The sequence below is a fragment of the Hypanus sabinus genome, chromosome 28 (assembly GCF_030144855.1).
Source record: "Hypanus sabinus isolate sHypSab1 chromosome 28, sHypSab1.hap1, whole genome shotgun sequence".
Lineage (NCBI taxonomy): Eukaryota > Metazoa > Chordata > Chondrichthyes > Myliobatiformes > Dasyatidae > Hypanus > Hypanus sabinus.
The window spans coordinates 46,178,873-46,436,846 of NC_082733.1; the positions used below are offsets into that span (position 1 = coordinate 46,178,873).

Below are 257,974 nucleotides of genomic sequence, written 5' to 3' on the forward strand. Positions count from 1 at the left end.
CATATGCCGATGGTATGAAACTTGATTTTGATCTGATCTAATGTTTGTTGACCAGCTAATATTTATCCCACGACCTGTGTCACTATAAGTAGATTATCTGTTCATTACCGCTGCCAGCTTGCTATGAGCAGATTGGTTACTACATTTGTTCCGTTTCAACATCGACTAAAACAAAAGCTTTTCGGGGAAGGGACTGCCACAGCGTCCTAGAGCGTGCGCGCACCCACTTCGCGTGACGCGTACGTCAGTCGTGCCGATTGTTCCAGTAAAACAGCAGCGGCGAGGACGCGGATTCCGGTGGGGCTGTGCTGCGAGATGCCGGGCCAGGGCCAGGGCCAGGGCCAGAGCCAGGGCCAGAGCCTGAGCCTGAGCCTGACTCCGCACGTCTACTGGGCGCAGAGGCATGGCGAGCTGTTCCTCAGGGTGGACCTAAGTGATGTGCAGGTGAAGCGGACGGGCTGGGGGAGGGGTTATCGGCGCGCGTACACGGTGAGATGGGGGTCGGCGGGGAAAGGGCCCGGTAATGATTAACTTGGGGGCACCGCGAGCAGGCCTGGCAGCGGGTGAGGTGGTGGGAAGGTGTGTGTAGGTGGTCGTTCTGATCGGGGTAAATGGGAAGGCAGAGGTGTGTCGGTGTGTAGGGTGGATAGTGTGGATGAGATGGACGGGAAGGTGAAGGTGAGACATGGGCATTCTGACTGAGGTAGGTGGAGTGGTTGAGATGGACGGGAAGGTGAAGGGGGAATAGGATGGACATTCTGATTGAGGTAGGTGGAGTGGTTGAGATGGACGGGAAGGTGAAGGGGGAATAGGATGGACATTCTGATTGAGGTAGATGGAGTGGTTGGGGTGAATGGGAAAGTAGAGGTGGAACAGGACGGACACTCTGATTGAGGTAGGTGGAGTGGTAGAGGTGGGACAGGACGGACATTCTGATTGAGGTAGATGGAGTGGTTGGGGTCGATGGGATGGTAGAGGTGGGACAGGACAGACATTCTGATTAAACTAGATGGAGTGGTTGGGATAGGTGAAAAGGTGGAGATGGGTCAGGATGGACATTTTTATTGAGGTAGATGAAGTGGTTGTGGTGGACAGGAAGGTGGAGGTGGGTCAGAGCTCTGTGGGCAGGTGATGTAACAGTTGTTGCTCCAGGAACTGCTTGCAGTTTGTGGGTGAATGAGCCAGAACAAGCTAGTACAATGCTGTAACCCTATGCTTGCAACATGAGATAAAACTGCAATGCCAGCTGCACACTCACTTATAATGATCTATAAATAATATATTCTGTTTGATGACACTAGTGACAGAGAACATTCTGGAAAGTTACTTTGTGCACAATTATATTTTAGACAAAGTGGTATTGGTGAGGTCATTTTTTTTGGCAGGTGTTGAATATAAATTGAAAGAAGGATGAATGATGAGAGAAGGGTTGAGAGCTTCAAATTCCTAGAAACAAACATCACTAGTAACCTGTCATGGTCCATTCTTGGGTAAGAAAGCGCACCAGCACCTCTGCTTCCCTAGGAGGCTAAAGAAATTCACCATGTTCCCATTGCCCCTCACCAGATTTTTATAGATGCACCATAGAAAGATCCTATTTGTACATCACAGCTTGGTGTGGCAACTACTCTTTCTGAAGCCACAAAAAAACTGTAGAGTTGTGGACACAGTTCAGAACATCACAGAAATTAACCTCCCCTCTATATAGACCCTCTCTACACTTGTGCTATCTCTGTAAAGAAGCCAGCATAATCAATAACCCCATCCACCCTGGACATTCTCTATCCATATGCCCCACCCATTGGGCAGAAGATATAAATCCTGAATGCACAGAACAGCTTCTGTTCCACAGTTAACTGGTTATATACAATAAGATGGACTCTTAACATCATAATTGACCACTTCATAGCCTGACACCTTGCTATATGCCTACACTGAACTTTCTCTGCAACTGTAACATTTTATTCTACATTCTATTATTGCTTTTCTCTTCAAGCTCAACGTACTGATGTTATGAAATGATGTTTATGTTTTGCCATGCAAAACAAAGTTTTTCGCTGTATTTCAGTGCATATACTATAATAAAACCAATTTACCGATATATTGAATGACTGCTAGAAGTATCTAGTCAGTTTGAAACCATTATTGAGAGGCTCTGTCATAAGCCATTTTACTACATATCTGAAATGAGTGCTGATCTTGTTTATCTCTGATGTGATGATATTTCACTTCTGGTTGTCTGTGTCACTGTGTTCTTCTAGTTACAGTTGTGTGACATCAAAATAATGTTGAGCAGCACATAAAAAGCTGCAGCATCTCAGCAGTTCAGGCACCAAAGAAGTCAACTGTCTATTTTCCTCCATAGGTGCTGCCTGACCTGCTAGGTTCCTGTAGATTTTTAGGTGATGCTCCACAACTCAGACCTGCAGTCTCTTAGTCTCAAAATGATGTTGATGTATTGTGAAGGATTGTGTTGAAAGGTGTGTAAAGCATTGCTGAAAATTGCTAATTTGGAAGTAAAAAACTTTTCCTCTAAGTGCTAGAGATTACAACCACTGCTTGTGTAGACATGATCACTAATATGGATTTTTTGGGCTCAGTTGCCTGCTTCCAAGCTGCACATTTTAATAATAAAATGCTGGTTGGTCTCACTTTGTGAAAATTGTATACAGTATTAGCTGTATATGTATGATTTTTGGTTAAATGAACAAACAGGCATTTTGTATTTGTTTTTTGTTTTTACAGAACCAGAATTATGAAACACATCAAATGAGTGTTTAGGCTAGTTTTGCAGGGGGTGGGAACCTAAGTGATAGAGGATGGGGCAGTTGGTGTACAGGTAGATACAGCATATATAGAGTCTGTGAGGAACAATAGGTAGTTGATAGAGAAAAATTGCATTAGTGGAATGGGTTGAAGTGTGCTTATTTTATGCAAGAAGTTTCAGGAACAAGATGTTTGGATTGTCTTTTTGAGTCAGTGTGTGTGGAAGTCAGAAACAGGAAGGGAGTAATCACTCTATTAAGAGTATTGAGACACCCAGTGACAAAAGAAATGCTGGGGAACAGAACAAGAGTTGGATTTTGGAAAGATGCAAAAATAACAGGGTTGTCATAGGGGTCTTCCACTTCCCTAATGTTATTGGCAACTCTTTGGTGCAATGGATAGGAAGAAAGAAGCTTACTTAAGGTTTAGAAAGCAAGGATCAGACAGAGGTCAGGAGAGTTGCAAGGTAGCCAGGAAAAAGCTAATGAATGGATTCCAGAGAGCTAGAATTGTGCATGAAAATGCCTTGATGAATAGCATTAAGGAAAACCCCAAGGCTTTGTACACATAAGTGAAGAACCAGGAGGATGATGAATGAGTGTAAGACTGATCAGGGATAGAAGAGGAAACATGTCTAGAATTGAAGAGGTAGGGGAGGCCCTTAATACTTTGCTTCAATATTTATTCGTGAGAGAGAATATTGTAGCACATTTGCTTTTTCTGTAAAATTGTGAGAAATAGTAAATCTTAAACAATCCTATCCCTTTTAATTGTTTTCTGTATCAACAGAAACTTGACATCAAGATAATTGAAAATTCTCTTTTCTTCAGAGGTAAGATTTTAACTTCTAAATGGGCTTTTTCTGTGCTGTGAACAATTCCATGTTAAGGCATCTGCAAACTCATTTCCTTTTATGTTAGTAGAAGTCAAAATCAAATCAATTCAATTCAATTCACTTTATTTTCTGTGAGAAACTTCATTTGTGTAGTGGTAAGACCATCACAGAGCTGAAGATGCACAGCACCACACTACATAGAGTTAAACACAATATAAAATACTCACAGTAGATAATAAATCTAAAACTTAATGCATGTGATTTAAAATACAAATACACATAATTCAAATACAATACAAAATACACAGAATAAAACTTTTTACTGTCAAAGGTCATCATAACTAAAATTCTTGTTACTATAAAAGCATCCTTCACCTTGTTCTAAAATAGGTTTAGCCTAACTCTTAAGGTGAGAGTTTGGCAATGCAGTTGAGTGGGCCACTGTTATGTACATCGTCATTTCTATGCAATTCATTTAATGTTATTCTTAAAAAGCAAACATAGTACGAAGTTTGTATAAATTGGTAAGCAGAGGTAGTTGGAGCTATTCAGTACAACTTGAGAAACATGAGACATGGCAGTGACAGCTTTATAAAGTCCTTGTTTTAACATTAATTTCTGATAAACGTTGACAAGAATTTATAATTGGAAGAATTTGCAGGAAATTGCATGTAATAAGAGTTTATTTAGGACAATCCATGCAATTGTAACATTTTTAGTGTAAATTATGAAAAAGTAGGGTTTCATTATCTTAGCTGGAACATTTCAACAGTTTTTGGTAAAAGTCCAGTAATTACCTTTTGTGAAGCAACAGTCTGTTCAAGTTTGCACTTATTTAAGTTCGGCCATTTTCAAATTGTCCAATTGCTTCTCAGATCGGAGTTCTGAGAGGCGGGACTGCGCAGGCGTGTGAAGGAGGCCTGGGAAGGAGGGAAGATATAAAAAGGAGAGACTGAGTGAAGTAGTTCTCTTTTGGAAGAGGACAGCGAGGTTTTGAGAGGAAGTGCAGTGGCGGCCATTTTCAAATTGTCCAATTGCTTCTCAGATCGGAGTTCTGAGAGGCGGGACTGCGCAGGCGCATGAAGGAGGCCTGGGAAGGAGGGAAGATATAAAAAGAACGCAGCCTTAAGAAGCGGGCAGCTTCATTTGCGGGCAGCGGAGTGAGCTGGGAGCAGAGTGTAGAGCTTGGGCTCAGGGGGCTTAGGCGGAAGAGGGCACAGTAAGCTTATCTTTTGGTTCTTGTTATTTTCAGTTATTCGGGAAGTATGAGTGTGAGGGCAGCTTGTTGTTCTCGGTGTCGGATGTGGGAGGTCCTGGAGTCTCCGAGCCTCCTGGACGTCCACATCAGCGCCAGGTTCGCCGAACTGCAGCTCCCGAGGGACCGAGTTAGGGAACTGGAGCTGCAGCTCGATGACCTTCGCCTGGTCAGGGAGAGTGAGGAGGTGATAGAGAGGAGTTACAGGCAGGTGGTCACTCCAGGGCCACGGGAGGCAGATAGGTGGGTCACGGTCAGGAAGGGGAAGAGGCAGGTACTAGAGAGTACCCCAGTGGCTGTACCCCTTGACAATAAGTACTCATGTTTGAGTACTGTTGGGGGCAACAGCCTACCTGGTAGAAGTGACAGTGGCCGGGACTCCGGCACAGAGGACGGCCCTGTAGCTCAGAAGGGTAGGGATAGAAGAAAGAGGACCATAGTAATAGGGGACTCGATAGTCAGGGGTTCAGACAGGCGGTTCTGTGGAGGTGATCGGGAGTCCTGGATGGTAATTTGCCTCCCTGGTGCCAGGGTTCGGGACGTTTCTGATCGCGTCCAAGATATCCTGAGGTGGGAGAGTGAGGAGCTAGAGGTCGTGGTACATGTAGGTACCAATGACTTAGGTAGGAAAGGGGAAGAGGTCCTGAAACGAGAGTATAGGGAGTTAGGAAGGCAGTTAAGAAGAAGGACCGCAAAGGTAGTAATCTCGGGATTACTGCCTGTGCCACGCGACAGTGAGAGTAGAAATGGAATTAGGTGGAGGATGAATGCGTGGCTGTGGGATTGGAGCAGGGGGCAGGGATTCAAGTTTCTGGATCATTGGGACCTCTTCTGGGGCAGGTGTGACCTGTTCAAGAAGGACGGGTTACACTTGAATCCTGGGGGGAACAATATCCTAGCGGGGAGGTTTGCTAGGGCTACAAGGCAGACTTTAAACTAGTAAGATGGGGGGGGGGCAGGAATCAATTTGAGGAAACTATGGGAGAGGAGGTTAGTTCACCAGTAGAGCAAGTAAGTAGACAGTGTGTGAGGGAGGAAAGGCAGGTGATGGAGAAGGGATGCGCTCAGCCCGAGAGAAGAAAGTAGGGGAGAAGAAAGAAAAGGATAATAAATTTGAATGCATTGTTAGGGATAAAAAGAGAGGAGGAGGTGGAGGGTATCTTAAATGTATCTATTTTAATGCTAGGAGCATTGTAAGAAAGGTGGATGAGCTTAAAACGTGGATTGATACCTGGAATTATGATGTTGTAGCTATTAGTGAAACATAGTTGCAGGAAGGGTGTGATTGGCAACTAAATATTCCTGGATTTAGTTGCTTCAGGTGTGATAGAGTAGGAGGGGCCAGAGGAGGAGGTGTTGCATTGCTTGTCCGAGAAAATCTTATGGCGGTGCTTTGGAAGGATAGATTAGAGAGCTCCTTTCGGGAGACTATTTGGGTGGAATTGAGGAACGGGAAAGGTGTAGTAACACTGATAGGAGTGTATTATAGGCCACCTAATGGGGAGCGTGAGTTGGAAGAGCAAATGTGTAAGGAGATAGCAGATATTTGTAGTAAACACAAGGTGGTGATTGTGGGAGATTTTAATTTTCCACACGTAGACTGGGAAGCTCATTCTGTAAAAGGGCTGGATGGTTTAGAGTTTGTGAAATGTGTGCAGGATAGTTTTTTGCAACAATACATAGAAGTACCAAATAGAGATGGGGCAGTGTTGGATCTCCTGTTAGGGAATGCGATAGGTCAGCTGACAGATGTATGTGTTGGGGAGCACTTTGGGTCCAGTGATCACAATAGCATTAGCTTCAATATAATTATGGAGAAGGACAGGACTGGACCTAGAGTTGAGATTTTTGATTGGAGAAAGGCTAACTTTGAGGAGGTGCAAAGGGATTTAGAGAGAGTGGATTGGGTCAAGTTGTTTTATGGGAAGGATGTAATAGAGAAATGGAGGTCATTTAAGGGTGAAATTATGAGGGTACAGAATCTTTATGTTCCTGTTAGGTTGAAAGAAAAGGTTACAGGTTTGAAAGCACCATGGTTTTCAAAGGATATTAGAAATTTGGTTAGGAAAAAGAGGGATGTCTACAATAGATATAGGCAGCATGGAGTAAAGGAATTGCTCGTGGAATATAAAAAATGTAAAAGGAATCTTAAGAAAGAGATTAGAAAAGCTAAAAGAAGATACGAGGTTGGTTTGGCAAATAAGGTGAAAGTAAATCCGAAAGGTTTCTACAGTTATATTAAAAGCAAGAGGATAGAGAGGGATAAAATTGGTCCCTTAGAGAATCAGAGTGGTCAGCTATGTGTGGAGCCGAGGGAGATGGGAGAGATTTTGAATGATTTCTTCTCTTCGGTATTCACTAAGGAGAAGGATATTGAATTGTGTAAGGTTTGGGAAACAAGTAAGGAGGTTATGGAACCTATGACAATTAAAGAGGTGGAAGTACTGGTGCTTTTAAGAAATTTAAAAGTGGATAAATCTCCGGATCCTGACAGGATATTCCCCAGGACCTTGAGGGAAGTTTGTGTAGAAATAGCAGGAGCTCTGACGGAGATCTTTAAGATGTCATTAGAAACAGGGATTGTGCCGGAGGATTGGCATATTGCTCATGTGGTTCCATTGTTTAAAAAGTGTTCTAGAAGTAAGCCTAGCAATTATAGACCTGTCAGTTTGACATCAGTGGTGAGTAAATTAATGGAAAGTATTCTTAGAGATAGTATTAATAATTATCTGGATAGACAGGATCTGATTAGGAGTAGCCAGCATGGATTTGTGCGTGGAAAGTCATGTTTGAGAAACCTTATTGAATTTTTTGAAGAAGTTACGAGGAATGTTGATGAGGGTAAGGCAGTGGATGTAGTCTATATGGACTTCAGCAAAACCTTTGACAAAGTTCCACATGGAAGGTTAGTTAAGAAGGTTCAGTCGTTAGGTATTAATGCTGGAGTAATAAAATGGATTCAACAGTGGCTAGATGGGAGATGCCAGAGAGTAGTGGTGGATAATTGTTTATCGGGATGGAGGCCGGTGACTAGCGGGGTGCCTCAGGGATCTGTTTTGGGCCCAATGTTGTTTGTAATATACATAAATGATCTGGATGATGGGGTGGTAAATTGGATTAGTAAGTATGCCGATGATACTAAGGTAGGAGGTGTTGTGGATAATGAGGTGGGTTTTCAAAGCTTGCAGGGAGATTTATGCCGGTTAGAAGAATGGGCTGAACGTTGGCAGATGGAGTTTAATGCTGAGAAGTGTGAGGTTCTACATTTTGGCAGGAATAATCCAAATAGAACATACAGGGTAAATGGTAGGGCTTTGAGGAATGCAGAGGAACAGAGAGATCTAGGAATAATAGTGCATAGTTCCCTGAAGGTGGAGTCTCATGTAGATAGGGTGGTGAAGAAGGCTTTTGGAACGCTGGCCTTTATAAATCAAAGCATTGAGTACAGAAGTTGGGATGTTATGTTAAAATTGTACAAGGCATTGGTAAGGCCAAATTTGGAATATTGTGTACAGTTCTGGTCACCGAATTATAGGAAAGATATCAATAAATTAGAGTGCAGAGACGATTTACTAGGATGTTACCTGGGTTTCAGCATTTAAGTTACAGAGAAAGGTTGAACAAGTTAGGTCTCTATTCATTGGAGCATAGAAGGTTGAGGGGGGATTTGATCGAGCTATTTAAAATTTTGAGAGGGATAGATAGAATTGACGTGAACAGGCTGTTTCCATTGAGAGTAGGGGAGATTCAAACGAGAGGACATGATTTGAGAGTTAGGGGGCAGAAGTTTAAGGGAAACACGAGGGGGTATTTCTTTACTCAGAGAGTGATAGCTGTGTGGAATGAGCTTCCTGTAGAAGTAGTAGAGGCCAGTTCAGTTGTGTCATTTAAGGTAAAATTGGATAGGTATATGGACAGGAAAGGAGTGGAGGGTTATGGGCTGAGTGCGGGTAGGTGGGACTAGGTGAGATTAAGAGTTCGGCACGGACTAGGAGGGCCGAGTTGGCCTGTTTCCGTGCTGTGATTGTTATATGGTTATAAAGTACATTTATTATCAAAGTATGTACAGTGGCATGCAAAAGTTTGGGCACCCCTGGTCAAAATTTCTGTTACTCTGAATAGCTAAGGGAGTAAAAGATGACCTGATATCCAAAATGCATAAAGTTAAAGATGACATATATCTTTAATAATTTAAGCAAGATTACCTTTTTATTTCCATCTTTCACAGTTTCAAAATAACAAAAAAGGAAAAGGGCCCGAAGCAAAAGTTTGGGCACCCTGCATGGTCAGTACTTAGTAACATCCCCTTTGGCAAGTATCGCAGTTTGTAAATGCATTTTGTAGCCAGCTAGGAGTCTTTCAATTCTTGTTTGGGGGATATTCACCCATTCTTCCTTGCAAAAGGCTTCTAGTTCTGTGAGATTTTTGGGCTGTCTTGCATGCACTGCTCTTTTGAGGTCTATCCACAGAGTTTTGAAGATGTTTATGTTGGGGGATGGTGAGGGCCATGGCAAAACCTTCAGCTTGCGCCTCTTGAGATAGTCCATTGTGGATTTTGAGGTGTGTTTAAGATCATTATCCTGTTGTGGAAGCCATCCTCTTTTCATCGTCAGCTTTCAGCTTTTTACAGATGGTGTGATGTTTGCTTCCAGAATTTGCTGCTATTTAATTAAATTAATTCTTCCCTCTACCAGTGAAATGTTACCCGTGTACTGGCTGTAACACAAGCCCAAAACATGATCGATCCACCCCCCCGTGCTTAACAGTTGGAGAGGTGTTCTTCTCATGAAATTCTGCACCCTTTTTAATCCAAACAGACCTTTGCTCATTGTGGCCAAAATTCAGCGTCAGAAATTTGCAAAGGAACATCTAAACCAGCCGGATGCCTTTTGGAAACAACTCCTGCGGACTGATGAAGTTAAAATAGAACCTTTTGGCCACAATGAGCACAGGTATGTTTTGGAGAAAAAAGGGTGCAGAATTTCATGAAAAGAACACCTCTCCAACTGTTAAACATGGGGTGGATCGATCATGCTTTGGGCTTGTGTTGCAGCCAGTGGTATGGGGAACATTTCACTGGTAGAGGGAAGAATGAATTCAATTAAATAGCAGCAAATTCTAGAAGCAAACATCACACTGTCTGTAACATAGCTGATGATGAAAAGAGGATGGCTTCTACAAGAGGATAATGATCTTAAACGCACCTCAAAATCCACAATGGAGTATCTCAAGAGGCGCAAGCTGAAGGTTTTGCCATTGCCCTTGTAGTCTTCTGACCTAAACATTATCAAAAATCTGTGGATAGACCTCAAAAGAGCAGTGCATGCAAGATGGCTCAAGAATCTCACAGAACTAGAAGCCTTTTGCAAGGAAGAATGTGTGAAAATCCCCCAAACAAGAATTGAATGACTTAGCTGGCTACAAAAAGCGTTTACAATCTGTGATACTTGCCAAAGGGGGTGTTACTAAGTACTGACTATGCAGGGTGCCCAAACGTTTGCTTCAGGCCCTTTTCCTTTTTTGTTATTTTGAAACTAAAAGAAAGAAATAAAAAGGCAATCTTGCTTAAAATATTAAAGATATATGTCATCTTGAACTTTATGCATTTTGGAAATCAGGTCATCTTTTACTCGCTTAGCTTTTCAGAGTAATGGAAATTTTGACCAGGGGTGCCCAAACTTTTGCATGCCATGGTATACAATATACAACTCTTGAGATTTGTCTTCTGTAGACAGCCACAAATCAAAAGAAAACCATTCAAAGAAATGGTTCAAAGAAAAACATCAACATCCCCCTCCCACATGCAAAAACCAAGAAATTGTGCAAATGGCAACAAGTAGCAACAAGCAAAAACACAGAATAGAAAACATTAAACTGAAAGAGTCCAAGGGAACTACAAACTAATTGACGAATTGTAGACCCAGATCTTTGGTATCATCTTCTGACAGCATTGAGGTAAGGAGGGAGAGGGAGAGACTGCCACACCAGCCTTAACCTCTGGAAGCAGGGAATGAGATACTGGCAGATGGCACTGAATACACGCTCACCTTCTGCATTTGCCTTGACGTTTCAATCTTCCTCAACGCTTTAATTGGCGAGAAATGGCGTCAATCATGGGCTTGTTCGCTGATTCTAAGCTTCCAGGCCTCGTGGCTGCTTGCCTCCTGGAATCTTCTTTGAGACAGTGAAGCACCAGATTACTCGTTCAATCTTCAAACTATGGACCACAGCAACAACCTCTCACTTGATGTCATCAAGATGAAGGAGCTGATTATTGATTTCAGGAGGACAAAACTAGAGGTCCATGAGCCAGTCCTTATTGGTGAGCAGAGGTGGGGAGAGTCAGCAACTTTAAATTCCTGGGTGTTATAATTTCAGAGGCTCTATCCCAGGCCCAGGCAAGAGTCAGAATGCCATCTAAAACTTTGACAAACTTCTATAGTTGTGGTGGAGAGCACATTGACTGGTTGTATTATGGCCTGGTATAGAAACACCAATGCTCTTGAATGGAAAATCCTCCAAACAGTGGTGGATACAGCATTGTCCATTACAACTAAAGCCCTCCCCATCATTGAACACATCTACACAGAGCGCTGTTGCAGGAAAGTAGCATCCATCATTAAGGACCCCCATCACACAGGCCATGCTCTTTTCTAGTTGCTTCCATCAGGAAGAAGGTACAGGGGCCTCAGGACCCACACCACCAGGTTCAGGAGTAGTTATTACCCTTCAGACATTTAGCTCTTGGATCATTGGGGATAACTTCTTTCAATTTCACTCACCCCATCACTGAACTGTTCCCACAAGCCACTTTCAAGAACTCTTCATCTCATATTCTGAATATTTATTGCTTGCTTATTTTTTTATTTCTTGTATTTACACAACTTATTGTGATTTGCATATTGATTGTCCATCTTGGTGGCTATGGTCTTCATCAATTCTATTATATTTCTTCGATTTACTGAATACCTGGAAGAAAATGAATTTCAGAGTTGTATATGGAGACATATAAAAGTACATATAATATAATTACCTTGAACCTTATGGTCTTATGATATTAACTTGTGAATCCCAGGAATTAGACTGAAGTGAATGTGCAGAGCCTTTCAGTTCCTATTGGGTTGTCCACCTAGATCAGAGGTTCCCAAAGTGGGTGATATCAACCCCTGGGTTCAGTGGGAGTTTCTAAGGGGGGGGATAAAGGGGATGGGGGGTGCTCAGTGGAAAGGAGAGGCGCTGACAGGTTACAGGCTTACTTTAAGAAATGAATGAGTGGGGGTTTTGGTGACGTCATCGTCGAGAATGGCAGCTTAAATCACAAGCTCCTCCAGAAAAACGCGTATTAAGCCCCATTAACCCATCAAATATAATATTTATCGAAAAATATTTGAACTAAAAAGAGGGACAAGAATGGGGAAAAGGAATGGAAATAAAAAAAGCGACACTGCGGAGCCTGCGGCCGAGAGGAGTGCAGCGAGCAGCTCTCCTACCTGACTGCGTAGCGAGGCGGGCACTGGGCCTCGTTCAGGTGAAGCGGGGAATATGTTCGAAATCCTGAAAAAAATAATGGAGTTCCAGAAAGATATAAAACAGCAGCTCTGTGATAGTAAGTCAGAGCTTGCCAGCGTCATTCAAAAAATGGCGGTGGCAGAGACTCGAATTGAGAAGGTGGAAGATCACGTTCAAAACGTGGAATGGATACTGAGTAAGACAATAAAAATATTACATCACCAAGATGCTTGACCTGGAGGGAAGATCACAATGGAAAAATATCAGAATCTACAACGTTCCTGAAGGAGCGGAGGGCTCGTCTATGATGGAGTTTGTCGGAAAGTTACTGCGGGATGCGCTGGATCTTCCCTCAGCTATGGAGCTAGAAGTCAAAAGAGCCCACTGCATGTTAGTCCCGAAACCTACCCGGGATAGAAAGCCACACTCAATAATAATTAAATTGCTTTGGTACAGCACCAGGGCAGAGATTCTACGAAGGGCCTGGGGTAAGAAGAGAGTGTTTATCAACAATAAATTAGTATATTTCAACCAAGATTATCTCTGCCACAGTCCTGCAGAAACGCAAAGAATACTCTGAAGTAAAGCAAGTACTAAAGCAAAAAAAGATTAGATTTCAAACTCCGTATCCTGCTAAACTTTGAGTGTTTTATGACAATGGGACGCAGTTGTACCAAACAGTGGAAGACGCAACTACAGACATGAAGGCCAGAGGATTGCCCATCAGCGTGACCAAAACGAGGGAAAACCTGGCTGAGGAATTATCCTGCTCCGCTTGGGAAATAGTGCAAGAATCGCGAAAGCAGGAGATGGGAGGAGGCCGAGAGAAGTATGTCAGGAAGAGACCGGGAGTTTCCCAAATACAGTCCTCACCCCCTTCAGAGGAGCCATAAGGTTTGGCTAACTTTAAAAATGTTGAGAAGCTAAACGGAAGCAAAAGTACACGGTAATATACCTATCTCGAGAAATACTCGATTTTATATTCCTTAGTTGTTATTCTTTATTCGCTCACTTACTCCTTTTTCCCCGCCAAAATGAGAATATATAAATGTGTAGTGTGTGTGTGTGTATAGGAGGAATACACAGGGAAATCTTTTCTGTGTAATGGATTTGTTCACTGACTTTTATGGATACTGCAATGGGGGCCCTCAACTCACAAGTAGGAGGGGTTATCCCCCACAGCTAGACATTTCCTCTAGCTCAACGCACGGTCATCTACTAGAGACCTCAGCCTTGGAATCACACATTCGTTGCCATTTTTGTTATTATTTGCGTTTCTTGGTTCTTATCGAGTAGATCGATTAAATTTTATTCTAATTTCAGTGATACATTGACAGATAAATACAGATGGCTAAGGACAAGGTAAAATTAATTTCTTTTAATGTCAACAGGCTATTAAATCCAATCAAACGTAAGAGAATTTTATCCAATTTGGAACAATTTGATTCATACTGGGAAAAGTGGTTTAACTACATAATGCCTCATAGGCCTGATTTTATTCTCACAAATCAATGAATCTGTTGTAAAAAAAAGATCACTCCCTACGTGTACATAGTTCTTTCCTTTTGCTTGTTTTTTCTTTCCACTCTTTGCTATAAGTGTGTACCTCACACAAACACATCTTATGGAAATGTTTGTTTGATGATGAACTTCAATAAAAAATAAATGACAAAAAAAAGAAATGAATGACATAAGTATTTGATCCTCAGTGCCTCTTAATTGATTACAATGATCACGTAATTATTTCATCTCTTGCTAACCCTCTGTTCTCTTAGACTTCGCTCGAAGCATGTTATAGTTTTTGAAAAGCATTGTGACACCCCTCTATTTGGCATATCATGAGAAATTTGGATTGAAGAAGTATATTATTTCCAGGCCTGGCCCACGCATTATTGCCACTCACTACTATAGAACAGTGTTAGCTAGTATAATTCCCATACTTTGATCATGCAGTGATGTAGTTCCCCTGTGAATTGGGGTATGAATTGGTTCAAAAAACTAGGTAATGATAGAGATCTAGAAGGTTATAACACTAGCAGGAAGGAATTTAAGAATGAAATTAGGAGAGCCAGAAGGGGCCATGAGAAGGCATTCTACAAGTATGTGAAGAGCAAGAGGATAAGACGTGAGAGAATAGAACCAATCAAGTGTGACAGTGGAAAAGTGTGTATGGAACCGGAGGAGATAGCAGAGATACTTAATGAATACTTTGCTTCAGTATTCACTATGGAAAAGGATCTTGGGTGATGTAGGGATGACTTACAGCAGATTGAAAAGATTGAGTATACAGATATTAAGAAAGAGGATGTGCTGGAGCTTTTGGAAAGCATCAAGTTGGATAAGTCTCTCAAGGCCAGATGAGATGTACCCCAGGCTACTGTGGGAGGCAAGGGAGGAGATTGCTGAGCCTCTGGCAATGATCTTTGCATCGTCAGTGGGGATGGGAGAGGTTCCGGAGAATTGGAGGGTCGCAGATTTTGTTCCCTTATTCAAGAAAGGGAGTAGAGATAGCCCAGGAAATTATAGAACAGTGAGTCTTATTTCAGTAATTGGTAAGTTGATAGAAAAGATCCTGAGAATCAGGATTTAAGAACATTTGGAGAGGCATAATATGATTAGGAATAGTCAGCATGGCATTGTCAAAGGCAGGTTGTGCCTTATGAGCCTGATTGAATTTTTTGAGGATGTGACTAAACACATTGTTGAAGGTAGAGTAGTAGATGTAGTGTATATGGATTTCAGCAAGGCATTTGATAAGGTACCCCATGTAAGGCTTATTGAGAATGTAAGGAGGCATGGGATCCAAGGGGACATTGCTTTGTGGATCCAGAATTTGGCTTGCTCACAGAAGGCAAAGAGTGGTTGTCGACGGGTCATATTCTGCATGGAGATCAGTGACCAGTGCTGTGCCTCAGGGATCTGTTCTGGGACCCCTTTGTAATTTTTATAAATGACCTGGATGAGGAAGTGGAGGGATGGGTTAGTAAATTTGCTGATGACACCAAGGTTAGGGGTGTTGTGGATAGTGTGAGGGCTGTCAGAGGTTACAGCAGGACATTGATAGGATGCAAAACTGGGCTGAGAAGTGACAGATGGAGTTCAACCCAGATAAGTGTGAAGTGGTTCATTTTGGTAGGTCAAGTATGATGGCAGAAGATAGTATTAAAGGTAAGACTTTTGGCAGTGTGGAGGATCAGAGGGATCTTGGAGTCCGAGTCCAAAGGACACACAAAGCTGCTGCGCAGGTTGACTGGTTAAGAAGGCATATGGTGCATTGGCCTTCATCAACCATGGGATTGAGTTTAAGAGCCAAGAGGTAATATATATAGGACCCTGCTCAGGCCCCACTTGGAGTACTGTGCTCCGTTCTGGTCACCTCATTACAGGAAGGATGTGGAAACTATAGATAGGATGCAGAGGAGATTTACAAGGATGTTGCCTGGTTTGGGGAACATGCCTTATGAGAATAGGTTGAGTGAACTTGGCCTTTTCTCCTTGGAATGGCAGAGGATGAGTGGTGACCTGATAGAGGTGTATAAGGGGCATTGATTGAGTGAATAGTCAGAGGCTTTTTCTCAGAGCTGAAATGGCTAACACGAAGGGGACAGTTTTAAGGTGCTTGGAAGTAGGTACAGAGGAGATATCGGGATATGTTTTTTTACACAGAGAGTGGTGAATGCGTGGAATGGGCTGCTGGCGACGGTGTTGAAGGCAGATATGATAGGGTCTTTTTAGAGATTCCTGGACAGGCACATGGAGCTTAGAAAAATACCTATGGGTAACCCTAGGTAATTTCTAAGTAAGTACATGTTCGGCACAACATTGTGGGCTGAAGGGCCTATATTGTACTGTAGGTTTTCTATGTTTCTATGATATTCAATGGGTTAAAATTCATAATTTGACCTTTTGAATGATCTTGTCTTTTCTAGCCCATAGCCCAACTAAGATATTGGCCCACTTTATGTACTTTCAGGCAGAGTCAGGTATTCTCTGAGCTATGATGACAACATGACTTTTCCCTTTGATTGCTGCGCTTGAGATTAGACTTAAACAAAAGACATTTGACCATGGTTATTAATCTAGAAGCAGACCAAATATGACCATAAGACGTAAGAGCAGAATTAGGCCATTCAACCCATTGAGTCTTCTCTGCCATTCCATCATGGCTGATCCCGGATCCTATTCAACCCCATATATCTGCTTTCTCGCCATATTCTTTGATGCCCTGACTGATCAGGAAATGATCAACTTCTGCTTTAAGTATACCCACAGACTTGGCCTCCATCACTGTCTGTGGCAGTCATTCCACAGGTTTACTACCCGCCGGTTAAATAAAATTCCTTCTTGCCTCTGTTCTAAAAGGTCAACCCTCAATTTTGAGTCTGTGCCCTCTAGTTCTGCATACCCCCACCATAGGAAAATCCTCTCTGTATCTACCCCACTTAGTCATTTCAACATTCAGACAGATAGACATACTTTATTGATCCTGAGGGAAATTGGGTTTCATTACAGCCGCACCAAGAATAGTGAAGAAATATAGCAATATAAAACCATAAATAATTAAATAATAATAAGTTAATCATGCCAAGTGGAAATAAGTCCAGGACCGGCCTATTGACTCAGGGTGTCTGACACTCCGAGGTAGGAGTTGTGAAGTTTGATGGCCACATGTAGGAATGACTTCCTTTGCCGCTCAGTGTTGCATCTTGGTGGAGTGAGTCTCTGGCTGAATGTACTCCTATGCCTAACCAGTACATTATGGAGTGGATAGGAGTCACTGTCCAAGATGGCATGCAACTTGGACAGCATCCTCTTTTCAGTAGTTCGGTAGTTCGCAATGAGATCCCCATGCATTCTTCTAAATTCCAATGAGTACAGGCCCCAAAGTTGGCCCCAAGCTCCTCATATGTTATCCCCTTCATTTCTGGAATCATCTGTGAACTTCTTCTGTACTCTCCAATGACAACACATCCTTTTTTAGATATGGGGCCCAAAACCATTGACGGTACTCCAAGTGCAGCCTGACTAGTATCTTATAAAGGCTCAGTATTATTTCCTTGCTTTTATATTCTATTCCCCTTGAAATAAATGCCAACATTGCATTTGCCGCCTTTAACTACTCTCAACTTGTAAATTAACCTTCTGGGAGCCTTGCACGAGGACTCCCAGGTCCCTATGCACCTCTGATGTTTGAACCTTCTCCCCATTTAGATAATTGTCTGCACTATCGTTCCTTTTACCAAAATGCATTATCATACATTTCCCAACACTGTATTCCATCTCCCACTTTTTTGCCCATTCTTCCATTTTGTCTAAGTCCTGCTGCAATCACATTGCTTCCTCAGCACTACCTACCCCTCTACCTATCTTCATCTCGTCTGCAAACTTTGTCACAAAGCCATCAATTCCATTATCCAAATTATTGATAAACAATGTGAAAAGTAGCAGTCCCAATACGTACTCCTGAGGAACACCACTAGTCACTGGCAACCAACCAGAAAAGGACCCTTTTATTCCCATTTGCTGCCTCCTGCCTGTCAGCCATTCCTCTATCCATGCCAGTATCTTTCCTATAATACCATAGGATTTTATCTTGTTCAGCAGCTTCATGGGTGGCACCTTATCAAATGCTGTCTGAAAATCCAAGTAAGTGACATCCAATCCTTTGTCCACCCTGCTTGTTACTTCCTTGATGAACTCTTTAACAGATTTGTCAGGCAAGATTTCCTTTTACAGAAACCACGCTGACTTTGACTTATTTTATCATTATTTTATCATGAGTGTCTGAGTACCCCAAAATCTCAACCTTAATAATTGACTCCAACAATTTCCTAACCACTGAGATAGGCTAACTGGCCTATAATTTCCTTTTTTTGCCTTCCTCCCTTCATCAAGAGTGTAGTGACATTTGCAATCTTCCAGTCCTCTGGGACCATCCCAGAATCAAGTGCCTTGCGAACTATTTCCAGAAACTTCAGCCATCTCTGGTCTGCCACCGTCCTTGCCAGTATTCTCCTCCAATATACATGGTCAAGCACCTCTCCCATGCTTCTGTAATTCCCTCTATTCTTTTGCGATACTGATACATGTGACTTGTGCTTCTCCCTCTCCAATCACAATATGAATTCACTCATATGATCATCGCCTCCTAAAGGTTCCTTTATATTAAGTTCCCTAATAAGGTCTGAGTTATTACACAACACCCAATTTAAGATGGCCTCTCCCTGAGTAGGCTCAAGCACAAGATGCTCTAAAAAGCAATCGCATAGGCATTCAACAAATCCCTGTCTTGCGAACTGACAAGTGATTTTCCCCATTCCCTTGCATATTGATTCCCCCATTACAATTGTGTCTTTACCCTTATTACGTGCTTTTTCCAGCTCCCTTTGCAATCTCAACCCCACATCTTGGCTACTGTTTGGAGGAAAAGAGAGGAGGAGGTGGAGAGTATCTTAAATGTATCTATTTTAATGCTAGGAGCATTGTAAGAAAGGTGGATGAGCTTAAAGCGTGGATTGATACCTGGAATTATGATGTTGTAGCTATTAGTGAAACATGGTTGCAGGAAGGGTGTGATTGGCAACTAAATATTCCTGGATTTAGTTGCTTCAGGTGTGATAGAGTAGGAGGGGCCAGAGGAGGAGGTGTTGCATTGCTTGTCCGAGAAAATCTTATGGCGGTGCTTTGGAAGGATAGATTAGAGAGCTCCTCTAGGGAGACTATTTGGGTGGAATTGAGGAATGGGAAAGGTGTAGTAACACTGATAGGAGTGTATTATAGGCCACCTAATGGGGAGCGTGAGTTGGAAGAGCAAATGTGTAAGGAGATAGCAGATATTTGTAGTAAACACAAGGTGGTGATTGTGGGAGATTTTAATTTTCCACACGTAGACTGGGAAGCTCATTCTGTAAAAGGGCTGGATGGTTTAGAGTTTGTGAAATGTGTGCAGGATAGTTTTTTGCAATAATACATAGAAGTACCGACTAGAGATGGGGCAGTGTTGGATCTCCTGTTAGGGAATGCGATAGGTCAGCTGACAGATGTGTGTGTTGGGGAGCACTTTGGGTCCAGTGATCACAATAGCATTAGCTTCAATATAATTATGGAGAAGGACAGGACTGGACCTGGAGTTGAGATTTTTGATTGGAAAAAGGCTAACTTTGAGGAGGTGCAAAGGGATTTAGAGAGAGTGGATTGGGTCAAGTTGTTTCATGGGAAGGATGTAATAGAGAAATGGAGGTCATTTAAGGGTGAAATTATGGGGGTACAGAATCTTTATGTTCCTGTTAGGTTGAAAGGAAAGGTTAAAGGTTTGAAAGCACCATGGTTTTCAAGGGATATTAGAAATTTGGTTAGGAAAAAGAGGGATGTCTACAATAGATATAGGCAGCATGGAGTAAAGGAATTGCTCGAGGAATATAAAGAATGTAAAAGGAATCTTAAGAAAGAGATTAGAAAAGCTAAAAGAAGATACGAGGTTGGTTTGGCAAATAAGGTGAAAGTAAATCGGAAAGGTTTCTACAGTTATATTAAAAGCAAGAGGATAGTGAGGGATAAAATTGGCCCCTTAGAGAATCAGAGTGGTCAGCTATGTGTGGAGCCGAGGGAGATGGGAGAGATTTTGAATGATTTCTTCTCTTCGGTATTCACTAAGGAGAAGGATATTGAACTGTGTAAGGTGTGGGAAACAAGTAAGGAAGTTATGGAACCTATGACAATTAAAGAGGTGGAAGTACTGGTGCTTTTAAGAAATTTAAAAGTGGATAAATCTCCGGATCCTGACAGGATATTCCCCAGGACCTTGAGGGAAGTTTGTGTAGAAATAGCAGGAGCTCTGACGGAGATCTTTAAGATGTCATTAGAAACAGGGATTGTGCCGGAGGATTGGCATATTGCTCATGTGGTTCCATTGTTTAAAAAGTGTTCTAGAAGTAAGCCTAGCAATTATAGACCTGTCAGTTTGACATCAGTGGTGGGTAAATTAATGGAAAGTATTCTTAGAGTTAGTATTAATAATTATCTGGATAGACAGGATCTGATTAGGAGTAGCCAGCATGGATTTGTGCGTGGAAGGTCATGTTTGACAAACCTTATTGAATTTTTTGAAGAAGTTACGAGGAATGTTGACGAGGGTAAGGCAGTGGATGTAGTCTATATGGACTTCAGCAAAACCTTTGACAAAGTTCCACATGGAAGGTTAGTTAAGAAGGTTCAGTCGTTAGGTATTAATGCTGGAGTAATAAAATGGATTCAACAGTGGCTAGATGGGAGATGCCAGAGAGTAGTGGTGGATAATTGTTTATCGGGATGGAGGCCGGTGACTAGCGGGGTGCCTCAGGGATCTGTTTTGGGCCCAATGTTGTTTGTAATATACATAAATGATCTGGATGATGGGGTGGTAAATTGGATTAGTAAGTATGCCGATGATACTAAGGTAGGAGGTGTTGTGGATAATGAGGTGGGTTTTCAAAGCTTGCAGGGAGATTTATGCCGGTTAGAAGAATGGGCTGAATGTTGGCAGACGGAGTTTAATGCTGAGAAATGTGAGGTTCTCCATTTTGGCAGGAATAATCCAAATAGAACATACAGGGTAAATGGTAGGGCATTGAGGAATGCAGAGGAACAGAGAGATCTAGGAATAACAGTGCATAGTTCCCTGAAGGTGGAGTCTCATGTAGATAGGGTGGTGAAGAAGGCTTTTGGAACGCTGGCCTTTATAAATCAAAGCATTGAGTACAGAAGTTGGGATGTAATGTTAAAATTGTACAAGGGATTGGTAAGGCCAAATTTGGAATATTGTGTGCATTTCTGGTCACCGAATTATAGGAAAGATATCAATAAATTAGAGAGAGTGCAGAGACGATTTACTAGGATGTTACCTGGGTTTCAGCACTTAAGTTACAGGGTACAGTTGAACAAGTTAGGTCTCTATTCATTGGAGCGTAGAAGGTTGAGGGGGGATTTGATCGAGGTATTTAAAATTTTGAGAGGGATAGATAGAGTTGACGTGAATAGGCTGTTTCCATTGAGAGTAGGGGAGATTCAAACGAGAGGACATGATTTGAGAGTTAGGGGGCAGAAGTTTAAGGGAAACACGAGGGGGTATTTCTTTACTCAGAGAGTGATAGCTGTGTGGAATGAGCTTCCTGTAGAAGTAGTAGAGGCCAGTTCAGTTGTGTCATTTAAGGTAAAATTGGATAGGTATATGGACAGGAAAGGAGTGGAGGGTTATGGGCTGAGTGCGGGTAGGTGGGACTAGGTGAGATTAAGAGTTCGACACGGACTAGGAGGGCCGAGATGGCCTGTTTCCGTGCTGTGATTGTTATATGGCTATATGGTTATATGGTCTATATATGAGTCCCATAATGGTATTTTTACCCTTGCAATTTCTTGACTCCACCCACAAAGATTTAACATTCTCTGATTCCATGTCATCTTTTTCTAAAGATGTAATTCCATTTCTTACCAACAGAGCCACACCACTGCCTATGCCTTCCTGCCTGTCCTATGGATACAAAGTATATCCTTTGTTGTAAAACTTTCAAGAATGTCCTTCTTTCAGCCACGACTCAGATACCCACAACGGATGAAAAAAGTTTAGACAGTATAGTGTCGAGTATCTGGAATTGGATTTATACCAGCACTAAGCAACCAACAGCAGCCAATGTGTCTGTTGTGTGAAATTGTTTTATTCCATTGAGGCAATAAAATGATCCAGGCTCCTTGAACATTTGAAGAGAATATACTCTGATAAAGCAAACAAGAATTTGCTTATTTTCAGTTCATAAGACCATAAGATACAACAGCAGAATTGGGCCATTTGGCCCATCGAGCTGCTCCACCATTTCATCATGGTTGATCCATCTTTCCTCTCAGCCTTAATCTCCTGCTTTTTCCCTGTATCCCTTCCTGCCCTGGCCAATCAAGAATCTGTCAACCTTTGTCTTGTATATACATAATGACTTGGCCTCCACAGCGGCCTCTGGCAACAAATTCCACAGATTCACCATCCTCTGGCTAAAGAAATTCCTCCTCATCTCTGTTCTAAAAGGATGCTCCTCTATTCTGAGCTGGTGTCCTTTTGTCTTAGACTCTCCCACCACAGGAAACATTCTCTCCATATCCACTTTAACAAGGTCTTTTTAAAAATGCAAACATTTTTGCAAACATTAAAAATCTGCAGAAGCTGGAAATTTAAGCAACACACACAAAATGCTGGTGGAATGTAGCAGACTAGGCAGCATCTATAGGAAATACAGTTGACGTTTTGGGTTGAGACCCTTCGTCAGAACTGACTGAAAGAAGAGATTTACTGAGATTTGAAAGTGGATGGGAGAGATCCAAAATGAGAGGAGAAGGCAGGAGGGGGAGGGTTGAAGCTAAGAACTGGAAAGTTTATTGGCAAAAGGGACACCGAGCTGGAGAAGAGGGAGGATCATGGGACGGAGGCCTAGGGAGAAAGAAAGGGGGAGGGGAGCGACAGGCAGACATACTTTATTGATCCCGAGGGAAATTGGGTTTTGATACAGTTACACCAACCAAGAATAGTGTAGAAATATAGCAATATAAAACCATAAATAATTAAATTATAAGTAAATTATGCTAAGTGGAAATAAGTCCAAGACCATCCTATTGGCTCAGGGTGTCTGACACTCCGAGGGATGAGTTGTAAAGTTTGATGGCCACAGGCAGGAATGACTTCCTATGACGCTCATAGAGGAAGATGGAGATCAGGCAAGGAGTGATCCCTCCCTCCCCCTAACCCTAATCATTCTTTTAGCGAAAAGAGGCAAAGATCCAACAGAGTGTTCTTCTTATAGGCCGATCTCTTTGCCAAATGTTGATGTTAAAATTTTGGCTAAAGTTTTGGCCCGTAGATTGGATAATATTCTACTTGTAATTGTTTCTGAAGACCAAACTGGTTTTATTAAAAATTTTCTCCTTTTTTTTTAATCTAAGGCATCTATTTAATATCTTATACTCACCTTCAGCTGGGATTCCTGAACATGTCATTTCTTTAGATGCGGAGTAAACATTCGATCGTGTGAAGTGGAACTGTCTCTTTGTGGTTTTAGAAAAATTTGATCTTGGACAAAGTTTTATTACGTGGATTAAATTATTATACTCCCATCCCACTGCCCCTGTTTTGACTAACTCTCAGCAATCCCAACCTTTCAATCTTAAACGTGGCACCCAGCAAGGGTGCCCTTTAAGTCCCTTACTCTTTGATCTGGCCATAGAGCCATTGGCGATTGCGTTTCATGGTTGCGCTGATCTTATGGGGATTTGAAGGGGGGGGGGGTGTTGAGCACAAAATCTCTCTTTATGCTGATGACCTTTTACTTTTAATATCAAATCTGACTACCTCCCTACCTTCAATGTTTTCACTGCTTAACAAATTTAGCCAGTTTTCTAGATATAAACTTAATTTACATAAGAGTGAACTCTTTCCAATAAACAGAGAAGCACAAGTGTTAGAGTTTCACAGCCTCCCTTTTAAAGTAGTGAATAATCAATTTACTTATCTTGGCATTACAGTAACAAGGAACTATATGTGTCTTTTTGGAGAAAATCTTACTAATCTCTTAAATCATATAAAACAGAGTCTAGTACAGTGGTCACCCCTGTCCATGTCCCTGATGGGTCGTATTAATGTCGTTAAAATATATATTCTTCCTAAATTTTTATGCTTATTTCAATCTTTACCAATTTTTATTTCTAAAGCTTTCTTCGACTTGTTAGACTCAATTATTTCGTCCGAAATATGGAAGGGTAAATGTCCCCGATTAAATAAAGCTCACCTTCAAAAACCTAAAAGTGTTGCCCAATTTCCGCTTATATTACTGGGTAGCCAACATACGCTGTCTTATTTTTTTGGTCTTACTTTCATAATCAGTCTGACTGCGCAATATGGGTGGCAATGGAGTTGAACTCTAATAAGAATTTCTCTATCTCTGCACTTCTTGGATCTGCATTTCCTTGCCATTCGCCCAAACTAATTGTTAACCCTGTTATCAAGCACACTTTGAGAATATGGGCTCAATTTAGAAAGCATAATGGTCTTCACGGCTTCTCTCTCTCTAGTCCTATCTTGCATAATCATTTCTTTCAGCCTTCTATGCACAATTCATCATTTTCAAGTCTGGCACAGAAAGGGCATTAGGTGCTTTGAAGATTATTCTATAGACTATCGTTTTGCATCTTTTGTACAATTTTAAAGTTCAACCTACCCAATACTCACTTCTTTAGATATTTCTAAATTGGACATTTCATCAATCCTTTAATATCAAACTTCCCTGAGGTACCCGATAAAAATGTTGTCGAGTTATTTCTTCATGTGAATCCATTGTGTAAAGGTTTAATATCTACTATCCAAGATAAGTTAGCGACTTTGAGGCGAACTCCTCTTGACAAAATTAAAACTGCCTAGGAGCAGTTTTACATAGGGTTCATATGTCTAAAACTAAATTATTGCGTATCTATCCAGACATTAGTCCCTGTTGTGACAAGTGTAAAGGGGCGAGGCTTCCCTTATTCATATGTATTGGACTTGCTCTGGCTTGGAGAAATACTGGAAAGATGTCTTTATTCCACATATACAGTCGGCTGTCCTTAAGGGATTGGTTCCAGGACCCCTCGCGGATACCAAAAAACGCGGATGCTCAAGTCCCTTATTCAGCCAGTCTCAGTACGGTGGACCTTAGGACCCAGCAGAACCCCAGACCTTATTTAACTGTCTCAGTGGACATTAGGACCCGGGGTCGAGCTCTGAATCAACAGTGTCTCTGTTCATGAAAATAATCATGATCACAATCAAAAATGAAGTGGAAATAATAAAGCGATCGGAAAGAGGTGAAACGCCATCAGACATTGGAAAAGCGTTAGGCTACAGTTGGTCAATGATTGGAACAATTTTAAAGGATATATTGAGAAAGGCCCTGCCCCGATGAAAGCTACAGTTATTACAAAGCAATACAGTGGTTTAATTTTTGGGGTTTTGGGTTCTTGATCCTCCACATCAACCAGGCACAGAAGGAGAGTGCACTCGGAAGTCGTCTGTCACTGGATCGAACTCAGGACCTTCCCGAGCCCGGCGCTGAAACATATGTTCTTAGGTGTTTTATATGCATAGAAAGGTAAAATATATACTAATATTCTAAGACAAACGTTTGACTAACTGTGACACTAAATAATACCGGATGTACCTGTTCTGACTTATATAGTAAGAGAACTTCCGATTTTTTTTCGATCCCAATCCATGGTAACCTACGCACATCTTCCCATATAAGTTAAATAATTTCTAGATTACTTATAATACCTAGTACAATGTAAATGCTATGTAAACTAGTTGTAATACTCCATTGTTTAGGGAATAATGACAAGAAAAAAGGTTTGTACATGCTCGAACAACAAGTGCTGGAAGAGCACTTCTGGGTTTCCTCGATTCACGGTTGGCTGAATTCACGCATGCGGAACTCGCGGATAAGAAGGGCCGACTGTACTTAATTACTGTTTGGAACCTAATCCTCTGATGGCTCTTTTCAGCACCTCGGGAGAGGCTGATACGCATCTGAGTCCGACTAAATGTCATACACTGTCTTTTGCCTCTCTTTTGGCCAGATGCATGGTCCTTCTGAGGTGGAGAGATGCTGCCCTATCCATTCATGCTCAGTGGCTCGGAGATATTATGTCCTGTTTGGACCTTGAAAAGGTTTATTATTCACTCCTTAATTCAGGCATAAAGTTCTAAAGGGTGTGGGGACCTTTTCTTGAATACTTTCATAATTCCTGCTTAGATTAAAGGTCCATCCCTTTTTTTTCTGCATATAAATCCCTTACTTCCAGGTTCTTTCAGTTAAGATTTACGGTTTTGATGTGTAAACATATTATAGTCCAGTTAGAAGGCAATATACCTTTTTATAAATATAGCTCCATGGAGATAAAAGTTCTGTTTAACTTTTCTATATATTGTATGGTTAGTTTGGAGTCAGGCAATGGGAGGGTGGGGTGGTAACTAACTGTATATGATTCTACCATAGGTGCTTTTTTTAAAAAACTGTTATGAACTGTACATTCAGTACCTTAGTTTTGCACTGTACAAATTTCTTCTTTATTGTTTTTTCCCCATTGTAAAAACTAATAAAAAAAAAGATACTGTAACGTTCTCCTTCGCGTGTAACTGATAACGTCGAATTCAACGTCGAGATAAACCAGTCAATGAGACCAGATCCCTGTAAGAATAACCATTTACTGTTCACTCTTCACATTAACATATGGTGAAAACTGTTGATAAAACGATACAAGATTGATACAGTATTTGTTCCTTCCTTAATATCACATTTCAATTGTAAATACTTGCAAAGGTGACTATAACTACATTACACTAAGGTGCAGTATACAGGCAGAGTTTACCTGCTCCATTGACTACTTTAAATACACTTCCATGCAAACTATCCGCAACTCTTTAACTAACGAAAGCATAAACATTATCGACCGTCGTTACTTCTAACAGGATCGGCATTAACATCTTAGTTCAATATATCGATTATCTATTAACTTACAGCGTTGCTCTCACTGTGATTTCTCATGCCTGCAAAACAACTTCTGCTCAGGTGTGCCTCGTGGTGAGCCCCCACCCTCGCGCTAATTTCAAACCGGTACTTTCCCACAAGACGCGGCGAAACCGGATGTGACGTCATCGCATGCCGATATATTTTACATGCAATGAATATACTTTAAACACTTCTAATTCTAACTAGAAAATACTATCGAATGAATTACTAAGCGAAAATATTATAAACTAAATAACTGTCGTAAAGACAGCACACTCCCCGCTTGACCTTCGTAAGGTCACAATGAGCAGAGTACAAAACTTAGTCTCTTAATCAGTCATTGGGTGGAAGTAGAATGACTTCTGTAACTGGCCTTTGGTAAATTTTCACATCGCCTTGGTCGGTAGTCTTCAATTTGATCTTCCTGACATGTCCATCCCCGCTAGGGAATGTAGCAGTGATTCTGGCCGTTGGCCAGCTGTTTCGGGCGATTTGCTTGTCCCTGAGCAGGACTAAGTCTCCAACTTGAAGATTCCTGTGGGGTTCTGTCCACTTTCGTCTCTGTTGCAACAAAGGTAGATATTTTTGTCTCCAGCGAGGCCAGAACTGATTTGCCAGAGCCTGGACTTGTCTCCATTGCTTTGTGTACAAATCCTTGTCTGAGAAGTCTCCTGGTTCCTACCTTCTGTGTAAGGAGCATTGATGGCGAAGGTATGAAGGGGTTTTCTGGGTCAGAAGACACAGGTAGGAGTGATTGTGCGTTTATAATGGCTGTGACCTCTGCCATTAGGGTGCACAGTACCTCGTGGGCCAATCGGGTGCGTTGCTGCATCTCAGGTTTCCTTTTCCGGGTTTTCCGTAAGGACGTGAACCGTTTGACTGCCTGCTCTTTGTTATCTGGTGAGCGCTGGCGTGGTTCTCTGAAAGGCAATGGGGCAACCCCATTATTTGCTTCATCTCTGAAGACCTTGGTGTCTTTGGTTTTTAAAGAAATAGTATCTTGAGCTGATTGTGCAAGTTTGTTTCCGTGCTCGGTTTGAACGAAAACTGACTGACCTAGCGTCTCGTCGGTTACTTTACGCTTGGTAATGTCTTGTTGTGCTTCTTTAGGGTACACCTTAGTGAGGCAGATCTTGGAACAAGAACGGCTTGACTGAGTTTGACCGCAAACTTCTGTACAGTTCGAGCTGACAATTGTTGTCCTGGAGTGAACCTCTCCCTCCCCGCCGTCCTGTTGTGGGGGTGAAGGAGCGTTGTCGGTTCTTTCATTCTTGACTTCATCACGTAGCCGTGAGGGTAAATTTCCTTCCTCGTATGGATGTGATGCAATCGTGACTCTCTGAGGTTCCTCGTAGCTGGGGAAGTTATCGAATACGTATGGAGAGGGGAGACGAGCCTGCCTGTCTATTTGATATTGTACATAGTCGCTTGTGCGTTCCAGTCTGGTCCTTTCTAAAGTAGATCTTACTTCAGTCAGATCACGCGACCCTTCAGGTTCTTCTATGTACTCTGCTTCCGCCATGGCAGCTTCTTCTTCTCTTTCTAGCTGCAGCACTTGCAACTCTGTCGATATTTTTGCCATTTCCAACTGGGTTTCGGCTTCTCTGGCGGCCCTTTCTTTCTGGATTTCGGCTTCTCGGGTGGCCCTTTCGGCTTCTCTGGCGGCCCTTTCTTTCTCTCTGGCAGCCCTTTCCTTCTGGATTTCGGCTTCTCTGGTGGCCTGTTCCATTTCTCTGGCAGCCCTTTCTTTCTGGTTTTCGGCTTCTCTGGTGGCCTGTTTCATTTTCAAAACTGCTTCTTGTCTGGCGTAACGCAGTCGCACCTTGGCGGCTTCTGCCTTGGCTCTTGCCTGGGTGGACTTACTTGATGTCGGTTTACCGCCCTTGTCGCTGGGCGGCGTCGACTTGATGCTGGATCGAGCTGACATTGCAGCACTTGAAACACCTGATAATGTCGCTTTTTCACTGTAACGTTCTCCTTCGCGTGTAACTGATAACGTCAAATTCAACGTCGAGATAAACCAGTCAATGAGACCAGATCCCAGTAAGAATAACCATTTACTGTTCACTCTTCACATTAACATATGGTGAAAACTGTTGATAAAACGATACAAGATTGATACAGTATTTGTTCCTTCCTTAATATCACATTTCAATTGTAAATACTTGCAAAGGTGACTATAACTACATTACACTAAGGTGCAGTATACAGGCAGAGTTTACCTGCTCCATTGACTACTTTAAATACACTTCCATGCAAACTATCCGCAACTCTTTAACTAACGAAAGCATAAACATTATCGACCGTCGTTACTTCTAACAGGATCGGCATTAACATCTTAGTTCAATATATCGATTATCTATTAACTTACAGCGTTGCTCTCACTGTGATTTCTCATGCCTGCAAAACAACTTCTGCTCAGGTGTGCCTCGTGGTGAGCCCCCACCCTCGCGCTAATTTCAAACCGGTACTTTCCCACAAGACGCGGCGAAACCGGATGTGACGTCATCGCATGCCGATATATTTTACATGCAATGAATATACTTTAGACACTTCTAATTCTAACTAGAAAATACTATCGAATGAATTACTAAGCGAAAATATTATAAACTAAATAACTGTCGTAAAGATAGCACAGATACCCCTCAAAAGGAAACTACCTTACATGCTTTTATGTGCCTTTTGAGACTGAGAAGATGCGAGTGCTTCATTTAGTAATCAGCTCAAGAATATTAGGCATGACATTGCTTATTTTTATGAATTATTCAAAGTTTAATGAAATAAAACTTCACTTGCAAGGAAATGTGAATCTTATCAACATCAAATCAGGTGTCTCCACATGTCAGTCCAAGTTAACCTTATTTAAGTGCAACATTGGCGGCTGTTCTTTTCCAATTTTCGAGCCTCTATCAACTACTTTGCTCACCTGGATGAGCTGCATAAAGACAAGTCAAAGCGTTTTCAGGATCTTCTCTTGATCCAAGTTGCAGATTGGATAATAAATCCATTCCTGAACACTTGTAATAAGGAATTAACAGGAAGAATGGAGGAAGAACTGATCTCAAAACAAAATGACTGAACTGAAACTGAAGTTATATCAAGACTTTTGGCTGCAGAAAGAAATCTCTGAACACTATCCTGCACTGTGGAAAAAGGTCAAGGTGTTCTTTATTGCCTTTCCAACATCATGTTTAGTGGGGAGCATTTTCAGTGTGGTCACCTAGCTTCTTTCAAAGCAACAAAACTGACTGCAAGTTATTGAATGTGGGGACTTGAGACTCCATCTGGGTGACTTTCAGCCTGATGTTGAGAAGCTGATATCACTACACCAAGCCGTTCATTAGCCTCAGTGCATCTTACTGAAAGGTGAAAAAGCAATGAAGTAATGAATAGGTGGACTACCAATGTACGCTCTAAAATTGTTGATAAAAATAGTTTTTACTGTAATTAAAGCAACAGCAATAGCTTTATTGTAGAATTAAATAGATTTGATTAACTTCTGCAATTATTTGTCCCTGCTTTGAATGTGCAGTTCCTACTTTCTTTCACTATTATAAATCAAAATTCTTCATAGATTTTATGTAATGGCTAGAAAGGGAAGGGGCACTAGGGATGTGGTCTGGGAGCCAAGTGGGCAGGAACCCAAAAAAGTTTGGGAACCACTAATCTAGACAAACTGGTAGTTGGCTCCCTCACCCCAAAATTGCTTTGGAGTGTGTTATAAACTCTTTCATTCTGTCTTAAATGTTTAAGAGTCATAGAGCTCTAGTAGTAATACAATGAATTAAGCTGACTAAGGTCACTCAGGTTGAGTAAGATGAGTAAAAGTTATTGCATTAATCACACTTTTTCTCAGAAACTATCTCTGCAATCAATAGCCTGTAACTTCCCAGTCACAGCTGAGCTTTTGAACCGTCTATATGACCTTGCAGTTTTGTGATGTGAACAGAAGTCCTAAGGTTTGACTGATTTAAGTGTCTGGCTAGATTGAAAAGATCAGAATGTTAGGGTCAATAGAGAGGGATGGGCCAGTGTTCAGCTCACAGCTCCATGAGGTTTATTTGTCTCTGCACTGAACTGAGGCTGTGGCGTGCAACTAACAAGCTCCTGGGTTGGCTGCATTGATGACTGGCTTCATGGCTGTTGACCCAATTTCATGAACTTCAGTTCTGAATATTACTTACTTTTACTGCTTGCACAATATGTTTTTTTTTCTGAACATTGGTTTTTTTAACCATCTTTTTTAATGGGTTCTATTGGGTATCTTTGTTTTATGAGATGAATATCAAGGTTGTATATAGTATACATACCAATAAATAAATGTACTTTGAAAAGTTCTCCTAAGGGTGTTGTATGCTCTTGGGTACATGGGAGGCTATCGTGGCTGATTTGGGATCCACAGAACACTATAAGACTATAGCACTGCAACAGACCCTTTGGACCATCTAGCTCATGCTGAATCATTAGTCTGCCTAGTCCCATTGAATAGTATATATGAAGGATAGCTTTGTGAAATTGGTTTATCTTCTAAAAGAACATTTTATGTAAATGTTCTGATTTGTGAAGGCAGTTGAGCAACATTTGGGTATAATTATCCATGCCAAGACCTTGCTGTTTGGTTTACCTCAGGTCTGGAACTATGACATGGCATTAATATCTCTCATTTCATTTAAGATCGCTGAATTTGGTGGATGAAAAAACGTAACCTGATTTAATGCCACTGCTCAAAGAAAGTTGTTTAATTCTGCATGCTAAATAGTGTGTTAGTTGAAATTTTAAGATCATAAAGTGGAATTGTAGCAGGGTTTACATTCTCAGCATCGAACTAATCATCATTGTATTTGTGTTTCACCTGTAAGCTTAGAAATATGGATAGACCTTTCAATGAACATTCTTGTGTGTCCTGGTACCTGGCTCAAAATAGAACATGTCTACAAGTCCACATATGCACGGTGAAAAACTTACTTACAGCAGCATCATAGCCACATAACATTATACTAGCATAATTTATTAAAAAAAGCATAAATTAAATGTGTATGAATTTACAATAGAAATGCAATTAGAATATAAAACAATGGGTTATAAATGCAGACAGAAGAAAATATGACTTATAAGCTACAATAAATAAAAATGTTTATGGCTCTATCTCCATAAAAGCAGAAGGCTGCATTACCAACAATTGTTTTTTCAAAAATATATTTTTTATTCTTTTTTTCTACAAACAGACAACAAAAAAGTACAGCACATCCACAAAAACCACGACCATAACAAAATCAAATTAAATATTGAGCAGCAAAAGGGAGAATAATATAAAGGCAAAAGTAAACATACACAGCAGAGGTGCTCTGCACCAAAAAACACTTTAGTCCTCACCCTGTAAGAAATTCCAATACAGGGCCCCATATCCTTTCAAAGGTGACAATTACATAGTCTCAGTCTCTCCAAATGTAAAATATTTGCCAGTTCTCTCAGCCGCAGATCGTACATAGGCTCAGAGTCCATTTTCCACATTTGCAGGATTAACTTCTTAGCAATCACCATTCCAAACAATATAACCATTTTTTCATACTTATTGGCTGAAGATAGGCAACTTGTTGCTCCAAGGATGGCTATGAGCAGGTCTGGTTCCCACCGCTTCCCATAAGCCTCAGTGAAACAGTGAAAAATATTTTTCCAGTATGCATAAAACTTACAACATGACCAGAATGAATGTGACAAGTTACTGTTCTCAGATTTACATCTATTACAAACTGGTGAAACATCAGGATAGAAGCTGTGCACTTTTCTTTGGAATAATGGAGTCTATGTATTGTTTTAAACTGTTTAAGTCTGTGTCTGATGTTGACCGAACAATCAGGTGTACACTTTAAGCACTCATCCCAGACCTCCTCTATCAGTTCTATACCCAATTCATCCATCCATGCCTGTTTAAGACCTGCAGTATTCACCCAAGCTCCTTTATGTAGGATCTGATAAAAATAGGATATGGCACTACGAATAACCGGATCAAATTTATTTATTGCCTCCAGGGACTCATGTTTGTCTAAAACTTTGAAATTAGGTATATATTTCCTAACATAATCTTGAATTTGTAAATATCTAAAAAAACTAGATGCAGGAATATTGTAAACTGCTTGTAACTGTGCAAATGAGGCAAAGTTTCCATTAACATATAGGTCACCTACGCTACAGATGCCATTCTGTTTCCAGGATGTAAAAACGGTATTATTCAGGCCAGGCAAAAAGGAATGATTGTCAGAAATCTGAGTGTCAATATAAGTTTTTGGGGCCTTAATGTGTAGTTGAATCTGCTTCCAAATTCTTATAGTGCTGCCAACCACAAAGCTGTTACTAAAATGTGACTTATTAACTGCAATGGGGCTATTAAGGAGAGCTGGTAAGGAACAAACACGAGGAAGTCTGCAGATGCTGGAAATTCAAATGTTATGAACGCCGTAACTGGGTCACTTACCAGCAAAGATAGAGAGGTCCGTTGAAGTCTGATGGTACTATTTTAACAGTATTTATTGACAAAAATACACAAATATCAGTGCAAACATACAGATAATATACGTCGTCAATACTAATCTAAAAGCGCGGGTATAATAATAATCAATAAGAAATAGCTCTATCGTTGTCTAGGGGATAATGTATTGTCCGATGGAAATATAAAAGTCACTGTTAGTTCGTCCAAGCTGCAGCGTTTTGGTTTGAGAGAAGGACGGGTTAAAACTTGCCCAGTCCTTTTATGGTGTCAACCCTTCGAGAGTTGTTGGGAGTTGGTTTCCCCGTTGTTAGCTAAAAGTCGTTCTTCCATGGTAAAAGCCACCAGTTAAGGGGCAAGTGGAACTGAACGCACGTGGCCTCCTCCCATCAGCTTCTGCTATTACGGGATCGCTAGCGTTTCTTCTGGTGCGTCTGAGGGGCTGTTCCCACAGACTCTCTTTTATCCTGACTCACAGGGTCTCAGATGTCAATCAGGTTGGGGTGATGCAATCCCTCCATCAACCAGCCCACTTTGCCTGAGGGCTTCCACGTAACATAGTATTGTAATACACAAGTCCGTCTCCAAGAGACAATGGCAGTTTCCCGTAGCTTTATATCGCCGGGGGGGGGGGGGGGGTCAAGACATTCCGCACGTCTCGCTCTCATTTCCTGGGTCTCCTGACCCAAATCAATAGCGATGCTGCGATTCTCAAAAAGGAGGGGGCTGCAGGCGTAACACCCCCTTTCTTCAACGCGTTTTCACCAGCGGTGAAAACGAAGTAGTACAGGGTCTTACAGGATTTTAGAATCTAGCCCAATACAAAAGCTTTTCCTTTTCACTACAGAGTAATGCAGTTATACATTCAATTCAGCATCTAAACAGTTAACGATTACAGTGTCACTTCCTTTAATATCTTAACATCTTGTACCTTACTAAAGTCTTGTAGCATCAGACTTCAATTTAATAACCACCTATCTTTATTTCTTTCCTTCAGCAAACAAAAACTAAGGAGTTGTAATCTTAGCTTATGTGTATACTATAAAAGTTCATACAAATCCTAATCTTTCCTTTGCTTTCAAACTTAACAAGCAGGCTTCCATGGGGTTGTCTTTATTAGTCACATGCTTTGTCAAAATCCCGTAAAACTGGCTTTTGCTATTTAGAAATGGTGTCCCCATTAACCCTCGCCTCTTTTCCGGTTAATCCCCATGTGGGGAGCTTGGGTACCCTGGCGAAATAGGCTCTCGCCCACGTTTTTCATAGGAGTTATTTTATCAACACCGTGTCCCAAACTTAGACCATCTTCTGAATTTCCACCCAATTCTTTAATTTTACACAGGTTGCTAGCCCTCTCTTCAGGACCCTTCAGGCTATTAGTTTTCAGTTCGAACTCTTTGTTCAAGCAGCATTTCAAATTCTGCCTTTTCACACCACACTCTGGAATAACAATAGCATGGGGGGTCCCGTCATCTTCCAACTCAATCTGTAAGTGATCCGCGGGCTTTAAATTTTCTTCATTCGATTTGGGAACTACATATTTCCCGTTTCCTTCAATAATAATATTTATCTCTCCACTTTTGATCTCTGCAATAACACACCTTCGAGCACAAAACCTGGGAACTCTCGCTTCCCACTATTACCAGGGTTAACCCTTTCTTCGCTAAACCACGTCTATCTGACCCACAAGGACGGCCTTCCTTTTCAACTGAATCAAATACCTCAGACTTTTTCTGAGCTCCATTACTAGGTTCAGTACCAAGTGCATCCACATCTTGGACACACTCAAATGGGACATTTGCCTCTTCCAGGCTTTCAATACCTGTACCCGGTCCAAATTCTAAATTCCCCTGATCCTTCCAGCTACTCTCTGGGCAACTCCCTTCCGGAGTAAACTCAACCCCACGGGCTGAAACAACCTCATCTGCCAACCCAGCAGACTTCTTCAAGGTAAGGGCACCCTTTTCATCTAGGACTGCCCTCATTTCATTATCGGGAACACCTCTAGCATTTTCAACTTCTTCAAACAGTTCTGCCAAAATAGACAGATCATCCATGTCCAACCCTGGACCTTTTAACAGCTCTATCTGTTTCTCATCTTTATCTTATTCCTCTAGAACTTTTCTCCTCGCTAAGGGCAGGTGTACCTCTTCTCCCTTACCCTCTTTCCCTTTACTACTCTTTGTTTTACCACCCTCGAAACCCTCGTGGTACAGGGTCGGTAAAAACGTCTTGGCCAAATCGAAACTGGCCGGATTTAATCTGCTCCCTTTCTCAGCTGCCTTTCTCGACATGCTGTGAGTGATCGCGCATGCGGGTTAGATCTTGGAATCTAGGGGCGGGGCCACAACACTTACTGGCCAGCTTGTCAGCATCATGGCTGACCAAACCTTCCCACCAGCTAAATCATTACCAAGAAGGACGTCCGCGTCAATTCTCGGGAATTCGGATTGTACCCCTATTTCATCTGGACCAGAGACTAGCTCACAATTCATAATGACCCTATGTAAGGGCACTATTTCCGTCCCTTTGCTTATTCCTTTCACAGCTACCATTCCCGTCTTGCGACCAAAATCTAGTACCTTACTGCTGATCAACGATAGCTCAGCCCCTGTATCTCTCCAGATCCGTACTGGAACTGGTGTGTCTCCCTCCCTCACAGACACGGTTCCGTTTGACAGACAAGTCTCAGACCCTTCTCGTACTCTGTCTACCCGGGGCTCTCTTGTCGATTTACTGATTACCACGGCACATCCGATAGGGACTGCTGCTTTCCCTTTTCCTGTCTCTTTCCTCGGAGCAAAGCACCTAGATGCAACATGCCCCCCCTTTCCACAATTAAAACAGGTCAAGCCCGGAAATCTCTAGCCGTCTGGCCTTTTCCCCCTCAACCTTACCACTAGCTCCCGGCGGGACCTCTGCCTCAGCTGGTGGGCTTTCTCGATCGTTCCCACGGTCTCTCTGGGAACTTTTATTCGAGGAAAACTTTGTCTTGTGGGTTAGGGCATATTCATCTGCGAACCTAGCAAAAATTCTGAGATGGACTTATTTGGTTTCTCATTCAAATACATCCGGATATCCTCCGAAACACAACCTTTAAATTCCTCAATCAGAATTAACTCCCTGAGACGCCAATAATCCTCCTCCACTATCTCTGCTGTGCACCAACGGTCCAAGAGCACACCCTTCTCATAGGCAAACTCAGTATACGTCTGATTCCACCCTTTCTTTAAAGTTCTGAACTTTTGTCTATACGCTTCAGGTACTAGCTCATAACTCCGGAGAATGGCCGCCTTTGTCATAACTCTCCTCCTCTTCCTCCTCCATGGATAACGCCATATATGCCCACTGTGCCTTCCCTTTTAACACACTTTGTAACAGCACCACCCACTGATCTCTGGGCCACTTCTGATTCACTGCCACCTTTTCAAAAAGCAAGAAATAACTATCAACATACGTCTCCTCGAACGGAGGTACTAACCTCAACTCTCGACTAACAGTAAAGAGCTCCTCTTGGTCTGACCCTTGATCTCTTCGCCCTTGCCTTAACTTCTCCGTCTCCAAGTCATGTTTCCTTTGTTTCTCTGCCTCCCCATACTCTCTCTCCTTGGCTCTCTCTCTCTCTCTCTCCTTCTCAGCTCTCTCTTTCTCAGCTGCTTCCAGCTGTTTTCATTGAATTTCATGCTCTCTTTGTTTCTCAGCTCTTTCCTGCTCCCGTTTCACCTCTAACTCCTTTAGCTGGAGTGCATACTCCCTCTCTCTCTCGGCTCTTTCATTCTCAGCTGCTTCCAGCTGCTTTACCTTAATTGCATGTTCCAACCTTAATTTCTCCAACTCTAACTGAGTTGTCCCACTAGCTGGTACCTTTTCAGGGATATTTTCTAACACCTCAGCAGCAAACACATTTTTCCCAATATAATACTGAGTTATTGCCCTTCACACTTCCCTCTTTTTCATTGACAACCTCACCTCTGCGAGGTTTAACCCCTTCGCCAAATTTATCAAGTCTGATTTGGTGGCCGCCTCTAGCGTCTCCAGAGTCGGGTTTTCTATAAATTCACCCACGTCCATCTTTGCTGGTTTCCCGTCTGGCTACCCGCGTAACCAGATCCAAGTTTGGACTTACAAGCCCGATTCACTGGCCCTCCAATTTGGTATCAAATCCCGAGACGAGAATCCCAAGTTGTTACGAACCCCATAACTGGGTCACTTACCAGCAAAGATAGAGAGGTCCGTTGAAGTCTGATGATACTATTTTAACAGTATTTATTGACAAAAATACACAAAAGAATATCAATGCAAACATACAGATAATATACGTCGTCAAAACTAAATCTAAAAGCACGGGTATAATAATAATCAATAAGAAATAGCTCTATTGTTGTCTAGGGGATAATGTATTGTCCGATGGAAATATAAAAGTCACTGTTAGTTCGTTCAAGCTGCAGCGTTTTGGTTTGAGAGAAAGACGGGTTAAAACTTGCCCAGTCCTTTTATGGTGTCAACCCTTCGAGCGTCGTTGGGAGTTGGTTTCCCCGTTATTAGCGAAAAGCCGTTCTTCCATGGTAAAAGCCACCAGTTCCGGGGCAAATGGAACTGAATGCACGTGGCCTCCTCCCATCGGCTTCCGCTATTATGGGATCACTAGCGTTTCTTCTCGTGCATCTGAGGGGCTGTTCCCACAGACCCTCTTTTATCCTGACTCACGGTCTCAGATGTCAATCAGGCTGGGGTTGTGCAATCCCTCCCTCAACCAGCCCACTTTGCCTGAGGGCTTCCACGTAACACAGTATTGTAATACACAAGTCCGTCTCCAGGAGACAATGGCCATTTCCCATAGCTTTATATCGCGGGGGGGGGGGGGGGGTCAAGACATTCCGCACGTCTCTCTCTCATTTCCTGGGTCTCCTGACCCAAATCAATAGCGATTCTGCGATTCTCAAAAAGGAGGGGGCTGCAGGCGTAACACAAACAACACACACAAAATTCTGGTGTAACACCAGACTGACAGTTAGGACTGACGAAGGGTCTCAGCCCGAAACATCGATAGTGCTTCTCCTTATAGATGCTGCCTGGCCTGCTGTGTTGCACCAGCAATTTGTGTGTGTTGGTTGAGCTGGTAAGGAAGTCTTCTTACAAAGCACTTGCTCTATGAGTAACCATGCTGGGCACGAGTCTGAGGTAGAGGGTGGGCCTTTTTTCCACCATGCAAGAATGGCAGCCCAGCAATACATTTTAATGTCCGGCTTCCTTGGGCTTTGACAAGTGTTTTTTTAGTAACTCCAATGGCTTTATAATTCCAAATAAAGGGTATAATAATTTAATCCAGTTGCTTAAAATACGACAGAGGAATTAAAACATGGAATTGACTGGAAAAGATAAAGAAATCGTGGCAGTACAATCATCTTGATTGTGTTAACCCTCCCCACCAAAGAAATTGGAAGGGTTTTCCAAAAGTCAATATTGCGTTTAACCTGTTCAACTTTGTTTCGCCAATTCACTTGTAAAAGGTCATCTGGGTTTTTTGTAATAGACACGCCAAGATAAGAAAAATTATCATAAGTTATTTTAAAGGGAATAGACTGTAAATACTCTGTATTAACCACTGCAGTGACTGGCATTAGTTCACTCTTATCCCAATTAATAGAGAAACCTGAGAAACGACCAAAATTATTAATTAGAGTCAAAAGGGCAGGTATTGATGTTTGTGGGCTGGAGATCGTCAGCGTATAATGAAAGGTGATGTTTACGTCCATGTATGTCAATGGGAGCTATCAAAGGGTCCTGTCTGATGCTAACAGCCAGTGGCTCAATGATAACTGCAAACAAAAACGGAGAAAGGGGGCAGCCTTGATGAATTGCAAAAGGGGAGGAAATATTCTGATTAGTGATAATAGAGGCAGATGTGTGTGAATAAATTATCTCAATCCATTTGATGAAAGATGGTCCAAATCCAAATTTCTTAAGTGGAAACATCATATATGGCCATTCCACTTGGTCAAACGCACATTGTGCATCTAATGAAATGACTACAGCCTCTTCTGCATGTTTTGTATATAAAATATTGAAAAGACGACACAAATTAAAATGCATATGTCTACCTGGCATAAAGCCAGTTTGATCTGGATGAATAATAGAGAAACTGCATTCTTCTAACCTATTGGCCAGGACTTTCCCGAGAATTTTGGTTTCATTGGGCAGCAGTGAAATGGGGCGATATGATGAAACCACCTCGGGATTACGGCCTAATTTTGGAATCAGAGAAACATTGGCTTTACATAAAGTAGGTGGCAATCTGGAAGCTGTCCTGGAGTGATTCAACATTTGTAAGAGCAGAGGTGACAATTTCTACCAAATACTTTGAAGAATTCCATGCTAAAACCATCCGGACCCGCTGCCTTATTATTGGGGAGGGAAGAGCTGACCTTCTTGATCTCATCTAGGCTTGTATCAGCATCAAGTGTATGCTGATACCCGGAGCGATAGAGCAGTGAAAGAAGTGCATGGAGTAAAGCCAGATCTAACATATAGAGAGGCTTTGAGGAAAGAGAAGCAGAATAAAGGGTGTAAAGGTAGTAAGGTAGAAGGGCTAAAGTGTGTGTACTTCAATGCAAGAAACATCAGGAACAAAGGTGATGAACTGAGAGCTTGGATACATACATGGAATTATGATGTAGTGGCCATTACGGAGACTTGGCTGGCACCAAGGCAGGAATGGATTCTCAATATTCCTGGATTCAAAAGGGATGCGGGGGGGAAGGGGAGGAGGGGTGGTATTACTGGTCAGGGATACTACTACAGCTACAGAAAGGGTGGGAAATGTAGCAGGATCCTCTTTTGAGTCAGTATGGGTGGGAGTCAGGAACAGGAAGGGAGCAGTTACTCTATTGGGGGTATTCTATAGGCCCCCTGGTAGCAGCAGAGATACCGAGGAGCAGATTGGGAGGCAGATTTTGGAAAGGTGCAAAAATAACAGGGTTGTTATCATGGGTGACTTTATCTTCCCTAATATTGATTGGCACCTTATTACTTCCAAGGTTTTGGATGGGACAGAGTTTGTTAAGTGTGTCCAGGACGGATTCCTGTCACAGTATGTTGACGGGCCGATGAGGGAATGCCATACTAGATCTAGTATTAGGAAACGAACTGGGTCAGGTCACAGATCTCTCAGTGGGTGAGCATCTGGGGGACAGTGATCACCGCTCCCTGGCCTTTAGCATTATCATGGAAAAGGATAGAATCAGAGAGGACAGGAACATTTTTAATTGAGGAAGGGCAAATTATGAGGCTATAAGGGTAGAACTTGTGGGTGTGAATAAGGATGATGTTTTTGCAGGCAAATGTACTATGGACATGTGGTTGATGTTTAAGGATCTCTTGCAGGATGTTAGGGATAAATTTGTCCCGGGGAGGAAGATAAAGAATGGTAGGGTGAAGGAACCATGTGTGACAAGTGAGGTGGAAAATCTAGTCAGGTGGAAGAAGGCAGCATACATGAGGTTTAGGAAGCAAGGATCAGATGGGTCTACTGAGGAATATAGGGTAGCAAGAAAGGAGCTTAAGAAGGGGCTGAGAAGAGCAAGAAGGGGGCATGAGAAGGCCTTGGCGAGTAGGGTAAAGGAAAACTCCAAGGCATTCTTCAATTATGTGAAGAACAAAAGGATGACAGGAGTGAAGGTAGGACCGATTAGAGATAAAAGTGGGAAGATGTGCCTGGAGGCTGTAGAAGTGAGCGAGGTCCTCAATGAATATTTCTCTTCAGTATTCACCACTGAGAGGGAACTTCATGACGGTGAGGACAATATGAGTGAGGTTGATGTTCTGGAGCATGTTGATATTAAGGGAGAGGTGGTGTTGGAGTTGTTGAAATACATTAGGACAGATAAGTCCCCGGGGCCTGATGGAATATTCCCCAGGCTGCTCCACGAGGTGAGGTGAGGGAAGAGATTGCTGAGCCTCTGGCTAGGATCTTTATGTCCTCATTGTCCATGGGAATGGTACCGGAAGATTGGAGGGAGGTGAATGTTGTACCCTTGTTCAAAAAAGGTAGTAGGGATAGTCCAGGTAATTATAGACCAGTGAGCCTTATGTCTGTGGTGGGAAAGCTGTTGGAAAAGATTCTTAGAGATAGTATCTATGGGCATTTAGAGAATCATGGTCTGATCAGGGACAGTCAGTATGGCTTTGTGAAGAACAGATTGTGTCTAACAAGCCTAATAGAGTTCTTTGAGGAGGTGACCAGCTTTATAGATGAGGGTTGTGCAGTGGATGTGGTCTACATGGATTTTAGTAAGGCTTTTGACAAGGTTACACACGGTAGGCTTATTCAGAAAGTCAGAAGGTATGGGATCCAGGGAAGTTTGGCCAGGTGGATTTAGAATTGGCTTGCCTGCAGAAGGCAGAGGGTCATGGTGGAGGGAGTACATTCAGATTGGAGGGTTGTTGACTAGTGGTGTCCCACAAGGATCTGTGCTGGGACCTCTACTTTTCGTGATTTTTATTAACGACCTGGATGTGGGGGTAGAAGGGTAGGTTGGCAAGTTTGCAGATGACACAAAGGTTGGTGGTGTTGTAGATAGTGTAGAGGATTAGCGAAGATTGCAGAGAGACATTGATAGGATGCAGAAGTGGGCTGAGAAGTGGCAGATGGAGTTCAACCCGGAGAAGTGTGAGGTGGTACACTTTGGAAGGACAAACTCCAAGGCAGAGTACAAAGTAAATGGCATGATACTTGGTAGTGTGGAGGAGCAGAGGGATCTGGGGGTACATGTCCACAGATCCCTGAAAGTTGCCTCACAGGTAGATAGGGTAGTTAAGAAAGCTTATGGGGTGTTAGCTTTCATAAGTTGAGGGATAGAGTTTAAGAGACACGATGTAATGATGCAGCTCTATAAAACTCTAGTTAGGCCACACTTGGAGTACTGTGTCCAGTTCTGGTCGCCCTACTGTAGGAAGGATGTGGAAGCATTGGAAAGGGTACAGAGGAGATTTACCAGGATGCTGCCTGGTTTAGAGAGTATGGATTATGATCAGAGATTAAGGGCTTTACTCTTTGGAGAGAAGGAGGATGATAGAGGTGTACAAGATATTAAGAGGAATAGACAGAGTGGACAGCCAGCGCTTCTTTTCCAGGGCACCAGTGCTCAGTACAAGAGGACATGGCTTTAAGGTAAGGGGAGGGAAGTTCACGGGAGATATTAAAGGAAGGTTTTTCACTCAGAGAGTGGTTGGTGTGTGGAATGCACTGCCTGACTCAGTGGTAGAGGCAGATACACTAGTGAAGTTTAAGAGACTACTGGACAGGTATATGGAGGAATTTAAGGTGGGGGTTATATGGGAGGCAGGGTTTGAGGGTCGGCACAACATTGTGGGCTGAAGGGCCTGTAATGTGCTGTACTATTCTATGTTCTATTATAGAATTATACTCATACCGTAAGGCAGTAATCTTATTAAGTAATTCTGGTTACTGGTTTATTTTAAAAGAGGCTTCCAGATTTGCCAGCTGATCATCTATTTCAGTTAACCTTTTCTTGAATCTTCTTTTTTCTGCTGTCTCATATGCTATTATGCAATAGTAACCGGCCTTCCAAAGAGTGGAATCATCAACATTGCCCACATCATTGGTGCTTAAGTATAGATTTATCTTATCCTTTAGCAAAGCATTATTAGCAAAGCATTATTTAACCGCCAACTATATTCACTTCTTTTGTGGTTCAGTTGGAGTATAAGGGAGTCAGAAGTATGATCCGAGATAAGTATATTATGGTAAGTGCAACCGACTACTGACAAGACCAATTTCGAATCTAACAGAAAATAATCAATCCTAGAGTAGGATTTATGTACTGCACAGAAATATGAAAAATCCTTCTTCATGGGATTAAGAAGCCTCCAAATATCCACTATGTTATCCGATTGCATGAGATTATTAAGTGTTACACTATTTTTAAATGAACAAATTTGGGGACGTCTATCTAGGAGGGAGTTTAAGATGCAATTAAAGTCTCCACCTACAATTATGTTAGAGTCAGACAGATTAGGCATGGCCTTAAAGAGGTTCTGAAAAAAAATTGGATCATCAAAGTTGGGCCCGTACACATTTACTAGTGTCAATGGTTTAGAATTTAATATTCCACTTACTATTACATATCTGCCCCTCTGGTCAAAGATAGTTTGTGTGTGAGCGAATGGTATGTTTTTTTTTTAAATAGGATTGCAAGACCTCTAGTTTTAGTACTAAAATTTGACTGGTAGACCTGAGATGTCCAGGAGGGACAAAGCACTTTTGCTGCTGTTTCCTTAATGTGCGTTTCTTGGAGAAAACAAATATCAGCTTTGAGTGTATGAAGATGTGCATACACCTTCCCTCTGTTCAGTGGACTATTCATCCCCCGTACATTCCAGCTGACAAATTTAGCTTCACCAATGCTGTGCATATTGCGAATTAGATGTCATATCTGCTGCTTAACAAAAGAAAAAATTGCTGTATGGTCATGGCATAACATAAACTGTAACTTGAACAAATAGATGTGCTGTAACAACCCCTTGAGAAACACAAAAAACCCTCCCAAAAATAAAAAAAAACACACCAGGAGTAGTACTTCTATACCCCTAACCTAGAGTCAAAGCTATATCCACCAGCCAACACATGGTCCGGAATAGCAAGATAACTGCCCATTACTCACTAAACACGGGAGAAACACCTCTTCACAAATACACCATGAAATATAAAAATAAATAACAACAATCAGTCCTCACCCACATCTTAGTGTGAGCTTATTTTTCAGTTCCTCATGCGCTGAACAGAAGAAACAGTCTCCAGATGAAGCCACTATCGATCAATGATGAATCCAGTTGCCCAGCGTTAATCTGTTTTTAGGTTTATATGGTGTCCGAATGCCAATCTTTAACTTCTCGGCTCAGGAACTCCTCTGCTACGACTGCAGTGCTGAATGTACTGGTGCTATTGTTAACTGTAACCACGAACATCGCCGGATACCAGAATCCACACATAATTTTCCTGGCTTTGCATTTCTCCTTAATGTGCTGAAAATCTTGACGTTTCCTCATGGTAGCTGAGGTTAAATCTGAGTAAGTGAACACCAGACACCCGTCATATACCAGCGGAGCTCTCTCCCTGCACAACCGTAGCACCAGCTCTTTAACCTGGTAATGGTGTAGCCTCGCAATAATAGCTCTTGGCCTACCATTTTTAGCAGGTGCTAGGCTCCGGTGGGCATGGTCCACTTTAATCGGCTGATGGAAATGTTCTTCTCCCAGCAACTTTGGAAGCAACATGGCTACAAAATCTGTTGGCTTATTGTTTTCAGCTTTCTTCTGGATCCCGATAATGTAGATGTTTTAATGCAAGACCAGGCTTTAAGGTCATCCACTTTAGCCTGTAGCCGCGTGTTTTGGGATATTAGACTTTCAAGCCGCCTCTCCAACTCTTCGATTCATCTCTCAATCGATTCGGCGGCATCCTCCATTAAAGAAACACATTTAGTGACCTGGGTTAGAGCCACCGTTAAGTTCATGATGGACTTATTGCGCTCTGCATGTCTCCCATCTACCAAACTGTACAGTTTGTTTACCGCCTCAAGGACTTCTTTGATAGTAGCTGGGGCCGGGGCCCTAGCAGCGTTGGCTTTAGCTTCTTATGAGCCCGCTACCTTCGTGGAGCCCTCACCCGAATCTTCTTGTCCTGTGCCCTTTTTCTTGTTTCTTCCCTTTACCTGGCTTCATCATTTCATTCAGCCCATTATAGCTCACTTCAGTCACTTAAAAAATAGAATTAACTACTGTTTGGCTGAGGTAAAAGGTGAAGATAGGCGCAGCTCCTGGGACACACGTCTACTCCATACCAAGACCCCTACCAACAATTGTTAAATTTAAGGGATAAGGGCACATACTTGTGGATAACAAACCACGGCCCTCTCCTGTCACCAAAATAGCCTCCCAATAAATATTAATATGCCTGATAATGTTTTCAATGTGTTTGTAGGATATTGCATTACCAGTTCCATTGAATGTGCTGAGGCCAGTTAGTTTAACAACTGTTGGGAGGAAAAAAAACTAATATTTAGGGAAATTGAGTATCATTAAACCTAGCCAGCATATTTTTATCAAAGGTAAATTTGCTCGGATTCTTTGAGGATGTAACGAGAGAGAGTTCATTAAGGGAACCTGTAGATAGAGTTTAATTAGATTTCCAAATCCTTTCCACAAGATGTTATTTCCAAAATATTCCTCTTTGCTTGTTCTGTCCTGTGGATATCTCATAGTGGGATCTTTAGTTCAGCTGTACTCACTAGGTGTCAATCACTGTGCTTCTTTGTTCTGTGGTTTCTGATACCTTATCCCAGCCAGCAGCTTGTTCTAGAGCCTAGCTGCTAAAGTCCTATTCAGACTGGAAGGAGTAAATGCCAAAAATGGAGTACAAACTGCCACAAAACTATCTAAATCAATAACATACTATGTGAAAATTAATGTACCTAAATCTGATCCCTGTGAAATACCAATAATCACCAGCTGTACCTCCCCCCCCCCCCCCCCACCTTTCCCACTCTGTGCCTTCAGCCAGTCAGCCAATCCTCTATCCATGCTCATGTATTCCCTGTTATACTATGGGAATATGCTATATATACTATCTGCTTAGAAGTCTCATTTGTGACTCCTTGGATTTTCAGAAGATCTTTTACAAAAAAATAACATTCACTGATTCTCCTTGGTCTATCCTGCTTGATATTTCCTCAAAAAATTCAACAGATTTGTCAGGGAAGATTTTCCCTTAAAAAACCATGCTGAATTTACCTATTTTATCATGTGCCTTCAAGTACCCTGAAACCTCATCCTTGATAATTGACTCCAATATCTTCCCAACCACTGAAGTCAGGTTTTTGGCCTATAATTTTCTTGTCTTTTGATAATTTTCGAGTCCTCTGGGATTACCAATATCTCCACACTCTCTTAAACTACCTCTTTCAAGTGCATGAATTGTAAAAGGCAGTTTCAATAAGTATTTAAGAAGATAAGTAACATTTTAGCCTTTCGTGCAAAGAGCTGGAGTTTATAAAAATAGAGAAATTCTATTGCGTACAGTGAATGATATGAAATTGTTGTGGATGACTTCAACTTCTCTGATGTAGACTGGGATTTCCTTAGTACAAATGGGTTAGACAGTAAAATTTACTTATTGCATCCAGAGGGGTTAGTTAAATCATTTTGTAGATAGGCCAACTAGAGAATGGCCATAATGGACCTGGTTTTGAGAAATGAGCATGACCAGGTGACTGACCTTTTAGTGGGGGAGTATTTTGGGAACAGTCATCACAATTCAAGTTTTAAGATGGCAATGAAAAAGGATATACCATGGATGAGAGTATTAAATTAGGTCAGGGAAAATTACCAGATCATTATACAGAAACCAGGGAGAATTAATTAGAACAGCAGTTTTTGAACAAGTCCACAACCGTCATGGAGAGTCTTTAAAGACAAATTGAATACAGGATGAATATGCCCAAGTTAGAAGGAAGGACAAGGATGGCAAGTTAAGGGAATCTTGGATTACGAGGGAAATGGCAAATTTAGTCAAGAAGGAAAAGAAAACTTGTGTAAGGTTTAGAATTTACAAATAAACTAGAAAAGAATTTGAAAGGAATTTGAAAAGCCAGGAAAAGTCCTTGGCAAAGAAAATCCTAAGACATTGTATTCATATACCAAGAGTAAGAGAATAACAAGGCAGAAGGTAAGACTATTCAAGGATAAAGAAGGGAACGTGTACTTGGAGACAGAGTACGTGGGCAAGATACTATTGATTCCCAGTTATCTTGACTCTACTTCTTCCCACCCTATCTCCTGTAAAAATGTTTCCCTGTCTCCGCCACAGCTGTTCCTAGGATGTGGCTTTCCTTTCCACGACATCAGAGGTGTTCTCCTTCAAGGAATGGGGTTTCCTTTCCTCCACCGGAGATGCCACCCTCGCCTGCATCTCTTCCATTTCCTGAACATCTGCACTCATCCCATTTCCCTGCCATCTTAAGATTCATAGTTCCCTTTGTCCTTACCTACCACTCCATGAGCCTCCACATCCAGTGCATCATCCTCAGGAACATCTGCCATATCCAAAGGGATTCTGCTACCAAACCTCCTCCTCTCCACTTTCTGCTGGGATTGTTCCCTCCACGATTCCTTTATCCATTCATCCATCCCCACTAATCTCCCTCCAGGCTCTTGTCCCTGCAAGCAGCCAAAGTGCCACGCTTTCCCATTCGTCTCCCCTCGCCTCATTCAGGATTCCAAACAGTCCCTTCAGGTGAGGCAACACTTCGTTTACAAATCTGTCTGGTACACCCAGTGTGGCCTCCCCTACATTTGTGAGACCTGTTGTAAGTTTGGGGACTGCTTTGTTGAGCACCTCTGTTTCATCCTCCAAAAGTGGAACTTTCCAATGGCCAAACATTTTAATTTCGATTCCTGTTTCGATATGTTAATTCATGGCCTCCTCTTGTGCCAAGAAGAGGCCACCTTCAGGGTGGAAGAGCAACCCTTATAGATTCTTATAGACCCTTATAGAGCACCTTATAGATTCTTGTTTGGTCAGGGCCTGAAGGGATACAGGGGAGAAGGTAGGAGATGGGGTCTGAGGAAAATTTGATCAGCCATGGTGAAATGGCGGAGCAGAATTGATGAGACAAATGGCCTAGTTCTGCTCCTATATATTATGGTCTTTTATTCCCTCTGGTTACCCTCCAACTTGATGCATGAATATTGATTTCTCATTCTGGTTTAAAAAAAATTCTTTTCCCTCCCACTCCTTTTCTATTCCCTACTCTGGTCTCTTGCCTTTTCTTACCTACCTATCACTTCTGGATCTCTTCCTCTTTCCTTTTCTTCTATGGTTCTCTCTCCTTTCTTATCAGATTGCTTTCTCTTCAGCCCTTTGAATTTCCCACTCATCTGGCTTCACCTATCACCTTCCAGCTAGCCTCTTTCCCCTCCTACCTTTTTATTCTGGTGTCTTCCCCCTTACTTTCCAGTTGTAAAGAAGGGTCTTGGCCCAAAATGTTGACTGTTCATTCATTTCTATAGATGCTGCATGACTTGCTGAGTTCCTCCAGCATTTTATGTGTGTCCTAAATAAGTACTTGGTATGGTATTTACCAAGGAGGAAGATGGGGAGATCACCACTCTTAATTCCTGGGATAGAGGCAGAATAGTTTGGGCCTATATCATTTGGAGTTTAGAAGAATGCAAGGTGACCTTGCTTTCAAATATACAAGATCCTCAGGTGCTTGACAAAGTAGAAGTTGGGATGTTTTCACGAGCTGGAAGAGTTTTGAATAAGAGGACATGACTACAAGTAAAGAGGCTGGTTGTTTGAAACTGAGGTACGTAAATTTCTTTTTGCAGAGGGTGATGAATTTCTGGAATTCTCTACCCTGGCAGTGGTGGAAGTTGTGTCATTAGGAACATATAAATTGGAGGTAGATAATTATTTAATAGCCAAGGAATGAATGAATGAAAGATATGAAGAGTACTTGAGGCCAGCATAGAGTAACCATGATTGTGTTAAATTTATCTTGAATGGTGTGGCAGGATTTGGGATTTGATGGCCTACTCCTGCTCCTGTTTTCTTCCATTCCAAACAGTAGCCTTGCTTGTGAAAGGAGTTTGAGTGTAACCATTTGTTGCATAATGTCAAGTATATAATAACATTTTTCTTGTACACCTCCAGCACATGGCCATGGGGCAAAAGGAGACAATGCCTATGAATTCTGCTTGGCATTCCTAGAAGCTGTGAGTTCTGAGGTATGTCATTGATGGTTTAAAGCTTGACTGTGATTGCAATTCAGCAACAAACATAATGAAAAGCTCTTTTTAATGCTTGAGTAATTTTGCAGGGAACTATTCCAATTTTTGTCCCTGAGTTTCCAAAATGTTTCTGCATACTCCAATGAATTTCAGGGATGAAGATTGATTTGTTGCTAATTTCTGAGGTGGTACACCAGCAGGATGACCAGTTATTCTAATGAATCTGTAAGATAACCTTGCTGATACCATAACATACTTCACAATGCTCTTAGAGGCTAAGAGCACCAAAAATGGTGTTTAGGTGGTTAAAGTAGCATTTTTTAAATATGATAATTTTAAGATTGGATTATTTTCCTCATAAGCTGTGCATGATTCTGGAATGACCATCATTGAGTGACTTGGTGACAATGCAAGTGAATCATGGTGTCAAATTGCATGTAGTTGCCAGAACTGTCTCTTAAAGAAATTAGTCAAACATCTTATTTATTTATTTGTTCTGGTTGTCCTTGATAAAGGATCAGAGGTGTGAAAGATCTTCATGTTAAATTAGACATGATATAACATTCATATCACAAAAGTGCCAGGTAATAGCTATTTCCAACAGCAGCCTACCTACCTATCCTTGATGTTCAAAGTTGTTACTCTTACAGTCCCTATCATCAATATCCTGCGGTCACAGTTAACCAGCAATTGGATCAGATACTGTGGCCTACAAGAGGAAGTTAGAGTTTCATACCCCACAATGAGAGACAACAAAGCTTTTTCCAAGACATACAAGGGACAAGTTAATGCAGAATATGATCTACTTACCTGATTATGTTGATGAGAATCAACAACCCTCAAGAAACCCTACAGTAACAAAGCAGCCTGCTTGACTAGAACCCCATCGACCACCCTAAATATATATTCTTTTCACCACTGGAGCATCTTGTCAGTAGTTGGCATATGTAAAGTGCACTACAGCCATCATGACAGCAGCACCCAAATCTACAACCTCTACTACCACAAAGAGCAAAGGTGGAAGCCACATGAGAATATAGCTGATTCCTCTCCCAGTCTTGTAACATCCTGACTTGGAATACATTGCCTGTATGAAAACTGATTATGGACTTCAGAAAGGGTAAGATGAGGGACGCACACCAGTCCTCAAAGAAGTAGAAAGAGCGAGTAATTTCCAGTTCCTGGGTGTAAACATCTCTGAGGATCTATCCTGGACCTAACATATTGATGCAGCTACAAAGATGCACAACAGTGGCTATATTTCATTAGGAATCTGGGGAGATTTGGTATGTCACCAAAGACACTTGCAAATTTCTAGGATATACCATGGAAAACATTTTAACTGGATGCACCACTGTTTGGTATGGAAGGGCCACTGCACGGGATTGAATAAGCTGCAGAGTTGTAAACTCAGTAATTTCCATCGTGGACACTAGCTCCATAGTATCCAGGTCATCTTCAAGGAACGACGCCTCAAACGAACCCTAATGCCTGTCATTAAAGACCCCCATCCCCCACGTGATGCCTTGTTCTCATTGCTACCATCAGGAAGGAGGGACAGAAGCTTGAAGTCACACACAGTAATTCAGAAGGTGCTTCTTCCTCTCTGCCATCTGATTTCTGAATGGACATTGAACACACAAACACTACCTCATTCTCACTACTTTTTATTTCTATTTTTGCGCTGCTTATTTTATTTAACTATTTAATACACTTACTCACTGTAATTCACTTTTTTCCCTATTATTATGTATTGCATTGACTGCTGCGGCAAAGACAACAAATTTTATGACATATGCTGGTGGTATTAAACCTGATTCTGATTCAATTGTTGCTGAATCCAAATCCTGGAATTCCCCATCTACACTGGGGTGCACCTTCACTGCAGTAAGACAATAACACATAGGAACAGAATTAGGCCATTCAGCTCATTGAGGCTGCTCCATCATTACATCATGGCTGATTTATTATCCCTCTCAGCCATGTTCTCCTCCTTCTTCCCATAACCTTTGACACTCTTACTAATCAAGAACTTACCAACTTTGCTTTAAATATACCCAATGACTTAGCCTCCACAGCCACCTGTAGCAACGAATTCCATAGATACACCACTGTGGCTAAAGAATTCCTTCTCATTTTTGTTCTAAAGGGACATCCCTGTATTCTGAGGCTTTTCCCTCTGGTCCTAGACTGTCCCACTATAGGAAACATCCACTCTATGTCCACTCTATCTTGGCCTTTCAATATTCGGTAGGTTTCAATAAGATTCCCCCCCCCCCCCCACCCCATTCTTCTAAACTCCAGCAAGTATAGACCTAGAGACATCAAACACACCTCATATGTTAACCCTTTCATTCCCAGTAAGATTCTCATGAACTTCCTCTGGATCCTCTCCAGTGCCAGCACATCTTTTCTGAGATAATGGGCTCATGACTACTAAGGATACTCCAAATGTGCCTTCTCATCCTCTTGAAATGAATGCTAACATTGCATTTCAGAGTAACACACACAAAATGTTGGCAGAACTCAGTAGGTCAGGCAGCATCTATGGAGAGAAATAAACAGCCAATATTTTGGGCTGAGAGCCCAGGACTCAGGACTGGAAAGGAAGGGAGAAGGTACCAGAAAAAGGTAGTGTAGGGGTAGAAGGAGTACAAGCTAGAAGGTGATACGTGAAGCTGGGTGGATGAAGTAAGAAGTCAGGAGATGATAGGTGGAAAAGGTAAAAGGATGGAGAAGAGGAGCCTAATAGGAGAGGGAGTGGTTATGGGAGAAAGAGAAGGAGGATGGGCATCAGGGGAGATAGACAAGTGAGAAGAAGAGGTGGGGGTGGCAGAATGAGGAATAGAAAAAAAGAAAGAAAGGGGAGGGAAAAATATTTCCGAAAGTTGGAGAATCAGAATCAGGTTTAGTATCACTAGCATATGTTGTGAAATGTGTGTGGCCACGGTACAATGCAGTACATGATGATAAAAAACATTAATTACAATAAGTGTATTAAAATAGTTAAATTAAGTAAGTAGTGTAAAAATAGGAATGAAAAATAGTGAAGTAGTGTTCATGGGTTCAATGTCCATTCAGAAATTGGGTAGCAGAGGGGGTTTCTGAATAGTTAAGTGTGTGTATTCAAGCTTCTGCACCTCCTTCTTGAAAGTAACAATGAGAATAAGACATACTTGGGTGGTGGGTCCTTAATGATGGATGCCAACTTTGCGAGGCATTGCTCCTTGAAGATTGCCTGGATACTATGGAGGCTAGTGCCCATGATGGAGCTGACTGAGAATACAACTTTCTGGAGCTTATTTCAATCTTGAGCTGTATACTACCCCCCCCCCACCACCAGCACAACAGTGGCCAGTTAGAATGCTCTCCGTGATACATTTGTAGAAACTTGTGAGAAAATGATGTTCATACCGTTGAATTGGAGGCCAGCTAGATGGAATATGAGGTGTTGTTCCCCCATCTTGATAGTGGCTGCATCATAGCAAAAGAGCAGGCGATGAATTGATATATTGGAATGGGAATAGGGATTAGAATTAAAATGGTTGGCTATTGCTTTCTAACAGTGCATTTGCCATCCTTACTGCTGACTTATTCTGCAGGTTAACTTTTAGGGAGTCCTCCGCCTTTCAACTTCTGAATTCTCAGTTTGGTTCCTGTTTAGAAAACAGTCTATGCTTTTATTTCTTCATCAAAAGTGTTTAACCATATATTTCCCCACATTGCATTTCATCTGCAATTTCTTCACCCATTCTCCTAAACTGTCTTAAGTCCTTCTGTAGACTCCCTACTTCCTCAACAATACCTATCTTTATACGGTTTGTAAACGTGGTCACAAAGCATGAATTCCATCATCAAAATCATTGACATCTAGCTTGAAAAGAATCAGTCCCAACACTGACCCCTGTGAAGCACCACAAGGCACTGGCAGCCAACTAGAAAAGGCCCTATTTACTGCCACTCTTTGCCTCCTGTCAGTCAGCCAATCTCCTATCCATGCTAGTATTTTTCCTGTAACAGTATTGACTGTTATCTTGTTTTACAGCCTCACGTGTGACACCTTGTCAAGGTCTTCTGAAAATCCATGTAAGCAATATCTACTGACTTCCCCTTGTCTATCCTGCCTGTTGTTTCCTTAAAGAATTCCAACAGACTTGTCAGGCAAAATTCCCCCTAAGGAAACCCCGCTGACTCCCGGCAGCAAACCAGTCCAGGCCCAGCCGCAGAGCCCGCCAACCCCCGGCCCAATAACACTGGTGCTTCTACCACCAGCGGTGGGGCGCAGAAGCCCGCCGTTGTCGCCCGCCCTGCAAGTTCCCGGGAAACGCCAGGGCCAGCCGCTGCTGATGGCTACGGCGGCTGGCCATCGGGATAGCCTCCTGTATGTGTGGGATAGAAGGTCGGGACGCCGGTTTTTGGTCGATACTGGGGCTGAGATCAGCGTTTTACCTCCCGACGAGTTACGACACCCGCAGCAGGGCACCGGGTCCCCCCCTGAGGGCCGTGAATGGCAGCACCTATGGCACCCGTCAGGTGCAGCCACAGTTCGGCTCCAGCCAGTTCACCTGGGACTTCACACTGGCCGCCGTAGCCCAACCGCTTCTGGGTGCGGATTTTTTGCGAGCTCACAGCCTACTGGTCGACCTGCCCAGGAAGAGACTGGTACACGCCAAGACCATTCAGACGTTCTCCCTGGGTGCAGCCCAGTTGCCAGCCCCTCACCTCGGCTCCATCATGCTGTCCGACAACGACTTCACCAGGGTCCTGGCAGATTTCCCATCGGTTCTGGCACCGCAGTTCACAGCGGCCATGCCCAGGCACGGCGTACAGCACCACATCCCGACCCAGGGACCACCCCTCCACGCCCACGCTCGGCGGCTTCCCCCGGACAAGCTCCGACTGGCGAAGGAGGAGTTCCAGAGGATGGAGGAATTGGGAATCATCCGGCGGTCCGACAGCCCATGGGCCTCCCCCCTGCACATGGTGCCCAAAGCGACGGGAGGCTGGAGACCGTGCGGTGACTACCGCAGGCTGAACGAGGCTACCACACCGGACCGCTACCCTGTGCCGCACATTCAGGACTTTGCAGCAAACCTGCACGGCGCACGGATCTTCTCCAAGGTAGACCTTGTCCGAGGGTACCATCAAATCCCGATGCATCCTGACGACGTCCCCAAAACGGCTCTCATCACCCTGTTTGGCCTTTTCGAGTTCCTCCGCATGCCGTTCAGCCTGAAGAGTGCCGCACAGACGTTCCAGCGGTTAATGGATGCGGTGGGACGGGACCTGGACTTCGCGTTCATCTATTTGGACGACATCCTCATAGCCAGCAGCAGTCGTCAGGAGCATCTGTCCCACCTCCGTCAAATCTGCACCTGACTGAGTGAGTACGGTCTTACAATCAACCCCGCCAAGTGCCAGTTCGGACTCGATACCATTGACTTCCTGGGCCACAGGATTACTAAAGACGGGGCAACCCCTCTGCCGCTAAGGTAGATGCGGTCCGCCACTTTCCCCGACCCACCACAATCAAAGGCCTTCAGGAATTTGTAGGTATGGTCAATTTCTACCGCCGCTTCCTCCCTTCAGCTGCCCAGATCATGCACCCCCTGTTCGCCCTGATGTCGGGTCCGAGCAAGGACATTACCTGGGACGAGGAGTCTGCCGCCGCTTTCGTTCAAACGAAGGAAGCTTTGGTGAACACCGCAATGCTAGTACATCCCAGAATGGACGCCCCTACCGCCCTCACAGTGGACGCATCTAACACGGCAGTCAGTGGGGTGCTGGAGCAACTCATCGCAGGTCGCTGGCAACCCCTGGCGTTTTTCAGCAAACACCTGCGGCCACCCGAGCTCAAGTACAGTGCTTTCGACCGGGAACTGTTGGCACTCTACCTGGCAATCCGGCATTTCAGGTACTTCCTAGAAGGTCGGCCCTTCATCGCGTTCATGGACCACAAACCGCTTACCTTTGCGTTTACGAAAGCGTCCGACCCCTGGTCATCCCGCCAGCAACGCTACCTGTCCTACATCTCTGAATACACGACGGATGTCCGGCACGTCTCGGGTAAGGACAATGTCGTGGCGGATGCGCTCTCTCGCCCTACCGTTCATGCCCTTTCCCAAGGGGTAGACTTTGAGGCATTGGCAGAGGCGCAGCAGGCGGATGAGGAGATTCTGAGTTACAGAACCGCAGTCTCCGGTTTGCAGCTCCAGGACCTCCCCGTGGGCCCGGGTGAGAGGACCCTACTCTGTGACGTCGCCACTGGCCAGCCCCGTCCCGTTGTCCCGACAGCTTGGCGGCGCAGTGTTTTCGACTCCATTCATAACTTGGCGCATCCCTCCATCCAGACAACTGTCCGGATGGTTTCCAGCAGGTTCGTTTGGCACGGACTCCGCAAACAGGTCAGTGAATGGGCCAAAACGTGCATGCACTGCCAGACGGCCAAGGTGCAGCGGCACACCAAAGCCCCACCGCAACAGTTCCATCCCGCCCACCGGCGTTTTGACCACATTCATGTGGATATCGTGGGCCCCCTGCCAGTGTCGCGCGGAGCACGGCACCTCCTGACTATCGTGGACCGGTTCACAAGATGGCCAGAGGCGGTCCCGCTCACCGACACCACCTCCGAATCTTGCGCCCGAGCCCTGATCGCCACCTGGATATCTCGCTTTGGTGTACCGGCCCACATTACCTCCGACAGAGGCGCCCAGTTCACCTCCAGCCTGTGGTCAGCTATGGCCAGCCTTTTGGGGACTCAGCTGCACCACACCACTGCCTACCACCCACAGTCGAACGGGCTAGTGGAGCGTTTCCACCGTCACCTGAAGTCGGCCCTCATGGCCCGCCTGCGAGGAGCCAACTGGGCGGACGAGCTTCCCTGGGTCCTACTCGGCATCTGCACAGCGCCCAAGGATGACCTGCACGCCTCGTCGGCCGAGTTGGTATACAGCGCGCCCCTGGTCGTCCCCAGGGAGTTCCTACCAGCCCCACGGGGGCAAGAGGAAGATCCCGCAGCAGTCCTGGGCAGACTACGCGAGAAGCTCGGTAACCTGGCCCCCATACCCACTTCACAGCACGGGCGGCACCCGACCTGCGTACCCAAAGACCTACAGAACTGTAAGTTTGTGTTTGTACGAAGGGACGGGCATCGGCCACCGCTGCAGCGGCCATACGAGGGGCCGCTTATGGTGCTCCGGAACAACGGGTCTACGTTCGTGCTGGACGTTGGGGGGAAAGAGGAGGTTTTCACGGTGGACCGCCTCAAACCGGCCCATGTGGACCTGGCGCAACCGGCCGAGTTTCCGGCACCTCGGCGCAGAGGCCGACCTCCCAAGCAGGTTCTGGCCCAGACTGTGGACATTGGGGGGTGTATCGCCGGTTCTGGGGGGGGGGGGGGGTTATGTGGCGACCCATTTCCTGGCACATCTGAACCGGCTCACAATTAGATAGCCTACGGGGGTTTGCGAGCACAGAGCTTTGGAGCCTCTGCGCCACAGGGGGCAGGTTGAGGGAGGCTTAAAAGTGAGGCTGAGGATTTCGAATAAAGTTTTTCCTTCGACTGCAGTTACCGACTCCGTGTTGTAACTTTAGCGCTGCGTGTAGCACACCGCTACAATATGTTAATTCACGTGAACCTTTATTTAACTGACAAAAGTACAAAGAAAAGATTTTCAATAGTTTTACTGACCAACTTAATTGTATTTTGTAAAGATACACAAATTTAGAATTTGATGCCTGCAACACACTCAACAAAAGTTGGGACAGAGGCATGTTTACCATTGTGTTACATCATCTTTCTTTTTAATAACACTTTTTAATTGTTTTGGAACTGAGGATACTAATTGTAGTAGATTTGCAATTGGAAATTTTGTCCATTCTTGCTTGATATAAGACTTTAGCTGCTCAACAGTCCGTGGTCTGTTGTCTGATTGTCCTCTTCATGATGCACCATACATTTTCAATAGGAGATAGATCTGGACTGGCAGCAGGCCAGCCAAGCACACGCATTCTGTGTCTACAAAGCCACGCTGTTGTAGCCCGTGCAGAATGTGGTCTGGCATTGTCCTGCTGAAACGTCCCAGGAAGAGACGTCACCTTGATGGCAACATATGTCTCTCTAAGATCCTAATATCCGCCTCAGAGTCAATGGTACCTTCATATACATGCAACTCACCCATGCTGTGGGCACTGATGCACCCCCATACCATCACAGATGCTGGCTTTTGCACCTTTTGCTGATAACAATCAGGATGGTCATTTTCATCTTTGGCACGGAGAACTCGACACCCGTTTTTTCCGAAAACTAGCTGAAATGTGGACTCATCTGACCACAGCACACGGTTCCACAGTCTTTCGGTCCATCTGAGATGAGCTCGAGCCCAGAGAACTCACTGGCATTACTGTATAGAGTTGATGTATGGCTTCCTCCTTGCATAATACAGTTTCAAGTTGCATTTCTGGATGCAGCGACGGACTGTGTTAAGTAACAATGGTTTTCCGAAGTACTCCCGAGCCCAGGTGGCTATAATTGTCACAGTAGCATGACGGTTTCTTAGGCAGTGCCGCCTGAGGGCTCGAAGATCACGCTCATTCAACAGTGGTTTTGGACCTTGCCCTTTACGCATTGAGATGTCTCTGAATTCTCTGAATCTTTTCAATATTATGTACTGTAGATGTTGAAAGACCTAAATTCTCTGCAATCTTGCGTTGGGAAATGTTCCTTTTGAACTGACTAACAATTCTCTCATGAATCTTGGCACAAAGGGGTGAGCCACAACGCATCCTTGCTTGCAAAGATTGAGCCTTTGATGGACGCTACTTTTATACCCAGTCATGATACCTCACCTGCTACCAATTAGCCTGCTTAATGTGGAGTCTTCCAAACCGGTGTTACTTGAATATTTTGTGCACTTTTCAATCTTATTTTAACTCTGTCCCAACTTTTGTTGAGTGTGTTGCAGCCATCAAATTCTAAATTTGTGTATATTTACAAAATACAATTAAGTTAGTCAGTAAAACTATTGAAAATCTTTTCTTTGTACTTTTGTCAGTTAAGGGTTCACGTGAATTAACATGTCGCAGATTTTTGTTTTTATTGCATTTTGGAAAATAACCCAACTTTTCTGGAAATGGGGGTTGTAGTTTTAGCTTTCCCTCTCAAATATTATAATGTGGTCATAATTCTATCACATTATGATCACTGTCTCCTAAGGTTCCCTTGACTTCAAGCTCCCTAATCAGATCTAGTACATTACACAACCCATTCCAGAATTGCTTTTTTCCCTAGTGGGCTCTTAAAAGGCCATCTTGTAGGCATTCAACAGATTCCTTCTCTTGGGATCCAGCACCAAGATGATTGTCCCAATTTACCTGCATATTGAAAGTCCCCATGACTGTTGTAACTTAGCTCTTTGTACATTCCTTCTCTATCTCATGCTGTAATCTGTACCCCAAATTCTAGCTACTGTCAGCCTACCTCCCTATTCTCTTGGTATGATGTGTATCCTTGGATGCTAAGCTCCCAGTTGTGATCTTCATTCAGTTGTGTCTCTGATGCCTACAACATCATACCACTGATTTTTAACTGCACTACAAAATTATTTACCTTATTTCATATACATCATGCATTCAAATATAACATCTACAGTCCTGTATTTACCACCTTTCTTTTCAATTTTGTTTCCATGTTCCCTAAAGCTCTTTTCTCTTTCTAAATCTTTATCTTATTCTTTTCCTGGAGATTTCAATAATCTCTCCTGCACTCTCCTTCCCTTTACTTTATTCTTTCCTTTCTAAGCTGTTGAACTTCTCACCCCTCCTTTTAGTTTAAAGCCTATACATAGCCCTAGTTATGCAGTTTGCCAGGACCCTGATCTCAGTATAGCTCAGGTGGAGTCTATCCCATCAGAATAGCTCTCTCCTTCCTCAGTTCTGGTTCACACTCATCTTTGAGCTACATACGTAGTTTTCTGATCTTGATTAAGTGCAGAACCTGAGCCTCTGTACTTCCCTCTGCAATTAGATCCTCGACTTCCAAACCAGAAGACCACAATCTGTGTGGATTGGTAATAATATTTCCTCCTCACCAACGATCAACATTGATGCACCTCAAGGTTGTGTGCTTAGCCCACTACTCTACTCTCTGTTTACCCATGTGGCTTGGGATGGCTGAAGTGCCATCTATAAATTGATGATACAACCATTGTTGACAGAATCTTAGATGGAGATGAGAGGGCATACAGGAGTGAGATATACCAGCTAGTTGAGTGGTGTTGCAGCAACAACCTTGTTCTTAACGTTAGTAAGACCAAAGAGCTGATTGTGGAGTTTAGGAGGGGTAGGACGAGGAAACACGAACCAATCCTCATAGTGGAGTCAGTCTTGGAGAGAGTGAGCAATTTCAAGTTCCTGAGGATCTAACCTGGTCCCAAAATAGTGATGCAGCTATAACGAATGCAAGACAGTGACTATATTTCATTAGGAGTTTGAGGAGATTTGGTTTGTCACCTAAAACACTTGAAGACTTCCACAGATATACCATGGAGAACATTCTGACAGACTGCATCAGTGACCGGTATGGGAATGGGGGGAAACTACAGTGGATCAAAAGAAGCTACAGAAAATTATAAAGTTAGTCAGCTCCATCATGGGTACCAGCCTGTGTAATATCAAAGACATCTTCAAGGAGCAGTGTTTCAGAAAGGCAACATCCATTATTAAGGACACCCATCACCCAGGACACGTCCTCATTGTTATTGTCAGGAAGGAGGTATAGAAGCCTGATGAAACGCACTCAGCAATTCAGGAACAGTTTCTTCCCCTCTGCCACCTGATTCCTAAATGGACTTTGAACCTATGAACACTACCTCACTTTTTAAAAAGTTATTTCTGTTTTAGCACTATAAATTCACTGAGGTAAAACCATTGTTTTTAGAATCTCAGATGGTGATGAGAGGGCCTACAGGAGTGAGATATACCAGCTAGTGGAGTGGTGTCGCAGCAACGACCTGGCACTCAACATCAGTAAGCCAAAAGAGCTGATTGTGGAGTTCAGGAAGGGTAAGATGAAGGAACAGATACCAATCCTCATAGAGGGATCATAAGTGGAGAGAGTGAGCAGTTTCAAGTTCCTGGGTATCAAGATCTCTGAAGACCTATCCTGGTCCCAACTTATCAATGCAGTTATACAGAAGACAAGACAGCGACTATACTTCATTAGGAGTTTGAAGAAATTTGGTATTTCAGTGAATACCAAAAGAAGCTGCAGAGGGTTATAAACTTATAAACTTAGTTGGTTCCATCTTGGGTACTAGCTTACAAAGTACCCAGGACATCTTCAAGGAGTGGTGTCTCAGAAAGGCAGTGTCCATTATTAAGGACCTCCAGAACCCAAGGCATACCCTTTTCTCACCATCAGGAAGGAGGTACAGAAGCCTGAAGGCACACACTCAGAGATTCAGGAACAGCTTCTTCCCCTCTGCCATCCGATTCCTAAATGGACATTGAACCCTTGAACACCACCTCATTTTTTTAACATATTATTTGTTTTTTGCATGATTTAAAATCTATTCAATATACATATACTATAATTGATTTACTTATTTTTTTTCTATATTATGTATTGTATTGAACTGCTGTTGCTGTTAACAAATTTCACGACATATGTCGGTGATAATAAACCTGATTCTGATTCTGAAATTCATTTTATTGGTTCTTGCCAATTGTTAACAACCCAATTGATCTCAGACTCCACAGAAAGTTCTAACAGGGCCTGTTTGCTTAATCTGGCACTACTCATGACAGTAATTCAAGAACTTATTTCAAGGGGAATAGAATATAAAAGCAAAGAGATAATGCTGAGCTTTTATAAGATACTAGTCAGGCCTCACTTGGAGTACAGTCAACAGTTTTGGGCCCATATGTCAGAAAGAATCTGCTGTCATTGGAGAAGGTCCAGAGGAGGTTTACAAGGATGATTCCAGGAATGAAGGGGTTAACATATGAGGAGCGTTTGGCAGCTTTGGGCCTGTCCTCACTGGAATTTAGAAGAACGTTGGGGGATCTCATTGAAACCTATCAAATGTTGAAAGGACTAGATAGGGTGGATATGGAGAATATGGTTCCTATTGTGAGAGTATCCAGAACTAGAGGGCACAACCTCTAAATGAGGAGCAGCCATTTAGAACAGAGGTATGGAGGATTTTCTTGGCCAGGGAGTAGTGAATCTGTGGAAAGCTCTGCCCCAGACTGTGGTGGAGGCCAAGTCCGTGCATAAATTTAAGGTAGAAGTTGATCGTTTTCTGATAGGTCAGGGCGTCAAAGGATATGGCGAGAAGGCAGGTATATGGGGTTGAGTGGGTCAGCCATGAGGGAATGGTGGATCAGACTTGATGGGTTGAATTGTCTTATTCTGCTCCTGTGTCTTATGGTCCAAGGTACCTCAGCATTGCCTTCTTAAAGTAATTTATAGATGGGACATAGTGCTTTGAAAAAGTATTCAGCCCCACAACTATTTTCACATTTTACTGTATCATTTTCTAAATTTAAAATATATCGAGGCTGAAGCAGTGTTCATCCTGTTTGTAATTACTATAACTTTGCTCAAGTGCAATATGTTACCATACCAACTCATCCAGTTTGTTGGTGTAGAAAATTGGAGGGTCACCTGTTTTCAATGAATGCATAAGAATAAATACTGTCCCTCTTTGTAAGGTCAAACAGTATGGTAGAATTTCAACAGACCAAATGAAAATGAAGATAAAAGAACATTCAGGACAAGTCAAGGAAATAGAAAAGCATAAATCTAGTGAAGGGTACAAGACCATCCGAAAGATGTTGAACGTACCTCAGAGCTAGTGCATCTATTATGAAAAAGTGGAAAAAATATGAAACAACAGCCACACTGCCTAGGTTACACCACCCCTCTAAACTTAGTCACTGGAGAAGAATGGCACAGAAGTCAGTGCTTGCAGTTGGAGATGGCGTTCATGGCTCCACAATCTGTTCAGAATTCTTACATAAAAGGTATTTATGGAAGAATGGCAAGGAAGAAACCTTGGCTAAAGAGAGAAAAAAAGCATATCCTTGATCATAAAAACTGCAAAGCATCATTTAGAAGATACTGTAAAGCTGTAGGAGAAGGTCCTGCGGTCAGAATAGACTAAACTGAAACTTTTTGACCTCAATATTAAGCACTATGTGTGTTGTAAATCTAATACTGCGGATCAGCCAGGTAGCACCATCACTACTGTAAAGTATGGTGGAGGTAACATCATGCTAATAGGATACTTTTCAGCAATAGGCTCTGGATTGATGGGAAGGTGAGTGCTGCTAAATACAGAGATATCCTGGATAAAAACCTGCTAGCCTCTGCCAGAAAGCATAAACTTGGGAGGAAGTTCACTGCCAGAGCAACCATGGAGTGGCTTCAAATGAAGAAAGTTGATGTCCTTGAGTGGCCTAGTCCAAGTCTTCACCTTAACCTGATTGAATATTTCTGGCAAGATCTCAAAATTGCTGTCCCCGCCACTCCCCAGGTAACCTAGCACAGCTTGAACAATTTTGCGAGGAGGAATGGGCAAATCTTCCCTCTTCATGTTGTGCAAAGCTAATAGAGATTTGCCTTAAAAAGATCACTGGCTGAAATAGCTGTGAGAGGTGGCTCATCTAAGTACTCAGCAAAGGGAGATAAGTATTTTTGAAGTGCTGATGTTTCAGTTTTTGAATTTTTAGTTTTTCATGTTTTACAATTTTCCATTTTGGGGCTCTACTGTGAAAAAGGTGCATGTGATTCTCTGGTTGTAATACTCATGTATGTGAATAAAGGGATGGGGGCTGAATACCTTTTTTAAGGCACTGTGAATGATAGCTTTGCCAGAAATATCCAAATTCTGCCAATGAATTAGTGTGTGTTGCTATATATAAAAAAAGTTGTTATGATTCTGAAGATTTTAAATCTGATTTGATTTATGAGAATGCTTTGTATCAGGGATATTTAATTTCTCCAATGCTATTTATCTATGCAGTTATGTTGTTTCTGTACAAATACATGACTATTGTTTTTTTTTAAAAAAAAGGTTTGCAGTCTTTGTTCACTAAGTCACTTGATAGGAAATTTACTTTAAAAATTGTCATGATAGCCGCTGTTCAAAACCACAGAAAGACAAGTAAATATAACAGTGAAGAAAATGAAGAGCAAATGGTGGGACAGACTGACTAAACAAGAAAAGAGACCAATATTCTTGGCTCCTGACTTTGACCGCTGGCTGGATGAATCTGATGCTGAAATGGAACTTAAAGCAAAGGTAAATTCATTGAGAAAGATCTGTGCATTGTAAGAAAGCTTTCCTTTCTGTTCTTTTACTTAACAAGCAGACAGTGAAGACTTTGCTCTTTGCAGATCTGTTTTCAGATTTTCCCCTCTTTAACGCTTAATGAGTTATATTATCATCTGGATGATATTTACATACAATTTTATCACCTGTTCTATTTTACCTTTATAGGAGGAAGCAGAAGAGATTAATAGAATGAGTGTGGAGTCAAGGGTTCGGAAGAATTGTAAGTATAAGAAATTGGAGCAAGAGTGGCCACAAATCATCTTGAACCTATTCCACTATTCAGTATGCATGAGTTGACAGGTATCTTAATTCCAATTTCCTGCCCATTCCATCACTGGTCCAAGAATCTATTTCAAGCTTAGTAGTATTTAAGAGTGAGCTGAGGAAGAATTTCTTTGATCGGTGTCATGAGTCTTTGGTGTCCTTTTCACTAGAGAGATGAACTCTGGAATTTATTTAAAGCTGAGCTGGATAGATTTTAATCAATAGGGGAATTAAGGGCTATGGGGAGAGGTGGGAAAATGCACTTAATGTCTGAGCATCTGCATTCGTTGAGATACAGAATGCTAAAGATTCAAAATATCAGAAGATATGGCTTCATCTTCATGGAGGTACTCAGGAACACCTGAGAAGCTGAGGGCTTCATAGGTGAAACTTTTACTAAAGTTAAAGTGTCTACCTATGAAGCCAAAGTACAGGCTTCATTTAGGTGTGAGGTGAAATATGCTTAGTGCAGGGTTCCTTTCTGAAACAAAGATCCTCTTTGAATATTTGTAACTGACATAGCAGCAGCAGCATCCAGGTCAGTAGCTCTGGGGCTCAGCAGGGAAGAGTAAAGTCAGGCAGAACAACAGTGATAGGAAACTCCGTACTTATGGTGTAGGGTAATATATTGGACGACAAATGGCACATATTGTTCATAATAGAAACTGTTCTACATAATTTGCGAACACATTGAGTTTGTTGTGTTCACTTTGAAAGACGGTCTGACGTAATGACATCAGTGTAAGGCGACTGCTTTTAAGGTTTTTTCACAATGAAAGTAAAGGGCTGCGGCTTTTGTTAAGCACTTTAAAAGATTCACATGTTTTATTCACAAAATCCTGCATTGGTGACCCTTGACACTCTTGGATGATTTCAGAGTTACCGAACGACATGTTGACCAATGCAGTCACTTGAAAGTTGCCGGTGTAATGGAGGCAGCTCACTACCGTCTGGTTTGTACAGACGTAAGACTAGTTCACACCAAGAAATCACCATGAACAATACCAAATTTTACTATGTCATAGAATCGCTTAGTAGTTTGCAGCCAAAGTGGCGAGTCTACTAAAAGACCTGTCTGCATGTGTTAAATACAGTGGTGCTAGAAAGTTTGTGAACCTTGTAGAATTTTCTCTATTTCTGTATAAATATGATCAAAAATATGATCAGATCTTCACATGTCCTAAAACTATATAAAAAGAATCCAATTAAATAAATAACACAAAAACATACTTGTTCATTAGTTTATTGAGAAAAATGATCCAATGTTACGTGTATTTGTAGGAAAAAGTACGTGATCCTTTGCTTTCAGTCACTGTTGTGCGCAGTAATTTCAACTAAGTGTTTCCGGTAAATGTTGATCAGTCCTACTCTTTGGCTTGGAGGAATTTTAGGCCATTCCTCCTTACAAAACTGCTTCAACTCCAGATGCTGGTCTTTTTTGAATGAACTGCTTGCTTCATCTTGTTCCACATTTTTATAGGATTAAGGTCAGGACTTTGACTTGGCCATTCCAAAACTCAATTTTTTTCTTTTTAAACCATTCAGTTGTTGGTTTACTCGTCTTTCAGATCATTGTCTTTTTGCTTTATCCAACTTCTATTAATTTCTATTAAGCTTTAGGTGATGGACTGCTACCCTGACATTCTTCCGTAAGTGTCTTGATACAGTTTTGAATTCATTGTTCCCTCAATGATTGCAAGCTGTTCAGGTCCTGAGGCAGCAAAGCAGCTCCAAACCATGATGCTCCTTCCACCATGCTTCACTGTTGGGATGAGGTTTTAGCATTGCTGTTCAGTGCCCTTTTTTTCTCCAAACATAGCAATGTGCATTTCTGCCAAAAAGTTCAACTTTTGTCTCATCTGTCCCCAGAATATTGTCCCAGAAGTGTTGTGGAAGATTGAGGTGGTCTTTTGCAAACTTGACACTATTTGGAAAGCATTGGTTTCCTCTGTGGTGTCCTTCCATGAATACCATTTTTGTCCAGTGTTTTTCTTATAATGGACACATGAACAGAGACTTTAGCAAGTTCTAGAGATTTCTGAAAATCTTTTGGTGTTACCCTTGAATTCTTTTTCACCTCCTTCAGCATTGCACCTTGTGCTGTTGGAGTGATCTTTGCAGGATGCCCACTTGTGCAAAGTTCTGAGTAGCAACAGTATTGGGTTACCTCCATTTGTAGACAATTTCTCTTACTGTGGACTGATGAACACTCAGGCCTTTAGAAATGTTTTTGTAGCCTTTTCCAGCTTCATGCAACTCTACAATTCATCTTCTAAGGTCTTCTGAAAGTTGTTTTGATCGAAGCATGCTTCACATAAATAGATCTTTCTTGAGAAGAGCAGGCTCTGTCAGTGACCAGACTTTGTGTGTCTTTATATAGGGCAGGGCACCTCTACAAACCACACCTCCAATCTCATCTTCTTGGTTGGAGCACCTGACTTCAAATAACTTTTGTAAAAGGCATTACCTCAGAGCTTCACATACTTTGTCCTACGAATACATGTAATATTGGATCATTTTTCTCAATAAATGAACAAGTATAAATGAGCATTGATTTCTCTAACTTCCGTCATTGCCCCTCCTCCCCCTTACCCCATCCCTGATTTATTTATTTCCCCCCTTTTTTCTCTCTCTCTCTCTGCCTATCACTCTTTGCCTGTTCTCCATCTCCCTCTGGTGCTCCCCTCCTGCTTTCTTTCCCCCTAGGCCTCCCGTCCCATGATTCATTCCCTTCTCCAGCTCTGTATCCCTTTTGCCAATCACTTTTCCAGCTCTTAGCTTCACCCCACCCCCTCCTGTCTTCCCCTATCATTTCAGATTTCCTCCTCCCCCTCCTACTTTCAAATCTCTTAATATCTTTCCTTTCAGTTAGTCCTGACGAAGGATCTGGGCCCAAAACGTCGATACTGCTTCTTCCTATAGATACTGCCTGGCCTGCTGAGTTTCACCAGCATTTTGTGTGTGTTGTTTGTTAAATGAACAAGTATAATGTTTTTTGTATTATTTAATTAATTGGGTTCTCTTTATTTAGTTTTAGGAAGATCTGATCACATTTTAGGTCATACTTATGCAGAAATAGAGAAAATTCTACAGAGTTTACAAACTTGCTAGCACCACTGTATGTCACACTGCAAACTCACCTATTACAGACTTTGTGTTGACAGACTTGGGCTGTCTGAGTCTGAGCATGCCAAAAAGTTGCTTTCCCTGCCCTGCCTCAGTGATGCCAGGCTTTCAGAACTAATAGACAACATGCTATCTCTCCTGGGCAATCACCATTGTTGTTTTAATTTTAGATAGATACTTCATTGATCCCAAAGGAAATTACAATGTTACTGTAGCATTACAAGCGCACAGATACACAAATATACAGATACTAGAAGAAAAAAATAAGAAGAAAGAACAAAAAATAAGTTACCTCAAACAGTCTAACAGGAGGGGACCATCACTTCCCCAGCTATAGATAAACTCATTATAGAGGCTAATGGCTGAGTGTAAGAATGACCTCGAATAGTGCTCTTTGGTGTCTTAGTCTATTATTAAAAGTGCTCCCCTGTTCAGCAAAGGTGGCATGCAGAGGGTGAGAAACATTGTCCAGAATTACCAGGATTTTCCATAGGGTCTTTTGTTCTACCACAGCCTGTGGTGTGTCCAGTTTGGCTCTATAGCAAAACCAGCCTTTCTAATCAGTTTATTGAGCCTGTTGGCATCACCTGTGTCTGTGCCATTGTCCTAGCACACTACCACATAGAAGATTGTACTGGTAACAACAGACTGGTGGAACATATGAAGGAGACGCTTGTATACTCCAAAAGACCTCAGTCTTCTCAGGAAGTAGAGGCAACTCTGGCCCTTCTTGTACATAGACTCTATGCAACAAATGCCTGATCAAGTTCACACAGCCCTTGCTAATACACCCATGAAAGACTATAGGGACCTTGCTAAAATGGCTGATTAATCTATGATCAGCCAGGCAGAGGTGCGTTGTTCCTCCTCCTTTCCTTGTCTCAGTAAGCCTTCAGCAGACTCACACCCACAACATTAGGTCTGTGTTTTTATCATGAACTCCAAGAAGTGTCAACCACTATGGAGCTTCGACAGTGCCAGGACATTATGACATTGGAGGTCTGAACACCATGGGTTCCAGCTGTCAGGGTTGTCTGTTGTTCATTACAGACACCCTGTCAGGGCGATGTTTCCTGTATGACACAGGAGCTGAAATGAATGTGCTGCCTGCATCATCCATTGATTATAAGGCAGAGAGCAATAGACCCTCACTGGAGGTTGCTAACTTCAATAGGATCCAGACTAGTGGGACATGGCACATGATGCTCTGCCTCACATATGGACATTGTCTTGGTTCAAGTTGCTAGACCTCTGCTCGGTGCAGATTTCCTGTGCGCCAAAGGACTTGTTAGTAGATCTTAAAAACTGCCAGCCTGTGTATACAAAGGACTTTGGGTTCTTAACCTTGTACTCTCAGTAAGTTTCCCATGAAGACTCTGTCTAGTACATGCACCACCACATATGAATACATTCACCTGCCGGGTAAATTCCCAAACCTCACCAAGCACGCATTTTCCACTAAAGTCACAAAGCGTGAGGTTGAACACCATATTTCCAGAACTGGCTCACCAGTTCACACCCATGTGTGTAGACTAGACTCAGAAAAGCTCGTCAAGGAGAAGGCTGAGTTAACATAAGCAAGTCTGCAGATGGTGGAAATCCGAAACAACACACAAAATGCTGGAGGAATTCAGGTCTGGCAGCATCATTGGAAATGAGTAAACAGGTGACATTTCAGGCCAAGAACCATCTTCAGAACTGAGAAGGAAGGGGAAAGATGTACATTAACACCCTCTTAAGCCCCCTTACTGTGACCCGTTCTGCCTTTTGGAATGGGGTGAAAAGATGTTTTTTAAAATTTATTCATTTATGGGATATGGGCATTGCCAGCTATGCCAGCATTTATTGTCTATCCCTAATTGCCCTTGAGGAGGTGGTGATGAGCTGCCTTCTTGAACTGCTGTAGTTCCTGAAGTGTAGGTACACCCATAGTTTTGTTAGGGAGGGAATTCCATGATTTTGACCCAGTGACAATGAAGGAACAGTGATATGTTTCCAAGTCAGGATGGTGAGTGACTTGGAGGGGAAATTTCCAAGTGTTGGTGTTCCCAGGTATCTGCTGTTCTCATCCTTCTAGATGGTAGTGGTCTTGGGTCTGGAAGATCTTGCCTTAGTTTACCTCCAACACTTATTGTAGATAGGGAGGGTAAAGCAGAATGTGTTTCTGTAGATTGCTTTAAACTGGCCCACAGAGACTTTGATAGTTCCACTACCGTGTCCCCTGCAGCACGACATGATCATGTGTGTGTCAGCACACCTCAGACAAGTCAGAGGCACCTACCATTACTCCAAGATGGGTGATTTGTACAAGCTTCAGATGGTTTTCCCCTTCTCTCTCAGTCCTGAACAAGGGGCTCTGCCCGAAATACCAACTGTTTATTCATTTCCATAAAATGCCTGACCTGCTGAGTTTCCCCCAGCATTTTGTGTGTGTTGCTTTAGAAATGCTTGGTATTGTATACAGGTTGAATAGCTCTTGAGCTTCACCCCTCCACATGACCCCTAAGCCTGATGGTGGTTTACTGCTGCCTTAACGAGGACACCACCCCCTGATCATTAACCAGTCCCACATATTCAAGACTTTTCAGCATGTTTAGCTGGAAAGATATTTTTTTATATATTAGACTTAGTCAGGGGCTCCTATCAGGTGCGTGTGTGTGCTGAGGACATTCCCAAAACTGAAATTATAACCCTATTTGGCCTATTTGAATTTCTGTTCATACCATTTTGGCTGAAAAATACAGCATGGACTTTTCAGCAATTAATGGGTTCTCTGTTAGGTGACTTGGAATTTCTTTTTGTGTACTTGTTTTGGTGAATTCTGGGCAGCGGGGTATCTGTGTAGGGTAATATAATGGATGACAGATGACACATATTGTTCATGATAGAAACTGTTCTACATAATGCACAAGCAGTTATAAACACGAGAAATTTTGCAGATGCTGAAAATCCAAAGCAACACACACACCGCTGGAGGAACTCAGTAGGTCTGGCAGTATCTATGGAAATGAATAAATAGTTGACATTTTCGGCCAAGACCCTTCTTAAGGATGATGTTGTATGTTAGCACACCCCTGGTCAATGAGTTGTTGCGTTCACTTTAAGAGACGGCTTCTGACGTAAAGCGCAATGTTACAATAGGCATGGGGGATTTCACTATGCAGGTAGAGAGGAAATTTCTAGAATGCGTATGAGATGGCTTTTTAGAGCAGCTCATGGTTGAGCCCATTATGGGTTCAGCTAATCTGGATTGGGCATAATGCAATGAACTAGAATTGATTAGAGAGCTTAACGAAAAAGTACCCTTGGGGGCAAGTGATCATAATATAGTCAAAATCACCCTGAAACTTGAGAAGCAGAAGCAAAAGTCAGATGTATCAGTATTACAGTGTAGTAAAGCAAATTACAGAAGCACGAGAGTGGAATTGGCCAGAATTAATTGGAAAATAACAGAGCAACAATGGCTGGAATTTTTGGAAGCAATTCAGAAGGCACAAGATATATACAACCCAAAGATGAAGTAGTATTCTAAAGGAAAGATGACACAACCATGGCTAACAAGGGAAGTCAAAGCCAACATAAAAACCAAAGAGAGGGCATGTAACAGCAAATGTTAATGGGAACTTAGAGGATTGGGAAGCTTTAAAAAAAAACATCAAAAGAAGGTAACTTAAAAAGGTAATTAAAAGGAAGAAATAGAATATGAAAGTAAGCTAGCCAGTAATAATGAAGATACCAAAAAAGTTTCTTCAGATAAATTGAGTGTAAAAGAGAAGTAGGAGTGGATATCAGACCTTTGGAAAATTATGCTGAAGAGGTAGAAAAGGGATACAAGGAAATGCAGGTGAATTGAGTAAGTATTTTGCAACAGTTTTCACTGTGGAAGACACTAGCAACAGTGTGTCAATGTGTGATGTTGCCATTAATAGGAAGAAAATTCTTGGGGAAACTGAAGGGTCTAAAGGTAGATAAGTAACCTGGACCTAGACTTCTGAAAGAGGTGGCTGAAGAAATAATGGAGGCATTGCTAATGGCCTTTCAAGAATCACTAGTTTATGGGATGGTTCTGGAAAATTGCAAATGTCACTCCACTCTGAGAAGGGAGAGAGGCAGAAGAAAGGAAATTGTAGGCCAGTTAGTCTGACCTCTGGTTGGGAAGATGTTGGAGTTGATTGTAAAGGATGTGGTTTTGGGATACTTGGAGACACATGATAAAGTAGGCTGTAAAGATTCCTCAAGGGAAAATCTTGCCTGACAAATCTGTTGGTATTCTTTGAAGAAAGATAGAGGATAATTGGTTGATGATGTGTATTTAGATTTACAGGAGGCCTTAGACAAGGTGCCACACATGAGGCTGCTTAACAAGTTAAGAGCCTGTGGTATTACAGAAAAGGTACTACCAAAGATAAAGTAGTGGCTGATTAGCAAGAGCCAAAGAGTAGGTATAAAGGGAGCCTCTTCTGGTTGGCTGCAGGACCAGAGGATACAGCCTCAATAGATGGGTAACCTTTTAGAATGGAGTTGAGGTATTTCTGTAGCCAGAGAGTGGTGACTCTGTCAAATTTGTTGCTACAGGCAGCTGTGGAGGGTAAGTCTTTATGTATATTTAAGGGAGAGGTTGATGGATTATTGATTGGTCAGGGCATGAAGAAATACTGGGAGGAGGCAGAAGATTGGGGCTGAAAGGGAAAGTGAATCAGCCATGATGAAGTGTAGGAGATAACCCGATGGACCAAATGGCCTAATTCTGCTCCTATGTCTTATGGTAATGACATCAATGTAAGGTTATAGCTTTTGGGGTTTGTTCGTTATAGCTTTTGTTAAGCGTATTAAACAATTCATCCATGTTTCATTCACAAAATCATACAATGGGTCCCGCCATATCTCCTGCACTCAGTGGGTTCATTCACTGTTTATATGAATAGAACTCAAAAATAAGAAAGGTACAATCACTCTGATGTGATTATACTACAAATCGATACTATAGCTACTAGGAAATTGAGGAACAGGCATGTAGGCAGATTAGGTAATAGTGTAAAACAGGGATGACTTCAATTTCGCTAATACAGACTGGGATCTCCTAGTGCAAGTGATTTAGGCTAGGCAGAGTTTGTTAGGTATATCCAGGAGGATATCTTAAATCAATATGTAGGTAATCCCAACAAGATGTTGAACCTGGTGTTGGGGAATGAGCCTGGCCAAATGACCAACCTTTCAGTGATAGGGCAATTGGGGAACAGTGATCACAACTCGACATATTTTAAGATAACTATAGGTAAGGATAAGTATTGATCATGAGAGTGAGTATCAAGTCTGAGCAGGCCAAATTATAGAAGTATTTGTCAGGATCTAAGGACAGTTATTTGAGCACAGCTGATTTCAGGCAAGTCCACATTTGACGCTGAGGATGTAGGAAGTGCAACTCTACAGAATACAAAGCAGGAATGTTCTGGTGAGAAGAATGAACAACGATAGCAAGTTAAAGGAACATTGCAGGTTGACAAAGGTGATGAATTTAGTCAAGAAGGACAGGAACTATAGGAGTTATGATGTTTAGAATGCTGAGGTTTTTTAATTTGCTTCCCAACAGCCTATGTCACTTTGAGGACTGGTTACCTCTTTACGTATAACCTGGTGCAGTTTCTGGGCTTCTCTTGGATTTTTATCATTATGACAGTGAGACTGTTTGTCTATGGCCAAGGTAAGTGATTTCATTATTTATAAATCCAGAGTTCCTACCTTGCCTCATGGTGAAATCCTGTATTTTTTGATTTTTGATTTTAAGTTTTGATACTAAGCATGAAACTTTCAGTAGTGTCAGAGCTTGTAGATCAATACAACATGGATGCAAACCTTTCAGCCCAACTTGTCCATGCTGATCAAGGCGCCCACGTTTGGCAGTTATCCCCTAAATCCTCTCTTATCCATCAAAACCCCTTTTATCCATTTACTTATCCAGATATATTTTAACTGTTGTTATTCTATCTGCCACAACTGCTTTCTCTGGCAGCCCTTTCCATTCATGCACCACCCTTTGTGTGAAGAAGTTGTCTGTCAGGTCCCTTGTAAATCTTTCACCTCTCACCTTAAACCTGTGTCCTATAGGTTTTTGTTCTCTTTCCCTAGTGGAAAAGACTGTGTGCATTGACACTGTTGATATGCCTCATGATTTTATGCATCTCTATAAGATCACATCTCAGCCTCTTGTGTTTCAAAGAATATCCTGTAGATTAGCTGCCTCAAATTTGGTCTGTGGTCAGGGACAAGAGGATGTGACTGTGAGTGAGGTGGGTAGTGGGATCCAAGAGACAGTACTGGAGGAGCCTTTGCCCTTGAGCTTGTCCAACAGTTCTGGGATTCTTGCCCCCTGTGTGGATGAGAGTGGGGGCTGTAGGTAGGTTGAGCAACTGAACTGTGGCACCGTGGTTCAGGGAGCCATTCAAGAGAGGGGAGAGAAGAAAAATGTAGTGGTAATTGGAGATAGTATAGTCAAGGAAATGGACAAAGTTCTCTGTTGCAGGGGTAGAGAGTCCCGATGATTGTGTTGCCTGCCTGATCTGACCTGCAGTGGGAGGGGAAAGATCCAGTTGTCATGGTCCATGTGGGTATCAATTATATAGGTAGAATGAGGAAAGAGGTTCTGCGGAGGGAATTTGAGCAGCTTGGAACTAAATTAAAAATCAGAACCAAAAGGTGATAATCTCTGGATTCCTAACAGAGCCGCATGAAAATTGCCACAGGGTTAAGACCGTAAGACATAGGAGCAGAATTGGGCCATCTGGCCCATTGAATCTGCTCCGCCATTCAATCATGGCTGATCCTTTTTTTTTCTCTTTCTCAACCCGTTCTCGGCCGTCTCTCCAAAACCTTTGCTTGCATGTCCAATCAAGAACCTGTCAATCTCTGCCTCAGATACATCCAACGTCTTGGCCTCCACAGCTGCATGTGGCAACAAATTCCATAAATTCACCACCTTTTGGCTAAAGAAATCTCTCCGCATCTCTGTTCTGAAAGGGCACCCCTCTATTCTGAGGCTGTACCCTGTTGTCCTAGACTCACCCACAATGGGAAGCACCCTTTCCACATCTACTCTGTCTAGGCCTTTCAACATTTGAAAGGTTTCAACGAGATGCCCCCCCCCATCCTTCTGAATTCTAGTGAGTACAGACCCAGAGCCATCAAACGTTCCTCATATAACACTTTCATTCCTGGAATCATCCTTGTGAACCTCATCTGGACCCTCTCCAATGCCAGCACATCTCTTCTAAGATGAGGGACCTAAAACTATTCACAGTACTCAAGGTGAGGCCATACCAATGCCTGAAAAGCTTCAGTATCACATCCCTGCCCTTGTATTGTAGACCTCTTGAAACCTCGTTAGCCTTCCTCACCACTGACTCAACCTGCAAGTTAACCTTCAGGGTGTTCTACACAGGGACTCCCAGGTCTCTCTGCATCTCAGATTCCTGGATTTTCTCCCCATTTAGAAAATAGTCTGCACATTTATTTATGCTACCAAAGCACATGACCATGCATTTTCCAACATTATATTTCATTTGCCACTTTCTTGCCCATTCTCCTAATGTGTCCAAGTCCCTCTGCATCCTACCTGTTTCCTCAACACTGGCTGCCCCTTCTTCAATCTTTGTATCATCTGTAAACTTGGCAACAAAGCCATCTATTCCATCATCTAAATCATTTATATACAGCATAAAAAGAAGTGGTCCCAACACTGACCCCTGCGGAACACTTCTAGTCAGGTCAAGTCAAGTCAACTTTTATTGTCATTTTGACCATAACTGCTGGTACAGTGCATAGTAAAAATGAGATAACATTTTTCAGGACCATGGTGTTACATGACAGTACAAAAAACTAGACTGAACTATGCAATAAAAAAAAACAACACAGAGAAAGCTACATTAGACTACAGACCTACACTAGACTGCATAAAGTGCACAAAAACAGTGCAGGCATTAAAATAAATAATAAACAGGATAGTAGGGCAAGGTGTCAGTCCAGGCTTCAGGTATTGGGGAGTCTGATAGCTTGGGGGAAGAATCTGTTACATAGTCTGGTCATGAGAGCCCGAATGCTTCGGAGCCTTTTCCCACATGGCAGGACGGAGAAGAGATTGTATGAGGGGTGCATGGGGTCCTTCATAATGCTGTTCCCTTTGCGGATGCAGCGTGTAATGTAAATGTCCCTGATGGCAGGAAGAGAGACCCCGATGATGTTCTCAGCTGACCTCACTATCCGCTGCAGGGTCTTGCAATCCGAGATAGTGCAGTTTCTGAACCAGGCAGTGATGCAGCTGCTCAGGATGCTCTCAATACAACCCTTGTAGAATGTGATGAGGATGGGGGTTGGGAGATGGACTTTCCTCAGCCTTTGCAAAAAGTAGAGACGCTGCTGGGCTTTCTTTGCTATGGAGCTGATGTTGAGGGAACAGGTGAGATTCTCTGTCAGGTGAAAACCAAGGAATTTGGTGCTCTTTACGATTCTACCGAGGAGCTGTCGATGTTCAGCGGGGAGTGGTCGCTCCGTGCCCTCCTGAAGTCAACAACCATCTCTTTTGTTTTGTTCACATTAAGAGACAGGTTGTTGGCTCTGCACCTGTCCGTTAGCCGCTGCACTTCCTCTCTGTAAGCTGTCCCGTCATTCTTGCTGATGAGACCCACCACGGTTGTGTCATCGGCGAACTTGATGACATGGTTCGAGCTGTGTGTTGCAGCACAGTCATGGGTCAGCAGAGTGAACAGCAGTGGACTGAGCACGCAATCCTGGGGAGCTCCCGTGCTTAGTGTGATGGTGTTGGAGATGCTGCTCATGATCCGGACTGACTGAGGTCTCCCAGTCAGGAAGTCTAGGATCCAGTTGCAGAGAGAAGTGTTCAGGCCCAGTATGCTCATCTTTCCAATCAGTTTCTGAGAGATGATTGTGTTGAATGCTGAACTGAAGTCTATGAACAGCATCCAAACATATGTGTCTTTTTTGTCCAGGTGGGTTAGGGCCAGGTTGAGGGTGGTGGCAATGGCGTCATCTGTTGAGCGGTTAGGATGGTACGCAAACTGCAGGGGGTCCAATGAGGGGGGCAGCAGGGTCTTGATATGCCTCATGACGAGCCTCTCGAAACACTTCATGATGATGGATGTAAGCCAACTAAAAAAGGATCCTTTTATTCCCATACACTGCCTCCTACCAATCAGCCAATGCTCTAACCATGCCAGTAATTTTCCTGTAATACCATGAATTTTTAATTTGGTAAGCAGCCGCATGTTTGGCACCTTGTATAAGGCCTTCTGAAAGTCCAAATATACAACATCCACTACATCCCCGGCGTCAGGCCCCTAGGCCTGAGTTGACGTAGTAGTAGTAGTAGTAGTACTGCATCCCCTTTATCTATCTTGCGTGCAATCTCCTCACAGAATTTCAATAGGTACGTCGACCAGGATTTTCCCTGAAGGAAACCATGCTGACTGTCCTGTGTCACCAAGTACTTCATCACCTCATCCTTAACCATTAACTCAATAACGTCTTCCCAACCACTGAGGCTAGGCTAACTGGTCAATAATTTCCTTTCTGCTGCCTTCCTCCTTCCTTAAAGAATGGAGTGACATTTGCAATTTTCCAGTCCTCTGGCACCATGCCAGGGTTCAATGATTTTTGAAAGATCATTTCTAATGCTGCCACAATCTCTAAATGCAGCCTCTTTTAGACCCTACGATGCAGTTCATCTGGTCTAAATGGCTTATGTACCTTTAGGTCTTTTAGCTTTTTGAGCACCTTCTCTCATGTAATAGTAACTGCACCCACTTTTCTTCCTTCACACACGACAACATCAGGCATACTGCTAGTGTCTTCCACAGTGAAGACTGATGCAAAAACTTAATTAGTTCATCAGCCGACTTCCTTGTCACCTGTTATTATTTCTCTGGCCTCATTTTCTAGTGGTCTTATATCTACTCTCATTTCTCTTTTATTTTTAACATACTTGAAAAAACTTTTACTATCCACTTTGATATTGTTTGCTAGCTTATTTCATATTTTATATTTTTCCCTTCTAATGATTTTTTTAGCTGCTCTCTCTAGTTTTATAAAAACTTACCAACCCTCTTATCTTCCCACTAATTTTTGCTTTGTCGTATGCCCTTTCTTTTGCTTTTACAATGGCTTTGACTTCCCTTGTCAGCATGGTTGTACTATTTTACCATTTGAGTATTTCTTCATTTTTAGAATACATCTGCACCTTCCTCATTTTTCCCAGAAACGCACACCATTGCTGCTCTGCTGACACCCCTGCCAGCAGCTCCTTCCAATTTACTTTGGACAACTCCTCTCTCATACCACTGTACTTTCCCTTACTCCACTGAAATACTGCTACATCAGACTTTACTTTCTCCCTATCAAATTTCAAGTTGAACTCAATCATATTGTGATCACTGGTTCCTAAGGATCCTTTTACCTTAAACTCCCTAATCGCCACCGGTTCATTACATAACACCCAATCCAGCATAGCTGATCCCCTAGTAGGGTCAACAACAAACTGCTCTAAAAAGCTATCTCTTAGGCATTCAACAAACTTACTCTCTTGAGATCCATTTGATAAGCGATCTTGAAGTAAAGGAGCCAATAGGTAGAGATCATAATATGATAAGTTTTTATCTGCAATTTGAGAAGGATAAGGGCAGCTCGGAGGTGTCAGTGTTGCAGTTGAACAGGGGAAACTATGGAGCCATGAGGGAGGAGCTGGCCAAAGTTAACTGGACGGATATCCTAGCAGAAAAGACAGTGGAACAGCAATGGCAGGTATTCTTGGGAATAATGCACAAGGTGCAAAATCAGTTCATCCCCCGTAGAAGGAAGGATTCAAAGGGGGGAAAGGGGCCACAGTGGTTGACAAAGGAAGTCAGAGATTGCATAGCATTAAAAAAAAGGAAGTATGACAGAGCTAAGGTGAGTGGGAGGACAGATGATTGGAAAAGTTTTAAGGAACACCAGAACTTAACTAAAAAGGCAATATGGGGAGAAAAAATGAGGTACGAACGCAAGCTAGCCAGGAATATAAAGGAGGATAGCAAAAGCCTTTTTAGGTATGTGAAGAGAAAGAAGATAATTAAGAACAATGTTGGGCCCTTGAAGAATGAATTGGGTGAAATTGTTATAGGAAACAGAAAAATGGCAGAAGAATTTAATAAGTACTTTAGATCTGTCTTCACTAAGGAAGACACAAGCAATCTCCCAGATGTATGGATGGGCCAAGGACATAGGGTAACAGAGGAAATGAAACAGATTGACATTAGGAAGGAAACGGTGATAAGTAGACCGATGGGACTGAAGGTTAACAAATCCCCAGGTCCAGATAGTCTGCATCCTAGGGTACAAAAGGAGGTGGCCCTGGAAATTGCGGATGCATTGGTAATCATTTTCCAATGTTCCTTAGATTCAGGATCAGTTCCTGAGGATTGGAGAATAGCTAATGTTATTCCACTTTTTAAGAAAGGAGGGAGGGAGAAAACAGAGAACTATCCTCCTGTCAGCCTAAAATCAGTAGTGGGGAAGATGCTAGAGTCCATTATTAAAGATGAAATAGTGGCATATCTAGATAGCAGTGATAGGATTGAGCCAAGCCAGCATGGATTTACCAAAGGTAAATCATGCTTGACTAATCTATTGGAGGTTTTCGAGAATGTAACCAGGAAGTTAGACAAGGGAGATCCAGTGGATGTAGTGTACCTTAATTTTCAGGCGGCATTTGATAAGGTCCCACATAGGAGATTGGTGGGTAAAATCAAAGCTCATGGCATTGGGGGAAGACATTGACATGGATAGAAAACTGGTTGGCAGGTAGAAAGCAAAGGGTAGCGGTGAATGGGTGTTTCTTGGAATGGCAGGTGGTGACTAGTGGGGTGCCTGAAAATTGAGGTACACTACATCCACTGGATCTCCCTTGTCTAACTTCCTGGTTAAATATACATAAAGACATATGTCAACTGCTCCGGGGGGGCACCTAATCCATACCCCTTCTGCCCCACTGGGCTCCCTCGTCACCTGCGAACCCACTGTCTCGAACACCCCAGGTCTACCTGACAGACCCGCACCCCCTTCCTCACAGGGGTCCTCCCTCACCTGAGGTCTCTCCGGCTCATGCTCGGGTTCCACCCTCTCTCCCACCAATGTAGGCTGCCTCTCCATCTGACCCTCAAGACCTTCCCTCTCACCCAATTCAGTGTGGGAAGGGCCAGGAGCCTCCTCTCCTGGTACTGGAGCACCAGCGAATGGGAACAGGACCCACTCATCTGAGTCGTCCTCCTCTGAATCGGTAGCCATTCCCGGGTGAGGGACCCGTCCCCGCTCTTCAGCAGTGGGCTCTTCCCGTTCTCCGCGCCCTCGCAGAGTCCTTGTACTGGGCGTAACCTCCCACTCGGGCTCCTTATCCACCTGCACCGCTTGACCCAGTGGCAGCAGGTGATTCCTATAGAGTACCTTGATAGGCCCTTTTCCATCCTCAGGTTTCACCCGGTAAACGGGCAGGTTCGGCATCTGGCTCTCTATTACATAGGGGCTGGCCGCCCATCGATCTGCCAACTTGTGCTTACCAGGGAGTCCCAAATTCCGTAAAAGGACCCGGTCGCCCGGTAATAATTGAACAAACTTCACCTTTCGATCATACCGCATCTTATTCTTCTGATTTTGTTTGGTAGCCGCCGCCTCGGCCAACTCGTACGCCCGCTGTAACTCCCTCTTCATGTCGGACACGTACTTTAGATGGGACTTCCCGGGAAATTCACCCACTCCACCTCCAAAACACACGTCAATGGGCAACCTCGCTTCCCGCCCGAACATCAGATAATAGGGTGAATATCCTGTAGCCTCATTGCGAGTACAATTGTAACAGTGAACCAATTGTCCAATACGACGACTCCACCTGCTTTTCTGCCCAATCTCCAGCGTCCCGAGCATATCCAACAGGGTCCTGTTGAATCTCTCTGGCTGAGGGTCTCCCTGTGGGTGGTAAGGGGTAGTCCTGGATTTCTCAACCCCAAGCATAGTCTGTAATTCCTGGATAAGGCGGCTCTCAAAGTCCCGCCCCTGATCACTATGGATTCGCCTGGGAAGGCCGTAATGCACAAAATACTTCTCCCATAACACCTTCGCCACTGTCGTCGCCTTCTGATCTTTGGTGGGAAATGCCTGAGCATCGCGAGTGTAATGATCGGTGATGACTAATACATTCGCGGTGTTGCTGGTGTCAGGCTCAATCGACAGGAAATCCATACATACCAGGTCCAGAGGTCCCGCACTCTGCAAGTGCGACAGTGGAGCCGCCAACGCTGGCAGGGTCTTCCTCTGGATGCAACGACGGCATCCCCTACAGTATTCTTCGACCTCCCCCCTCATCCGGGGCCAGTAGAACCGGTCTTTGAGTAATCCATATGTCTTTTCCATCCCCAAATGTCCAGAATCATCATGTAAGGCCTGGAGTACAGCCTGGCGATACTCCTCCGGCAGGACCAGTTGCCAACAGCGGGGTTGGTCCGGAGGCGTCGTTACCTGGTTCAAGATTTTGTTCTTTAACTTCAACCGAGACCACTCCTTCAACAACAGAGGCACGCATGGGTGTTTCGCCTTCTCAGCCAATGCCCCATCCCCCTTCTCGACCGCTCTCCACACTGTGCCAATGCCCAGGTCATTTTGCTGAGCAGTTGCCACTTCCCCCGGACTCAGTTCCGGCAACTGTTTAGTCCCCAGAGCGGTCAGGTCACAGTAAACTAGGGGTATGGCATCGTCAAAAACCCCCAAATGGTCCACGGCTCGTTCCAGCCTCCCTCTTCCCTCGGTCTTCACAGTGATAACAAACTGACACATCGCCTTCACTCCAGGGGCAGGGACACTCTCCCAATCCTTGTCCCTCTCCTCCTCCCCCGGCTCCCGACGAGACAATGCATCCGCATTGACATTCTTGCTTCCGGGGCGGTACCTCAGGCTGAAATCATATACCGACAAGGCCGCCAGCCACCGATGTCCTGTGGCATCCAGCTTCGCCGAAGTCAAAATATAAGTGAGAGGATTGTTATCCGTTCTCACCTCAAACTTGGCTCCGTACAGGTAATCGCCCAGCTTGTCCACCACCGCCCACTTCAGCGCCAGGAACTCCAACTTGTGAGTGGGATAGTTTCTCTCCGATGGCGACAAGCTTCGACTGACAAAGGCTACCGGCCTCAATGCTTTGCCATGCTCCTGGTACAGAACAGCCCCGAGACCCTCTCGGCTGGCATCCGTGTGCAGCACATATGGCTTCTGGGGATCGGCAAAAGCCAACACCGGGGCCTGGGTCAGGGACCTTTTTAAAGATCGGAACGCCTCTTCACATTGATCATCCCATCTCGAGCCAAAAGGTTCCGCCGGGTTCCAGTATCCTCTAGCGTCCTGCCTCTGGTTCCCCGTCCTCTTCTTCCCCACCGGGGGATAGCCACACAACAGCTGAGTCAACGGGTGACACACTTTGGCGTATCCTTTCACAAATCGCCGGTAATACCCACAGAACCCCAAAAATGAGCGCAGAGCACCCACTTTCTGGGGTCTCGGCCAGGTGGTCACGGCCTCTATCTTGGTTGGATCAGTAGCCACTCCCTCTCACGAAATGATATGGCCAATGTAGTTAACCGACGACTTGCAGAACTGGCATTTGTCCAGGGAAAGCTTCCACCCTTCTTCATTAAGCCGGCCCAACACCTTCAACAGCCTCTCCTCATGTTCCTCCAAAGTCGATCCAAACACTATCAAATCGTCCAGGTACACCAGCACCTCCAACAGATTCATATCCCCCACAGTTCTCTCCATGAGCCTCTGGAAGGTGGCTGGGGCTCCCGATATGCCTTGGGGCATTCGTTTGAACTGAAAGAACCCCAGCGGGCAGATAAAAGTGGTCTTCTCTTTATCGGCCGCACTCATCGGGATCTGGTAATACCCACTTCTTAAATCCAGCACACTGAACCACTTCGCACCGCTCAGGCAGGCCAACACATCCTCGACTCTTGGGACAGTATATTGATCAGGGACAGTTTGCCGATTCAACGTCCTGTAGTCAACACACATGCGCACTCGCCCATTCTTCTTCCGTGCCACCACTATTGGGGACGCATAAGGACTTCGAGACTCAGCTATGATTCCTGCCTCCTTCAACTTGCACAAGTGCTGTCGCACGTCCTCAACATCTGCCAGAGCCAGCCGCCGGGATCTCTCTCGGAACGGGGTGTCCTCCGTCACCCGGATGGTGTGGCGAATGCTTTTGGCGCAGCCAACATCAAACTCGCCCCGAGAAAAAACAGTTTCCATCTTCAGCATCTTCTCCACTAGCCGGTGTTTCCACTCCGGCGACACACGGGAATCCACGAAGTTAAAGGCTTCAGCGGTCAGCTCCCTTCGATGCTCCGATCCCTCCCCGTTAGGGGTCCTCGCTGGTGCGCTAGACATTACCGTCACCGGGAACAAATGTGCCAGCAGCATTCCCCTCTTAAAGGTGATTTCTCTTGCCGTGGTGTTCCTGACACTTATAGCTATCCGCCTTGCATGTACCACCCCTGGTCTCTGCACTTTGGGCCTCACCAGCACCCCCGCCGGAAATCGGGTCTCCCCTTCAAGATCGTCTGGGGTGTCTACTAACAGGGCTTCTCCCGACGGCACTCCTGGGAATCTGGGGGTCCCCATCACTAGTGCTACCTCCCCTGGTCGGATCACCTTGGGCCTTGCCTGCGTACACCACACTGTCCCTCGTTTACACTCCGGGTCCAGCCCTTGGGAGGCAACCCCTTCTGCGAACACTGCTCGAAACACTGGATGCACCGAGAGGGTCTCCAGAAAGTCTTCCCCCCCCCCTTTCTCCTTACAAGCTCCCAGGAGCCGTCACACAACTGGGGAGTTAGTCCCCACCAGGAGGGCAGCACCACCGGTTTCCACCGGGTCAGGACACACCAACACCAACGTCTCAATAGCTTCCGACACTCCCACATCGCCCTCCGAGAACTCCAATCTCACCGATAGGTACCCATCGTACGGGTAGTCACCCTCGCTCACACCCCAAATCTGCAGGGCGGCAAATGGTGTTACGGGCAAATGCTTTAGATATTGATTGTAGAAAGACCGGTACAATAAGGTCACCTGCGATCCCGTATCAAAAACGGCTTTTGCGTAAATATCCGTAGACCCACACTGGCACGGGGTCCTACCAGCCCATCCGGAACAGAGGCGTGGGCACCCGGTGGTCTTCCGGCTGATCTCTGGGAACGTGTTCCTCCAGAGGCTCCAGTCCGTTCCCTCACTGAGCCTCTCCTAAGTTTCCCGACACCTCTCCCTTTTTAGTCATAGGGGGGCTTGTCCTCCACGGGACTCCTTGTCTCTCACAATCCCACCTAAAGTGACCCTCCTCTCCACAGCTATAGCACACCCTCGGCCGCCCACAGTCCCGCCTGAAATGCCCCTCTTTCCCACAGTTAAAGCACACACTGCCGGCCGCCCCTCCTCTCCCAGGACGGCTCCTGCTCCCAATCCACTGCACTGATCGCCCCTCCTCTCCCAGGACGGCTCCTGCTCCCAATCCACTGCACTGATCGCCCCTGAGAGTAGGTACCTCCCCTGTCCCTCCCCTCCAAAGGGGGTTCCCTACTCCCCGGGGGATTGTCATTCCTCCACTCAGCCACCACTTCCTGTATCGCTGAGGATCGCTCCTGTAGGCCCGTGCCTCTTTTCCGCCCCAACGCTCTCTCTTCCTCTCGCACCTCTCTAATCAGTTGCCCGAAGGATGGAGGGGGACCTTTCCTATAAGCCTGCCGGATAGTCCACGCCACCTTGTCCTCCTCCAGAGAGCCACTGAATAGCTGACTCATCCTCACGCTAGCCATGTCAGTCGCCTTCACTACCCCCCGGCGCCGCAGCCCCGAGAGCATCCCTCCATCCTAAATATGTACTCGGAGGGCTTTTCCCCTCTCCATTGTTCCAGGCGTTGAAACTCTGCTAAAAGCAGCCAGGGTTCCCCTGACAACCCAAACGCTCCCTCCAAAACTTCTAGGCATTCCTCCACTGAGGCCCCAGGCTTCTCAGCTTTCAACTCCCGGACGGTTTTGGCTGCTAAACCCCTCAAACTTCCCACCAATCGCTGCCTCTTCTCCTCCTCTGAGCCTGGCCACTCCTCTAACATCAAAGACGTATGCTCGATCCAGGTCTCATAGTCCACCTCCCCATCCGGAGTAGGCTTGGCTCCGGAGAACACCCCCAGCTTCAGCCGTGGCCTCTCGGCCACCCCCACCAGGGAATTAAGTGCGGCTGCCAGCTCCGAGGCTTCCACCCTACCTGGGGAGCGGGGCTTAGTCACGACTCCCTCCTCCCACCTCCCTTTACTAGTGCCGGGCACCTCTCTGGGGTCCACCTCTAGCTCTAGCTCTTCCCCCGATGTCTCCTCAGCCTCATCCTTGTAGAAGTGGAGCCCCCACAGCCCCTCCTCCCCCGGTACACTGACCGTCGCTGGCAGTTCCACCGTCCTGACTTCAGCACTCGTACGAACCAACACCCAGCTAGACTCTACCTCTTTACCACACCGTCTAGCTACCAATTCTACCTGCCCAATACCCTTCACCGAACTTAAACCCTGCACTATCGCGTCTCCCGAAACTCGAACATCCACTCCGCTCACTACGCATGCGTACTGTACTGGTACACCTTCAAACTGGCACCAACAAACAAACTTATCTCTGTCCATCTCCGCTCTGCTGCCTGCGCGACTCCACAGCCCCTGACAATCCAATCTGGGACGAGCATCCCACAAATGTAACCCTTACCCAACAGGCTGGTATATGTCTAGGGGAAAAAGGAGATCCAGCCACTCTCCAACCCACCTCCCGTACACGCAGGTGCTGTGAGAATCGAGTTAATGCCTCGCGCCCGCCAACAGTATCAAACCCACAACAAATACCGTTATGAAATACACTTTAAAGAGTTTACTAAAATTAAAAAAACAGTAAGCAATACAATATATATATACACAAGGAAAAAAACAAAAGGCGCCAACTTATCAAAGTTCAGTCTGTTTAGTGCACTCGTTGGAGCTCAATCAACGAACCAATCGACCCATCCGGCCGTCGCACCTGGGACCACCCCGGTGGTCTTACGAGCAATCCAGCACACGTCCACCTTCCTCAGCGTCTTCCTCGGCCTTTCCAAAAAAACCCGCGAAAACCCCTCCCCCAAGTTCCCAGCATCACAAGACACAATGACATTCCCCATTGATTAACAAATGAATACAATTACCATATCAGCCATTCTAAAGTGAAACAACGGCGAGAGAAACACTTATCCGACAAAGAAACATTCCTACTTGTAACAAACCAAAGAGGCCATTTTGAGTAACATACCCAGGACATTGTACAGATGTGTACAAAGTTACGAGGGGTATAGACAAGGCAAATGCAAGCAGGATTTTTCCATTAAGGTCATGGGCTAAAGGTGAAAAGTTTAAGGGGAACATGAGGTGATACATCACTTAGGGTTTTGAGAGTGTGGAACAAGCTGCCAGCCAAGTGGTGCATGCAAGCTCGATTTCAATGTTTAAAATCATAGAAAATCTACAGCACAATACAGGCCCTTCGGCCCACAAAGCTATGCCAAACATGTTCCTACATTACAACTACCTAGGCTTTACCCATAGCCCTCTATTTTTCTAAGCTCCATGTAGCCATCCAGGAGTCTCTTAAAAGACACTATCATTTCCACCTCCACTCCACTCCACGGCAGCCCATTCCATGCACTTACCACTCTCTTTGTAAAAAAAACTTACTCCTGACATCTCCTCTGTACTTATTTTCAAGCACCTTAAAACTATGCCCTCTTGTGCTAGCCATTTCAGCCCTGGGGAAAAGCTTCTGACCATCCACACGATCAGTGCCTTTCATTATCTTGTACACCTCTATCAGGTCTCCTCTCATCCTCTGTTGCTCCAAGGAGAAAAGGCAGAGTTCTCTCAATCTGTACTCATAAGGCATGCTCCTCAATCTAGGGAACATCCTTGTAAATCTCCTCTGCATCCTTTCTATAGTTTCCACATCCTTCCTGTACTGAGGCAACCAGAACTGAGCACATTACTCCAAGTGGGGTCTGACCAGGTTCTTATATAGCTGCAACATTACCTCTTGGCTCTTAAACTCAATCCCACAGTGGATGAAGGCCAATGCACCGTATGCCTTCTTAACCATAGAGTCATTCAGGATAGCAGCTTTGAAAGTCTTACAGACTCGGACCCCAAGATCCCTCTGGTCCTCCATGCTGCCAAGAGTCTTACCATTAATGCTATATTCTGCCATCACATTTGTCCTAACAAAATGAACCACCTCACACTTATCTGGGTTGAACTCAATCTGCCACTTCTCAGCCCAGTTTTGCATCCTATCAGTGTCCCACTGTAACCTCTGACAGCTCTCCACACTATCCACAATACCCCCAACCTTTGTGTCATCAGCAGATTTACGAACGCATCCCTCCACTTCCTCTTCCAGGTTATTTATAAAAATCACAAAGCGTAGGGGTCCCAGAACGGATCCCTGAGGCACACCGCAGGTCACTGGCTTCCATGAAGAATATGACCCGTTTACAACCATTCTTTGCCTTCTGTGGGCAAGCCAGTTTGGGATCCACAAAGCATTGTCCCCTTGGAACCCATGCCTCCTTACTTTCTCAATAAGGCTTGCATGGGGTACCTTAACAAATGCCTTGCTAAAATCCACATAAACTCCATCTACTGCTCTACCTTCATCAATGTGTTTAGTCACATCCTCAAAAAATTTAATCAGGCTTGTAAGGCACGACCTGCCTCTGGCAAAGCCATGCTGACTATTCCTAAACATATTATGCCTCTCCAACTGTTCATAAATCTTGCCTCTCGGGATCTTCTGCGTCAACTTACCAACCACTGAAGTAAGACTCACTGGCCTATAATTTCCTGGGCTATCCCTACTCCCTTTCTTGAATAAGGGAACAACATCCGTAACCCTCCAATCCTCTGGAACCTCCTCCATCCTCATTGATGATGCAAAGATCATTCCAGAAGCTCAGCAATCTCCTCCTTCACTTCCCACAGTCGCCTGGGGTACATCCCGTCCGGTCCAACTTGATGCTTTCCAAAAGCTCCAGCACATCCTCTTCTTTAATATCTACATGCTCAAGGTTTTCAGCCACTGCAAGTCATCCCTATAATTGCCAAGGTCCTTTTCCGTAATGAATACTAAAGCAAATATTAAGTACCTCCGCTATTTCCTCCAGTTCCATACACACTTTTCCACTGTCACACTTGATTAGTCCTATTGTCTCATGTCTTATCCTCTTGCTCTTCACATACTTGTAGAATGCCTTGGGGTTTTCCTTAATCCTGTCCACCAAGACCTTCTCATGGCCTCTTCTGGCTCTCCTAATTTAATTCCTGCTAGCCTTATAATCTTCTAGATTCTTATCATTACCTAGTTTTTTGAACCTTTTGTAAGCTCTTCTTCTTGGACTAGATTTAAAACAGCCTTTGTACACCACGGATCTTGTAATCTACCATCCTTCCTATTTTTCATTGGAACATACCTACTCAGAACCTCACACAAATATCCCCTGAACATTTGCCACATTTCTTCCGTACATTTCCCTGAGAACATGTTTCTACTTTATGCTTCCAAGTTCCTGCCTGATAGCCTCATATTTCCCCTTACTCCAATTAAACGTTTCCCTAACTTGTCTGTTCCGATCGCTCTCCAATGCTATGGTAAAGGAGGTAGAATTGTGATCACCATCTCCAAAATGCTCTCCCACTGAGAGACCTGACACCTGACCAGGTCCATTTCCCAATACCAGATCAAATACAGCCTCTCCTCTTGTAGGCTTATATAAATATTGTGTCAAGAAAGCTTCCTGAACACACCTAACAAACTCTACCCCATCTAAACCCCTCACTCTAGGGAGATGCCAATCAATATTTGGGAAAATAAAATCCCCCACCACAACGACCCTGTTGCTATTACTCCTTTCCAAAATCTGTCTCCCTATCTGCTCTTTGATGTCTCTGTTACTATTGGATAGTCTGTAGAAAACACCCAGTAGAGTTATTGACCCCTTCCTATTCCTAACTTCCACCCACAGAGACTCCGTAGACAACCCCTCCATGACTTACTCCTTTTCTGCAGCCGTAACACTATCTCTGATCAACAGTGCTACGCCCCCACCTCTTTTGCCTCCCTCCCTGTCCTTTCTGAAGCATCTAAAGCCTGGCACTTGAAGTAGCCATTCCTGCCCCTGCACCATCCAAGTCTCTGTAATGGCCACAACATCATAGCTCCAAGTGCTGATCCACGCTGTAAGCTCATCCGCTTTATTCATAATACTTCTTGTCTGAGCGCGTCCCTTCTCTATTACCTTCCTATCCTCCCTTTTGTACTATCTCGAAGCTTTCTCTATTTGTGAGCCAACCTCCCTTTCCTCCTTCAGTTCAGTTCAGTTCTCACCTCCCAACAATTCTAGTTTAAACTCTCTCCAATAGCAAACCTTCTAGCCAGGATATTGATCCCACTCGGATTCAAGTGCAACCTGTCCTTTTTGTACAGGTCACACCTGCTCCAGAAGAGGTTCCAGTGATCCATAAATCTGAATCCCTGCCCCCTGCTCCAATCCCTCAGCCACGCATTTTTCCTCCACCTCATTCTATTCCTATTCTCACTGTCACATGGCAAAGGCAGTAATCCTGAGATTACTACCTTTGAGGTCCTGCTTCTCAACTTCTTTCCTAACTCCCTGTAGTCTGCTTTCAGGACCTCCTCCCTTTTCCTGCCTATGTCATTGGTATCAATATGTACCACGACCTCTGGCTGTTCTCCTTCCCACTTCAAGATTTTGTGGATATGATCAGAAACATAAGAAAGGTTTGGATAGGTACATGGATGGTAGGGGACTGGAGGGTATGGTGCTGGTGCAGGTCGATAGAAATAGGCTGTTTAAATTGTTTGGTGCGGACTAATTGGGCTGAAGGGTCTGTTTCTGTGCTATGACTCTTAAGGGTTTTGTTAGAAATGGTAAAGGGGTTCAGAAAGGGACACCAGTGATATTCATGTGGGGAGAATCATCATTGAAACAATGACAAAGGAATGAGAATAATAGAATAGAGTCCTTGGAGGAGGCAGGGTGGGATGAAGAGTAGTTGAGTTTGCTGTAGGAGTGGGTAGGCTGGAAATGGATGTTAGTAGCTGTCCCATCTCCTAAAATGGAGAAAGAGATTCAAGAAAATAAGTAAGAAATTGGCCAGATGAAGGTGTGTTCATCAAGGCATTGAGTTCAAGATTTGGGAAATCAATATGCAGCCTTACAATTCTTTATCCATGCGGAAAGGTTTGCTATTGCAGCACAGGGGTGGGGCCAGAGGTTTAAGAGAGAGTTGTAGGGGCTGGGAACCAGAGTACCACAGCAGATAGTGAAGTGGTAGAGATGGAGGATATTGTTAAGCCCACATACATGGTCAGGAATCAAATGGCCCAGCACGGTGAGCCCAGCGTTCTGAGTTGTATATATTTCACTGCAGTGGGCATTGTAGGAAAGGCGGATGAGCTTAGATCATGGATCAACATATGGAATTATGATATTGTTGCCTTTAGTGAGACTTGATTACAGGAGAGGCAGGACTGGCAGCTCCATATTCAGGGGTTCCTATGTTTGAGATGTGATAGAGCAGGAGCAATGGCATTACACGGAAAATATCTCAACAGTACTCAGCCAGGACAGACTGGAGAGCTCATCTGGTGAGGCTTTATGGGTAGAACTGAGGAATAAGAAAGGTATGAGCATGTTAATAAGGTTATATTATAGACCACCCAGTAGTCCATGGGATTTGGAGGAGCAAATTTTGTTCAGAGATTGCAGACTGTTGCAAGAAACAAGGTTGTGATAATAAGTGACTTCAATTTTCCACATATTGACGGGGTCTCCCATACTGTAATAGAATTAATGGGTTAGAGTTTGTCAAATGTGTTCAGGAAAGTTTCTTTAATCAGCACATAGAAGTCCCAACTAGAGAGTGTAATACTAGATCTATTAGGGAATGAGAGAGGACAGGTAACAAAAGTTTGTGTAGGAGAATATTTTGCATCTAGTGATCATAATTGTGTACTTGTATTTTTAGAAGGCCTTGACAAGGTGCCACACATAAGGCTGCATAACAAGTTAAGAGCCCATTGTATTACAGGAAAGATACTAGCATGGATAGAGTATTGGCTGATTGGCAAGAGGCAAAGAGTGGGAATAAATGGAGGCTTTTCTGGTTGGCTGTCAGTGACTAGTGATGTTTCACAGTGGGTTTGTGTTGGGACCACTTTTTATGTTATATGTCAATGATTTGGATGATGGAATTGATGGTTTTGTGGCCAATTTTATGAAGATAGGTGGAGGGGTAGATAATTCTGAGGACACAGAGGCTACAGAAGGACAAATCAGGAGTATGTGGCAGATGCGATACAGTGTTGGGAAGAGTATGGTCATACACTTTGGTAGAAGAAATAAAAGAGTAGAATATTTTCTAATTGGAGAGAAAATTCAAAATTCTGAGTTGTAAATTTGCAGATCAGAAGGCAAATGTGATGTTAGCATTCATTTCGAGAGGACTAGAATATAAAAGCAAGGATACAATGTTGAGACTATAACACATTAGTGAGGCCTCACTTAGGGTATTACGAGCAATTTTGGGCCCCTTATCTAAGAAGGGATGCTGGCATTGGAGAGGATTCAAAGGATGTTCATAGAAATTATTCTGAGATTGAAAGATTTATCATAAGAGGAGAGTTTGGCTCTGGGCATGTACTCACTGGCGTTCAGAATGAGGGGGAATCTCATTGAAACCTATTGAATGTTGAAAGGCCTGGATAAAGTCGATATGGAGGGATATTTCCTATGGTGGAGGAGTCTAAGACCAGAGGACACAGTCTCAGAATAGAAGGATGACCACTTAGAATAGAGGTGAGGAATTTCTTGTGCCAGAGAGTGGTGAGTATGGAATTTTTTTTGCCACAGGCAGCTGAGAAGTTCAAGTCATTGAGTATATTTAAGGCAGAGGTTGATAGATTCTTGATTAGTCAGGGCATGAAGAAATGCGGGAAATGTATCAGCCATGATGAAATGGAGGAGCAGACTCGGTGGGCCAAATGGCCTAATTCTGCTCCTATATCATATGATCTTATAATGCCATTAGTTTCAAGGTAATTATGGAAAAGGTTACGTCTGGTCCTTGGGTTGAGATTCATAAAAAGATCTAAAAAATGTGGATTGGGACAAATTGTTTTTTAGCAAAGGTATTCTTGGTAAGTGGGAGGCCTTCAAAAGTAAAATTTTGAGAGTAGAGAGTTTGTTTGTTCCTGCAGAATAAGAGGCAAGGTTTTTGTGAGATTTTGTTGTCCTGGTTTAAAAAAAAGGGAGGTGCCTAGCAGGTATAGACGGAAACAAATGAGGTACATGAGTTTAATAAATGCAATAGAACACTTGAGGACATCAGGAAGGCTAAAAGAAAGCATGAGGTTGCTCCTGAGGGCGTCTACAGATATTAATATCAAAAGGATAGCAACAGTCAAAACTGATCCTCCTGAAGATCAGTGTGGTCATCTATGCATGGAGCCAGAAGAGATAGGATGTCCAAAAATTGACATTTTGCAGCTGTATTTACTCGGGAGTTATGAGGCAATGCAGCAGTAAGGTCATGGACCCTATACAGATTACGGAGGAGGAGGTGTTTGCTGTCTTGAGGCAAATAGGGTGGATAAATCACCAGAGTCTGACAAGGTGTTCCCTTGGACATTGTGGGAGGCTAGTACAGAAACTTCTGGGGCCCTAGCAGAGATATTTAAAACATCCTTAGCCACAGGTGAGGTGTTGGAGGATTGGCAGAAGGGTGATGTTCTATTGTTTAAGAAAAGTTTTAAGAATAGCCCGGGAAATTGTAGACCTGTGAGCCTGATATCAGTAGTGGGAAAGTTATTGGAAGGTATTTTTAAGGTCTGGACATTTAAGTATTTGGATAGACACTTATTTCTAGCAGTAATGAGAAAGCCTACAGAGGAGAGATTGACACCCTGATACAGTGGTGCCAGGATAACAACTAATTAGGGGTAGTCAACGTGGCTTTGTGCACGGTAAGACATGTTTAAGAACATCTTAAGAGTTTTTCAAGGAAGTTACCAGGGAAGTTGATGAAGGCAATGGATTAGATGATGTCTACTTGGACTTTAGCAAAGCCTTTGAGAAGGGCCCATATGGAAGTTGGTCAAGAACGTTCAGTCCCTTAGTATTCAAGATGAGGTATTAGAATTTATTTAAATCTTGCATCCATCCTACAACGTAAGGGAGTAAAAATCTTTGCATTATGACTCTTGTCGCAATGTACAGACTTGTGAATTGTGATATAGGTAAAAAAACGGGATGAGGTCCTACAAGGTGAATTTAGGGAGTTAGGAGATAATCTAAAAAGTAGGACCACAAAGGTAATAATCTCTGGATTACTACCAGTGCCACGTGCTAGTCAGAGTAGAAATAGGAGGATATTTCAGATGAATACGTGGCTTGAAAAATGGTGCAAGGGGAAGGGATTCAAATTTCTGGGGCATTGGAACCAGTTCTGGGGTATAAACAGGATGGTCTGCACCTGGGCTGGACTGGAACCAATGTCCTAGGGGGAGCATTTGCCACTGCTGTTCAGGAGGATTTAAACTAATAGTGGCAGGGGGATGAGAACAAGTGCAGAGAGACAGAGGGGTGTAAAATGAGGGTAGAAGCAAAAAGTAGTAAGGTAAAAAGTAAAAGTGGCAGGCAAGCAAATCCAGAGCAAAAAGCAAAAAGGGCCATTTTTCAACATAATTGTATAAGGGCTAAGAGTGTTGTAAAAACAAGCCTGAAGGCTTTGTGTGTCCATGCGAGGAGCATTCATAATAAGGTGGATGAATTGAATGTGCAGATAGTTACTAATGAATATGATATAGTTGGAATCACAGAGACATGGCTCCAGGGTGACCAAGGATGGGAGCTCAACATCCAGGGATATTCAATATTTAGGAGGGATAGACAGGAAAGAAAAGGAGGTGGGGTAGCATTGCTGGTTAGAGAGGAGATTAACACAACAGAAAGGAAGGACATTAGCCTGGAGGATGTGGCATCAATATGGTTAGAGCTGCATAACACTAAGGGGCAGAAAACACTGGTGGGAGTTGTGTACAGGCCACCTAACAGCAGGAGTGAGGTTGGGGATGGCATTAAACAGGAAATTAAAAATGCATGCAATAAAGGAACAGTAGTTATAATGGGTGACTTCAATCTACATATAGATTGGGTGAACCAAATTGGTAAGGGTGCTGAGGAAGAGGATTTCTTGGAATGTATGCAGGATGGTTTTCTGAACCAACATGTTGAGGAACCAACTAGAGAGCAGGCCATTCTAGATTGGGTACTGAGCAATGAGGAAGGGTTAGTTAGCAATCTTGTCGTGCGAGGCCCCTTGGGTAAGAGTGACCATAATATGGTGGAATTCTTCATTAAGATGGAGAGTGACATAGTTAATTCAGAAACAAAGGTTCTGAACTTAAAGAAGGGTAACTTTGAAGGTATGAGATGTGAATTAGCTAAGATAGACTGGCAAATGATACTTAAAGGGTTGACGGTGGATATGCAATGGCAAGCATTTAAAGATCGCATGGATGAACTACAACAATTGTTCATCCCAGTTTGGCAAAAGAATAAACCAGGGAAGGTAGTGCACCCGTGGCTGACAAGGGAAATTAGGGGTAGTATCAAGTCCAAAGAAGAAACATATAAATTAGCTAGAAAAAGCAGCACACCTGAGGACTGGGAGAAATTCACAGTCCAGCAGAGGAGGACAAAGGGCTTAATTAGGAAAGGGAAAAAAGATTATGAGAGAAAGCTGGCAGGGAACATAAAAACTGATTGTAAAAGCTTTTATAGATATGTGAAAAGAAAAAGATTGGTCAAGACAAATGTAGGTCCCTTACAGTCAGAAACAGGTGAATTGATCATAGGGAACAAGGACATGGCAGACCAATTGAATAACTACTTTGGTTCTGTCTTCACTAAGGAGGACATAAATAATCTTCCGGAAATAGTAGGGGACTGAGGGTCTAGTGAGATGGAGGAACTGAGGGAAATACATGTTAGTAGGGAAGTTGGTATTAGGTAAATTGAAGGGATTAAAGGCAGATAAATCCCCAGGGCCAGATGGTCTGCATCCCAGAGTACTTAAGGAAGTAGCCCAAGAAATAGTGGATGCATTAGTGATAATTTTTCAAAACTCCTTGGATTCTGAATTAGTTCCTGCGAATTGGAGGGTGGCTAATGTAACCCCACTTTTTAAAAAAGGAGGGAGAGAAAAACCAGGAAATTGTAGACCGGTTAGTCTGACACCGGGAAAATGCTAGAGTCGGTTATCAAAGATGTGATAACAGCACATTTGGAAAGAGGTGAAATCATCAGACAAAGTCAGCATGGATTTGTGAAAGGAAAATCATGTCTGACGAATCTTACAGAATTTTTTGAAGATGTAACTAGTAGAGTGGATAGGGGAGAGCCAGTGGATGTGGTATATTTAGATTTTCAAGAGGCTTTTGACAAGGTCCCACATAGGAGATTAGTGTGCAAACTTAAAGCACACGGTATTGGGGGTATAGTATTGATGTGGATAGAGAATTGGTTGGCAGACAGGAAGCAAAGAGTGGGAGTAAATGGGACCTTTACAGAATGGCAGGCAGTGACTAGTGGGGTACCACAAGGCTCAGTGCTGGGACCCCAGTTGTTTACAATATATATTAATGATTTAGATGAGGGAATTAAATGCAGCATCTCCAAGATTGCAGATGACACGAAGCTGGGCGGCGGTGTTAGCTGTGAGGAGGATGCTAAGAGAATGCAGGATGACTTGGATAGGTTAGGTGAGTGGGCAAATTCATGGCAGATGCAATTTAATGTGGATAAATTCGAGGTTATCCACTTTGGTTGCAAGAACAGGAAAACAGATTATTATCTGAATGGTGGCCGATTAGGAAAAGGGGAGGTGCAAGGAGACCTGGGTGCCACTGTACACCAGTCATTGAAGGTGGGCATGCAGGTACAGCAGGCGGTGAAAAAGGCAAGTGGTATGTTGGCATTCGTAGCAAAAGGATTTGAGTACAGGAGCAGGGGGGGTTCTATTGCAGTTGTACAAGGCCTCGGTGAGACCGCACCTGGAGTATTGTGTGCAGTTTTGGTCCCCTAATCTGAGGAAAGACATTCTTGCCATAGAGGGAGTACAAAGAAGGTTCACCAGATTGATTCCTGGGTTGGCGGGACTTTCATATGAAGAAAGACTGGATCGACTAGGCTTATACTCACTGGAATTTAGAAGATTGAGGGGGGATCTTATTGAAACGTTTAAAATTCTAAAGGGATTGGACAGGCTAGATGCAGGAAGATTGTTTCTAATGTTGGGGAAGTCCAGAACGAGGGGTCACAGTTTAAGGATAAAGGGGAAGCCTTTTAGGACCGAGATGAGGAAAAACTTCTTCACACAGAGAGTGGTGAATCTGTGGAATTCTCTGCCACAGGAAACAGTTGAGGCCGGTTCATTTGCTATATTTAAGAGGAAGTTAGATATGGCCCTTGTGGCAAAAGGGATCGGGGGTATGGAGAGAAAGCAGGTACAGGGTTCTGAGTTGGATGATCAGCCATGATCATACTGAATGGCCATGCAGGCTCGAGGGCCGAATGGCCTACTCCTGCACCTATTTTCTGTGTTTCTATGAATTTAAAGGTCTAATGGCTTGTAGAAAGAAGCTGTCCTTTAGCGTGTTGTTCCTGGCTTTAATGCTGTGGTAGCATTTGCCAGATAGAAGCAGCTGAAACAGTTTATGGTTTAGGTGACTGTGTCTACGATGATTTTCTAGAGCTTCTTTCTGCATCTGCTGCTATATATGTCCTCAGTGGAGAAATGTTCACATCTACAGACCACTCTGCAGTGCCTAGCAATCAAGGTTACATAGAATAGTACAGCACATTACAGGCCCTTCGGCCCACAATGTTGTGCTGACCCTCAAACCCTGCCTCACATATAACCCCCGCCCCACCTTACATTCCTCCAAATACTTGTCTAGTTGTCTCTTAAGCTTCATTAGTGTGTCCACCTCCACCACTGACTCAGGCAGTGCGCTCCACGTTGAACTTCCCTGCCCTTAACTTAAAGCCATGTCCTCTTGTACTGAGCAGTGGTGCCCTGGGGAAGAGGCGTTGGCTGTCCACTCTGTCTATTCCTCTTAATATTTTGTATACCTCTATCATGTCTCCTCTCATCCTCCTCCTCTCCAAAGAGTAAAGACCTAGCTCCCTTAATCTCTGATCATAATCCACACTCTCTAAACCAGGCAGCATCCTGGTAAATCTCCTCTGTACCCTTTCCAATGCTTCTACATCCTTCCTATAGTGAGGTGACCAGAACTGGACACAGTACTCCAAGTGTGGCCTAACTAGTTTTATAGAGCTGCATCATTACATTATGTCTCTTAAACTCTATCCCATGACTTATGAAAGCTAACACCTCATAAGCTTTCTTAACTACCCTATCTACCTGTGAGGCAACTTTCAGGGATCTGTGGACATGTACCCCCAGATCCCTCTGCTGCTCCACACTACCAAGTATCATGCCATTTACTTTGTACTCTGCCTTGGAGTTTGTCCTTCCAAAGTGTACCACCTCACACTTCTCCAGGTTGAACTCCATCTGCCACTGCTCAGCCCACTTCTGCATCCTATCAATGTCTCTCTGCAATCTTCGACAATCCTCTACACTATCTACAACACCACCAACCTTTGTGTCGCCTGCAAACTTGCTAACCCACCCTTCTACCCTCACATCCAGGTCGTTAATAAAAATCACGAAAAGTAGAGGTCCCAGAACAGATCCTTGTGGGACACCACTAGTCACAACCCTCCAATCTGAATGTACTCCCTCCACCACAACCCTCTGCCTTCTGCAAGCAAGCCAATTGTGAATCCACCTGGCCAAACTTCCCTGGATCCCATGCCTTCTGACCTTCTGAATAAGCCTACCGTGTGGAATGCCTTACTAAAATCCATGTAGATCACATCCACTGCACTACCCTAAGGTTGGTGCATTTCTCGTACCAGCCAGTCAGTATGCTCTCAATGATACCCCTGTAGAAGATCTTGAGGATTTGGGGGCCTATACCAGACTTCTTCATTTGCCTGAAGTGGAAGAGATACTGTTCTGCTTTTTTTTGCCACAAAGCCAGTGTGTACAGTCCAGGTGAGATCATCGATGATGTGTATACCGAGGAACTTGAAAACTACTCACCCTCTCAGCTGCAGACCCATTGATGTTGATTGGGTCAAGCCTGTCTCTGTTCGACCTGTAATCCACAATCAGCTCTTTTGTTTTTTGGACAATGAGAGATTGTTATCCTGGCACCACTGTGTTGAGGTCTCAACCTCTCCTCTGTAGGCTTTCTCATTACTGCTAGAAATAAGCCCAATCAAAGTCGTGTCATCTGTGAATTTGATCAGCAGATTGGAGCTGTGCGTGGCAGTACAATTGTGGATAAGACACAATAAATTGGATTAGACACTGGCTTTGCAGAAGAAGCCAGAGAGTGGTTGTAGATGGTTGCTTCTCTGACTGGAGGCCCTGTGGATAATGGTGTGCGGCTGGGATCAGTTTTGGGTCCATTATTTTTTGTCATCTATATCAATGATCCAGGTGAGAATGTGGTAAACTGGATCAGTAAATCTGCAGATGATCCAAGATCCGGGGTGTGAATAGACAGTGAAGAAGACTATCAAAGCATGCAGCAGGATCTGGGCTAGTTAGAAAATGTGTTAGCAAATGGCAGATGAACTTTAATGCCCCCAGGTGTGTGGTGTTGCACTTTGGGAGGGCTAACCAGCATAACACTTACACAGTGCATGGCTTATCCAACCTAATGTACTTTAAGACCACCAATACTTCCACTTTGGCAATTTGTGGTCCAAGACATCACAGCTCATTTGCCTTAATTCCTTTGCCTTTGTGATCTTCTCAGTTATCAGTAAAAATTGATGAGAAATACTCACTCATTTTCTGTGGCTCACTCATTCCCTGGTCACCCTTTTACTATTAATGTAAGAGTAAACGAGATGGAGAAATTTGCTAAGGAAAGAGGATGTGGCTGTGGAAATGGGTTTCGGCCAACAGCTTAACAAAGATGAGGATGGAAATCCAGAGGCTAGAGAAACAGAAATCCTGTTGGGAGAGCAGTGGGGGTAGCCTGTATTATGTTTAGTTGATATAGCCGTGTAAATTGCTAATTATTTTGCTTGTCTTTGTCTGCAGATTCTTTATTTGATACATTCCATGCAGTAGGTGACATGATGAACATTTATCAGATACTTGCAATACTGGAGGTTATACACCCGCTATTGGGATTAGTGAGAACAGCATTGGTACCTGCAATAATCCAGGTATGAATAGGTATTGGATGGGACAGTTGGTAGAAAGAAACCAAGGTAAAGGCAAATTACTACTCCTTGTGGGAAAAAGTTTTGGTAAAAATCATAGAAATATACACTTTGCTTCTTGTTGAGATAGTGTGTGTACAGCTGCCAGTGAATACTGCTCCAGGATGTGCTTGTATAGGACATTGAATAGTAGAGCACAGGAAAAGACTCTTCATACCACCATGTGTGCTGAGCTAATTAAGCTTATGACACCTAGTCCCTTCTGCATGTTCATAGTCTATATCCCTTCATCCTCTATATATTCATGTCCTTACATATATAAGAGCCTCTTAAATTTCTCTTCCGTATCTGCCGTCACCACCATCCTTGCAATACATTCCAGAGACCTATCACGCTCTATTTTAATAAAAAAACAACTTGCCTTGCCATGCACATCATCTTTGAATTTTCTTCCTTTCACCTGTGCTATTAGACATTTTGACTTCGGGGAAAATGATACCAACAGTCTATCTATGCCTTTCAGAATTTTATGAACTTCTATCAGATCTCCCCTCAACCTCCAAACTCCAGAGAAACGAACCCTTGTCTGTCCATCATCTTAAAGCACATGCCCTCTAATAGATACAGCTTCCTGGTAAACTACTCTCTCTGCACCCTCCCCAAAGTGTCTACAACTTCTTGTAATATGGTAACCAGAACTGAATGCAATACTCCAGATGGGGCCTAACATAAAGTTTTATAAAGTTACAACATAACTTACTGACTCTTAAAATCAATGCCTCGATTAATAAGGGGAAGCATACACATGCCTTCTTTACTATCCTATCAGCCTGTGCAGCCACTTTCACAGAGCTATAGACCTGGACCCCAAGATCCCATTGCACAGTGCTGTTAAGGGTCCTGACATTAACTGTATACTTTCCCTTTACATCCAATCTTCCAAAGTGCAACACTTGCCTGATTGAAGACCATCTGCCCATATCTGCAACTGATCTATATATCGCTTTATCCTTTAGCAATCTTCTGCTCTATCCACTGTGCCACTTGCTGTCCTATACATCCATGTTTTCATCCAGATGATTATATATATCACACACAGCAGAGGACCCTGCGAAACACCACCACTAGTCACAAACCTCCAGCCAGAATAAGATGTGTCAACTACCACTCTCTATCCCAATTCTGAACCCAAATGGCCAAATTACCATAAGAACATAAGAAATAGGAGCAGGAGTAGGCCGTCTGGCCTGTCAAGCCTGCTCTGCCCTTCAATAGGACATGGCTGATCTTGCCATGGACTCATCTCCACCTACCTGCATTTTCCCCATAACCCTTAATTCCCCTGAATCTCATGGATCTTAATCTTTTGGTTGCGTCTACCATGATGAACCTTGATGAATGTATCACTAAAATTCATCCATTCAATATCCATTGCTTTACTTTCATTCATCACTTTTGTCACCTCAATGAAAAATCAATTAAGTTTGTAAGACTTGTAACCTGCAGTGAGGAACTGAGTGAAATCCAGTGTTGTCCTCATTTAGTAAGCTGAATGTTGTGCTTCACATGTAGACTGTTTTCTGTAATTCAACTTGACTCACCAAAGTAAACATAAACTTAGCAATTTGGTTAGGGAGTGAGTCTGTTTTTAAGTGCCATTATGTACAAAACAAAGAGGAGCAGAAATATAAATAAAGCATTAGATATTTAAAACCTTCAAAGCATTTTCATTCTTTGAGGTGCAAGTCCTGTTTTTATAGTTGAGATATTTACCAATGTAATCTTTGCTCCAATTGTTTTAACAGGTAATTGGAAGGATCATGATTCTGTTTGTGGTAATAGGAAATCAGGCGGAAATGCAGAATAAAGCAGCAGTTTTTGCCGTCTTTTACCTCTGGAGCATCATTGAAATGTTCCGGTTTGTATTTCACTCACTTCCTTTATCTCAGATTCAACTGATTGTCAAAAGACTGTGGAGCAACAACAATCTACTGGTGGATGTCAGCAGTTGAAGGATTAGCCTCTCAACTTTCAGTAGTAAGGGGAGATGACCTTTATAAAGAGGGGAAGGGAAGTGATGAGAAAGGAGCTCAACATGATTGCTGGGTTTGAGTTTGGGTGTAAGATGAAAGGCAGGTTCTGCCAGATAAGGGAGGGGAGTGGGAGTTGGGGACAGTGGCAGATGAATGATAGATGGAGGCAGGGAGAGACAGAGAGAAAAAGTGAGAGACCGGGCAAGGTGGGGAGAAGAGTGTGGGTTGAAGACAGCTGATGGAGAAAGATCAGCAGGAACACAAAGGGTTCCCAGTGCTGGACTCCAATCAGTAAAGGAGATGAGAATGGGAACCATTCAGGACGAGGTGAATGGCAGATGGAATCCACGTCAGTCAAAGTTGGGGGGGGGGGGGGGGTGCAGTGGGATTGCCAGTGTGTGTAGCAGGTATTGTTGGTGTGTGTGGTGCATTGTTGGCAGGGCAGTCGGTGTGTCTGGTGGGTATTGTAGGCACGATGGTCATTGTGTGCAGTGAGTATTATCAGTGTGTGGTTGGTGGGTGTGTTGGTTGGTTTGTAGTGATGGGTATAGAACCAGAAGGCGAAGATGGGTGGTTGGGTCTGCTGTTGATTTAACGATCAGCAGAGGCTGTTGAGAGAGAGGGGAGTGAGTTGTAGATTATACAGCCAGCACGAGCTATCTGTCACCACAGGCATCTGCCTCTAAATCTGCTTTCACGTATCATTCAGTTGCTATCATACCCTAACTCCAAATTCGCGTACTTGCCCTCCCATACCTGATACAACCTGTTTGTCACCTTATACTCCTCCTGAATCTATCAGTCACCTCAATGCGTATCTCACTATTTCCCTTCCATTTTTAGACAGGCCCCTTTCAGTTCTGATGTAGAGTTTTGAGTGGAAACATCAGTAATTCCTTTCCTCCCACTGACTTACTACAGCAGATTGATTGGTTGCTGGTGGTTCTGACAATGCTCTAGGCTCTCTTTTAAGAGGCAGATAAATCGGAGCAGGTTTAGTGTTGTAAAATGTGTGGATTTGTGGTAGCAGTCCAGTGCAGGATTAACAAATTACTGTTACAATAAAAATAAAGTGCAAGAGTATGAAGTTAGTCTTCATGAATCATGGCAGAAGAGAAGAAACTGTTCCTAAAGAACTGAGTGTGGATCAGTGTTTGGGCTCCTGTACCTGCTCTCTGATGGTTGAAATAAAAACACTTATTCTGGTGAGGGTGCTTAATGATGGATGCTGCCCTTGAGGTATTACCTCTTGAAGAAGTCCTTGATGGTGGGGAGGGGTTGTGCCTTTACATTCATATCTGAACTTCACCATTCTGAGGCAGAATGTTCTGTCCTCAGTAAGACCCTCACCTTTGTCCCCCTGCGCTCACACCTCAGCAAGTTCCGTAGCCACCACAACGCTGAGCTATCTCTTCCACCGCCTCCATTTCTGAGCCTACTTCTTCGGCCAGGACTCTCCACCCTGCACCAATGACCTTGTCTTCTACCTTCCTCTCTTCCTGGACACCCTGCCCTGGTCTTCTGCTTGCTCTGGACCTTTTCATTGCCAGCTGCCAACAGGACATCAACTGTCTCAACTTCAACACTCTTCTCTCCAATTCTAACTTCTCCATTCCCTCCACACTAATCCTTATCTCACCATCAAACCCACAGATAAAGGAGATGCCGTAGTACTCTGCTGAACTAACTTCTACCTTGCTGAGGCTCAGCACCAACCCTCAGACACCTCTTACTTACCCCTTGAACAGGGTCCCACTAAGGAGCACCAGGCCATTGTCTCCAAAACCATCACTGACCTTATTAGCTCTGGTCATCTCCCATCCACTGCTGCAAACCTCATAGTTCCCGCATCCTGCACCTCCAGTTTCTGCCTCCTACCCAAGATCCACAAACTCGCTTGTCCAGGTAGACTCATTGTTTCAGCTTGTTCCTGCCCCAGTGAACTTGTATCTGTATACCTCGAATCTGTCTTATCCCCCAAGTTTAGTCCCTTCCTATCTACATTCGTGATACACATGCTCTGGATCTTTTCAATGATTTCAAGTTCCTTGGCCCCTGTAATTTTATTTTCACTATGGTTGTCCAGTCCCTATACACATACACCTCCCCCCACCCCACCAGGGAACGCCTCAAAGCTCTCTGTTTATTTCTGGACACCAGATCCAACCAGTTCCTCTCCACCACTCTGCTCTGTCTAGCGGAACTTGTCTTTACTCTTAATAATTTCTCCTTTGACTCCTTCCATTTCCTTCAAAAGGTGTAGCCATTGGCATTTGCATGTATTCAAACTATGCCTGCCTGTTGGCCATGTGGAACAGTCTGTGTTCCAAGCTTACACTGGTTTCCGTCCCCCACTTTTCCTATGCTACGTCAGTGACTGCAGTGGGCCTGCTTCCTGCACCCATGCCGAGCTCGTCGACTTCATCAACTTTGCCTCCAACTTCCACCTTGCCCTCGAATTTACCTGGTCCATTTCCGGCACCTCCCCCTTTCTCAATCTCACTGTCTCTATCTCTGGAGACAGCTTATCTACTGATGTTTGTTATAAACCTACGGACTCTAACCCTTACCATCCTGTTACTTGTAAAAATGCCATCTCTTTCTCTCAATTCCTCCATCTGCTCTTAGGATGAGGCTTTTCATTCTAGAACAAAGGAGATATCTGCTTTTTTTCAAAGAAAGGGGCTTCCCTTCTTCCACCATCAACACTGCCATCAACTGCATCTCTTCTATTTCACGCACCTCTGCTCTTACCTCATCCTACCAGAGATAGGGTGCCTCTTGACCTCTCCTACCACTCCATCAGCCTCTGCATCCAGCACATAACTCTGGAAATTCTGTCATCTCCAACTGGATCCCACCACCAAGTACATCTCTCCTCCCCCCCCCCCCCCCCCCACCCCCAACTTTCTGCTTTTCACAGCGATCTACATAACTCCCTTGTCCATTCATCCCTCACCACTGATCTCCCTCTTGGCACTTATCCTTGCAAGCGGAACAAATGCTACACCTACTCACTACTCACTACTATTCAGGGCACCAAACAGTCCTTCCAGGTGAGGCGACATTTCACCTGTGAGTCTGTTGGGGTCATATACTGTGTCCAGTGCTCCTGGTGTGGCCTCCTGTAGATCAGTGAGAACCGACATAGATTGGAAGACTGTTTCACTGAGCACCTATGCTCTGTCCACCATAAGAATCAGGATCTCATAGTGACCACCCATTTTAATTCCACTTCCCATTCCCATTCTGATATGTCAGTACGTGGCCTCCTCTACTCTCGTGATGAGGCCACACTCAGGTTGGAAGAACAACTCTTTATATTACATCTGCGTAGCCTCCAACCTGATGGCATGGACATTGATTTCTCGAGCTTCCGGTAATAGACCCTACCACCCCCCCCCCCCCCCCCAACCCTGTCACCATTCCCCCTCCTGTTTTCCCTCTCTCACCTTATCTCCTTGCCTGCCCATCACCTCCCTCAGGTGCTTTCACCCCCTCCAACGTTGACTACTTTTTTCCACAGATGCTGCCTGGCCAGCATTTCATGTGTGTTGCTTGGATTTCCAGCATCTACAGATTTCTCTTGTTTGTGCCTTTGAGAGAGCTGGCTGAGTTTAGAATACTTTGCAGCCTCTTGTGATTCTGCTCATTGGAGACGCCACACCATGCAGAATGTTCTCCACCATACATTGGCAGAAATTTGTGAGAGTCTTTGTTGATGTTTCAAATCCCCTCAAACTCCAAATGAAGTAGAGCCACTGGTTTGTCTTTGTCATGATTGCATCAGTGTGTTGTACCCAAGATAGATCCCCTGAGATATCAACATCAAGGAATTTGAAGTAATTTGGCCTTCTGTTGTGTGATTCAACCCCCCCCCCCCCCCCAACACACAGAGCTCCCATTGTCCATTTGTTTTGTTCTTTTTCTCTTTCCAACCAGCACATTGTGGAAGCTGGGAAACAAGGTGCTGGAACTGTGGCAGAAATATTGACATGGGTGAGGCAGCAGAGGCCAAAAGATGGTTAAAATGCTGTGATTTCATAGGTCAAGTCAGGGAACTACTGGCTGATCAGCCTAAAATCAATGGTGGGACAATTAGTGGAGTGGATGGGAAAGATTGAAAAGGGACCTGAAGGGAAAATTTTTATAAACCTACATGTGGGGAGGGGTGTAAATGGGTACGTGGAACAAACTGGATGGGATTCTGAAGGATAAGATTAAGGTTAGTCAGCATAGTTCTATTTGTGGGAAATCATGGTTTCATGAATTTGATTTGAGTTCTTTTTGAAGGTCACCTAATGGAAAGTTGGGTTGCAGAGAATGGCTGGTTGGATCCACAACGGGCTTGATGGCAGTAAACAGAGTGTAAGGGAAGGCTGTTTTCATGCTGGTGGGCTTTGAAGATCAGGCCTCTTGTTTGTCATCTGTATCAATGAGTTGAATGAGAATGCGCAAGACATGGTTAGTAAGTTTGCAAATGCCAATAAAATAGCTGCTTTTAAGTACAGTGAAAAATGTTATCAAGAATTATTGAGTGATATTGATCAGCTAGGTAAGTGGCCGAGGAAAGGCAAATGGAGTTTAATTGAAGTAAGTGTGATGTGTTGCATTTTGGGAAGACAAATGAGGGTAGAACTGTGGATGGTAGAGCCCTGGGGACTGTTATAAAACAGAGTACAAGTACATGCTCCTCTGATAGTGATTTTACAGGTAAACAGAGTAGTGAAGATGGCTTTTGGCATGTTGGTTTTCATCACTTAGCACTCTGAGTTTAGAAATTGGGAAGTTAAGTTGAAGTTGTACAAGAGGTTGGTTTATTGTATTCTCACTTTGAGTATCGAGTTCAGTTTTGGTCACCCTGCTGTTGTAAAAATGGCATCAAGCTGGAAAGAATACAGAAAATATTCATAAGGATGTGCTTGAATATATAGAGAGTGGTAGAGCAGGCCAGTTTTTTATTCATTGGAGCATAGGAGACTGGAAGGTGATCATGTACAGGTGCATTAAATCATGAGGGCTATTGATGGGACCAGTGTACACAATCTTTCTCCCATCAAGAATTCGATGGAAGTGGAGAGATTTACTAGGAACCTGAAGGGCAAATTTTCTGCTCACAGGGTGATCCATGTATGGAATGAGCTGCCAGAGGAAGTGGTTGAGTCAGGTACGTTAACAACGTTTAAAAGGTGCTTGGACAGGTACATGGATAGGAAAAGTTTGGAAAGTTATGGGCCAAATGCAGGCAGATGGGTCCAGCTGAGATAGGCATCTTGGCCAGCATGAACAGGTGAGGCTGAAGGACTTCGTGCTGCATGACTCTCATTCTGTGGGGAGAGTAGTGAGGTAGGAGCCAGAGGTGATTGGTGTACTGAGGACATGGTAGGATGATGAGCTGAAGGGAGGCTGTGTTTAGAAACAGAAGGAGCAGAAGTCTCCCAGATAAGATGATGGTGCTAGAAAGGGAGAGGGTGAAGGTGAACAGTGGGAAATACAGCTGTGCACTAAGTTCCCAAGTAGCATAAGATGCTTGTAGTAATATAGCAGTAGCATATCCATTCTGGTCTCCCAAATGCTTTTTCATATGTACTGCTTGTACACAAGTTGGGCATTTGTAAGTTCGGGAGCATTCCTTCAATGTTCCTTCCCATGCTGAGAACATGTACAAGGAAGTGAGGATGATGTCCTGTGTTGCACATCCTAGAATGCTTCAGGTACAGACTGTTTTTGTTGAATCAATTTTCTGTGAAGTTGGACTGTGTAATTTGGTTAGGGAGTGAGTCTTACTTCAAAGGGAATAATGACAGGGTCATTAGCAATGTCAAGAAAATGGCAACCCATTTATCACCCTTGTTGCACCACACTTGTTTAATTAACAATCACAGAAGCACAGCCTAGGACGATTCAGTGCATAATAGCTATTGTGCAGCCTTTTATCTGTGAGATGTATGAGGCACAGGAGAAAGCATCTCTCATGTCCTCTTTGTGCACAGTTGGTAAAATTTAATTTGACCTGCAGGCTTATTTACAAATTATTTGGATTTGTGACAGTTACACTAATGAATGGGCACTTTAATGTACTGAGAAGGGACACTTATCGTGGTAAAGCCACATCTGTCTTCTGTGCAGGTTTTGTATGCTACTGAGACAACGCTATGTACATGAATCATTATTTTAATGAAACAGGTATCCCTACTACATGCTATCATGTATAGGAACAGAATGGAAAATCCTGACCTGGATCCGATACAGCATCTGGATCCCTCTTTATCCACTGGGAGTAACTTCAGAAGGTTGGTTGTTAATTTTTTAATGTTCTCATTATTGGGTTGTGAAATAACTTGCTCTGAGTGGAGTATGAGCTCCTGGTGACTGTCTCTTCCTTTTGAAATTGCACATAATTGCTGGTTTGTGCTTGTTAACATTCACTTTTATTTCCCTTACTTCTTCCACAGCAATTTGTGTGGTTCAATCTATTCCATACTTTGAGGAAACTGGAAGATTTACTGTCCAGCTGCCCAACCCACTCAACATCTCATTCAGTTTTTCATATTTTCTACGAGGTTACCTTATTATGATGTTCTTGGGTAAGTACCAATTTCTAGTGAAATTTTTGTATGTTTGATTACAATCAGTGGCCACACTATTAGATACAGGAGTGGAACATGATGTGGTCTTCTGGTGCTGTAACCCATCCACTTTAAGATTCAATGTGTTGCATGTTCAGAGATACTCCTCTGCATACCACTGTTGTGTGGATACTTGAGTTACTGTCACCTTCCTGTCAGCTTGAACCATTCTGGCCATTCTGCTCTGACATCTCTCATTAACAAGGTGTTTTTGCCTACAGGACTGTTGCTCATTTGATGTTTTTTTGCACCATTCTTTGTAAACTCTAGAGACGCGTTTGAAAGTCCCAGGAGATCAACAGTTCCTGAGATACTCAAACCACTCTATCTGGCACCAACAATTATTCCACGATCAGAGTCACTTAGAACACATTTCTTCCCCATTCTGATGTTTGGGCTGAACAACAACTGAACCTCTTGACCATGTCTACATGCATTGGGTTACTGCTGAGTGATTGGCCAATTAGGTATTTGCATTAATGGGCAACTGTACCTAATAAAGTGACCACTGATTGTATTTCAGTTGTCAAGCAGTTGATGCATAGAATACTAAATCAGTTCAGGATGTAAGTGTAAATGGGGTCTCTACATATGGGAGATGAGGTCCAGTGTCTTTTTATACCTTTCTTCTCTCAACCTTAATATTAATAAGTACTTTATTGATCCCGAGTGGGAAATACTTCTGTTACAGTAGCAACATTTAAAAATACACATAAGTGTGCAGACATAACTAATAATAAAATACAGAATAATAATATACACAATACCTACAGTCAATAAATGGTTTGAGTATGACATCTTAAGCATAATTACTGATAAGAAAATAGAACATTACAGCACATTACAGCCTTTTGGCCCATTGTCTGTAGAACATAGAATAGTACAGCACAGTACAGGCCCTTCGGCCCACAATGTTGTACCGACCTATAAACCCTGCCTCCCATATAACCCTCCACCTTAAATTCTTCCATATACCTGTCTAGTAGTCTCTTAAATTTCACTAGTGTATCTGCCTCCACCACTGACTCAGGCAGTGCATTCCACGCACCAACCACTTTGAGTAAAAAAATCTTCCTCTAATATCCCCCTTGAACTTTCCACCCCTTACCTTAAAGCCATGTCCTTTTGTATTGAGCAGCGGTGCCCTGGGAAAGAGGCACTGGCTGTCCACTCTATTCCTCTTAATATCTTGTATGCTTCTATCATGTGTCCTCTCATCCTCTTCTCCAGAGAGTAAAGCCCTAGCTCCCTTAATCTCTGATCATAATGCAATCTCTGATCTGTGCTGACCAAATTTTATGCCAGTTTAAGTGGAGTATCAACCTGCGTGTGGGCTGTTTCCCTCTGGTTTCTGTCCATGTGCTATTAAATGCCACTATTATAATCTGCTTCCACTTTCCCAGCAGTGCTTTCTCAGCAGAAATGCCATTTGTTTTTTTGCCATTTCCTATGATATAAAGTAGATACAGAAACTCAGTAAGTGTGTAACCTGTACATGATCACCTTCCAGTCTCCTATGCTCCAATGATTAGAAACCTGGCCTGCTCTACCACTCTCTGTACATTCAAGCACATCCTTATGAATATTTTCTGTATTCTTTCCAGCTTGATGCCATTTTTACACCAGCAGGGTGACCAAAACTGAACTCAATACTCAAAGTGAGAATACAATAAACCAACCTCTTGTACAACTTCAACTTAACTTCCCAATTTCTAAACTCAGAGTGCTAAGTGATGAAAACCCAACATGTCAAAAGCAGTCTTCACTACTCTGTTTACCTGTAACATCACTATCAGGGGAGCACGTACTTGTACTCTGTTTTATAACAGTCCCCAGGGCTCTACCATCCACAGTTCAACCCTCATTTGTCTTCCCATAATGCAACACATCACACTTACTGTATTGTAGGGAATGGCTAAAAACCGAACATTGACTACAATTCATTTCGGTATCCCATAGAAACACAGACCCCAGTAGATACTGGGACTCGGTATCTGTTTTGTAGGGAATGGCTAAAAATTGAAAATTGACTGCAATTCATATCCATATCCGTATCCCAGTACGTAGTGGGACTCGGTATCCATATTGTAGGGAATGGCTGAGAACCAGGCATTGACTGCAATGCATTGAGAATCAAATCAGTTCATACTTCAAAATCATTCCCATGGACTCTTTTTGTATAGAGTTGGGCTATATTATTAGAAACATGAGTGAGAATCAACAGTTTTGTGGCTATGCATGTAAGTTATATTAATAACTTATGAAAAAGTGATTTTTAGACATACTGCAGTACTTCCTATCTTTGTTCTAGCTACATTTGTCCAGTTTGGCACACTATTCTTATGTTTGTCCCTTGAAAGGAAGGTAATAGGGATATTCCTGAGAATTACAGACCAGTGAGTCTTGCATCAATGGTGGACAAACTATTGGAGAGGGTTCTTAAAGACAGGATTTACGAGTGTTTGGAGAAGCATAGTCCGATGAGGGATGGCTAGTAAGACTCTGTGAGGGCCAGGTCATGCCTCACGAGCCTGATTAAATTTTTTAGGGAAATGACATTGTTGAAGGTAGAGCAGTGGATGTGGTGTATAAGAATTTTAGTAAAGTGTTTGACAAGGCTCCCCAATGGTAGGCTCATTCCAAAAATCAGGAGTTATGGGGTCCAGGGACTTGGCTATGTAGATATAGAATTGGCTTGGTCATAGAAGACCATTTAGTAGATGAAGTTTCAGGGTACTTGGAGACTAATGATAAAATAAGTTAAAGTCAGCATGGTTTTTGTACAGAGAAATCTTGCCTGACAAATCTGTTAAGAGTTCTTTGAGGAAATAACAAGCAGGGTGGACAAAGGAGAGGCAGTGGATGTCATTTACTTGGATTTTCAGAAGGCATTTGATAAGGTGCCACACATGAGGCTGCTTAACAAGATAAGGTTATATGGGAAAGATAATGGCATGGATAGATGGAATGGCTGACGGGCAGGAGGCAGTGAGTGGGCATAAAAGGGGCCTTTTCAGGTTTGCTGTCAGTGACTAGTGGTGTTCCTCAGGGTGTAAGTATTGGAAACACTACTTTTCATATTGTTTGTCAATGTTTTGGATAATGGAATTGATGGCTTTGTGGCAGTTTGCAGATGATACAACGATAGGTGGAGCTGTAGGTAGTGCTGAGGAAGCATTGCAATTGCAACAGGGCTTAGACAAAATGGGTGAGTGGGCAAAAAAAGTGGCAAATGTTATACAGAGTTGGAAAACATATGATAATGCATTTTGATAAAGAGAACTATAGGGTGTACTATTATCTAAATGGGGAGTAGGTTCAAGCATCAGAGGTGCAGAGGGACTTGGGAGTCCCACAGAAGGTTAATTTACAGTTTGAGTATGGTTAAAAAGGCAAATGCTATGTTAGTATTCATTTCAAGAGGTCTAGAATGCAAGAGCAATGATGTGATGCTGAGGCTTTAGAAGGCACTGGTGAGGCCTCACCCTGAGTATTGTGAACAGTTTTGGGCTCTTTATCTTAGAAAATATGTGTTAGCGTTGGAGAGGATCCAGAGTAGGTTCACAAGGATGATTCCAGGAATGAAAGAGTTATCATATGAGGAACGTTTGATGGCTCTGGGTCTGTACTCGCTGGAATTCAGAATGATGACGGTGGATCTCATTGAAATCTTTCGAATGTTGAAAGGCCTAGACAGAGTAGATGTGAAAAGGGTGTTTCCATGGTGGAGAGTTTAGGACCAGAGGGCACAGCCTCAGGATAGAGGGGCACCCTTTCAAAACAGAGATGCGGAGAAATTTCTTTAGCCAAAGGGTGGTGAATTTGTGGAATTTATTGCCACATTCAGCTGTGGAGGCCAGGTCATTGGGTGTATTTAAGGCAAAGATTGATAAGTTCTTGATTGGACATGGCATTAAGGGTTATGAGGAGAAGGCTGGAAATGGTAGTTGAGGAGGAGATACAAAAAAAAAGGATCAGCCATGATTGAATGGCGGAGAGTTATCTGGCCCTGAAACCCCAGGCAAGGTCATTTGATTCCAAACAATTGGTTTATTCATCCTTACAGAATATCTCTCTTGTACTTCCCTCTCCTTCCCCTTTTTCCAACCACGATTCCCCTTTCCTTGCCCCTTTTCCACTCAGAAACATCAGTATCGGTTTTATCATCACTCACGTATGTCATGAATTTTTTTGTGGCAGCAGTACAGGGGAATACATAAAATTACTACAGTACTGCGCAACCTTAGCTATATATATATGTGCCTATGACTTTTGAACAGTACTGTAGGTTGATACGGTTGAAGGAACAGTCATTGGCCTGCCTTAGTCAGAGGAGATTGTGCTCAAGATCCACAAAGTAATGTTGCAACTCTGTATTGTGTCCAGTTCTGTTCACCTCATTATAGGCACCAATGTCAGGATGATGTTGATTGACTATAGCTCAGCGTTTACCATCTTTCCTACAGTCCTGATCGATAAGCTACAGAACCTGGGCCTCTGTATCTCCCTCTGCAATTGGATCCTGTACTTCCTAACTTGAAGACCACAATCTGTGTGGATTATTATTAGTATCAACTCCTTACTGTCAATCAACACTGGTGCACCCCAGGGGTGTGTGCTTTGCCCACTGCTCTACTCTTTCTACACCCATGACTGCGTTGCTACACATAGCTCAAATGCCATCTATAAATTTGCTGATGATACAGCTATTGTTGGCAGAGTCTCAGATGGAGATGAGGGTGTACAGGAGTGAGATATATCAGCTAGTTCAGTAGTGTCGCTGCAACAACCTTGCACTTGACTCAGTAAGTGCAAAGAGTTGATTGTGAACCAGAAAGAGTAGGACAAGGGAACATGAACCAATCCTCATAGAAGGAGCAGAAGCAGAGTGAGCAATTTCAAGTTCCTGGGTGTCAAGTTCTCTGAGAAGTTCTCTGGGTGTGGGGATTCTCTGAGGAGTGGGATGTTATGTTGAAATTATACATTTGTGAGACCTAATCTGGAGTATTGTGTGTAGTTCTGATCACCTACCTACAGGAAAGCTAGCAATAATATTGAAAGAGTGCAGAGAAAATTTACAAGGATGTTGCCAGGTATCATGGACCTGAGTTATAGAGAAAGGTGCATTTATTCCCTGGAATGTAGGAGAATGGGAGAAGATATAATAGAGGTAATACAAAAGTGGTGAATGCAGGTTTGATTTCAATATTTAAGAAAATATTGGATAGGTATATGGATGGGAAGGGTATGGGGGGCATGGTCCAGGTGCAGGTTATTTGGATGGCAGAATAAGTTTGACATTGACTAGATGGGCCAAAGGGCATGTTTCTGTGACTCTATCTAAAGTGGACAGCGAGTGACTTTTTCCCCACAGAGTAGTTAGTACAAGAGGGCATAATTTGGAGGCGATTGGAGAAAAGTAGACGGGGTATGTCATAGGTTTTTTTTAAAACTGAGTGGCGGGTTCATAGAACATGCTGCCAGGGGTGGTGATAGAGGCAGATACATTAGGAATGTTTATGAAACTCCTAGGTAGATACATGGCTGATAGAGAAATGGAGGGCTATGTGGAAAAGGTGAGTTATTGATGTTGGAGCAGGTTAAAGGATATGCATACTGTTCTGTGCTCTTTGTTTAAGAGTTTTATAGTTAATTTGTTTACTTCAAATGGAACATTTTTAAAAACTTGGCACTTGTATAATATCCTTGACCACCACAGAATGTTTCAAAAGGACTTTTTGAAGTGTGGTCAACAGGCAGTAGGTAGTTTAGGTACTGAGAGGAATTTCATGAAATTGCATGACATTTCATGGTAGTGTTAGAAAAGCTTGAATATGGCAACTGTCTTCATTATGAACCAATTCTTCTGTTTTCCAGGTTTGTTTGTTAATTGCCGGCACCTGTACAAACAACGTTACAACCGTCTCCGACCAAAGAAGTACAAGATGTATTAGAAGGCATGTCTCGAAGAAACACTTCAATCAATTCAGTGTACCTTGCCTTTCTAATAAAAATATCATTTTGTAGAAAAATGAAGAAAGTCACAGTAACCATTTTCTCTTTGGCTGCCACCCTCGGGTGCAGGCACTCACCTCATTGTTGTCTTGCTGCCAATGTGACCAAACTCACTCCAGCTTTATTATTTTCCTTGTATACATGTTTGAAGAAATCCATATCTTGTGTGAGGAAAATTGATTTGTGACTATCATTTTACACTTAGAAAAAACTGCAATTTTTCAATTTGCTTTTGTATTTTACTTAGTTAACTGGCTGATAGACTTAAATGAAGGTGTGAATACTGGTATCCCAATAATTAGGTGGGAATTATTAGATAAATTAATCTTCACTCTTTCTGGAATAATTAATTTTGACTATGTGGTTTTAATCTTCATTATATCGTTCAAACAAGAAATCCATTGCAGGTTGTACACTGAGATGAGTAACGGTACAAAATTATGCTACTGCTATGCTACCTGACACTTGTGCTTTAGAATATTTCTCAAAGTTCAAAGTAAATTTTATTATCAAAGTACATGCATGTCATTATATACAACCTTAAGATTCACTTCCCTGTGGACATACTCAGCAAATCTATAGAATAATTATAACAGGAACAATGAAAGATCAACCAGAGTGCAGAATACAACAAACTGCAAATGCAAATGTGAATAAATAGCAATAAATAATGAGAACATGAGATAGAGTCCTTAAAGTGATATCATTGGTTGTGGGAACATCTCAGTGGATGGGCAAGTGAGTGCAGTTATTTGCTTTTGTTCAACAGCCTGATGGTTGAGGGTAGTAACTGTTCTTGAACCTGGTGGTGGGAGTCCTGAGGCTCTTGTATCTGCTACCTGATGGCAGCAGTAAGATCCCCCTTGGTCGTGGATGATGATGCTGCTTTCCTACAGCACTGTTCATGTAAATGTGCTCAATGGTTGGGATTTTTACCCATGATGCGCTGGGCCAAATCCACTACCTTGCGTAGGATTTCCATTCAAAGCCACAGGTGTTTCCATACCAGTCAGTGATGCAGCCAGTCAATACACTGTCCACTACACATCTATGTTTTAGATCTCATGCTGCATTTCCACAGACTTGCAAGGAAGGTGTTGCTGTGCTTTCTTCACAATTGCACTTGTGTGCTGGGTCCAGGACAGATCCTCTGAAATAGTAACACCCAGGAATTTAAAGTTACTAACCCTCTTTTATCTCCAGTGAGGACTAGCTCATGGACCTGGTTTCCTTCTCCTGAAGTCAGTTCCTTAGTCTTGCTGACATTTAGTGAGAAGTTGTTGTAATGACACCATTCAGTACTGTCAGTACTACTGATGGGCTGTGACTTCCTACTGTATTTTGGACGTGCAATGCAGAAATAGTTGCTTTGGCTCATCAACTCCATATTGAGCATTAAGTGCCTTGTTACATATAGTTTATTCTCTGTACTTTTGATTACCATGGCCATGTATCACTGCAGAATTTGGCAGCATTAAAAAAATTCTCACTCTCTCATACAGACACACACATACCTTCCTTTTGATCCAGGTCTTAAACAGAAGCAAGTGTTACAGCAGACTAGATAACCTATCTGCTTCAGATTTAATGCAAGTTATGTAAATGCTTTGTTTCTGTCATTCAGTCACATCAATTGAACAGTGTATAACATTATTTGAACTGCACTGAAATCTATTTTATACTTTAAAATATTGTTATTGGTTACTGAGGTGGCAAAAAAGTTAACATTTCTGCAGTCTCATTGAACCGTGAAGTTAATGACTCTGCATTCCCTCCTGCTAGTGATTTTTACTAAGTGGGCAGCACCTGTACATTTATGATTGGATTGGAGGAAAGTGATCAAGGTAAATGACATTTAAAAAGAAACATATCTAAAGTGAAATCTCTTATTATCTTAGTGGCAGAATAATAATGATATAAACTTTAAGGCTGAGACCTATTAAAAAAAGGAATGTATAAGATAACATTTACTGCACAGAACTTTTTAGCTCTAAATTTAAAAAAAGTCAGCACATTTAGGCTTTGCTAGTGTGCTTCACAGAAGCCTCTACCCAACCAGTGTAACCAGCATTTTTGTGTGACTCATCTTCCCAAGGCAGAAGAGCAAAATCAGCTGAAAGATTACAATGATGACTAAAGGATTGGCTAATACAGATTTTGAAAAAAAATCTTCAGGCAAAGTTAGGAAGTTTGAGAAGGCAACACATAAAATGCTGGTGGAACGCAGCAGGCCAGGTAGCATCTATAGGAAGAAGGACAGTTGACATTTCGGGCCAGGACCCTTCATTGGGACTCAGGACTTCATCTTGGCCCGAAACGTCAACTGTCCTTCTTCCTATAGATGCTGCTTGGCCTGCTACTTTCCACCAGCACTTAGTATATGTTGCTTGAATTTCCAGTATCTGCAGATTTCCTCGTGTTTGCAGTTCGAGAAGGCATTTTTAATTTTGGGACTCTAAATAGTGGAGAGACAGAGGATGAAAGATGTGCCAGATGTTGGACTGAAGAAACATGGTTTTTGGAGTGCTATGTGAATGATGCCAAAGAAGGATGTTATGGACAAAATGGGAAGTGAGGACCTCAATAAAATCACTATCACTAAAGAGAGAGTGATGAGCAAACGAGAGGGCCTGAAGGTAGGTAAGTCCCCTGGTCCTGATGGGATGCATCCCAGGGTGCTGAAGAAATTGGCAGAGGTTATAGTAGATGTGTTGGTAATCATTTATCAAAACTCTAGACTCTGGGCAGGTCCCGGCAGATTGGAAGACAGCAAATGTCACGCCACTTTTTTAAAAAAAGATAGGCAACTATAGGCCAGTTAGCTTAACATCTGTAGTTGGGAAAATGCTTGAAGCTGTCATTAAGGAAGAAATAGCGAAACATTTAGAAAGGAGTGGTTCCATTAGACAGATGCAACATGGATTCAGAAAGGGCAGGTCCTGTTGGACAAACTTACTGGAGTTCTTTGAGGACATAATGAGTGCAGTGGATAGAGGGGAACAGGTGGATGTTGTATACTTGGATTTCCAGAAGGCATTTGATAAGGTACTGCACAAGAGACGGATACAGATGGATGCGTGGAGTCGGATACTGGCATGGATAGCGGATTGGTTAACTGATAGAAGGCAGAGTGTTGGTATAAATGGGTGTTTCTCCGGTTGGCAGTCAATGGTGAGTGGGGTCCCGCAGGGGTCAGTGCTGGGCCTGCAGCTGTTTACCACTTACATTAATGATTTAGAAGAGGGGACTGAGTGTAGCATAGCAAAATTTGCTGATGACACTAAACTGAGTGGAAAAGCAAATTGTAGAGGATGTGGAGAATCTGCAGAGGGTTATAGATAAGTTACGTGAGTGGGCCAAGGTCTGGCAGATGGAATACAATGTTGGTAAATGCCAGATCATCCACTTTGGAAGGAATAATAGAAGAGCACATTATTATTTAAATGGTGAAAGATTATAGCATGCTGTTCTGATGTGCAGAGGGACTTGGGAGTGCTTGTGCATGAATCGCAAAAAATTGGCTTGCAGGTACAACAGGTTATTAAGAAGGCAAATGGAATATTGGCCGTCATTGCTGGAGGGATTGAATTCAAGAGCAGGGAGGTCATGTTACAACTATACAGGATACTGATGAGGCCGTACCTGAAGTACTATGTGCAGTTCTGTTCTCCATGCTTGAGGAAGGATATACTGGCTTTGGAGGTAGTGCAGAGGAGGTTCACCAGGTTGATTCCAGGGATGAAGGGGTTAACCCATGAGAAGAGATTGAGTCACCTGGGACTATACTCTAGAGTTCAGAAGAATGAGAGGGGACCTTACAGTAACATACAAAATTTTGAAAGGGATAGATAAGATAGAAGTGGGAAAGTTGTTTCCATTGGTAGGTGAGACTAGAACGAGGGGACGTTGCTTCAAGATTCAGGGGAGAAGATTTAGGACTGGGATGAGTAGAAACTTTTTCCTAGAGAGTTGTGAATCTGTGGAATTCTCTGCCCAGGGAAGTAATTGAGGCTTCTTCACTAAATATATTTAAGATACAGTTAGACAGGTTTTTACATAGTAAGGAAATTAAGGGTTATGGGGAAAAGGCAGGTAATTGGAGCTGAGTTTACGGACAGATCAGCCATGAGCTTATTGAATGGCAGAGCAGTCTTGATGGACTGGATGGCCTACTCCTGCCCCTATTTCTTATGTAGGTTAGAGGGGAATATGGACAAGGCATTGTAGGCCTTTGAAAATGTGATTAGTGGTGTTCTCGGATAAATCTTACTCTCTGTTAATTGTGAATCAGCATGCAAGGGGACAATGGGTGAATTGGTGAGGATAAGGCAGATGTTTAGGTAAGCTGAAATATTTGTATGCACTTTGCATGAAGATATGAAAAATGTAAATGTTATGAAAATAATCTTGCAAGGATGAGATGCATTTCCTATTTTGCTGAAACATTCTTTGTAAGATACAGAATTTGCTTACATTTCAAGTACATGGCTGGGAGCGGTATAGAGTGCTAAGGTCCAAGTGAGGGTTGATGGGACTGAGCAGAATGACAGTATCAGCTGGACTAGGTGGGCTGAAGGGCATGTTTCTGCACTGTAGTATTCTATGACTGACTCTGGATTTGATACTGAATATTCTCACTAACAAAGCCACTGTTAAACCATAGTGGTTAATTGAAGGCAACTAGGTTTCACATAAACCAAATGGCCACCCTGGTATTGTTACCAGTCTTATACAAAGATTTTTGTGTCATTCCTTGTTGGCAGATGCCTTATAGAATGTTATATTAAGACTAAATGATTTAGGTTAATTCGAATCTAGGGTGTTAAAATACAAATAAAGGCATGATATGAGTTGGCTTCAGTAGGCTGGGAGACTATTTAAAACATATGAGTAAAATAAACAAAGGCTGATTGTTAAATAATGAATACATAGTTTAAGTAATGTACATCTCCATAGGGTAAAACACAGAACAGTGATCCAGCCAAGATCATCAGTGAGTGGGTAAACAGCTGGTTGTCTTGTCTTTTATTAACAGTATAACTTTTAATAAAAGGTCCTACGGTTGAACATTTGGAGTTAGGAAGTGTTGGTAAAGCAGGAAATCAGTATAATGGGGAGTAGGAATATTAGGAAAATCATGGTGTGAAATTTGGATGTAGATAAGCAAGAGCAAGGATCAGAAAAGATTAGCAATGGCTGTCTTATCACCCCCAAATATTAGTAATAATGGGTAGAATTAAAAAGGAAATTTACTGAGTGATCCTAACATTTATAAAACAGATCAGTAAATTAATTAGGGCAATAAGAGACAAAGCAAACTGTAATGCAAGTTATAGTACACTGTAGCAGAGAGAAAATCTGAGTTCATTGTACAAATAGGGTTTGGGTAGCTTGAACACATCCATGATGATACAGTATTAAACATGCCGATGATATTAAACCTGATTCTATTTCTGATCCTGATCCAGAATAGTTCCAAATTGAAGGATGGAATTCACATAGGATGATTGGAGTCAGAGGATCTTATTAAAGAAAAGGAGAGTGTAAGTTAGGGATATCTCTTAATTCCCCAGGAACCACCTGAAATAGTTCTTGAAGATTCTTGGACTGGAACAATATTGCTGTGTTTAAAACTATGTTCAATCCATGTAGTCTAATTTTCTTATGTTTAACACAATTTCACACAAATATTTAGGTTTGGATTCACAAAAGCTAAACTGCAGAAGGTAGCAGTTTGCCTTTTTTATCTGAATTTTATTTTGACAAATGATTGCTGAGCTAGGAGACTACCAATGCAGTACACATGTTGTTAAACAATGTCCCTATCAGTGTTAAATCTAAAACAACACACAAAAATTGTGGAGGAACTCAGCAGGTCATGCAACATCTATGGAAATGAATAAACCTTCCTTTAGGGCAGAAAGGAAGGAGATCTAGCTAGAAGGTGATGGGTGGGAAAGGTAAGGTGTTGGATCTCAGTGCGCAATGAAGTTTTATGTTAGTGACTACCAATGTAGTATACACATCGCTAGAACAAATCATCAGTGTTAGATCTCAGGGCAATTCAGTTTTGTTCCAGAGGCCGTGTACCCTCAGAATGCAGAGGAAATGAATAGAGTGTCATTACATTTTGGAGATCTTAATCATCTTTAACAATATCAAAAACTGAAATTTATTTAAAAATTAAGACTTCCTGGTGGTATACTAAGATCCCAGAGAAATACAGCAACCTTTTTTCTTGTAGTCCCATATCTGTCGCAGTATCCTTGTGCACAGCACTAGAACATCAAAAAAGGTCCTCAAAAGTGAACCAAAAATACCATATTGACCACTCAAATTCTATCAGTGCTGCTGCTAGAAAAATCTGTCTGCAGTGGAGTGATATTGTGTTCATAAGCTGCATATTCAGAATTCCCAGTGCCAGCTAACTTGAGCTGCTGGGCAGCGTGAGAGAGCTGAAATGCGGCATCAGGATGAGCAGTATCAGGGAGGAGTGTGCACTCACGGTCCAACATATCTGCCACGCCTTTCAGAAGGTCCAAAAATCCAAATGCAAGGGCTGCCTTTCTCAGTCGATTCAGTTCCTATAGAAGGAAGCACAGAAGGATGTTTTTAAAATACAGTGTTCACTCAGTAAAGGATTTGATACTAAGCAGCAGATTACCCAGCCAAGGTGTCCAGCTTTGACATCCATACTCTTTCCTAACATGCATCTGCACCCCACTATGAGTGTCACCTCAGCTCTCAAACTGTTCAGCCATTATCATTATGTATGTTAATTGCAGCAAGTCTAGACTAGATTTAGTACCCAAGTTACCATCAAGGGATGGGAATAGATGAATAAGGGGCTATGAACTTGGGATTCAATTGGTAAACAAGATCAAGTGGGACCCAAAATGGATTCCCTGCCACAAGAAATCAGTGATTTTAGAATGAAAAAATATCCATTCATGATCTATGTTAGAATTTCTAACATGAAAGAGGTCAAGAGATAATCCAAGGAATACTTTGCTATGAAAGGCAGGATAAAGAGGTGAATGTTTGAAAGCTCATGCACTCTCATGATTCCACAATCTAATTCCAAGCAAAAATATTTAATCAGTACTGTTCTTAGAAAAAAAAGCCAAAATGCAAAACACCTTGCTGAGATAGAAATTTTCCATTGGGGAAAATTTTTTCCAGATACTATATTCAGAGCAGCCTCCTCCACATTGGTGAGACTCAATGGAGATTGGGGGGACCACTTCATTGAGCAGTTCGCTTAGTCCACCACAAAAGGTGCAATTTCCCAGTGGTCATTCATTTCAATTTGACATCCCGTTCACATTCTGACATGTTGGACCATGGCCTTCCCCACTCTCATAATGAAGCCGCTCTCAAGTTGGAGCAGCAATGTCTCATGTTCTGTTTGGGTAGCTTCCAAACTGATGGCATGAATGCAGATTTCTCCGACCTGGTAATTTTTCCCCTTCCCCATTCTGGCTCCTTGGCTCTTCTCACTGGCCTATTACCTCCCTCTGGTGCCCCTTCTTCTTCCCCATCTCCTGTGGTTCACTGTCCTCGCTTATCAGATTCCCCCTTAAGCATTTTATCTCTTCCACCTATCCCCTCCCAGTTTCTTATCATCATGTCCTTCAGATTTGAATGCCTGAACATAGCTAATGCAAATTTTTCAAAGATCAGCCATTTACCTTGTAGAATGTCTGTGTCTTTTCTGGAAGTTTTCGGGCATTTCTTAAAATCTTTTGAACATCAGTCTGAAAACAGGAGAAGAACATGATCAACAGACCAACAATGTTCCCTTCACAACATGTTAATACATGCTTGAGTTTCTAGAGATATCTATTGATGCTGTGAATCCCTGCAAAGAATATACAGGTGGCTCAATACTCCATATACCGTGCATAAAGCTATGAGAATGATAAACTGAGCGCACAATCTCAAATTCAGAATCCCACAGAAAGGCAGTACATAGAACATTAGACTACAGGAACAATTTCCTTGTCCACAATATCTGTACTGAACACAATCATTAATTAAATTATCTTCTTCTAGTACATGATCCACATTTCTTTCTTTGTTCCCTGTGTATTCATGTGTCTAACAACCTCTTAAACACAACTAACGAATCGTGTGTGTGTGTATAAATAAATAAAAATAAAGGCTGATTTATAGTTGTGCGTACGGGCTATGCCGTAGCCCTGATTTTCACTTCTGCATTGCTCTACGCTGCAATGAGCATGCATTGGTGTGCACGAAAATGCTAGCTGGCGGCGGGGTTTCTATGCCACTGTGTTGAGTTTCTTCGTGGGTGACAAGGACGAGACAATGCATTTCAAACATTTTCCTATGTTGGCAGGTAGGTTTGACTATTTGGTTCATCTATTTCGCATCGGACAGGCATGGCGGAGAAGCAGCAACCGGAAATGCGTAGTAAGAAATGCGATGCTACCAAGCGGACCAATCAGTTGTTGCGGTCTGCGTTGCCGTGATGCGGGAGTTACTTTTTTGGGGAGTTGCACGTCACCCTATGGCATATAGTATGCAGTACCTACGACGTCAATGCAAAAGTATAAATCAGCCTTCAGTAATAAAAACTTGCTGCACACAAATTATGTAAACTTTCTTCTCTCACTTTAAATGCACATCCTCTAGTACTTAACATTTCTACCCTAGAAGAAAGATTCTATTTATGCCTTCCATATCTATAACTATGTATACCAAAATTAAATCCATATCCAAATTTCTTCCGCAGCTTCACCAAACCCTGCATGTCCTACCTGTAACAGGGTGACAATACTCTAAGGTGGCTTAACCCAAGTTTCATAACCAACTGCATTTGGATTTATACAAGTTCTGAATTAACCAGCGTACATCAGAAACTGAGAACAGTTACTAAAACAGCCTGCACCATTTACAGTGATTTACTCTACTGCACAGAATAGGCCACAACAACTGTAGAAGTTAATCTCTTCTGGGCCATTTAGAACACAGACAAGGAGGAACTTTTTTAGCCAGAGAGCAGTGGATCTGTGGAATACTCTGCCACAGAGTGGGGTGGAGGCTAAGTCTGTGGGTATATTTAAAGCAGAAGTTGATAGTTTCCAGACTGGTCAGGGCATCAAAGGATATGGCGATAAGGCAGGTGTATGGGGTTGAGTGGGATCTGGGATTCACCATGATAGAATGGCAGAGCAGACTCAATGAGCTGAATGGCCTAATTCTGCTCCTATGTCTTATAGTCTTAAAACTTCAGCCCTCCAGTTGAGGCAACCTCCTAGTAAATCTTCCACGCTCTCTCCCCAATGACCATGGTGGCCAGAACACCAAATGTAATCTAACATCCCAATCATGCCTTGGCCTATGAATGCAAGTATACTAAATGCCTTCTTCATTATCCCATTCACATGAGTCAACATTTTCTGAGAGCAATGGGTTTGCATCCCAAGTTCCCTCGGTACATTATCACTTTTAAAGTCCCTACCGTTTATTTGTCCTACCAGAATTAGGGTTCCCCAGATTAAATTCCATCAGCCAACTCTGTCCCTCTTCAGCTGACATCTTTTGTTGTCTACTTATACACCAGCTTTTTATCAGTAACTTTATATTCTCTCCAAGTCATTTATACATATTTTAACAACAAAGGTCCCAGTACACCAGTTAATACAGATATCTAGGCAGAACTACCACTACAGCTCCCTACTATCACCAAAACAATTTTGAATCCAGTTTAATATCACATTAGATCCTTGTGCCATAACCTGGACCAGTCTACCAGGTGGGAAATACAGCACAGGAACAGGCCCTTTAGCCCACGATGTCTGTACTGACCATGATGCCAGTTTAAACTAATCCTTCTACCTGCACATGATCCAGATCCCTCCATTATTTGCTTGTACATTTGCCTGTCTAAATGACTCTTAAACATTGCATTATTTGCTTCCACCCTGCCCCAACTCACTCCTACAAAGGCAGTGCCTTCCCTGTGTAAAATAACTTGCCCTGCACATTTTTTGAAAATTTTCCCCTCTCAAACTATACCATCTAATATCTGACATTACCACCCTTGGGGAAATTGAATTGACTTTATTTCTTACATCCTTCACATACATGAGAACTGAAAATCTTTAAGTTATGTCTCTGTCTAAATGTGCAATATGCAATCATGGTAATTTTTTATAATTAGAACAGTCAATGTAATATAGTACATGCAAGAGTTAATCAGTCTGATCGCCTGATGGAAGAAGCTGTCCTGGAGCACGTTGGTCCTGGCTTTTATGCTGCGGTACCGTTTCCAGGATGGTAGCAACTAGAATACATTATCGTTGGGGTGACTTGGGCCCTTTTTACACTTCTGTCCTTGTAAATGTCCTGAATTGTGGGAAGTTCACAACTACAGATGCACTGGGCTGTCCGCACTACTCTCTGCAGAGTCCTGTGATTAAGGGAGGTACAGTTCCCATACCAGGCAGTGATGCAGCCAGTCAGGATGCTCTCAATTGTGCTCTTGTAGAAAGTTCTTATGATTTGGGGGCCCATACCAAACTTCCTCAACCGTCTGAGATGAAAGAGGCACTGTTACGCCTTTTTCACCACACAGCTGGTGTTTTCAGACCACGTGAGGTCTCAGTGATGTGGAAGCCGAGGAACTTAAAGCTGTTTACCCTCTCAAGCCTCAGATCCATTAATGTCAATAGGGATTAACCCGTCTCCATTCCTCCTGTAATCCACAGCCAGCTCCTTTGATTTTGCGACATTGAGGGAGAGGTTATTTTCTTGACACCGCTGTCTGAGAGATGACTTCTTCCCTGTAGGCCACCTCATTATTGTTTGAGATAAGGCCATTCTATCTACGACTATCCTATCTAAGTCTATCATAATTTTACAAAATCCTATCTAATCTCCCCTCAGCCTCTGACTCTCCAGAAGAAACGATCCATGATTGTCCAAACTCTCTTTACTGGTAATACTCTCTAATTCAGTTAATAACCTAGTGAATCTCTTCTGCACTCTCTCCAAAGCCTGTGGAATGGCAACCAGAACTGCACACAATACTCCAAAAGTGGTTCAAAGTAATGTTTTAAACAGATGCAACATGACTTCCTAACTTTCATAATTAATTTCTTGACTGATGAAGGCAAGCATTGCTTTTTACCAACCTACTTACTTGTGCTGTCTCCATCAAGGAGCTTATCCTTCAGAATATCAATGCTCTCAACAGTTCTGACATTTATTGTATATTTTCACTTTATATTTTAATTCCTAAAGAGCAATACCCCACACTTGTCCACATTAAACTCCATCTATTTCTCTGTCCACTGTGACTAATCTATATCCTGCTGTATTCTTTGTGTGATAGAAACACAGAAAACCTGCAGCACAATACAGGCTCTTTGGCATAGTAGAGAGGGAACCAGAGTGGACAGGCAGCAAGAGGAGTGGTTGTCATAGAATCATACAGCACTACAGTACAGAAACAGGCCCTTCTAGCTTGGTTTTCTGCCTAGTCCCATCTATCTGCACTTAATTTGGATAGGTACATTACTCAGTGTGGCTTGGAGGGATAGAGTCCAGGTGCAGGTGGATGAGACTAGGCAGAAAATCAGATAACCATCATGGCCAATACAGGCCAAAAGGCCTACTTTTGTGCTCCAAGAGTCTGTGACTAATAAGTTACTGACTTTCCCAGTGATCATTTATCTGGTCCCTCAGAATCTTCAAATTCTCTCCCAGGTTCCAAAGACCAAGGGTTAACAGGTTAATTGGTCACACGGGTCTAATTGGGCTAGATCTCTAAAAATAAAAAATAAATATATATTACACCTTTGGTCCTTGAGGGGACTTACTTTTCCATGAGTTATCCTATTCTTTTATTATTAATATTAAGATCTATGTACCCATTAGCTAGTGCAATGACTATTGGGAACTCATGAACCTGCAGTCCAGTATCACAACAACCCATAATGCCAACCTGCAGTCCACTAGGTTTAATCCACACTGTTACATTCTGTGCATAGCTACGCTTTGTCCGTGGCTGAAGGGGAAATGGGCTCTTGCTGTCATCTTCACCATAAGGGTTTTCTTCAGCATCTAAAACAAATCAAAATAATGTTTTTAATGAAATGATGAATCAAATATAGAGAAGGCCATTTAGGCATTCCTAATTCACACTCACCTAAAATGGGCCCTAACTGTGTCATCTTCCCAAGCCACGGAAGAGGCTCTGGACCAGGCTCAAACAAGGACATCATCAGATTGGATTTCTTTTTACTGTCAGCCTGAGAGTATAACATCCCATACCAATCAGGCCTGGGAAAACAAGAAAAAAATGCGTTGCTATTAGACAAAGTTAAAAGTAAAGTTATTATGAGTACATATATGTCACTATATACAACCATGAGATTCATTTTCCTGTGGGGATTCACAAGAACTACAAAGAATACAATAGAGTCAATGAAAACCACATACAAAAAGATGGACAAACAACCAATGTGCAGAAGACAACTGCAAATACAAGAAAAAAAACCAAACTAATAATAATAAATAAATGAGCTATAAATATTAAGAATGCGAGATGAGGTCCTTGAAAGGGAGTCTGTAGGTAGAGGAAACAATTCATTGTTGGGGTGGGTGAAGTTATCCCAAAATTTCAAGAGCCTGATTAACCAAGTACATTCATTAAGTCCAAAGTTCAAATTTACTGTCAACTGATTGTACATACATGCAGCCCAATGAAACAATATTCCTCCAAACCATGGTTTACCCACAAAACAGTGTATAACACATAGCATATTTATGAAGTACAATTCATCATTTTGCAGTGAGAAGCAGCAGGACTGATGGGCAAGAGGGAATGAATGAATCATAAGAGGTGGAAATTAAGGCAAAAGTGGAATGGGGTGGGGAAGAAAGAGTACGAAGTCTTCCAAGTATCATTTTATAATAGTCTCAATAAGGTTACCTAGAAATGAGTCATTACAGGCAGTCAGTCACCTTTTCAATAGTGAGTGACATAGAAAGCCAAAACTGAGATGAATAATTATAATGCTTGTTCTGGAAAACATACGAACAAGCTTTGTAGAAATGACATGGATCAGTAAACAGCATGGAGCAGAACTGAAGAGGATAGAAGAAATCCTTCTCCCACACAGAACTAATGCATAAAGCTAAAATTCAGGTTTATCCACAGGAAATTAACTTTTCTCTGCTTCCCTCACATTCTTGAAAAGGTGAGTATTGGTCTAATATAGTTTATTAAGCAATGCTCATTCACATCCCTACCATTCTATCTGTTGTTGCAAGCAAAAAATTATAACATCTTCCCATGAAATTGAATAAGATCTGCTCATTAGTCACATTTAAGTTATGAGTAACTTCACAGTCATACAGTTCCTCACCCAAGCAGCACAATAGCCACCATCCCCTCTACTTTCAGACTGCCATGGAGCAAGACACAAAACGAAGGCATCTTCCCAGCTATTTGAGAAGCAGAATTTTCATCTTCAGTTTCTTCAGGTAAACCACTCCCCAACTCGTCACCTTCTACCAAACAAGGGAAAACAAATACTCAGTTACCTATTTGCCAGCAGAAACACCAACCCACTAACAAAGCAACACAATTCTATAAGCAGAAACATTATTCATTTCATTTCCACAGTTGCTTGCTGACCTAATGAATCTCCCAGTATTTTCTGTTCCTTTCCCAACCTTGTTAGGCATGTTTTCCACAGAACTCTCTGGTTTCATTCCCAAAACAGTTCAGAGTAAATTTATTATCAAAGTAAATATATGTCAACATATGCAACTCTGACATTCATTTTCTTACAGGCATACCCAATAAATCCATAATAGAATAACTATAATAGAACCAAAGACAGACCACACCAACTGAGCTTTCAATCAGAGTGCAAAAAACAACAAACTGAAATATAAAATGAAGAAATAATAATAAATAAATAAGCAATAAATATCAAGAACATGAGATGAAGAGTCCTTGAAAGTGAGTCCATAGGTTGTGGGAACATTTCGGTGACAGGAAGTGAAGTTGTGTGAAGTTATCCCCTTTGGTTCAAAAGCCTTACCATTGAGGGGTAATAACTTTTCCTGAACCTGGTAGTATGAGTCTTGAGGCTCCTATACCTTCTTCCCGATGTCAGCAGCAAGAAGAGAACATGTCCTGGGTGGTAGGGATCCCTGATGATGGATGCTGCTTTCCTGCAGCAATACTCCATGTAAATGTGCTCAATGGTGGGGTGAGCTTTACCCATGATGGACTGGGCCATATCCTCTATTTTTTGTAGAATTTTCCAATAAAGGCTATTGGTGTTTCCATATCAGACCATGATGCAGCCAGTCAATATCTCCACCACACATCTATAGAAGGTTGTCAAAGTTTCAGATGTCATGCCAAGTGTTCATAAGCTTCTAAGGAAGTACAAGCACTGCTCCTTCTTTGTAATTGCACTTGGCTGCTGGGCTCAGGACAGGTCCTCTGAAATGATAACGCTGAGCAATTTAAAATTACTGACCGTCTCCACCTGATCCCCCAAAGAGGACAGGCTCATGGACTTCTGGTTCTTTCCTCCTGAAGTCAAAAATCAGCTCCTTGGTCTTGCTGATATTGAGTGAGGGATTGTTGCTGTGCTGTTATAAGAATAAAGTGAATAGAGCACACAGCCTTGTGGTACACCTGTTTTGACAGAAATTGTGGAGATGTTGCTGATTTGAATTGACAGGGGTCTACAAGTGAGGAAACTGAGGATCCAATTGCACAAGGTAGCATTGAGACCAAGGTTATTGATTCATTTTGAGTGGATGATGGCACTGAATGCCAAGCTGTGGTCGATACAGAGCATCCTGAATTATGCATCTTTGCTGTCTAGATGTCCCAGGGTTTAGTGAAGAACCAACAAAATGGCATCTATTGTGGACCTGTTACACTGACAGGCAAATCAGAATGGATTCAGTTGCTTCTCAGGTAGGAATTGATACATTTCATCATCAACCCCTCCCAAAACTCTGGACTCTGGCATGGTGCCAGAGGACTGGAAAAATGCAAATGTTACTCCACTCTTTAAGAAAGGAGGAAGGCAGCAGAAAGGAAATGATAGACCTTTAGCCTGACCTCAGTGGTTGGGAAGATGTTAGAGTCAATTGTTAAGGATGAGGTGATGGAGTACTTGGTGAAACAGGACAAGATAGGACAAAGTCAGCATGGTTTCCTTCAAGAAAATCCTGTCTGACAAACCTGTTGAGAGTTCTTTGAGATCACAAATAGGATAGATAAAGGGGATGCAGTGGATGTTGTATATTTCCAGAAGGCCTTTTACAAGGTACCACCAAGTTAAGAGCCCACAGCTTTTCAGGAAAGTTATTAACATGGTTAGAACATTGGCTAATTGGTAGGAAGATCCTTTTCTGGTTGGCTGCCAGTGACTAGTGATGTTCTGCAGGGGTCAGTGTTGCAACCACTTCTTTTTATGCTGTATATCAATGTTTTGGATGAGGGAATAGACGGCTTTGCAGATGATACGAAGATTGGTGGAGGGGCAGGTAGTGATGCGGAAACAGGTAGGCTGCAGAAGGACAGACAGATTAGGACAATGGGCAAGAAAATTGCAAATGAAATACAATGTTCGAAAATGCACGATCATGCACTTCGGCAGAAGAAATATATGTGTGGACTATTTTCTAAACAGGGAGAAAATCCAGGAATCTGAGGAGCAGAGGCACTTGGGAGTCCTAGTGCAGAACACCCTAAAGGTTAACCTGCAGGTGGAGTCAGTGGTGAGGAAGGCAAATGCCATGTTAGCATTCATTTCAAGAGGTCTAGAATACAAGAGCAAGGATGTATTGCTGAGGCTTTTCAGGCACTGGTGAGGCCTCACATTGAGTATTGTGAACAGTTTTGGGCCCCTCGTCTTAGAAAACATGTGCTGGCGTTGGTGAGGGTCCAGAGGAGGTTCACAAGGATGATTCCAGGAATGAAAGGGTTATCATACAAAGAACATTTGACGGCTCTGGTCTGTACTCGCTGGAATTCAGAAGGATGAGGGGGAAATCTCATTGAAACCTTTTGAAACTACATAGAGTAGATGTGGAAAGGATGTTTCCCATGGTGAGCGACTAGGACAAGAGGGCACAGCCTCAGGATAAAGGGGCACCCTTTCAGAACAGAGATGCAGAGAAATTTCTTTAGCTAAAGGGTGGTGAATTTGTGGAATTTGTTGCCACATGCAGCTGTGGAGGCCAAGTCGTTGGGTGTATTTAAGACAGAGATTGATAGCTTTTTGATTGTACATGGCATCAAAGGTTATGCAGAGAAGGCCAGGAATGGAGGTTGAGAACGAGATGAAAAAATGGTTCAGCCATGACTGAATGGTGCTACAGACTCGATGGGTCAGATGGCCTAATTCTGCTCCTATGTCTTACGGTCTAAAACACTTGATAATTGTGGATGCAAGTGCTACTGGATGATAGTCATCAAGGCAGGTTACATATTCTTCTTAGGCACCAGTATAAGCGAAGCCTGCTTGAAGCAGGTGGGTACCTCAGACAGTTTATGCAAGAAATTAAAAATCTCAGTGAACACTCCAGCCAGCTGATCAGCATAGGTCTTTTGCAGTTGGTCAGGAACCCCATCTGGGCCAGATGCTTTGCGTGGGTTCATCCTCCTGAAAGTTGCTTGCACATCAGCCTCAAAGACCAAAATCATAGTATCATCAGGGGCTGTGGAAGTTCATGATGGTTCCTTTATGTTTTGATGGTCAAAGCAAGCATAGAAGACATTGAGGTCATCTGGAAGCGAAGCACTGTTATCACACGTCACTGGATTTTACTTTATAAGAGATGATAGTATTTGAGCCCTGCCACAACTGTCCAGCATCCTCCAGCAATTCAAGTTTAGTCCAGAATTGCCACTTTGCTTGTGAGATGGCTTTCTGGAGTTCATACCTGGACCTCTTAACTTTCTTGGTCACCAGATTTGTATGCCTCTAATTTTCACAAAAGCGCAGTTCTCATGGTTCATTCTGGGCTTCTGGTTGGGGAAGACCGAACGACTTTATGGGGACACACTCATCTACAAGTCCATGACAATCACTTTGTATTAATTCAGATCCACAGATGATCCCTTGAACATGAACTAGTCAACTGACTCAAGGGAGTCCCATAGTCGTTCCCCCACTTCCCATGACCACCTCTTTGTCGTCTTTCCTCTGAAGCCTTGCTCTTTAGCCTCTGCCTGTATGCAGGTTGAAGGACAGCTGAGTGATCAGATTTCCTGAAATGTGGTCTGGGCATGGAACTGTATACATCCCTTATCTTAGTGTTGGGACGTCTGGTACTACAGGTTACACGCTGATGGTAATTGAACATGAATTTATTCAAAGGAACCTGGCTGGAGTCATAGAAAGGTTTAAAAAGGCAAGAAGTCTTCTGCAGTTTTTGATTTGGAGCAAGAAGGCTGCAGGTAAATGGCTAAGGATTTCCAGAGCAAAAGCAGTTTTACTGCTTGGAGTAAAAGAGAGGCAGGACTGCGCAGGCACATCACGTCAGCCAGTAGAGCGGGAAAGGTTTAAAAAGATCATTATATCCAGCGGGCAGCGGAGTGAGAGGCAGCAGAGTGGTAAGGCTTTGGCTCAATGGGCTTAGGCGGTAACAGGACGAGGTGAGGAAGGATTAACTGTGTTAACTGCGGAAAGGAAGCAGTATGTGTGTGAAGCCAGTTTTCTGTGCTCAGTGTCAAGATGTGGGAGGTCCTGGAGTCTCCCAGCCTCCCAGATGGCCATATCTGCACCCGGTGTGTCGAGCTGCAGCTCCTAATAAGGGACTGTGTTAGGGAACTGTAGATGCAGCTCGATGACCTTCGCCTGGTCAGGGACAGCGAGGAGGTGATTGAAAGGATCCCCAAGATCCATCTGATCCTCCACACTCCCAAGAGTTTTACCATTCATACTATATTCTGCCATCATATTTGACCTACCAAAATGAACCACCTCATATTTATCTGGGTTGAACTCCATCTGCCATTTCTCAGCCCAGTTTTGCATCCTATCGAAGTCCCGCTGTAACCTGACAGCCCTCCACACTATCCACAGCACCCCCAACCTTTGTGTCATCAGCAAGTTTACTAACCCATCCCTTCACTTCCTCATCCAGGTCATTTATAAAAATCACGAAGAGTAGGGCTCCCAGATCTCTGAGGTACACCACTGGTCACCAACCTCCATGCAGAATATGACCTGTCTACAACCACTCTTTGCCTTCTATGGGCAAGTCAATTCTGGATCCACAAAGCAAGATCCCCTTGGATCCCATGTCATCTTAATTTCTCAATAAGCCTTGCATGGGATACTTTATCAAATGCCTTGCTGAAATCCATTTACACTACATCTACTGCTCTACCTTCACCAATGTGTTTCGTCACATCTTCAAAAAATTCAATCAGGCTCGTAACGCATGACCTGCCTTTGACAAAGCCATGCTGACTATTCCTAATCATGTTATGCCTCTCCCAATGTTCATAAATCCTGCCTCTCAGGATCTTTTCCATCAACTTACCATCCACTGAAATAAGACTCACTGGTCTATAATTTCCTGGGCTATCTCTACTCCCTTTCTTGAATAAGGGAACAACATCCGCAACCCTTTAATCCTCCAGAACCTCTTCCGTCCCCATTGATGATGCAAGGATCATTGCCAGAGGCTCAGCAATTTCCTCTCTTGCCTCCCACAGTAGCCTGGGGTACCGCTCATCCGGTCCCAGAGACTTACCCAACTTGATGCTTTTCAAAATCTTCAGCACATCCTCTTTCTTAATATCTATATGCTCAAGCTTTTCAATCTACTGTAAATCATCCCTACAAATGCCAAGATCCTTTCCTGTTGTGAAAAATCCCCGAGGGCATGATGCCCTCTCCAAACAAGAAATTCTGGTTCACACTGCTGTACTCAGAAACTGGCCAAAAACTATTCCCGAAAGAAATGGCGCATGAGGGTAGTGAATCATAGTTTCTTGTATGAATTGACCAACAAGGTTGGACAAGAAAGTCTGCCCTGTGTAATGTAGTAATGCTCTACAGCATTCCTGATAGGCAACTGCTTCACATTTTGGCTACTTGTAGAGAAGGTTAAAACTTTCCTCATGCCACAGGTACTGCTAGATCTGCTGGCATTTCTTAAATTCTCGTTTTGGTTCAGTGTCAGTGTCAACTCTGATATGCATTTAACAGCTTTTACACATCCCTTCATTTATTTTCTCTCCAAATGTACTCATTAATCCATTGGCTAGATGGCTTATTAAGCACTGGAATCACCTGGCAAATCTGGTGTCATGTCACAATTATCCCCTTTTGCCCCCATCCTTCCCCAACCTTTGGGCAAATTGTGTGAATTGTTTTCTCATGTTTCCGGTTCTAATGAAGGAACTTCAATGTGAAACATGCACTTGAATACTGAATGTTTCTGACATCTTCTGTTTTTCTACTCAGTCAATGACAGGATTCTCCATCAATACCCAGTGCAAGAACTCACCTTTATTCGGAGCTACAGGTAAGACCAAATGCCGAGAGAGAACAGGGGGACTGGCGATATCAGCAATTTTTATAAATCCCACTATATCCAACTCTAGAAAAGAAAAATAAGTGTTTAAAATAAAAAAAAGAAACATTTTCCCCTCTCCATGCAATCCTAGGATTTAGACTGACCAGAAGTGACTTAGGATTAACTCCTGCAGAATGTTTTGAACTGTTCAGAGTACAGATTTAGGAGTTACAATGGATGTACTCAAGACAGTGCCTGTCTCCAGCCATTACGGGAGGGCTGTGGATGCTCAATAACTGAGTCAATTTGAAATGGAGGTCGATTGAATTTTGTGCTGGAAAATGGAACTAAGGTAAAAGGGCAGTGTTGATCCGGATGAATGGCAAAGCAGGTCTGAGGTGCCCGATACCCAACAAAAACAGAAACATAGAAAACATACAGCACAATTCAGGCCCTTCGGCCCACAAAGATGTGCTGAACATGTCCCTACCTTAGAACTACCTAGGCTTTACCCATAGCCCCCTATGTTTCTAAGCTCCATGTAGCCATCCAGGAGTCTTTTAAAAGACCCTAATGTTTCCACCACTGGCAGCCCATTCAATACACTCACTACTCTCTGCATAAAAAAAGAACTTACCCCTGACATCTCCTCTGTACCTACTTCCAAGTACCTTAAAACTATGCCCTCTTGTGCTAGCCATTTCATCCCTGGGGAAAAAGCCTCTGACTATTCACACGGTCAATGCCTCTCATTATCTTATGCATCTCTATCAGGTCACCTCTCATTCTCCATTGCTCCAAGGAAAAAAGGCCAAGTTCACTCAACCTATTCTCATAAGGCATGCTCCCCAATCCAGGTAACATCCTTCTAAATCTCCTCTGCACCCTTTCCATGGTTTCCACATCCTTCCTATAGAGAGGCGACCAGAACTGAGCACAGTACTCCAAGTGGGGTCTGACCAGGGTCCTATATAGCTGCAACATTACCTCTCGGCTCTTAAACTCAATCCCACAGTTGATGAAGGCCAATGCACCGTTTGCCTTCTTAACCAGAGTCAACCTGCGCAGCTGTTTTGAATGCCCCTATGGACTTGGACCCCAAGATCCCTCTGGTCCTCCACACTGCCAAGAGTCTAACCATTAATGCTATATTCTGCCATGATATTTGACCTACCAAAATGAATCACCTCACACTTATCTGGGTTGAAATCCACCTGCCAATTCTCAGCCCAGTTTTGCATCCTATCAATGTTCCATTGTAACCTCTGACAGCTCTCCAAACTATCCACAACATACCCAACCTTTCTGTCATCAGCAAATTTACTAATCCATCCCTCCACTTCCTCATCCAGGTCATTTATAAAAATCACAAAGAGTAGGGGTCCCAGAACAAATCCCTGAGACACACCACTAGTCACCGGCCTCCATGCAAAATATGACCAGTCTACAACCACTCTTTGCCTTGTGTGGGCAAGCCAGTTCTGGACCTACAAAGCAATGTCCCCTTGGATCCCATGCCTCCTTACTTTCTCAATAAGCCTTGCATGGGGTACCTTATCAAATGCCTTGCTAAAATCCACATACACTACATCTACGGCTCTACCTTCATCAACGTGCTGAGTCACATTCTCAAAAAATTCAGTTAGGCTCGTAAGGCATGACTGACTGTACTTTTTGTGTCACTCCTATTGAGGGAGTGCAAACGATACCAATATACTCATGGGTACTTGACTTATGCCCCCATTTCAAATTCTGTATCATCAGGGATGCAGGAAGTCACTGCACATGTTCCTTCTTAATGCATACACAAGAGATTCTGCAGATGTTGGAAATCCAGAGTAACACATACAAAATCCTGGAGGAAGTCAGCAGGTCTGGACTTAGGTCTCAGGATGAAACATCAATTGTTTATTCCTTGCCATAGATGCTGCCTGACCTGCTGAGTTCCTCCAGTATTTGTGTGTTACTCCTTCTTATTGCTGTGCTTATTCCCACAATCCTGCAAATTTATCTTCTTACTATATTCATTCATTGCTGTATGGAATTAGACAGAGTAAGGAGCAGTTGTGGGCAACAGCTCTTCCACAATTACTGCAATTACATTTCTAGATTTTGATAAATCAGGGTCTCTGAGGAATATAAAAGGCTAAAAGGAAACATAGAATATCCTTTACAAGTAGTTCTGATAAAACATAATCATAACTCTAACATGTTTCCAAACACAATTTATATAGAACACAGTCGCGCGAGAGGACCAGAGTTAAAGTGGTCCAGCTTTGGCTCAACAGGCTTAGACAAGCACAGTTGCAGGCTCTGAGTAACAGTACTTTATTTTCTATTAGTACAAAGCTAATGTGCTGACATTGGGACCAGAATTAGTGCTATATTCTTTGTGTGAGATGTGGGAACTTTGAGAGACCTCCAGTCTCCCTGTCAATTACTCTTGTGCGAAGAGCGGAGACCTGCAGCTCCTTACAGACTGTGTTAAGGAACTGGAGCTGCAGCTCAATGACCTCCAGTTCACACAGGGGAATAAGGAAGATGTAGATAAGAACTACAGGGAGTTCCTCATCTCTAAGTTGTAGGAGTCAGGTACCTGGGTGACTGCCAGGAAAACAAGAGGGAATAGGCAGCTAGTGGCTGTTCCCTCAATAATAAGTATACCACTCTAGATACTGTTTGGGGAGGGAGGAGTGTGGACGATGTACAAGGAAGAAGCCGCAGTGACCAGGTCTCTGGCACTGAGCCTGGATCTGTGGGTCAGAAAGGAATGGGGGAGAAGAGGTGATCTGTAGTGATAAGAGAGGATATTAAATTACAGGAAGGATACTAATAAGGTTGAAAGAGTGCAGAGAAGGCTTACAAGGATGTTGCTGGGACTTGAGAAACTGAGTTACAGAGAAAAGTTGAATAGGTTAGGACTTTATTTCCTGGAATGTAGGAGAATGAGGGGAGATTTGATAGAGGTATATAACATTATGATGGGTATAGATAGAGTGAATGCAAGCAGGCTTTTTCCACTGAGGTTAGGGGAGAAAAAAAACTAGAGGACATGGGTCAAGGGTGAAAGGGAAAAAGTTTAAAGGGAACATGGAGGGGGGCTTCTTCACACAGAGAAGTGGTGGGAGTGTGGAATGAGCTGCCAGATGAAGTGGTAAATGTGGGTTCACTTTTAACATTTAAGAAAAACTTGGACAGGTACATGGATGAGAGGAGCATGGAGGAATATGGTCCAGGTTTAGGTCAGTGGGACTGGGCAGAAAAATGGTTTTGCACAGCCAAGAAGGGCCAAAAGGCCTGTTTCTGTGCTGTAATGTTCTATGCTATATGGGATTCTTCGGTGAGGGGAATTGAAAGGAAGTTCTGTGGATGAACACGAGATTCCCATATGGTTTGTTGCCTCCCAGGTACCAAGGTCAGGGACATCTTGGATCAAGTCTGCGGCATTCTTAAGTGGGAAGGTGAACAGCTCAAGGTCATGTGTCACTACTAATGTCATGGGTAGGATGGGGGACTAGGTCCTGAAAGTGAGTTCAGGGAGTTAGATGCTAAGTAAAAGGACAGGACCTCCAGAGTTGTGATCTCAGTACTGCTACTTGCACCATGAACTAGTGAGGCCAGAAATAGGAAGACTAGATCAGCAAATTTGCAAACACCAAAATTAGGGGTATAGAGGATAGTGTGAAGACTATCAAAGCTTGCAGCAGGATCTGGAAAAAAATGGGATAAAAAATAGCAGATGGAATTTAATGCAGACGAGTGTGATATGTTGCCCTTTGAGAAAACCAACTAGGGTTTGTCTTACATAGTGAACGGTAGGGCACTGAGGAATGCAGCAGAATAAAGGGATCTGGCAATACAGGCTCATCATTTGTGGAAAGGGGCGTCACAGCTAGATGGGGCCATAAAGGTAGATTTTGGAACATTGGCATTCAAAAATCAAAGCATTGAGTACAAGAGATGGGATGCTATGTTGAAGTTGTATAAGGCATTGGTGAGGCGCAATTTGGAGTATCATATGCAATTTTGGTCACCTTCCTCAGGAAAGATGTAAATAAGGTTGGAAGAATAGAGAGAAAATTTACAAGGATATTTCTGGGTCCGGAATACCCGAGTTAAAAGGAAAGATTGAAATACCATAGCAAAGGCAGATGTGCGTGCTGAAGATAAGATAGCTGGTTTACAAACAGAGGCAATGCATAGTGAGGAGAGGCTGTTGATAGGCAAAATTGAAGACAACTGGATAAGTTAAAATGTAAAAAGCAGACAAAATCAAAAAGGGTGAACACAAGACTGAAGTTGTTATATTTGAATGTGCGCAGTACACAGAATAAGGTCAATGAGCTTGAGGCACAGTTGCAGATTGGCAGGTATGGTGCTGTAAGTATCATTGAATCATGGCTGAAAGAAGATTACAGCTGGGAGCTTAATGTCTAAGGATACACACTATATCGAAAGGACAGACAGGAGAAAGGCAGAGGGGGTGGCATTGCTCTGTTGGTAAAAACTGAAATCAAAACATTAGTAAGAGGTGATATAAGGTCAGAAGGTTTGAACCATTGTGGATAGAGCTAAGGAACTGCAAGGGTAAATAAAAAACCCTGATGGGAGTATATACAGACTCCAAAACAGTAGTAAGGATATAGTCAACAAATTAGAACAGAAGATAGAAAATGCATGCCAAAAGGGCGATGTTACAATCGTCATTGGAGATTTCAATATTGAGGAAGATTTGGGAAAACCAGGTTGATACTGGATTTCAGAAGGGGGAGTTTTTAAGAGTGCCCTCGAGATGGCTTCTTAGAGCAGCTTGTGGTTGAATTCACTAAGAGAATTTTATTCTGGGTTGGTTGTAGTGAAATGATCCAGAATTGATTACAGAGCATAAGGTAAAAGAACTCTTAGGGGCAAGTGATCGTAATTTGATCACATTCACCCTGAAATTTGAGGAGAAGCTAAAGTCAGAAGTATCAGTATGATAGTAGAGTAAAGAGAATTACAGAAGCATGAGAAAGGAGTTTGTCAGAATTGATTAGAAAAGAACATTGGCAAGGATGATGGCAGAGCAGCTAGAGTGTCCAGGTGTCAGAGGTCATGAAGCATGCGAAGTTACCAATACTAAGGAGATGGTTCTTGAGAAACTGGAAGATCTGATGGTAGATAACTCACCTGGACTTAACTACCCCAAGGTTCTGAAAGAGGCAGTTGAATTATGAAGGCATTAGTAATGATAGAAACATAGAAAAACTAGAGCAGAATACAGGCCCTTCGGCCCACAAAAACTGTGCTGAACATGTCCTTATCTTAGAACTAACTAGGCTTACCCATAGCACTCTATGTTCCATGTCCCTATCCAGGAGTCTCTTAAAAGACCCTATCGTTTCCGCCTCCACCAGTAACCCATTCCACGCACTCACCACTCTCTGCATTAAAAAAAAACTTACCCAACATCTCCTCTGTACCTACTTCCAAGCACCTTAAAACTATGCCCTCTCATGCTAGCCATTTCAGCCCTGGGAAAAGGCTTCCGGCTATCCACACGATCAACGCCTCTCATTATCTTGTACACCTCTATCAGGTCACCTCTCATCCTCCTTCACTCCAAGGAGAAAAGACCAAGTTCACTCAACCTATTCTCATAAGGCATGCTCCCCAATCCAGGCAACATCCTTGTAAAACTCCTCTGCACCCTTTCTATGGTTTCCAAATCCTTCCTGTAGTGAGGCAACCAGAACTGAGCATAGTACTCCAAGTGGGGTCTGACCAGGGTCCTCTATAGCTGCAACATTACCTCTCGGCTCTTAAAGTCAATCCCACAGTTGATGAAGGCCAATGCACCGTATGCCTTCTTAACCACAGAATCAACCTGCATAGCAGCTTTGAGTGTCCTATGGACCCGGAGCCCAAGATCCCTCTGGTCCTCCACAGAGCCAAGAGTCTTACCATTAATGCTATATTCTGCCATGATATTTGACCTAACAAAATGAATCACCTCACACTTATCTGGGTTGAACTCCATCTACCAGTTCTCAGCCCAGTTTTGCACCCTATCAATGTTCCATTGTAAACACTGACTGCCCTCCACACTATCCACAACACCTCCAACCTTTGTGTCATTAGCAAATTTACTAACCCATCACTCCACTTCCTTATCCAAGTCATTTATAAAAATCACAAAGAGTAGGGGTCCCAGAACACATCTCTGAGACACACCACTGGTCACCGACCACCATGCAGAATATGACCCATCTGCAACCACTCTTTGCCTTCTGTGAGCAAGCCAGTTCTGGATCCACAAAGCAAGATCCCCTTGGATCCCATGCCTCCTTACTTTCTCAATAAGCTTTGCATGTGGTACCTTATCAATTGCCTTGCTGAAATCCATATCCATATAGACTAAATCTATGGCTCTACCTTCATCAATGTGTTTAGTCACATCCTCAAAAAATTCAATCAGGCTTGTAAGACACGACCTGCCTCCGACAAAGCCGTGCTGACTATTCCTAATCCTATTATACCTCTCCAAATATTCATAAATCCTGCTTCTCAGGATCTTTTCTATCAACTTACCGACCACTGAAGCAAAACTCACCAGTCCATAATTTCCTGGTCTATCTATATTCCCTTTCTTGAATAAGGGAACAACATCCGTAACTTTCCAATGCTCCGGAACCTCTCATTGATGATGGAAAGATCATCGCCAGAGGCTCAGCAATCTCCTCCCTTGCTTCCCACAGTAGCCTGGGGTACATCCCATTCGGTCCTGATGACTTATTCAACTTGATGCTTTCCAGAAGCTCCAGCACATCTTCCTTAATATCTACATGCTCAAGCTTTTCAGTTCGCTACAAGTCATCCCTACAATCACCAAGATCCTTTTCCATAGTGACTACTGAAGCAAAGTATTCATTGAGTACCTCTGCTATCTCTTACAGTTCCAGAATTTTCTAGAATCTGTAATTGTTCTTGAAGATTGGAAAATTGCAAATGTTATTCCATTCTTCAAGAAGGAAAAGAGGCAGGAAAAAAAAGAAAATTATAGGCCAGTTAGTCTGACCACAGTGGTTGGGAAGATGTTGGAATCAATTGTTAAGGATGTGGTTTCAGGGTACTTGGTGGCATGTGATAAAATAGGCCATAGTCAGCATCACTTTAACCATAGAACACTACAGCACAGTACAGGCCCTTCAGCCCTCCATGTTATGCTGACCCATATAATCCTTAAAAAAAGTACTAAACCCACACTTCCCCATAACCCTCCATTTTTCTTTCATCCATATGCTTGTCCAAGAGGCTCTTAAATACCCCTAATATTTGAGCCCCCACCATCATCCGTGGCAAGTCATTCCAGGCACTCACAACTCTCTGTGTAAAAAACTTACCGCGATGTCTCCACTAAACTTCCCTCCCTTAATTTTGTACCTATGGTGTTTGCTATTGGTGCCCTGGGAAACAGGTACTGACTATCCACCCTATCTATGCCTCTCATAATCTTGTAGACATCTATCAAGACCCCTCTCATTCTTCTACGCTCCAAAGAGAAAAGTCCCAGCTCTGCTAACCTTGCTTCATATGACTTATTGTCCAATCCAGGCAACATCCTGGTAAATCTCCTCTGCACCCTCTCCATAGCTTACTATAATGAGGTGACCAGAATTCAACACAATACTCTAAGTGCAGTCTCACCAGAGATTTGTAGAGTTGCAACATGACCTCTCTACTCTTGAACTCAATCCCCCTGTTAATGAAGCCTAGCATTCCATAGGCCTTTTTAACTACCCTATCAACCTGCGCAGCAACCCTGAGGGATGTATGGATTTGAACCCCAAGGTCCCTTTGTTCAACCACACTCTTAAGTAATTGACCATTAATCCTGTACTCAGTCTTCTGGTTTGTCCTTCCAAAATGCATCACCTCACACTTGTCCGGATTGAACTCCATCTGCCATTTTTCTGCCTAACTCTACAGCCTGTCTATATCCTCTCGTAACCTTCGACCACCTACAGCTCCATTCACAACTCCTCCAATCTTCGTGTCATCCTCAAACTTACTCACCCATCCTTCCACCTCTACATCCAGGTTATTTATAAAAATCACAAATAGCAGGGGTCCCAGGACAGATCCCTGCGGCACTCCACTAGTCACTGACCTCCAGGCAGAATACTTTCCTTCCACAACTACCCTGCTTTCTTCCTTTAAGCCAATTTTTTAATCCAAACAGCCAAGGTTCCACTTATCCCATGCCTCATGACTTTCTGGATGAGTCTCTCATGAGGGATCTTGTCAAATGCTTTGCTAAAGTCCATGTAGACCACATCCACTGCCCTACCCTCATCAATTTCTTTTGTTACCTCTTCATAAAACTCAATCAGGCTCATGAGACACAATCTTCCCTTCACAAAGCCACGTTGACTATCCATGAGCAGAGTGTACTTCTCCAAATGCTTGTACATCCTATCCTTAAGAATCCTTTCCTGTAGTTTGCATACCACCGACGTAAGACTCACCTGTCTATAGTTCCCAGGTTTCTCCCTATTACCTTTTTTAAACAAGGGAACTACATTTGCCATTCTCCAGTCCTCCTGCATTTCCCCTGCAGCTAAAGAGGATTCCAAGATCATAGCTAATGCTCCTGTGATCTCTTCTCTCAATTCCCACAACAACCTGGGGTGTATCATATCTGGCCCTAGGGATTTATCAATCTTAATGTGTTTAAGAAGATCCAGCACTACTTTTTCCTTAATCTCCACATTGTCCAGCACACAGGCCTGCTCGACTGTGACCTCATCCTGATCAAGATCCCTTTCACTTGTGAATACTGAGGCAAAGTATTCATCTAGGACCTCCCCAACCTCCTCCGTTTCCAGGCACATGTTGCCCACTTTATCCTTTAGCAGTCCCACCTTCGTTCTCGTCATCCTCCTATTCTTCACATTCGCATAGAACGCCTTGGGGTTCTCCTTAATCCTATATGTAAAGGCTTTCTCATGCCCCCTTCGAGCTCTCCTAAGTTCATTCTTTAGCTCCTTCCTGGCTACCCTATATTTCTCATAAGCCCCTCCTACTTCCTGCTTCTTCTATCTAACATATGCTTCCTTTTTCCTCTTGACGAGTTGCCTCACATGTTTTGTCAGCCACAGTTCCCTCTGCCTACCATTTTTTCCTTGCCTCAGAGGGACAAACCTATCCTGATCCCAGCTCAAGTGGTCCCTAAACTTCTGCCACATTACTTCTGTACTTTCCCCTTTGAACGTCTGCTTCCAATTTACTTTCACTAGTTCCCACCTCATCCCTTCAAAGTTAGCCCTTCCCCAGTTAAGCACTTTACCATTTCGTCTGACTTCATCCATTTCCATAGCTATGCTGAAGCTAAGGGAGTTGTGGTCACTCTCACCAAAATGCTCCCCCACCAAGAGGTCTGTCATCTGACCAGGTTCATTACCCAGAACTAGATCCAGTATAGCCTCTCCTCTCATTGGCCGGTCCACATACTGTGTCAGGAATCCTTCTTGAACACACCTGACAAATTCAGCCCCATCTATCCCCCTTGCACTCAGGAGGTGCCAGTCAATATGAGGGAAGTTGAAATCACCCATAACTACTACCCTGTGTTTTCTGCACCATTCTAAAATCTGCCTGCTTATCTGCTCCTTGGTGTCCCGAGGGCTATTTGGGGGCCTATAGACTAATCCCAGCACAGTGATTGATCCCTTCCTATTTCTGACTTCCACCCAGACTGACTCTGTGGACACTCCTTCTGCTACACCCTCCCTTTCTATAACCTGACCAGCTATTGCCTGACTAGCAATGCCATTCCTTCCCCCCCCCCGCCTTTTCTACCTCCCATCCTTTCCTTTTAAAACACCTGAACCCCGGGACCTGCATCATCTAATCCTGCCCTTCCTCCAACCAAGTTTCAGTAATGGCCAAAACATCATAGTTCCATGTACTAATCCATGCTCTGAGTTCATCCTCCTTGTTCCTAATACTCCTAGCATTGAAATAGACACATTTCAACCCCTTTATCTGGCTACAATTATGTTCTGTCTCCTGCCTGTCCTTCCTCATCAACTCAGAACACATAGCATCATGCCCTTGTCCTTCTACCTTAATCCCTGCACTCACATTCTGATTCCCACCCCCTGCCAAACTAATTTAAACCCTACCCAACAGCTCTATCAAACCAGCCCGCCAGGATATTGACCTCCCTGGGATTCAAGTGCAACCCGTCCTTTTTGTACAGGTCATAACTGCCCCGAAAGAGGTCCCAATGATCCAGAAATCTGAATCCCTGCCCCCTGTTCCAATCCCTCAGCCACACATTTATCCTCCACCTCATTCTATTCCTATTCTCACTGTTGCATGGCACAGGCAGTAATCCCGAGATTACTACCTTTGAGGTCCTGCTTTTCAACTTCCTTCTTAACTCCCTGTAGTCTTCTTTCAGGACCTCTTCCCTTTTCCTACCTATGTCATTGGTACCAATATGTACCACGACCTCTGGCTGTTCTCCCTCCCACCGCAGGATATCTTGGACACGATCAGAACCATCCCAGATCCTTGCACCTGGGAGGCAAACTAACATCCGAGTTTCTTTCCTGCGTCAACAGAATCGCCTATCTGAACCCGACTACAGAGTCACCTATCACTACTGCCTTCCTCTTCCTTTCCCTACCCTTCTGAGCCACAAGGCCAGACTCTGTGCCAGAGGCACAGCCACTGTCACTTCCCCCAGGTAGGCTGTGCCCCCCAACAGTACTCAAACAGGAGTACTTATTGTCAAAGGGTACAGCCACAGGGGTACTCTTTAGTACCTGACTCTTCCCCTTCCCTTTCCTGACTGTGACCCATTTCTCTGTCTCCCGTGGCACCAGAGTGACCACCTGTCTGTACCTCCTATCACCTCCTCACTCTCCCTGACCAGACGAAGGTCATCGAGCTTCGAACGGTCCCTTAGGGAGTTGCATCTTGATGCACCGGGTGCAAATGTGGCCATCCGGGACATCAGGAGACTCTAGGACTTCCCACATCTGACACTAACCACAGAAAACTGGCCTCACACACATAATACCTCCTTTTGCAATCAACAACTGCCTCACCTCATCCCTTTATTAAGAGAAGACCTTGTCTCTTTATTAAGAGACGACCTTGTCTCTTTATTAAGACGATCTTGCCTGACAAATCTGTTGAAATTCTTTGAAGAAATAGTAATCAGGATAGACAAAGGGAAAAGCAGCTGATTTACAGAACTCTTTGACAAGGTGCCACACATGAGGCTGCTTAACAAGCTATGAGTCCTTGGTATTACAGGAAAGATTCTTGCATGGATGAAGCAGTGGGAATAAAGGGAGCCTTTTCTGGTTGGCTGCTGGTGGCTAATGTTATTCCACAGGGGTCTGTGTTGGGGCTGCTTCTTTTCACATTATATGCCAATGATTTGGATGATGGAATTGATGGCAATTTTGAAGATAGGTGAAGAGGCAGATAGTTTTGAGGAAGTAGAGAGGCTACAGAAGGACTTTGATTTGGAGAATAGGCAAAGAAGTAGCAAATGGAACACAGTGTCAGGAAGTGTTTGGTCACGCACTCTGGTAGATGAAAGGGTTGTCTATTTTCTAAATGGAAAGAAAATTCAAAAATCTGAGGCACAAAGGGATTTGGGAGTCCCTGTGCAGGATTCCCCAAGGGCTGATTTGCAGGTTGAGTCAGTGGTGAGGAAGACAAATGCAATGTTAGCATTCATTTCAAGAGGACAAGAATATAAAAGCAAGGATGTAATGTTGAGACTTTATATAGCACTGGTAAGGCTGCATTTGGAGCATTGTTAGCAGTTTTGGGCCCCTTATCTTAGAAAGGATGTGCTGAAACTAGAAAGGGTTCAAAAGAGGTTCACAAAAATGATTCCAGGATTAAACAGCTTGTAACATGAAGAGCGCTCGATGGCTCTGGGCCTGTTTTTACTGGAATTCAGAAGAATGAAGGTAGACCTAATTAAAACCAATCGAATGGTGAAAGGCCTTGAAAGGATGTGGAGAGGGTATTTCCTATGGTGGGAGTGTCTAAGATCAGAGGACATGCCTAGGAATAGAATGGAGATGAGAAGAAATTTCTTTAGTTAGAGAGTGGTGAATCTGTAGAATTCTTTGCCACAGGCAGCTGTGGAAGCCACCTTTAGGTATATTTAAGAAAGAGTTTGATTGATACTTGATCGATTTTGAAGGCATGAAGGAATATGCGGGTGGGGGTGCAAGTAAGTAGATGGGGGCTGAAAAGGAAAAATGGATCAACCAAGATGAAATGGCAGAGCAGACTTGATAGGCCAAATGGCCTAATTCTGCTCCTATATCTTGTGGTCTTATGTTAAAGGGATTAAGATATACACCAGTTGGAAATGTCAATGGAGATGTAGCAAATGGAGTTTAATCCAGACAAGTGTGAACTATTGCACTTTGAAAGGTCAAGAGTAAGAGGAAAGTATACAGTAATTGGAGGATCCTAGGGAGCATTGTTGTAAAGATGGATCTTGGGGTTCAAGTTCATAATTCCCTGAAACTGGCAACTCACTAGAAAAGGAAAAAAAGAAAGTATATGGTATACTTGCCTTTATCAGTTTAAGCACTGAGTATAAAAGTTGACAAGCCAGTTGAAGCTGGATAAAACTTTGGGCAGACCTCATCTGAAGTGGTATGTTTATTCCGGGTTGCCTCGTTACAGGAAGAGTTTTGAGGAGGGTGCAGAAAACATTCACCATGATGTTGCCTGGATTAAAGAGTTTTAGCTACAAGGGAAAATTGGTCCAACTTGGATTGTTTTGTCTGGAGTGTCAAAACAGCGGTTTCATTTAGGTCCACGGCTGAAGATTTAAAAAGGCAGTGCTTCACAGCAGGTTTTCAGAGTTGCACTGCACTCAATCAGTGAACAGGATTTATTAGAAAGGACAAATAAAAAATAGGGCAGGGGCAAAGCAGCAGCCATTATGTGAGTGGGCTAGTGTTGGAGTGGCTTTAGCTTATCAGGTTTGTGTGAGCCAAGTATGTGGCAAGTTTCTTTTTAATTCTTCATTCCTTGGCTGTTAGGGTACAGGTAGTTCAGTGAGAATGCCTCTGGGGACATGTTTTGTTCTGTGTGTGAGATGTGGGAATTCTGGGAGATTGGCTGAGGAGGGGAAAAAAGCTTCAGCCGGCAGAATAGACTTGATGGGCCAAATGGCCTAATCCTGCTCCTATGTCTTATGGTGCACTAAGCTGCAGCTCCGCACAGAAATTGTTAAAGGAACTGGAGCTGCTGCTCGAAGACTTTCAGCTCATACAGGAAACTGAGGAAGGAGCTACAGACAGGTAGTCAACCCTAGGTTGCAAGAGGCAGGTAACTGGGTGATTGTCAAAAGAAAGAAGGGACATAGGCAGCCAGTGCAGAGTACTCCTGTGACCGCTCCCCTCTATAATAAGTATACCACTTTGGATATTGTTGAGGGGGACAAGGTCTGGCTCTGGCTCAGAATAGAGGAGAGATGAAAAGGACTGTAGTGCTGATACGGGATTCCATAGTCAGAGGAGCAGAGATGAGATTCTGTGGATGTGATAGAGGCACCCAGATATGTTGCCTCCCAGCTGCCAGGGTCAGGAATGTCTTGGATCAAGTCCACAGCATTCTAAAGGGGGAGGGTAAGCAGCCAGAGTCTAGGTACAGGTGAGAAGGTCTTGAAGAGAAATTTTAGGGAGCTATGTAGAAAGCTGAAAAACAGGACCTTCAGGGTAGTAATCTCTGGACTGCTGCCTATGCCGTGTGCCAGTGAGGACAAGAATAGGATGATTTGGCAGATGAATGTGTGGCTGAGGAACTGGTGTAGGGGACAGGGGCACAGACTTATGGATCACTGGAATCTCTTCAGGGCAAGGTATGACATATACAAAAGGGGCAGATTACATCTGAACCGAAGGGAACACCAATACCTTTGCAGGCAGGGTTGTCAGAGCTGTTCGGGAGGGTTAAAGCAGTTGGTTACAAACAGAGGCAATGTGTAGTGAGATTGCTTGCAAGGACAGGCAAAAATAGGGCAAAATTGCAGTCAAAGTTATGAGTTGCAATGTGAAAGGTGGACAAAACTGAAAACAGTGATGAATACAGGACTGAAGGTGTTATATTTGAATGTACACTATACAGGATAAGGTAGATGAACAGTACTCAGTATCTCTAGTCCCATTACGCTGAGCACGGGCACTCCCCAGGGCTGTGTGCTCAGCCCATTCTGTTCACACTGCTGATGCACGACTGTGTCACAGGATTCAGCTCAAACTGCATCATCAAGTTTCCAGAGGACACAGTTACGGTTGGTCCCATCAATGACAACAATGAGTTAGAGTAGAGAGGAAGTGTAGCAGCTGGTGAACAGGTGTGAGAACAACCCAAGTCTGAATGTGGAGAAGACCAAGGATTTCTGGAAGGTGCAGATGAACCATCCCCCTCTACCAATACAATGGCTCCTCTATAGAGAGAGTTAAGTTCTGGGGAGTTCACATTATGGATTAGCTCACCTGGTTCCTTAACATCTTCCTGACAAGGCACAGCAGCAAATCCATTTCCCAAGGAGATTGGGGAAAGTGAGGCTCCCCCACATTTTAACTACATTTTATAGAAGCACTATTGAGACTGTCCTGACAAGTTGCATCTCCATCTAATATGAGGGCAGTTGAGCATCAGAGCAGAAGCCCCTACAAAGGGACTTCTGGTGCAATCCATCTGTAGATTTCACCCTTACTTTTATAAGTTAATATGTGTTTTGTATACTACAGTGCCTATTCAGAGAAACATTGTTTTATTTGACAGTATACAAGTGTATAGTTAAATGACAATAAACTCAACTTGACTTATAGCACAGTTACAGATTGGCATGCATGATGTGGTTGGCATCACTGAATCATGGCTCAAAGAAGATTATAGCCAGGAGCTCAATGTCCAAGGATATACATTGTATCAAAAGGATAGGCAGGTACACAGAGGGATTGGGTGGTTCTGCTGGTTAAAAAAAAAGTAATTAAATCATAAGGAAAAGATGACATAGGATCGGGAGGTGTAGAATCATTGTGGGTAGAGCTAAAAAAAAGCAATGGGAGCTATATACAGACCCCCACACAGTAGTAAAGATGTGGTCTGTAAATTACAATGGGAGATACAAAATGCATGTCAAAAGAACAATGGGAAAGTCATGGGAAATTTCAATATGCAAGTAGATTACAAAAATCAGGTTAGTGCTGGTTAGAGGGGCATCAGTAGAATGTATACAAGGCTTTATAGATCAACTCGTGGTTGAGTTCAAGAGGAGATCAACTACACACAAAATGCTGGAGGAACTCAGCAGGTCAGGCAATAGCTATGGAAATGAATAAATAGTTAACATTTCAGGCCGAGACCCTTCATTCATTACTACATCTTACTGTCTCACAAATTTCTTTTAGCTTTTTGAAGTAGTAACCAAGAAGGGCACTGGGGCAGGACGATATATTTAGCATGTATGGACTTCAGCAAGGTCTGTGACAAGTATCTGTCTCCCAGGATTGAAATGTCTAACACCAGAGGGTATGCATTGAAGGTGGTGGGGGGGGTGGGTTAGGTTCAAGGGGAATGTGAGGGGTAGGTTTTTTTTTACTCAAGAGAGTCGTGGATGCCCTGAATGGCTGCCTGGTATGGTGCTGGAGGAAAATACATTAGAGGTTTTTAAAGAGATGTTTGGATGTAAAGAAGATGACAGAATATGGACATTGTGTAGGTAGGAGGAATTAGTGTTTGGGTGTTTTTGATTTGCTTTTAGCTGGTTTGGCACAATACTCTGGGCCAAATGCTCTGTTCCTGTGCTGTACTGTTCCAAGGTTCTGCTTTACAGACTGCTCTAGAAGATTAAATCACATGCAATTCAGTGAGAGCTTGCTAAATGAATACAGAATTACTTTGGTGGTAGGAAGGGAACGGTAATGGCAGAAGGGGGTTTTTCATATCACAGGCCCTTGACTATTAGTGTGTCTCAATGTTCTGGTGCTGGGGCTATTGTTGCTGGTCATCCATATCAATAAATTAGAGGAAAATGTACAAGGAATAGTGAGCAGATGACATTAGAACAGGTGGAAATTTAAGACAGTGAATAAGGTTAACCAGAATTACAACCAAATCTTGATCAGTTTAGTAAGTTGAATGGCAAATGTAGTTTAATTCAAGAAAGTGCAAGATGTTTTGTATTTTGAGAAGTCAAATCAAGGTAGGACTTTCACAGTGAGTGGTCAAGCTTTCGAAAGTGTTGTAAAACAGAGGCTATTTGAAGTTCAGTTACAGGTTCCCTGAAAGTGGCATCACAGGTAGACACTTCTGAAGAAGTCTTTTGGCATGCTGGTCTTCATTAGTTAAAGCCTCGAGTATAGCACTGGGATGTTGTACAAAATGTCAGTGAAGCTGCACTTAGAACATTGTGTTGTTTTGCTCACCCTGCTATTGGAAAAACATAATTAAGATGAAAAGAGTGTAGAAAATATTTATGAAGAATGTGCCATGACTCAAAGGATTGAGTCTATTGTTTTAGCACTAAGGGTCCTGCTTTGCACCTTGATTATATAATAATACTCTTCCACTATCTTCTGAAAGTGTAATTCTTTGTACATGCTTCAATTAACCTTCATCTGCCATTTCATCAACTGGTCTATATCCTGTTAAATTCTTCAACACTATCCACAACTCCACCAATTTTTTGCATCAGATTAATGTGGACGGATGAAGTGGCTAGAATTGACAAACTGGGCCAAATGGCCCAGGGAACGTAGGGATGTTCTCCTTGGAGCAAAGAAAACTGAGGAAAGTAATCCATCATGCTGAAGGTTTAGACTCATTACTGAAGATGACCCAGTGGGATGATATTTCAAAGACCATGCCACAGATTCAAAGTGGTGTGCAAAATCTATAGGCAAAGTGAGGAATTGTTTTAATGCAAAGAATTCAAATAATCTGAAACTCACTGCCAGTGTGGCTAGTAGAAACAGTCAAATCAGGGAATTGGAGAGTTGTACTAATAAGGACATAATTATTGGATAAATTAGGTTTATCTCTCTGGACCACAGCAGCCTTAGAGAAGACCTCACTGAGGTTTATAAAATCATGATTAATAGGATAGTCGGAGACTTTTTCCTAAGAGTGAGGGAATCTAAAACTATAGGGCAAGGGTTTAAAGTGAGAGAAGAAAAGTTTAAAAGAGATCTGAAAGGTCAGGAAACGGTTCAGCCAAATACAGAATAGGCATTTGTAGAAGCAGTCGGATAGGAAAGAATTAGAGAAATACGGGCCTAGTATAAGCAAATGAGGATAACGTAGCTAAGCATTGTTATTGGCGTGGACAAGTTAGGCTGAAATACTGTACAGTACAGCTCTACTGTATAGCTCTAAGACTCTTAAATCTTACCTGTGTTGATAGTCTTTGGTATGGGCTCCAGTTCTTCATCAATGACAACAGGTTCTGGTCTTGGAAACATTTGCATGTCAGAAACTAGATGCCCACATTTCAGCACAGCATGGAAAGGAGAGTATGCTTGGTCAATCAGTTTGCTGCAATGCAAAAAAGAGAAACATGATTATGATCCAAAATCCAGAAAAAGTACCAGGAGTGGGACTGATATGTAATCTACAGAGGAACAAACAATACCCTTGAATTATAACTCTCACAACCCATTCTCAGAATATACCCCATCCACTTCATGACAAAGCAGTCACTCAAATCACAGCATCAATCCATGTTCAGAAGACCACAAGACATAAGAGCAGAATTAGGCCATTCAGCTCATGGAGTCTGCTCCACCATTTCCTCATGGCTGAGTTATTATCTCTCTCTCTCATAAACCCATTCTCTTACCTTCTCCCCGTAACATATTTATGCCCTAATCAATCAAGAATCTATCAACCTCCAATTTAAATATACCTAAGTGACCTGGCCTCCACAGCCACCTGTAGCAATCAATTCAGCACCCTCTGGCTAAAGTAAATTCCTCCTGATCTTTGTTCTAAATAGACATCCCTCTGTTCTGAGGCTATGACCTCTGGTCTTAGACTCAGCCAGTATACATCTTGCCACATCCACACTATCTTGTCAGTATCAGATTCAAAGCAATCAACATACCCAAACATAGACTGTACATTTTTCAGGCAAAGAGGACCATCAATAGTGAAGATTTGCCCCTCACTGTTGTTTAAATCTATCAGTCGTTCGAGAACATCCAGTGTGTCTGTGGCCTGAAGCTAGAAAAACAAAGTTCGTGAAGAAAGCAGAATTCAGGGTCACATCAAATAACCATCTCAAATTAATCCCATATTCTTTTCTTTAGAACTTTGTTACCGAAGTGTCCAATTTCCCCTCAGATATGCCTTACCTCCTCTAAGTTAGCAATGCACATAATATACAGTTTTGATGGAAATGGAAAGGGAAGTGGGAACTTGTTCTCCTCGGAACGCTGATGAAGGATGGAGAGTGAATGACGCAGGGATCCTCGACCTATTCCCAGGCTCCCATCTGTTACAAGGATCACCTGAGATAGATAAAACAAACCTCCAATCAGAAACTTCATCAGAAATTTGCTTCAGTAAGAGGAGGAGCTGAATCAGGAAAATGTAAAGAATTTCAGTTTTTAATTACAGGATAAAATATTTTGTTACATATTAGTTTTCTGCATTCTACAACCATTAGAAATGCTTCTAACCTATTAGCTTCAGTGTCATCATTGAACAGTACAGACAAGAACAGTTGAACAGCATACTTCTAGAACAGGCTGGACCAGATGAGGAAACAATCCAACTTCCCTGCTTTATTGAATAATTATACATTTCAAGATCAGGAACGGCTTAAAGATTGTCACAGAGATTGTCAATTATACTTACATATCAAAGGCCAGAGAGATCACAATTAATACTCACCATAAGTTTAAATCAGAGGCGAAATGTTCACAGTGAACCAGGAATTGTTATGAAACACATTCTGGTAACCAGTCATTTCATTAAAAGATGCAATCAACCTTAGAGTGGGTATTGAAGGTTTCTAAAAACTTACAGAAAACAAGCATACACTGTCCACAAACTCACACATTCTAAATATGGACTAACTGAAACTGCTATAGCAGGAAAAGTCATTCCTCAGAATCCTCTTTTCCCAACATAATCTGAGAGTAAGAGGCCCCATAGCTTTACCCACAGCAAGAACATCCAATATCAAAACTTCTAAAACACATCAGCAAACGTACAAGACAGAAATTCATGATCAGGTAGACGGTCAAACTCATAAGTGGATGTGCAGTTACCTGACAGGGAATGCAGGCACCCCACTCATCCTGCACAATATTACTGACCCCCACAAGAGCAGACTCAAGGCAGGTCTTGTCATAGTCATCCATGGTGGTCAGAGCTTCCTGTAAGAGATCCAGTGTGGTGAGAAAATTGAACATTTTAACTGTCAAAGATACTTCATGGAAGTTTGAAAGACACTGAGCTAAAAGAACACATGAACAATGTTTAATGACCTCCCATGAAAGGAGTAAAAGTGCAGAGGGGTTAAGGCCTTGAACACTGCAGTCATTAAAACTGAGAGTAATCAACAGGGCAAAACTGAAGCAGTGAGATGGTAGACGGTTACAAGCTGGAGCAGATTACAAACGGCAAACCAACGGAGAGATCTGACAAAATAAAGAATTTCAAAGTGGTTAACATTGATGTACCCAACTTGACTAGAGACATCTATAGATCACTAAAATTGTAAATGCTTCCAATAAATGATAAGTTACTCCTTGGACATGAGCATGAAATCCAGGGTCCATATACTGCTGGATCTACCACATTTCATCTGTGTTCAAAGGTGCATTTACACACTTCCCAATTCCGGTTGAAGGTCAGAAATTGGAAACGGGTTGGGTGTGGGATCATTGAGATAGACGAGTGTGAGTATGTTTGTTGGTTTGAAAAACAGATGGATTTGCTGTTTGTTGAAAATCCAAACATAAACAGAGCAATATTGTATTTGCTATCCAGTACAATAAGAACTACACAGATCTGTATATCGGAAAGACAAAATAACCACTTCACAAAGGGATGGTCCAACATAGGAGGGCCAACACCTCAGGTTGAGACTCGGCTGCATATCTACACCTAAAGGACAAGGGATACTCCTTTGAAGATAACAATGTGCTCATTTTGGACAGGGAGGACAGGTGGTTTGAAGGAGGGGTTAAAGAAGCCATTTTTGTCAAACTGGAAGACCCATCCCTGAAGAGGGGGTGGGGTAGGACACTACCTATCAGCTACTTACAATGCAGTCCTAACATCTCCATCCCAGTGTCTCCACAACAATCCACATCTCCATTCACACAAAGTCTAATAACCCTTTCATTACCTCTACGACTCCTAAAGACCTTCATGTGATTGTTTCCCTTTTAAAGAACTCTCAGAGTTTATAAGCTGGAAAACTATTCACCGTGAATTAGAGCTGATGATGCCTCTTGGATGAGTGATAAAATGTCTTCTAAACAACACAGCAAGTCCAGTTGCCTTGATTTACTACTGCTTAATATTTGTAAATTGTGTAGTACTTAAATAAAAATTTGGAGTGCTGTGTCACTTCATTGCAAGGAGTATGAAAAGGCTTTGTAGAAGGCACAGAAGATGGACACTGTGATTTTGCCTGGATTAAAGAGCATTATCAGCAAGGAGAGATTGGAGAAATTTGGATTGTTTACTCTGGAGTATCAAAAAGTATATAAATATATATATACACACAATTATGAGAGGCTTGATAGTCTATTTCACCAAGATAAAATTGTCAAACACTATATCATATACATTAGAGTGGGGAAGTTTATAGGGATTTCTGAGGCAAGTCCATTTACTTAATTTTTTACCTAGAGTGGTTGGTACCTGGAACATGTGGCTGGGGGGCAGTGGGGAAGAGGAGGTTGTAAAAGCAGATTTCGGCAGATATGGACCATGAACAGGTAGGGTATGGTACATGGAAATCTACAGCACATTACAGGCCCTTCAGTCCACAATGTTGTGCCAACCATGTAATCTACTCCAGAAACTGCCTACAATTTCCCTACCGCACAGCCCTATTTTCTAAGCTCCATAGAACACTACAGCACAGTACAGGCCCTTCAGCCCTCCATGTTATGCCGACCCATATAATCCTTAAAAAGTACTAAACCTACACTACCCCATAACCTTCCATTTTTCTTTCATCCATATGCCTGTCCAAGAGGCTCTTAAATACCCCTAATGTTTTAGCCTCCACCACCATCCCTGGCAAGTCATTCCAGGCACTCATAACCCTCTGTGTAAAAAAACTTACCCCTGATTTTATCCCCTAAACTTCCCTCCCTTAATTTTGTACCTATGCCCTCTGGTGTTTGCTATTGGTGCCCTGGGAAACAGGTACTAACTATCCACCCTACCCTATCTATGCCTCTCATAATCTTGTAGACCTCTATCAAGTCCCCTCTCATTCTTCTATGCTCCAAAGAGAAATGTCCCAGCTCTGCCAACCTTGCTTCATATGACTTGTTCTCCAATCCAGGCAACATCCTGGTAAATCTCCTCTGCACCCTCTCCATAGCTTCCACATCCTTCCTATAATGAGGTGACCAGAATTCAACACAATACTCTAAGTGCAGTCTCACCAGAGATTTGTAGAGTTGCAACATGACCTCTCTACTCTTGAACTCAATCCCCCTGTTAATGAAGCCTAGCATCCCATAGGGCTTCTTAACTACCCTATCAACCTGTGCAGCGACCTTGAGGGATGTATGGATTTGACCATTAATCCTGTATTCAGTCTTCTGGTTTGTCCTTCCAAAATGCATCACCTCACACTTGTCCGGATTGAACTCCATCTGCCATTTTTCTGCCCAACTCTACAGCCTGTCTGTATCCTCTTGTAACCTTCGACCACCTACAGCTCCATCCACAATTCCTCCAAACTTCGTGTCATCCACAAACTTACTCACCCATCCTTCTGCCTCTACATCCAGGTCATTTATAAAAATCACAAATAGCAGGGGTCCCAGGACAGATCCCTGCGGCACTCCACTAGTCACTGACCTCCAGGCAGAATACTTTCCTTCCACAACTACCTTCTGCTTTCTTCCTTTAAGCCAATTTTTTATCCGAACAGCCAAGGTTCCACTTATCCCATGCCTCATGACTTTCTAAATGAGTCTCTCATGAGGGACCTTGTCAGATGCTTTGCTAAAGTCCATGTAGACCACATCCACTGCCCGACCCTCATCAATTTCTTTTGTTCCCTCTTCAAAAAACCCAATCAGGCTTGTGAGGCACGATCTTCCCTTCACAAAGCCATGTTGACTATCCATGAGTAGCCTGTACTTCTCCAAATGCTCATAGATCCTATCCTTAAGAATCCTTTCTAGTAGTTTACACACCACTGACGTAAGACTCACGGGTCTATAGTTCCCAGGTTTCTCCCAATTACCTTTTTTAAACAAGGGAACTACATTTGCCATTCTCCAGTCCTCTGGTACTTCTGTACCTATCCAAGATGTCTCATAAAAGACTCTATTATATCCACCTCTACCACCGTTGCTGGCAGTGCATTCCACACACCCATTACGTGTCAGTGAAAAACTTACTTCTCTATACCTACTTCTATGCACCTTGAAACTATGTCTCCTCGTGTTAGCCATTTCAGCCGTGGAAAAAAGACTCTGGGTATCCACGCAATCAATGCCTCTCATAATCTTATACAACTATCAGGTCACCTCTCATCCTCCGTCGCTCCAAGGAGGGAAGGCCAAGTTCACTCAACCTACTTTCATAAGGCATGCTCTCCAATCCAGACAAGATCCTTGTAAATTCCTCTGCACTCTCCCTATAGCATCCACATCCTTCTCGTAGTGAGGTGACCAGAACTGAACACAGTACTCCAAGTGGGGTCTAACTAGGATTTTATATTGCTTTAACATTACCTTACAGCTCTTGAACTCAATCCCATGGTTGATGAAGGCCAACACACCATGCACCTTCTTAAGAACACTGTTAAACTGCACAGCAGCTTTGAGTGTACTATAGACATGGACCCCAAGATCTCTCTGATCCTCCACATTGCCAAGAGTCTTACCAATAAAACTATATTTGACCTACCAAAATGAACCGCTTCATATTTATCTGGGTTGAACTCCATCTGCCACTTCTCAGCCCAGTTCTACATTCTATCAATGTCCCACAATAACCTCCGACATCTGCGTCTATTGCATATGATGCTCCCGATTTGTCCTCCTCTACATTGGTGAGATCTGTTGTAAATTGAGGGACTGCTTCATCGAGCACCTCTGCACCATCTGCCACATACAGGACTTCCCAGTGGCCAAACATTTAATTCCAATTCCCATTCTGACATGTTGTCTTGTGCCATGATGAGCCCACCCTCAGCGGAGAGGAGGAACACATATTCTGTCAGGGTACTGTCCAACCTGATGGCATGAATATCAGTTTCTCCTTCCTGCCTTTCCCCACACCCTCTGTTCCCTACTCTGACCTTTCTATTCAGGTGTCTTAGTCCTGAAGAAGGGTCTTGGTCCGAAACGTTGACTGTTTTTCATTACCATAGGTGCTGCCTGACCTGCTGATTTCCTCCAGCATTTTGTGTGTGTTGTTCTGAACCATGTTCAGTTGAAATTGGAATCATGCTCAGAGACATGATGGGCTGAAGCAACACGCACTAAATGTTGGAGGAACTCAGCAGGTCAGGCAACATCTATGGAAATAAGTACAGTTGACATTTCAGGCTGAGACCTTCATTCAAAACTGGAAAGGAAGGGGGATGCCACCAGAATAAAAGTGGGGGGAGGGGAAGGAAGACAAGCTCGAAGGTGATAGGTGAAGCCATGTGGGTGGGAAAGGTAAAGGGCTGGAGAAGAAGAAATCTGATAGGAGAGAAGACTGGACCATAGGAGAGAGGGGCCACAGGAGGAAACAACAGACAGTTCAGAATAGGGACTGGGGAATAGAAGAAGAGTGAGAGTGAGAGGGAATTTTTTTTTAACCAGAAGGAGAAATTGATATTCATGCCATCAGGTTGCAGCTACCCAGAGTAAATTCGTTTTGCTCCTCCACCCCGAGGGTGGCCTCATTGTGTCACAAGTGGTGACCATGGACTGACAAGTCAGAACAGGAATGGTAATTAAAATAATGGGCTGAAGGGCCTGACATTGTGCTGTACCAGACTTTGTCTGTCATGAGAGGACCAGTTAGCATCTCCCACCAACTAGAGACAGGATTATTTCACACAGATAACCTGGCCAGGAATGAGGGTGGACAACTGAAACACGTCGAATTGCACCTGAAGAGCGTTATAATCCCTGGTGAAGGGAACCATGAGTTCCCAGAGAGAAGAGAAAGCCACAAGGCAAGTGAACTCCAATTTGTAACTGGTCGCCATATGTTCAAACAGCATACTGAGTCCATGAGCAGCCAAATGTTTGCGCTGGTATTCCTCAGTGCCCTCCAGAGGGACAGGGCGAGTCATGGAGAGAGAAACATCTAACAGCACCACCGTTGGCATGGCTTCAGAACACAGCGCTCACTCCTCCACCTCAACAAGGCGCGGCGCACACTGCTTACACCACTCTCTGCTCCACTTGCAACAAGGCAAGGCACAGACTGCCTACAAACAAGAGACAAACACAGCACTCAGCAACAATATTTTGTAAAAGAACAGCAGGATCGGGCCGGGGGTGGAGGGGCGACCGGAGGAAGCGGAGGTGGAGGGACGAGGGGGAGGGGGAAGCAGGAGGAGGAAGAAAGGAAGGGGGAAGGAATGGGTGGTGTGAGAAGGAGCAAAGGATGGGGTGGCGGGGAAGAGGTAAGGAGCACAGAAGGTAAGGGGGAGGAGTGAGAAGGAGCGAAGAAGGGTTTTTGGAAAGAGTTAAGAGATTACTGATAAAGGATGAGGAAGTGGGGGATGGTGGCTGTTCTCCGAAATGAAATGGCCGGGGGGCAAGATTCTGCATTTTGAATTTGCCCTCTGTACCTACCTGAATCCGTTGCAGTGCGGCCTTCGACTGTGAATTGTGAACTGAGTTCCTCCGGCGCCACCCCGCGCTCGGTCCTCCAAGTCCGGCGCAGTCCCGCTCCGGTCTCGTCTGCTCACTGACAACTTCCGTTCCGGTCTCAAATAAATAACCACAGGTTGAATTTTTAACTACCTAAAATCTTAAAATTTACTGGGGCTAATCTCTGCGACACTCTCAGCTCACCCCATCTCTTCAACCCCATTTAACGAATTTAATGGGTTATGCTGCTTAAAGCCCCAGCATATGTCGTGAATTGTATTGGTTTGCCGCAGAGGTACATTGCAATACATTAAAACATAAACTATGAATCGTAAAAAGCACATTTAAAATTAAATGAATGCAAAAAGAGAGAGAACATAGTGAGGTAGTGTAGATTCATTTTTCATTCAGAAATCTGACCTTGGAGGGGGAAGAAGTTGTTCCTGAATCATTGACCATAAGACCACAAGTTATAGGAACAGAATTCTACCCATATCTTATTTAGCAGCCTTGTGTGTGGCACCTTATCAAATGCATTCTGAAAATCCTCTTTGCCTGTGCACCCTGGATGTCAAAATATGTTGACAATTCATTATCTGAACTAGGTTAGGAAACTCACAGCACAACTAATTAATCAAAACTCACAGTATTATCTCTGCACAAACAACAAAGTAACTACTTCACAGAGACTTCAACTACTGCACAGAGTCTTGCCATCTTCAGAAGTTTTCCGATGACTCTGCCATAGCTGGATGCATCAGCAAGGGAGATGAGGCTGAATACAGGGCTATGGTGGGAAACTTTGTCACATGGTGTGAGCAGAATCATCTGCAGCTTAATGTGAAAAAGACTAAGGAGATGGTGATGGACCTGAGGAGGGCTAAGGCGCCAGTGACCCCTGTTTCCATCCAAGGGGTCAGTGTGGACATGGTGGAGGATTACAAATACCTGGGGATACGAATGGACAATAAACTGGACTGGTCAAAGAACACTGAGGCTGTCTACAAGAAGGGTCAGAGCCATCTCTATTTCCTGAGGAGACTGCCGGACAATGATGTTCTAAGAGTCTGTTTGCTGTTGTGTGCTGGGGCAGCAGGCTGAGGGTAGCAGACACCAAAAGAATCAACAAACTCATTCACAAGGCCAGTGATGTTGTGGGGGTGGAACTGGACTCTCTGACGGTGGGGTCTGAAAAGAGGATGCTGTCCCAGTGCATGCCATCTTGGACAATGTCTCCCATCCACTCCATAATGTAGTGGTTAGGCACAGGAGTACATTCAGCCAGAGACTCATTCCACCGAGATACGACACTGAGCATCATAAGAAGTCATTCCTGCCTGTGGCCATCAAACTTTACAACTCTTCCCTTGGAGTGTCAGACACTCTGAGCCAATAGGCTGGTCCTGGACTTATTTCCACTTGGCAAAATTTACTTATTATCAATTAATTATTTTTGGTTTTATTTTGCTATATTTCTACTCTATTCTTGGTTGGTGCAACTGTAACAAAACCTAATTTCCCTCGGGATCAATAAAGTATGACTGTCTGTCTGTCTGTCTGTAACTAGGTTGACCACAGGATAACAACTTAAAACTTGAATTCTACTGTTCCCTCAGTACCAATATTCACTCAGACCACTACTCCAATTTATAACGCAAAAACAGTGTATCTCCCATTGACCAAATAATTGATCCTTTCTTCTCCCAGTCCCTGACATGAGGATTCTTCCTTGTAATGCTTAGTCTCCAGCGTTATCACCCTGTTGCATTTGAAGCTACCGGCTTTTTAAGAACTGCTAATTTGTTCAAATGATGCACCTCATTCTTGTTGTTTTGAGGTAATCTGATTGACCTATAACAGATTCCCATTGGATGTAGTCCAAGGGCCTCACAATTTCATGCCTCAGATGACTTCTTTTGTTCTCTTCAACTCTGGTTCAAAACAGTTAAACTGGATCACTGAGACAATGGACTAAGTTAACGAGATTACTTCAGCAAACCTGCCATTGTACATAATACATACCTTATCTGAGAATGAGTTTTGGTTCAGAAGGTCAATACCAGAAACTTTTTGTGCCCACATTTAATTGCTCTGATTAGGTTATCCCAAAGCAAGAATCAGTTCATCAAACAGTTCACAAAATGGAGATTACAGAGCAGCTTCACAAAATGGCAGCCTCCATCCCTTCCACCTCATGACAAGTACAAAGACAATTGGTTTGTCAATTTCCCCCATCCTTGACCCATTCAAGTTTGATGTTTTCTTCGATGAACACTTCCAACAGTGGTGTATTCTAACAACCCAGCAATGTGACACACAACCCTTCAGAAGCAGTGAAAATGGCCCATAAACAGGAAGTATAAGCCCAACTATCAAAGTCATTCTTCCTCAGCCCAGAGATTTGATGGACGAAGAACTGCAGTCAGTGGTGTATTTTAGTACAGTGTAGTCAGGATGACTTCACCTCTAGTGACATGTTGGAATTTATCATTGCTGATGGATTACCCTGATGAATACATCTGTGGGAGTGCACCCAACTTCAGCTCCTGTCTGAACTGATCAAGGAGTTGGTGCTGAAGTTGTATGGACTCAGAATACAGGCTTCAGACAGGAGGTGGGTGAGCACTAGGAGCGGTAAGGGGATTAGGAAGTCAATGCAGATTTCCTCTGAACATAAAACATAGGAGCAGAATTAGGACATTTGGCCCATTGAGTATGCTCTGCCATTCAATCATAGCTGATCCTTTTTTTTTCTCCTCCTCAACCCCATTTCCTGGCCTTTTCCCCATAACCTTTGATGCCATGTCCAATCAAGAATCTATCAATCTCTGCCTTAAATACACCCAACTATCTGGCCTTCATAGTTGAATGTGGCAACAAATTCCACATATTCACCACCCTTTGACCAAAGAAATTTCTCCACTTCTCTGTTTTGAATGGATGCTCCTCTATCCTGAGGGTGTGCCCTCTTGTTCTAGAATCTCCCACCATGGGAAACATCCTTTCCACACCTATTCTTATCTATGCCTTTCAACATTCAAAGGTTTCAATGAGATCCATCCTCATCCTTCTAAATAACAGAAAGAACAGACCCAGACCCATCAAACGTTTGTATAATAACCCTTTCATTCCTGGAATCATCCTTGTGAATCTCCTCTGAACCCTCTCCAATGCCAGCACATCTCTTCTAAGATGAACAGCCCAAAATTGTTCACACTACCCAAGGTGAGGCCTCACTAATGCCTTATAAAGCCTCAACCTCATGTCCCTGCTCTTGTATTCTAGACCTATTGAAATGAATATTAGTATTGCATTTGCCTTCCTTACACCGACTCAACCTGCAAGTTAACCTTTAGGGTGTTCTGCACAAGGACACTCAAGTCCCTTTGTATCTCAGAACTTCGGATTTTCTTCCCATTTAGAAAACAGTCTGCACATTTATTTCTACTACCAAAGTGTATGACCATATATTTTCCAACATTATATTTCATTCACCACTTTCTTGCCCATTTTTCCAATCTGTCTAAGTCCTTCTGCTTCCTACCTGTTTCCTCTACACTACCTGCCCCTTCACTAATTTTCATATCATCTGCAAACTTGGCAACATCTATTCCATCATCTAAATCATTTATATACAGCATAAAAAGCAGCCCACACCGACCTCTACGGAGCACCACTAGTCACTGGCAGTCAACAAGACAAGGATCCTTTTATTCCCACTCACTGCCTTCTTCCAATCAGCCAATGCTCTAACCATCTTAGTAACTTTCCTGTAATACCACAGGCTCTTAATTTGATAAGCAGCTTCACATGTAGTCCCTTGTCAAAGGCCTTCTGAAAATCAAAATACACAATATCCACTGCATCCCCTTTATCTTTCCAACTTGTAATCTCCTTAAAGAATTCCAATAGGTTCGTCAGGCAATATTTTCCCTGAAGGAAACTATGCTGACTTTGTCCTACGTTGTCCTGTGTCACCAAGTACTCTATCACCTCATTCTGAACAATTTACTCCAACAACTTCCCACCACTGAAGTCAGGCTAAATGAACTATAATTTCCTTTCTGCTGACTCCCTCCTTTCTTAAAGAGTTGAAAGACATTTGCAATTTACCCGTCCTCCGGAATCATGCCAGAGTCCAATGATTCTTGAAAGATTATTACTAATGCCTCCACAATCTCTACTGCTACCTTTTATAGAACCCTAGAGTGCAGTTCATCTGGTCCAGGTGAATAGGTCTTTCAGCTTTTTGAGTACCTTCTCTCTTGTAATAGTAACTGCACTTACTTCTCTTCCTCACAATTTTCAATGCCTTGCACACTGCTTGTGTCTTCTACAGTGAAGACTGATGCAAAATACTTTAGTTCATCTGCCATCTCCTTGCCCCCGTTATTATATCTCCGACATCATTTTCTAGTGGTCCACTCTCATTTCCTTTTCTATCAACATTGATATTGTTTGCCAGCTTGCTTTCATATTTCATCTTTTCCTTCTTAATGATTCTGTTAGTTGCTTTCTGTAGATTTTTAAAAGCTTCCAAATCCTCTGTGTACCTGCTAATTTCTGCTTTGTTGTGTGCCCTCTTTTACTTTTGCATTAACTTTGACTTCCCCTACCAGCCACAATTGTACTATTTCAGAATACACTTACTCTGCATCTTCTTCATTTTCCCCAGAAACTCAGGCTATTGCTGCTCTGGTGACATCCCTGCCAGCACCTCCTTCCAATTTACCTTGGCCAACTCCTCTCTCATACCACTGTAATTTCCTTTACTACACTGAAATACTGCTACTTTCTCCTGTTACGAATGTGCCACAACTCTGAGGGGCTGAAGGGTACAAAGTCGCCCCCTCCTTTTTGAAAATCGCAAGATCGCTATTAATTCGGGTCTGGGACCCAGGAAATGTGAGAGAGACACGCAGAATCCACAAGGTTTGGAATGTGTCCTGGCCTCAGCGAAAATGGAGCCATTGATAACGGCTATTGTCTCTTGGAGATGGAATTGTGTATTGAGTACTGTACTATTCATTCAAGCCCCTCAGGGGACGACCAGAGTGGGCTGGTTGAGGGATTCCATCATCCCAACCTGATTGACATCTGAGACCCCGTGATTAAGGATAAAAGAGGGTCTGGGGAACAACCCCTTCAGACGCACCAGGAGAAACACTAGAAATCTCGCGACAGCGTTTAATAGCGACAGCCAGTGGGGGGCTCGTGTGTGTCCTTCCCTTGCCTGAGATTGGCGGGCTCATCACAGAAGAAGAACGTGAGCGTTTACAGAACTAAACAAAGATATTGGCTGTTCCTCTCTAAATGTTATGAGGTAGGTTCCTGAATTCAGCTTGCATTTGACAATTCCATGGCTCTGAATAGTATACATGCTATACATTTCCAGCTCACCCTGTGTAGTTATCTACACATCCACAATCAAAAATGCATAGAATAGAAAGTATTGCTTTCAGCCCAAAAGAGTGTAGAGATGCATTTTGCTGAAAAGTACTATATGCTAACTTGATATAACCCTTATTGTCTTACTTACCACATGATTTAGAATAGCATGCCACCAATTTTATGAGTCTGCTACCAATTTTCACGACGTTTCTTTCAGTAAGATCACCTTTTCAACATAATGTAACATTAGCATTTACAGAACTAAACAAAGATATCAGATGTTCCTCTCTAAATGTTATGAAGTAGGTTCCTGAATTAAGCTTGAATTAGAATATGCCATGACTCCGAGTAGTATACATGCTATATGTATACAGTTCCAGCTCACCCTGAGTAGTTATGAACACATACTTAACTCAAGATGCATAGAATAGAAAGTACGGCGTTCAGCTCAATAGAGTGTCGAGTTGAATTTTGCTGATAACTACTATGTGCTAACTTGATATAAGCCTTATTACGTTTCTTACCATATGATGTGGAGTAGTATGCAAACAATTTCATGAGTCTGCCGCAAATGTTCGAGATATTACTTTCAGGCAGATTTTCTTTTGTACGGTGGAAATTTAGCGTTACCAGAACTAAACAAAGATATTGGCTGTACCACTCTAAATGTTATGAGGTAGGTTCTTGAATTCAGCTTGCATTAGAGTATTCCATGACTCCGAGTAGTATACATGCTATATGTATACAGTTCCAGCTCACCCTGAGAAGTTATGCACACATCCATAACCAAAAATGCATAGAATAGAAAGTATTGCATTCAGCTCTGTAGAGTGTCGAGATGCATTTTGCTAAAAACTACTACATGCTAACTTGATATAACCCTTATTACTTTACTTGCCATATGAGTTAGAGTAGCAAGCAAGGAATTTTACGTGTCTGCTACCAATGTTCGAGAAGTTACTTTCAGTAACATCACCTTTTGTACACAATGGAACATTAGCGTTAACAGAACCAAACAAAGAAATTGGCTGCAATACTCTAAATGTTATGAGGTAGTTTCCTGAATTCAGCTTTCATTTGAGTATTCCATGGCTCTGAGAAGTATACATGCACTATCCATTCAGTGCCAGCTCACCCTGAGTAGTTATGTACACATCCTCAGCCAAAAATGCATAGAATAAAAACATTGCATTCAGCTCAATCGAGTTTCGAGATGCATTTTGCTGAAAACTACTATATGCTAACTTGATATAATCCTTATTACTTTACTTACCATAAGTTTTAGAGAAGCATGCAACGAATTTTATGAGTCTGCTAACAATGTTCGAGAAGATACTTTAGGTAACATCACCTTTTGTACACAATTGAACATTTGCGTTAACAGAATTAAACAAAGGTATTGGCTGTTCCACTTTAAATATTATGAGGTAGGTTCCTGAATTCAGCTTGCATTTGGTTATTCCATGGCTCTGAGTAGTATACATGCTAAATGTATAAAGTTCCAACTAACCCTGAGTAGTTATGTACACATCCTCAACCAGGAATGCATAGAATAGAAAGTATTGCTTTCTGATCAATAGAGTGTAGAGATGCATTTTGAAGAAAACTACTACATGATAACTTCATAAAACCCTTATTACCTTACTTACAATGTGTTTTAGAGTAGTATGGAACCAATTTTATGACTCTGCTACCAATGTTCGAGAAGTTACTTTCAGTAACATCACCTCTTTTACAGTGGAACATTAGCGTTAACAGAACTATCAAAGATATTGGCTGTTCCACTCTAAATGTTATGAGGTAGGATCATGAATTCAGCTTGCATTTGTGTATGCCATGGTTCTGAGCAGTATACATGCAATATTTGTACAGTTCCAGCTCACCCTGACTAGTTATATACACATCGTTAACTCAAAATGCAAAGAATAGAAAGTATTGAATTCAGCTGAATGGAGTGTAGAGATGAATTTTGCTGGAAACTATTATATGCTAACTTGATATAATCCTTATTACTTTCCTTACCATACGATTTAGAGTAGTATGGAACCAATTTTATGACTCTGCTATCAAGGTTTGAGAAGTTTCTTTCAGTAACATCACCTCTTTTACAGTGGAACATTAGCGTTAACAACTATCAAAGATATTGGCTGTTCCACTCTAAATGTTGTGAGGTAGGATCATGAATTCAGCTTGCATTTGTGTATGCCATGGTTCTGAGCAGTATACATGCAATATCTATACAGTTCCAGCTCACCCTGGGTAGTTATGTACACATCCTTAACTCAAATTGCATAAAATAGAAAGTACTGCATTCAGCTCAATAGAGTGTCGAGATGCATTTTGCTGAAAACTAATACCTGCTAACTTGGTATAATCCTTAATACTTTACTTACCATATGTTTTAGAGTAGTATGCAAAGAATTTTATGAGTCTGCTAACAATGTTCGAGAAGATACTTTAGGTAACATCACCTTTTGTACACAATTGAACATTTGCGTTAACAGAATTAAACAAAGGTATTGGCTGTTCCACTTTAAATATTATGAGATAGGTTCCTGAATTCAGCTTGCATTTGGTTATTCCATGGCTCTGAGTAGTATACATGGCTAAATGTATAAAGTTCCAACTAACCCTGAGTAGTTATGTATGCATCCTCAACCAGGAATGCATAGAATAGAAAGTATTGCTTTCTGATCAATAGAGTGTAGAGATCCATTTGAAGAAAACTACTACATGATAACTTGATATAACCCTTATTACCTTACTTACAATGTGTTTTAGAATAGTATGGAACCAATTTTATGACTCTGCTACCAATGTTCGAGAAGTTACTTTCAGTAACATCACCTCTTTTACAGTGGAACATTAGCGTTAACAGAACTATCAAAGATATTGGCTGTTCCACTCTAAATGTTATGAGGTAGGATCATGAATTCAGCTTGCATTTGTGTATGCCATGGTTCTGAGCAGTATACATGCAATATTTGTACAGTTCCAGCTCACCCTGAGTAGTTATATACACATCGTTAACTCAAAATGCAAAGAATAGAAAGTATTGAATTCAGCTGAATGGAGTGTAGAGATGAATTTTGCTGGAAACTATTATATGCTAACTTGATATAATCCTTATCACTTTCCTTACCATACAATTTAGAGTAGTATGGAACCAATTTTATGACTCTGCTATCAAGGTTTGAGAAGTTTCTTTCAGTAACATCACCTTATTTACAGAATGTAACGTTAGCGTTGCCAGAACTAAACAAAGATATTGGCTTACCCTCTTGAAATGTTATGATATTGGTTCCTGAATTCAGCTTGCATTTGTGTATTCCATGGCTCTGAGTAGTATACCTAGTATATCTATACAGTTCCATCTCATCCTGAGTAGTTATGTACACATCCTCAACCAAAAATGCACATAATAGAAAGTATAGCCGTGAGCTGAATCGAGTGTAAATATGCATTTTGCTGAACACTGCTATATGCTGACTTGATATAACCATTATTACCTTACATACCATATCATGTAGAATAGTATGCAACCAATTCTATGAACCTGCTACCAATGTTCACGAAGTTACTTTCAGTAACATCACCTATTTTGCACTGGAACATTAGCGTCAACAGAGCTAAACAAAGATATTGGCTGTAGGACTCTAAATGTTATGACGTAGATTCCTGAATTCAGCTTGCATTTGAGTATTCCATTGGTCTGAGTAGTATACATGCAATATCTATATAGTTGCAGCTCACCCCGATTAGTTAAGTAAACATCCTCAACCAGAAATGCATGGAATGGAAAGTATTGCATTCAGCCCAATAGAGTGTAGAGATGAACTTCGCTGAAAACTACTATATGCTAACTTGATATAATCCTTATTACTTTACATACCATCACCTTTTGTACAGTGGAACATGAGTGTTAACAGAAATAAACAAAGATATTGGCTGTTGCGCTCTAAATGTTATGAGGTGGGTTCCTGTATTCAGCTTGCATTTGTGTATTCCATGGCTCTGAGCAGTATGCATGCTATATTTATACAGTTCCAGCTCACCCTGAGTAGTTATGTACACATCCTGAACCAAAGATTCACAGAATAGAAAGTATAGTATTGAGCTCAATAGATTGTAAAGCTGCATTTTGATGAAAAATACTATATGCTAACTTGATCTAATCCTTATTACTTTAATTACCATATGATTTATAGTAGTATGCAACAAATTTTATGAGACTGCTCCCAATGTTCGAGAAGATACTTTCAGTAACATCACCTTTTATACACAATGGAACATTAGCATCAACAGAGATAAACAAAGATATTGGCTGTTCCACTTTAAATGTTATGTGGTAGGTATCTGAATTCAGATTGTATTTCTGTATTCCATCGCTCTGAGTAGTATACCTGGTATATCTAGATAGTTCCAACTCATCCTGAATAGTTATGTACACATCCTCAACCAAAAATGCACAGAATAAAAAGTATAGCAGTGAGCTGAATCGAGTGTAAAGATGCATTTTGCTGAAAACTGCTATATGCTAACTTGATATAATCCTAATTAACTTACTTACCATATGAGTTAGAGGAGTATGCAAGGAATTTTTCGTGTCTGCTACCAATGTTCGAGAAGTTACTTTCAGTAACATCACCTATTTTGCACTGGAACATTAGCGTCAACAGAACTGAACAAAGGTATTGGCTGTAGGACTCTAAATGTTATGACGTAGATTCCTGAATTCAGCTTGCATTTGAGTATTCCATTGGTCTGAGTAGTATACATGCAATATCTATATAGTTGCAGCTCAACCCGATTAGTTAAGTAAACATCCTCAACCAAAAATGCATAGAATGGAAAGTATTGCATTCAGCCCAATAGAGTGTAGAGATGAACTTTGCTTAAAACTACTATGTGCTAACTTGATATAACCCTTATTACTTTACATACCATATGATTTGCAGTAGCATGCAACCAATTTCATGAGTCTGCCTCAAATGTTCAAGAAGTTACTTTCAGCAACATCAGCTTGTATATACAATGGAACATTAGCGTTAACAGAACCAAACAAAGATATTGGCTGTTTCACTCTAAATGTTATGAGGTAGATTCATGAATTCAGCTTGCATTTGTGTATTCCATGGCTCTGAGTAGTCTACATGCTATATCTATACAGTTCCAGCTCTCCCTGAGTAGTTATGTACACATGCTCAACCAAAAATGCACAGAATAGAAAGTATAGCATTGATATCAATAGAGTGTTGAGATGCATTTTGCTAAAATCTGCTGTATGTTAACTTGATATAACCCTTATTACCTTACATACCATATCATCTGGAGTAGTATGCAATGAATTTTATGCTTGCAATGTTCGAGAAGTTTCTTTCAGTAACATCACGTTATTTACAGAATGAAACGTTAGCGTTGCCAGATCTATACAAATATATTGGCTGTTCCTCTTTCAGTGTTATGATGTAGGTTCCTGAATTCAGCTGGCATTTGAGTATTCAATGGGTCTGAGTAGTATACATGCAATACTTATACACATCCAGCTCACCATGAGTCGATATGTACACATACACAAACAAAAATGCATAGAATAGAAAGTATTGCATTCAGTTCAATAGAGAGTAGAGATGAATTATGCTGAAAACTATTATATGCTATCTTGATATAATCCTTATTACTTTACTTACCATATGATTTATAGTAGTATGCAACGAATTTTATGAGACTACTCCCATTGTTCGAGAAGATACTTTCAGTAACATCACCTATTTTACACTGGAACATTAGCGTTAACAGAACAAAACAAAGGTATTGGCTGTACGACTCTAAATGTTATCATGTCGGTTCCTGAATTCAGCTGGTATTTGAGTTTTCCATGGGTCTGAGTAGTATACATGCAATATTTATACAGTTCCAGCGCACCCTGAGTAGATATGTACACATCCTCAACCAAAAATGCATAGAATAGAAAGTATTGCATTCAGCTCAATAGAATGTAGAGGTGAATTTTGCTGAAAACTACGATATGCTAACTCGATATAACTCTTGTTACTTTAATTATCATATGAGATGATACCTTATGAGTATGCCACCTTATAACCTTACATACCATATCATGTAGAGTAGCATGCAACAAATTTCATGAGTCTGCCTCAAATGTTCGAGAAGTTACTTTCAGTAACATCACCTTTTGTGCACAATGGAACATTAGCGTCAACAGAACTAAACAAGGATATTGGCTGTTCCACTCTAAATGTTATGAGTTAGGTTCCTGAATTCAGCTTGCATTTGTGTATTCCATGGCCCTGAGTAGTATACATGCTATATCTATACAGTTCCAGCTCACTCTGAGCTTTTATGTACACATCCTCAACCAAAAATGCATAGAATAGGAAGTATTGCATTCAGCTCAATAGAGAGTAGAGATGAAGTTTTTCTAAAAACTACTATAAGCTGATATAATCCTTATAACTTGATATAATCCTTATTACCTTACTTACTATATGATTTAGATGAGTATGCAATGAATTTTAAGAGTCTGCTAGCAATGTTCGAGAAGTTCGAGAGTCTGCTAGCAATGTTCGAGAAGTTCTCCTTGGGTAGTTATGTACACATCCTCAACCAAAAATGCAAAGAATACAAAGTATAGCGTTGAGCTCAAAAGAGAGTAAAGATGCATTTTGTTGAAAGCTGCTCTATGCTAACTTGATATAACCCTTATTACCTTACTTACCATATCACGTAGAGTCTTATCCAGGCAATTTTATGAGTCTGCTACCAATGTCGAGAAGTTACATTTAGTAACATCACCTTTTGTACAGAATGGAACATTAGCGTTAACAGAAATAAACAAAGATATTGGCTGTTCCACTGTAAACGTTATGAGGTAGGTACCTGAATTCAGCTTGCATTTGTGTATACCATAGCTCTGAGTAGTATACATGGTATAGTTATACAGTTCCAGCTCACCCTGAGTACTTATGTACACATCCTCAAACAAAAATGCACAGAATAGGAAGTATAGCATTGAGCTCAATCGAGTGTAAAGATGCATTTTGCTGGAAACTGCTATATGCTGACTTGATATAACCCTTATTACCTTACATACCATATGATGCAGAGTAGTATACAACAGATTTTATGAGTCTGCCACGAATGTTCGAGAAGTTACTGTCAGTAACATCACCTATTTTACAGTAAAGCATTAGCGTTAACAGAACTAAACAAAGGGTTTGGCTGATCCACTCTAAATGTTATCATGTAGGTTCCTGAATTCAGCTTGCATTTCATTATTCCATGGCTCTGAGTCATATACATGCAATATTTATACAGTTGCAGCTCTCCATGAGTAGTTATGTACACATCTTCATCAAAAATGCATAGAAAGAAAGTATTGCTTTTAGCTCAATAGAGATTAGAGATGAATTATGCTGAAAACTACTATTTGCTATATTGATATAATCCTTATTACTCTACTTACCATATGATTTATAGTAGTATGCAATGAATTTTATGAGACTGCTCCCAATGTTCGAGAAGATACTTTCAGTAACAGCACCATTTATACACAATGGAACATTAGCTTTAAGAGAAGATACAAAGATATTGGCTGTTCCACTCTAAATGTTGTGATCTAGGTTCCTCAATTCAGCTTGCATTTGAGTATTTCATGGGTCTGAGTAGTATAGATGCAATATCTATACAGTTCCAGCTCACTCTGATTAGTTATGTACACATCTTCAACCAAAAATGCATAGAATAGAAATTATTGCATTCAGCTCAATAGAGAGTAGAGATGTATTTTGCTGAAAACTACTATAAACTAACTTGATATAATCCTTATTACTTTAATTACCATATGAGAAGATAGCTTATGAGTATGCCACTTTATTACCTTACATACCATATCATGTACAGTAGTATGCATCCAATTTTATGAGTCTGCCTCAAATGTTCGAGAAGTTAGTTTCTGTAACATCACCTTTGTACACAATGGATCATCAGCGTTAACTGAATTAAACAAAGATATTGGATGTTCCTCTCGAAATGTTATGATGTAGGTTCCTGAATTCAGCTGGCATTTGAGTATTCAATGGGCTGAGTAGTATACATGCAATATTTATACACTTCCAGCTCACCATGAGTAGTTATGTACACATCCACAACCAAAGATGCATATAATAGAAAGTATTGCATTCAGCTCAATAGAGTGTAGAGATGAAATTTGTTGATAACTACTATGTGCTAACTTGATATAATACTTATTACTTTACATACCATATGAGTTGGAGTATCATGTAACCAGTTTTATAAGTCTGCCTCAAATGTTCGAGAAGATACTTTCAGTAACATCACGTTTGTAGACAATGGAACATCAGCGTTAACTGAGATAAACAAAGATATTGGCTGTTCCACTTTAAATGTTAGAAGGGAGGTACCTGAATTCAGCTGGCATTTGTGTATTCCCTGGCTATGAGTAGTATACATGGTATACCTACACAGTTCCAGCTCACCCTTAGTAGTTATGTACACATCCTAAACCAGGAATGCATAGAATGGAAAGTATTGGATTCAGCTCACTAGCGTGTAGAGATGCATTTTGATGAAAACAACTATCTGCTACCTTGATATAACCCTTATTACCTTATCATATGATATAGAGTAGTAAGCAACGAATCTTATGGGTCTGCTAGCAATGTTTGAGAAATTTCTTACAGTAACATCACCTTATTTACAGAATGTAACGTTAGCGTTGCCAGATCTTTACAAAGATATTGGCTGTTCCTCTCTAAATGTTATGATGTAGGTTCCTGAATTCAACTGGCATTTGAGTATTCAAAGGTTCTGAGTAGTATACATGCAATATTTATACACTTACAGCTCACCATGAGTAGTTATATATATATCCTCAACCAACAATGCATAGAATAGAATGTATTGCATTCATCTCAATAGAATGTAGAGATGAATTTTGCTGAAAACTACTGTATGCTAACTTGATATTATCCTTATTACTCTACTTACCATATGATTTAGAGTAGTATGCAACGAATTTTATAAGTCTGCTACCAGTTTTCGAGAAGATACTTTCTGTAACGTCACCTTTTGTACACAATGGAACATTAAAGTTAAAAGAACTTAACAAAGATATTGGCTGTTCCTCGCTGAATGTGATTTGGCAGCTTCCTGAATTCAGCTTGCATTTTCATGGTCTATTGATCTGGGTTATATACATGCTATATGTATACAGTTCCAGCGCACCCTGAATTGTTACGTACACATCCTTAACTCAAAATGTATAGAATACAAACTACTGCATTCAGCTCAATAGAGTGTAGAGTTTAATTTTGCTGCAAACTACTATGTGCCATCTTGATATAAACCTTATTACTGTAATAACATATGATTTGGAGTAGCATGCAACCAATTTTATGAGGCTGCCTCAAATGGTCGAGAAGTTACTTTCAGTACCATCACCTTTTCTACAGAATGGAACATTAGCGTTATCAGAACAGAACAAAGATATTGGCTGTTCCACTCTAAGTGTTATTACGTAGGTTCCTGAGTTCTGCTTGCGTTGAGTATTCCATGGCTCTGGGTTCTATACCCGGTATATGTAAACAATTCCAGCTCACCCTGAGTAGATATGTACACATCCTCAACCAAAAATGCATAGAGTAGAAAGTATTGCATTCACCTCAATAGAATGTAGAGATGAATTTTGCTGTAAACTACTAAATGCTAACTTGATATAATCATTATTACTTTACTCAACATCGGATTCAGAGTAGTATGCAACGAATGTTATGTGACCGCTAACAATGTTGGAGTTTATTTCAGTAAGATGACCTTTTCTACACAATATAACGTTAGTATTCACAGAACTAAACAAAGATATTGGCTGTTCCTCTCTAAATGTGATGAGGTTGCTTCCTGAATTCAGCTTGCATTTGAGTATTCCATGTTTCAGAGTAGTATGCATGCAAGATCTATACAGTTCCAGCTCACCTTGAGTAGTTATGTACACATCCTCAACCAAAAATCCATAGAATAGTAAGTATTGCATTCAGATAAATAAAGTGAAGAGATGCATTTTGATGAAAACAACAATATGCGAACTTGATATAATCCTTATAACTTTACTGACCATATGGTTCAGAGTAGTCTGCAATGCATTTTATGACTCTGCTAACTTGATATTATCCTTATTACTTTACTTATCATTGGATTTAGAGTAGTATGCAATGAATTTTATGAGTCTGCTACCAATGTTCTAGAAGGTACTTTCAGTAACATCACCTTTTGACCACAATGGAACATAAACGTTGGCAGAAATAAACAAAGATATTGGCTGTTCCTCTCTAAATGTTATAATGTAGGTTCCTGAATTCAGCTTGCATTTGAGTATTCCATGGGTCTGAGTAGAATTACTGCAATATTTAAGCAGTTCCCGCACACCCTGAGTAGTTATGTACTCATCCTCAACCAAAAATGCATAGAATAGAAAGTATTGCATTCAGCACAATAGAGTGTAGAGATGAATTTTACTGAAAACAACTAAATGCGTACTTGATATAATGCTTATTACTTTACTTACCACATGATTTAGAGTAGTATGCAACAAATTCTATGAGACTGCTACCTATGCTTGAGAAGATATCTTCAGTAACACCACCTTTTGTACACAATGGAATATTAGCATTAGCAGAACTAAACAAAGATATTGGCTGTTCCACTCGAAGTGTTATTATGTAGGTTCCTGAGTTCAGCTTGCGTTTGAGTGTTCCATGTTTCTGAGTAGTATGCATACAAGATCTATACAGTTCCAGTTCACCCTGAGTAGTTATGTACACATCCTCAACCAAAAATGCATAGAATACTAAGTATTACATTCAGATAAATAACCTGTAGGGATGCATTTTGATGAATATAGGCGAACTTGATATAATCCTTATTACTTTACTTACCATATGATTCAGAGTCGTATGCAACGAATTTTATGTGTCTGCTACCAATGTTCTAGAAGGTACTTTCAGTAACATCACGTTAATCGGGGAGTGCCTAGGGTTTGTGGGTGTGTGTGCCCCTTTTGGAAGTTGCCTCGGATTTGTGGGGGTGTGCGCCCCTTTTGGACTTTAGGATTAGTTTTCAGTGTAGGGCTGGTGGATTTATATGTTTGCCTGGCAGAGGTTAGCTGCATTAGGGTTAGGGTTAGGGTTAGGTTGAAATTATGCGGGCAGTGGGCTAAAAAGCCCTCTTGTGATTTTTGGTCTCCTCACTTGAGATTCCGTTTCACGTGACCCTGCCACTTTGATCTGGCCCATGCCTTCATTAACCAGGTCCCACACTTGCCTTTTTTGAATCTTGCCCTCTCCGGTTCGTTGGGGATTAGCAAGGGTTAATCGGGGAGTGCCTAGGGTTTGTGGGGGTGTGTGCCCCTGTTGGAATTTGCCTACGGTTTGAGGGGGTGTGTGTCCCTTTTGCACTTTAGGATTTGGTTTGAGTGTTGAGCTGGTGGATGTATATCTGTGGCAGTCACAGGTAAGGCTGTCGAGTTTTGAGCAGTGATGTATGAACTGCTATGGCGGATAGGCTTGCATGAGGATAAGGGTTATGATTTTGTTGCAAAACTGTCATACCGACAGGTCACCACCAGGTGGGAGTATTGTCCACATCTGATCTGTCGTTATGACAGGACACCACCAGGTGGGAGTATTGTCTACAGACGAACTGTCATTGTGGCAAGACACCACCAGGTGGGAGTATTCTCCACATCTGATCTGTCATGGTGGCAGGACACCAGCAGGTGGGAGTGTTGTACACATCTGATCTGTTGTTATGACAGGACACCACCAGGTGGGAGTATTGTCCACATCTATCTGTCGTTATGACAGGACACCACCAGGTGGGAGTATTGTCTACGGACGAACTGTCATTGCGGCTGGACACCACAAGGTGGGAGTGTTGTCAACAAGGGATCAGTCCTTGCAGCAGGACATCTGCAGGTGGAAATGTTGCACACAGCCAAACTGTCATTAGGGTTAGGGTTAGGGTTAGGTTGAAATTGGGTTAGGTTGAGATTATGCGGGCAGTGGGCTAAAATGCCCTCTTGTGATTTTTGATCTCCTCACTTGAGATTCCGTTTCACGTGACCCTGCCACTTTGATCTGGCCCACGCCTTCATTAACCAGGTCCCACACTTGCCTTTTTTGAATCTTGCCCTCTCTGGTTCATTGGGGTTAGCAAGGGTTAATCGGGGAGTGCCTGGGTTTGTGGGGGTGTGTGCCCCTTTTGGAATTTGCCTAGGGTTTGAGGGGGTGTGTGTCCCTTTTGCACTTTAGGATTTGGTTTGAGTGTTGAGCTGGCGGATGTATATCTGTGGCAGTCACAGGTAAGGCTGTTGAGTTTTGAGCAGTGATGTATGAAATGCTATGGCGGATAGGCTTGCATGAGGGAAAGGGTTATGATTTTCTTGCAAAACTGTCATACTGACAGGTCACCACCAGGTGGGAGTATTGACCACATCTGATCTGTCATGGCGGCAGGACGCCAGCAGGTGGGAGTGTTGTTCACATCTGATCTGTCGTTATGACAGGACACCACCAGGTGGGAGTATTGTCCACATATGATCTGTCGTTATGACAGGACACCACCAGGTGGGAGTATTGTCTACAGATGAACTGTCATTGTGGCAGGACACCACGAGATGGGAGTGTTCTCAACAAGGGATCAGTCCTTGCCACAGGACATCTGCAGGTGGAAATGTTGTACACAGCCAAACTGTCATTAGGGTAAGGGTTAGGGTTAGGTTGAAATTATGCGGGCAGTGGGCTAAAAAGCCCTCTTGTGATTTTTGATCTCCTCACTTGAGATTCCGTTTCACGTGGCCCTGCCACTTTGATCTGGCCCACGCCTTCATTAACCACCAGGTGGGAGTATTGACCACATCTGATCTGTCATGGCGGCAGGACGCCAGCCAGGTGGGAGTGTTGTACACATCTGATCTGTCGTTATGACAGGACACCACCAGGTGGGAGTATTGTCCACATCTGATCTGTCGTTATGACAGGACACCACCAGGTGGGAGTATTGTCTACAGACGAACTGTCATTGTGGCAAGACACCACCAGGTGGGAGTATTCTCCACATCTGATCTGTCATGGTGGCAGGACACCAGCAGGTGGGAGTGTTGTACACATCTGATCTGTTGTTATGACAGGACACCACCAGGTGGGAGTATTGTCCACATCTATCTGTCGTTATGACAGGACACCACCAGGTGGGAGTATTGTCTACGGATGAACTGTCATTGCGGCAGGACACCACAAGGTGGGAGTGTTGTCAACAAGGGATCAGTCCTTGCCGCAGGACATCTGCAGGTGGAAATGTTGCACACAGCCAAACTGTCATTAGGGTTAGGGTTAGGGTTAGGTTGAAATTGGGTTAGGTTGAGATTATGCGGGCAGTGGGCTAAAATGCCCTCTTGTGATTTTTGATCTCCTCACTTGAGATTCCGTTTCACGTGACCCTGCCACTTTGATCTGGCCCACGCCTTCACTAACCAGGTCCCACACTTGCCTTTTTTGAATCTTATTCCCCTTGACATAGGATATCCAGTTTGTGGGGGTTTAGCAAGGTTTAATAGGGGTGTGTTTAGGGTTTGTGGGGCCAAAGCCAGGGTTAATCGGGGAGTGCCTAGGGTTTCTGGGGGTGTGTGTCCCTTTTGGACTTTAGGGTTAGGTTTGAGTTTTGGGCTAGTGGATGTATATATATCGGGTTTGTGGAGTTTAGAAAGGGTTAATCGGGGAGTGCCTAGGGTTTGTGGGGGGGTGTGCCCCTCTTGGAATTTGCCTAGGGTTTGTGGGGGTGTGTGCCGCTTTTGGACTTTAGGATTAGGTTTGACTGTAGGGTTGGTGGATGTATATGTTTGGCTGGAGGAGGTTAGGCTGCACACTTTGAAGTATGTGTTGCTATTGCTGGCTAGGCTTGTACAGGGACGTCAGGTTAATCTGGCCCATGCCTTTCATTATCGTGGTCCGACACCACTTGGTTCAGCGAACCGGGTGTGCACTGGGGCACATTGTCAGTAGTGAACATTTGGATACTCGGCTCTTTCGGGCCTTTAATCACTAGACAGCCTACAGAAGCGGCCCAACAGTGTCTGACTCAGACACTGCCTGTATTTTTCCCAGGGAACAATAATGAGAGGCATGTAATTCTGAGGGTAATGATATTTTTAAATATCATTACCTGGCACATGTATGCCTGGGATTGCATGGGTTAAATTCAAAGTGTATACTGGGCATTCAGCAGAGCTGTACCTGAGTTTAGCACTGACCTGTCTGTTGTCCCCATTCGGGGTTTAATTTACTAGTTCTCTCTCGCCTTGTGTGTATCTGGGCTTTCTTATTGGCCTTTCGTGGGCCGGGAGAATGAAGAGCGTGTCACTGATAGGTTAGGTTGCGATTATGCGGGCAGTGGGCTAAAAAGCCCTCTTGTGATTTTTGATCTCCTCACTTGAGATTCCGTTTCACGTGACCCTGCCACTTTGATCTGGCCCACGCCTTCATTAACCAGGTCCAACACTTGCCTTTGTTGAATCCTGCCCCTCTCGACATAGGAAATCCGGTTTGTGGGGGCTTAGCAAGCGTTAATCGGGGAGTGCCTAGGGTTTCTGGGTGTGTGTGCCCCTTTTGGAAGTTGCCTAGGGTTTGAGGGGGTGTGTGTCCCTTTTGCACTTTAGGATTTGGTTTGAGTGTTGAGCTGGTGGATGTATATCTGTGGCAGTCACAGGTAAGGCTGTCGAGTTTTGAGCAGTGATGTATGAACTGCTATGGCGGATAGGCTTGCATGAGGATAAGGGTTATGATTTTGTTGCAAAACTGTCATACCGACAGGTCACCACCAGGTGGGATTTCTGTCTTCATCTAATCCTACATTGTGACAGGACACCACCAGGTGGGAGTATTGACCACATCTGATCTGTCATGGCGGCAGGACGCCAGCAGGTGGGAGTGTTGTACACATCTGATCTGTCGTTATGACAGGACACCACCAGGTGGGAGTATTGTCCACATCTATCTGTCGTTATGACAGGACACCACCAGGTGGGAGTATTGTCTACGGACGAACTGTCATTGCTGCAGGACACCACAAGGTGGGAGTGTTGTCAACAAGGGATCAGTCCTTGCCGCAGGACATCTGCAGGTGGAAATGTTGCACACAGCCAAACTGTCATTAGGGTTAGGGTTAGGGTTAGGTTGAAATTGGGTTAGGTTGAGATTATGCGGGCAGTGGGCTAAAATGCCCTCTTGTGATTTTTGATCTCCTCACTTGAGATTCCGTTTCACGTGACCCTGCCACTTTGATCTGGCCCACGCCTTCACTAACCAGGTCCCACACTTGCCTTTTTTGAATCTTATTCCCCTTGACATAGGATATCCAGTTTGTGGGGGTTTAGCAAGGTTTAATAGGGGTGTGTTTAGGGTTTGTGGGGCCAAAGCCAGGGTTAATCGGGGAGTGCCTAGGGTTTCTGGAGGTGTGTGTCCCTTTTGGACTTTAGGGTTAGGTTTGAGTTTTGGGCTAGTGGATGTATATATATCAGGTTTGTGGAGTTTAGAAAGGGTTAATCGGGGAGTGCCTAGGGTTTGTGGGGGGGTGTGCCCCTCTTGGAATTTGCCTAGGGTTTGTGGGGGTGTGTGCCCCTCTTGGAATTTGCCTAGGGTTTGTGGGGGTGTGTGCCGCTTTTGGACTTTAGGATTAGGTTTGACTGTAGGGCTGGTGGATGTATATGTTTGGCTGGCAGAGGTTAGGCTGCACACTTTGAAGTATGTGTTGCTATGCTGGCTAGGCTTGTACAGGGACGTCAGGTTAATCTGGCCCATGCCTTTCATTATCGTGGTCCGACACCACTTGGTTCAGCGAACCGGGTGTGCACTGGGGCACATCGTCAGTAGTGAACATTCGGATACTCGGCTCTTTCGGGCCTTTAATCACTAGACAGCCTACAGAAGCGGCCCAACAGTGTCTGACTCAGACACTGCCTGTATTTTTCCCAGGGACCAATAATGAGAGGCATGTAATTCTGAGGGTAATGATATTTTTAAATATCATTACCTGGCACATGTATGCCTGGGATTGCATGGGTTAAATTCAAAGTGTATACTGGGCATTCAGCAGAGCTGTACCTGAGTTTAGCACTGACCTGTCTGTTGTCCCCATTCGGGGTTTAATTTACTAGTTCTCTCTCGCCTTGTGTATATCTGGGCTTTCTTATTGGCCTTTCGTGGGCCGGGAGAATGAAGAGCGTGTCACTGATAGGTTAGGTTGAGATTATGCGGGCAGTGGGCTAAAAAGCCCTCTTGTGATTTTTGATCTCCTCACTTGAGATTTCGTTTCACGTGACCCTGCCACTTTGATCTGGCCCACGCCTTCATTAACCAGGTCCCACACTTGCCTTTTTTGAATCTTGCGCTCTCTGGTTCGTTGGGGTTAGCAAGGGTTAATCAGGGAGTGCCAAGGGTTTGTGGGGGTGTGTGCCCCTTTTGGAATTTGCCTAGGGTTTGAGGGGGTGTGTGTCCCTTTTGCACTTTAGGATTTGGTTTGAGTGTTGAGCTGGCGGATGTATATCTGTGGCAGTCACAGGTAAGGCTGTCGAGTTTTGAGCAGTGATGTATGAACTGCTATGGCGGATAGGCTTGCATGAGGGAAAGGGTTATGATTCTCTTGCAAAACTGTCATACCGACAGGTCACCACCAGGTGGGAGTATTGACCACATCTGATCTGTCATGGCGGCAGGACGCCAGCAGGTGGGAGTGTTGTACACATCTGATCTGACGTTATGACAGGACACCACCAGGTGGGAGTGTTGTCCACATCTGATCTGTCGTTATGACCGGACACCACCAGGTGGGAGTATTGTCTACAGACGAACTGTCATTGTGGCAAGACACCACCAGGTGGGAGTATTCTCCACATCTGATCTGTCATGGTGGCAGGACACCAGCAGGTGGGAGTGTTGTACACATCTGATCTGTTGTTATGACAGGACACCACCAGGTGGGAGTATTGTCCACATCTATCTGTCGTTATGACAGGACACCACCAGGTGGGAGTATTGTCTACGGACGAACTGTCATTGCGGCTGGACACCACAAGGTGGGAGTGTTGTCAACAAGGGATCAGTCCTTGCCGCAGGACATCTGCAGGTGGAAATGTTGTACACAGCCAAACTGTCATTAGGGTTAGGTTGAAATTGGGTTAGGTTGCGATTATGCGGGCAGTGGGCTAAAAAGCCCTCTTGTGATTTTTGATCTCCTCACTTGAGATTCCGTTTCACGTGACCCTGCCACTTTGATCTGGCCCACGCCTTCATTAACCAGGTCCAACACTTGCCTTTGTTGAATCTTGCCCCTCTCGACATAGGAAATCCGGTTTGTGGGGGCTTAGCAAGCGTTAATCGGGGAGTGCCTAGGGTTTCTGGGTGTGTGTGCCCCTTTTGGAAGTTGCCTAGGGTTTGAGGGGGTGTGTGTCCCTTTTGCACTTTAGGATTTGGTTTGAGTGTTGAGCTGGTGGATGTATATCTGTGGCAGTCACAGGTAAGGCTGTCGAGTTTTGAGCAGTGATGTATGAACTGCTATGGTGGATAGGCTTGCATGAGGATAAGGGTTATGATTTTGTTGCAAAACTGTCATACCGACAGGTCACCACCAGGTGGGATTTCTGTCTTCATCTAATCCTACATTGTGACAGGACACCACCAGGTGGGAGTATTGACCACATCTGATCTGTCATGGCGGCAGGACGCCAGCAGGTGGGAGTGTTGTACACATCTGATCTGTCGTTATGACAGGACACCACCAGGTGGGAGTATTGTCCACATCTATCTGTCGTTATGACAGGACACCACCAGGTGGGAGTATTGTCTACGGACGAACTGTCATTGCTGCAGGACACCACAAGGTGGGAGTGTTGTCAACAAGGGATCAGTCCTTGCCGCAGGACATCTGCAGGTGGAAATGTTGTACACAGCCAAACTGTCATTAGGGTTAGGGTTAGGGTTAGGTTGAAATTGGGTTAGGTTGAGATTATGCGGGCAGTGGGCTAAAATGCCCTCTTGTGATTTTTGATCTCCTCACTTGAGATTCCGTTTCACGTGACCCTGCCACTTTGATCTGGCCCACGCCTTCATTAACCAGGTCCCACACTTGCCTTTTTTGAATCTTATTCCCCTTGACATAGGATATCCAGTTTGTGGGGGTTTAGCAAGGTTTAATAGGTGTGTGTTTAGGGTTTGTGGGGCCAAAGCCAGGGTTAATCGGGGAGTGCCTAGGGTTTCTGGGGGTGTGTGTCCCTTTTGGACTTTAGGGTTAGGTTTGAGTTTTGGGCTAGTGGATGTATATATATCGGGTTTGTGGAGTTTAGAAAGGGTTAATCGGGGAGTGTCTAGGGTTTGTGGGGGGGTGTGCCCCTCTTGGAATTTGCCTAGGGTTTGTGGGGGTGTGTGCCGCTTTTGGACTTTAGGATTAGGTTTGACTGTAGGGCTGGTGGATCTACATGCTTGGCTGGCAGAGGTTAGGCTGCACACTTTGAAGTATGTGTTGCTATGCTGGCTAGGCTTGTACAGGGAAGTCAGGTTAATCTGGCCCATGCCTTTCATTATCGTGGTCCGACACCACTTGGTTCAGCGAACCGGGTGTGCACTGGGGCACATCGTCAGTAGTGAACATTCGGATACTCGGCTCTTTCGGGCCTTTAATCACTAGACAGCCTACAGAAGCGGCCCAACAGTGTCTGACTCAGACACTGCCTGTATTTTTCCTAGGGACCAATAATGAGAGGCATGTAATTCTGAGGGTAATGATATTTTTAACTATCATTACCTGGCACATGTATGCCTGGGATTGCATGGATTAAATTCAAAGTGTATACTGGGCATTCAGCAGAGCTGTACCTGAGTTTAGCTCTGACCTGTCTGTTGTCCCCATCTGGGGTTTAATTTACTAGTTCTCTCTCGCCTTGTGTGTATCTGGGCTTTCTTATTGGCCTTTCGTGGGCCGGGAGAATGAAGAGCGTGTCACTGATAGGTTAGGTTGAGATTATGCGGGCAGTGGGCTAAAAAGCCCTCTTGTGATTTTTGATCTCCTCACTTGAGATTCCGTTTCATGTGACCCTGCCACTTTGATCTGGCCCATGCCTTCATTAACCAGGTCACACACTTGCCTTTTTTGAATCTTGCGCTCTCTGGTTCGTTGGGGTTAGCAAGGGTTAATCGGGGAGTGCCTAGGGTTTGTGGGGGTGTGTGCCCCTCTTGGAATTTGCCTAGGGTTTGAGGGGGTGTGTGTCCCTTTTGCACTTTAGGATTTGGTTTGAGTGTTGAGCTGGTGGATGTATATCTGTGGCAGTCACAGGTAAGGCTGTCGAGTTTTGAGCAGTGATGTATGAACTGCTATGGCGGATAGGCTTGCATGAGGATAAGGGTTATGATTTTGTTGCAAAACTGTCATACCGACAGGTCACCACCAGGTGGGATTTCTGTCTTCATCTAATCCTACATTGTGACAGGACACCACCAGGTGGGAGTATTCGCCACATCTGATCTGTCATGGCGGCAGGACGCCAGCAGGTGGGAGTGTTGTACACATCTGATCTGTCGTTATGACAGGACACCACCAGGTGGGAGTATTGTCCACATCTATCTGTCGTTATGATAGGACACCACCAGGTGGGAGTGTTGTCTACGGACGAACTGTCATTGCTGCAGGACACCACAAGGTGGGAGTGTTGTCAACAAGGGATCAGTCCTTGCCGCAGGACATCTGCAGGTGGAAATGTTGTACACAGCCAAACTGTCATTAGGGTTAGGGTTAGGGTTAGGTTGAAATTGGGTTAGGTTGAGATTATGCGGGCAGTGGGCTAAAATGCCCTTTTGTGATTTTTGATCTCCTCACTTGAGATTCCGTTTCACGTGACCCTGCCACTTTGATCTGGCCCACGCCTTCATTAACCAGGTCCCACACTTGCCTTTTTTGAATCTTATTCCCCTTGACATAGGATATCCAGTTTGTGGGGGTTTAGCAAGGTTTAATAGGGGTGTGTTTAGGGTTTGTGGGGCCAAAGCCAGGGTTAATCGGGGAGTGCCTAGGGTTTCTGGGGGTGTGTGTCCCTTTTGGACTTTCGGGTTAGGTTTGAGTTTTGTGCTAGTGGATGTATATACATCGGGTTTGTGGAGTTTAGAAAGGGTTAATCGGGGAGTGCCTAGGGTTTGTGGGGGGGTGTGCCCCTCTTGGAATTTGCCTAGGGTTTGTGGGGGTGTGTGCCCCTCTTGGAATTTGCCTAGGGTTTGTGGGGGTGTGTGCCGCTTTTGGACTTTAGGATTAGGTTTGACTGTAGGGCTGGTGGATCTACATGCTTGGCTGGCAGAGGTTAGGCTGCACACTTTGAAGTATGTGTTGCTATGCTGGCTAGGCTTGTACAGGGAAGTCAGGTTAATCTGGCCCATGCCTTTCATTATCGTGGTCCGACACCACTTGGTTCAGCGAACCGGGTGTGCACTGGGGCACATCGTCAGTAGTGAACATTCGGATACTCGGCTCTTTCGGGCCTTTAATCACTAGACAGCCTACAGAAGCGGCCCAACAGTGTCTGACTCAGACACTGCCTGTATTTTTCCTAGGGACCAATAATGAGAGTCATGTAATTCTGCGGGTAATGATATTTTTAACTATCATTACCTGGCACATGTATGCCTGGGATTGCATGGATTAAATTCAAAGTGTATACTGGGCATTCAGCAGAGCTGTACCTGAGTTTAGCACTGACCTGTCTGTTGTCCCCATCTGGGGTTTAATTTACTAGTTCTCTCTCGCCTTGTGTGTATCTGGGCTTTCTTATTGGCCTTTCGTGGGCCGGGAGAATGAAGAGCGTGTCACTGATAGGTTAGGTTGAGATTATGCGGGCAGTGGGCTAAAAAGCCCTCTTGTGATTTTTGATCTCCTCACTTGAGATTCCGTTTCATGTGACCCTGCCACTTTGATCTGGCCCATGCCTTCATTAACCAGGTCACACACTTGCCTTTTTTGAATCTTGCGCTCTCTGGTTCGTTGGGGTTAGCAAGGGTTAATCGGGGAGTGCCTAGGGTTTGTGGGGGTGTGTGCCCCTCTTGGAATTTGCCTAGGGTTTGAGGGGGTGTGTGTCCCTTTTGCACTTTAGGATTTGGTTTGAGTGTTGAGCTGGTGGATGTATATCTGTGGCAGTCACAGGTAAGGCTGTCGAGTTTTGAGCAGTGATGTATGAACTGCTATGGCGGATAGGCTTGCATGAGGATAAGGGTTATGATTTTGTTGCAAAACTGTCATACCGACAGGTCACCACCAGGTGGGATTTCTGTCTTCATCTAATCCTACATTGTGACAGGACACCACCAGGTGGGAGTATTCGCCACATCTGATCTGTCATGGCGGCAGGACGCCAGCAGGTGGGAGTGTTGTACACATCTGATCTGTCGTTATGACAGGACACCACCAGGTGGGAGTATTGTCCACATCTATCTGTCGTTATGATAGGACACCACCAGGTGGGAGTGTTGTCTACGGACGAACTGTCATTGCTGCAGGACACCACAAGGTGGGAGTGTTGTCAACAAGGGATCAGTCCTTGCCGCAGGACATCTGCAGGTGGAAATGTTGTACACAGCCAAACTGTCATTAGGGTTAGGGTTAGGGTTAGGTTGAAATTGGGTTAGGTTGAGATTATGCGGGCAGTGGGCTAAAATGCCCTCTTGTGATTTTTGATCTCCTCACTTGAGATTCCGTTTCACGTGACCCTGCCACTTTGATCTGGCCCACGCCTTCATTAACCAGGTCCCACACTTGCCTTTTTTGAATCTTATTCCCCTTGACATAGGATATCCAGTTTGTGGGGGTTTAGCAAGGTTTAATAGGGGTGTGTTTAGGGTTTGTGGGGCCAAAGCCAGGGTTAATCGGGGAGTGCCTAGGGTTTCTGGGGGTGTGTGTCCCTTTTGGACTTTCGGGTTAGGTTTGAGTTTTGTGCTAGTGGATGTATATACATCGGGTTTGTGGAGTTTAGAAAGGGTTAATCGGGGAGTGCCTAGGGTTTGTGGGGGGGTGTGCCCCTCTTGGAATTTGCCTAGGGTTTGTGGGGGTGTGTGCCCCTCTTGGAATTTGCCTAGGGTTTGTGGGGGTGTGTGCCGCTTTTGGACTTTAGGATTAGGTTTGACTGTAGGGCTGGTGGATCTACATGCTTGGCTGGCAGAGGTTAGGCTGCACACTTTGAAGTATGTGTTGCTATGCTGGCTAGGCTTGTACAGGGAAGTCAGGTTAATCTGGCCCATGCCTTTCATTATCGTGGTCCGACACCACTTGGTTCAGCGAACCGGGTGTGCACTGGGGCACATCGTCAGTAGTGAACATTCGGATACTCGGCTCTTTCGGGCCTTTAATCACTAGACAGCCTACAGAAGCGGCCCAACAGTGTCTGACTCAGACACTGCCTGTATTTTTCCCAGGGACCAATAATGAGGGGCATGTAATTCTGAGGGTAATGATATTTTTAAATATCATTACCTGGCACATGTATGCCTGGGATTGCATGGGTTAAATTCAAAGTGTATACTGGGCATTCAGCAGAGCTGTACCTGAGTTTAGCACTGACCTGTCTGTTGTCCCCATCTGGAGTTTAATTTACTAGTTCTCTCTCGCCTTGTGTGTATCTGGGCTTTCTTATTGGCCTTTCGTGGGCCGGGAGAATGAAGAGCGTGTCACTGATAGGTTAGGTTGAGATTATGCGGGCAGTGGGCTAAAAAGCTCTCTTGTGATTTTTGAGCTCCTCACTTGAGATTCCGTTTCACGTGACCCTGCCACTTTGATCTGGCCCACGCCTTCATTAACCAGGTCCCACACTTGCCTTTTTTGAATCTTGCGCTCTCTGGTTCGTTGGGGTTAGCAAGGGTTAATCGGGGAGTGCCTAGGGTTTGTGGGGGTGTGTGCCCCTTTTGGAATTTGCCTAGGGTTTGAGGGGGTGTGTGTCCCTTTTGCACTTTAGGATTTGGTTTGAGTGTTGAGCTGGTGGATGTATATCTGTGACAGTCACAGGTAAGGCTGTCGAGTTTTGAGCAGTGATGTATAAACTGCTTTGGCGGATAGGCTTGCATGAGGATAAGGGTTATGATTTTGTTGCAAAACTGTCATACCGACAGGTGGGATTTCTGTCTTCATCTAATCCTTCATTGCGGCAGGACACCACCAGGTGGGAGTATTGACCACATCTGATCTGTCATGGCGGCAGGACGTCAGCAGGTGGGAGTGTTGTACACATCTGATCTGTCGTTATGACAGGACACCACCAGGTGGGAGTATTGTCTACAGACGAACTGTCATTGTGACAAGACACCACCAGGTGGGAGTATTCTCCACATCTGATCTGTCATGGTGGCAGGACACCAGCAGGTGGGAGTGTTGTACACATCTGTTCTGTTGTTATGACAGGACACCACCAGGTGGGAGTATTGTCCACATCTGTCTGTCGTTATGACAGGACACCACCAGGTGGGAGTATTGTCTACGGACGAACTGTCATTGCGGCGGGACACCACAAGGTGGGAGTGTTGTCAACAAGGGATCAGTCCTTGCCGCAGGACATCTGCAGGTGGAAATGTTGTACACAGCCAAACTGTCATTAGGGTTAGGTTGAAATTGGGTTAGGTTGCGATTATGCGGGCAGTGGGCTAAAAAGCCCTCTTGTGATTTTTGATCTCCTCACTTGAGATTCCGTTTCACGTGACCCTGCCACTTTGATCTGGCCCACGCCTTCATTAACCAGGTCCAACACTTGCCTTTGTTGAATCCTGCCCCACTCGACATAGGAAATCCGGTTTGTGGGGGCTTAGCAAGCGTTAATCGGGGAGTGCCTAGGGTTTCTGGGTGTGTGTGCCCCTTTTGGAAGTTGCCTAGGGTTTGAGGGTGTGTGTGTCCCTTTTGCACTTTAGGATTTGGTTTGAGTGTTGAGCTGGTGGATGTATATCTGTGGCAGTCACAGGTAAGGCTGTCGAGTTTTGAGCAGTGATGTATGAACTGCTATGGTGGATAGGCTTGCATGAGGATAAGGGTTATGATTTTGTTGCAAAACTGTCATACCGACAGGTCACCACCAGGTGGGATTTCTGTCTTCATCTAATCCTACATTGTGACAGGACACCACCAGGTGGGAGTATTGACCACATCTGATCTGTCATGGCGGCAGGACGCCAGCAGGTGGGAGTGTTGTACACATCTGATCTGTCGTTATGACAGGACACCACCAGGTGGGAGTATTGTCCACATCTATCTGTCGTTATGAAGGACACCACCAGGTGGGAGTATTGTCTACGGACGAACTGTCATTGCTGCAGGACACCACAAGGTGGGAGTGTTGTCAACAAGGGATCAGTCCTTGCCGCAGGACATCTGCAGGTGGAAATGTTGTACACAGCCAAACTGTCATTAGGGTTAGGTTGAAATTGGGTTAGGTTGAGATTATGCGGGCAGTGGGCTAAAATGCCCTCTTGTGATTTTTGATCTCCTCACTTGAGATTCCGTTTCACGTGACCCTGCCACTTTGATCTGGCCCACGCCTTCATTAACCAGGTCCCACACTTGCCTTTTTTGAATCTTATTCCCCTTGACATAGGATATCCAGTTTGTGGGGGTTTAGCAAGGTTTAATAGGTGTGTGTTTAGGGTTTGTGGGGCCAAAGCCAGGGTTAATCGGGGAGTGCCTAGGGTTTCTGGGGGTGTGTGTCCCTTTTGGACTTTAGGGTTAGGTTTGAGTTTTGGGCTAGTGGATGTATATATATCGGGTTTGTGGAGTTTAGAAAGGGTTAATCGGGGAGTGTCTAGGGTTTGTGGGGGGGTGTGCCCCTCTTGGAATTTGCCTAGGGTTTGTGGGGGTGTGTGCCGCTTTTGGACTTTAGGATTAGGTTTGACTGTAGGGCTGGTGGATCTACATGCTTGGCTGGCAGAGGTTAGGCTGCACACTTTGAAGTATGTGTTGCTATGCTGGCTAGGCTTGTACAGGGAAGTCAGGTTAATCTGGCCCATGCCTTTCATTATCGTGGTCCGACACCACTTGGTTCAGCGAACCGGGTGTGCACTGGGGCACATCGTCAGTAGTGAACATTCGGATACTCGGCTCTTTCGGGCCTTTAATCACTAGACAGCCTACAGAAGCGGCCCAACAGTGTCTGACTCAGACACTGCCTGTATTTTTCCTAGGGACCAATAATGAGAGGCATGTAATTCTGAGGGTAATGATATTTTTAACTATCATTACCTGGCACATGTATGCCTGGGATTGCATGGATTAAATTCAAAGTGTATACTGGGCATTCAGCAGAGCTGTACCTGAGTTTAGCACTGACCTGTCTGTTGTCCCCATCTGGGGTTTAATTTACTAGTTCTCTCTCGCCTTGTGTGTATCTGGGCTTTCTTATTGGCCTTTCGTGGGCCGGGAGAATGAAGAGCGTGTCACTGATAGGTTAGGTTGAGATTATGCGGGCAGTGGGCTAAAAAGCCCTCTTGTGATTTTTGATCTCCTCACTTGAGATTCCGTTTCATGTGACCCTGCCACTTTGATCTGGCCCATGCCTTCATTAACCAGGTCACACACTTGCCCTTTTTGAATCTTGCGCTCTCTGGTTCGTTGGGGTTAGCAAGGGTTAATCGGGGAGTGCCTAGGGTTTGTGGGGGTGTGTGCCCCTCTTGGAATTTGCCTAGGGTTTGAGGGGGTGTGTGTCCCTTTTGCACTTTAGGATTTGGTTTGAGTGTTGAGCTGGTGGATGTATATCTGTGGCAGTCACAGGTAAGGCTGTCGAGTTTTGAGCAGTGATGTATGAACTGCTATGGCGGATAGACTTGCATGAGGATAAGGGTTATGATTTTGTTGCAAAACTGTCATACCGACAGGTCACCACCAGGTGGGATTTCTGTCTTCATCTAATCCTACATTGTGACAGGACACCACCAGGTGGGAGTATTCGCCACATCTGATCTGTCATGGCGGCAGGACGCCAGCAGGTGGGAGTGTTGTACACATCTGATCTGTCGTTATGACAGGACACCACCAGGTGGGAGTATTGTCCACATCTATCTGTCGTTATGACAGGACACCACCAGGTGGGAGTATTGTCCACATCTGATCTGTCGTTATGACAGGACACCACCAGGTGGGAGTATTGTCTACAGACGAACTGTCATTGTGGCAAGACACCACCAGGTGGGAGTATTCTCCACATCTGATCTGTCATGGTGGCAGGACACCAGCAGGTGGGAGTGTTGTACACATCTGATCTGTTGTTATGACAGGACACCACCAGGTGGGAGTATTGTCCACATCTATCTGTCGTTATGACAGGACACCACCAGGTGGGAGTATTGTCTACGGACGAACTGTCATTGCGGCTGGACACCACAAGGTGGGAGTGTTGTCAACAAGGGATCAGTCCTTGCCGCAGGACATCTGCAGGTGGAAATGTTGTACACAGCCAAACTGTCATTAGGGTTAGGGTTAGGGTTAGGTTGGAATTGGGTTAGGTTGAGATTATGCGGGCAGTGGGCTAAAATGCCCTCTTGTGATTTTTGATCTCCTCACTTGAGATTCCGTTTCACGTGACCCTGCCACTTTGATCTGGCCCACGCCTTCATTAACCAGGTCCCACACTTGCCTTTTTTGAATCTTATTCCCCTTGACATAGGATATCCAGTTTGTGGGGGTTTAGCAAGGTTTAATAGGGGTGTGTTTAGGGTTTGTGGGGCCAAAGCCAGGGTTAATCGGGGAGTGCCTAGGGTTTCTGGGGGTGTGTGTCCCTTTTGGACTTTCGGGTTAGGTTTGAGTTTTGGGCTAGTGGATGTATATACATCGGGTTTGTGGAGTTTAGAAAGGGTTAATCGGGGAGTGCCTAGGGTTTGTGGGGGGGTGTGCCCCTCTTGGAATTTGCCTAGGGTTTGTGGGGGTGTGTGCCGCTTTTGGACTTTAGGATTAGGTTTGACTGTAGGGCTGGTGGATCTATATGTTTGGCTGGCAGAGGTTAGGCTGCACACTTTGAAGTATGTGTTGCTATGCTGGCTAGGCTTGTACAGGGAAGTCAGGTTAATCTGGCCCATGCCTTTCATTATCGTGGTCCGACACCACTTGGTTCAGCGAACCGGGTGTGCACTGGGGCACATCGTCAGTAGTGAACATTCGGATACTCGGCTCTTTCGGGCCTTTAATCACTAGACAGCCTACAGAAGCGGCCCAACAGTGTCTGACTCAGACACTGCCTGTATTTTTCCCAGGGACCAATAATGAGGGGCATGTAATTCTGAGGGTAATGATATTTTTAAATATCATTACCTGCAAATGTATGCCTGGGATTGCATGGGTTAAATTCAAAGTGTAAACTGGGCATTCAGCAGAGCTGTACCTGAGTTTAGCACTGACCTGTCTGTTGTCCCCATCTGGGGTTTAATTTACTAGTTTTCTCTCGCCTTGTGTGTATCTGGGCTTTCTTATTGGCCTTTCGTGGGCCGGGAGAATGAAGAGCGTGTCACTGATAGGTTAGGTTGAGATTATGCGGGCAGTGGGCTAAAAAGCCCTCTTGTGATTTTTGATCTCCTCACTTGAGATTCCATTTCACGTGACCCTGCCACTTTGATCTGGCCCACGCCTTCATTAACCAGGTCCCACACTTGCCTTTTTTGAATCTTGCGCTCTCTGGTTCGTTGGGGTTAGCAAGGGTTAATCGGGGAGTGCCTAGGGTTTGTGGGGGTGTGTGCCCCTTTTGGAATTTGCCTAGGGTTTGAGGGGGTGTGTGTCCCTTTTGCACTTTAGGATTTGGTTTGAGTGTTCAGCTGGTGGATGTATATCTGTGACAGTCACAGGTAAGGCTGTCGAGTTTTGAGCAGTGATGTATAAACTGCTATGGCGGATAGGCTTGCATGAGGATAAGGGTTATGATTTTGTTGCAAAACTGTCATACCGACAGGTGGGATTTCTGTCTTCATCTAATCCTTCATTGCGGCAGGACACCACCAGGTGGGAGTATTGACCACATCTGATCTGTCATGGCGGCAGGACGTCAGCAGGTGGGAGTGTTGTACACATCTGATCTGTCGTTATGACAGGACACCACCAGGTGGGAGTATTGTCTACAGACGAACTGTCATTGTGGCAAGACACCACCAGGTGGGAGTATTCTCCACATCTGATCTGTCATGGTGGCAGGACACCAGCAGGTGGGAGTGTTGTACACATCTGATCTGTTGTTATGACAGGACACCACCAGGTGGGAGTATTGTCCACATCTATCTGTCGTTATGACAGGACACCACCAGGTGGGAGTATTGTCTACGGACGAACTGTCATTGCGGCAGGACACCACAAGGTGGGAGTGTTGTCAACAAGGGATCAGTCCTTGCCGCAGGACATCTGCAGGTGGAAATGTTGCACACAGCCAAACTGTCATTAGGGTTAGGGTTAGGGTTAGGTTGAAATTGGGTTAGGTTGAGATTATGCGGGCAGTGGGCTAAAATGCCCTCTTGTGATTTTTGATCTCCTCACTTGAGATTCCGTTTCACGTGACCCTGCCACTTTGATCTGGCCCACGCCTTCACTAACCAGGTCCCACACTTGCCTTTTTTGAATCTTATTCCCCTTGACATAGGATATCCAGTTTGTGGGGGTTTAGCAAGGTTTAATAGGGGTGTGTTTAGGGTTTGTGGGGCCAAAGCCAGGGTTAATCGGGGAGTGCCTAGGGTTTCTGGGGGTGTGTGTCCCTTTTGGACTTTAGGGTTAGGTTTGAGTTTTGGGCTAGTGGATGTATATATATCGGGTTTGTGGAGTTTAGAAAGGGTTAATCGGGGAGTGCCTAGGGTTTGTGGGGGGGTGTGCCCCTCTTGGAATTTGCCTAGGGTTTGTGGGGGTGTGTGCCGCTTTTGGACTTTAGGATTAGGTTTGACTGTAGGGTTGGTGGATGTATATGTTTGGCTGGCAGAGGTTAGGCTGCACACTTTGAAGTATGTGTTGCTATTGCTGGCTAGGCTTGTACAGGGACGTCAGGTTAATCTGGCCCATGCCTTTCATTATCGTGGTCCGACACCATTTGGTTCAGCGAACCGGGTGTGCACTGGGGCACATTGTCAGTAGTGAACATTTGGATACTCGGCTCTTTCGGGCCTTTAATCACTAGACAGCCTACAGAAGCGGCCCAACAGTGTCTGACTCAGACACTGCCTGTATTTTTCCCAGGGACCAATAATGAGAGGCATGTAATTCTGAGGGTAATGATATTTTTAAATATCATTACCTGGCACATGTATGCCTGGGATTGCATGGGTTAAATTCAAAGTGTATACTGGGCATTCAGCAGAGCTGTACCTGAGTTTAGCACTGACCTGTCTGTTGTCCCCATTCGGGGTTTAATTTACTAGTTCTCTCTCGCCTTGTGTGTATCTGGGCTTTCTTATTGGCCTTTCGTGGGCCGGGAGAATGAAGAGCGTGTCACTGATAGGTTAGGTTGAGATTATGCGGGCAGTGGGCTAAAAAGCCCTCTTGTGATTTTTGATCTCCTCACTTGAGATTTCGTTTCACGTGACCCTGCCACTTTGATCTGGCCCACGCCTTCATTAACCAGGTCCCACACTTGCCTTTTTTGAATCTTGCGCTCGTTGGGGTTAGCAAGGGTTAATCGGGGAGTGCCTAGAGTTTGTGGGGGTGTGTGCCCCTTTTGGAATTTGCCTAGGGTTTGAGGGGGTGTGTGTCCCTTTTGCACTTTAGGATTTGGTTTGAGTGTTGAGCTGGCGGATGTATATCTGTGGCAGTCACAGGTAAGGCTGTCGAGTTTTGAGCAGTGATGTATGAACTGCTATGGCGGATAGGCTTGCATGAGGGAAAGGGTTATGATTCTCTTGCAAAACTGTCATACCGACAGGTCACCACCAGGTGGGAGTATTGACCACATCTGATCTGTCATGGCGGCAGGACGCCAGCAGGTGGGAGTGTTGTACACATCTGATCTGTCGTTATGACAGGACACCACCAGGTGGGAGTGTTGTCCACATCTGATCTGTCGTTATGACCGGACACCACCAGGTGGGAGTATTGTCTACAGACGAACTGTCATTGTGGCAAGACACCACCAGGTGGAAGTATTCTCCACATCTGATCTGTCATGGTGGCAGGACACCAGCAGGTGGGAGTGTTGTACACATCTGATCTGTTGTTATGACAGGACACCACCAGGTGGGAGTATTGTCCACATCTATCTGTCGTTATGACAGGACACCACCAGGTGGGAGTATTGTCTACGGATGAACTGTCATTGCGGCTGGACACCACAAGGTGGGAGTGTTGTCAACAAAGGATCAGTCCTTGCCGCAGGACATCTGCAGGTGGAAATGTTGTACACAGCCAAACTGTCATTAGGGTTAGGTTGAAATTGCGTTAGGTTGCGATTATGCGGGCAGTGGGCTAAAAAGCCCTCTTGTGATTTTTGATCTCCTCACTTGAGATTCCGTTTCACGTGACCCTGCCACTTTGATCTGGCCCACGCCTTCATTAACCAGGTCCAACACTTGCCTTTGTTGAATCCTGCCCCTCTCGACATAGGAAATCCGGTTTGTGGGGGCTTAGCAAGCGTTAATCGGGGAGTGCCTAGGGTTTCTGGGTGTGTGTGCCCCTTTTGGAAGTTGCCTAGGGTTTGAGGGTGTGTGTGTCCCTTTTGCACTTTAGGATTTGGTTTGAGTGTTGAGCTGGTGGATGTATATCTGTGGCAGTCACAGGTAAGGCTGTCGAGTTTTGAGCAGTGATGTATGAACTGCTATGGTGGATAGGCTTGCATGAGGATAAGGGTTATGATTTTGTTGCAAAACTGTCATACCGACAGGTCACCACCAGGTGGGATTTCTGTCTTCATCTAATCCTACATTGTGACAGGACACCACCAGGTGGGAGTATTGACCACATCTGATCTGTCATGGCGGCAGGACGCCAGCAGGTGGGAGTGTTGTACACATCTGATCTGTCGTTATGACAGGACACCACCAGGTGGGAGTATTGTCTACGGACGAACTGTCATTGCTGCAGGACACCACAAGGTGGGAGTGTTGTCAACAAGGGATCAGTCCTTGCCGCAGGACATCTGCAGGTGGAAATGTTGCACACAGCCAAACTGTCATTAGGGTTAGGGTTAGGGTTAGGTTGAAATTGGGTTAGGTTGAGATTATGCGGGCAGTGGGCTAAAATGCCCTCTTGTGATTTTTGATCTCCTCACTTGAGATTCCGTTTCACGTGACCCTGCCACTTTGATCTGGCCCACGCCTTCACTAACCAGGTCCCACACTTGCCTTTTTTGAATCTTATTCCCCTTGACATAGGATATCCAGTTTGTGGGGGTTTAGCAAGGTTTAATAGGTGTGTGTTTAGGGTTTGTGGGGCCAAAGCCAGGGTTAATCGGGGAGTGCCTAGGGTTTCTGGAGGTGTGTGTCCCTTTTGGACTTTAGGGTTAGGTTTGAGTTTTGGGCTAGTGGATGTATATATATCAGGTTTGTGGAGTTTAGAAAGGGTTAATCGGGGAGTGCCTAGGGTTTGTGGGGGGGGTGTGCCCCTCTTGGAATTTGCGTAGGGTTTGTGGGAGTGTGTGCCCCTCTTGGAATTTGCCTAGGGTTTGTGGGGGTGTGTGCCGCTTTTGGACTTTAGGATTAGGTTTGACTGTAGGGCTGGTGGATGTATATGTTTGGCTGGCAGAGGTTAGGCTGCACACTTTGAAGTATGTGTTGCTATGCTGGCTAGGCTTGTACAGGGACGTCAGGTTAATCTGGCCCATGCCTTTCATTATCGTGGTCCGACACCACTTGGTTCAGCGAACCGGGTGTGCACTGGGGCACATCGTCAGTAGTGAACATTCGGATACTCGGCTCTTTCGGGCCTTTAATCACTAGACAGCCTACAGAAGCGGCCCAACAGTGTCTGACTCAGACACTGCCTGTATTTTTCCCAGGGACCAATAATGAGAGGCATGTAATTCTGAGGGTAATGATATTTTTAAATATCATTACCTGGCACATGTATGCCTGGGATTGCATGGGTTAAATTCAAAGTGTATACTGGGCATTCAGCAGAGCTGTACCTGAGTTTAGCACTGACCTGTCTGTTGTCCCCATTCGGGGTTTAATTTACTAGTTCTCTCTCGCCTTGTGTATATCTGGGCTTTCTTATTGGCCTTTCGTGGGCCGGGAGAATGAAGAGCGTGTCACTGATAGGTTAGGTTGAGATTATGCGGGCAGTGGGCTAAAAAGCCCTCTTGTGATTTTTGATCTCCTCACTTGAGATTTCGTTTCACGTGACCCTGCCACTTTGATCTGGCCCACGCCTTCATTAACCAGGTCACACACTTGCCTTTTTTGAATCTTGCGCTCTCTGGTTCGTTGGGGTTAGCAAGGGTTAATCAGGGAGTGCCAAGGGTTTGTGGGGGTGTGTGCCCCTTTTGGAATTTGCCTAGGGTTTGAGGGGCTGTGTGTCCCTTTTGGACTTTAGGATTTGGTTTGAGTGTTGAGCTGGTGGATGTATATCTGTGGCAGTCACAGGTAAGGCTGTCGAGTTTTGAGCAGTGATGTATGAACTGCTATGGCGGATAGGCTTGCATGAGGGAAAGGGTTATGATTCTCTTGCAAAACTGTCATACCGACAGGTCACCACCAGGTGGGAGTATTGACCACATCTGATCTGTCATGGCGGCAGGACGCCAGCAGGTGGGAGTGTTGTACACATCTGATCTGTCGTTATGACAGGACACCACCAGGTGGGAGTGTTGTCCACATCTGATCTGTCGTTATGACCGGACACCACCAGGTGGGAGTATTGTCTACAGACGAACTGTCATTGTGGCAAGACACCACCAGGTGGGAGTATTCTCCACATCTGATCTGTCATGGTGGCAGGACACCAGCAGGTGGGAGTGTTGTACACATCTGATCTGTTGTTATGACAGGACACCACCAGGTGGGAGTATTGTCCACATCTATCTGTCGTTATGACAGGACACCACCAGGTGGGAGTATTGTCTACGGACGAACTGTCATTGCGGCTGGACACCACAAGGTGGGAGTGTTGTCAATAAGGGATCAGTCCTTGCCGCAGGACATCTGCAGGTGGAAATGTTGTACACAGCCAAACTGTCATTAGGGTTAGGTTGAAATTGGGTTAGGTTGCGATTATGCGGGCAGTGGGCTAAAAAGCCCTCTTGTGATTTTTGATCTCCTCACTTGAGATTCCGTTTCACGTGACCCTGCCACTTTGATCTGGCCCACGCCTTCATTAACCAGGTCCAACACTTGCCTTTGTTGAATCTTGCCCCTCTCGACATAGGAAATCCGGTTTGTGGGGGCTTAGCAAGCGTTAATCGGGGAGTGCCTAGGGTTTCTGGGTGTGTGTGCCCCTTTTGGAAGTTGCCTAGGGTTTGAGGGGGTGTGTGTCCCTTTTGCACTTTAGGATTTGGTTTGAGTGTTGAGCTGGTGGATGTATATCTGTGGCAGTCACAGGTAAGGCTGTCGAGTTTTGAGCAGTGATGTATGAACTGCTATGGTGGATAGGCTTGCATGAGGATAAGGGTTATGATTTTGTTGCAAAACTGTCATACCGACAGGTCACCACCAGGTGGGATTTCTGTCTTCATCTAATCCTACATTGTGACAGGACACCACCAGGTGGGAGTATTGACCACATCTGATCTGTCATGGCGGCAGGACTCCAGCAGGTGGGAGTGTTGTACACATCTGATCTGTCGTTATGACAGGACACCACCAGGTGGGAGTATTGTCCACATCTATCTGTCGTTATGACAGGACACCACCAGGTGGGAGTATTGTCTACGGACGAACTGTCATTGCTGCAGGACACCACAAGGTGGGAGTGTTGTCAACAAGGGATCAGTCCTTGCCGCAGGACATCTGCAGGTGGAAATGTTGTACACAGCCAAACTGTCATTAGGGTTAGGTTGAAATTGGGTTAGGTTGAGATTATGCGGGCAGTGGGCTAAAATGCCCTCTTGTGATTTTTGATCTCCTCACTTGAGATTCCGTTTCACGTGACCCTGCCACTTTGATCTGGCCCACGCCTTCATTAACCAGGTCCCACACTTGCCTTTTTTGAATCTTATTCCCCTTGACATAGGATATCCAGTTTGTGGGGGTTTAGCAAGGTTTAATAGGTGTGTGTTTAGGGTTTGTGGGGCCAAAGCCAGGGTTAATCGGGGAGTGCCTAGGGTTTCTGGGGGTGTGTGTCCCTTTTGGACTTTAGGGTTAGGTTTGAGTTTTGGGCTAGTGGATGTATATATATCGGGTTTGTGGAGTTTAGAAAGGGTTAATCGGGGAGTGTCTAGGGTTTGTGGGGGGGTGTGCCCCTCTTGGAATTTGCCTAGGGTTTGTGGGGGTGTGTGCCCCTCTTGGAATTTGCCTAGGGTTTGTGGGGGTGTGTGCCGCTTTTGGACTTTAGGATTAGGTTTGACTGTAGGGCTGGTGGATCTACATGCTTGGCTGGCAGAGGTTAGGCTGCACCCTTTGAAGTATGTGTTGCTATGCTGGCTAGGCTTGTACAGGGAAGTCAGGTTAATCTGGCCCATGCCTTTCATTATCGTGGTCCGACACCACTTGGTTCAGCGAACCGGGTGTGCACTGGGGCACATCGTCAGTAGTGAACATTCGGATACTCGGCTCTTTCGGGCCTTTAATCACTAGACAGCCTACAGAAGCGGCCCAACAGTGTCTGACTCAGACACTGCCTGTATTTTTCCTAGGGACCAATAATGAGAGGCATGTAATTCTGAGGGTAATGATATTTTTAACTATCATTACCTGGCACATGTATGCCTGGGATTGCATGGATTAAATTCAAAGTGTATACTGGGCATTCAGCAGAGCTGTACCTGAGTTTAGCACTGACCTGTCTGTTGTCCCCATCTGGGGTTTAATTTACTAGTTCTCTCTCGCCTTGTGTGTATCTGGGCTTTCTTATTGGCCTTTCGTGGGCCGGGAGAATGAAGAGCGTGTCACTGATAGGTTAGGTTGAGATTATGCGGGCAGTGGGCTAAAAAGCCCTCTTGTGATTTTTGATCTCCTCACTTGAGATTCCGTTTCATGTGACCCTGCCACTTTGATCTGGCCCATGCCTTCATTAACCAGGTCACACACTTGCCCTTTTTGAATCTTGCGCTCTCTGGTTCGTTGGGGTTAGCAAGGGTTAATCGGGGAGTGCCTAGGGTTTGTGGGGGTGTGTGCCCCTCTTGGAATTTGCCTAGGGTTTGAGGGGGTGTGTGTCCCTTTTGCACTTTAGGATTTGGTTTGAGTGTTGAGCTGGTGGATGTATATCTGTGGCAGTCACAGGTAAGGCTGTCGAGTTTTGAGCAGTGATGTATGAACTGCTATGGCGGATAGGCTTGCATGAGGATAAGGGTTATGATTTTGTTGCAAAACTGTCATACCAACAGGTCACCACCAGGTGGGATTTCTGTCTTCATCTAATCCTACATTGTGACAGGACACCACCAGGTGGGAGTATTCGCCACATCTGATCTGTCATGGCGGCAGGACGCCAGCAGGTGGGACTGTTGTACACATCTGATCTGTCGTTATGACAGGACACCACCAGGTGGGAGTATTGTCCACATCTATCTGTCGTTATGACAGGACACCACCAGGTGGGAGTATTGTCCACATCTGATCTGTCGTTATGACAGGACACCACCAGGTGGGAGTATTGTCTACAGACGAACTGTCATTGTGGCAAGACACCACCAGGTGGGAGTATTCTCCACATCTGATCTGTCATGGTGGCAGGACACCAGCAGGTGGGAGTGTTGTACACATCTGATCTGTTGTTATGACAGGACACCACCAGGTGGGAGTATTGTCCACATCTATCTGTCGTTATGACAGGACACCACCAGGTGGGAGTATTGTCTACGGACGAACTGTCATTGCGGCTGGACACCACAAGGTGGGAGTGTTGTCAACAAGGGATCAGTCCTTGCCGCAGGACATCTGCAGGTGGAAATGTTGTACACAGCCAAACTGTCATTAGGGTTAGGGTTAGGGTTAGGTTGGAATTGGGTTAGGTTGAGATTATGCGGGCAGTGGGCTAAAATGCCCTCTTGTGATTTTTGATCTCCTCACTTGAGATTCCGTTTCACGTGACCCTGCCACTTTGATCTGGCCCACGCCTTCATTAACCAGGTCCCACACTTGCCTTTTTTGAATCTTATTCCCCTTGACATAGGATATCCAGTTTGTGGGGGTTTAGCAAGGTTTAATAGGGGTGTGTTTAGGGTTTGTGGGGCCAAAGCCAGGGTTAATCGGGGAGTGCCTAGGGTTTCTGGGGGTGTGTGTCCCTTTTGGACTTTCGGGTTAGGTTTGAGTTTTGGGCTAGTGGATGTATATACATCGGGTTTGTGGAGTTTAGAAAGGGTTAATCGGGGAGTGCCTAGGGTTTGTGGGGGGGTGTGCCCCTCTTGGAATTTGCCTAGGGTTTGTGGGGGTGTGTGCCCCTCTTGGAATTTGCCTAGGGTTTGTGGGGGTGTGTGCCGCTTTTCGACTTTAGGATTAGGTTTGACTGTAGGGCTGGTGGATCTATATGTTTGGCTGGCAGAGGTTAGGCTGCACACTTTGAAGTATGTGTTGCTATGCTGGCTAGGCTTGTACATGTAAGTCAGGTTAATCTGGCCCATGCCTTTCATTATCGTGGTCCGACACCACTTGGTTCAGCGAACTGGGTGTGCACTGGGGCACATCGTCAGTAGTGAACATTCGGATACTCGGCTCTTTCGGGCCTTTAATCACTAGACAGCCTACAGAAGCGGCCCAACAGTGTCTGACTCAGACACTGCCTGCATTTTTCCCAGGGACCAATAATGAGGGGCATGTAATTCTGAGGGTAATGATATTTTTAAATATCATTACCTGGCACATGTATGCCTGGGATTGCATGGGTTAAATTCAAAGTGTATACTGGGCATTCAGCAGAGCTGTACCTGAGTTTAGCACTGACCTGTCTGTTGTCCCCATCTGGGGTTTAATTTACTAGTTTTCTCTCGCCTTGTGTGTATCTGGGCTTTCTTATTGGCCTTTCGTGGGCCGGGAGAATGAAGAGCGTGTCACTGATAGGTTAGGTTGAGATTATGCGGGCAGTGGGCTAAAAAGCCCTCTTGTGATTTTTGATCTCCTCACTTGAGATTCCGTTTCACGTGACCCTGCCACTTTGATCTGGCCCACGCCTTCATTAACCAGGTCCCACACTTGCCTTTTTTGAATCTTGCGCTCTCTGGTTCGTTGGGGTTAGCAAGGGTTAATCGGGGAGTGCCTAGGGTTTGTGGGGGTGTGTGCCCCTTTTGGAATTTGCCTAGGGTTTGAGGGGGTGTGTGTCCCTTTTGCACTTTAGGATTTGGTTTGAGTGTTCAGCTGGTGGATGTATATCTGTGACAGTCACAGGTAAGGCTGTCGAGTTTTGAGCAGTGATGTATAAACTGCTATGGCGGATAGGCTTGCATGAGGATAAGGGTTATGATTTTGTTGCAAAACTGTCATACCGACAGGTGGGATTTCTGTCTTCATCTAATCCTTCATTGCGGCAGGACACCACCAGGTGGGAGTATTGACCACATCTGATCTGTCATGGCGGCAGGACGTCAGCAGGTGGGAGTGTTGTACACATCTGATCTGTCGTTATGACAGGACACCACCAGGTGGGAGTATTGTCTACAGATGAACTGTCATTGTGACAAGACACCACCAGGTGGGAGTATTCTCCACATCTGATCTGTCATGGTGGCAGGACACCAGCAGGTGGGAGTGTTGTACACATCTGTTCTGTTGTTATGACAGGACACCACCAGGTGGGAGTATTGTCCACATCTGTCTGTCGTTATGACAGGACACCACCAGGTGGGAGTATTGTCTACGGACGAACTGTCATTGCGGCGGGACACCACAAGGTGGGAGTGTTGTCAACAAGGGATCAGTCCTTGCCGCAGGACATCTGCAGGTGGAAATGTTGTACACAGCCAAACTGTCATTAGGGTTAGGTTGAAATTGGGTTAGGTTGCGATTATGCGGGCAGTGGGCTAAAAAGCCCTCTTGTGATTTTTGATCTCCTCACTTGAGATTCCGTTTCACGTGACCCTGCCACTTTGATCTGGCCCACGCCTTCATTAACCAGGTCCAACACTTGCCTTTGTTGAATCCTGCCCCTCTCGACATAGGAAATCCGGTTTGTGGGGGCTTAGCAAGCGTTAATCGGGGAGTGCCTAGGGTTTCTGGGTGTGTGTGCCCCTTTTGGAAGTTGCCTAGGGTTTGAGGGTGTGTGTCCCTTTTGCACTTTAGGATTTGGTTTGAGTGTTGAGCTGGTGGATGTATATCTGTGGCAGTCACAGGTAAGGCTGTCGAGTTTTGAGCAGTGATGTATGAACTGCTATGGTGGATAGGCTTGCATGAGGATAAGGGTTATGATTTTGTTGCAAAACTGTCATACCGACAGGTCACCACCAGGTGGGATTTCTGTCTTCATCTAATCCTACATTGTGACAGGACACCACCAGGTGGGAGCATTGACCACATCTGATCTGTCATGGCGGCAGGACGCCAGCAGGTGGGAGTGTTGTACACATCTGATCTGTCGTTATGACAGGACACCACCAGGTGGGAGTATTGTCCACATCTATCTGTCGTTATGATAGGACACCACCAGGTGGGAGTGTTGTCTACGGACGAACTGTCATTGCTGCAGGACACCACAAGGTGGGAGTGTTGTCAACAAGGGATCAGTCCTTGCCGCAGGACATCTGCAGGTGGAAATGTTGTACACAGCCAAACTGTCATTAGGGTTAGGGTTAGGGTTAGGTTGGAATTGGGTTAGGTTGAGATTATGCGGGCAGTGGGCTAAAATGCCCTCTTGTGATTTTTGATCTCCTCACTTGAGATTCCGTTTCACGTGACCCTGCCACTTTGATCTGGCCCACGCCTTCATTAACCAGGTCCCACACTTGCCTTTTTTGAATCTTATTCCCCTTGACATAGGATATCCAGTTTGTGGGGGTTTAGCAAGGTTTAATAGGGGTGTGTTTAGGGTTTGTGGGGCCAAAGCCAGGGTTAATCGGGGAGTGCCTAGGGTTTCTGGGGGTGTGTGTCCCTTTTGGACTTTCGGGTTAGGTTTGAGTTTTGGGCTAGTGGATGTATATACATCGGGTTTGTGGAGTTTAGAAAGGGTTAATCGGGGAGTGCCTAGGGTTTGTGGGGGGGTGTGCCCCTCTTGGAATTTGCCTAGGGTTTGTGGGGGTGTGTGCCCCTCTTGGAATTTGCCTAGGGTTTGTGGGGGTGTGTGCCGCTTTTGGACTTTAGGATTAGGTTTGACTGTAGGGCTGGTGGATCTATATGTTTGGCTGGCAGAGGTTAGGCTGCACACTTTGAAGTATGTGTTGCTATGCTGGCTAGGCTTGTACAGGTAAGTCAGGTTAATCTGGCCCATGCCTTTCATTATCGTGGTCCGACACCACTTGGTTCAGCGAACCGGGTGTGCACTGGGGCACATCGTCAGTAGTGAACATTCGGATACTCGGCTCTTTCGGGCCTTTAATCACTAGACAGCCTACAGAAGCGGCCCAACAGTGTCTGACTCAGACACTGCCTGTATTTTTCCCAGGGACAAATAATGAGGGGCATGTAATTCTGAGGGTAATGATATTTTTAAATATCATTACCTGGCACATATATGCCTGGGATTGCATGGGTTAAATTCAAAGTGTATACTGGGCATTCAGCAGAGCTGTACCTGAGTTTAGCACTGACCTGTCTGTTGTCCCCATCTGGGGTTTAATTTACTAGTTTTCTCTCGCCTTCTGTGTATCTGGGCTTTCTTATTGGCCTTTCGTGGGCCGGGAGAATGAAGAGCGTGTCACTGATAGGTTAGGTTGAGATTATGCGGGCAGTGGGCTAAAAAGCCCTCTTGTGATTTTTGATCTCCTCACTTGAGATTCCGTTTCACGTGACCCTGCCACTTTGATCTGGCCCACGCCTTCATTAACCAGGTCCCACACTTGCCTTTTTTGAATCTTGCGCTCTCTGGTTCGTTGGGGTTAGCAAGGGTTAATCGGGGAGTGCCTAGGGTTTGTGGGGGTGTGTGCCCCTTTTGGAATTTGCCTAGGGTTTGAGGGGGTGTGTGTCCCTTTTGCACTTTAGGATTTGGTTTGAGTGTTGAGCTGGTGGATGTATATCTGTGACAGTCACAGGTAAGGCTGTCGAGTTTTGAGCAGTGATGTATAAACTGCTATGGCGGATAGGCTTGCATGAGGATAAGGGTTATGATTTTGTTGCAAAACTGTCTTACCGACAGGTGGGATTTCTGTCTTCATCTAATCCTTCATTGCGGCAGGACACCACCAGGTGGGAGTATTGACCACATCTGATCTGTCATGGCGGCAGGACGTCAGCAGGTGGGAGTGTTGTACACATCTGATCTGTCGTTATGACAGGACACCACCAGGTGGGAGTATTGTCTACAGACGAACTGTCATTGTGACAAGACACCACCAGGTGGGAGTATTCTCCACATCTGATCTGTCATGGTGGCAGGACACCAGCAGGTGGGAGTGTTGTACACATCTGATCTGTCGTTATGACAAGACACCACCAGGTGGGAGTATTCTCCACATCTGATCTGTCATGGTGGCAGGACACCAGCAGGTGGGAGTGTTGTACACATCTGTTCTGTTGTTATGACAGGACACCACCAGGTGGGAGTATTGTCCACATCTGTCTGTCGTTATGACAGGACACCACCAGGTGGGAGTATTGTCTACGGACGAACTGTCATTGCGGCGGGACACCACAAGGTGGGAGTGTTGTCAACAAGGGATCAGTCCTTGCCGCAGGACATCTGCAGGTGGAAATGTTGTACACAGCCAAACTGTCATTAGGGTTAGGTTGAAATTGGGTTAGGTTGCGATTATGCGGGCAGTGGGCTAAAAAGCCCTCTTGTGATTTTTGATCTCCTCACTTGAGATTCTGTTTCACATCACCCTGCCACTTTGATCTGGCCCACGCCTTCATTAACCAGGTCCCACACTTGCCCTTGTTGAATCCTACCCCTCTCAGAATATCAAAAGTTAATCGGGGAATACCTAGGGTTTGTGGGGGTGTATGCCCCCCTTGGAAGTTGCCTAGGGTTTATGGGGGTGACTACCCCTCTTGGAATTTGCCTATTTATGGGGGTGTATGCCCCTTTTGGACTTTAGGATTAGGTTTAAGTGTAGGGCTGGTGGATCTATATGTTTAGCTGGCAAAGGTTAGTCTGCAGAATTTAAAGTCTGAGCTCCTAAGCCAGCTGCTTGTATAGGAAAATCGAAACCTCTCATTATCATGTGCCAGGACACATCATCAGTAATGCACTCCCGGATCGTCGGGTGTTTCGAGCCTTTACATTAGACACCCTCCCCGAGCCGGCTCCGTCAAGTTGATCAAGCTTGCCTTGTGTATTACCCCTGGACCAGACAATGAAAGGCGACACCTCCCCTAAAATGGCTTAAAACAAGCCAATCACGCTTGGCATATGTACTACCCCCTAGACCAGACAACGAAAGGCACAAAATTGTACAGGTCATACTACTTCTAAGGGTTTAATTCCAGGGCGGCCTAGCTCCTTGGGCCTCACTCAGGCCATGCGGAGAATCTGTAGGCCTACTTCTTAATTCCCTTAGGTAGTTGGGACTGTTTTTCCAGAATTTTCACATAATGAAAGTTCTGGACTATTTTTAACCTGACCGTGGTTAAGAAGGAATCCCCAGGGACACTAACCAGAGTTACCCACTCGCCCACGTGGCAGGTATCGATCCACACAACCTCTCCTATCTTTGCCTTTCCACATCATTAAAACAATAATGTAAGTAAGACAATAAATAAAAGAATAATGTTCCTACTGCTTATCTTGCGTCTGCGATTTCGACTCCAACGAATTGCCTTCAAAAAAGCGTGATTCCCGACCGGAAGGTCCAACTCGACTCTCGTCCGTCACTCGGGTCTTCTGTGGAGTCTCTAAACCCAGACAGTACTGCTATCCAGTTAAAACGTCCCTCACCTTCTTCCCCCCCCCCCCCCCCCCCGCAGGGCCTCTTTTAACTAATGTGATACTAAAACCTAATTGTCCACCTGCTGCAAACCTGGCTGTTGCTAGGAGACCGGCCCACCTCAGCCCTTAAAGGTACATTAGCTGCTGATTGGTGAACCTCTCCATTCTTTTAACTATGAATTTTTCATTTCTAATTTCATAACACCTAGTAGGTGAAATAAAATATCTGGGTTTTCTTATTGGCCTTTCTGGGGCCGGGAGAATGAAGAGCGTGTCACTGATAGGTTAGGTTGAGATTATGCGGGCAGTGGGCTAAAAAGCCCTCTTGTGATTTCTGATCTCCTCACTTGAGATTCTGTTTCACATCACCCTGCCACTTTGATCTGGCCCACGCCTTCATTAACCAGGTCCCACACTTGCCCTTGTTGAATCCTACCCCTCTCAGAATATCTAATTTATGGGGATTTAGCAAAAGTTAATCGGGGAATGCCTAGGGTTTGTGGGGGTGTATGCCCCCCTTGGAAGTTGCCTAGGGTTTGTGGGGGTGACTACCCCTCTTGGAATTTGCCTATTTATGGGGGTGTATGCCCCTTTTGGACTTTAGGATTAGGTTTAAGTGTAGGGCTGGTGGATCTATATGTTTAGCTGGCAAAGGTTAGTCTGCAGAATTTAAAGTCTGAGCTCCTAAGCCAGCTGCTTGTATAGGAAAATCGAAACCTCTCATTATCATGTGCCAGGACACATCATCAGTAATGCGCTCTCGGATCGTCGGGTGTTTCGAGCCTTTACATTAGACACCCTCCCCGAGCCGGCTCCGTCAAGTTGATCAAGCTTGCCGTGTGTATTACCCCTGGACCAGACAATGAAAGGCGACACCTCCCCTGAAATGGCTTAAACCAAGCCAATCACGCTTGGCGTATGTACTACCCCCTAGACCAGACAACGAAAGGCACAAAATTGTACAGGTCATACTACTTCTAAGGGTTTAATTCCAGGGCGGCCTAGCTCCTTGGGCCTCACTCAGGCCATGCGGAGAATCTGTAGGCCTACTTCTTAATTCCCTTAGGTAGTTGGGACTATTTTTCCAGAATTTTCACATAATGAAAGTTCTGGACTATTTTTAACCTGACCGTGGTTAAGAAGGAATCCCCAGGGACACTAACCAGAGTTACCCACTCGCCCACGTGGCAGGTATCGATCCACACAACCTCTCCTATCTTTGCCTTTCCACATCATTAAGACAATAATGTAAGTAAGACAATAAATAAAAGAATAATGTTCCTACTGCTTATCTTGCGTCTGCGATTTCGACTCCAACGAATTGCCTTCAAAAAAGCGTGATTCCCGACCGGAAGGTCCAACTCGACTCTCGTCCGTCACTCGGGTCTTCTGTGGAGTCTCTAAACCCAGACAGTACTGCTATCCAGTTAAAACGTCCCTCACCTTCTTCCCCCCGCAGGGCCTCTTTTAACTAATGTGATACTAAAACCTAATTGTCCACCTGCTGCAAACCTGGCTGTTGCTAGGAGACCGGCCCACCTCAGCCCTTAAAGGTACATTAGCTGCTGATTGGTGAACCTCTCCATTCTTTTAACTATGAATTTTTCATTTCTAATTTCATAACACCTAGTAGGTGAAATAAAATATCTGGGTTTTCTTATTGGCCTTTCTGGGGCCGGGAGAATGAAGAGCGTGTCACTGATAGGTTAGGTTGAGATTATGCGGGCAGTGGGCTAAAAAGCCCTCTTGTGATTTCTGATCTCCTCACTTGAGATTCTGTTTCACATCACCCTGCCACTTTGATCTGGCCCACGCCTTCATTAACCAGGTCCCACACTTGCCCTTGTTGAATCCTACCCCTCTCAGAATATCTAATTTATGGGGATTTAGCAAAAGTTAATCGGGGAATGCCTAGGGTTTGTGGGGGTGTATGCCCCCCTTGGAAGTTGCCTAGGGTTTGTGGGGGTGACTACCCCTCTTGGAATTTGCCTATTTATGGGGGTGTATGCCCCTTTTGGACTTTAGGATTAGGTTTAAGTGTAGGGCTGGTGGATCTATATGTTTAGCTGGCAAAGGTTAGTCTGCAGAATTTAAAGTCTGAGCTCCTAAGCCAGCTGCTTGTATAGGAAAATCGAAACCTCTCATTATCATGTGCCAGGACACATCATCAGTAATGCACTCTCGGATCGTCGGGTGTTTCGAGCCTTTACATTAGACACCCTCCCCGAGCCGGCTCCGTCAAGTTGATCAAGCTTGCCGTGTGTATTACCCCTGGACCAGACAATGAAAGGCGACACCTCCCCTGAAATGGCTTAAACCAAGCCAATCACGCTTGGCGTATGTACTACCCCCTAGACCAGACAACGAAAGGCACAAAATTGTACAGGTCATACTACTTCTAAGGGTTTAATTCCAGGGCGGCCTAGCTCCTTGGGCCTCACTCAGGCCATGCGGAGAATCTGTAGGCCTACTTCTTAATTCCCTTAGGTAGTTGGGACTGTTTTTCCAGAATTTTCACATAATGAAAGTTCTGGACTATTTTTAACCTGACCGTGGTTAAGAAGGAATCCCCAGGGACATTAACCAGAGTTACCCACTCGCCCACGTGGCAGGTATCGATCCACACAACCTCTCCTATCTTTGCCTTTCCACATCATTAAGACAATAATGTAAGTAAGACAATAAATAAAAGAATAATGTTCCTACTGCTTATCTTGCGTCTGCGATTTCGACTCCAACGAATTGCCTTCAAAAAAGCGTGATTCCCGACCGGAAGGTCCAACTCGACTCTCGTCCGTCACTCGGGTCTTCTGTGGAGTCTCTAAACCCAGACAGTACTGCTATCCAGTTAAAACGTCCCTCACCTTCTTCCCCCCGCAGGGCCTCTTTTAACTAATGTGATACTAAAACCTAATTGTCCACCTGCTGCAAACCTGGCTGTTGCTAGGAGACCGGCCCACCTCAGCCCTTAAAGGTACATTAGCTGCTGATTGGTGAACCTCTCCATTCTTTTAACTATGAATTTTTCATTTCTAATTTCATAACACCTAGTAGGTGAAATAAAATATCTGGGTTTTCTTATTGGCCTTTCTGGGGCCGGGAGAATGAAGAGCGTGTCACTGATAGGTTAGGTTGAGATTATGCGGGCAGTGGGCTAAAAAGCCCTCTTGTGATTTCTGATCTCCTCACTTGAGATTCTGTTTCACATCACCCTTCCACTTTGATCTGGCCCACGCCTTCATTAACCAGGTCCCACACTTGCCCTTGTTGAATCCTACCCCTCTCAGAATATCTAATTTATGGGGATTTAGCAAAAGTTAATCGGGGAATGCCTAGGGTTTGTGGGGGTGTATGCCCCCCTTGGAAGTTGCCTAGGGTTTGTGGGGGTGACTACCCGTCTTGGAATTTGCCTATTTATGGGGGTGTATGCCCCTTTTGGACTTTAGGATTAGGTTTAAGTGTAGGGCTGGTGGATCTATATGTTTAGCTGGCAAAGGTTAGTCTGCAGAATTTAAAGTCTGAGCTCCTAAGCCAGCTGCTTGTATAGGAAAATCGAAACCTCTCATTATCATGTGCCAGGACACATCATCAGTAATGCACTCTCGGATCGTCGGGTGTTTCGAGCCTTTACATTAGACACCCTCCCCGAGCCGGCTCCGTCAAGTTGATCAAGCTTGCCGTGTGTATTAACCCTGGACCAGACAATGAAAGGCGACACCTCCCCTGAAATGGCTTAAACCAAGCCAATCACGCTTGGCGTATGTACTACCCCCTAGACAAGACAACGAAAGGCACAAAATTGTACAGGTCATACTACTTCTAAGGGTTTAATTCCAGGGCGGCCTAGCTCCTTGGGCCTCATTCAGGCCATGCGGAGAATCTGTAGGCCTACTTCTTAATTCCCTTTGGTAGTTGGGACTATTTTTCCAGAATTTTCACATAATGAAAGTTCTGGACTATTTTTAACCTGACCGTGGTTAAGAAGGAATCCCCAGGGACACTAACCAGAGTTACCCACTCGCCCACGTGGCAGGTATCGATCCACACAACCTCTCCTATCTTTGCCTTTCCACATCATTAAGACAATAATGTAAGTAAGACAATAAATAAAAGAATAATGTTCCTACTGCTTGTCTTGCGTCTGCGATTTCGACTCCAACGGATTGCCTTCAAAAAAGCGTGATTCCCGACCGGGAGGTCCAACTCGACTCTTGTCCGTCACTCGGGTCTTCTGTGGAGTCTCTAACCAGACAGTACTGCTATCCAGTTAAAACGTCCCCCACCATCCTCCCCCCGCAGGGCCTCTTTTAACTAAAGTTATACTAAAACCTAATTGTCCACCTGCTGCAAACCTGGCTGTTGCTAAGAAACCGGCCCACCTTGTTTACTCAGCCCTTAAAGGTACATTAGCTGCTAATTGTCCCTCAGGGTTGGTGGACCCCTCCATTCTTTTAACTATGAATTTTTCATTTCTAATTTCATAACCCCTAGTAGGTTAATGTTAACATTATTCCTCTGTTTAGATTATATTGGTTTATTATGACTGTAGGGTTCAACCCATTACTTCATTGTTCTATGGGCATGATGGGGTTATATAACCTAGATAAATTCGTCACCTCTGCTGGTGATTTATCTATTACTTAATTAATTATGTCAGGGGTTGGTCTTAATCTCCAACTTCTATGTCAATTTTTAAGTTAAAATATCTGGGTTTTCTTATTGGCCTTTCTTGGGCCGGGAGAATGAAGAGCGTGTCACTGATAGGTTAGGTTGAGATTATGCGGGCAGTGGGCTAAAAAGCCCTCTTGTGATTTCTGATCTCCTCACTTGAGATTCTGTTTCACATCACCCTGCCACTTTGATCTGGCCCACGCCTTCATTAACCAGGTCCAACTCTTGCCTTTGTTGAATCTTGCCCCTCTCGACATAGGAAATCCGGTTTGTGGGGGTTTAGCAAGCGTTAATCGGGGAGTGCCTAGGGTTTGTGGGTGTGTGTGCCCCTTTTGGAAGTTGCCTCGGATTTGTGGGGGTGTGCGCCCCTTTTGGACTTTAGGATTAGTTTTCAGTGTAGGGCTGGTGGATTTATATGTTTGCCTGGCAGAGGTTAGCTGCATTAGGGTTAGGGTTAGGGTTAGGTTGAAATTATGCGGGCAGTGGGCTAAAAAGCCCTCTTGTGATTTTTGGTCTCCTCACTTGAGATTCCGTTTCACGTGACCCTGCCACTTTGATCTGGCCCATGCCTTCATTAACCAGGTCCCACACTTGCCTTTTTTGAATCTTGCCCTCTCCGATTCGTTGGGGATTAGCAAGGGTTAATCGGGGAGTGCCTAGGGTTTGTGGGGGTGTGTGCCCCTGTTGGAATTTGCCTAGGGTTTGAGGGGGTGTGTGTCCCTTTTGCACTTTAGGATTTGGTTTGAGTGTTCAGCTGGTGGATGTATATCTGTGGCAGTCACAGGTAAGGCTGTCGAGATTTGAGCAGTGATGTATGAACTGCTATGGCGGATAGGCTTGCATGAGGATAAGGGTTATGATTTTGTTGCAAAACTGTCATACCGACAGGTCACCACCAGGTGGGATTTCTGTCTTCATCTAATCCTTCATTGCGGCAGGACACCACCAGGTGGGAGTATTGACCACATCTGATCTGTCATGGCGGCAGGACTTCAGCAGGTGGGAGTGTTGTACACATCTGATCTGTCGTTATGACAGGACACCACCAGGTGGGAGTATTGTCTACAGACGAACTGTCATTGTGACAAGACACCACCAGGTGGGAGTATTCTCCACATCTGATCTGTCATGGTGGCAGGACACCAGCAGGTGGGAGTGTTGTACACATCTGTTCTGTTGTTATGACAGGACACCACCAGGTGGGAGTATTGTCCACATCTGTCTGTCGTTATGACAGGACACCACCAGGTGGGAGTATTGTCTACGGACGAACTGTCATTGCGGCGGGACACCACAAGGTGGGAGTGTTGTCAACAAGGGATCAGTCCTTGCCGCAGGACATCTGCAGGTGGAAATGTTGTACACAGCCAAACTGTCATTAGGGTTAGGTTGAAATTGGGTTAGGTTGCGATTATGCGGGCAGTGGGCTAAAAAGCCCTCTTGTGATTTTTGATCTCCTCACTTGAGATTCCGTTTCACGTGACCCTGCCACTTTGATCTGGCCCACGCCTTCATTAACCAGGTCCAACACTTGCCTTTGTTGAATCTTGCCCCTCTCGACATAGGAAATCCGGTTTGTGGGGGTTTAGCAAGCGTTAATCGGGGAGTGCCTAGGGTTTGTGGGTGTGTGTGCCCCTTTTGGAAGTTGCCTCGGATTTGTGGGGGTGTGCGCCCCTTTTGGACTTTAGGATTAGTTTTCAGTGTAGGGCTGATGGATTTATATGTTTGCCTGGCAGAGGTTAGCTGCATTAGGGTTAGGTTAGGTTGAGATTATGCGGGCAGTGGGCTAAAAAGCCCTCTTGTGATTTTTGATCTCCTCACTTGAGATTCTGTTTCACATCACCCTGCCACTTTGATCTGGCCCACGCCTTCATTAACCAGGTCCCACACTTGCCCTTGTTGAATCCTACCCCTCTCGACATAGAATATCTGATTTATGGGGATTTAGCAAGGGTTAATTCGGGGAGTGCCTAGGGTTTGTGGGGGTGTGTGCCCCCCTTGGAAGTTGCCTAGGGTTTGTGGGGGTGTCTACCCCTCTTGGAATTTGCCTAAGGTTTGTGGGGGTGTGTGCCCCTTTTGGACTTTAGGATTAGGTTTAAGTGTAGGGCTGGTGGATCTATATGTTTAGCTGGCAGAGGTTAGTCTGCAGAATTTGAAGTCTGAGCTGCTAAGCCAGCTAGGTTTGTATGGGAAAATCGAAACCTTTCATTATCATGTCCCAGGACACATCATCAGTAATGCACTCTCGGATCGTCAGGTGTTTCGAGCCTTTACATTAGACACCCTCCCCGAGACGGCTCCGCCAAGGCGATCAAGCTTGGCGTGTGTATTGCCCCTGGACCAGACAATGAAAGGCGACACCCTCCCTGAGACGGCTCAGCCAAGGCGATCAAGCTTAGCGTATGTATTACCCCTGGACCAGACAACGAAAGGCATAAAATTGTGCAGGTCATTCTACTTCTAAGGGTTTAATTCCAGGGCGGCCTAGCTCCTTGGGCCTCATTCAGGCCATACGGAGAATCTGTGGGCCTGCTTCATAATTCCCTTTGGTAGTTGGGACTATTTTTCCAGAATTTTCACATAATGAAGGTTCTGGACTATTTTTAACCTGACCGTGGTTAAGAAGGAATCCCCAGGGGCACTGGGGTCCCAGTAGTAACCGGAGTTATCCACTCGCCCACCTGGCAGGTATCGATCCACACAACCTCTCCTATCTTTGCCTTTCCACATCATTAAGACAATAATGTAAGTAAGACAATAAATAAAAGAATAATGTTCCTACTGCTTGTCTTGCGTCTGCGATTTCGACTCCAACGGATTGCCTTCAAAAAAGCGTGATTCCCGACCGGGAGGTCCAACTCGACTCTTGTCCGTCACTCGGGTCTTCTGTGGAGTCTCTAACCAGACAGTACTGCTATCCAGTTAAAACGTCCCTCACCATCCTCCCCCCGCAGGGCCTCTTTTAACTAAAGTTATACTAAAACCTAATTGTCCACCTGCTGCAAACCTGGCTGTTGCTAAGAAACCGGCCCACCTTGTTTACTCAGCCCTTAAAGGTACATTAGCTGCTAATTGTCCCTCAGGGTTGTTGGACCCCTCCATTCTTTTAACTATGAATTTTTCATTTCTAATTTCATAACCCCTGGTAGGTTAATGTTAACATTATTCCTCTGTTTAGATTATATTGGTTTATTATGACTGTAGGGTTCAACCCATTACTTCATTGTTCTATGGGCATGATGGGGTTATATAACCTAGATAAATTCGTCACCTCTGCTGGTGATTTATCAATTACTTAATTAATTATGTCAGGGGTTGGTCTTAATCTCCAACTTCTATGTCAATTTTTAAGTTAACATATCTGGGTTTTCTTATTGGCCTTTCTTGGGCCGGGAGAATGAAGAGCGTGTCACTGATAGGTTAGGTTGAGATTATGCGGGCAGTGGGCTAAAAAGCCCTCTTGTGATTTCTGATCTCCTCACTTGAGATTCTGTTTCACATCACCCTGCCACTTTGATCTGGCCCACGCCTTCATTAACCAGGTCCAACTCTTGCCTTTGTTGAATCTTGCCCCTCTCGACATAGGAAATCCGGTTTGTGGGGGTTTAGCAAGCGTTAATCGGGGAGTGCCTAGGGTTTGTGGGTGTGTGTGCCCCTTTTGGAAGTTGCCTCGGATTTGTGGGGGTGTGCGCCCCTTTTGGACTTTAGGATTAGTTTTCAGTGTAGGGCTGGTGGATTTATATTTGTTTGCCTGGCAGAGGTTAGCTGCATTAGGGTTAGGGTTAGGGTTAGGTTGAAACTTTGCGGGCAGTGGGCTAAAAAGCCCTCTTGTGATTTTTGGTCTCCTCACTTGAGATTCCGTTTCACGTGACCCTGCCACTTTGATCTGGCCCATGCCTTCATTAACCAGGTCCCACACTTGCCTTTTTTGAATCTTGCCCTCTCCGATTCGTTGGGGATTAGCAAGGGTTAATCGGGGAGTGCCTAGGGTTTGTGGGGGTGTGTGCCCCTGTTGGAATTTGCCTAGGGTTTGAGGGGGTGTGTGTCCCTTTTGCACTTTAGGATTTGGTTTGAGTGTTCAGCTGGTGGATGTATATCTGTGGCAGTCACAGGTAAGGCTGTCGAGATTTGAGCAGTGATGTATGAACTGCTATGGCGGATAGGCTTGCATGAGGATAAGGGTTATGATTTAGTTGCAAAACTGTCATACCGACAGGTCACCACCAGGTGGGATTTCTGTCTTCATCTAATCCTTCATTGCGGCAGGACACCACCAGGTGGGAGTATTGACCACATCTGATCTGTCATGGCGGCAGAACGTCAGCAGGTGGGAGTGTTGTACACATCTGATCTGTCGTTATGACAGGACACCACCAGGTGGGAGTATTGTCTACAGACGAACTGTCATTGTGACAAGACACCACCAGGTGGGAGTATTCTCCACATCTGATCTGTCATGGTGGCAGGACACCAGCAGGTGGGAGTGTTGTACACATCTGTTCTGTTGTTATGACAGGACACCACCAGGTGGGAGTATTGTCCACATCTATCTGTCGTTATGACAGGACACCACCAGGTGGGAGTATTGTCTACGGACGAACTGTCATTGCGGCGGGACACCACAAGGTGGGAGTGTTGTCAACAAGGGATCAGTCCTTGCCGCAGGACATCTGCAGGTGGAAATGTTGTACACAGCCAAACTGTCATTAGGGTTAGGTTGAAATTGGGTTAGGTTGCGATTATGCAGGCAGTGGGCTAAAAAGACCTCTTGTGATTTTTGATCTCCTCACTTGAGATTCCGTTTCACGTGACCCTGCCACTTTGATCTGGCCCACGCCTTCATTAACCAGGTCCAACACTTGCCTTTGTTGAATCTTGCCCCTCTCGACATAGGAAATCCGGTTTGTGGGGGTTTAGCAAGCGTTAATCGGGGAGTGCCTAGGGTTTGTGGGGGTGTGTGCCCCTGTTGGAATTTGCCTAGGGTTTGAGGGGGTGTGTGTCCCTTTTGAACTTTAGGATTTGGTTTGAGTGTTCAGCTGGTGGATGTATATCTGTGGCAGTCACAGGTAAGGCTGTCGAGTTTTGAGCAGTGATGTATGAACTGCTATGGCGGATAGGCTTGCATGAGGATAAGGGTTATGATTTTGTTGCAAAACTGTCATACCAACAGGTCACCACCAGGTGGGATTTCTGTCTTCATCTAATCCTTCATTGCGGCAGGACACCACCAGGTGGGAGTATTGACCACATCTGATCTGTCATGGCGGCAGGACGCCAGCAGGTGGGAGTGTTGTACACATCTGATCTGTCGTTATGACAGGACACCACCAGGTGGGAGTATTGTCTACGGACGAACTGTCATTGCTGCAGGACACCACAAGGTGGGAGTGTTGTCAACAAGGGATCAGTCCTTGCCGCAGGACATCTGCAGGTGGAAATGTTGCACACAGCCAAACTGTCATTAGGGTTAGGGTTAGGGTTAGGTTGAAATTGGGTTAGGTTGAGATTATGCGGGCAGTGGGCTAAAATGCCCTCTTGTGATTTTTGATCTCCTCACTTGAGATTCCGTTTCACGTGACCCTGCCACTTTGATCTGGCCCACGCCTTCACTAACCAGGTCCCACACTTGCCTTTTTTGAATCTTATTCCCCTTGACATAGGATATCCAGTTTGTGGGGGTTTAGCAAGGTTTAATAGGTGTGTGTTTAGGGTTTGTGGGGCCAAAGCCAGGGTTAATCGGGGAGTGCCTAGGGTTTCTGGAGGTGTGTGTCCCTTTTGGACTTTAGGGTTAGGTTTGAGTTTTGGGCTAGTGGATGTATATATATCAGGTTTGTGGAGTTTAGAAAGGGTTAATCGGGGAGTGCCTAGGGTTTGTGGGGGGGTGTGCCCCTCTTGGAATTTGCGTAGGGTTTGTGGGAGTGTGTGCCCCTCTTGGAATTTGCCTAGGGTTTGTGGGGGTGTGTGCCGCTTTTGGACTTTAGGATTAGGTTTGACTGTAGGGCTGGTGGATGTATATGTTTGGCTGGCAGAGGTTAGGCTGCACACTTTGAAGTATGTGTTGCTATGCTGGCTAGGCTTGTACAGGGACGTCAGGTTAATCTGGCCCATGCCTTTCATTATCGTGGTCCGACACCACTTGGTTCAGCGAACCGGGTGTGCACTGGGGCACATCGTCAGTAGTGAACATTCGGATACTCGGCTCTTTCGGGCCTTTAATCACTAGACAGCCTACAGAAGCGGCCCAACAGTGTCTGACTCAGACACTGCCTGTATTTTTCCCAGGGACCAATAATGAGAGGCATGTAATTCTGAGGGTAATGATATTTTTAAATATCATTACCTGGCACATGTATGCCTGGGATTGCATGGGTTAAATTCAAAGTGTATACTGGGCATTCAGCAGAGCTGTACCTGAGTTTAGCACTGACCTGTCTGTTGTCCCCATTCGGGGTTTAATTTACTAGTTCTCTCTCGCCTTGTGTATATCTGGGCTTTCTTATTGGCCTTTCGTGGGCCGGGAGAATGAAGAGCGTGTCACTGATAGGTTAGGTTGAGATTATGCGGGCAGTGGGCTAAAAAGCCCTCTTGTGATTTTTGATCTCCTCACTTGAGATTTCGTTTCACGTGACCCTGCCACTTTGATCTGGCCCACGCCTTCATTAACCAGGTCACACACTTGCCTTTTTTGAATCTTGCGCTCTCTGGTTCGTTGGGGTTAGCAAGGGTTAATCAGGGAGTGCCAAGGGTTTGTGGGGGTGTGTGCCCCTTTTGGAATTTGCCTAGGGTTTGAGGGGGTGTGTGTCCCTTTTGCACTTTAGGATTTGGTTTGAGTGTTGAGCTGGCGGATGTATATCTGTGGCAGTCACAGGTAAGGCTGTCGAGTTTTGAGCAGTGATGTATGAACTGCTATGGCTGATAGGCTTGCATGAGGGAAAGGGTTATGATTCTCTTGCAAAACTGTCATACCGACAGGTCACCACCAGGTGGGAGTATTGACCACATCTGATCTGTCATGGCGGCAGGACGCCAGCAGGTGGGAGTGTTGTACACATCTGATCTGTCGTTATGACAGGACACCACCAGGTGGGAGTGTTGTCCACATCTGATCTGTCGTTATGACCGGACACCACCAGGTGGGAGTATTGTCTACAGACGAACTGTCATTGTGGCAAGACACCACCAGGTGGGAGTATTCTCCACATCTGATCTGTCATGGTGGCAGGACACCAGCAGGTGGGAGTGTTGTACACATCTGATCTGTTGTTATGACAGGACACCACCAGGTGGGAGTATTGTCCACATCTATCTGTCGTTATGACAGGACACCACCAGGTGGGAGTATTGTCTACGGACGAACTGTCATTGCGGCTGGACACCACAAGGTGGGAGTGTTGTCAATAAGGGATCAGTCCTTGCCGCAGGACATCTGCAGGTGGAAATGTTGTACACAGCCAAACTGTCATTAGGGTTAGGTTGAAATTGGGTTAGGTTGCGATTATGCGGGCAGTGGGCTAAAAAGCCCTCTTGTGATTTTTGATCTCCTCACTTGAGATTCCGTTTCACGTGACCCTGCCACTTTGATCTGGCCCACGCCTTCATTAACCAGGTCCAACACTTGCCTTTGTTGATTCTTGCCCCTCTCGACATAGGAAATCCGGTTTGTGGGGGCTTAGCAAGCGTTAATCGGGGAGTGCCTAGGGTTTCTGGGTGTGTGTGCCCCTTTTGGAAGTTGCCTAGGGTTTGAGGGGGTGTGTGTCCCTTTTGCACTTTAGGATTTGGTTTGAGTGTTGAGCTGGTGGATGTATATCTGTGGCAGTCACAGGTAAGGCTGTCGAGTTTTGAGCAGTGATGTATGAACTGCTATGGTGGATAGGCTTGCATGAGGATAAGGGTTATGATTTTGTTGCAAAACTGTCATACCGACAGGTCACCACCAGGTGGGATTTCTGTCTTCATCTAATCCTACATTGTGACAGGACACCACCAGGTGGGAGTATTGACCACATCTGATCTGTCATGGCGGCAGGACGCCAGCAGGTGGGAGTGTTGTACACATCTGATCTGTCGTTATGACAGGACACCACCAGGTGGGAGTATTGTCCACATCTATCTGTCGTTATGATAGGACACCACCAGGTGGGAGTGTTGTCTACGGACGAACTGTCATTGCTGCAGGACACCACAAGGTGGGAGTGTTGTCAACAAGGGATCAGTCCTTGCCGCAGGACATCTGCAGGTGGAAATGTTGTACACAGCCAAACTGTCATTAGGGTTAGGGTTAGGGTTAGGTTGAAATTGGGTTAGGTTGAGATTATGCGGGCAGTGGGCTAAAATGCCCTCTTGTGATTTTTGATCTCCTCACTTGAGATTCCGTTTCACGTGACCCTGCCACTTTGATCTGGCCCACGCCTTCATTAACCAGGTCCCACACTTGCCTTTTTTGAATCTTATTCCCCTTGACATAGGATATCCAGTTTGTGGGGGTTTAGCAAGGTTTAATAGGGGTGTGTTTAGGGTTTGTGGGGCCAAAGCCAGGGTTAATCGGGGAGTGCCTAGGGTTTCTGGGGGTGTGTGTCCCTTTTGGACTTTCGGGTTAGGTTTGAGTTTTGTGCTAGTGGATGTATATACATCGGGTTTGTGGAGTTTAGAAAGGGTTAATCGGGGAGTGCCTAGGGTTTGTGGGGGGGTGTGCCCCTCTTGGAATTTGCCTAGGGTTTGTGGGGGTGTGTGCCCCTCTTGGAATTTGCCTAGGGTTTGTGGGGGTGTGTGCCGCTTTTGGACTTTAGGATTAGGTTTGACTGTAGGGCTGGTGGATCTACATGCTTGGCTGGCAGAGGTTAGGCTGCACACTTTGAAGTATGTGTTACTATGCTGGCTAGGCTTGTACAGGGAAGTCAGGTTAATCTGGCCCATGCCTTTCATTATCGTGGTCCGACACCACTTGGTTCAGCGAACCGGGTGTGCACTGGGGCACATCGTCAGTAGTGAACATTCGGATACTCGGCTCTTTCGGGCCTTTAATCACTAGACAGCCTACAGAAGCGGCCCAACAGTGTCTGACTCAGACACTGCCTGTATTTTTCCCAGGGACCAATAATGAGGGGCATGTAATTCTGAGGGTAATGATATTTTTAAATATCATTACCTGGCACATGTATGCCTGGGATTGCATGGGTTAAATTCAAAGTGTATACTGGGCATTCAGCAGAGCTGTACCTGAGTTTAGCACTGACCTGTCTGTTGTCCCCATCTGGAGTTTAATTTACTAGTTCTCTCTCGCCTTGTGTGTATCTGGGCTTTCTTATTGGCCTTTCGTGGGCCGGGAGAATGAAGAGCGTGTCACTGATAGGTTAGGTTGAGATTATGCGGGCAGTGGGCTAAAAAGCTCTCTTGTGATTTTTGAGCTCCTCACTTGAGATTCCGTTTCACGTGACCCTGCCACTTTGATCTGGCCCACGCCTTCATTAACCAGGTCCCACACTTGCCTTTTTTGAATCTTGCGCTCTCTGGTTCGTTGGGGTTAGCAAGGGTTAATCGGGGAGTGCCTAGGGTTTGTGGGGGTGTGTGCCCCTTTTGGAATTTGCCTAGGGTTTGAGGGGGTGTGTGTCCCTTTTGCACTTTAGGATTTGGTTTGAGTGTTGAGCTGGTGGATGTATATCTGTGACAGTCACAGGTAAGGCTGTCGAGTTTTGAGCAGTGATGTATAAACTGCTATGGCGGATAGGCTTGCATGAGGATAAGGGTTATGATTTTGTTGCAAAACTGTCATACCGACAGGTGGGATTTCTGTCTTCATCTAATCCTTCATTGCGGCAGGACACCACCAGGTGGGAGTATTGACCACATCTGATCTGTCATGGCGGCAGGACGTCAGCAGGTGGGAGTGTTGTACACATCTGATCTGTCGTTATGACAGGACACCACCAGGTGGGAGTATTGTCCACATCTGATCTGTCGTTATGACAGGACACCACCAGGTGGGAGTATTGTCTACAGACGAACTGTCATTGTGGCAAGACACCACCAGGTGGGAGTATTCTCCACATCTGATCTGTCATGGTGGCAGGACACCAGCAGGTGGGAGTGTTGTACACATCTGATCTGTTGTTATGACAGGACACCACCAGGTGGGAGTATTGTCCACATCTATCTGTCGTTATGACAGGACACCACCAGGTGGGAGTATTGTCTACGGACGAACTGTCATTGCGGCAGGACACCACAAGGTGGGAGTGTTGTCAACAAGGGATCAGTCCTTGCCGCAGGACATCTGCAGGTGGAAATGTTGCACACAGCCAAACTGTCATTAGGGTTAGGGTTAGGGTTAGGTTGAAATTGGGTTAGGTTGAGATTATGCGGGCAGTGGGCTAAAATGCCCTCTTGTGATTTTTGATCTCCTCACTTGAGATTCCGTTTCACGTGACCCTGCCACTTTGATCTGGCCCACGCCTTCACTAACCAGGTCCCACACTTGCCTTTTTTGAATCTTATTCCCCTTGACATAGGATATCCAGTTTGTGGGGGTTTAGCAAGGTTTAATAGGGGTGTGTTTAGGGTTTGTGGGGCCAAAGCCAGGGTTAATCGGGGAGTGCCTAGGGTTTCTGGGGGTGTGTGTCCCTTTTGGACTTTAGGGTTAGGTTTGAGTTTTGGGCTAGTGGATGTATATATATCGGGTTTGTGGAGTTTAGAAAGGGTTAATCGGGGAGTGCCTAGGGTTTGTGGGGGGGTGTGCCCCTCTTGGAATTTGCCTAGGGTTTGTGGGGGTGTGTGCCGCTTTTGGACTTTAGGATTAGGTTTGACTGTAGGGTTGGTGGATGTATAGGGTTAGGGTTAGGGTTAGGGTTAGGGTTAGGGTTAGGGTTAGGGTTAGGGTTAGGGTTAGGGTTAGGGTTAGGGTTAGGGTTAGGGTTAGGGTTAGGGTTAGGGTTAGGGTTAGGTTGAAATTATGCGGGCAGTGGGCTCAAAAGCCCTCTTGTGATTTCTGATCTCCTCACTTGAGATTCTGTTTCACATCACCCTGCCACTTTGATCTGGCCCACGCCTTCATTAACCAGGTCCCACACTTGCCCTTGTTGAATCCTACCCCTCTCAGAATATCAAAAGTTAATCAGGGAATGCCTAGGGTTTGTGGGGGTGTATGCCCCCCTTGGAAGTTGCCTAGGGTTTATGGGGGTGACTACCCCTCTTGGAATTTGCCTATTTATGGGGGTGGACTTTAGGATTAGGTTTAAGTGTAGGGCTGGTGGATCTATATGTTTAGCTGGCAAAGGTTAGTCTGCAGAATTTAAAGTCTGAGCTCCTAAGCCAGCTGCTTGTATAGGAAAATCGAAACCTCTCATTATCATGTGCCAGGACACATCATCAGTAATGCACTCTCGGATCTTCGGGTGTTTCGAGCCTTTACATTAGACACCCTCCTCGAGCCGGCTCCGTCAAGTTGATCAAGCTTGCCGTGTGTATTACCCCTGGACCAGACAATGAAAGGCGACACCTCCCCTGAAATGGCTTAAACCAAGCCAATCACGCTTGGCGTATGTACTACCCCCTAGACCAGACAACGAAAGGCACAAAATTGTACAGGTCATACTACTTCTAAGGGTTTAATTCCAGGGCGGCCTAGCTCCTTGGGCCTCATTCAGGCCATGCGGAGAATCTGTAGGCCTACTTCTTAATTCCCTTTAGTAGTTGGGACTATTTTTCCAGAATTTTCACATAATGAAAGTTCTGGACTATTTTTAACCTGACCGTGGTTAAGAAGGAATCCCCAGGGACACTAACCAGAGTTACCCACTCGCCCACGTGGCAGGTATCGATCCACACAACCTCTCCTATCCTTGCCTTTCCACATCATTAAGACAATAATGTAAGTAAGACAATAAATAAAAGAATAATGTTCCTACTGCTTATCTTGCGTCTGCGATTTCGACTCCAACCAATTGCCTTCAAAAAAGCGTGATTCCCGACCGGAAGGTCCAACTCGACTCTCGTCCGTCACTCGGGTCTTCTGTGGAGTCTCTAAACCCAGACAGTACTGCTATCCAGTTAAAACATCCCTCACCTTCTTCCCCCCGCAGGGCCTCTTTTAACTAATGTGATACTAAAACCTAATTGTCCACCTACTGCAAACCTGGCTGTTGCTAGGAGACCGGCTCACCTCAGCCCTTAAAGGTACATTAGCTGCTGATTGGTGAACCTCTCCATTCTTTTAACTATGAATTTTTTAACACCTAATAGGTGAAATAAAATATCTGGGTTTTCTTATTGGCCTTTCTGGGGCCGGGAGAATGAAGAGCGTGTCACTGATAGGTTAGGTTGAAATTATGCGGGCAGTGGGCTCAAAAGCCCTCTTGTGATTTCTGATCTCCTCACTTGAGATTCTGTTTCACATCACCCTGCCACTTTGATCTGGCCCACGCCTTCATTAACCAGGTCCCACACTTGCCCTTGTTGAATCCTACCCCTCTCAGAATATCAAAAGTTAATCAGGGAATGCCTAGGGTTTGTGGGGGTGTATGCCCCCCTTGGAAGTTGCCTAGGGTTTATGGGGGTGACTACCCCTCTTGGAATTTGCCTATTTATGGGGGTGGACTTTAGGATTAGGTTTAAGTGTAGGGCTGGTGGATCTATATGTTTAGCTGGCAAAGGTTAGTCTGCAGAATTTAAAGTCTGAGCTCCTAAGCCAGCTGCTTGTATAGGAAAATCGAAACCTCTCATTATCATGTGCCAGGACACATCATCAGTAATGCACTCTCGGATCTTCGGGTGTTTCGAGCCTTTACATTAGACACCCTCCTCGAGCCGGCTCCGTCAAGTTGATCAAGCTTGCCGTGTGTATTACCCCTGGACCAGACAATGAAAGGCGACACCTCCCCTGAAATGGCTTAAACCAAGCCAATCACGCTTGGCGTATGTACTACCCCCTAGACCAGACAACGAAAGGCACAAAATTGTACAGGTCATACTACTTCTAAGGGTTTAATTCCAGGGCGGCCTAGCTCCTTGGGCCTCATTCAGGCCATGCGGAGAATCTGTAGGCCTACTTCTTAATTCCCTTTAGTAGTTGGGACTATTTTTCCAGAATTTTCACATAATGAAAGTTCTGGACTATTTTTAACCTGACCGTGGTTAAGAAGGAATCCCCAGGGACACTAACCAGAGTTACCCACTCGCCCACGTGGCAGGTATCGATCCACACAACCTCTCCTATCCTTGCCTTTCCACATCATTAAGACAATAATGTAAGTAAGACAATAAATAAAAGAATAATGTTCCTACTGCTTATCTTGCGTCTGCGATTTCGACTCCAACCAATTGCCTTCAAAAAAGCGTGATTCCCGACCGGAAGGTCCAACTCGACTCTCGTCCGTCACTCGGGTCTTCTGTGGAGTCTCTAAACCCAGACAGTACTGCTATCCAGTTAAAACATCCCTCACCTTCTTCCCCCCGCAGGGCCTCTTTTAACTAATGTGATACTAAAACCTAATTGTCCACCTACTGCAAACCTGGCTGTTGCTAGGAGACCGGCTCACCTCAGCCCTTAAAGGTACATTAGCTGCTGATTGGTGAACCTCTCCATTCTTTTAACTATGAATTTTTTAACACCTAATAGGTGAAATAAAATATCTGGGTTTTCTTATTGGCCTTTCTGGGGCCGGGAGAATGAAGAGCGTGTCACTGATAGGTTAGGTTGAAATTATGCGGGCAGTGGGCTCAAAAGCCCTCTTGTGATTTCTGATCTCCTCACTTGAGATTCTGTTTCACATCACCCTGCCACTTTGATCTGGCCCACGCCTTCATTAACCAGGTCCCACACTTGCCCTTGTTGAATCCTACCCCTCTCAGAATATCAAAAGTTAATCAGGGAATGCCTAGGGTTTGTGGGGGTGTATGCCCCCCTTGGAAGTTGCCTAGGGTTTATGGGGGTGACTACCCCTCTTGGAATTTGCCTATTTATGGGGGTGGACTTTAGGATTAGGTTTAAGTGTAGGGCTGGTGGATCTATATGTTTAGCTGGCAAAGGTTAGTCTGCAGAATTTAAAGTCTGAGCTCCTAAGCCAGCTGCTTGTATAGGAAAATCGAAACCTCTCATTATCATGTGCCAGGACACATCATCAGTAATGCACTCTCGGATCGTCGGGTGTTTCGAGCCTTTACATTAGACACCCTCCCCGAGCCGGCTCCGTCAAGTTGATCAAGCTTGCCGTGTGTATTACCCCTGGACCAGACAATGAAAGGCGACACCTCCCCTGAAATGGCTTAAACCAAGCCAATCACGCTTGGCGTATGTACTACCCCCTAGACCAGACAACGAAAGGCACAAAATTGTACAGGTCATACTACTTCTAAGGGTTTAATTCCAGGGCGGCCTAGCTCCTTGGGCCTCACTCAGGCCATGCGGAGAATCTGTAGGCCTACTTCTTAATTCCCTTAGGTAGTTGGGACTATTTTTCCAGAATTTTCACATAATGAAAGTTCTGGACTATTTTTAACCTGACCGTGGTTAAGAAGGAATCCCCAGGGACACTAACCAGAGTTACCCACTCGCCCACGTGGCAGGTATCGATCCACACAACCTCTCCTATCTTTGCCTTTCCACATCATTAAGACAATAATGTAAGTAAGACAATAAATAAAAGAATAATGTTCCTACTGCTTATCTTGCGTCTGCGATTTCGACTCCAACCAATTGCCTTCAAAAAAGCGTGATTCCCGACCGGAAGGTCCAACTCGACTCTCGTCCGTCACTCGGGTCTTCTGTGGAGTCTCTAAACCCAGACAGTACTGCTATCCAGTTAAAACGTCCCTCACCTTCTTCCCCCCGCAGGGCCTCTTTTAACTAATGTGATACTAAAACCTAATTGTCCACCTGCTGCAAACCTGGCTGTTGCTAGGAGACCGGCTCACCTCAGCCCTTAAAGGTACATTAGCTGCTGATTGGTGAACCTCTCCATTCTTTTAACTATGAATTTTTTAACACCTAATAGGTGAAATAAAATATCTGGGTTTTCTTATTGGCCTTTCTGGGGCCGGGAGAATGAAGAGCGTGTCACTGATAGGTTAGGTTGAAATTATGCGGGCAGTGGGCTAAAAAGCCCTCTTGTGATTTCTGATCTCCTCACTTGAGATTCTGTTTCACATCACCCTGCCACTTTGATCTGGCCCACGCCTTCATTAACCAGGTCCCACACTTGCCCTTGTTGAATCCTACCCCTCTCAGAATATCAAAAGTTAATCGGGGAATGCCTAGGGTTTGTGGGGGTGTATGCCCCCCTTGGAAGTTGCCTAGGGTTTATGGGGGTGACTACCCCTCTTGGAATTTGCCTATTTATGGGGGTGTATGCCCCTTTTGGACTTTAGGATTAGGTTTAAGTGTAGGGCTGGTGGATCTATATGTTTAGCTGGCAAAGGTTAGTCTGCAGAATTTAAAGTCTGAGCTCCTAAGCCAGCTGCTTGTATAGGAAAATCGAAACCTCTCATTATCATGTGCCAGGACACATCATCAGTAATGCACTCTCGGATCGTCGGGTGTTTCGAGCCTTTACATTAGACACCCTCCCCGAGCCGGCTCCGTCAAGTTCATCAAGCTTGCCGTGTGTATTACCCCTGGACCAGACAATGAAAGGCGACACCTCCCCTGAAATGGCTTAAACCAAGCCAATCACGCTTGGCGTATGTACTACCCCCTAGACCAGACAACGAAAGGCACAAAATTGTACAGGTCATACTACTTCTAAGGGTTTAATTCCAGGGCGGCCTAGCTCCTTGGGCCTCACTCAGGCCATGCGGAGAATCTGTAGGCCTACTTCTTAATTCCCTTAGGTAGTTGGGACTATTTTTCCAGAATTTTCACATAATGAAAGTTCTGGACTATTTTTAACCTGACCGTGGTTAAGAAGGAATCCCCAGGGACACTAACCAGAGTTACCCACTCGCCCACGTGGCAGGTATCGATCCACACAACCTCTCCTATCTTTGCCTTTCCACATCATTAAGACAATAATGTAAGTAAGACAATAAATAAAAGAATAATGTTCCTACTGCTTATCTTGCGTCTGCGATTTCGACTCCAACCAATTGCCTTCAAAAAAGCGTGATTCCCGACCGGAAGGTCCAACTCGACTCTCGTCCGTCACTCGGGTCTTCTGTGGAGTCTCTAAACCCAGACAGTACTGCTATCCAGTTAAAAAGTCCCTCACCTTCTTCCCCCCGCAGGGCCTCTTTTAACTAATGTGATACTAAAACCTAATTGTCCACCTGCTGCAAACCTGGCTGTTGCTAGGAGACCGGCTCACCTCAGCCCTTAAAGGTACATTAGCTGCTGATTGGTGAACCTCTCCATTCTTTTAACTATGAATTTTTCATTTCTAATTTCATAACACCTAGTAGGTGAAATAAAATATCTGGGTTTTCTTATTGGCCTTTCTGGGGCCGGGAGAATGAAGAGCGTGTCACTGATAGGTTAGGTTGAGATTATGCGGGCAGTGGGCTAAAAAGCCCTCTTGTGATTTCTGATCTCCTCACTTGAGATTCTGTTTCACATCACTCTTCCACTTTGATCTGGCCCACGCCTTCATTAACCAGGTCCCACACTTGCCCTTGTTGAATCCTACCCCTCTCAGAATATCTAATTTATGGGGATTTAGCAAAAGTTAATCGGGGAATGCCTAGGGTTTGTGGGGGTGTATGCCCCCCTTGGAAGTTGCCTAGGGTTTGTGGGGGTGACTACCCGTCTTGGAATTTGCCTATTTATGGGGGTGTATGCCCCTTTTGGACTTTAGGATTAGGTTTAAGTGTAGGGCTGGTGGATCTATATGTTTAGCTGGCAAAGGTTAGTCTGCAGAATTTAAAGTCTGAGCTCCTAAGCCAGCTGCTTGTATAGGAAAATCGAAACCTCTCATTATCATGTGCCAGGACACATCATCAGTAATGCACTCTCGGATCGTCGGGTGTTTCGAGCCTTTACATTAGACACCCTCCCCGAGCCGGCTCCGTCAAGTTGATCAAGCTTGCCGTGTGTATTAACCCTGGACCAGACAATGAAAGGCGACACCTCCCCTGAAATGGCTTAAACCAAGCCAATCACGCTTGGCGTATGTACTACCCCCTAGACAAGACAACGAAAGGCACAAAATTGTACAGGTCATACTACTTCTAAGGGTTTAATTCCAGGGCGGCCTAGCTCCTTGGGCCTCATTCAGGCCATGCGGAGAATCTGTAGGCCTACTTCTTAATTCCCTTTGGTAGTTGGGACTATTTTTCCAGAATTTTCACATAATGAAAGTTCTGGACTATTTTTAACCTGACCGTGGTTAAGAAGGAATCCCCAGGGACACTAACCAGAGTTACCCACTCGCCCACGTGGCAGGTATCGATCCACACAACCTCTCCTATCTTTGCCTTTCCACATCATTAAGACAATAATGTAAGTAAGACAATAAATAAAAGAATAATGTTCCTACTGCTTGTCTTGCGTCTGCGATTTCGACTCCAACGGATTGCCTTCAAAAAAGCGTGATTCCCGACCGGGAGGTCCAACTCGACTCTTGTCCGTCACTCGGGTCTTCTGTGGAGTCTCTAACCAGACAGTACTGCTATCCAGTTAAAACGTCCCCCACCATCCTCCCCCCGCAGGGCCTCTTTTAACTAAAGTTATACTAAAACCTAATTGTCCACCTGCTGCAAACCTGGCTGTTGCTAAGAAACCGGCCCACCTTGTTTACTCAGCCCTTAAAGGTACATTAGCTGCTAATTGTCCCTCAGGGTTGGTGGACCCCTCCATTCTTTTAACTATGAATTTTTCATTTCTAATTTCATAACCCCTAGTAGGTTAATGTTAACATTATTCCTCTGTTTAGATTATATTGGTTTATTATGACTGTAGGGTTCAACCCATTACTTCATTGTTCTATGGGCATGATGGGGTTATATAACCTAGATAAATTCGTCACCTCTGCTGGTGATTTATCAATTACTTAATTAATTATGTCAGGGGTTGGTCTTAATCTCCAACTTCTATGTCAATTTTTAAGTTAAAATATCTGGGTTTTCTTATTGGCCTTTCTTGGGCCGGGAGAATGAAGAGCGTGTCACTGATAGGTTAGGTTGAGATTATGCGGGCAGTGGGCTAAAAAGCCCTCTTGTGATTTCTGATCTCCTCACTTGAGATTCTGTTTCACATCACCCTGCCACTTTGATCTGGCCCACGCCTTCATTAACCAGGTCCAACTCTTGCCTTTGTTGAATCTTGCCCCTCTCGACATAGGAAATCCGGTTTGTGGGGGTTTAGCAAGCGTTAATCGGGGAGTGCCTAGGGTTTGTGGGTGTGTGTGCCCCTTTTGGAAGTTGCCTCGGATTTGTGGGGGTGTGCGCCCCTTTTGGACTTTAGGATTAGTTTTCAGTGTAGGGCTGGTGGATTTATATGTTTGCCTGGCAGAGGTTAGCTGCATTAGGGTTAGGGTTAGGGTTAGGTTGAAATTATGCGGGCAGTGGGCTAAAAAGCCCTCTTGTGATTTTTGGTCTCCTCACTTGAGATTCCGTTTCACGTGACCCTGCCACTTTGATCTGGCCCATGCCTTCATTAACCAGGTCCCACACTTGCCTTTTTTGAATCTTGCCCTCTCCGATTCGTTGGGGATTAGCAAGGGTTAATCGGGGAGTGCCTAGGGTTTGTGGGGGTGTGTGCCCCTGTTGGAATTTGCCTAGGGTTTGAGGGGGTGTGTGTCCCTTTTGCACTTTAGGATTTGGTTTGAGTGTTCAGCTGGTGGATGTATATCTGTGGCAGTCACAGGTAAGGCTGTCGAGATTTGAGCAGTGATGTATGAACTGCTATGGCGGATAGGCTTGCATGAGGATAAGGGTTATGATTTTGTTGCAAAACTGTCATACCAACAGGTCACCACCAGGTGGGATTTCTGTCTTCATCTAATCCTTCATTGCGGCAGGACACCACCAGGTGGGAGTATTGACCACATCTGATCTGTCATGGCGGCAGGACTTCAGCAGGTGGGAGTGTTGTACACATCTGATCTGTCGTTATGACAGGACACCACCAGGTGGGAGTATTGTCTACAGACGAACTGTCATTGTGACAAGACACCACCAGGTGGGAGTATTCTCCACATCTGATCTGTCATGGTGGCAGGACACCAGCAGGTGGGAGTGTTGTACACATCTGTTCTGTTGTTATGACAGGACACCACCAGGTGGGAGTATTGTCCACATCTGTCTGTCGTTATGACAGGACACCACCAGGTGGGAGTATTGTCTACGGACGAACTGTCATTGCGGCGGGACACCACAAGGTGGGAGTGTTGTCAACAAGGGATCAGTCCTTGCCGCAGGACATCTGCAGGTGGAAATGTTGTACACAGCCAAACTGTCATTAGGGTTAGGTTGAAATTGGGTTAGGTTGCGATTATGCGGGCAGTGGGCTAAAAAGCCCTCTTGTGATTTTTGATCTCCTCACTTGAGATTCCGTTTCACGTGACCCTGCCACTTTGATCTGGCCCACGCCTTCATTAACCAGGTCCAACACTTGCCTTTGTTGAATCTTGCCCCTCTCGACATAGGAAATCCGGTTTGTGGGGGTTTAGCAAGCGTTAATCGGGGAGTGCCTAGGGTTTGTGGGTGTGTGTGCCCCTTTTGGAAGTTGCCTCGGATTTGTGGGGGTGTGCGCCCCTTTTGGACTTTAGGATTAGTTTTCAGTGTAGGGCTGATGGATTTATATGTTTGCCTGGCAGAGGTTAGCTGCATTAGGGTTAGGTTAGGTTGAGATTATGCGGGCAGTGGGCTAAAAAGCCCTCTTGTGATTTTTGATCTCCTCACTTGAGATTCTGTTTCACATCACCCTGCCACTTTGATCTGGCCCACGCCTTCATTAACCAGGTCCCACACTTGCCCTTGTTGAATCCTACCCCTCTCGACATAGAATATCTGATTTATGGGGATTTAGCAAGGGTTAATTCGGGGAGTGCCTAGGGTTTGTGGGGGTGTGTGCCCCCCTTGGAAGTTGCCTAGGGTTTGTGGGGGTGTCTACCCCTCTTGGAATTTGCCTAAGGTTTGTGGGGGTGTGTGCCCCTTTTGGACTTTAGGATTAGGTTTAAGTGTAGGGCTGGTGGATCTATATGTTTAGCTGGCAGAGGTTAGTCTGCAGAATTTGAAGTCTGAGCTGCTAAGCCAGCTAGGTTTGTATGGGAAAATCAAAACCTTTCATTATCATGTCCCAGGACACATCATCAGTAATGCACTCTCGGATCGTCAGGTGTTTCGAGCCTTTACATTAGACACCCTCCCCGAGACGGCTCCGCCAAGGCGATCAAGCTTGGCGTGTGTATTGCCCCTGGACCAGACAATGAAAGGCGACACCCTCCCTGAGACGGCTCAGCCAAGGCGATCAAGCTTAGCGTATGTATTACCCCTGGACCAGACAACGAAAGGCATAAAATTGTGCAGGTCATTCTACTTCTAAGGGTTTAATTCCAGGGCGGCCTAGCTCCTTGGGCCTCATTCAGGCCATACGGAGAATCTGTGGGCCTGCTTCATAATTCCCTTTGGTAGTTGGGACTATTTTTCCAGAATTTTCACATAATGAAGGTTCTGGACTATTTTTAACCTGACCGTGGTTAAGAAGGAATCCCCAGGGGCACTGGGGTCCCAGTAGTAACCGGAGTTATCCACTCGCCCACCTGGCAGGTATCGATCCACACAACCTCTCCTATCTTTGCCTTTCCACATCATTAAGACAATAATGTAAGTAAGACAATAAATAAAAGAATAATGTTCCTACTGCTTGTCTTGCGTCTGCGATTTCGACTCCAACGGATTGCCTTCAAAAAAGCGTGATTCCCGACCGGGAGGTCCAACTCGACTCTTGTCCGTCACTCGGGTCTTCTGTGGAGTCTCTAACCAGACAGTACTGCTATCCAGTTAAAACGTCCCTCACCATCCTCCCCCCGCAGGGCCTCTTTTAACTAAAGTTATACTAAAACCTAATTGTCCACCTGCTGCAAACCTGGCTGTTGCTAAGAAACCGGCCCACCTTGTTTACTCAGCCCTTAAAGGTACATTAGCTGCTAATTGTCCCTCAGGGTTGGTGGACCCCTCCATTCTTTTAACTATGAATTTTTCATTTCTAATTTCATAACCCCTGGTAGGTTAATGTTAACATTATTCCTCTGTTTAGATTATATTGGTTTATTATGACTGTAGGGTTCAACCCATTACTTCATTGTTCTATGGGCATGATGGGGTTATATAACCTAGATAAATTCGTCACCTCTGCTGGTGATTTATCAATTACTTAATTAATTATGTCAGGGGTTGGTCTTAATCTCCAACTTCTATGTCAATTTTTAAGTTAACATATCTGGGTTTTCTTATTGGCCTTTCTTGGGCCGGGAGAATGAAGAGCGTGTCACTGATAGGTTAGGTTGAGATTATGCGGGCAGTGGGCTAAAAAGCCCTCTTGTGATTTCTGATCTCCTCACTTGAGATTCTGTTTCACATCACCCTGCCACTTTGATCTGGCCCACGCCTTCATTAACCAGGTCCAACTCTTGCCTTTGTTGAATCTTGCCCCTCTCGACATAGGAAATCCGGTTTGTGGGGGTTTAGCAAGCGTTAATCGGGGAGTGCCTAGGGTTTGTGGGTGTGTGTGCCCCTTTTGGAAGTTGCCTCGGATTTGTGGGGGTGTGCGCCCCTTTTGGACTTTAGGATTAGTTTTCAGTGTAGGGCTGGTGGATTTATATTTGTTTGCCTGGCAGAGGTTAGCTGCATTAGGGTTAGGGTTAGGGTTAGGTTGAAACTTTGCGGGCAGTGGGCTAAAAAGCCCTCTTGTGATTTTTGGTCTCCTCACTTGAGATTCCGTTTCACGTGACCCTGCCACTTTGATCTGGCCCATGCCTTCATTAACCAGGTCCCACACTTGCCTTTTTTGAATCTTGCCCTCTCCGATTCGTTGGGGATTAGCAAGGGTTAATCGGGGAGTGCCTAGGGTTTGTGGGGGTGTGTGCCCCTGTTGGAATTTGCCTAGGGTTTGAGGGGGTGTGTGTCCCTTTTGCACTTTAGGATTTGGTTTGAGTGTTCAGCTGGTGGATGTATATCTGTGGCAGTCACAGGTAAGGCTGTCGAGATTTGAGCAGTGATGTATGAACTGCTATGGCGGATAGGCTTGCATGAGGATAAGGGTTATGATTTAGTTGCAAAACTGTCATACCGACAGGTCACCACCAGGTGGGATTTCTGTCTTCATCTAATCCTTCATTGCGGCAGGACACCACCAGGTGGGAGTATTGACCACATCTGATCTGTCATGGCGGCAGAACGTCAGCAGGTGGGAGTGTTGTACACATCTGATCTGTCGTTATGACAGGACACCACCAGGTGGGAGTATTGTCTACAGACGAACTGTCATTGTGACAAGACACCACCAGGTGGGAGTATTCTCCACATCTGATCTGTCATGGTGGCAGGACACCAGCAGGTGGGAGTGTTGTACACATCTGTTCTGTTGTTATGACAGGACACCACCAGGTGGGAGTATTGTCCACATCTATCTGTCGTTATGACAGGACACCACCAGGTGGGAGTATTGTCTACGGACGAACTGTCATTGCGGCGGGACACCACAAGGTGGGAGTGTTGTCAACAAGGGATCAGTCCTTGCCGCAGGACATCTGCAGGTGGAAATGTTGTACACAGCCAAACTGTCATTAGGGTTAGGTTGAAATTGGGTTAGGTTGCGATTATGCAGGCAGTGGGCTAAAAAGACCTCTTGTGATTTTTGATCTCCTCACTTGAGATTCCGTTTCACGTGACCCTGCCACTTTGATCTGGCCCACGCCTTCATTAACCAGGTCCAACACTTGCCTTTGTTGAATCTTGCCCCTCTCGACATAGGAAATCCGGTTTGTGGGGGTTTAGCAAGCGTTAATCGGGGAGTGCCTAGGGTTTGTGGGGGTGTGTGCCCCTGTTGGAATTTGCCTAGGGTTTGAGGGGGTGTGTGTCCCTTTTGCACTTTAGGATTTGGTTTGAGTGTTCAGCTGGTGGATGTATATCTGTGGCAGTCACAGGTAAGGCTGTCGAGTTTTGAGCAGTGATGTATGAACTGCTATGGCGGATAGGCTTGCATGAGGATAAGGGTTATGATTTTGTTGCAAAACTGTCATACCAACAGGTCACCACCAGGTGGGATTTCTGTCTTCATCTAATCCTTCATTGCGGCAGGACACCACCAGGTGGGAGTATTGACCACATCTGATCTGTCATGGCGGCAGGACGCCAGCAGGTGGGAGTGTTGTACACATCTGATCTGTCGTTATGACAGGACACCACCAGGTGGGAGTATTGTCTACGGACAAACTGTCATTGCTGCAGGACACCACAAGGTGGGAGTGTTGTCAACAAGGGATCAGTCCTTGCCGCAGGACATCTGCAGGTGGAAATGTTGCACACAGCCAAACTGTCATTAGGGTTAGGGTTAGGGTTAGGTTGAAATTGGGTTAGGTTGAGATTATGCGGGCAGTGGGCTAAAATGCCCTCTTGTGATTTTTGATCTCCTCACTTGAGATTCCGTTTCACGTGACCCTGCCACTTTGATCTGGCCCACGCCTTCACTAACCAGGTCCCACACTTGCCTTTTTTGAATCTTATTCCCCTTGACATAGGATATCCAGTTTGTGGGGGTTTAGCAAGGTTTAATAGGTGTGTGTTTAGGGTTTGTGGGGCCAAAGCCAGGGTTAATCGGGGAGTGCCTAGGGTTTCTGGAGGTGTGTGTCCCTTTTGGACTTTAGGGTTAGGTTTGAGTTTTGGGCTAGTGGATGTATATATATCAGGTTTGTGGAGTTTAGAAAGGGTTAATCGGGGAGTGCCTAGGGTTTGTGGGGGGGTGTGCCCCTCTTGGAATTTGCGTAGGGTTTGTGGGAGTGTGTGCCCCTCTTGGAATTTGCCTAGGGTTTGTGGGGGTGTGTGCCGCTTTTGGACTTTAGGATTAGGTTTGACTGTAGGGCTGGTGGATGTATATGTTTGGCTGGCAGAGGTTAGGCTGCACACTTTGAAGTATGTGTTGCTATGCTGGCTAGGCTTGTACAGGGACGTCAGGTTAATCTGGCCCATGCCTTTCATTATCGTGGTCCGACACCACTTGGTTCAGCGAACCGGGTGTGCACTGGGGCACATCGTCAGTAGTGAACATTCGGATACTCGGCTCTTTCGGGCCTTTAATCACTAGACAGCCTACAGAAGCGGCCCAACAGTGTCTGACTCAGACACTGCCTGTATTTTTCCCAGGGACCAATAATGAGAGGCATGTAATTCTGAGGGTAATGATATTTTTAAATATCATTACCTGGCACATGTATGCCTGGGATTGCATGGGTTAAATTCAAAGTGTATACTGGGCATTCAGCAGAGCTGTACCTGAGTTTAGCACTGACCTGTCTGTTGTCCCCATTCGGGGTTTAATTTACTAGTTCTCTCTCGCCTTGTGTATATCTGGGCTTTCTTATTGGCCTTTCGTGGGCCGGGAGAATGAAGAGCGTGTCACTGATAGGTTAGGTTGAGATTATGCGGGCAGTGGGCTAAAAAGCCCTCTTGTGATTTTTGATCTCCTCACTTGAGATTTCGTTTCACGTGACCCTGCCACTTTGATCTGGCCCACGCCTTCATTAACCAGGTCACACACTTGCCTTTTTTGAATCTTGCGCTCTCTGGTTCGTTGGGGTTAGCAAGGGTTAATCAGGGAGTGCCAAGGGTTTGTGGGGGTGTGTGCCCCTTTTGGAATTTGCCTAGGGTTTGAGGGGGTGTGTGTCCCTTTTGCACTTTAGGATTTGGTTTGAGTGTTGAGCTGGCGGATGTATATCTGTGGCAGTCACAGGTAAGGCTGTCGAGTTTTGAGCAGTGATGTATGAACTGCTATGGCTGATAGGCTTGCATGAGGGAAAGGGTTATGATTCTCTTGCAAAACTGTCATACCGACAGGTCACCACCAGGTGGGAGTATTGACCACATCTGATCTGTCATGGCGGCAGGACGCCAGCAGGTGGGAGTGTTGTACACATCTGATCTGTCGTTATGACAGGACACCACCAGGTGGGAGTGTTGTCCACATCTGATCTGTCGTTATGACCGGACACCACCAGGTGGGAGTATTGTCTACAGACGAACTGTCATTGTGGCAAGACACCACCAGGTGGGAGTATTCTCCACATCTGATCTGTCATGGTGGCAGGACACCAGCAGGTGGGAGTGTTGTACACATCTGATCTGTTGTTATGACAGGACACCACCAGGTGGGAGTATTGTCCACATCTATCTGTCGTTATGACAGGACACCACCAGGTGGGAGTATTGTCTACGGACGAACTGTCATTGCGGCTGGACACCACAAGGTGGGAGTGTTGTCAATAAGGGATCAGTCCTTGCCGCAGGACATCTGCAGGTGGAAATGTTGTACACAGCCAAACTGTCATTAGGGTTAGGTTGAAATTGGGTTAGGTTGCGATTATGCGGGCAGTGGGCTAAAAAGCCCTCTTGTGATTTTTGATCTCCTCACTTGAGATTCCGTTTCACGTGACCCTGCCACTTTGATCTGGCCCACGCCTTCATTAACCAGGTCCAACACTTGCCTTTGTTGATTCTTGCCCCTCTCGACATAGGAAATCCGGTTTGTGGGGGCTTAGCAAGCGTTAATCGGGGAGTGCCTAGGGTTTCTGGGTGTGTGTGCCCCTTTTGGAAGTTGCCTAGGGTTTGAGGGGGTGTGTGTCCCTTTTGCACTTTAGGATTTGGTTTGAGTGTTGAGCTGGTGGATGTATATCTGTGGCAGTCACAGGTAAGGCTGTCGAGTTTTGAGCAGTGATGTATGAACTGCTATGGTGGATAGGCTTGCATGAGGATAAGGGTTATGATTTTGTTGCAAAACTGTCATACCGACAGGTCACCACCAGGTGGGATTTCTGTCTTCATCTAATCCTACATTGTGACAGGACACCACCAGGTGGGAGTATTGACCACATCTGATCTGTCATGGCGGCAGGACGCCAGCAGGTGGGAGTGTTGTACACATCTGATCTGTCGTTATGACAGGACACCACCAGGTGGGAGTATTGTCCACATCTATCTGTCGTTATGATAGGACACCACCAGGTGGGAGTGTTGTCTACGGACGAACTGTCATTGCTGCAGGACACCACAAGGTGGGAGTGTTGTCAACAAGGGATCAGTCCTTGCCGCAGGACATCTGCAGGTGGAAATGTTGTACACAGCCAAACTGTCATTAGGGTTAGGGTTAGGGTTAGGTTGAAATTGGGTTAGGTTGAGATTATGCGGGCAGTGGGCTAAAATGCCCTCTTGTGATTTTTGATCTCCTCACTTGAGATTCCGTTTCACGTGACCCTGCCACTTTGATCTGGCCCACGCCTTCATTAACCAGGTCCCACACTTGCCTTTTTTGAATCTTATTCCCCTTGACATAGGATATCCAGTTTGTGGGGGTTTAGCAAGGTTTAATAGGGGTGTGTTTAGGGTTTGTGGGGCCAAAGCCAGGGTTAATCGGGGAGTGCCTAGGGTTTCTGGGGGTGTGTGTCCCTTTTGGACTTTCGGGTTAGGTTTGAGTTTTGTGCTAGTGGATGTATATACATCGGGTTTGTGGAGTTTAGAAAGGGTTAATCGGGGAGTGCCTAGGGTTTGTGGGGGGGTGTGCCCCTCTTGGAATTTGCCTAGGGTTTGTGGGGGTGTGTGCCCCTCTTGGAATTTGCCTAGGGTTTGTGGGGGTGTGTGCCGCTTTTGGACTTTAGGATTAGGTTTGACTGTAGGGCTGGTGGATCTACATGCTTGGCTGGCAGAGGTTAGGCTGCACACTTTGAAGTATGTGTTGCTATGCTGGCTAGGCTTGTACAGGGAAGTCAGGTTAATCTGGCCCATGCCTTTCATTATCGTGGTCCGACACCACTTGGTTCAGCGAACCGGGTGTGCACTGGGGCACATCGTCAGTAGTGAACATTCGGATACTCGGCTCTTTCGGGCCTTTAATCACTAGACAGCCTACAGAAGCGGCCCAACAGTGTCTGACTCAGACACTGCCTGTATTTTTCCCAGGGACCAATAATGAGGGGCATGTAATTCTGAGGGTAATGATATTTTTAAATATCATTACCTGGCACATGTATGCCTGGGATTGCATGGGTTAAATTCAAAGTGTATACTGGGCATTCAGCAGAGCTGTACCTGAGTTTAGCACTGACCTGTCTGTTGTCCCCATCTGGAGTTTAATTTACTAGTTCTCTCTCGCCTTGTGTGTATCTGGGCTTTCTTATTGGCCTTTCGTGGGCCGGGAGAATGAAGAGCGTGTCACTGATAGGTTAGGTTGAGATTATGCGGGCAGTGGGCTAAAAAGCTCTCTTGTGATTTTTGAGCTCCTCACTTGAGATTCCGTTTCACGTGACCCTGCCACTTTGATCTGGCCCACGCCTTCATTAACCAGGTCCCACACTTGCCTTTTTTGAATCTTGCGCTCTCTGGTTCGTTGGGGTTAGCAAGGGTTAATCGGGGAGTGCCTAGGGTTTGTGGGGGTGTGTGCCCCTTTTGGAATTTGCCTAGGGTTTGAGGGGGTGTGTGTCCCTTTTGCACTTTAGGATTTGGTTTGAGTGTTGAGCTGGTGGATGTATATCTGTGACAGTCACAGGTAAGGCTGTCGAGTTTTGAGCAGTGATGTATAAACTGCTATGGCGGATAGGCTTGCATGAGGATAAGGGTTATGATTTTGTTGCAAAACTGTCATACCGACAGGTGGGATTTCTGTCTTCATCTAATCCTTCATTGCGGCAGGACACCACCAGGTGGGAGTATTGACCACATCTGATCTGTCATGGCGGCAGGACGTCAGCAGGTGGGAGTGTTGTACACATCTGATCTGTCGTTATGACAGGACACCACCAGGTGGGAGTATTGTCCACATCTGATCTGTCGTTATGACAGGACACCACCAGGTGGGAGTATTGTCTACAGACGAACTGTCATTGTGGCAAGACACCACCAGGTGGGAGTATTCTCCACATCTGATCTGTCATGGTGGCAGGACACCAGCAGGTGGGAGTGTTGTACACATCTGATCTGTTGTTATGACAGGACACCACCAGGTGGGAGTATTGTCCACATCTATCTGTCGTTATGACAGGACACCACCAGGTGGGAGTATTGTCTACGGACGAACTGTCATTGCGGCAGGACACCACAAGGTGGGAGTGTTGTCAACAAGGGATCAGTCCTTGCCGCAGGACATCTGCAGGTGGAAATGTTGCACACAGCCAAACTGTCATTAGGGTTAGGGTTAGGGTTAGGTTGAAATTGGGTTAGGTTGAGATTATGCGGGCAGTGGGCTAAAATGCCCTCTTGTGATTTTTGATCTCCTCACTTGAGATTCCGTTTCACGTGACCCTGCCACTTTGATCTGGCCCACGCCTTCACTAACCAGGTCCCACACTTGCCTTTTTTGAATCTTATTCCCCTTGACATAGGATATCCAGTTTGTGGGGGTTTAGCAAGGTTTAATAGGGGTGTGTTTAGGGTTTGTGGGGCCAAAGCCAGGGTTAATCGGGGAGTGCCTAGGGTTTCTGGGGGTGTGTGTCCCTTTTGGACTTTAGGGTTAGGTTTGAGTTTTGGGCTAGTGGATGTATATATATCGGGTTTGTGGAGTTTAGAAAGGGTTAATCGGGGAGTGCCTAGGGTTTGTGGGGGGGTGTGCCCCTCTTGGAATTTGCCTAGGGTTTGTGGGGGTGTGTGCCGCTTTTGGACTTTAGGATTAGGTTTGACTGTAGGGTTGGTGGATGTATAGGGTTAGGGTTAGGGTTAGGTTGAAATTATGCGGGCAGTGGGCTAAAAAGCCCTCTTGTGATTTCTGATCTCCTCACTTGAGATTCTGTTTCACATCACCCTGCCACTTTGATCCGGCCCACGCCTTCATTAACCAGGTCCCACACTTGCCCTTGTTGAATCCTACCCCTCTCAGAATATCAAAAGTTAATCGGGGAATGCCTAGGGTTTGTGGGGGTGTATGCCCCCCTTGGAAGTTGCCTAGGGTTTATGGGGGTGACTACCCCTCTTGGAATTTGCCTATTTATGGGGGTTAGGGTTAGGGTTAGGGTTAGGGTTAGGGTTAGGGTTAGGGTTAGGGTTAGGGTTAGGGTTAGGGTTAGGGTTAGGGTTAGGGTTAGGGTTAGGGTTAGGGTTAGGGTTAGGGTTAGGGTTAGGTTGAAATTATGCGGGCAGTGGGCTAAAAAGCCCTCTTGTGATTTCTGATCTCCCCACTTGAGATTCTGTTTCACATCACCCTGCCACTTTGATCTGGCCCACGCCTTCATTAACCAGGTCCCACACTTGCCCTTGTTGAATCCTACCCCTCTCGACATAGAATATCTGATTTATGGGGATTTAGCAAGGGTTAATTCGGGGAGTGCCTAGGGTTTGTGGGGGTGTGTGCCCCCCTTGGAAGTTGCCTAGGGTTTATGGGGGTGACTACCCCTCTTGGAATTTGCCTATTTATGGGGGTGTATGCCCCTTTTGGACTTTAGGATTAGGTTTAAGTGTAGGGCTGGTGGATCTATATGTTTAGCTGGCAAAGGTTAGTCTGCAGAATTTAAAGTCTGAGCTCCTAAGCCAGCTGCTTGTATAGGAAAATCGAAACCTCTCATTATCATGTGCCAGGACACATCATCAGTAATGCACTCTCGGATCGTCGGGTGTTTCGAGCCTTTACATTAGACACCCTCCCCGAGCCGGCTCCGTCAAGTTGATCAAGCTTGCCGTGTGTATTACCCCTGGACCAGACAATGAAAGGCGACACCTCCCCTGAAATGGCTTAAACCAAGCCAATCACGCTTGGCGTATGTACTACCCCCTAGACCAGACAACGAAAGGCACAAAATTGTACAGGTCATACTACTTCTAAGGGTTTAATTCCAGGGCGGCCTAGCTCCTTGGGCCTCACTCAGGCCATGCGGAGAATCTGTAGGCCTACTTCTTAATTCCCTTAGGTAGTTGGGACTATTTTTCCAGAATTTTCACATAATGAAAGTTCTGGACTATTTTTAACCTGACCGTGGTTAAGAAGGAATCCCCAGGGACACTAACCAGAGTTACCCACTCGCCCACGTGGCAGGTATCGATCCACACAACCTCTCCTATCTTTGCCTTTCCACATCATTAAGACAATAATGTAAGTAAGACAATAAATAAAAGAATAATGTTCCTACTGCTTGTCTTGCGTCTGCGATTTCGACTCCAACGGATTGCCTTCAAAAAAGCGTGATTCCCGACCGGGAGGTCCAACTCGACTCTTGTCCGTCACTCGGGTCTTCTGTGGAGTCTCTAACCAGACAGTACTGCTATCCAGTTAAAACGTCCCCCACCATCCTCCCCCCGCAGGGCCTCTTTTAACTAAAGTTATACTAAAACCTAATTGTCCACCTGCTGCAAACCTGGCTGTTGCTAAGAAACCGGCCCACCTTGTTTACTCAGCCCTTAAAGGTACATTAGCTGCTAATTGTCCCTCAGGGTTGGTGGACCCCTCCATTCTTTTAACTATGAATTTTTCATTTCTAATTTCATAACCCCTAGTAGGTTAATGTTAACATTATTCCTCTGTTTAGATTATATTGGTTTATTATGACTGTAGGGTTCAACCCATTACTTCATTGTTCTATGGGCATGATGGGGTTATATAACCTAGATAAATTCGTCACCTCTGCTGGTGATTTATCAATTACTTAATTAATTATGTCAGGGGTTGGTCTTAATCTCCAACTTCTATGTCAATTTTTAAGTTAAAATATCTGGGTTTTCTTATTGGCCTTTCTTGGGCCGGGAGAATGAAGAGCGTGTCACTGATAGGTTAGGTTGAGATTATGCGGGCAGTGGGCTAAAAAGCCCTCTTGTGATTTCTGATCTCCTCACTTGAGATTCTGTTTCACATCACCCTGCCACTTTGATCTGGCCCACGCCTTCATTAACCAGGTCCAACTCTTGCCTTTGTTGAATCTTGCCCCTCTCGACATAGGAAATCCGGTTTGTGGGGGTTTAGCAAGCGTTAATCGGGGAGTGCCTAGGGTTTGTGGGTGTGTGTGCCCCTTTTGGAAGTTGCCTCGGATTTGTGGGGGTGTGCGCCCCTTTTGGACTTTAGGATTAGTTTTCAGTGTAGGGCTGGTGGATTTATATGTTTGCCTGGCAGAGGTTAGCTGCATTAGGGTTAGGGTTAGGGTTAGGTTGAAATTATGCGGGCAGTGGGCTAAAAAGCCCTCTTGTGATTTTTGGTCTCCTCACTTGAGATTCCGTTTCACGTGACCCTGCCACTTTGATCTGGCCCATGCCTTCATTAACCAGGTCCCACACTTGCCTTTTTTGAATCTTGCCCTCTCCGATTCGTTGGGGATTAGCAAGGGTTAATCGGGGAGTGCCTAGGGTTTGTGGGGGTGTGTGCCCCTGTTGGAATTTGCCTAGGGTTTGAGGGGGTGTGTGTCCCTTTTGCACTTTAGGATTTGGTTTGAGTGTTCAGCTGGTGGATGTATATCTGTGGCAGTCACAGGTAAGGCTGTCGAGATTTGAGCAGTGATGTATGAACTGCTATGGCGGATAGGCTTGCATGAGGATAAGGGTTATGATTTTGTTGCAAAACTGTCATACCAACAGGTCACCACCAGGTGGGATTTCTGTCTTCATCTAATCCTTCATTGCGGCAGGACACCACCAGGTGGGAGTATTGACCACATCTGATCTGTCATGGCGGCAGGACTTCAGCAGGTGGGAGTGTTGTACACATCTGATCTGTCGTTATGACAGGACACCACCAGGTGGGAGTATTGTCTACAGACGAACTGTCATTGTGACAAGACACCACCAGGTGGGAGTATTCTCCACATCTGATCTGTCATGGTGGCAGGACACCAGCAGGTGGGAGTGTTGTACACATCTGTTCTGTTGTTATGACAGGACACCACCAGGTGGGAGTATTGTCCACATCTGTCTGTCGTTATGACAGGACACCACCAGGTGGGAGTATTGTCTACGGACGAACTGTCATTGCGGCGGGACACCACAAGGTGGGAGTGTTGTCAACAAGGGATCAGTCCTTGCCGCAGGACATCTGCAGGTGGAAATGTTGTACACAGCCAAACTGTCATTAGGGTTAGGTTGAAATTGGGTTAGGTTGCGATTATGCGGGCAGTGGGCTAAAAAGCCCTCTTGTGATTTTTGATCTCCTCACTTGAGATTCCGTTTCACGTGACCCTGCCACTTTGATCTGGCCCACGCCTTCATTAACCAGGTCCAACACTTGCCTTTGTTGAATCTTGCCCCTCTCGACATAGGAAATCCGGTTTGTGGGGGTTTAGCAAGCGTTAATCGGGGAGTGCCTAGGGTTTGTGGGTGTGTGTGCCCCTTTTGGAAGTTGCCTCGGATTTGTGGGGGTGTGCGCCCCTTTTGGACTTTAGGATTAGTTTTCAGTGTAGGGCTGATGGATTTATATGTTTGCCTGGCAGAGGTTAGCTGCATTAGGGTTAGGTTAGGTTGAGATTATGCGGGCAGTGGGCTAAAAAGCCCTCTTGTGATTTTTGATCTCCTCACTTGAGATTCTGTTTCACATCACCCTGCCACTTTGATCTGGCCCACGCCTTCATTAACCAGGTCCCACACTTGCCCTTGTTGAATCCTACCCCTCTCGACATAGAATATCTGATTTATGGGGATTTAGCAAGGGTTAATTCGGGGAGTGCCTAGGGTTTGTGGGGGTGTGTGCCCCCCTTGGAAGTTGCCTAGGGTTTGTGGGGGTGTCTACCCCTCTTGGAATTTGCCTAAGGTTTGTGGGGGTGTGTGCCCCTTTTGGACTTTAGGATTAGGTTTAAGTGTAGGGCTGGTGGATCTATATGTTTAGCTGGCAGAGGTTAGTCTGCAGAATTTGAAGTCTGAGCTGCTAAGCCAGCTAGGTTTGTATGGGAAAATCAAAACCTTTCATTATCATGTCCCAGGACACATCATCAGTAATGCACTCTCGGATCGTCAGGTGTTTCGAGCCTTTACATTAGACACCCTCCCCGAGACGGCTCCGCCAAGGCGATCAAGCTTGGCGTGTGTATTGCCCCTGGACCAGACAATGAAAGGCGACACCCTCCCTGAGACGGCTCAGCCAAGGCGATCAAGCTTAGCGTATGTATTACCCCTGGACCAGACAACGAAAGGCATAAAATTGTGCAGGTCATTCTACTTCTAAGGGTTTAATTCCAGGGCGGCCTAGCTCCTTGGGCCTCATTCAGGCCATACGGAGAATCTGTGGGCCTGCTTCATAATTCCCTTTGGTAGTTGGGACTATTTTTCCAGAATTTTCACATAATGAAGGTTCTGGACTATTTTTAACCTGACCGTGGTTAAGAAGGAATCCCCAGGGGCACTGGGGTCCCAGTAGTAACCGGAGTTATCCACTCGCCCACCTGGCAGGTATCGATCCACACAACCTCTCCTATCTTTGCCTTTCCACATCATTAAGACAATAATGTAAGTAAGACAATAAATAAAAGAATAATGTTCCTACTGCTTGTCTTGCGTCTGCGATTTCGACTCCAACGGATTGCCTTCAAAAAAGCGTGATTCCCGACCGGGAGGTCCAACTCGACTCTTGTCCGTCACTCGGGTCTTCTGTGGAGTCTCTAACCAGACAGTACTGCTATCCAGTTAAAACGTCCCTCACCATCCTCCCCCCGCAGGGCCTCTTTTAACTAAAGTTATACTAAAACCTAATTGTCCACCTGCTGCAAACCTGGCTGTTGCTAAGAAACCGGCCCACCTTGTTTACTCAGCCCTTAAAGGTACATTAGCTGCTAATTGTCCCTCAGGGTTGGTGGACCCCTCCATTCTTTTAACTATGAATTTTTCATTTCTAATTTCATAACCCCTGGTAGGTTAATGTTAACATTATTCCTCTGTTTAGATTATATTGGTTTATTATGACTGTAGGGTTCAACCCATTACTTCATTGTTCTATGGGCATGATGGGGTTATATAACCTAGATAAATTCGTCACCTCTGCTGGTGATTTATCAATTACTTAATTAATTATGTCAGGGGTTGGTCTTAATCTCCAACTTCTATGTCAATTTTTAAGTTAACATATCTGGGTTTTCTTATTGGCCTTTCTTGGGCCGGGAGAATGAAGAGCGTGTCACTGATAGGTTAGGTTGAGATTATGCGGGCAGTGGGCTAAAAAGCCCTCTTGTGATTTCTGATCTCCTCACTTGAGATTCTGTTTCACATCACCCTGCCACTTTGATCTGGCCCACGCCTTCATTAACCAGGTCCAACTCTTGCCTTTGTTGAATCTTGCCCCTCTCGACATAGGAAATCCGGTTTGTGGGGGTTTAGCAAGCGTTAATCGGGGAGTGCCTAGGGTTTGTGGGTGTGTGTGCCCCTTTTGGAAGTTGCCTCGGATTTGTGGGGGTGTGCGCCCCTTTTGGACTTTAGGATTAGTTTTCAGTGTAGGGCTGGTGGATTTATATTTGTTTGCCTGGCAGAGGTTAGCTGCATTAGGGTTAGGGTTAGGGTTAGGTTGAAACTTTGCGGGCAGTGGGCTAAAAAGCCCTCTTGTGATTTTTGGTCTCCTCACTTGAGATTCCGTTTCACGTGACCCTGCCACTTTGATCTGGCCCATGCCTTCATTAACCAGGTCCCACACTTGCCTTTTTTGAATCTTGCCCTCTCCGATTCGTTGGGGATTAGCAAGGGTTAATCGGGGAGTGCCTAGGGTTTGTGGGGGTGTGTGCCCCTGTTGGAATTTGCCTAGGGTTTGAGGGGGTGTGTGTCCCTTTTGCACTTTAGGATTTGGTTTGAGTGTTCAGCTGGTGGATGTATATCTGTGGCAGTCACAGGTAAGGCTGTCGAGATTTGAGCAGTGATGTATGAACTGCTATGGCGGATAGGCTTGCATGAGGATAAGGGTTATGATTTAGTTGCAAAACTGTCATACCGACAGGTCACCACCAGGTGGGATTTCTGTCTTCATCTAATCCTTCATTGCGGCAGGACACCACCAGGTGGGAGTATTGACCACATCTGATCTGTCATGGCGGCAGAACGTCAGCAGGTGGGAGTGTTGTACACATCTGATCTGTCGTTATGACAGGACACCACCAGGTGGGAGTATTGTCTACAGACGAACTGTCATTGTGACAAGACACCACCAGGTGGGAGTATTCTCCACATCTGATCTGTCATGGTGGCAGGACACCAGCAGGTGGGAGTGTTGTACACATCTGTTCTGTTGTTATGACAGGACACCACCAGGTGGGAGTATTGTCCACATCTATCTGTCGTTATGACAGGACACCACCAGGTGGGAGTATTGTCTACGGACGAACTGTCATTGCGGCGGGACACCACAAGGTGGGAGTGTTGTCAACAAGGGATCAGTCCTTGCCGCAGGACATCTGCAGGTGGAAATGTTGTACACAGCCAAACTGTCATTAGGGTTAGGTTGAAATTGGGTTAGGTTGCGATTATGCAGGCAGTGGGCTAAAAAGACCTCTTGTGATTTTTGATCTCCTCACTTGAGATTCCGTTTCACGTGACCCTGCCACTTTGATCTGGCCCACGCCTTCATTAACCAGGTCCAACACTTGCCTTTGTTGAATCTTGCCCCTCTCGACATAGGAAATCCGGTTTGTGGGGGTTTAGCAAGCGTTAATCGGGGAGTGCCTAGGGTTTGTGGGGGTGTGTGCCCCTGTTGGAATTTGCCTAGGGTTTGAGGGGGTGTGTGTCCCTTTTGCACTTTAGGATTTGGTTTGAGTGTTCAGCTGGTGGATGTATATCTGTGGCAGTCACAGGTAAGGCTGTCGAGTTTTGAGCAGTGATGTATGAACTGCTATGGCGGATAGGCTTGCATGAGGATAAGGGTTATGATTTTGTTGCAAAACTGTCATACCAACAGGTCACCACCAGGTGGGATTTCTGTCTTCATCTAATCCTTCATTGCGGCAGGACACCACCAGGTGGGAGTATTGACCACATCTGATCTGTCATGGCGGCAGGACGCCAGCAGGTGGGAGTGTTGTACACATCTGATCTGTCGTTATGACAGGACACCACCAGGTGGGAGTATTGTCTACGGACGAACTGTCATTGCTGCAGGACACCACAAGGTGGGAGTGTTGTCAACAAGGGATCAGTCCTTGCCGCAGGACATCTGCAGGTGGAAATGTTGCACACAGCCAAACTGTCATTAGGGTTAGGGTTAGGGTTAGGTTGAAATTGGGTTAGGTTGAGATTATGCGGGCAGTGGGCTAAAATGCCCTCTTGTGATTTTTGATCTCCTCACTTGAGATTCCGTTTCACGTGACCCTGCCACTTTGATCTGGCCCACGCCTTCATTAACCAGGTCCAACACTTGCCTTTGTTGAATCTTGCCCCTCTCGACATAGGAAATCCGGTTTGTGGGGGTTTAGCAAGCGTTAATCGGGGAGTGCCTAGGGTTTGTGGGGGTGTGTGCCCCTGTTGGAATTTGCCTAGGGTTTGAGGGGGTGTGTGTCCCTTTTGCACTTTAGGATTTGGTTTGAGTGTTCAGCTGGTGGATGTATATCTGTGGCAGTCACAGGTAAGGCTGTCGAGTTTTGAGCAGTGATGTATGAACTGCTATGGCGGATAGGCTTGCATGAGGATAAGGGTTATGATTTTGTTGCAAAACTGTCATACCAACAGGTCACCACCAGGTGGGATTTCTGTCTTCATCTAATCCTTCATTGCGGCAGGACACCACCAGGTGGGAGTATTGACCACATCTGATCTGTCATGGCGGCAGGACGCCAGCAGGTGGGAGTGTTGTACACATCTGATCTGTCGTTATGACAGGACACCACCAGGTGGGAGTATTGTCTACGGACGAACTGTCATTGCTGCAGGACACCACAAGGTGGGAGTGTTGTCAACAAGGGATCAGTCCTTGCCGCAGGACATCTGCAGGTGGAAATGTTGCACACAGCCAAACTGTCATTAGGGTTAGGGTTAGGGTTAGGTTGAAATTGGGTTAGGTTGAGATTATGCGGGCAGTGGGCTAAAATGCCCTCTTGTGATTTTTGATCTCCTCACTTGAGATTCCGTTTCACGTGACCCTGCCACTTTGATCTGGCCCACGCCTTCACTAACCAGGTCCCACACTTGCCTTTTTTGAATCTTATTCCCCTTGACATAGGATATCCAGTTTGTGGGGGTTTAGCAAGGTTTAATAGGTGTGTGTTTAGGGTTTGTGGGGCCAAAGCCAGGGTTAATCGGGGAGTGCCTAGGGTTTCTGGAGGTGTGTGTCCCTTTTGGACTTTAGGGTTAGGTTTGAGTTTTGGGCTAGTGGATGTATATATATCAGGTTTGTGGAGTTTAGAAAGGGTTAATCGGGGAGTGCCTAGGGTTTGTGGGGGGGTGTGCCCCTCTTGGAATTTGCGTAGGGTTTGTGGGAGTGTGTGCCCCTCTTGGAATTTGCCTAGGGTTTGTGGGGGTGTGTGCCGCTTTTGGACTTTAGGATTAGGTTTGACTGTAGGGCTGGTGGATGTATATGTTTGGCTGGCAGAGGTTAGGCTGCACACTTTGAAGTATGTGTTGCTATGCTGGCTAGGCTTGTACAGGGACGTCAGGTTAATCTGGCCCATGCCTTTCATTATCGTGGTCCGACACCACTTGGTTCAGCGAACCGGGTGTGCACTGGGGCACATCGTCAGTAGTGAACATTCGGATACTCGGCTCTTTCGGGCCTTTAATCACTAGACAGCCTACAGAAGCGGCCCAACAGTGTCTGACTCAGACACTGCCTGTATTTTTCCCAGGGACCAATAATGAGAGGCATGTAATTCTGAGGGTAATGATATTTTTAAATATCATTACCTGGCACATGTATGCCTGGGATTGCATGGGTTAAATTCAAAGTGTATACTGGGCATTCAGCAGAGCTGTACCTGAGTTTAGCACTGACCTGTCTGTTGTCCCCATTCGGGGTTTAATTTACTAGTTCTCTCTCGCCTTGTGTATATCTGGGCTTTCTTATTGGCCTTTCGTGGGCCGGGAGAATGAAGAGCGTGTCACTGATAGGTTAGGTTGAGATTATGCGGGCAGTGGGCTAAAAAGCCCTCTTGTGATTTTTGATCTCCTCACTTGAGATTTCGTTTCACGTGACCCTGCCACTTTGATCTGGCCCACGCCTTCATTAACCAGGTCACACACTTGCCTTTTTTGAATCTTGCGCTCTCTGGTTCGTTGGGGTTAGCAAGGGTTAATCAGGGAGTGCCAAGGGTTTGTGGGGGTGTGTGCCCCTTTTGGAATTTGCCTAGGGTTTGAGGGGGTGTGTGTCCCTTTTGCACTTTAGGATTTGGTTTGAGTGTTGAGCTGGCGGATGTATATCTGTGGCAGTCACAGGTAAGGCTGTCGAGTTTTGAGCAGTGATGTATGAACTGCTATGGCTGATAGGCTTGCATGAGGGAAAGGGTTATGATTCTCTTGCAAAACTGTCATACCGACAGGTCACCACCAGGTGGGAGTATTGACCACATCTGATCTGTCATGGCGGCAGGACGCCAGCAGGTGGGAGTGTTGTACACATCTGATCTGTCGTTATGACAGGACACCACCAGGTGGGAGTGTTGTCCACATCTGATCTGTCGTTATGACCGGACACCACCAGGTGGGAGTATTGTCTACAGACGAACTGTCATTGTGGCAAGACACCACCAGGTGGGAGTATTCTCCACATCTGATCTGTCATGGTGGCAGGACACCAGCAGGTGGGAGTGTTGTACACATCTGATCTGTTGTTATGACAGGACACCACCAGGTGGGAGTATTGTCCACATCTATCTGTCGTTATGACAGGACACCACCAGGTGGGAGTATTGTCTACGGACGAACTGTCATTGCGGCTGGACACCACAAGGTGGGAGTGTTGTCAATAAGGGATCAGTCCTTGCCGCAGGACATCTGCAGGTGGAAATGTTGTACACAGCCAAACTGTCATTAGGGTTAGGTTGAAATTGGGTTAGGTTGCGATTATGCGGGCAGTGGGCTAAAAAGCCCTCTTGTGATTTTTGATCTCCTCACTTGAGATTCCGTTTCACGTGACCCTGCCACTTTGATCTGGCCCACGCCTTCATTAACCAGGTCCAACACTTGCCTTTGTTGATTCTTGCCCCTCTCGACATAGGAAATCCGGTTTGTGGGGGCTTAGCAAGCGTTAATCGGGGAGTGCCTAGGGTTTCTGGGTGTGTGTGCCCCTTTTGGAAGTTGCCTAGGGTTTGAGGGGGTGTGTGTCCCTTTTGCACTTTAGGATTTGGTTTGAGTGTTGAGCTGGTGGATGTATATCTGTGGCAGTCACAGGTAAGGCTGTCGAGTTTTGAGCAGTGATGTATGAACTGCTATGGTGGATAGGCTTGCATGAGGATAAGGGTTATGATTTTGTTGCAAAACTGTCATACCGACAGGTCACCACCAGGTGGGATTTCTGTCTTCATCTAATCCTACATTGTGACAGGACACCACCAGGTGGGAGTATTGACCACATCTGATCTGTCATGGCGGCAGGACGCCAGCAGGTGGGAGTGTTGTACACATCTGATCTGTCGTTATGACAGGACACCACCAGGTGGGAGTATTGTCCACATCTATCTGTCGTTATGATAGGACACCACCAGGTGGGAGTGTTGTCTACGGACGAACTGTCATTGCTGCAGGACACCACAAGGTGGGAGTGTTGTCAACAAGGGATCAGTCCTTGCCGCAGGACATCTGCAGGTGGAAATGTTGTACACAGCCAAACTGTCATTAGGGTTAGGGTTAGGGTTAGGTTGAAATTGGGTTAGGTTGAGATTATGCGGGCAGTGGGCTAAAATGCCCTCTTGTGATTTTTGATCTCCTCACTTGAGATTCCGTTTCACGTGACCCTGCCACTTTGATCTGGCCCACGCCTTCATTAACCAGGTCCCACACTTGCCTTTTTTGAATCTTATTCCCCTTGACATAGGATATCCAGTTTGTGGGGGTTTAGCAAGGTTTAATAGGGGTGTGTTTAGGGTTTGTGGGGCCAAAGCCAGGGTTAATCGGGGAGTGCCTAGGGTTTCTGGGGGTGTGTGTCCCTTTTGGACTTTCGGGTTAGGTTTGAGTTTTGTGCTAGTGGATGTATATACATCGGGTTTGTGGAGTTTAGAAAGGGTTAATCGGGGAGTGCCTAGGGTTTGTGGGGGGGTGTGCCCCTCTTGGAATTTGCCTAGGGTTTGTGGGGGTGTGTGCCCCTCTTGGAATTTGCCTAGGGTTTGTGGGGGTGTGTGCCGCTTTTGGACTTTAGGATTAGGTTTGACTGTAGGGCTGGTGGATCTACATGCTTGGCTGGCAGAGGTTAGGCTGCACACTTTGAAGTATGTGTTGCTATGCTGGCTAGGCTTGTACAGGGAAGTCAGGTTAATCTGGCCCATGCCTTTCATTATCGTGGTCCGACACCACTTGGTTCAGCGAACCGGGTGTGCACTGGGGCACATCGTCAGTAGTGAACATTCGGATACTCGGCTCTTTCGGGCCTTTAATCACTAGACAGCCTACAGAAGCGGCCCAACAGTGTCTGACTCAGACACTGCCTGTATTTTTCCCAGGGACCAATAATGAGGGGCATGTAATTCTGAGGGTAATGATATTTTTAAATATCATTACCTGGCACATGTATGCCTGGGATTGCATGGGTTAAATTCAAAGTGTATACTGGGCATTCAGCAGAGCTGTACCTGAGTTTAGCACTGACCTGTCTGTTGTCCCCATCTGGAGTTTAATTTACTAGTTCTCTCTCGCCTTGTGTGTATCTGGGCTTTCTTATTGGCCTTTCGTGGGCCGGGAGAATGAAGAGCGTGTCACTGATAGGTTAGGTTGAGATTATGCGGGCAGTGGGCTAAAAAGCTCTCTTGTGATTTTTGAGCTCCTCACTTGAGATTCCGTTTCACGTGACCCTGCCACTTTGATCTGGCCCACGCCTTCATTAACCAGGTCCCACACTTGCCTTTTTTGAATCTTGCGCTCTCTGGTTCGTTGGGGTTAGCAAGGGTTAATCGGGGAGTGCCTAGGGTTTGTGGGGGTGTGTGCCCCTTTTGGAATTTGCCTAGGGTTTGAGGGGGTGTGTGTCCCTTTTGCACTTTAGGATTTGGTTTGAGTGTTGAGCTGGTGGATGTATATCTGTGACAGTCACAGGTAAGGCTGTCGAGTTTTGAGCAGTGATGTATAAACTGCTATGGCGGATAGGCTTGCATGAGGATAAGGGTTATGATTTTGTTGCAAAACTGTCATACCGACAGGTGGGATTTCTGTCTTCATCTAATCCTTCATTGCGGCAGGACACCACCAGGTGGGAGTATTGACCACATCTGATCTGTCATGGCGGCAGGACGTCAGCAGGTGGGAGTGTTGTACACATCTGATCTGTCGTTATGACAGGACACCACCAGGTGGGAGTATTGTCCACATCTGATCTGTCGTTATGACAGGACACCACCAGGTGGGAGTATTGTCTACAGACGAACTGTCATTGTGGCAAGACACCACCAGGTGGGAGTATTCTCCACATCTGATCTGTCATGGTGGCAGGACACCAGCAGGTGGGAGTGTTGTACACATCTGATCTGTTGTTATGACAGGACACCACCAGGTGGGAGTATTGTCCACATCTATCTGTCGTTATGACAGGACACCACCAGGTGGGAGTATTGTCTACGGACGAACTGTCATTGCGGCAGGACACCACAAGGTGGGAGTGTTGTCAACAAGGGATCAGTCCTTGCCGCAGGACATCTGCAGGTGGAAATGTTGCACACAGCCAAACTGTCATTAGGGTTAGGGTTAGGGTTAGGTTGAAATTGGGTTAGGTTGAGATTATGCGGGCAGTGGGCTAAAATGCCCTCTTGTGATTTTTGATCTCCTCACTTGAGATTCCGTTTCACGTGACCCTGCCACTTTGATCTGGCCCACGCCTTCACTAACCAGGTCCCACACTTGCCTTTTTTGAATCTTATTCCCCTTGACATAGGATATCCAGTTTGTGGGGGTTTAGCAAGGTTTAATAGGGGTGTGTTTAGGGTTTGTGGGGCCAAAGCCAGGGTTAATCGGGGAGTGCCTAGGGTTTCTGGGGGTGTGTGTCCCTTTTGGACTTTAGGGTTAGGTTTGAGTTTTGGGCTAGTGGATGTATATATATCGGGTTTGTGGAGTTTAGAAAGGGTTAATCGGGGAGTGCCTAGGGTTTGTGGGGGGGTGTGCCCCTCTTGGAATTTGCCTAGGGTTTGTGGGGGTGTGTGCCGCTTTTGGACTTTAGGATTAGGTTTGACTGTAGGGTTGGTGGATGTATAGGGTTAGGGTTAGGGTTAGGGTTAGGGTTAGGGTTAGGGTTAGGGTTAGGGTTAGGGTTAGGGTTAGGGTTAGGGTTAGGGTTAGGGTTAGGGTTAGGGTTAGGGTCAGGGTTAGGGTTAGGGTTAGGGTTAGGGTTAGGGTTAGGTTGAAATTATGCGGGCAGTGGGCTAAAAAGCCCTCTTGTGATTTCTGATCTCCCCACTTGAGATTCTGTTTCACATCACCCTGCCACTTTGATCTGGCCCACGCCTTCATTAACCAGGTCCCACACTTGCCCTTGTTGAATCCTACCCCTCTCGACATAGAATATCTGATTTATGGGGATTTAGCAAGGGTTAATTCGGGGAGTGCCTAGGGTTTGTGGGGGTGTGTGCCCCCCTTGGAAGTTGCCTAGGGTTTGTGGGGGTGTCTACCCCTCTTGGAATTTGCCTAAGGTTTGTGGGGGTGTGTGCCCCTTTTGGACTTTAGGATTAGGTTTAAGTGTAGGGCTGGTGGATCTATATGTTTAGCTGGCAGAGGTTAGTCTGCAGAATTTGAAGTCTGAGCTGCTAAGCCAGCTAGGTTTGTATGGGAAAATCAAAACCTTTCATTATCATGTCCCAGGACACATCATCAGTAATGCACTCTCGGATCGTCAGGTGTTTCGAGCCTTTACATTAGACACCCTCCCCGAGACGGCTCCGCCAAGGCGATCAAGCTTGGCGTGTGTATTGCCCCTGGACCAGACAATGAAAGGCGACACCCTCCCTGAGACGGCTCAGCCAAGGCGATCAAGCTTAGCGTATGTATTACCCCTGGACCAGACAACGAAAGGCATAAAATTGTGCAGGTCATTCTACTTCTAAGGGTTTAATTCCAGGGCGGCCTAGCTCCTTGGGCCTCATTCAGGCCATACGGAGAATCTGTGGGCCTGCTTCATAATTCCCTTTGGTAGTTGGGACTATTTTTCCAGAATTTTCACATAATGAAGGTTCTGGACTATTTTTAACCTGACCGTGGTTAAGAAGGAATCCCCAGGGGCACTGGGGTCCCAGTAGTAACCGGAGTTATCCACTCGCCCACCTGGCAGGTATCGATCCACACAACCTCTCCTATCTTTGCCTTTCCACATCATTAAGACAATAATGTAAGTAAGACAATAAATAAAAGAATAATGTTCCTACTGCTTGTCTTGCGTCTGCGATTTCGACTCCAACGGATTGCCTTCAAAAAAGCGTGATTCCCGACCGGGAGGTCCAACTCGACTCTTGTCCGTCACTCGGGTCTTCTGTGGAGTCTCTAACCAGACAGTACTGCTATCCAGTTAAAACGTCCCTCACCATCCTCCCCCCGCAGGGCCTCTTTTAACTAAAGTTATACTAAAACCTAATTGTCCACCTGCTGCAAACCTGGCTGTTGCTAAGAAACCGGCCCACCTTGTTTACTCAGCCCTTAAAGGTACATTAGCTGCTAATTGTCCCTCAGGGTTGGTGGACCCCTCCATTCTTTTAACTATGAATTTTTCATTTCTAATTTCATAACCCCTGGTAGGTTAATGTTAACATTATTCCTCTGTTTAGATTATATTGGTTTATTATGACTGTAGGGTTCAACCCATTACTTCATTGTTCTATGGGCATGATGGGGTTATATAACCTAGATAAATTCGTCACCTCTGCTGGTGATTTATCAATTACTTAATTAATTATGTCAGGGGTTGGTCTTAATCTCCAACTTCTATGTCAATTTTTAAGTTAACATATCTGGGTTTTCTTATTGGCCTTTCTTGGGCCGGGAGAATGAAGAGCGTGTCACTGATAGGTTAGGTTGAGATTATGCGGGCAGTGGGCTAAAAAGCCCTCTTGTGATTTCTGATCTCCTCACTTGAGATTCTGTTTCACATCACCCTGCCACTTTGATCTGGCCCACGCCTTCATTAACCAGGTCCAACTCTTGCCTTTGTTGAATCTTGCCCCTCTCGACATAGGAAATCCGGTTTGTGGGGGTTTAGCAAGCGTTAATCGGGGAGTGCCTAGGGTTTGTGGGTGTGTGTGCCCCTTTTGGAAGTTGCCTCGGATTTGTGGGGGTGTGCGCCCCTTTTGGACTTTAGGATTAGTTTTCAGTGTAGGGCTGGTGGATTTATATTTGTTTGCCTGGCAGAGGTTAGCTGCATTAGGGTTAGGGTTAGGGTTAGGTTGAAACTTTGCGGGCAGTGGGCTAAAAAGCCCTCTTGTGATTTTTGGTCTCCTCACTTGAGATTCCGTTTCACGTGACCCTGCCACTTTGATCTGGCCCATGCCTTCATTAACCAGGTCCCACACTTGCCTTTTTTGAATCTTGCCCTCTCCGATTCGTTGGGGATTAGCAAGGGTTAATCGGGGAGTGCCTAGGGTTTGTGGGGGTGTGTGCCCCTGTTGGAATTTGCCTAGGGTTTGAGGGGGTGTGTGTCCCTTTTGCACTTTAGGATTTGGTTTGAGTGTTCAGCTGGTGGATGTATATCTGTGGCAGTCACAGGTAAGGCTGTCGAGATTTGAGCAGTGATGTATGAACTGCTATGGCGGATAGGCTTGCATGAGGATAAGGGTTATGATTTAGTTGCAAAACTGTCATACCGACAGGTCACCACCAGGTGGGATTTCTGTCTTCATCTAATCCTTCATTGCGGCAGGACACCACCAGGTGGGAGTATTGACCACATCTGATCTGTCATGGCGGCAGAACGTCAGCAGGTGGGAGTGTTGTACACATCTGATCTGTCGTTATGACAGGACACCACCAGGTGGGAGTATTGTCTACAGACGAACTGTCATTGTGACAAGACACCACCAGGTGGGAGTATTCTCCACATCTGATCTGTCATGGTGGCAGGACACCAGCAGGTGGGAGTGTTGTACACATCTGTTCTGTTGTTATGACAGGACACCACCAGGTGGGAGTATTGTCCACATCTATCTGTCGTTATGACAGGACACCACCAGGTGGGAGTATTGTCTACGGACGAACTGTCATTGCGGCGGGACACCACAAGGTGGGAGTGTTGTCAACAAGGGATCAGTCCTTGCCGCAGGACATCTGCAGGTGGAAATGTTGTACACAGCCAAACTGTCATTAGGGTTAGGTTGAAATTGGGTTAGGTTGCGATTATGCAGGCAGTGGGCTAAAAAGACCTCTTGTGATTTTTGATCTCCTCACTTGAGATTCCGTTTCACGTGACCCTGCCACTTTGATCTGGCCCACGCCTTCATTAACCAGGTCCAACACTTGCCTTTGTTGAATCTTGCCCCTCTCGACATAGGAAATCCGGTTTGTGGGGGTTTAGCAAGCGTTAATCGGGGAGTGCCTAGGGTTTGTGGGGGTGTGTGCCCCTGTTGGAATTTGCCTAGGGTTTGAGGGGGTGTGTGTCCCTTTTGCACTTTAGGATTTGGTTTGAGTGTTCAGCTGGTGGATGTATATCTGTGGCAGTCACAGGTAAGGCTGTCGAGTTTTGAGCAGTGATGTATGAACTGCTATGGCGGATAGGCTTGCATGAGGATAAGGGTTATGATTTTGTTGCAAAACTGTCATACCAACAGGTCACCACCAGGTGGGATTTCTGTCTTCATCTAATCCTTCATTGCGGCAGGACACCACCAGGTGGGAGTATTGACCACATCTGATCTGTCATGGCGGCAGGACGCCAGCAGGTGGGAGTGTTGTACACATCTGATCTGTCGTTATGACAGGACACCACCAGGTGGGAGTATTGTCTACGGACGAACTGTCATTGCTGCAGGACACCACAAGGTGGGAGTGTTGTCAACAAGGGATCAGTCCTTGCCGCAGGACATCTGCAGGTGGAAATGTTGCACACAGCCAAACTGTCATTAGGGTTAGGGTTAGGGTTAGGTTGAAATTGGGTTAGGTTGAGATTATGCGGGCAGTGGGCTAAAATGCCCTCTTGTGATTTTTGATCTCCTCACTTGAGATTCCGTTTCACGTGACCCTGCCACTTTGATCTGGCCCACGCCTTCACTAACCAGGTCCCACACTTGCCTTTTTTGAATCTTATTCCCCTTGACATAGGATATCCAGTTTGTGGGGGTTTAGCAAGGTTTAATAGGTGTGTGTTTAGGGTTTGTGGGGCCAAAGCCAGGGTTAATCGGGGAGTGCCTAGGGTTTCTGGAGGTGTGTGTCCCTTTTGGACTTTAGGGTTAGGTTTGAGTTTTGGGCTAGTGGATGTATATATATCAGGTTTGTGGAGTTTAGAAAGGGTTAATCGGGGAGTGCCTAGGGTTTGTGGGGGGGTGTGCCCCTCTTGGAATTTGCGTAGGGTTTGTGGGAGTGTGTGCCCCTCTTGGAATTTGCCTAGGGTTTGTGGGGGTGTGTGCCGCTTTTGGACTTTAGGATTAGGTTTGACTGTAGGGCTGGTGGATGTATATGTTTGGCTGGCAGAGGTTAGGCTGCACACTTTGAAGTATGTGTTGCTATGCTGGCTAGGCTTGTACAGGGACGTCAGGTTAATCTGGCCCATGCCTTTCATTATCGTGGTCCGACACCACTTGGTTCAGCGAACCGGGTGTGCACTGGGGCACATCGTCAGTAGTGAACATTCGGATACTCGGCTCTTTCGGGCCTTTAATCACTAGACAGCCTACAGAAGCGGCCCAACAGTGTCTGACTCAGACACTGCCTGTATTTTTCCCAGGGACCAATAATGAGAGGCATGTAATTCTGAGGGTAATGATATTTTTAAATATCATTACCTGGCACATGTATGCCTGGGATTGCATGGGTTAAATTCAAAGTGTATACTGGGCATTCAGCAGAGCTGTACCTGAGTTTAGCACTGACCTGTCTGTTGTCCCCATTCGGGGTTTAATTTACTAGTTCTCTCTCGCCTTGTGTATATCTGGGCTTTCTTATTGGCCTTTCGTGGGCCGGGAGAATGAAGAGCGTGTCACTGATAGGTTAGGTTGAGATTATGCGGGCAGTGGGCTAAAAAGCCCTCTTGTGATTTTTGATCTCCTCACTTGAGATTTCGTTTCACGTGACCCTGCCACTTTGATCTGGCCCACGCCTTCATTAACCAGGTCACACACTTGCCTTTTTTGAATCTTGCGCTCTCTGGTTCGTTGGGGTTAGCAAGGGTTAATCAGGGAGTGCCAAGGGTTTGTGGGGGTGTGTGCCCCTTTTGGAATTTGCCTAGGGTTTGAGGGGGTGTGTGTCCCTTTTGCACTTTAGGATTTGGTTTGAGTGTTGAGCTGGCGGATGTATATCTGTGGCAGTCACAGGTAAGGCTGTCGAGTTTTGAGCAGTGATGTATGAACTGCTATGGCTGATAGGCTTGCATGAGGGAAAGGGTTATGATTCTCTTGCAAAACTGTCATACCGACAGGTCACCACCAGGTGGGAGTATTGACCACATCTGATCTGTCATGGCGGCAGGACGCCAGCAGGTGGGAGTGTTGTACACATCTGATCTGTCGTTATGACAGGACACCACCAGGTGGGAGTGTTGTCCACATCTGATCTGTCGTTATGACCGGACACCACCAGGTGGGAGTATTGTCTACAGACGAACTGTCATTGTGGCAAGACACCACCAGGTGGGAGTATTCTCCACATCTGATCTGTCATGGTGGCAGGACACCAGCAGGTGGGAGTGTTGTACAC

At 44.5% G+C, this 257,974-nt stretch overlaps 2 protein-coding genes across 5 annotated transcripts; one reads left to right on the forward strand and one right to left on the reverse strand.

Annotated features, from left to right (window-relative positions):
• Positions 1 to 235: 235 nt before the first annotated feature.
• hacd3 (3-hydroxyacyl-CoA dehydratase 3) lies at positions 236 to 113,670 on the forward strand. The gene is made up of 12 exons (XM_059953157.1): positions 236 to 332; positions 363 to 444; positions 3,556 to 3,598; positions 49,135 to 49,208; positions 63,353 to 63,517; positions 63,716 to 63,770; positions 72,531 to 72,641; positions 98,352 to 98,479; positions 100,282 to 100,394; positions 106,696 to 106,802; positions 106,965 to 107,096; positions 113,016 to 113,670. The coding sequence occupies exons 1-12, from the start codon at positions 316 to 318 to the stop codon at positions 113,090 to 113,092; spliced, it is 1,104 nt and encodes a 367-aa protein (XP_059809140.1). The 5' UTR covers positions 236 to 315; the 3' UTR covers positions 113,093 to 113,670.
• On the reverse strand, positions 11,800 to 157,876 carry ints14 (integrator complex subunit 14). Of its 4 annotated transcripts, none has more exons than XM_059953155.1 (13): positions 157,751 to 157,876; positions 157,057 to 157,380; positions 152,015 to 152,122; positions 151,094 to 151,249; positions 150,844 to 150,962; positions 150,133 to 150,275; positions 132,687 to 132,779; positions 126,551 to 126,695; positions 125,329 to 125,462; positions 125,125 to 125,243; positions 120,845 to 120,910; positions 119,659 to 119,737; positions 11,800 to 11,825 (listed from the first exon to the last, which is right to left on the reverse strand). In XM_059953155.1, exons 2-13 carry the CDS (start codon positions 157,276 to 157,278, stop codon positions 11,815 to 11,817), a joined length of 1,395 nt encoding a protein of 464 aa, XP_059809138.1. In that variant the 5' UTR covers positions 157,279 to 157,380; positions 157,751 to 157,876; the 3' UTR covers positions 11,800 to 11,814. The 4 variants fall into 4 exon arrangements, with proteins under 4 accessions (XP_059809138.1, XP_059809137.1, XP_059809136.1 ...); XM_059953154.1 differs by lacking the exon at positions 11,800 to 11,825 and adding an exon at positions 114,168 to 114,303; XM_059953153.1 differs by lacking the exon at positions 11,800 to 11,825 and having other exon boundaries at positions 114,806 to 119,737.
• Between the last annotated feature and the right edge of the window lie 100,098 nt (positions 157,877 to 257,974).

What these genes read in the sequence shown, in the direction of transcription:
- hacd3 (XM_059953157.1), top strand. An exon ending in AGCATCATTGAAATGTTCCG is followed by an intron (nt 100,395 to 106,695) that starts GTTTGTATTTCA and finishes TTAATGAAACAG; the next exon opens with GTATCCCTACTACATGCTAT. An exon ending in ACTGGGAGTAACTTCAGAAG is followed by an intron (nt 106,803 to 106,964) that starts GTTGGTTGTTAA and finishes CTTCTTCCACAG; the next exon opens with CAATTTGTGTGGTTCAATCT.
- ints14 (XM_059953153.1), bottom strand. Translation starts at nt 157,278, where the DNA reads ATGCCAACGGTGGTGCTGTTAGATGTTTCTCTCTCCATGACTCGCCCT. An exon ending in ACCTGTAGCTCCGAATAAAG is followed by an intron (nt 126,696 to 132,686) that starts GTGAGTTCTTGC and finishes CTTGTTTGGTAG; the next exon opens with AAGGTGACGAGTTGGGGAGT. An exon ending in ACAGTTAGGGCCCATTTTAG is followed by an intron (nt 125,244 to 125,328) that starts GTGAGTGTGAAT and finishes GATTTGTTTTAG; the next exon opens with ATGCTGAAGAAAACCCTTAT.